General features: G+C 38.5%; 1 protein-coding gene across 1 annotated transcript; it reads right to left on the bottom strand.

Moving 5' to 3' along the window:
* Positions 1-167,504: 167,504 nt before the first annotated feature.
* On the bottom strand, positions 167,505-262,853 carry LOC128638138 (protein RoBo-1-like). The gene is made up of 4 exons (XM_053690001.1): positions 262,543-262,853; positions 246,907-247,050; positions 173,498-173,653; positions 167,505-167,648 (listed from the first exon to the last, which is right to left on the bottom strand). Exons 2-4 carry the CDS (start codon positions 246,968-246,970, stop codon positions 167,530-167,532), a joined length of 339 nt encoding a protein of 112 aa, XP_053545976.1. The 5' UTR covers positions 246,971-247,050; positions 262,543-262,853; the 3' UTR covers positions 167,505-167,529.
* Between the last annotated feature and the right edge of the window lie 25,505 nt (positions 262,854-288,358).

Genomic DNA, 288,358 nt, shown 5'->3' with positions numbered 1-288,358 from the left:
TAAATTTAAAGTTAGGGGGGGTGTAAGGTTTAGGGGTTAATAGTTTAATTTAGTGATTTGCGATGTGGGTGGGTGGCGGTTTAGGGGTTAATAAATTTATTTTATTAGTAGCGATGAGGGGGGCCGGCAGTTTAGGGGTTAATAGGTTTAAATTATTAGTAGCAATGTGGGGGGTGGCAGTTTAGGGGTTAATAGGTTTTGTTTATTAGTAGCAAAGTGGGGGGCCGGCGGTTTAGGGGTTAATAGGTTTATTATAGTATTTGCGAAGGGGAGGGTGGTGGTTTAGGGGTTAATATGTCGTTTATGGGTGTAAGTGTACTTTGTAACATTTTAGTTATGAGTTTTGTGAAACATTTTTTATTTCGCAAAATACATAACTGCTGGTCTCAGTTCGCGAAATGGATCACAGCGGTATAGGCCATAACGCAAGCATTTTAGCCAGACCGCCCAACTCATAATACGGCGCAATGGAAATCCAGCACTCAAAAGTAATTTTTTTTTGCGGAATGGAGAGTTGCGTTACAGGCTAAAACGCTTGCAGTATAGCAATACTGCTGAGACTTGTAATACGGGAGACCAAGCCAATTTTACAGCGATATAGCCGTACTGCACAGTACCGCAAAACTTGTAATCTTGGTGATTGTTTGTTCTGTAAAGTGGTAAGTGGGAGTTATTTATAAATCATGCCTTATTTAGCTATTCATATGGTATTTTAATTTCTTTACACATATGTGTTTTGATTATTGCAACACTCATATTCCTAATAATTAAATTAAATGTTTACATTAACATATCAGGCTTATTAAATTGCTACAATAACAAAGTTTATGTCAGTGTCTACATTGCTCTTCATATTATTACTACATTATTATGCATGGATAATAATGTAGTAATAATATGAGGAGAACTTGCACAAACTTTGCTATTTAGAAATTATCACTTGTTTTCTCTACCCGCACTCTTTTTGGACAGGGGAAATGGAATCTGATAGTAAGCCTATTGCCATCAGATTTGCTTACCCCAGAAATATGGTTTATTCAGCATTTGAAGGGTTAAACTGACTTGAATCCGTTTTCCCTGAATGATCAACACTTCTGATATACCATCCTCACTATTTTTGTCTCTCCTAGCACTCTTCCTGGATGGGGAAACGGAATCTGAAAGGAAGCCTATTGCCATTAGGTTTGGTTCCCCCCAGATATTAGGGATGGGCGAATGTTTCGCAAAAAACGAAACGAATTTTAACACGTTCGTTCGTTCAAATCGAATTTCGAATGTATAAATAACATTCGATTTTTGAATGTTCGGTTTCTAATTTTATGATTACATTCGAAAATATTATTTTCGAAAAATTTTAATTTATATGTGTAAAAGTATTTCTAATGCTTTCTTTAAATATAATATTCCAATTATGCAATATTCGAATTCGAAAAATTCAAATTTATATGTTTGTAATAGTATTTCTAAAGCTTTCTTTAAATGTAATATTCGAATTATGCAATATTCGAATTCGAAAAATTCAAATTTACGTTTGTAATAGTATTTCTAAAGCTTTCTTTAAATGTAATATTCGAATTATGCAATATTTCCAATTCGAAAAATTTGAATTTATATGTTTGTAATAAAATTTCTAATGCTTTCTTTAAATGTAAAATTTGAATTATGCAATATTCGAATTCGAAAATTTTAAATTTATATTTGTAATAGTATTTCTAATGCTTTCTTTAAATGTAATATTCTAATTATGCAATATTCTATATAGAAACATTCGAAATTATATATTTGTATCTATTATGTATCAACTTCCTAGATTCCCTCTCTACCACATGAACTATTGAACTTCTGAATAGTATTTGTTAAATAGAATGTTAAATTCGAAATTTTGAATGTGGACATTCGATATAATTATAAACATTTGAAATCGAAAATTACATTCGAAAACTGTAAATAGCATTCGATTATAGAATTTTTAAGAATATTCGTTCTTATCAACATTCGGATTTATAATTGAATTTCGGTAATAACATTCGTTCTAACATTCGAAATTCGAAAATTTACACATTCGCCCATCCCTACCAGCTATAGGGTTTATCCAGCAAGTGGAGGAGAAAATTAACTTTAATCCACTTTCCCTGAATGATCAACACTTCTGCTATACCATCCTCACTATTTTTGTCTCTCCTAGCACTCTTCCTGGATGGGGAAACGGAATCTGATAGGAAGCCTATTGGCATCAGATTTGGTTCCCCCAGAAATATGGTTTATTCAGCATCTACAGGGTTAAACTGACTTGAATCTGCTTTCCCTGAATGATCAACACTCTTGCTATTGCCCCAAAAATATGGTGACCCCAGCATTTGGAGCTATAAACTGACTTTTATCCACTTTCCCTGAATGCTAGACCATTCTCACTGCTTTTCCTTTCCCTGGACTTATCCTGGACAAGGGAAACAGAATATGATAAGAAGCCTATTGGTATCAGATTTGGTTTATCCAGCAATTGGAGGGGTAAAATAATTTGAATTCACTTTCCCTGAATGATCAACACACCTACTATACAATCCTTACTGGTTTTTTTTTATCTCCCCTGATTTCTCCTGGTATCACACCTCTTTGAATAAATTATAAGGGCCTATATGCATGTTAATTAAGTGATCAACTCACAACCACAGCAATTCATTGTAAAATTCTTACTCAAATAAAATCATCAATCTACACAGAAGAATACTTTCCAATAAAACCACACATTATTATATTAAGAGTTAGTTATGAATAGTGGTATTTTGCTTCCTATCTTTTGTTTTTTTAAAAAGAAATCGTTCTGAAGCTCTGAATAGAGTTAATATTTTACCACTACCAGCTTCAATTTAAAATGTATTTATTTACTGACTGATTTTATCTGCTTTAACATTGTACCTTAAAAGGAGAATTGCAAACAGAATAAATCTTGCTAAAGTATTAGTAAGTATTTCGAGATTTGCATTGTTGTGAAAGAAGAGAGAAAAATATACAAGAGAACAATATAGCTATGAATATCTTATAATGAGTGCATTTGTAAGGGTTTAAAGGGATAGAAAGGTCAAAATTAAACTTGCATGATTCCGATAGAATATGTAATTTTAAGACACTTTTAAATTCACTTCTATTTTCAAATGTGCTTCATTCTCTTGATTTCCCTTGTTGAAAAACAATACGCACATATTATACACTAGTGTGAGCTACCTGCTGATTGGTGCCTGCACACATTTGTCTCTTGTGATTGGCTAACTAGATGTGTTCAGCTTGCTGCCAGTAGTGCAATGCTGTTACTTCAGCAAAGGATAACAAGAGAATGGCACAAATTTGATAATAGAAGTAAATTGGAAAGTTGTTTAAAATTGTATGTTCTATTCAAATCATGAAAGAACATTTTCAGATTTCCTGTCCCTTTAATGTTTACTGTATTTTGATAAATGGGGTGGGGAAGGTTCAACTATTGTTTACTTTTATTTACCAACATAGGACATCTTTTTTTCAACCCATTTATAATATTGCTAATATTCTTCATATCTTTTTAGTTCCTGTTTTGTTGCAATGTATAAACTGTATATTTTAACTAAATAATTACCACTATACAAACTACAAATTTTTCAATATATAATTACTACTTACGTATTTTACACAATTTAAGAACACAACACTGAGCCCCCACCACTGTGTAACGTGAATTAATGCTATTGCTTACCAGGTGAAATGGTTAGTAAAACGAGACATAAAATCTGCAATAATGTCCTCATGATGATAATATTCTGATGGTTACTAGGTTGTCTGTATTCCTCATGCAATCTGTATTTATACTCCACATTAAATGTAACTTTAGCTTTAATTGGGAGGATACTTCACAAACCCTCTTCACACCTATAAATGTATAAATATAGTAATGATTTGCAATTCAAATTCATCAACAAGGAAGATATCACTCCCAACTCAGAACTCCCTTATCTTGCACAACATAAATGTTAATGGTCTATTCTTATTATGCTAAATAACTTCAGTAAAGGGAAACTACAAATGGGATATTTTCAATTTACCAGTAATTTAAGTTGATAGAATCTGTTACATTTGTAAGAGTAATACAGGTAAAAATAACAAATCTGATAAAAAAAAATCCCAGTGTTGTCAACATTAAATTATTAAAATCCTGCTATACGAGCTACAAAATAAACATATTAGCCAAGATTACAAGTGGAAAGTCAGTTATAGCACAGTGTGTTTAGTACCGCCAACATTTATTTAGCGTGTCCTATACTTTCAATGGATAGCACGGTCACACTAAATATTGCTCAAATCAAAGTTTTGAGATATGTGTTGTGCTCGACTGCAACAATAAAAAAAAAATTCTCTTGCGTGCTGACTGCGCTCAAAGTATTAGCGAACGCATTACAAGTTAAAAGTAAAAAGTGTGTGAGCAAAAGACCGATGAGCATTATTAACGTCAGGACTTCGGATATTGCAATTACGCTAACTCCTTCTCCCCTTAGACTTCTACTGGGCACGCTGAAAAAAAGCCTATTAGTTATTGCTTGCACACTAACCCGACATTGCACTTGAACAACTGCACTACATACAGATATTGATATATAAATATTGTATATACAGATATATAGAAATATCTATTTAAAAATAAAAAGAACATTGGAAACTCAAGTAATTATATTCAGAACACATTAAAACATATTAAAAATTAATTAAAATTATTTTGCAAGTTTCAAGGTATATGACTGGGAAAGGTGTGTTTATATGTGTAAATATGTATGTATGTGTGCACAGACATGTTTACACATATAAATACACTGTTGTGAATATTATCCTTATTATTATTTTTATTATTATTATTTCAGTAGTGTACCCGCAAAGTGTATTATGTGTTTAGATACAATAAATATTATGGAACCTCTATATCAATCTGATAATGTAACTCAATATATATATAATAGCGGTTACCAACTTTGCAGGGGCAATGTGTGCAATTTAATAACACTCTGAATTATATCATTTGCAAATGATAATACATATAAAACCTGAATCCTTTTAGTTCTGATTTGTCTATTAATTAAACTGAGACCAGATCAATAAACAAACTTAGTTTATTTTAAGAATTATTGGAAATAATAAGCAATATTTGAATAAAGCAAATCAATAAGCATACATCATTACAATGATTTAATGATTATCAGGTTAAAAACAATGAAAACAATCACTAAATTATTTTATTTGCAGTAGCTTGCATGTATAATAGAGAAACATAAATGTTTGTTATTTAAATTCTCAGCATAGCTGGCAAGAATCAGGTAAACTAATAATCCTGGCAAACCATAAGAAAATTATATTATTACCAGATTCCTGATTGACCCAGTGTTATTGTCGACAGATAAGACCAGGTTAACAAGAATTACCAAACAAAAATATTTGTGACTATAAAGGAATTCACTATTAAAACTTTGAATATAAATGTAAAGAACATAAACCATATTAACAAAACTGTTTCATGTGGGTTTGTTTCAGACTTATCAACATGGTGGGATCCTTCACTGGGGTCCAGTGTAAATAGACCCACTTAAGTTACCCCTGGACCCTCTCTTGCCATTATCCTGACTTCTCTATCTGGTCAGCTTAGCCTCCCATCTCTTCTTGATAGGGTGTGGTCATCATGCATGTACAGTGTGGCCCCTTGTGCCGTCTGCTTGTGTATCCTCGTCCCCCCCTTTTGTGTGTAAGTGTGTATTTATGGAAAACTTTTAACACCACCCTCACTGATAAGGTAAGGTTCACATAAATGATTGGCTAACACTAATTACAGATTAATTAACATTTTTGTTAATGAGCTAAGGTTTAGCAGTCAGAATATTTTTCCCTCAAAAGATGGCACTCATCACTAAGCTATAATAGACAAATATGAATTTTGTAAATATATTTTGAAATACAAGTATCTCCATTTGATCGTTAACCAAGGTTGAACCCCACTAATGTTTATAGAAAAAGAGACTTACTTGAACCATGTATGAAAAACATAGGGATATTTGTGGATATTTATACCAATAATATAATGATAGTAATCATGCAGCTATGTTGGGGACCTTGAATATCATAGAAACTAAACATGAATTATTTTGATAAAGTACAAAAACTTCATATTAAGCAATTAAATGCTGACAAGCAACACTAGCTAATAGCTACATATTAATACTGATAAATAATATATATGTGTATGTGTACCTGAATCTATAAGTAAATACACATGATCAATTTTAACCCTATATTATATAGCACAGACATATGTGATTAATATGCAATATCAAAATGGTGAATTTTCCCAGACAATTGTCCTGACATAATCCCCCTCTCGAGATGACCTGTCACGAGTGAGTGAGACAAGGTAATCTCAATAAATGTCCTGTTATCAGGTACACAATGATTTAGTACCTGAATGGGGTAAAATTCAAATGATAAAATAATTTAACATTTATTAAAAGTCAGCCAAGCAATGCCCACTTGTGTATACAATCTATATCCCTTTAAGTGGTTGCAATGCTGCATCTCCAAGAAACAAAATAAAGTGAAAAGTTTGCAGTTTCTTTCTTCAGGCATCCACATAAACCAAGTTATTGTATAATGTGTGGTTACTGTCAGGATTAAACCACCAGATTGTTTCAGAACAACTTTTTTTTTGTTTATGTATGTGGCCTAGGGGAATGTATGCAGCAACTGCATAAGAAATTATTGTGCTGGTTTTTGGTTGATTAAACATCATGGTTATGTCTGTATCAGGCCTCCATCGCGTGGATAAGGTATTTAATAGACATTGTGGATCCATGAGGAACACTTGGCACAGTATGAGTATGGCCCAGAACATGGTGGTCCCTTTAATGGTCATCTCTCTTTTGATCAAGCATCTGTCAGTTTAAGCTTGACACCTATAAAATAAAATAGCACATTAGGTACATTTCTATAAAGTAATGTAACATCATATCTCTACTTGCTATGAGATGTGAGACCTGAAAAAATATATATTAAACATGAAACATTTTGTCATTACCTCATAGTAATTCTTCAATTGGATACAGTTTTCACATATTAATTATGATATTGTCATATCTATCACTCTTTTTCCATCAAGAATAAGTTGATACCTGGAATAAAAATAAAACAAATCATCCTTGATTAATAAGCAGATTTGTATCAAGCCATAGTCCTTTAGAATATATTTGTAAAATAGTAAAATAATCATTGATAAGGATATCATATCCATTTGCAGTTACATAGATACAGGCCTATATTAACTATACAACTTGTTTATTGTCATATTAGTTTGTAATACAGTTAGTTTCAATAATCACCCCTCTAGTTATTTCTGAGCAGTGTAACTATTAAAGTATAATATTCAGAATATTTGGTAAAAAAAACATTTCAACCATTGGTTTAATTGAGCAAGTAATTTAAAGGGACACTGAACCCAATTTTTTTTCTTTTGTGATTCAGATAGAGCATGCAATTTTAAGCAACTTTCTATTTTACTCCTATTATCAAATTTTCTTAGTTCTCTTGGTATCTTTATTTGAAATGCAAGAATGTAAGTTTAGATGCCGGACCATTTTTGGTGAACACACTGTGTTGTTCTTGCTGATTGGTGGATAAATTCACCCACCAATAAACAAGTGCTTTCCATGGTTCTGAACCAAAAAATAGATTAGATGCCTTCTTTTTTAAATAAAGAAAGCAAGAAAACGAAGAAAAATTGATAATAGGAGTAAATTAGAAAGTTGCTTAAATGTGCATGCTCTATCTGAATCATGAAAGAAAACATTTGGGTTCAGTGTCCCTTTAAGCAAGATTTAGTTTCAGACTTACCAACAGCTTCATGGTTACCTTCAGTTTGATCGCCTATTTACTTTGGCTTAGTAAACAAGACATCATAGAGTCATGTTTGACCCTGGACTAATTTAAGTTTCTAAAGATCAGGAGGAGTCATGGTATTGGCTATACCTTAATTTTATCAGCTTCTTTTAACAGGTTTACCCTATTCTAGGGACCCTTTTCAGTTTTGCACTTTTTGACTTTTAAACCATATACATCTTATTAACCTTAGGCAGGGTATTCCTTCTAAAGGGGACTCTGCAACCCTGAGGAAACTTTAGGTACAGCATTTCAAGCCTACAATGTACCTTTCTCACCCTATTTATACCTAGATGGGTTTTTACTGGTAAAGTGCCTTTGTGCTTTTGGAGAAGCTTACCTCCTTGTATATTCTTTCTGGAACACCTCTGAGCAAAGCCTAATTTTGCTGTCTTAATCTTACTTTTTTGCTCTGAGTATATTACAACTCTTATTAGATTCACTTCCACTAATGGTATATTATATGGAATCCAGTTTTTCATCAGTAGGAGTAGGATTAGCAAGAGGCCTCATTATTGAGCTATTATGCTAGGCCTATAGATGTATTTTAGTCTTAGGTTAATAACCTTTTATGTGGAGGAAAATAAAATACTACTTCCCCCTCTACGTTTGTCACCCAATAAGTATAGAACAACCACAGTATGCTTAATACAGTAATGATTTGAAAATCAGGTACTACCTGACGTCATCAGTTCCAGGCAGGATGTTTGGTCTCTTGACTGAGGAATGTAGATCCCTTCTTACAGCCTGCAACTTCACGTTACCCTTAATTCAGGATAAGAAGGCTTATAAGTCTCATGAGAAGGGGCGGAGCCAACTCTCAAACAGAGCAGACATGTGCTAGATTAGCTCCTACTATAAAGTTTGTAAAAATGCATTAAAATTATCAAAGTTGAATGTGAAATAGTGAAGCTGATACATCTGATACCTACTGATAACCAGGATTGAGAGCTGTACGAATCCCAGGTGATAGTACTCTTAGAACACCAGCTTAAAACTAAGGCCGAGCGCTCAGCCGTTGCGACGACCATGAGGTAGCAGTGACTGTTGGCATCAGAGACGCAGCCTGATGTATGTGGACCCTCTACTATATAACCAACTATGGATGACTTCTATATGCAGGTGCTGGCATTGGTTGCTGAATTTACAGAGAAGATACACCACAGTCATGGCAGCCCGGTGCCTACCAGCAGACCTGAGACACCTACGGATGTTACTACGATAGGGGTAATGGTGGATGATATAGATTCAATAGAGAACACGGGCATTGCAGATAATGCGCAGCTTAACCTTGTTACCCTACAACCTCCAAATAACACTGAGCTTACAGGGGAAGTCACAGTGAAGTGGGCAAAGGCAAATATCATGGTCCCTGCAGCGAATACAGACATTGTTGGCATAGCAGGCTCTATGCTTGGGTTCACTACGGAGAGCGAGTTACCTCCCACAACTTTAAAAGCTGAAACTCTGTGGGTAAATACTCATCAACTGGAGAAAGCAGCTGAAATGAATCTTTCTAAGTATGGAGACTGACATTCTATTCTACTATCGGCACATTCTTCTGCTGCCTCATATGAAGATCCCATGTCAGCTCTGAATCATCCTACACTAAATGAGCGAGTGGAGCTGCACGCTTCTATACGGGCAATGGCTTTGTCTCCAAAGTACATCAAACCATTGCGGGGATACAGACTGTGGACATTTATTGCTGCCGTATCCCCGGCCCTACTAGACCCCCGCTCTGGATCCTGCCTTTTCACAGATACCGGTTGGTGGCCATTTCTGTGGGGACATACTAGAATTGGTGTGGGCTAATTGACAACATGTGCATGGTTTACGGAGGAGCGCAGGAGAACTCTCATAACTTTCTATGTTTTGGTCTATCTATAATCACATGTTTAATCCTCAGACTTATTTCACTTGGCATATCATGCTATAATGCCCCCAAAACAGTTATGATCCACTGAATTGATAGATTGAGCAAATGCTACTCATCCATGTTTTTAGTTAATATACACATGTTGATACACTCCCCTTTTTTGAGCTGTGAGCTCTAATTTTATATTAGCTTGCTTTTGTTCTGCAGCCTTTTCTGAGCCCTCACTAACATAAACTTCATGTACAAACTATAACATCCTCCCATCTCTGACTTTAAAGGAAAAGTTAACTGTGTCATTCTATCTATTGTCAAATAAATGTCCACACTGCAATGGCTTCCTAAGAGTATAATTCACTGTTTGTTTTGCAGCCCAGCAGTTTCATTATACCCGCCCCTATCTGATGTAGATGTTCCCTCTGTAACTTTACTGCATCTTATAATCCATCCTGATAGTATGATGAAACACCCAGGCCACCCATTGATAGATAACAATAAGCTGCTATTATATACCCCCTTACTATTATTTCTGGCTTTACCATGCTAAATAAGGAACACTGAGTTGTACCCCTTACAATAGTTGGCTAGTATACATATCTTTTAGGTGTTCTCCTGTCGTCGGGTATAGGGCCCGTGCCCTGGCGGCGGGATGCATACCTATCTTTCATTTATTTTTTTAATATGCTACAATAAACTTTATTAACTCAGAAGTAACCTTAGCCTCAAGACTTATCTAGGGGTTCTAATATACACTAATTTCCTGAGTTGCTGTATTGGTGTATGGTTATACTTTCCTTTCTACTATGCTCTGAAAGTTTGCATGCAGTGATGTTAGATGTTGTGTGTTTACTATTAAGATTCTTTGCTACTTGCATGTTATTGACCTACCTCTGAGCTATCATACTATATGAGACTGTTATTATTTACTGTGCCCGTCCACTCAATATTAGACAGTAGTCCCTTTGTAAACCACCAGGCATTCTAAGAGATAACTAGAGGGAAATACCTCTGATGCAGAGCGGTGTGGAGACACATCAGTCCCTCTTACCAAAATCAGCATAAATGTCCTATACACTCTGATGGCATACACATTGGCAACTTTATATCTGTAACCAGTCTTGACTTCTGGGGATATCCCGTTTGTCAAACAGGTTTCTATTCATTCTAAAAGTCTCCTTTGCAGGTTTACTGTGAAAACTACACATGCTTAACCTTAGCTTTTCATCAGTAGTTTTATAATAACCCTCGAACTTACAGAGGTCAACATATTGAGCATTATTGATATGTCTTCCTTACCACACTTCAAAACTATCACCTCCCCCCCTCCCCCCCCCACTATAATAAACCTCCTATGCCAGGAGAGTTAAATACGCGGTTTGTCTCGTCTATACCGCACCCTAACTCCCTTGCTTATATGTTGTAGAACATTGCATTGACCCTATCCTTCCCCCCAAGCTCAACAAGATGGTTTATCACTTTTTTATATATATATTATTATGGGCTGAATGTTAACTTTTGAAAAAAGAGGTTCTAACTCTAATACATACTGCAACATTTATGCTGTTCTAATGCTTTTTGTTTTTATTGTTAAGAATATTGCAATGTAACAGTTAGCAATATGTTACTTCCCACATTGTATGTACATGATTATATTATTTGAAAAACTCAATAAAAATATTTAAAAAATAAATAAATAAATAAGTCTCATGAGAACATCTTTGTTCTGTTAAACAAATAGGGAAATTTTTTATTTTCTGTAGTAGAAACAAAGTTCCCTGCAAAATTGTATTATTAAGAAATAAAGTCTCATCCAGTTTTGTCACTGTAAAATAAATCAGTTTTGTTAGAGCAAAACTATAATCATGTAAATTAGCAAGTTATGTAAATTAATTACAATCAGATAAATCTTATATTCCTTGTTTGCCGTCCCCTATTGCCTTAATATGGGTGTTTATTGTAGACACTTATGCCTAGATTTAGAGTTCTGCGTTAGCTTTTTACCGCCCGCTGGTATTTAGAGTCATGTAGGTAAAGGTGTACCGCTCACTTTTATTCTGCGACTTTTGGCTACCGCAGATCCCCTTACACCAATTGTGTATCCTATCTTTTTAATGGGATCTGCCTAACGCGGGTATTATGAGTCTTGGAAGAAGTGAGCTGTACACCCTCTACCGACAAAACTCCTACCGCCTAAGAAAAGTCTTTAGTTAAGAGCTTTATGGTCTAACGCGGAACATAAAGCTCTTAACTAAAGTGCTCTAAAGTACACTAACACTCATAAACTACCTATGTACCCCTAAACCAAAGCCCCCTCACATCGCAAACACTATAATAAAAAAATTTAAACCCTACTCTGCCGACCGCACATCGCCGCCACCTACATTATGCCTATGAACCCCTAATCTGCTGCCCCTAACATCGCCGACACCTAAATGATATTTATTAATCCCTAATCTGCCCCCCACAACGTCGCCGCAAACCTAACTACAAGTATTAACATTAATTAACATCGCCGCCACTATAATAAATGTATTAACCCCTAAACCGCCGCATTCCCGCCTCGCAAACACTATAATAAATTGTATTAACCCCTAATCTGCCCTCCCTAACATCGCCGCAACCTACCTACAATTATTAACCCCTAATCTGCCGCCCCAACGTCGCCGCTACTATAATAAAGTTATTAACCCCTAAACCTAAGTCTAACCCTAACACCCCCTAAGTTAAATATAATTTAAATAAAACTAAATAAATTTACTCTAATTAAATAAATTAATCCTATTTAAAATTAAGTACTTACCTATAAAATAAACCCTAATATAGCTACAATATAACTCATCATTACATTGTAACTATTTTAGGATTTATATTTATTTTACAGGCAACTTTGTATTTATTTTAACTAGGTACAATAGCTATTAAATAGTTAATAACTATTTAATAGCTACCTAGTTAAAATAAGTACACAATTACCTTTAAAATTAATCCTAACCTAATTTACAAATACACCTAACACTACACTATCAATAAATTAATTAAATAAATTAACTACAATTATCTAAACTAAAATACAATTAAATAAACTAAACTATAGTACAAAAAACTAAATTACAAAAAATAAAAAATATTACAAGAATTTTAATCTAATTACACCTAATCTAAGCCCCCTAATAAAATAAAAAAGCCCCCCAAAATAATAAAATTCCCTACCCTATTCTAAATTACAAAAGTAATCAGCACTTTTACCAGCCCTTAAAAGGACTTTTTGCGGGGGATTGCCCCAAAGTAATAGCTCTTTTAGCTGTAAAAGAAAATACAATACCCACCCCTCAACATTACAACCCACCACCCAAACCCCCCTTAAAAAAAACTGTCACTAACCCCCTGAAGATCTCCCTACCTTGAGTCGTCTTCACTCAGCCGAGCCAAAGTCTTCATCCAATCCGAGCGATGTGGTCCTCCATCCGGGCGAAGTCTTGATCCAAGAGGCAAAGAAGAGGTCCTCCATCCGTGCGATGTCTTCTTCCAAGCGGCAAAGAAGAGGTCCTCCATCCGGGCGATGTCTTCTTCCAAGCGCATCTTCTATCTTCTGTCTTCCGGATCCATCTTCATCCCGCAGATGCGGAACATCCTCCTTCCCCGACAGACTAATGACGAATGAATTTCCTATAAATTACGTCATAAAAGATGGCGTCCCTCGAATTCCGATTGGCTGATAGGATTCTATCAGCCAATCGGAATTAAGGTAGGAAAAATCGGATTGGCTGATTCAATCAGCCAATCAGATTGAAGTTCAATCCGATTGGCTGATCCAACCAGCCAATCAGATTGAGCTTGCATTCTATTGGCTGATCAGAACAGATTAGGGGTTAATAAATATAATATAGGTGTTGGCGATGTTGGGGGCAGCAGATTAGGGGTTCATATGGATAAAGTAGGTGGCGGCGGTGTCCGGAGCGGAAGATTAGGGGTTAATAGTATAATGCAGGTGTCAGCGATAGCGGGGTCGGCAGATTAGGGGTTAATAAGTGTAAAGTTAGGGGTGTTTAGACTTGATGTTCATGTTAGGGTGTTAGGTGTAGACTTAGAAAGTGTTTCCCCATAGGAAACAATGGGCCTGGGTTAGGAGCTTAACGCTGCTTTTTTGCAGGTGTTAGTTTTTTTTTCAGCCCAAACTGCCCTGTTGTTTCCTATGGGGGAATCATGCACGAGCACGTTTTGCCAACTTACAGCTACCGTAAGCAACGCTGGTATTGAGGGTTGAAGTGGCGCTAAATTCGGCTTAACGCTCCCTTTTCGGAGCCTAACGCAGCCATTCAGAAAACTCTAAATACCAGCGTTGTTTAAAGGGAGCGGTAAGAAAAAAAGGGCGTTAGAGCCGCGGGTGTTTACCGACAAAACTCTAAATCTAGGAGTTACTTATTATAGACCACGGCTTAGCTGTTAAGCAGCAATAAAACTTATTGCAGTTATAGTTGTAGACTGGTTATTAACCATATGGCTATATAATTGTTAAAGTGTCACTTAAATTAATTCATTAAATAATATTTTATTTATTTATTGAACTCTGTGGGTGTTATTTTAATAACAAAGACTTCTGTAATATCTGTGAGATTCAGTTTGACAGCAGACTGCCACTGAAATAAAATTATCAGTTTTAAGATAGATTCGGTGACAGAATATAATATAAATACTTGTTTCTGCAGTTAGCAATTTATAGTAATCATTCTTTATAACATAGAACACCAGTACTGCCACTTTAAATGTAAAGTACAAATCTTTCTCTCTGCGTCAAAGCCAAACACAAGAGAGAACTTTTTTTAAAATAAAAAGAAAACCAAAATATTAACAATGTTATCATTCATCTCAAGGATAGTAAAGCAAGCTCAAAGTTTCATTTTTACTTAAAGGAGAAACACTATTTACTGATTAAAAATATAAAATGTACACTTAAATAGTGATGTCCCGAATGGTTCCCAGCGAACATAGCTTGTTCGCGTCTGCGGGCGAACACATGGCGATGTTCAATCCGCCCCTATGTGTCATCATTGAGGAAACTTTGACCCTGTATGTCACAGCCATCTGACACATTAGAGCCAATGAACATCAGACACTCCCTCACAGACCCTCCCAGCAACTCGGAATCCGCCATTTTAGACTCATAACGACCTTGCTTTCTTAATGAGAGGACGTGTTGTGTTTTTGCTCCTGACATTAATAAGAAAAACATAGCTAGGCTAGTGTATTTAGTGTCCACTACAGTCCAGAAGGACTCCACTCATCTCTGCTGCAAGGACAGCACCCCAAAAAGCCCTTTTTAGGGCTATATTTTGTGCCGTTTTTTTCCCCGTATTTTTTTTATTAGCATTTGCCTGGCTTTCAGCCTGTGTGTTTAAGGCTCACAGCATATGCTGTGATTACTGCCACCACTGATATCTCCCTAACAACATTAGTTTAAATTTAACTAACCAAAAATTTTAATTATTTTGCTAGTGTAATTTTTTTTCATTTTCTATCAGGCCTGTGTCACACAGCATATACTCTGGTTCATTGCTCTGTGCCAGCCACCAGTGTTAATATCCGTTTATAACATTATTTTAAATTAAAAAAATATATATATATATATATTTTGCTAGTGTAATCTAATTACATTTTCTATCAGGCCTGTGTCTGTCAGGCTCAACAGCATTAATATACCTCATTTTTTTTCATTCTTTTGGTTAATTGGTCTGTGCCAGGCAGCCACCACTCATATCTTCTTCACCTTAATTTAACTATAAAAAGAAAAAGTTTAATTTTTTTTGATAGTGTAATCTAATATAATTTCCTATCAGGCCTGTGTGTTTTGCTGACATACAGAGCCTACTGTGTTTACTTGCTGCCCTCCCTAGTCTATGAGCCACGACTCATATGTGTTTAACCTTTTTTTAATTTCCCCTCCATAAAAATAATTTAAATCATTTTTCTAGTGTAATCTAATAGTATTTTCTATCAGGCGTGTGTGTTTATCTGACTTACAGATCCTACTGTTTTTAATAGCTGCCCTTCCAAAGCTATCAGCCACGACTCATATGTATGTGCTTAACCTTTTTCTTTAAATTGCCAAAAAAAAAGTATTTAAATCATTATGCTAGTGTAATCTATTTTTATTTTCTATCAGGCCTGTGTCTAACTGTCTATCTGACTTACACAGCATACTGTTGTTAATTGCTGCCCTACGTAGCAGCCAGCCAGTGCGACCACTCATATGTGCATTGCACTTCTTAACATTATTTTAATATTAAAATCTAAAATTTTAAAATATTTTGCTAGTGTAATCTAACTTAATTTTCTATCAGGCCTGTGTTTTTGTCACTTACACAGCATACTGTGTTAAATTGCTGCCCTACCTACCATCCACAACTCATATCTGCCAGCCTGTGTGCCAGGCCTAACTAGCCAATTAGTGGCACCAATCATAATTCTTGTAACAGTATAAAAAAAAAAAATCATAATTGTTTGGAGTGCAAATATTCAGTCTACTAGTGCCATTGAATTGCAGTTTCCTCCTGCCTGCCAGCCTGTGTGCCAGTCACAAACTAGCTAATTAGTGCCACCAGTTCTAGTTGTTGTAAATGTATTGTTAATCTTTAAAATTCCAAATTGATCGCTTGTGATTCATCAGTATGCTTGTGCCATTGAATTGCATTTTCCTCCTGCCTGCCAGCGTGTTTTCCAGGCCCAACTAGCCAATTAGTGGCACCAATCATAATTCTTGTAACAGTATCTAAAAATTTTAAAATCTCCTAGTGCCATTGAATTGCATTTTCCTCTGGCCTGCCAGCCTGTGTGCCAGGCCGACTTTCAAAATATTTACACCAATCATATTTGTTGTCACAGTATTTTTAATAATTAAAAATTAAATTTTTTGGTAATTGTTGTTCTGAATACTCAGTTTGCTTGTGCCATTGGATTGCACTTTCCTCCTGCCTTGCAGCCTGTGTGCCAGGCCCACCTAACCAATTATTGCCAGCAATCATATTTCTTTTAACAGTATTGCAAAAATTGTCAATCATCACTGTTTTGACTGTCAGTATTCAGTCTCCTAGTGTCCTTGAATTGCATTTACCTCCTGCCTGCCAGCCTGTATGCCAGTCCGTCTTGCCAACTATTTACACCAATCATAATAGTTGTCACAGTATTGTTACTAATAAAAATTAAAACATTTTGGATTGTTGTTCTTAATCCTCCTATTGCTCGTGCCACTGAATTGCACTTTTCTCCTGCCTGCCAGCCTGTGTGCCAGGCTGACTTTCAAAATATTTACACCAATCATATTTGTTGTCACAGTATTCTTAATAATTAAAAATTTAAATATTTGGTAATTGTTGTTCTGAATGGCTCGTGCCATAGAATTGCACTTTCCTCCTGCCTGCAAGCCTTTTTTCCAGGCCCAACTAGCCAATTAGTGGCACCAATCATAATTCTTGTAACAGTATATAAAAAATTAAAAATTATAATTTTTTGGACTGCAAATATTCTTTCTCCTAGTGCCCTTGAATTGCATTTTCCTCCTGCCTGCCAGCCTGTGTGCCAGGCCGACTTTCAAAATATTTATACCAATCATACTTGTTGTCACAGTATTCTTCAGAATTAAAATTTTTGGTAATTGTTTATCTGAATTCTCAGTTTGCTTGTGCCATTGAATTGCACATTCCTCCTGCCTTGCAGCCTGTATGCAAGGCCCACCTAGCCAATTATTCCCAGCAATCATATTTCTTTGAACAGTATTGAAAAAATTGTCAATCATCACTGTTTTGACTGTCAGTACTCAGTCTCCTAGTGTCCTTGAATTGCATTTACCTCCTGGCTGCCAGCCTGTGTGCCAGGCCGTCTTGCCAACTATTTACACCAATCATAATTGTTGTCACAGTATTGTTACTAATTAAACATAACATTATTTTGATTTTTCTTAATCCTCAGTTTGCTTGTGCCATAGAATTGCACTTTTCTCCTGCCTGCCAGCCTGTGTGCCTGGCCGACTTTCAAAATATTTACACCAATCATATTTGTTGTCACAGTATTCTTAATAATTAAAAATTTTAATTTTTGGTAAGAGTTGTTCTGAATCCTCAGTTTGCTCGTGCCATTGAATTGCACTTTCCTCCTACCTTGCAGCCTGTGTGCCAGGCTCACCTAGCCAATTATTGCCAGCAATCATATTTTTTTTAACAGTATTGCAAAAATTGTCAATCACTGTTTTGACTGTCAGTATTCAGTCTCCTAATGTCCTTGAATTGCATTTACCTCCTGCCTGCCAGCCTGTGTGCCAGGCCGTCTTGCCAACTATTTACACCAATCATAATTGTTGTCACAGTATTGTTACTAATAAAAATTAAAAAAATTGGATTGTTGTTCTTAATCCTCCTATTGCTCGTGCCACTAAATTGTACTTTTCTCCTGCCTGCCAGCCTGTGTGCCAGGCCGACTTTCAAAATATTTACATCAATCATATATGTTGTCACAGTATTTTTAATAATTAAAAATTTTAATTTTTGGTAAGAGTTGTTCTGAATCCTCAGTTTGCTCGTGCCATTGAATTGCACTTTCCTCCTGCCTTGCAGCCTGTGTGCCAGGCTCACCTAGCCAATTATTGCCAGCAATCATATTTATTTTAACAGTATTGCAAAAATTGTCAATCACTGTTTTGACTGTCAGTATTCAGTCTCCTAGTGTCCTTGAATTTCATTTACCTCCTGCCTGCCAGTCTGTGTGCCAGGCCGTCTTGCCAACTATTTACACCAATCATAATTGTTGTCACAGTATTGTTACTAATAAAAATTAAAAATTTTGGATTGTTGTTCTTAATCCTCCTATTGCTCGTGCCACTGAATTGCACTTTTCTCCTGCCTGCCAGCCTGTGTGCCAGGCAGACTTTCAAAATATTTATACCAATCATACTTGTTGTCACAGTATTCTTCAGAATTAACATTTTTGGTAATTGTTTATCTGAATTCTCAGTTTGCTTGTGCCATTGAATTGCACATTCCTCCTGCCTTGCAGCCTGTGTGCAAGGCCCACCTAGCCAATTATTCCCAGCAATCATATTTCTTTGAACAGTATTGCAAAAATTGTCAATCATCACTGTTTTGACTGTCAGTATTCAGTCTCCTAGTGTCCTTGAATTGCATTTACCTCCTGGCTGCCAGCCTGTGTGCCAGGCCGTCTTGCCAACTATTTACACCAATAATAATTCTTGTCACAGTATTGTTACTAATTAAACATAAAATTATTTTGATTTTTCTTAATCCTCAGTTTGCTTGTGCCATAGAATTGCACTTTTCTCCTGCCTACCAGCCTGTGTGCCAGGCCGACTTTCAAAATATTTACACCAATCATATTTCTTGTCACAGTATTCTTAATAATTAAAAATTTTAATTTTTGGTAAGAGTTGTTCTGAATCCTCAGTTTGCTCGTGCCATTGAATTGCACTTTCCTCCTGCCTTGCAGCCTGTGTGCCAGGCTCACCTAGCCAATTATTGCCAGCAATCATATTTCTTTTAACAGTATTGCAAAAATTGTCAATCACTGTTTTGACTGTCAGTATTCAGTCTCCTAGTGTCCTTGAATTGCATTTACCTCCTGCCTGCCAGCCTGTGTGCCAGGCCGTCTTGCCAACTATTTACACCAATCATAATTGTTGTCACAGTATTGTTACTAATAAAAATTAAAAAAATTTGGATTGTTGTTCTTAATCCTCCTATTACTCGTGCCACTAAATTGCACTTTTCTCCTGCCTGCCAGCCTGTGTGCCAGGCCGACTTTCAAAATATTTACACCAATCATATTTGTTGTCACAGTATTTTTAATAATTAAAAATTTTAATTTTTGGTAAGAGTTGTTCTGAATCCTCAGTTTGCTCGTGCCATTGAATTGCACTTTCCTCCTGCCTTGCAGCCTGTGTGCCAGGCTCACCTAGCCAATTATTGCCAGCAATCATATTTCTTTTAACAGTATTGCAAAAATTGTCAATCACTGTTTTGACTGTCAGTATTCAGTCTCCTAGTGTCCTTGAATTGCATTTACCTCCTGCCTGCCAGCCTGTGTGCCAGGCCGTCTTGCCAACTATTTACACCAATCATAATTGTTGTCACAGTATTGTTACTAATTAAAATTAAAAAATTTTGGATTGTTGTTTCTAATCCTCAGTTTGCTCGTGCCATTGAATTGCACTTTTCTCCTGCCTGCAAGCCTGTGTGCCAGCCAGGCCGACTTTCAAAATATTTACACCAATCATATATGTTGTCACAGTATTCTTAATAATTAAAAATTTTAATTTTTGCTAATTGTTTTTCTGAATCCTCAGTTTGCTCGTGCCATTGCATTGCACTTTCATCCTGCCTTGCAGCCTGTGTGCCAGGCCCACCTAGCCAATTATTGCCAGCAATCATATTTCTTTGAACAGTATTGCAAAAATTGTCAATCACTGTTTTGACTGTCAGTATTCAGTCTCCTAGTGTCCTTGAATTTCATTTACCTCCTGCCTGCCAGCCTGTGTGCCAGGCCGTCTTGCCAACTATTTACACCAATCATAATTGTTGTCACAGTATTGTTACTAATAAAAATTAAAAATTTTGGATTGTTGTTCTTAATCCTCCTATTGCTCGTGCCACTGAATTGCACTTTTCTCCTGCCTGCCAGCCTGTGTGCCAGGCAGACTTTCAAAATATTTATACCAATCATACTTGTTGTCACAGTATTCTTCAGAATTAACATTTTTGGTAATTGTTTATCTGAATTCTCAGTTTGCTTGTGCCATTGAATTGCACATTCCTCCTGCCTTGCAGCCTGTGTGCAAGGCCCACCTAGCCAATTATTCCCAGCAATCATATTTCTTTGAACAGTATTGCAAAAATTGTCAATCATCACTGTTTTGACTGTCAGTATTCAGTCTCCTAGTGTCCTTGAATTGCATTTACCTCCTGGCTGCCATCCTGTGTGCCAGGCCGTCTTGCCAACTATTTACACCAATAATAATTCTTGTCACAGTATTGTTACTAATTAAACATAAAATTATTTTGATTTTTCTTAATCCTCAGTTTGCTTGTGCCATAGAATTGCACTTTTCTCCTGCCTGCCAGCCTGTGTGCCAGGCCGACTTTCAAAATATTTACACCAATCATATTTGTTGTCACAGTATTCTTAATAATTAAAAATTTTAATTTTTGGTAAGAGTTGTTCTGAATCCTCAGTTTGCTCGTGCCATTGAATTGCACTTTCCTCCTGCCTTGCAGCCTGTGTGCCAGGCTCACCTAGCCAATTATTGCCAGCAATCATATTTCTTTTAACAGTATTGCAAAAATTGTCAATCACTGTTTTGACTGTCAGTATTCAGTCTCCTAGTGTCCTTGAATTTCATTTACCTCCTGCCTGCCAGGATGTGTGCCAGGCCGTCTTGCCAACTATTTACACCAATCATAATTGTTGTCACAGTATTGTTACTAATAAAAATTAAAAAAATTTGGATTGTTGTTCTTAATCCTCCTATTGCTCATGCCACTGAATTGCACTTTTCTCCTGCCTGCCAGCCTGTGTGCCAGGCCGACTTTCAAAATATTCACACCAATCATATTTGTTGTCACATTATTTTTAATAATTAAAAATTTAAATTTTTGGTAATTCTTGTTCTGAATCCTCAGTTTGCTCGTGCCATTGAATTGCACTTTCCTCCTGCCTGCCAGCCTTTTTTTCCAGGCCCAACTAGCCAATTAGTGGCACCAATCATAATTCTTGTAACAGTATATAAAAAAGTAAAAATCATAATTTTTGGGACTGCAAATATTCAGTCTCCTAGTGCCATTGAATTGCATTTTCCTCCTGCCTGCCAGCCTGTGTGACAGGCCGACTTTCAAAATATTTACACCAATCATATTTGTTGTCACAGTATTCTTAAAAATTAAAAATTAAAATTTTTGGTAATAGTTTTTCTGAATCCTCAGTTTGCTCGTGCCATTGAATTGCACTTTTCTCCTGCCTGCCAGCCTGTGTGCCAGGCAGACTTTCAAAATATTTACACCAATCATATATGTTGTCACAGTATTCTTAATAATTAAAAATTAAAATTTTTGTTAATTGTTGTTCTGAATCCTCAGTTTGCTCGTGCCATTGAATTGCACTTTCCTCCTGCCTTGCAGCCTGTGTGCCAGGCCCACCTAGCCAATTATTGCCAGCAATCTTATTTCTTTTAACAGTATTGCAAAAATTGTCAATCATCACTGTTTTGACTGTCAATCTGCAGTCTCCTAGTGTCCTTGAATTGCATTTACCTCCTGCCTGCCAGCCTGTGTGCCAGGCCGTCTTGCCAACTATTTACACCAATCATAATTGTTGTCACAGTATTGTTACTAATTAAAATTAAAAAAATTTGGATTGTTGTTTCAAATCCTCAGTTTGCTCGTGCCATTGAATTGCACTTTTCTCCTGCCTGCCAGCCTGTGTGCCAGCCAGGCCGACTTTCAAAATATTTACACCAATCATATATGTTGTCACAGTATTCTTAATAATTAAAAATTTTAATTTTTGCTAATTGTTTTTCTGAATCCTCAGTTTGCTCGTGCCATTGCATTGCACTTTCATCCTGCCTTGCAGCCTGTGTGCCAGGCCCACCTAGCCAATTATTGCCAGCAATCATATTTCTTTGAACAGTATTGCAAAAATTGTCAATCATCACTTTTTTGACTGTCAGTATTCAGTCTCCTAGTGTCCTTACCTTGAATTGCACTTTTCTCCTGCCTGCCAGCCTGTGTGCCAGGCCGTCTTGCCAACTATTTACACCAATCATAATTGTTGTCACAGTATTGTTACTAATTAAACATAACATTTTTTGGATTGTTGTGCTTAATCCTCAGTTTGCTCGTGCCATTGAATTGCACTTTTGTCCAGCCTGCCAGCCTGTGTGCCAGGCCGACTTTCAAAATATTTACACCAATCATATTTGTCGTCACAGTATTCTAAATAATTAAAAATGTAAAAAAAATTGAATTGTTGTTCTGAATCCTCAGTTTGCTCGTGCCATTGAAATGCACTTTCCTCCTGCCTGCCAGCCTGTGTGCCAGGCCCAAATAGCCAATTAGTGCCAGCAATCATATTTATTTTAACAGTATTGCAAACATTGTCAATCATCACTGTTTTGAGTGTCAATCTGCATTCTACTAGTGCCCTTGAATTGCATTTTCCTACTGCCTGCCTGCCTGCCTGCCTGCCTGTGTGCCAGTCCCAACTAGCCAATTAGTGCCACCAATCATATTTCTTTTAACAGGATTGGAATTATTGTTAATCATAACTGTTTTGACTGTGATTCTTCAGTCTCCTAGTGCCATTGAATTGCAGTTTCCTTTCTCCCAGCATGTGTGCCAGACAAGCCCATTTTCCAACTAGTGCCAACAATCATATTTGTTGTCACAGTACTTTTAATATTTTAAAAAATTAACAATTTGTTATTTTTAAAACATCTGTCTTTTTGGTTGTTGTCAGTCTCACAGCGTATACTGTGCCCACTTGCACAGTGCCACCATTCCTATAATTCGTGTTATAGTATTGTCAGTGTCCATTTTAAAAAAATGACACGCAGAGGCAGGCCACCCCGCAGGTTCCGTGGTCGTGGTCATGGTGCTGTGATTCCTTTAGACCCTACAAATATGCACATTGTTCAGACGCCAGGTGCCAGGGGGGACGCGAAAAGTTCTGAGGAGGACCTAGTGGAATGGCTAACACAGGACACCCAATCTTCTTCAGCTTCCGCTGCTAGTCCTCCTAACCTTGATGCACCATCTAGGCTGACCAGTGCCACTCGCCCGCCTGTCGCCACCACCAATACTAGCACCACAGCTGCTTCACTTGATCTGTCACAGGAGTTATTGACACATCAGTTGGAAGAAATGATTGATGTGCAACCATCATTGACAGAGGATGTAGATAACAGTGATCAGTCTCAGTCAAGCAGCATTACCGACATGGAGGTACGGTGTGATGATGATGATGATGATGTTGTACCCGCTGCTGCTTCCTTTCTTGATGTGTCAGATACAAGTGAAGCGGTTGATGATGATGTGTCGGTGGATGTCACGTGGGTGCCTGCTAGAAGAGAAGAGAGGGGGAAAGTTCAGATGGGGAGACAGAGAGGAGGAGGAGGAGACTATTTGGAAGCATGGGGAGGTCGTCTCAAGGAGCTAGTGGCACAGTCAGACAGCATGCATCAGCACCCGGGGTCAGCCAGACAGCACGCCGACGCCCATCAACGCATGCTGTTGCCACCACCAGAATGCCGTCATCACAGAGCTCAGCAGTGTGGCATTTTTTGGTGTGTCTGCCTCTGACAACAGCGATGCCATTTGCAACCTGTGCCAAAAGAAACTGAGTCGCGGGAAGTCCAACACCCACCTAGCTACAACTGCTTTGCGAAGGCACATGGTCTCCCATCACAAAGGCCGATGGGAAGAACACATGAGTAGAAGCAGCACACAAAGTGAAAGCCGCCCTCCTCTTCCTGCTCCAGCATCTTCAGCCACGTCAACCAGTGCTGTCCTCCTTGCCCCCTCTCAACCTTCCTCCACTGAATCTCTCTTACGTAGCAGTTCCTGGTCATCTGCCCACAGTCAGCTGTCTGTCAAGGACATGTTTGAGTGTAAGAAGCCAATTTCTCAAAGTCACCCCCTTGCCCGGCGTCTGACAGCTGGCTTGTCTGAACTCTTAGCCTGCCAGCTTTTACTATACAAGCTGGTGGAGTCTGATGCATTTAAAAAAATTGTATCTATTGGGACACCGCAGTGGAAGGTACCTGGCAGAAATTTCTTTTCACAAAAGGCAATCCCAAACCTGTACTCTGTTGTGAGAAAGGAAGTTATGGCATGTCTGGCACACAGCGTTGGGGCAAGGGTCCATATGACCACGGATAGCTGGTCTGCAAAGCATGGTCAGGGCAGGTATATCACCTACACTGCGAATTGGGTAAACCTGCTGACTTCTGACAAGCATGGAATGCGTGGCTCTGCAGAAGAGTTGGTGACACCGCCACGACTTGCAGGCAGGCCTGCTGCTACCTCCTCTACTCCTCCTACTCCATCCTCTTCCCTAACCTCTTCCTCGGCTAAGTCCTCTTCAACTTCTGCTTCTTGCTCCACATCTATGACACCCCCCCAGCTCCCCAGGTACTATGCTACATCCGTGTACGGCAGTGTCACGCCGTCTTGGGGTTGACTTGCCTGAAAGCGGAGAGTCACACCGCACCAGCACTCCTGACCGCCCTGAACGCACAGGTGGATCAGTGGCTGACTCCGCACCAACTGGAGATTGGCAAGGTTGTTTCTGACAATGGAAGTAATTTGGTGGCAGCATTGAAATTGGGCAAGTTGACACATGTGCCGTGCATGGCACATGTGTGTAATCTAATTGTACAACGATTTGTCCATAAGTACCCAGGCTTACAGGATGTCCTGAAGCAGGCCAGGAAGGTGTGTGGCCATTTCAGGCATTCCTACACGGCCATGGCACACTTGTCCAATATCCAGCGTCGAAACAACCTGCCAGTGAGGCGCTTGATTTGCGACAGCCCGACACGGTAGAATTCAACACTCCTAATGTTTGACCACCTGCTCCAACAAGAAAAAGCTGTTATTGAGTATTTGTATGAACGGGGTGCTAGGACAGCCTCTGGGGAGCTGGGGATATTTTTGCCAAATTACTGGACGCTCATGCGCAATGCCTGTAGGCTCATGCGTCCTTTTGAGGAGGTGACAAACCTTGTCAGTCGCACCAAAGGCACCATCAGCGACATCATACCATTTGTTTTCTTCCTGGAGCGTGCCCTGTGAAGAGTGCTGGATCAGGCCGTAGATGAGCGTGAAGAGGAAGAGAAAGAGTTGTGGTGTCCATCACCCCCACAAACAGCCTTATCAGCATCGCTTGCTGGACCTGCAGCAACGCAGGAAGAGGATTGTGAGGAAGAGGAGTCAGAGGAGGAATGTGGCTTTGAGGAGGAGGAGGAAGACAGAGCACAACAGGCATCCCAAGGTGCTCGTTGTTGTCACCTCTCTGGTACCCGTGGTGTTGTACGTGGCTGGGGGGAAGAAGATACCCTCAGTGAGATCAGTGAGGAGGAGGAACGGGACATGATTAGCTCGGCATCCAACCTTGTTCAAATGGGTTCTTTCATGCTGTCGTGCCTGTTGAGGGACCCTCGTATAAAAAAGCTGAAGGAGAACGACCTGTACTGGGTGTCCACGCTTCTCGACCCCCGGTATAAGCATAAAGTGCCTGAAATGTTACCAAATTCCCGCAAGTCGGAAAGGATGGAGCATTTTAAGAATAAATTAAAAACTATGCTTTACACAGCGTATAAGGGTGATGTCACAGCACCACGGGAATGTAACAGTGGAAGAGATGAAATTAATCCTCCTCCCACGAACACGGTGGCTTTCCTGACGTCTTGTTGATGGAGGACATGCGTACCTTTTTAACTCCCATGCATCCCCAGAGCCTTTCGGGATCCAGCCTCAGAGAAAGACTCAACCGACAGGTAGCAGACTATCTAGCTTTAACTGCGGATCTTGACACTCTCAGGAGCGATGGACCCCTTGACTACTGGGTGTGCAGGCTTGACTTGTGGCCTGAGCTATCCCAATTTGCAATGGAACTTCTGACCTGCCCCGCTTCAAGTGTCCTGTCCGAAAGGACTTTCAGTGCAGCAGGAGGTTTCGTCACTGAGAAGAGAAGTCGCCTAGGTCAAAAAAGCCTTGACTATCTGACTTTTATAAAAATGAATGAGGGCTGGATCCCGAAGGGACTGACATTGGGCGATACATTTGATTAAAAAAGGCCTGATGATGAGATGAGATGAGCTGGCTTGGGCTACAACTGGTACACAGGCTGGCCTTTTTTTTTTTCTTATAAAGCCGGATGACTTGCTTGACTTATCCGCCAACAAATAGTGTTCAAGCCACAAGCTTAGAGGGCACTTTATAAATGTTTTACAAACATCAATTTTTCTGGCCGCTGCTACAGCATTTGCTACAACATTACCCAAATTTTTCAGTCATTTGTACATTCCTAATTTTTCTGGCCTCTGCTGCTGCTCTGTGGGTACAAAACTCAAATAAAAAAATAAGGCACATAACAGTGATTAAACTGTTACGAATAGTACAACTTAACAGTGCACACCACTCACATCTGGTGGACCATTAAATTGCACGCGCAGTGCCCCAAATGTGAAGTAGGAGGACCGACCAAACATTTTTATCCGTCTCTTGGTTGCTCTAAATTATCTCTGTGTTCCATCTATGCCATACCTGTACTCTATTGTGCAAAAGGGTGGCATATGTGGTGTTTCATGCTGTTGTGCCTGTTGCGGTTCGTGGCCCATGGTATAAAAAGGCTGAAGGAGAACGGCCTGTAATGGGTGCCCCAGCAAATTTTTAGAAACATTTTCCCGGTTCCTCTCAATTATCTCCGGGTTTCTAAAATGGATGCGATACCTGTACTCGCTTGTGCAAAAGGATGGCATATGTGGTGTTTCCTGCAGTTGTTTCTGTTGAGGGTGCTGGACCCTTTTATAAAAATTCTGAAGGAGAACGACCTGGAGTGGGTGTCCAAGCATGTTTTTTTGGGCAATTTCACGTTTCCAAACAATTATCTCTGGGTTTCTAAAATCAATGCCGTAACAGTACTCTATTGTTCAAAAGGATGCCATATGTCCTCTTTACTGCTGTTGTTTCATATGCGGGTCCTGGACTCTCTTATAGAAAGGCTGAAGTAGAAAGAAGTGTCCTGGGTGTCCAATCATTTTTTTGGTTCAATTTCCCGGTTGCAACAAATTATCTCCGGGTTTCTAAAATCAATGCTTTACCTGTACTCCATTGTTCAAAAGGATGCCATATGTCCTTTTTCCTGCTGGTGTTTCTGTTGAGGGTCCTGGACCCTGTTATAAAATGGCTGAAGCAGAAAGAAGTCTACTGTGTGTCCATCCAAAAATTTTTGTGATTCAAATTCCAGGTTGCAAAAAATTATCTCCCGGTTTCTAAAATCCATGCTTTACCTGTACTCTATTGTTGAAAAGGATGCCATATCATGTCCTCTTTCCTGCTGGTGTTTTGTTTGAGGGTCCTGGACCCTCTTATAAAAAGGCCTAAGGAGAAAGAAGTGTACTAGGTGTCCACTCAATGTATTTTTCTATTTCCCATTTGCCCAAAATTATCTCTGGCTTTGTAAAATCAATGCTGTACCTGTACTCTATTGTTTAAAAAGATGCCATATGTTCTCTTTTCTGCTGGTGTTTTTTGTTTTAGGGTCCTGGACCCTCTTATAAAAAGGCCTAAGGAGAAAGAAGTGTACTGGGTGTCCACTCAATGTATTTTTCTATTTCCCATTTGCCCAAAATTATCTCTGGCTTTGTAAAATCAATGCTGTACCTGTACTCTATTGTTTAAAAGGATGCCATATGTTCTCTTTTCTGCTGGTGGTTTTTTTTAGGGTCCTGGACCCTCTTATAAAAAGGCCTAAGGAGAAAGAAGTGTACTGGGTGTCCACTCAAAGTATTTTTCTATTTCCCATTTGCCCAAAATTATCTCTGGGTTTGTAAAATCAATGCTGTACCTGTAATCTATTGTTCAAAAGGATGCCATATGTCCTATTTCCTACTGGTGTTTTGTTTGTGGGTCCTGGACCCTCTTATAAAAAGGCCTAAGGAGAAAGAAGTGTACTGGGTGTCCATCAAATCATTTTTTTAATTCAAATTTCCATTAGCAACAAATTATCTCTGGGTTTCTAAAATCAATGCCTTTCCTATAATCTTTTTTTCAAAAGGATGCCATATGTCCTCTTTCCTGCTGCTGGTTTTATTGAGTGTCCTGGAGCCTCTGCTAAAAAGGCCTAAGGATAAATAAGTGTACTGGGTGTCTATTCAATGTTTTTTTTTAGATTTCCCGGTTGTAACAAATTATCTCTGTTTCTAAAATTAATGCCTTTCCTGTAATCTATTTTTCAAAAGGATGACATATGTCCTCTTTCATGCTGTTGTTTCTGTTGAGGCTCCGGGACCCTCTTATAAAAAGGCCTAAGGATAAATAAGTGTACTGGGTGTCTAATCAATTTTTTTTTTTTATTTCCCGGTTTCAACAAATTTTCTCTGGGTTTCTAAAATCAATGCTTTTCCTGTAATCTATTTTTCAAAAGGATGTAATATGTCCTCTTTCCTGATGGTGTTTTGTTTGAGGGTCCTGGAGCCTCTGCTAAAAAGGCCTAAGGAGAAAGAAGTGTACTGGGTATATAATCAAAAATTTTTTAGATTTCCCGGTTGCAACAAATCATCTCTGGGTTTCTAAAATCAATGCCCTTACTGTAATCTATTTTTCAAAAGGATTCCATATGTCCTCTTTCATGCTGTTGTTTCTGTTGAGGGTCCTGGAGCCTCTGCTAAAAAGGCCTAAGGATAAATAAGTGTACTGGGTGTATAATCAATGTTTTTTTAGATTTCCCGGTTGCAACCAAATATCTCTGGGTTTCTAAAATCAATGCCTTTCCTGTAATATTTTTTTCAAAAGGATGCCATATGTCCTCTTTCCTGCTGCTGGTTTTGTTGAGTGTCCTGGAGCCTCTGCTAAAAAGGCCTAAGGATAAATAAGTGTACTGTGTGTCTATTCAATGTTTTTTTAGATTTCCCGGTTGTAACAAATTATCTCTGTGTTTCTAAAATTAATGCCTTTCCTGTAATCTATTTTTCAAAAGGATTACATATGTCCTCTTTCATGCTGTTGTTTCTGTTGAGACTCTCTGGGTTTCTAAAATCAATGCTTTTCCTGTAATCTATTTTTCAAAAGGATGTAATATGTCCTCTTTCCTGATGGTGTTTTGTTTGAGGGTCCTGGAGCCTCTGCTAAAAAGGCCTAAGGAGAAAGAAGTGTACTGGGTATATAATCAAATTTTTTTTAGATTTCCCGGTTGCAACAAATCATCTCTGGGTTTCTAAAATCAATGCCCTTCCTGTAATCTATTTTTAAAAAGGATGCCATATGTCCTCTTTCATGCTGTTGTTTCTGTTGATGGTCCTGGAGCCTCTGCTAAAAAGGCCTAAGGATAAATAAGTGTACTGGGTGTATAATCAATGTTTTTTTAGATTTCCCGGTTGCAACCAAATATCTCTGGGTTTCTAAAATCAATGCCTTTCCTGTAATCTATTTTTCAAAAGGATACAATATGTCCTCTTTCCTGATGGTGTTTTGTTTGAGGGTCCTGGAGCCTCTGCTAAAAAGGCCTAAGGAGAAAGAAGTGTACTGGGTGTATAATCAAAAAAAAAATTGATTTCCCGGTTGCAACAAATTATCTCCGGGTTTCTAAAATCAATGCCTTTCCTGTAATCAATTGTTCAAAAGGATGCTATATGTCCTCTTTCATGCTGTTGTTTCTGTTGAGGCTCCGGGACCCTCTTATAAAAAGGCCTAAGGAAAAAGAAGTGTACTGGGTGTCCATTGAATCATGTTTTTGATTCAAAATCCTGGTTGCAAGAAATTATCTCCGGGTTTCTAAAATCAATGCCTTTCCTATAATCTTTTTTTCAAAAGGATGCCATATGTCCTCTTTCCTGCTGCTGGTTTTGTTGAGGGTCCTGGAGCCTCTGCTAAAAAGGCCTAAGGATAAAGAAGTGTACTGGGTGTATATTCAATGTTTTTTTAGATTGCCCGGTTGCAAAAAATTATCTCTGGGTTTCTAAAATCATTGCCTTTCCTGTAATCTATTTTTCAAAAGGATGCCATATGTCCTCTTTTATGTTGTGCCGCCTGTTGTTTCTGTTGAGGTTCCGGGACCCTCTTATAAAAAGGCCTAAGGATAAAGAAGTGTACTGGGTGTCCAATCAATGTTTTTTTCTATTTCCCTGTTCATATAAATTATCTCAGGGATTCTAAAATCAATGCCTTAAATGTAATCTATTGTTCAAAAGGATGCCATATGTTCTCTTTCCTTTTTTTTTTTTTTATTTTTTTTTCGGTATTTTTGTTTATTTTAGAAAATTTAATGCACTTCGGGGCGCAAAGAGATGGCTACCGGAACACTCCAGGAACTACCCAAGAGTCGCTGTCTTGTGTTTCTGGTGATGTTGGAGACATCTGTGTAGTGTACAGGGAGGCCCAAAATCCTCTCCATCTCTGTGCACCACAGGACAGGACGTCCTTGTCATCCATAAGCACAGGAAATTGCTGGCATTTTCCTTGCTTCAAGAAGTTCAGCTTTTGTGGTGATAGTACAGACTTTAATAAACTTTGGTTTCCTACCATACTCAAGACAGTCTTGTAGTTCAAGCTTCGGACTTGCTGTGGGAAACAGTGGCCTGTCCATACCAGGAAGATGATTTAGACAGAAGTAACAAGCTCTGCTTGCAGGTGACAAATGTTTAGCGTCAATCATCAAAGGGGTTGCGTGCAGAATATGGCAGATGGCCCCTTATTCACATGTTTGTCCAGAGCCACAACATTTGCAAACAGCCAGAAGAAAAGTCGGTTCTCACCAGCTTAAGTTGCGCTTCATTTACCAAATGCTGATATTCAAAAAATAGACAAACAGTGCCTTAAAAAAGACATTTGTGATATGGATTCACCAGAGCAAGGTCATTGCAAGTACTTCCCACGATAACAAAATTAAAATGCCACAACTCTGCAATCTTCCCCTTCACATTATTATTGTCACACTCCCTTGTACTCCTATGCCCAGCTCCCTGCTCTTGTTTTTGTTGAGGGTCCTGGAGCCTCTGCTAAAAAGGCCTATGGATAAAGAAGTGTACTGGGTGTCTATTCAATGTTTTTATAGATTTCCCGGTTGCAACAAATTATCTCTGTGTTTCTAAAATCAATGCCTTTCCTGTAATCTATTTTTCAAAAGGATGCCATATGTCTTCTTTCATGCTGTTGTTTCTGTTGAGGCTCCGGGACCCTCTTATAAAAAGGCCTAAGGAAAAAGAAGTGTACTGGGTGTCCATTGAATCATGTTTTTGATTCAAAATCCTGGTTGCAAGAAATTATCTCCGGGTTTCTAAAATCAATGCCTTTCCTATAATCTTTTTTTCAAAAGGATGCCATATGTCCTCTTTCCTGCTGCTGGTTTTGTTGAGGGTCCTGGAGCCTCTGCTAAAAAGGCCTAAGGATAAAGAAGTGTACTGGGTGTATATTCAATGTTTTTTTAGATTGCCCGGTTGCAAAAAATTATCTCTGGGTTTCTAAAATCATTGCCTTTCCTGTAATCTATTTTTCAAAAGGATGCCATATGTCCTCTTTTATGTTGTGCCGCCTGTTGTTTCTGTTGAGGTTCCGGGACCCTCTTATAAAAAGGCCTAAGGATAAAGAAGTGTACTGGGTGTCCAATCAATGTTTTTTTCTATTTCCCTGTTCATATAAATTATCTCAGGGATTCTAAAATCAATGCCTTAAATGTAATCTATTGTTAAAAAGGATGCCATATGTCCTCTTTCCTTTTTTTTTTTTTAATTTTTTTTTCGATATTTTTGTTTATTTTAGAAAATTTAATGCACTTATAGGTTCACTAAGATTATGACTTTGCACACTGCCATTTTCCATGCAGCATTTTGACATGTCGTGTGATATGACTAGAAGAATGGTATGTTTTGAATCTGCTGAGCATAATAATAATAAAAAAAATAAAATAATTTAATTTAACTTGAGTTACTAACTGAAGCATGACTTAAGGAGTCAGGCGTGGTCCTAGGTAGTGGTTGTTAGCAGATTATTTTCACTGCAAATTGCAATTGCCACAGCGTGCATAAAATGTGCGTCACCAGTCTCCAAATATTACCTTTTTAATGCCAATTGATATTGCCACAGCTGGAACAACAGTAAATAACATGTGCGTCACCACAGTCTCCAAAGCTGTTGTCAGATGTATACAAAAACACTGGTAAAGTATTCCTTTCGGGGCGCAAAGAGATGGCTACCGGAACACTCCAGGAACTACCCAAGAGTCGCTGTCTTGTGTTTCTGGTGATGTTGGAGACATCTGTGTAGTGTACAGGGAGGCCCAAAATCCTCTCCATCTCTGTGCACCACAGGACAGGACGTCCTTGTCATCCATAAGCACAGGAAATTGCTGGCATTTTCCTTGCTTCAAGAAGTTCAGCTTTTGTGGTGATAGTACAGACTTTAATAAACTTTGGTTTCCTACCATACTCAAGACAGTCTTGTAGTTCAAGCTTCGGACTTGCTGTGGGAAACAGTGGCCTGTCCATACCAGGAAGATGATTTAGACAGAAGTAACAAGCTCTGCTTGCAGGTGACAAATGTTTAGCGTCAATCATCAAAGGGGTTGCGTGCAGAATATGGCAGATGGCCCCTTATTCACATGTTTGTCCAGAGCCACAACATTTGCAAACAGCCAGAAGAAAAGTCGGTTCTCACCAGCTTAAGTTGCGCTTCATTTACCAAATGCTGATATTCAAAAAATAGACAAACAGTGCCTTAAAAAAGACATTTGTGATATGGATTCACCAGAGCAAGGTCATTGCAAGTACTTCCCACGATAACAAAATTAAAATGCCACAACTCCGCAATCTTCCCCTTCACATTATTATTGTCACACTCCCTTGTACTCCTATGCCCAGCTCCCTGCTCTTGTTTTTGTTGAGGGTCCTGGAGCCTCTGCTAAAAAGGCCTATGGATAAAGAAGTGTACTGGGTGTCTATTCAATGTTTTTTTAGATTTCCCGGTTGCAACAAATTATCTCTGTGTTTCTAAAATCAATGCCTTTCCTGTAATCTATTTTTCAAAAGGATGCCATATGTCTTCTTTCATGCTGTTGTTTCTGTTGAGGCTCCGTGACCCTCTTATAAAAAGGCCTAAGGATAAATAAGTGTACTGGGTGTCCAATCAATGTTTTTTTCTATTTCCCGGTTCAGATAAATTATCTCTGGGATTCATAAATCAATGCCTTACCTGTAATCTATTATTCAAAAGGATGCCATATGTCCTCTTTCATGGTGTTATTTCTGTTGAGGCTCCGGGAGCCTCTTATAAAAAGGCCTAAGTATAAAGAAGTGTACTGGGTGTCCAATCAATGTTTATTTCTATTTCCCGGTTCAGATAAATTATCTCTGGGATTCATAAATCAATGCCTTTCCTGTAATCTATTTTTCAAAAGGATGCCATATGTCCTCTTTCATGCTGTTGTTTCTGTTGAGGCTCCGGGACCCTCTTATAAAAAGGCCTAAGGATAACGAAGTGTACTGGGTGTCCAATCAATGTTTTTTTCTATTTCCCGGTTCAGATAAATTATCTCTGGGATTCATAAATCAATGCCTTACCTGTAATCTATTATTCAAAAGGATGCCATATGTCCTCTTTCATTATGTTATTTCTGTTGAGACTCTGGGAGCCTCTTATAAAAAGGCCTAAGGATAAAGAAGTGTACTGGGTGTCCAATCAATGTTTTTTTCTATTTCCCGGTTCATATAAATGATCTCTGGGATTCTAAAATCAATGCCTTAACTGTAATCAATTGTTCACAAGGATGCCATATGTCCTCGTTCATGCTGTTGTTTCTGTTGAGGCTCCGGGACCCTCTTATAAAAAGGCCTAAGGATAAAGAAGTGTACTGGGTGTCCAGTCAATGTTTTTTTCTATTTCCCAGGTCATATAAATGATCTCTGGGATTCTAAAATCAATGCCTTAACTGTAATCAATTGTTCACAAGGATGCCATATGTCCTCTTTCATGCTGTTGTTTCTGTTGAGGCTCCGGGACCCTCTTATAAAAAGGCCTAAGGATAAAGAAGTGTACTGGGTGTCCAATCAATGTTTTTTTTTATGGCTTGGATTTATTTTTGTTTTGGGTGCGGCTAATCATGCAGGCCATATAGAGCTGCCACCATTCGGTGTTGTATCAGCTATTAAAATAATAAGAACTGTACTATTAAAATACAGCCAATGAAGGGCCTATGAAGACTGAGCAAAGGTTGGATTGTAGTATTTTGTTCGGCTTATCATGATGGCCATGTAGACCACCCGTAACAGGGATGAAAGTGCTAAGAATAGTACTAATTGAAACAACCGAGTTAGCCATGGGTGGGTCCAACACCGTGTATCTTGATGTTATACTTTGTCAGGGTAATCATGCAGGCCATATAGTCCTCCCTTGATAGGGGGAGTAACAGGGATTACAGTTATAAGAATAGTACTACTTAAACACAACCTAATTACCATGGGTCCAAGACCAGATGTTTTCTTATTATACTTTGTCTGGCTAATCATGCAGGCCATATAGAGCTCCAACAAAAGGGGGGGTAAGAGGGATTCAAGTGATAAGAAAAGTTTTACTTAACACAACAAAATTACCATGGGTCCCAGACCGCGTGTCTTGTTGTTATACTTTGTCAGGGTAATCATAACCGCCATATAGACCTCCATCAATAGGGGGAGTTACAGGGCTGAAAGTGCGAAGAATAGTACTACTTAACACAACCTAGTTGGGTCCAAGACCGCATGTTTAATTATTAGACTTTATCAGGGTAATTATATATCTAACAAATCTATCTATTTCTCTTCTATCGATTCTATCTAACTATCAATCTATGTATATCTATCTATCCTATCTATCGATCTATCTTCTATCCGGGATGTTTTGAGACAGCCACTTGTGTTTCTGACAAATTTGAAGTAGGAGGACAGAACAATCATCTTCTTCCATCTCCCGGTTCCAAAAATGAAGGCCATATAGACCTCATCTGATAGGGGGAGTAACAGGTTGTAGTAAAATGTTAAGAATATTACTACTTAACACACCACGGGTCACAGACCACATGTCTTATTGTTATACTCTGTCAGGGAAATTATATATATTTCAAATCGATTTATTTATATATCAAATTGATCGAACTATCAAACGTATCGATCAAATGTAGATTGCATCTATTGATCGATGTAATTCGTATCTATAAAATGTATATTACATATTTTGGGTGATGTCATTCGTATCTATAAAATGTATATTGCATCTTTGATTCGATAACATTCGTATCTATCAAATGTATATTGCATCTATTGATCGATGTAATTCGTATCTATCGAATGTATATTGCATCTATTGAGCTATGTACAGTGTATCGATCATATGTATATTGCATCGATTGAGCTATGTAATCTATGTATCTATCTATCAAATCTATCTATCTTGTGGTTGTGCAAGTGGACTGTTTGCGGTTGATTGCGGTGCGTAACACTTGGAGTTTGCTCTGTCACTGTGATGCGGCCATAACCCTTACACTACCTGATAGATACGACATCATAACTGATGTTTTAAAGCACGTTATTGCAAACAATTTGGGAATGTTAGTTGATTTAGGCCCTTTATGGGTTAAAAGCAGACTCTGCATAAACTATGTAATTTTCCATGGGAGTTTTGCTATAGATCCCCCTCCAGCATGCCACAGTCCAGGTGTTAGTACCCTTGAAACAACTTTTCCATCACTATTGTGGCCAGAAAGAGTCCTTGTAGGTTTTAAAGTTCGCCTGCCTATTGAAGTCAATGGCGGTTCGCGACATCACTACACTTAAACCTGATAAAAGCTAATTATTTCAACAACAACAAAAAATATTAATAGAGCCTTTTAACTCTCCACTGTGCCTCCAAATATAATGTTTTGAAAATTATCCTTATTATTACCCCTGGACCCTCTCTTGCCATTATCCTGACTTCTCTATCTGGTCAGCTTAGCCTCCCATCTCCTCTGGATAGGGTGTGGTAATCATGCATGCTCAGTGTGGCCCCTTGTGCCGTCTGCTTATGTATCCTCATCCCCCCTCCCTCTTGTGGGTAAGTGTGTATTTTATGGAAAACTTTTAACACCACCCTCACTGATAAGGTAAGGTTCACATAAATGATTAGCTAACACTAATTACAGATTAATTAACATTTTTTTAATGAGCTAAGGTTTAGCAGTCAGAATATTTTTCCCTCAGAAGATGGCACTCGCCACTAAGCTATTATAGACAAATACAGTATGTATTTTGTAAATATATTTTGAAAAACAAGTCAGTGGCCTCTAGTTATCAAGCCGTCAACCGCAAATACGCTGGAAAGCCACAGCATATTTGTGGTATGGCTGATTCGCCGTAGTTATGAAGCCCTACAGACCAGCAAAAGTAGAATCTAGTGACATAAGCTACGATCCGCCGGACTCAGTCCGACACAGATCGATTCTTACGGCACTCTAGATGTGCAGAACGCAAGTTCGGCACAATCTGACTACTTTTAAAAGTTATCAAATTCCTACCAGGTACGCTCGGCACTTTTCCAGCCCAGCGTACCTGGTTTTCAATCTGCTGCCCTGGAGGCAGCAGATCCCATAGGAATCAATGGAAGTTTGACCATAGCGAAAGCTCATGTTTGCTGCTGCTCGATATCCCATTGATCCCTATGGGAGATGTCTGCACCTAACACACTTACATGTCCCCCGAGTCTAAACACCCTTAATCTGCCCTCCCCTACACCGCTGCACCTAAATAAAATTATTAACCCCTCAACCGCCGCTCCCGGACCCCGCCACAACTATAATAAACATGTTAACCCCTAAACCGCCACTCCCGGACCCCGCCGCAACTATAATAAACATATTAACCCCTAAACCGCCGCTCTTGGACCCCACCGCAACTATAATAAACATGTTAACCCCTAAACCACCGCTCCCGGACCCCGTCACAACTATAATAAACATGTTAACCCCTAAACCGCCACTTCCGGACCCCGTCGCCACCTACATTATACATATTAACCCCTAATCTGCCGCCCCCTATACCACCGCCACCTACATAAACTTATTAACCCCATCCTGCGGATCCCGGACTAAGTCTAACACTAACCCTAACCCCCCCCCGAAACTTAAATATTATTTTAATAAATCTAAATAATATTACTCGTATTAACTAAATTATTCCTATTTAAAACTAAATACTTACTTGTAAAATAAACCCTAAGATAGCTACAATATAACTAATAATTATATTGTAGCTATTTTAGGATTTATTTTTATTTTACAGGCAAGTTTGTATTTATTTTAACTCGGTACAATAGTTATTAAATAGGTATTAACTATTTAATAACTACCTAGCTAAAATTACCTGTAAAATAAATCCTAACCTAAGTTACAATTAAACCTAACACTATACTATAATTAAATTAATTAAATAAATTAACTACAATTACCTACAATTAAATAAACTATAGTACAAAAAAAAAAAAACACTAAATTATAGAAAATAAAACAAATTACAAGAAGTTTAAACTAATTACAACTAATCTAAGCCCCCTAATAAAATAAAATAAAAAAAATAATAATAAAAGTCCCTACCCTATCCTAAATTACAAAGTAATCAGCTCTTTTACCAGCCCTTAAAAGGGCTTTTTGCGGGGCATTGCCCCAATGTAATCAGCTCTTTTACCTGTGAAAAAAAACCACAACCCCCCCAACATTAAAACCCACCACCCACATACCCCTACTCTAAAACCCACCCAAACCCCCCTTAAAAAAAACCTAACACTAACCCCCTGAAGATCACCCTACCTTGAGTCGTCTTCACCCAACCGGGCCAAAATCTTCATCCAATCCGGCCAGAAGTGGTCCTCCAGAAGGTCCGAAGTCTTCATCCAATCTGGCCAGAAGAGGTCCTCCAGACGGTCAGAAGTCTTCATCCAGGCGGCATCTTCAATCTTCATCCATCCAGAGCGGAGCCATCTTCCAAGGAGCCGACGCGGAGCCATCTTCTGCAACCGACGACTGAATGACGAATGACGGTTCCTTTAAATGATGTCATCCAAGATGGCGTCCCTCAAATTCCGACTGGCTGATAGGATTCTATCAGCCAATTGGAATTAAGGTAGGAAAATCTGATTGGCTGATGCCGCCTGGATGAAGACTTCTGCCCGTCTGGAGGAACTCTTCTGGCTGGATTGGATGAAGACTTCGGACCTTCTGGAGGACCACTTCTGGCCAGATTGGATGAAGATTTCGGCCCGGTTGGGTGAAGACGGCTCAAGGTAGGGTGATCTTCAGGGGGTTAGTGTTAGGTTTTTTTAAGGGGGGTTTGGGTGGGTTTTAGAGTAGGGGTATGTGGGTGGTGGGTTTTAATGTTGGGGGGTTTGTATGTTTTTTTTACAGGTAAAAGAGCTGATTACTTTGGGGCAATGCCCCGCAACAAGCCCTTTTAAGGGCTGGTAAAAGAGCTGATTACTTTGTAATTTAGGATAGGGTAGGGACTTTTATTATTTTTTATTTTTATTTTATTTTATTAGGGGGCTTAGATTAGGTGTAATTAGTTTAAACGTCTTGTAATTTTTTTTATTTTCTGTAATTTAGTGGGGGTTTTTGTACTATAGTTTAGTTGATTTAATTGTATTTAATTGTAGGTAATTGTAGTTAATTTATTTAATTAATTTAATTATAGTATAGTGTTAGTTAACACCTATTTAATTACTATTGTACCTAGTTAAAACAAATACAAACTTGCCTGTAAAATAAAAATAAATCCTAAAATAGCTACAATATAATTATTATTTATATTGTAGCTATCTTAGGGTTTATTTTACAGGTAAGTATTTAGTTTTAAATAGGAATAATTTAGTTAATAAGAGTAATTTTTATTTAGATTTATTTAAATAATATTTAAGTTAGTGGGTGTTAGGGTTAGTGTTAGACTTAGGTTTAGGGGTTAATAACTTTAATATAGTGGCGGCGGTGTAGGGGGGGCAGGATAGGGGTTAATAACGTTTATATAGGTGGCGGCGGTATAGCGGGGGCAGGATAGGGGTTAATAAGTTTAATGTAGGTTGCGGGGGGGTCCCGGAGCGGCGGTTTAGGGGTTAAACAATTTATTTAGTTATGGCGGAGTCCGGGACCGGCGGTTTAGGGGTTAAACAATTTATTTAGTTGCGGCGGGGTCCGGGATCCGCAGGATAGGGGTTAATAAATTTATGTAGGTGGCAGCAGTATAGGGGGCAGCAGATTAGGGGTTAATAGGTATAATGTAGGTGGCGGCGGGGTCCTGGAGCGGCGGTTTAGGGGTTAATATATTTATTATAGTTGCGGGGGGGCTCCGGGAGCGGTGGTTTAGGGGTTAATAACTTTATTTAGTTGCGGGGGCTCCGGGAGCGGCGGTTTAGGGGTGAATACCTTTATTATAGTTGCGGGGGGCTCCGGGAGCGGCAGTTTAGGGAGTATAACAGTATAGTATAGTGTGAGTTCTTAGTGACAGAGGTATGAATAAAGCTGGAAAAAAGCCGAAAAGCAGCGAGATCGATGACTGATAAATAACACAGTCCGCTGCTCATCGCTCCATACTTGGTGCGCGGATTTTTGACAACTTTATTGATAAATTTGGCGAGCGTATTCAGGTCCGCGGCAGCGAGGTTAGGTGAACTTAGGCGGGCGTATTGGGGCCGGTGAATGCAGGTAAGTATGGAGCTTAATAACTAGAGGCCAGTTCTCCATTTGACCGTTAACCAAGGTTGAACCCCACTAATGTTTATAGAAAAAGAGACTTACTGGAACCATGTTTGAAAAACATAGGGATATTTGTGGATATTTATACCAATAATATAATGATAGGAATCATGCAGCTATGTTGGGAACCTTGAATATCATACGGCTAGATTACGAGTTTTGCGGTATAAAGGGTTCGGTATTAACTTGCACGTTATTGTCACCGCTCACTTACTTACATCGCTGGTATTACAGGTGTTCATAAACCCGACATTAACAGGCAATAAGTGAGCGTAGAGCAAAATTGAGCTCCATACCGCATAACAGCGCTGCTTAAGGCTTGTGCATGATTTCCCCATAGACATCAATGGGGAGAGCCGACTGAAAAAAAAGTCTAACACCTGCAAAAAAGCAGGGTAAAGCTCAGTAACGCAGCCCCATTGATTCCTATGGGGAAACAAATTTTACGTTTGCACCTAACACCCGAATCTAAACACCCCTAATCTTACACTTATTAACCCCTAATCTGCCGCCTCCGACATCGCCAACACCTGCATTATACTTATTAACCCCTAATCTCCCGCTCCTGACATCGCCGCCACTATAATAAACATATTAACCCCTAAACCGCCACACTCCTGCCTCGCAAGCACTAGTAAAATATTATTAACCCCTAATCTGCTGTCCCTAACATCGCCGCAACCTACATTACAGTTATTAACCCATAATCTGCCACCCCCAACGTCACCACCACTATACTAAAGTTATTAACCCCTAAACCTAAGTCAAACCCTAACCCCACCCATTTTAAATATAATTAAAATAAATTTAAATAAAAATTCCTATCATTACCTAAATTATTCCTATTTAAAACTAAATACTTACCTGTAAAATAAACCCTAAGATAGCTACAATATAACTAATAGTTACATTGTAGCTAGCTTAGGGTTTATTTTTATTTTACAGGCAAGTTTGTATTTATTTTAACTAGGTAGAATAGTTACTAAATAGTTATTAACTATTTACTAACTTTTTAGCTAAAATAAATACAAAGTTACCTGTAAAATAAAACCTAACCTGAGTTACACTAACTGCTAACCTTACACTACAATTAAATAAATTGCCAAAATTAAATACAATTACTACCTAAATTACAAAAAAACAAACACTTAATTACACAAAATAAAAAATAAATTATCAGATATTTAAACTAATTACACCTAATCTAATAGCCCTATCAAAATAAAAAAGCCCCCCCAAAGTAAAAAAAAAAACTAGCCTACAATAAACTACCAATAGCCCTTAAAAGGGCCTTTTGCGAGGCATTGCCCCAAAGAAATCAGCTCTTTTACCTGTAAAAAAAAAAATACAACCCCCTCAACATTAAAACCCACCACACACATGCCCCTACTCTAACCCACCCAAACCCCCCTTAAAAAAACCTAACACTAATACCCTGAAGATCACCCTACCTTGAGCCGTCTTCACCCAACCGGGCCGAACTCTTCATCCAAGCGGTGCAGAAGAGGTCCTCCATCCGGTAGAAGTCTTCATCCAAGCGGGACAAGAAGAGGTCCTCCATCCGGTAGAAGTCTTCATCCAAGCGGTGTCTAAAACCTACCACCCACACAACCAACCCCCCAAATAAAATCCTAACTAAAAAAAACTTAGCTCCCCATTGCCCTGAAAAGGGCATTTGGATGGGCATTGCCCTTAAAAGGGAATTTAGCTCTTTTTCTATTGCCCAAACCCTAATGTTCCTTTAAGTGACATCATCCAAGATGGCGTCCCTTGAATTCCGATTGGCTGATAGAATTCTATCAGCCAATCAGAATTAAAGGTGAAAAAATCCTTCAAAAAAATTGAGCTTCAATCCTATTGGCTGATCCAATCAGTCAATCGGAATTCAAGAGATGCCATCTTGGATGACGTCACTTAAAGGAACATTTATTCAGGAAGAAGACTTTGTTGGAAGAGGATGCTACGCGCCGGATGTCTTGAAGATGGACCCGCTCCGCGCCGGATGGATGAAGATAAAAGATGCCGTCTGGATGAAGACTTCTGCCGTCTGGAGGACCACTTTTGCCGGCTTGGATGAAGACTTCTCCCAGCTTCGTTGAGGACTTCTTGCCACTTCGCTGAGGACTTTTCCCGGCTTCGTTGAGGATGGATGCCCGGTCTTCAAAACTGTAAGTGGATCTTCGGGGGTTAGTGTTAGGTTTTTTTAAGGGTTTATTGGGTGGGTTTTAGTTTTAGATTATGGTTTGGGCAATAGAAAAAGAGCTAAATGCCCTTTTAAGGTCAATGCCCATCCAAATGTCCTTTTCAGGGCAATGGGGAGCTTAGGTTTTTTTAGCTAGGATTTTATTTGGGGGGTTGATTGTGAAGGTGGTGGGTTTTACTGTTGGGGGGTATTTGTATTTTTTTACAGGTAAAAGAGCTGATTTCTTTGTGGCAATGCCCCACAAAAGGCCCTTTTAAGGGCTATTGGTAGTTTATTGTAGGCTAGGGTTTTTTTTTATTTTGTGGGGGCTTTTTTTATTTTGTGGGGGCTTTTTTATTTTGATAAGGCTATTAGATTAGGTGTAATTAGTTTAAATATCTGATAATTTCTTTTTTTATTTTGTGTAATTTAGTGTTTGTTTGTTTTTTGTAATTCAGGTAATTCTATTTAATTTAGGTAATTTATTTAATTGTAGTGTAAGGGTAGGTGTTAGTGCAACTCAGGTTAGGTTTTATTTTACATGTAAATTTGTATTCATTTTAGCTAGGTAGTTAGTAAATAGTTAATAACTATTTAATAACTATTCTACCTAGTTAAAATAAATACAAACTTGCCTGTAAAATAAAAATAAACCCTAAGGGGCGGAGCCTGACAGCAAAGGGAGCAGACGTGTAAGCTTGGAGCTCTCCTGTTATATCTGGTTAAATGTATACAAATATCTATTTTGGACCTGACTCAATGGTTAAAGTATGCAGAAATTAAAGATAACTACATCTGCCAGCCCTTTGAGAAGCAGAATTTTGAATTTTGAGTTGTGAAGTTATCGAAGGGGCATTACGATCTGGGGCCTTTGCCGTATCACTAAGCGATGAGGATAAGATTCCCCTTAACTTTTGCAAAGCTCTTTTCTCTTTTTATATTCTAAAATGGATCTGAAGGCTGCGTTACACAGATTTGAGGATAATACCTCTAGAATCCTAGAGGATCACTTTTCAATAATAAGCCAGCTGTTGGTGCAACTCCACGAACAGTACTATACCTACATGACAGGCAAGATGCCGGCGACAGATTTGATCTCAGCATGGAAACTCGGTCGCAACCCCTGAATATACCGGAAAGTTATGTCCCGGCAGGAGTGTGCGAGCACTATTGTGGCTCAGATGATGAGAAATTGCATGAGAATGCCGAATTTTCAGTGCACCATACCGGAAATATTTACAGATGAAGAGTTGAGCGCATATGCGGATGGATCCAGGGGAGCGACTCAACACCAGTTGATCCACAGGGCTGATCTATCATGGAGGCGCAATCTGGGTCCTGGGTAGCAGGCTCTATGAGTTCTTTATTACAGTACAACTGTCAAGAGCAGGAGTTGAACCGGCTGCGGGCATTGGTTAAGGTACACGACTATGGTTGACAGCACAAACTGAGTCTGAGGGCTATAATTGAGAACTATTTATGCGATCTTCTGGCTGGAACAATGTCAGGATTCCTGACTTCTATGAATCTGTTACCATACTGCTTCCACTCAGACTCAGTGTGGGTTAATATTACACAGTTCCTGATTTTACATTTATGTGACTCACGCACCCTCATGGACAGCTTTAAATAATACTGGGTCATTGGACTAATCCTTCCATCAGTGTGAATAAGTTATTTTAAATTTCTTGGTTATAGTTATCTGGTGTTATGTTTCTAAGGGCTCTGTTTGCTATAATAGTTTTTGAAGACATATTTACCTATAGCATTGCCTATTATCAATATTTAAACAACGTCACAGGAGCACTGAAGTTATTGGCTTCTGGGGTGACATAAGTTATATAGTGCACATATTCTGAGCTGCCTGCTACCTTTAACATATTCTGCTTGGCTTATTAATATATTGTTGTTATACAGGTATTTAATACTTCTAAACCCTACTTTCCTTTTTGTTATACTTTACTATACTAGTGCAGGCTAAAATAATTGTTCTGTTATAACCATTCTTATTGTAATAACTAGTGTATTTTTACAAAAAGCATGATTTAGACGGATTTCCAAGTAAGTGACATAACTTACTCAATGTCCTCCTTACTATTTATGGTCCAGAACTATATAGAGTACTATTATCCTATTTTAACAATACTGGAAGACTCCTTAATGGGCATAGAGTAATTAACCTATCACTTCAAAGTAGATATGGACAAATAACTTGTGATAACCTAAATTTGAGGGATGCCCCTGCCAGGTTTGATTGTTTTGTTGTACTGTACTGCACTACCTGAGTTCTTGTGGCGCAGGGCATTACATATAAAACTTTATAATCTTTATTAGAGGGTTTGAGCTGGGTTGTACAGTGTGAAAGGGCCCCCTGATTTGTGCACCAATGTTTAAGATGCCTATTAGATAAATGTGAGCGTAAGAGTTTATAAGTTATATAGCCTAGTATCCCATGCTGGTCTTAATAGCGCTATTTGAGTGGATAACTGAATGGTATAAGTGGCCACTTCATAACCGGTTTCATTGTTCTTTAAAACGCATTGTGGTATTCTGAGCTTTGTATTCCAGTAAACAAGCATTTGCACATTTGTTATAAAGGTTAGCCCTAAAATTAGAGCTTGTTGCTCTTTTTTGTAGTAATCATAAAACAACTTCTATGTAGCCTGATTAAACAATATGAGACATTTAATATATGATGAATTTATATATTAACTACTGACTTAGGTGTTAATAAACATAAGGATTTATTAATATAATACATATCTTATGTTCGATATATATATATATGTAAACGGAGGCCACAGATGAAAAAGAAATACTGACACGCTCAGAATCAGAAATGGTAGAAACAAATTGATCCTTTTTACTTCACGCAATCACACACAGCCTAAAATATTTACAAGTTCAGACATTCCACAGACACACAATGTTTGTTTATATTGGATGTTGCAGGTAATAGGATATGCCCAATAATTCAGAATGGTGACAAAAAACAAGCAGGTATGAAGTTTAAAGGCTTTAGCTTTGTTCGTGTACGTTACCACCTTGAGGACCGTGGTTATTCTGTTACCGCATTGGAAGATCCGTGTCTGGGACAGGCAGCGTGTGTGAATGCGGCTTACTTCCGGGTAGCGGTAATAAAGTAGATCCGGCCGTTGAATGATCCAGACTCGGTAATGACAAAGTAGCGATAAGATCATAAGAGATTCAAGATGAAGCAAAAGTAAATATAGTAAATTACTTTGCACAGGATACAAGCAATAGGAGACCTGAAATAAGGAATGCTACAACAGAGTAGGTATGACTTCAATAATCAGGCAGTAAATGAGTGTTACAGGTAGTCCTTAAATAGGGTGGAGACCAAATAGGAGGGGTTAGAGTTAAAGGTATACCACATCTCCCCCCCCTTCAAGGAAGCACCCCAGGGGTTTCCAAACTAGGTTTCTCACGATAGCGGCGATGAAAATTTTGTAGAAGACGGGGAGTGCGAAGATCAGAATGAAGCTGCCAAGAGTTATCCTCCGAACCATAACCTTTCCATTTCACAAGGTACTCCAACCTCCGCCTATGGATCCTAGAATCCAACACAGCTTCAACTTCATACTCCTCTCGATCATCAATGAGTATTGGAGGTGGTCGAGTCAAGGAGAGGGACTGAGGTGAAGGAAGATATGGCTTTAGCAAAGAGACATGAAAAGAGGGGTGAATCTTAAAATCCTGGGGAAGCTCTAATCTCACAGCATTGAGGTTGATTATTTTAGAAATCTTAAAAGGACCCAAGTATTGATTTGCTAGCTTTTTGCTAGGAACTGAAAGTTTAAGATTCTTCGTCGAGAGTAGTACTAAATCTCCAATCTGATAAGCCGGGCTAGCAGTGTGATGGGTATCATACAACCTTTTTTGATAATCTTTAGCTTCCGAAAGATGTTCTTTCAGGATGTTAAGTCTTTCTTGTAGAGTAGTCGCGAAATCCAATGCTGAGGGAGAGTTCACTTGTTGAGAGGACAAGGAAATGGTAGTAGGATGATATCCATAAGTAATGAAGAATGGGGATAGTTTAGTTGATGAAGAAGTAGTATTGTTGTAACAGAATTCTGCCAAAGGTAAATAAGATGACCAGTCATCCTGCAGATGAGATATATAGCAACGAAGATATTGTTCAAGGGTTTGGTTGAGTCGTTCTGTAAGGCCATTTGTCTGAGGGTGAAAAGCAGTTGAGTATTTTGAATCAATCTTGATTAGCTTACATAAGGATCTCCAAAAATTAGAGGTAAACTGCGTACCACGATCAGTTATAATAACTTTAGGCAGTCCATGTAAGCGAACTATGTTGTCTAGGAAAACGTGAGCTGTTGTGAAAGCTGTAGGGAGACCTTTTAGGGGAATGTAATGAGCCAGTCTTGTTAAATGGTCAATGACAACTAAAATAGTATTGTAATGGTGGGATTCAGGTAACTCGACAATAAAGTCCATTGATATGGTACTCCAGGGTTTGTCAGGAATAGGCAGAGGAGATAAAAGACCTGATGGTCTTTTGTGAGCTAACTTGTTTCTGGCACAGGTATCACAATGTTTTACGTAATTTGTAATATAGGTATCCATGAGTGGCCACCAATAATTTCTCCTGGTTAGGTCTATAGTTTTAGAAATACCTGGATGACCCGCTAGTGTCCCGTCATGGGTTTGTTTAAGAATAGAAGATCTAATTTGTTTGGGGATATATAGTTTAGAATTATGATAAAAAAGACCAGTATTGGAATCTTTTTGACAGTCTATTCCATGTGGTGGTTCATGTTTTAATTCTTTTAATATCTCCTCTTCTAAAGGTGTTAGTAAACCTATAATTTTTTCTTTTGGAATGATTTGGTTAATTTGATTATGAGTGTCTTGTTCATGTAGTCTAGAGAGAGCATCGGCTTTGGTATTCAAGTGTCCCGGTCTGTATGTTAAAAGAAAATTGAAACGATCGAAGAATATCGACCATCTTGCTTGCCTTGCAGACAAGGTCTTACTTGTTTTTAGAAATTCAAGATTTTTATGGTCGGTATAAATCTTAAAAGGTAGTTTAGAACCTTCTAATAAATGTCTCCAGTGATCTAGGGCACGTTTTATAGCTAGAAGTTCTTTATCTCCTATGCTATAGTTTTTCTCAGCGCTAGTCAACATTTTTGAATAGAAAGCAATAGGATGAATCTCAGTCTTGTTCTTATCTTGTTGTGATAAAACTGCACCGATACCTGAGTCGGATGCATCTACTTCAAGGATAAATTCTAAATCAAAGTCTGGCATAGCTAGAATGGGTGCTGTAGTAAAATATTCTTTAAATTTATTAAAGGCAAGACTAGCGGATTCTGTCCACTTAAATCTTTGTTTTTCACTAGTAAGTGTTGTTAATGGTTTAACGATTGAAGAGAAATTTTTTATAAACTTCCTATAAAAATTCGCAAAACCAATAAATCGTTGTACAGATTTTGTGGAAGTAGGAGTAGGCCAATTCAGAATTGCTGATACCTTCTCCAGATCCATTTGTATTTTGTTGGGACTGATGATATAACCCAAGAATTTTATTTCTGTGACATGAAAGGAACATTTTTCCAGTTTAGCATATAGTTTGTGTTCTTTTAAACGAGTTAATACCCAGCGTACATGTTTTTCATGTTCTTGTGGTGTTCTAGAATAAATTAAGATGTCGTCAAGGTATATTATGACACAAACGTCAATCAGGTCACGAAAGATCTCATTTATAAAAAACTGAAAAGTTGCCGGAGCATTACTCAGACCGAAAGGCATTACATTATATTGGAAAAGGCCATATCAGGTCCTGAATGCCGTTTTCCATTCGTGACCTTCTTTGATTCTAATCAAATTATAAGCTCCCTTTAAATCTAATTTGGTGTAAATAGTGGCACCAGTTAGACGTTCCAAAAGTTCAGGTATTAAAGGTAAAGGGTATCTGTTTTTTATTGTGATGTTATTTAATGCCCTATAATCAATAATAGGTCTTATGGTACCATCCTTGTTTCTTAATAGAAACATTCCTGCAGCTGCAGGGGATGTGGAGTGTGAAATAAATCCCTTACGTAAATTTTCGTCTAGGTAATTTCTTATATACTGGAGTTCCTCTTGAGAGAGAGGATAGATCTTACTATGAGGGATTTTGGAACCAGGTATTATATCGATAGGACAGTCAAATTCCCTATGGGGTGGAAGGTTTTCTGCCTCTTTTAAATTAAATACTTCTGCCAAATCCTGATAACACGAGGGTAAACCAATATCAAGTGACGCTATGGTTTGATGTGGGTAACAAGTGTTTAAGCAAAAAGCAGAATCTAATGTTACCTTATTTGAAACCCAATTTATGTGTGGGTTGTGTTTCTTCAACCAAGGATAGCCTAGGATGAGAGTATGCTGATGTATGGATATGAGATCAAAAGATAAATATTCAGTGTGTCCCTGCAATGATGTTACAAGCAGGGGAACAGTATGATGTGTAATAGGTCCTTGTTCTATTAATGAACCATCTATTAACTTAATAGACACAGGATTTTGTTTGCAAATAACAGGTATTCGATTTTTATTTACATAAGTGGAATCAATGTAATTTCCGGATGCTCCTGAATCAATTAATGCCTTGGTTTGGATATTTTTCTGGTCCCACTGTAAAGAAATGGACAAAGTCATGTGTGTATCATTAGCTATGCTGTAAATAAAGTCACTGGTTATTGTCTTACCATTCTTTTGTTTTTTCAACAAAGGACAAGTAGATACTACATGTTCTTTTTGAGCACAGTATAAACAGAGATTTTCCAACCTCCTTCTAATTTTTTCCTCTGGTGGCAGAGGTCCTCTAAGAACACCAATCTCCATAGGGGTAGCACTGCCATGAGCTCTGTCATGACTTGTTGTGACTTGGTAAGGTTTTCTGGATGGGGTATCATAAGAGGCCCTCTCTGCCCTCCTTTCTCTCAAACGACGATCTAAAGATGTACTTAATTTAATAAGACCCTCAAGGGTATCTGGGATCTCAAGACGGGAAAGTTCATCTTTGAGTGTTTCAGATAAACCTAAACGATATTGATTCCTCAAACTGATTTCATTCCACTGAGAGTCCTCTGCCCACATCCGAAACTCAGTGGTATAATATTTCACATTTCTCTTACCCTGTTTTAAAGACCTCAATCTCGTTTCAGCATTTATTTGAGTATTTGAGTCTTGATATAGACTAGTTAAAGCAGAAAAAAAATCCTGTAATGAATCCAGGATAGGGTTATTGTTTTCAAAAAACCTATTAGCCCAAGTCCTGGGTTCACCTTGTAGGAAAGATATTGTGGTACATACTTTAATCCGCTCAGTATGATAAGTCTTAGGTCTAAGAGAAAATAATAAGTTACAGGCATTCTTAAATTCCCTGAACTCAGAACGTTTCCCTGAAAAAGGTTGTGGATAATTAATATGAGGTTCAGGTGGATCATGAGGCTTTTGTGAAACAAAATCTTTAACTATAGTTTTAAGTGCAGCATTTTCAGTCTGCACTTCAGTCACTGCTCTTGCTAAATAATCAAGTTTAAGATAGACATTATTAAACTCCTTTTTTATTTCATTAGGATCCATAATGATAATTATTTCAAAAGACGGTTTTGGGCCTGATTATTATGTGGTATTCTGAGCTTTGTATTCCAGTAAACAAGCATTTGCACATTTGTTATAAAGGTTAGCCCTAAAATTAGAGCTTGTTGCTCTTTTTTGTAGTAATCATAAAACAACTTCTATGTAGCCTGATTAAACAATATGAGACATTTAATATATGATGAATTTATATATTAACTACTGACTTAGGTGTTAATAAACATAAGGATTTATTAATATAATACATATCTTATGTTCGATATATATATATATGTAAACGGAGGCCACAGATGAAAAAGAAATACTGACACGCTCAGAATCAGAAATGGTAGAAACAAATTGATCCTTTTTACTTCACGCAATCACACACAGCCTAAAATATTTACAAGTTCAGACATTCCACAGACACACAATGTTTGTTTATATTGGATGTTGCAGGTAATAGGATATGCCCAATAATTCAGAATGGTGACAAAAAACAAGCAGGTATGAAGTTTAAAGGCTTTAGCTTTGTTCGTGTACGTTACCACCTTGAGGACCGTGGTTATTCTGTTACCGCATTGGAAGATCTGTGTCTGGGACAGGCAGCGTGTGTGAAAGCGGCTTACTTCCGGGTAGCGGTAATAAAGTAGATCCGGCCGTTGAATGATCCAGACTCGGTAATGACAAAGTAGCGATAAGATCATAAGAGATTCAAGATGAAGCAAAAGTAAATATAGTAAATTACTTTGCACAGGATACAAGCAATAGGAGACCTGAAATAAGGAATGCTACAACAGAGTAGGTATGACTTCAATAATCAGGCAGTAAATGAGTGTTACAGGTAGTCCTTAAATAGGGTGGAGACCAAATAGGAGGGGTTAGAGTTAAAGGTATACCACACGCATCTTCTGTGTAATATATAAATATGCAAGCACCAACCTGTTATACTATAAGCTAAAGAGATATAGTAATTTACTCGTACTCTCATATGGTTAGTTCTCCTGAACATCTCCCTCCTTTCACATATTATACAAGACGAGAGGTCCATTAACTTAGAGTACAACGGATAACCGATTTTCTTACCATATTGCACATATCAGACTACTCCCCCTAGATACAATATCTCTAGGCAGCCCCTTCCTAGGTTTTATATATAATATACTTAAAGACCAAAAAGCTAGACCAGAATCCCACCCTGGTAGGCTTCACCCCCCCTTCCCCCCCCATCTCCACCTTTCTCCTCCCCCTCTCCCCTTTCACCCCTATCAGCCTGACCATATATATACAACTACCTTCTGATAATTAAAATATGTATGACTAAAAATCCTACTAAATAGAAAAGATAGGGAAGGTATCTCCCCTCACCCTTTCCCACTCTGTATATCAGGGTGGGTCATACCCAATATCCTTTTTCAGTCTGTGTCCAGTGGAGACAACAATCCCTGAGGGGAGATACATATTACAGCCCTTACTCATAGTGGTTTTAACATAAATGTCATAAGCTTGTTAATATTATGGGTCAAAATGTAGATGTTTTATATATATATTTATGTCTGTATTAATTTGCTTATGATCTCAACTCAGTATTTCTAGTTACATTTTACCTTTCATCCACAGAAGTTACAGTGTTTATATTTCACTGAAGAAATTTCTACTACAGTTAATATTTATTTAGTTTAACATGGGGGCAGTCACATTATATGATCCAAACTGTTATATACCTATAGACAGAGGTTCTGTTTACTAAAACTAAAAATTGCATGCCCGGAGTGTTCCGTTGCAAGTCCAGTCAACAAGAGATGATTCCTGCAGGTTTGCTCACATTTTATATTTTGATTAGTTATGCAGTTTTCAGAGATACTTCAGGGCAAAACTACTTACCATCTACCTTAATTTTGGATATTTATATTATGCTTCAGTCATAGCCTTCCATTAGCTTTACACATTTGAGATATCTAGTATTTCTCCCTGATATTCTACATATGGTTGACACAATGGGGGGTAGTTATCAAGCCGTCAACCTCAAATACGCTGCGGTATTTGTGGCGAGGCTGATTTGCCTTAGTTATCAAAGGCTACAGACTGGCAAAAGTAGAATTTTGTGACGTAAACTTCGATCCGCCGGACTCAGTCCGACACAGATCGATTCTTACGTCACTCCAGATGTTCCGCACACAAGTGCGGCACAATCTGACTACTTTTGCTAGTTATCAAAAAAGTAGCAGGCACGCTCGGCACTTTTACGGCCCAGCGTACCTGGTTTTCAATCCGCCACCCTGGAGGCGGTGGATCCCATAGGAATCAATGGGAGTCTGACCATAGCGAAAGTACAAGTTCGCTGCTGCCAGATATCCCATTGATTTCTATGGGAGCTGTCTACACCTAACACCCTAACATGTACCCCAAGTCTAAACACCTCTAATCTTCCCCCCTACACCGCCGCAACTAAATAAAATGATTAACCCCTAAACCGCCGCTCACGGAGCCCACCGCAAGCTACTCTATACATATTAACCCCTAAACTGCCGCTCCCAGAGCCCACCGCAACTATAATAAGTGTATTAACCCCTAAACCGCCGCTCCCGGAGCCCACCACAAGCTACTCTATACCTATTAACCCCTAAACCACCGCTCCCTGACCCTGCCACAACCTATATGAAATTTATTAACCCCTATCCTGCCCCCCCCTACACCGTCGCCACCTATAATAAATTTATTAACCCCTATCCTGCCCTCCACTACACCGCCGCTACTGTAATAAAATTATTAACCCCTAAACCTAAGTCTAACACTAACCCTAACACCCCCCTAACTTAAATATTAATTAAATAAATCTAAATAATATTTCTATTATTAACTAAGTTAATCCTATTTAAAACTAAATACTTACCTATAAAATAAACCCTAATATAGCTACAATATAAATAATAATTATATTGTAGCTATCTTAGGATTTATTTTTATTTTACAGGCACCTTTCAATTTATTTTAACTAGGTACAATAGCTATTAAATAGTTATTAACAAATAGTTATTAACAATTACAAAAAATAAAAAAAGCTAAGTTACAAAAAATAAAAAAAATAAGTTACAAACATTTAAAAAAATATTACAACAATTTTAAGCTACTTACACCTAATCTAAGCCCCCTAATAAAATAACAAACCCCCCAAAATAAAAAAATGCCCTACCCTATTCTACATTAAAAAAGTTCAAAGCTCTTTTACCTTACCAGCCCTTAAAAGGGCCTTTTGTGGGGGCATGCCCCAAAGAGTTCAGCTCTTTTGCCTGTAAAAGAAAAATACAACCCCCCAACATTAAAACCCACCACCCACATACCCCTAATCTAACCCAAACCCCCCTTAAAATAACCTAACATTAATCCCCTGAAGATCATCCTACCTTTAGTCGTCTTCACTCAGCCGAGCCACCGATGGATCATTCTATTGGCTGATCGGAACAGCCAATAGAATGCGAACTCAATCTGATTGGCTGATTGGATCAGCCAATCGGATTGAACTTGAATCTGATTGGCTGAGAATCCTATCAGCCAATCGGAATTGAAGGGACGCCATCTTGGATGACGTCCCTTAAAGGAGCCTTCATTCATCGGTAGTCCGTCGGGAAAGAAGGATGTTCCGCGTCGGCGGGATGAAGATTCAAGACCCGGCTTCGAAGATGACCTCGCCCGGATAGATGACTTCTTCATCGCCTCTTGGAAGATGACCTCGCCCGGATGGAAGATTTCTTCAGCGCCGCTTGGAGGATCACTTCATCGGATGGAAGTTTTCTTCAGCGCCCCTTGGATGATCACTTCTGCCGGTCCGGATGTCCTCTTCAGTTCCATCGGTGGCTCGGCTGAGTGAAGACGACTAAAGGTAGGATGATCTTCAGGGGATTAGTGTTAGGTTATTTTAAGGGGGGTTTGGGTTAGATTAGGGGTATGTGGGTGGTGGGTTTTAATGTTGGGGGGGGTTGTATTTTTCTTTTACAGGCAAAAGAGCTGAACTCTTTGGGGCATGCCCCCACAAAAGGCCCTTTTAAGGGCTGGTAAGGTAAAAGAGCTTTGAACTTTTTTAATGTAGAATAGGGTAGGGCATTTTTTTTATTTTGGGGGGTTTGTTATTTTATTAGGGGGCTTAGATTAGGTGTAAGTATCTTAAAATTGTTGTAATATTTTTTTTAAATGTTTGTAACTTATTTTTTTTATTTTTTGTACTTTAGTTAGTTTATGTAATTGTATTTAATTGTAGTTATTTGTAGGTAGTTTATTTAATTTATTTAATGATAGTGTAGTGTTTGGTTTAATTGTAACTTATGTTAGGATTTATTTTACAGGTAATTTTGTATTTCTTGTAGCTAGGTAGTTATTAAATAGTTAATAACTATTTAATAACTATTCTAACTAGCTAAAATAAATACAAAGTTACCTGTAAAATAAATATAAATCCTAAGATAGCTACAATGTAATTATTAATTACATTGTAGCTATCTTAGGGTTTATTTTACAGGTAAGTATTTAGTTTTAAAAAGGAATAATTTATTAAAGTATAGTGTAGTGTTAGGTGTAATTGTAACTTAGGTTAGTTTTTATTTTACCGGTAAATTTCTCTTTATTTTAGCTAGGTAAGCTATTAAATAGTTAATAACTATTTAATAGCTATTGTACCTAGTTAAAATAAATTGAAAGGTGCCTGTAAAATAAAAATAAATCCTAAGATAGCTAGAATATAATTATTATTTATATTGTAGCTATATTAGGGTTTATTTTATAGGTAAGTATTTAGTTTTAAATAGGATTAACTTACGGCTAGATTTAGAGTTTTGTCAGTAAGGACCCGCGTAGCTAACGCCGGCTTTTTTCTGGCCGCACCATAAAAATAACTCTGGTATTGAGAGCCCACATAAAGGCTGCGTTAGGCTCCAAAAAAGGAGCGTAGAGCATATTTAACGCAGCTTCAACTCTCGATACCAGAGTTGCTTACGGACGCGGCCAGCCTCAAAAACGTGCTCATGCACGATTCCCCCATAGGAAACAATGGGGCTGTTTGAGCTGAAAAAAAAACTAACACCTGCAAAAAAGCCGCGTTCAGCTCCTAACGCAGCCCCATTGTTTGCTATGCGGAAACACTTCCTACGTCTGCACCTAACACTCTAACATGTACCCCGAGTCTAAACACCCCTAACCTTACACTTATTAACCCCTAATCTGCCGCCCCCGCTATCGCTGACCCCTGCATATTATTATTAACCTCTAATCTGCCGCTCCGTAAACCGCCGCTACTTACATTATCCCTATGTACCCCTAATTTTCTGCCCCTAACATCGCCGACCCCTATATTATATTTATTAACCTCTAATCTGCCCCCCTCAACGTCGCCTCCACCTGCCTACACTTATTAACCCCTAATCTGCCGACCGGACTTGAGCGCTACTATAATAAATGTATTAACCCCTAAAGCTAAGTCTAACCCTAACACTAACACCCCCCTAAGTTAAATATAATTTTAATCTAACGAAATTAATTATCTCTTATTAAATAAATTATTCCTATTTAAAGCTAAATACTTACCTGTAAAATAAATCCTAATATAGCTACAATATAAATTATAATTATATTATAGCTATTTTAGGATTAATATTTATTTTACAGGTAACTTTGTAATTATTTTAACCAGGTACAATAGCTATTAAATAGTTAAGAACTATTTAATAGTTACCTAGTTAAAATAATAACAAAATTACCTGTAAAATAAATCCTAACCTAAGTTAAAATTAAACCTAACACTACACTATCATTAAATTAATTAAATAAAATATCGACAATTACCTACAATTAAACCTAACACTACACTATCAATACATTAATTAAATACAATATCTACAAATAACTACAATGAAATAAACTAACTAAAGTACAAGAAATAAAAAAGAACTAAGTTACAAAAAATAAAAAAAATATTTACAAACATAAGGAAAATCTTACAACAATTTTAAACTAATTACACCTAAATCTTACAACAATTTTAAACTAATTACACCTACTCTAAGCCCCCTAATAAAATAACAAAGCCCCCCAAAATAAAAAAAGCCCTACCCTATTCTAAATTACTAAAGTTCAAAGCTCTTTTACCTTACCAGCCCTGAACAGGGCCCTTTGCAGGGCATGCCCCAAAGAATTCAGCTCTTTTGCCTGTAAAAAAAACACATACAATACCCCCCCCCAACATTACAACCCACCACCCACATACCCCTAATCTAACCCAAACCCCCCTTAAATAAACCTAACACTAAGCCCCTGAAGATCTTCCTACCTTGTCTTCACCTCACCGGGTATCACACCGATCCGTCCTGGCTCCGATATCTTCATCCAACCCTAGACATCCATCATCCGATGGCTGAAGAAGTCCAGAAGAGGGTCCAAAGTCTTCATCCTATCTGGGAAGAAGAGTGTTACGGTACCAACAGTGTACCAAGGGTTACTACCAGATGAACAATGTCCTGCATTCAGAATCAGCACTTCACAACCTTGATCAGTTTCCCTGCAAACATGAGACCAAGCTCCACATTTCAGGTTTAAAACAGAATGACTACTTTATTTGAAGCCAGCACATAGATTTATACACCCTGGCTTCAGGTTACAGAGGGCATTGGTTTAACAGTAAAGCAAACATATGAACAATGCATCAAACCTTTAACAATTGTCTATTCACAGGTAAAACAGATTAAAACATTGAGTTAATTTACTGGGAAAGAACGTTTACTCAGACAATCTGATATTGGCCAGTCTAGTTAACATAATCACACAAAACACAATCAGTTTACCCAGACAGACTCCTGAGACACAATCAGATCTGAAACATACATAGAATACATCTTATTACAGAATATAGGAACAGTTCTTATTAGCTATAAAGTCTTTTATGCCCACTTGGTTTATAGAGTCACAATTGCTCCCAAAAGGTGCACTCACACCCTGTACCCATCCTGTATTTATGGATACAGGGTGACATAGACATAAGACAGAGTTATGAAAGTACATGGGGTGTCCAGCATATAAAATTCCATATTTCCATGCAGTCTCTGGGTATCCTTAAGCCCATGTACCTCCAGCCCAAAGAATGTTCCATAACAGGCCCTCCAATGTACAGTGGCGAGATTGGTTTCGTCACATCTCTCCCCTTTTCCAAACAGACTAACAGGGTATCTGACCTCCTGCCGGTCAGTGCCCTGGTTAGTCCAGCAACCCACCCTTAAAACACAATTAGTAGTACAGCCCACCCACAATAAATGGTTACTACACCTGAGTACGGGGAAAACTTGTCCATGTCCAGGTGCCTCACCACAGCTGGGTGGGGGACTGGCATGCTGAATTGGTGGGTTGCGAGGTGGGCAGAGACCAGCTGTACTCTGCCCGGGTGCCAGCACTACCATGGAAGTAGCCTGGTGGGAGCCTGGTTGCTGGAGGGGGAGACTGATCATCTCCCCTTTGGCTAAACAGCCCTGTTGCTGGGGGACAGGACCAGCTGTCCCTACCCCCTGTGCTGTAAGGGCAGAGACCACAGTCCCATCTGCACAGTTGTGGGGCTTACTGTCTCCCCCTGATGCGTTAAGCTGCCGCTGGGGAATGGAGTCTGGGCTCCCAATTCCCTGTATATCATTCTGCTGCTGGGGGACAGGACCAACTGTCTCTGCCCCCTGTAACTCAGCCTGCCACTGGGGAATGGAGTCTGGGCTCCCAATTCCCTGCAGGACCGGTGGAGAGACCTCGGTCCCATCTCCCCCGGCCACCTGGGGTCCTTCCCAGCAAATCTCCACAACATCCTCCCAGCTGAATGGGTCTGGATCTGGGTCTCCCACCTTGCTGTCCTGCTGAGCCCTCCCAATGTAGTGGAAGAGATCTCGGTAGTCCTGCTCCAGTTCCCACTCCAGGGCTGCTAAGTGAGCCAGGTCTGGCTCTACTTCATGGGGGTCAGCCCAGTCATGCCTAGCCTCCCTCTCATAGAAAATGTCCTGAAGTCTGATCTGCGCAGGGCTCCCAAAGTCAGGCTCTGCAAAGGACTCCCATAACAAGCCAGGACCATCAAACTCCTCTCCCTCTGGTTTGTCATGCTCAGCTGTCCAGGGTATATACTGTGCCATATACCACCAGAGCGCCTGGTAGGCATCCTCCAGCCATAGCTCCTGCCATACCCGGTGCTCTAGTGCCTTCACCCATTCCTCCAGGGGCTGCTCTCCCAGGAAGGGCATCCGCAGGGCCACTTGCTTCTGCAACCGCTGCTCTTCACTGGGGAGACTCTTACCCTGCTGGTATTGTACATTATCCAGGGCCTGGTACCAGATGCCTTTCCTTAATGCATCCCGGCCATCCAGGTCCTCCTCCTCATATAACATTGCTGGTTCCATTCTGTTGCTTTTAGGGTCGCTGTACTGGGACATGCGTTGCCCCCAACTTGTAAATCCACGGAATGGTGTCTCCTGTAGCTGTCCTTCTGGCTGTAGGATCAATCCCGTCGCTTGCCACCAATGTTACGGTACCAACAGTGTACCAAGGGTTACTACCAGATGAACAATGTCCTGCATACAGAATCAGCACTTCACAACCTTGATCAGTTTCCCTGCAAACATGAGACCAAGCTCCACATTTCAGGTTTAAAACAGAATGACTACTTTATTTGAAGGCAGCACACAGATTTATACACCCTGGCTTCAGGTTACAGAGGGCATTGGTTTAACAGTAAAGCAAACATATGAACAATGCATCAAACCTTTAACAATTGTCTATTCACAGGTAAAACAGATTAACACATTAAGTTAATTTACTGGGAAAGAACGTTTACTCAGACAATCTGATATTGGCCAGTCTAGTTAACATAATCACACAAAACACAATCAGTTTACCCAGACAGACTCCTGAGACACAATCAGATCTGAAACATACATAGAATACATCTTATTACAGAATATAGGAACAGTTCTTATTAGCTATAAAGTCTTTTATGCCCACTTGGTTTATAGAGTCACAATTGCTCCCAAAAGGTGCACTCACACCCTTTACCCATCCTGTATTTATGGATACAGGGTGACATAGACATAAGACAGAGTTATGAAAGTACATGGGGTGTCCAGCATATAAAATTCCATATTTCCATGCAGTCTCTGGGTATCCTTAAGCCCATGTACCTCCAGCCCAAAGAATGTTCCATAACAGGCCCTCCAATGTACAGTGGCGAGATTGGTTTCGTCACAAAGAGTAGATCCGGACCGGCAACCATCTTCTTCCAAGCGGAATCTTCGATCTTCTTCCATCCGGTGCGGAGCGGGTCCATGTTGAAGCAGCCAACGCGGATCCATCCTCTTCTTCCGGCGTCTCCCGACGAATGACGGTTCCTTTAAGGGACGTCATCCAAGATGGCGTCCCTCAAATTCCGATTGGCTGATAGGATTCTATCAGCCAATCGGAATTAAGGTAGGAATATTCTGATTGGCTGATGGAATCAGCCAATCAGAATCAAGTTCAATCCGATTGGCTGATCCAATCAGCCAATCAGATTGAGCTCGCATTCTATTGGCTGTTCCGATCAGCCAATAGAATGCGAGCTCAATCTGATTGGCTGATTGGATCAGCCAATCGGATTGATCTTGATTCTGATTGGCTGATTCCATCAGCCAATCAGAATATTCCTACCTTAATTCCGATTGGCTGATAGAATCCTATCAGCCAATCGGAATTCGAGGGATGCCATCTTGGATGACGTCCCTTAAAGGAACCGTCATTCTTCAGTTGGACGTCGCCGGATGAAGATGGGTCCGCTGTGGAGGTCTTCAGGATGGAGCCGGTCCTCATCGGATGAAGATAGAAGATGCCGCTTGGAAGATGATGGTTGCCGGTCCGGATCTACTCTTCTTCCCGGATAGGATGAAGACTTTGGAGCCTCTTCTGGACCTCTTCAGCCGCCGGAAGATGGATCGCCAGCCCTCCGCTTGGGTTGGATGAAGATTTTGGAGCCAGGACAGATCGGTGAACCTGGTATGGTGAAGACAAGGTAGGATGATCTTCAGGGGCTTAGTGTTAGGTTTATTTAAGGGGAGTTTGGGTTAGATTAGGGGTATGTGGGTGGTGGGTTGTAATGTTGGGGGGGGGTATTGTATGTTTTTTTTTACAGGCAAAAGAGCTGAACTTCTTGGGGCATGCCCCGCAAAGGGCCCTGTTCAGGGCTGGTAAGGTAAAAGAGCTTTGAACTTTAGTAATTTAGAATAGGGTAGGGCATTTTTTTATTTTGGGGGGCTTTGTTATTTTATTAGGGGGCTTAGAGTAGGTGTAATTAGTTTAAAATTGTTGTAATATTTTTCTTATGTTTGTAAATATTTTTTTATTTTTTGTAACTTAGTCCTTTTTTATTTTTTGTACTTTAGTTAGTTTATTTCATTGTAGTTATTTGTAGGTATTGTATTTAATTTATTTATTGATAGTGTAGTGTTAGGTTTAATTGTAGGTAATTGTAGGTATTTTATTTAATTAATTTATTGATAGTGTAGTGTTAGGTTTAATTGTAACTTAGGTTAGGATTTATTTTACAGGTAAATTTGTAATTATTTTAACTATTTTAGCTATTAAATCGTTCTTAACTATTTAATAGCTATTGTACCTGGTTAAAATAAATACAAAGTTACCTGTAAAATAAATATTAATCCTAAAATAGCTATAATATAATTATAATTTATGTTGTAGCTATATTAGGATTTATTTTACAGGTAAGTATTTAGCTTTAAATAGGAATAATTTATTTAATAAGAGTGAATTAATTTCGTTAGATTAAAATTATATTTAATTTAGGGGGGTGTTAGTGTTAGACTTAGCTTTAGGGGTTAATACATTTATTAGAATAGCGGTGAGATTCGGTCGGCAGATTAGGGGTTAATAATTGAAGTTAGGTGTCGGCGATGTTAGGGAGGGCAGGTTAGGGGTTAATAAATATAATATAGGGGTCGGCGGTTTTAGGGGCAGCAGATTAGGGGTACATATCTATAATGTAGCTGGCGGCTCTTTGCGGTGGGCAGATTAGGGGTTAATAAGTGTAGGTAGCTGGCGGCGACATTGTGGGGGGCAGATTAGGGGTTAATAAATATAATATAGGGGTCGGCGGTGTTAGGGGCAGCAGATTAGGGGTACATAAGGATAACGTAGGTGGCGGTCGGCAGATTAGGGGTTAAAAAAATGTAATCGAGTTGCGGCGATGTGGGGGGACCTCGGTTTAGGGGTACATAGGTAGTTTATGGGTGTTAGTGTACTTTAGAGCACAGTAGTTAAGAGCTTTATGAACCGGCGTTAGCCCAGAAAGCTCTTAACTACTGACTTTTTTCTGCGGCTGGAGTTTTGTCGTTAGATTTCTAACGCTCACTTCAGACACGACTCTAAATACCGGAGTTAGAAAAATCCCATTGAAAAGATAGGATACGCAATTTACGTAAGGGGATCTGCGGTATGGAAAAGTCGCGGCTGAAAAGTGAGCGTTAGACCCTTTTTTGAGTGACTCCAAATACCGGAGGTAGCCTAAAACCAGCGTTAGGAGCCTCTAAGGCTGGTTTTCACGGCTACCGCCAAACTCTAAATCTAGGCCTTAGTTAATAATAGAAACATTATTTAGATTTATTTAATTAATATTTAAGTTAGGGGGGTGTTAGGGTTAGTGTTAGACTTAGGTTTAGGGGTTAATAATTTTATTACAGTGGCGGCGGTGTAGTGGGGAGCAGGATAGGGGTTAATAAATTTATTATAGGTGGCGACGGTGTAGGGGGGGCAGGATAGGGGTTAATAAATTTCATATAGGTTGCGGCGGGTTCAGGGAGCGGCGGTTTAGGGGTTAAACTATTTATTTATTTGCGGCGAGGTGTGGGATCAGCAGGATAGGGGTTAATAACTTTATTATAGAGGACGACGGTATAGGGGGGGCAGGATAGGGGCTACTAGGTATACTGTAGGTGGCAGCGGTGTCCGGGAGCGGCGGTTTAGGGGTTAATACATTTATAAGACTTGCGGCGGGGTCTAGGAGCGGCGGTTTAGGGGTTAATACATTTCTAAGACTTGTGGCAGGGTCTAGGAGTGGCGGTTTAGGGGTTAGTAACTTTATTTAGTTGCGGGGGGCTCTGGGGGCGCCGGTATAGGGGGTAGAACAGTGTAGTTTAGTGTGAGTGCTTAGTGACAGGCTAGCAAGAAAGCTGTCAAACATCGGATGAGTGATAGCTCTCACAGTCCACTGCTCATCGCCCCACGGCTTTTTGACAGCTTTATTTGATAACTTAGGCGTATTTTTTCAGGTCCGCGGCGGCGAAGGTAGGCGAGCTTAGGCGGGCGTATTGGGCCGGCGAAGGCAGGAAAGTTGACACGTTGATAACTACCCCCCAATGCAGCGGCTAGGAATACTCTCACTCCTATAATATATAATGTTAGTCTTACTTATAACACAGGACAGATGGGTAAAGTATCTCCCCTCACCCTTTCCCACTTTGTCAGTCAGAGTGGGTTATATCCAATATCCCTTTTCCGTCTTCGTCCAGTGGTGACATTAACCCCTGAGGGGAGATACAGCATATATTCAGTACCCGTATTGTGTTACCGGAGATGAGGTTGGGGGGCTAATTGAAGTAATATGGAAACTAATCTAATATTTACATCTGTGCATTATACAGCAGCTTTGCCTTATTTATGTTATCTATTTCACTTAAGCTAAAATTATCTAGTCATTCAGGACAGTTTTACTTATTAAGAGAAAGAGGTTTTCAAAGGCCAGAATCTGATACTGTACTATAGCTCTCTACTCCTTTGTTCTATTCACTGCCCATAAGCTCCCTTATTTTAACACTATACTAATATGATTGCCCCCTCGTAACTCATAATTCATAACTTATATTACACTATTTTCCCCAATACCACTGGGGCCTATAAGATTCACTATCTCACTAAGAAAATTAGACATGCATATGTCCTGCTAAACATCTAGCACTCTTCCCACCCCCCACCCCCACCCTCTCCCCCTCCCTTATACATCACACAATACGTTGTTTCACTAGAACCTTGACACCTCTTTTTTTCTCTCTTTGGGACTGCTATTAAGCAATGTTTACCCGCTGAAGTCAGTCAAACGGGGATACCCTATTTGAGGGTCTCCCAAATGTTTAAGATTAAGGTGTCAAAAAACATTTGGACTATGATATGTATTAGAACAATGTTATTGTAATTTTGTATTTATGTTTTTCTTATGGTTATCATTATTATATTTCTGCTGCCTATAACAATTGGTTCAATCTTGATCCATCGCATTAACCATTGTTCATATGCTCATATTTAAGAAAATGAGATTCTTAAAAGATCTGCATAACATGTAGTCTTCATATATATTTATGCTCATGTTGATATGCAATTTATTGTGTGGAAACAAAGATTTATCCATCAGATTTGAGTTGCTAACTGTAATCTATTCATCATGCCTGTATCGCAACTTACTATTTTGTACTACTTCTTTGTTGTAACTTTGTTCAGAATCTCAATAAAAGAAATATTTTTTTTTAAAAAAATAAACCCTAAGCTAGCTACAATGTAACTATTAGTTGGCAACCCTAGCATCATATTGAGCCTTCCGAACATAGGAACACCATGGAGGCAAGCACCTTAAATCATCTTCAGTCTTTAGAATGTTTTATGGGCATAAAAAAAATTGTCTGTCGGCATACCCACCCATTTTTATGGGCATACAAGAGAGACCTAGAGGTAATTACGTTATACTAATCTACTTCAGGCTTTACAATAGTGGTATAAGGGTATAAAGGAATAACCTGTTGGAAATCATATTATAAAATCCCACTATTTACATAGTATATGGTTTATAGGAATAAATTGAGAGTATATCACATAAACCTAAACCATGCAGGATGATGTAGGAATCCAGACGTGGGCCCATTGCTCAGTGTGCCTAAAGGGATATGGCTGCACCTCACTGACGAGGCCCAGACTAGGCCAAAACTTACGTCTGGGGTTTTGCTGTTTCTCTCATTCAGAGAGGGATTGCCTGGTATTTCAGGGCTGGACTGTACTGTTAAGTCAGGATCAGACTGATATGCTACAGGAAAGTTCTTCTCTGTGAAAGGCACATGTTGAGCAAAAGGAGGCTGCTTCTTGGGTGGTAACTATCAATAGAACAGGCTATTATGCTATTGTTCATTCCCAGGTTGAGCGCTTCTTTCTTTTTATTTATGCAAATTATGACTCTTAGGAAAGTCTCCCTAAGTGTGATGCAGGAATCCAGATGTGGACCAATTGCTCAGTGTGCCTAGAGGGATATGGCTGCACCTCACTGACGAGGCCCACACTAGGCCAAAATGTACGTCTGGGGTTTTGCTGTTTCTCTCGTTCAGAGAATGATTGCCTGTTATTTCGGGGTTGGACTGTACTGTTAAGACAGGATCAGACTGATATGCTACAGGAAAGTTCTTCTCTGTGAAAGGCACATGTTGAGCAAAAAGAGGCTGCTTCTTGGGTGGTTATTATGCTATTGTTCATTCCCAGATTGAGCGCTTCTCTCTTTTTATTTAATTTCATTGCTGTTTGGTTTCATCTGAAGTAGGTAGAAGCGAGGACCAGTCTGGCTTATAACATTGCTGCAGACAATTATACACAGAATGTTATTCAAAGGGTGACTGTATAATGCTCATATATTCATAATATTTTCTGATGCAACTTATTTTGTTTATGAGGTAATATATTCCCTATATGAGGTAATATATTCCCTAATATATTCCCTATAAGACACACAAACACACAGATATACCATCCATAAACGTCAACTCACCCGGGTCACCCCTGTTTTACTGATAACTATGTGGACTTAAGTGGTTGGATGTGCACCAATACTTTTTGTTCTTTTGTAATTATTTTGGTCACTTTGGTAGCACTAACACAATGTGTGTGCTAAGATATAAAAGGTTTTTTTTGTGGTGTGCTTAACCAAACCCCCTTGTTGTTGTATTTCTTGAATAGGGAGCTGACCAAATCCCCTTTGGTTAATGCATACCACCCAGCCCAGGTGTGTTCCAGACAATGTGATTGTGGTATACATATAAAGCTAGGGAGTTTCTTTCTGTGCAGACATGATTTAAGGCATAGCACTGCAGTGTGGGAATTCTGTATTTGAATATTAGAATCGAATGATTCAGCCCAGCAAAGCTAAACTGATTAGTGTTAGGACTAGTCTATTGTGGGACACCTTGTAAGTGGTGACTGGCTTAGCAGAATATGGCCATATTGTGTGACTAAGATCCCATCTTTATTTAAAGATATAAAAGCATATTTAACAGGCAAAATCTTTTTGCAGCATAAATATATGTTAATAATATTGTGAGATATTGATCCCAATTTTATTTGAACTATTTTAAGAATATTTAGCATACAAAAGTATATATAAATATGCTATAAATATGTGGACTTAAGTGGTTGGATGTTCACCAATACTTTTTGTTGTTTTTTACTGATACTCTCCTCACAGTGCGGGTCTTCTTGCTGACGTGACATCATGCTCATGATCACGTAACGTCCGACAGTCTCACAGCACGCATTGATCAGGAAGCAAGCTGTGTCTGCTGTCTGCTAGACTAGTAGTGCTTTAACAATACATTAATTGAACAATACTGCTATTACCTATTCCAGATACCACAAACAGACAGCCTAATCAGGTGCACTGCTACAGCTATGTTGGAAAGACAGATGAACAGTGCACAACTTAAAATGCTCCTAATAAGACCTGCTTCAACAATTTTGAGTCATGCTTTGATGGGAAAGTCTCCGTAACCATTGGTAGAACCTCCTTTACTTAGGTGTTGAGAGAGCATATAAAGTTTACTCTTTCACATAATCTCAGAAATGTACTCTAATTTTTCTTTAAATTAAAATCAAGATACTAGAAGCGCTGAGGTTCTTAGATGTTGTCTGATAATGGCAATGTATATCCTTCAAACACACTCATTAAAGTGATTGTAAACTTAAGCTATAGAGGCCTATTTATCAAGCTGTCAACCGTAAATACGATGGAATTCCACAGCGTAATTGTGGTGAGCCTGATTCGACCTAGTTTTCAAAGCCTACAGACTGGGAAAAGTTGAAATTTGTGACATAACATATGATCCACCGGTCTCAATCCAACACAGATCGATGCTTACGTCATTACAGATGTTCCGAATACAAATTCGGCACTATCTGACAACTTTTGCAAGTTATCAAATTTCTAACAGGTACGCTCGCCACTACTCCTGCCCAGCGTACCTGGTTTTCAATCCGCCACCCTGGAGACAGCAGATTCCATAGGAATCAATGGGAGTCTGAAAGCAGCGAAAGCTTATGTTTGATGCTGCCAGATATCCCATTGATTTCTATGGTAGAAAACAGGTAACGTTTAAACCTAACACCCTAATATAAGCCCCGAGTCTAAACGCCCCTAATCTGATGCCGCGACATTACCGCAACATAAATAAAGTTATTAACCACTATCCCGCCTCTCCCCGACACCGCTGCAACTAAATAAATGTATTAACCCTTATCCCGCCGCTCCCGGAGTCCCCCGCAACTAAATAAATGTATTAAAACCCCTATCCCGCCGCCCCCAGACCCCGCCGCAACTAAATAAATGTATTAACCCCTATCCCGCAGCTCCCGGAGCCCGCCGCAACTGTAATACAATTATTAACCCCTAAACCCCTGGCCTCCCACATCACTACCACTAACTAAACCTTTTAACCCCTAAACCGCCAGCCCCCCACATCGCCATAAACTAAATTAAGCTATTAACCCCTAAACCTAACAACCCACTAACTTTACATTAAATATTAACTCATTCCTATCTTATAATAAATTAAAACTTACCTTTAGATGTAAAATAAACTATATTAAACTATTAATTAACCTACCCTAACTATTATACTAAACTTTAAACTAACTATTAAACTAAACATTAAACTAACAATTAAATTAACTATATAACATATTTAAAAACCTAACCCTACTCAAGTTATTTAAATCTAATATTACAAATTAGTAAATTACAAAAAAAATAACTAAGTTACAGAAAAAAAAACATTAAGTTACAAAAAATAAAAAACCACAGTATCAAAAATATAAAACAATTGCACCGAATCTAATAGCCCTATCAAAATAAAAAAGACCCCCAAAATAAAAAACCCTAGCCTACACTAAACTACCAATGGCCCTTAAAAGGGCCTTTTGCGGGGCATTGCCCTAAAGAAATCAGCACTTTTACCTGTAAAAAAAAAAAAATACAAATATCCCCCCAACAGTAAAACCTACCACCCAACCAACCAACCCCCCCAAATAAAACCCTATCTAAAAAAAAACTAAGCTCCCCATTGCCCTGAAAAGCGCATTTGTATGGGTATTGCCCTTAAAAGGGCATTTAGCTCTTTTACTGCCCAAAGTCTCTAACCTAAAAATAAAATCCACCCAATAAACCCTTAAAAAAAAAACTAACACTAACCCCCGAAGATCCACTTAAAGTTTTCAAAGGCCGGCCATCCATCATCATCCAAGCGGCAGAAGTCTTTATCGAAGCCGGCAGAAGTCTTCATCCAAGCAGGCCTAAGTCTTCACCCAAGCGGGAAGAAGTCTTCATCCAGACGGCATCTTCTATCTTCATCCACCCGGCGTGGAGCGACTCTATCTTCAAGACATCCGGCGCAGAGCATCCTCTTCTTACGATGGTCAACAAAGAATGAAGTTTCCCTTTAAGGTACGTCATCCAAGATGGTGTCCCTTACATTCTGATTGGCTGATAGAATTCTATCAGCCAATAGGAATTAAAGGGGAAAAAAATCCTATTGGCTGTTGCAATCAGCCAATAGGATTGAGCTTTCATCCTATTGGCTGATCCAATCAGCCAATAGGAATGAGCTTGCATTATATTGGCTATTCCAATAAGCCAATAGGATGCAAGCTCAATAATATTGGCTGATTGCAACAGCCAATAGGATTTTTTCCTCTTTAATTCCTATTGCCAATCGGAATGTAAGCAATGCCATCTCGGATAACGTACCTTAAAGGGAAACTTCATTCTTCGTTGACCATCCTAAGAAGAGGATGCTCTGCGCTGGATGTCTTAAAGATGGAGCCGCTCCACGCCGGATGGATGAAGGTAGAAGATGCCGTCTGGATGAAGACTTCTGCCCGCTTGGATGAAGACTTCGGACCGCTTGGATGAAGACTTCTGCCGGCTTCGATGAGGACGTCTGCCGCTTGGATGAGGATGGATGTCTGGTCTTCTAAAACTGTAAGTGGATCATCGGTGGTTAGTGTTAGGTTTTTTTAAGGGTTTATTTGGGTGGATTTTATTTTTAGGTTAGGGACTTTGGGCAGTAAAAGAGCTAAATGCCCTTTTAAGGGCAATGCCCATACAAATGCCCTTTTCAGGGCAATGGGGGGCTTAGGTTTTTAGATAGGGTTTTATTTGGGCGGGTTGGTTGGTTGGGTGGTGGGTTTTACTGTTGGGGGGATGTTTGTATTTTTTTTACAGGTAAAAGAGCTGATTTCTTTTGGGCAATGCCCCGCAAAATAGGGCTCTTAGATTAGGTGTAATTGTTTTTTATTTTATTGTTTTTTTTATTTTTGATACTGTGGTTTTTTAATTTTTTGTAACTTAGTTTTTTTGGGGGGGTGTTTGTAACTTAGTTGTTATTTTTTTGTAATTTAGTAATTTTTAATAGTAAATTTAAATAACTTGAGTAGGGTTAGGTTTTTAAATATCTAATATAGTTAATTTAATTGGTAGTTTAATGTAATTTTAGTATAATAGTTAAGGTAGGTAAATTAATAGTTTAATATAGTTTAATGTAATTTTAGTATAATAGTTAGGGTAGGTTATTTAATAGTTTAATATAGTTTATTTTAATTCTAAAGGTAAGTTTAAATTTATTATAAGATAGGGATGAGGTAATTATAATGTAAAGTTAGCGGGTTGTTAGGTTTAGGGGTTAATAGCTTAATTTAGTTTATGGCGATGTGGGGAACTGGTGGTTTAGGGGTTAATACATTTATTTAGAGGCAGTGGGGTCTGGGAGCAGCGGGATAGGGGTTAATACATTTATTTAGTTGCAGAGAGGTCCAGGAGCGGCGGGATAGGGGTTAATAGCTTTATTAAAGTTGCGGTGGGCTCCAGAAGCGGCAGCATAGGGGTTAATACATTTATTTAGTTGCAGATGGGGTCCGGGAGAGCAGCGGGATAGGGGTTAATAGCTTTATTAAAGTTGCGGTGGGCTCCGGGAGTGGCGGGATAGGGGTTAATACATTTATTTAGTTGCGGAGGGGTCCGGGAGTGGCGGGATAGGGGTTAATAGCTTTATTAAAGATGCGGTGGGCTCTGGGAGCGGCGGGATAGGGGTTAAACATTCTAGTATAGTGGAGGTGTTTAGTGACAGCAGCAAAATCGATGACAGTTAGTTAACAACAGTCCGCTGCTTATCACCTCGTACTTGGTGAGCGGCTTTTTGCCAGCTTTTTTTATAAATATGGAGATCGTATTCAGGTCCGCGGCCCCGATGTTAGGCAATGCAAGCATATTGGTCCCGGCGAATGCAGCATAGTTGACGGCTTGATAATTCGGCCTTATACTCAACAATATTTGTAATAAAAAAGTAAAGGATGGGCACTTTTGTTGATTAAAATCATTAATATATAAATAATCACCCTTTCATTTTCTTATATATTCTGCCGTTCCACCGCCCGAAATGCATGGTCTATTACAGTGTAAAATGCTGAATCATGCTTTAGCAAATCGTAACGTGCCCCCTTTGGCGTCAAAACCAGGGGCATTATTACTAACTTCCGGATGCCAAAGGGGGCATGTTACGATTGGCTACAGCTTTATTTGTCATTTTACACTGAAATAGACTATGGGTTGTGGGCACAGGAAAGGCGGAATGTATAAGAAAATGAAAAGGTGATTATTTATATATTTTAGCGTCTACAATCATTTACTTTTTTATTACAAATATTGTTGAGAGTAGAGCTTAAAGTGAAGATAAAGTTACCTCTAGTTCTATCAAGCATAGCATTAGGGATGCAAAATCAATATAAGTTTAATTCATCATTTTTAATATTGTTACGTATTAATCAAGTTATCGGCTTTTGAATTGCTTTCTTACCATCCTCTAATACAACCCGTATATAATAAAAAAAAATCACTATCGATCACGTTTTTTTATGCTCCAATCGAAATGTCGGCCGTTAGGTAGCCATCCCTCTGCGTAATCCGCCCCTTTAATCCTCTATGCATGCTCTGTTTAATTTCTTTACTGACTGATAACCATGTGCGCTCCTGTTTCCCGCATGCGTCTTACTTCCAAGTAAGGCATCCTTGCATACGTCATCTGCTTGTTACGGAGGGCTTGGATACAGAGATGATCATTACTAGTATATTAGTATACTTACAGAGTAAATACAGCAAATGCTTTACATAACGGGTCAGCAATAGCGATCTATGTAGCTGCTGTCTGTCTCGTATCATAGTAATGAATGAATATAGTAATTCATTCAATACTATGTTACAATAGAATCTCTGCATCTCTGAGGAAGCGCATGTGTGCATGCGCGAAACATATCAGATAGTCAGAGCTGCACCTCTTGTCTATCACTTGTATGAATAAACTCTGTTGGCACTGGCTACCTCTCCGGATATGTCGTCTTTTTTTCTGTTTACAATAGAAGTTTGCACGTGCGCATTTTGAAATATTATTTGCCGATGACCGCATGCGCAGTGGTTCGCAGCCTCGGCGATTAGCACATGCGCAGTTAGAGACTGCAGCGTGAACACGCATTTCAGAGACATAGAGAGGGGGTGGGACCACTGAAGAAGTCAGCAAGATAAAAAGACGGAAGTAGTGCAGGGTGGAGTTGTGAGGTAAGCGGTAGGGATTTGGGGATTTTAAAATATAATTTTGAATGGAAAATATTGAAGTAAAAGAAAAAAATAACTTATCGACTAGATTAGTGACATATAGATAAATGCTAGGATGTCTTCAAACTTTACCTTCACTTTAAGTTTACAATCACTTTAAATATGATTCAGCTCTTTACAAAACTTTTTACAGCTGTATTACTATTTTTAGTTACATTATAATAATTAATTGATATTTGTATGTATGTTATTTTTTAAAAAGATATATAATCCCTTTATTTAAATTCCCCAGTTTTGCATAACCAACACTGTTAAAGAAATATACTTTTTACTTCTGTTATTACCTTGTATCTAACGGCCAGATTACGAGTTTTGCATTATGAGGGGTGCGGTGCTAACTTGGACGTTATTGTCACCGCTCACTTTCCTACAGCGCTGGTATTCAATCCAATCAGCCAATAGGATTGAGCTCACATTCTATTGGCTGATTGGATGACGTCATTTAAAGGAACCTTCATTCGGGAAGAAGACTTTGTTCGAAGAGGATGCTCTGCGCCGGATGTCTTGAAGATGGACTCGCTCTGCGCCGGATGGATGAAGATAGAAGATGCCGTCTGGATGAAGACTTCTGCCCATCTGGAGGACCACTTCTCCCGGCTTGGATGAAGACTTCTCCTGGCTTCGTTGAGGACTTATTGTCGCTTCAATGAGGACTTCTCCCGGTTTCGTTGAGGATGGATGTCGGATCTTCAAAACTGTAAGTGGATCTTCAGGGGTTTAGTGTTAGGTTTTTTTAAGGGTTTATTGGGTGGGTTTTATTTTTAGGTTAGGGCTTTGGGCTGCAATAGAGCTAAAAGCCCTTTTAAGGGCAATGCCCATCCAAATGCCCTTTTCAGGGCAATGAGGAGATTAGGTTTTTTTAGTTAGGGTTGTATTTGAGGGGTTGGTTGTGTGGGTGGTGGGTTTTACTGTTGGGGGTTTTGTTTGTATTTTTTTTTCATGTAAAAGAGCTGATTTCTTTGGGGCAATGCCCTGCAAAAGACTCTTTTAAGGGCTATTGGTAGTTTAGTTTAGGCTAGGGTTTTTTTTATTTTGGGGAGGCTTTTTTTTATTTTGATAGGGCTATTAGATTAGGTGTAATTAGATTAAATATCTTGTAATTTGTTTTTTTGTGTGTAATTTAGTGATTGTTTGTTTTTTGTAATTTAGGTAATTGTATTTAATTTATGTAATTTATTTAATTGTAGTGTAAAGTTAGGTGTTAGCGTAAGACAGGTTAGGTTTTATTTTCCAGGTAAATTTTTATTTATTTTAGCTAGGTAGCTAGTAAATAGTTAATAACTACTTAGTAACTATTCTACCTAGTTGAAATAAATACAAACTTGCCTGTAAAATAAAAATAAACCCTAACCTAAATACAATGTAACTACTAGTTATATTGTAGTTAGTTTAGGGATTATTTTACAGGTAAGTATTTAGTTTTAAATAGGAATTATTAAGTTATTAATTGTAGGTTTTTATTAGATTTATTTTAATTATATTTAAGTTAGGGGGTGTTAGGGTTAGGGTTAGACTTAGGTTTAGGGGTTAATAAATATAATATACTGGCGGTGACGTTGGGGGCAGCAGATTAGGGGTTCATAAATGTAGGTAGGTTGCGGCGACATTGGGGGAGGGAGATTAGGGGTTAATAAATATAATGTAGGTGTCGGCGATGATGGGGGCAGCAGTTTAGGGGTTAATAAGTATAATGTAGGTGGTGGTTATGTCTGGAGCGGCAGATTAAGGGTTAATAAGTATAATGTAGGTGTCGGCGATGTCGGGGGCGGCAGATTGGGGTTTAATAATGTTTAATAAAACACAAGAACAAAAAGATACCTCACAACAGCACACTTAGTCCAATATTAAGTTTTACTGGTAAATATATAGTTTACAGTGTCATATAAACTACCTACTGTGCACAGTGGTCACACAATACATATATGTTAGTAGATACTAAAATATAATCTATCTAGCTAACAGAAAACAGAAAAATTGTGGAAACAACACAAAATCATGATGGATATGGTACAATATATGCAGCTCTCATTTTGGAACAGTTGATAAAAGATTATACTTATCCTCCGCTGTGTTGTGAATAACTCAGTCAGTGTACTGTCACTGTTTCCAAATAAAAGTGGACTCCTCCGATTTCCTGATGCAATAATATAATTGTAATCCCAGGGCAACAAGAACAAAATAGGAGGTGATCCTGGAAGGGGCTGATATACCAAGCGCTCACAGCCGAAGACCGGGTAATCCCTGTACACGCTAGCCGTGGCGCAGACAAGGCTTCACTGTCTCAACAGCATCACCCTCTACACCTCCGTATGCGCCTCCAAGTACTTCCTGTTTGGACCGGAAACTGAGGAAAAGATAGCTCCAAATAGTGTTGCGTAAAGCGTTGCTCCCAAAGACAAGCTCAGAATCAGACTGAGCTGTTGCAATTGCCGACGTACGTTTCACCAGATATGCGGATTCTTCTGGGCATGTGTATGATAAGTTCAGTTTCCTGCTTCATATTTAAAGCGGAACCATGTGCAGATGCCCCCGGAAATTAGGCCAGTGAATATAAGTTCCTATGCAAAATAAATTTGCTTCTAATGCTTATCCTACATTTAAATAAACCATACATTTTTCTGTTTAATACGCTCTTGCTTATTAAGTTAAATTCCATATCACTTAATATGTTTGTTAAGATGCTGAGACCTTAGTTAAGATCTATATGTAATTCATCCTAGCAACTTTGGCTACACAAGGATCACTTAAAGTGACAGTATTCTTATATTAAAAATTATTTACATAAAGGAGTTTTTTTTTTCCCCCACTCTTATTTTCTTCTATTTACACAGATATCCTCCTGCCCACCCCTCATTATTTATAAGATTTGTCATTCCCAAATATGTCATATATTATATAAGGACTTAACAAACAATTATCTTTACAAAAAATGGCCCAGATTACTTTCCTCATTTAGACCATTCGGGGCTAGGGTACCTAAATGAAAAATCCATCTGCTTTCTCGTCTTAGTAGGATATTGTCAACATCACCTCCTCGTGTACCCAGACTAACTTTGGCAATTCCTATTAGCCTGAAGGTACTTGGTGATGAGTTATGAAACTCAGTAAAGTGTCTTGCTACACTAGATGTACTGACATCATGTTCAATGTCTCTAAGATGTTCCAAGGTACGATCACGTAGGGCCCTAGTCGTCTTACCTACATAGTAAAGGGGGCAACTACACTTAGCTAAATAAACTAGGCCTTCCGTCCTACATGTGATCTTGGAGCGTATCTTATAGACAGTTCCTTTATTATCTGAGAAAAATCGTGCTCTTTCTATGTGGTTACATGCTTTACACTGTTTGCATGGGTAACAGCCTGGTTCACGGCCAACTCCATCCAACCAGCTGCCACTCATTTGTGTTCGAATGAAGTGGCTGTGGACCAGGCTGTCTCGTAGATTGGGTGCCCTTCTTGCTGTAAACAGAGGTTGAGGGGTAATAGCTTCACACAATTTGGTGTCAGAAAGAAGGATATGCCAATATCTCTGCATTATCTTACGGATATCCTCCCAACTCTCATTAAAAGTTGAAATAAATCTGATCTTCCCCTGTTGGGGATCCTTACCCCTAGCTTTGGTCCTAGATGTACTAAAGATACTATCTACTTGTGAGCGATTCTTTTGACGTTGATATGCCTGACTAATAAGTTTTTTAGGGTATCCTCTTTGCCCAAACCGTTTAGTCAGTTCTCTAGATTCTACTAAGAAATCTGCATCTGTTGTACAGTTCCTATGAGCACGATAAAATTGTGAAATAGGAATCCCTTTTATCTGATATTTTGGGTGGAAGCTATCCGCCCTTAAAATACTATTTGTAGAAGTAGCTTTACGAAACACCTTTGTAATTAAAGTACCATTCCTTACCATAACCGTGACATCCAAGAAATTGATCATTCCTGGATCATTAATTAATGTAAATTTTAGATTGAATATTTCATTGTTGAGGGATTCAACAAATGATTGCAGCTGTGATTCCGTCCCCCTCCACAGGAGGAACACGTCATCTATGTAGCGAAGCCACATAGAGATGTGGTCACATACTGTGGAGGAGTCAAGCACATAAAGATTTTCCCAAAATCCTAAGTAGAGGCACGCATATGAGGGCGCAAATTTGGCCCCCATAGCCGTGCCTCTTAGCTGCAGGAAATATCTATCATCAAAGACAAATAGATTATTTGTTAAGGCAAATTCCAATAGTTTGCAAATAAAGTCTGAGGGCTCCATGTACGAAGCAGCGAAAGCTGCTCCGGAGCCTTTGCGGGGCAGGTTCGCATATGCGAGCCTGCTTCCCGCAATGTAAGAAGCAGCGGTCATTAGACCGCTGCTTCCTACACCCTACGCCACCTCTTAGGTGGCGAAGCAAAATCACCGAGAGCTCGCTCGCTCTCGGTGATTGACAGCCCCTTCAGTCGCGTGATTGGTCGCGCGACTGAAGGGGCGGGCATTACACACTCCGCTGAGTGTGTAATGGTACATACGGGCAAGCGGATCAATAGATCCGCTGCCCGTGTGTAGCGGAGGCGGGCGGACAGCTTCGCGAGTTAAGAAGCTGTCCGCCCGCCTCTTAGTACATGGAGCCCTGTATGACTCTAAAAGGTACTACCTCTTTGCTGAAGATAGAATCTTGTAGCCTGCAATCCCTTAGCATGGGGAATGCTAGAGTACAATGACTCAACATATATTGTCGCCAGTATCGTATTTTCCTCAATATTAATACCACTGATCTTTCTTAAAAAATCAGGTGTAAAAAATGATCAATATATTGTCCTATACCTTCCAAAGGCCCATCAATACCGGCAATAATTGGTCTGCCCGGTGGATATTTATATCCTTCTTTGTGGACCTTTGGAATGGTATAGAATGTGGGTATCTTAGGATTTTTTGGTAGTAAAAATTCATATTCCTCTTTAGAGATAATATTATTCATTAAGCCACATTGTGAGATGGTACTCAATCTAGATAGAATATTATTAATAGGATTCTCTTTGAGGCGTTTATACTGTGTCTGATCATTAAGTTGTCTGTAACATTCATCTCTATATTTTACTGTGTCTTGTAGTACCAGGTTACCACCCTTGTCAGATTGCTTGATGGTAAGGTTTTTATTTGAACCCAATTCATAAAGGGCCTTTCTTTCTCCCTGTGTTAAATTATCAACAATGAGATAATCATTGTTAAGTTGCATTATTTCGCCTTCAACCAATTTGACAAAGGTGGAAACTACTGGTACTTTATTTAAATTCGGCATAAATGTGGATTTAGACTTAAATCCACTATTAATAGTATTTTGGTTCCCACCGGTCTCTGATGTTAACGTATCTTGTTCTAGAGATTCTAGTATCTCTACAATATTGTCAGAATTACAAACTTTTTCATTGTCTTTGTCGCCAGCGAAGAGCCTATGGCATACCAATTTTCTGGCAAACAGTTTAAGATCTTTTACTGCCTCAAATTTGTCAAGGGTCTTTGCCGGAGAGAAAGACAACCCTTTTGTTAATAAAGAGATTTGGTCTCCAGATAATTCTATGGAGGATGGATTAATTATTCTCCTCTCATCTATTTCTTGGTTCTCAGCCTGTAATAGGAGCTCCTTGTGTTTGTCACTTTTTTCTTGTTGCTTCCTTTTTCCTTCTGCTGCATCTAGTTTTGGGGCCTCTTTTGTTGTATGCCCTAAAGGGACTTTACCTTGTTTACTATCATTTTTTGTCGTACCACCCTCAGAATCACTCTGATCATTTTTATTCCTATTATAAGTATATACTTGTTTCAATTTGTAATCCCTATCATCTCTCACGTATTTTTTCTTTTTTTAAATTTTCATCTCTGACTGAGTACGTAGAATTTTGTTTTTCATTTTATCATTTAACTCTTTAAATTCACTATTTTCCTCCCATTTATTTAAGGTAGTTGTTGTTACCGTTAATTGCTGGTTAAATTTTTCTAGTTTGAGATTATCTTCTTTTAAAATTAAAGTCATTAGCTTATTTGAACATTCAGTAAGAATGTCCTCCCATTGTTCCCTGAAGTCTGGTATCTCAGTCTCTTGTAAGTTTGTACCTGGTAATTTAAAAAACCTGAGACCACGTGGTATCATATTAGCTGTTTGATAGTTAGTGAGACTAGATATTTCCCATTTTACTCTAAGCTGTTTGAATAACACCTGCTTCTGTTCTTTAAATGCTTTGTAAATATTTTTATCTCCCTGTATAGATTCATCATCTGACTCCTCTAGATTAAATGTATCCTTAACATCAGAATCCCAGTCACTGTCACTATAACTGAACGCCATGCTTGCCAACTAATTAAGAGCTTCAAAAACTATATTGGTGAGTAGTACACAGTAGTAAATCTCTTTAATAAGAGAAGCAAAACCGAGCAAAAGCTAGGAAAGGATTACATATAAATACCATCCAGAAAATAATAAACTCAAATGTTTGCTTTGCTCAGGTTTAATAATATCTTAGGACCAAAGATATAAAGTGATATCGGTGCTGAGGTATATAAAAGTAAGTATAATAAAACACAAGAACAAAAAGATACCTCACAACAGCACTCTTAGTCCAATATTAAGTTTTACTGGTAAATATATAGTTTACAGTGTCATATAAACTACCCACTGTGCACAGTGGTCACACAATACATATATGTTATTAGATACTTGTCAGGTATGTCAAGGAAACAAAGTTGTCTAGAGAGCAAAGAGGAAACTTCAATTAGACCACAGCTGCTGAGATATAGTGGTTAAGTATGTAGCTTAGAAATATGTGAAAAGCACATAAGTTACCAGTAAGGTAATGTGAGTCCCAGATATATTCCTAAGCATTTTATATGTGTTTCAATATATATTTTAAGAACTTAGAACTGTCACCTGTTTTGATTACACAGTAAAATACAGTTAAGCGAAATATAAGAAACAAGTGTGGAATAATGACAGAAGTTATATTGAGTACAAGCTGAGAGACTGCTGTTCCCACTCCCAGTTTCGTGGTTCGAAGAGGCTGTGAGCAGCGGCGTGTGACGTCACCGCGGATTGATCTCGTAGATCCGGCCGGGAAAACTGTTTGTCTCGTAGCTGCAGTGAAGGAAAGTTTAGCGGCAGAGTGGCTGACTGATCAGCGCAACAAAGTTCAGGTAGGTGATGCAGTACACAGAGCAATCAGAAGTACGCTAGGAGAGCAAGGAATCAAGAATAGACTTCAATACCAAGCAATGAGCTAGAGGGCTGCTAATCTTTTATAGGGAACAGGAAGTGGATCAGAATGCAGTTAAAGGTGCAGTATCCCTATAACATGTTAAGAAGTGGTTCCTAAAGAGAATCCTGACAGGACCCCCCACTCAAGGAGCAACCCCGGGGCTCAAGGACCAGGACGGTCAGGGTTCCTTCTATGGAAGAGTGCTACCAGTCTAGGAGCGGAGATGTTAGCGGCAGGCTCCCACGAATCTTCATCTGGTGTGTAATCCTTCCAAGGGATGAGATATTGAAGAACTCCACGATGGTTACGAGAGTCCAAGATAGACAATACCTCGTATTCAGTGTTAGGATCCACAACAACCTCAGGAGGGATGGTACTGGAGGTTGAATTCCTGAGAGCCTTGTAGGGTTTTAACAGAGAGACATGAAAGGTGGGATGCACCTTCATGGAATCCGGCAGTTGAAGACGAACAGCATTGGAATTTATGATGTGAGTCACTGGATACGGTCCAATAAAAAGTGGAGCGAATTTCCTACAAGGGGTATTAAGTTTGAGGTTTTTGTTAGACAACCAAAGCAAGTCACCAATTGAGTCTAAGGGGGAAGGAATTCTTTTCCTGTCATAATAATATTTTTGAGTCTTCTTCGCGTCTTCTATAGCAGCTCTAACAGTAGAAAAGTTGGACGCAATTAGAACTGAAAGATCTGAGATGTTGGGTGACAAACTTTGGTTGTCAGGGAGTAATTGAAATCTGGGATGGAATCCGTAGTTCACATAGAACGGAGTTTGTTTGGTTGTGGAGTGGATGGTGTTATTGAAGCAGAACTCTGCGTAAGGAAGATGTTTAGACCATTGCAGTAAGTCCTGAGGAATTGTTCAAGCCACTGGTTCGACCTCTCGGTCTGGCCGTTGGTCTGTTGATGGTAGGCTGTGCTCAGACGTTTATCAATTGAAAAAACCTTACAAAATTCACTCCAGAGTTTGCTGGAGAACTGAGTTCCACGGTCAGTAAGCATGGTATCGGGGATACCGTGATGCTTAAAAACGTGAGCGATAAGTAGTTGAATGGTTTCAGAGGCAGAAGGAAGTTTATGGTAAGGGATGAAGTGTGACATCTTGCTGAAAAGATCAACAACTACTAGGATGGTTGTTTTATTCTCCAATTTAGGAAGGTCAACGATAAAGTCTAGAGCGATCTCTAGCCAGGGTCTGCTAGGAGTAGGTACTGGAATCAAGAGTCCATAAGTAGGATGTTTAGCTCTTTTGGAAACTGTACATTCTGTACAGGTAAGGACATGTTTTTTTATATCTTGATTGATTCCTGGCCACCAATAGTTGCAAGTGATAAGTTCCTGTGTTTTCTTAATACGTGGATGCCCAGCAAGTAAGGATTCATGAGAGGATTGCAGTACGATTTGTCTTAATTTAGGAGGGATATATAATTTATCCCTGAAGTAGTATAAACCATCAAATCTTTTCTGTAAATGGGAGATCGGTTTACTGGAGTTCAAGGACTGTTCATGGGTGAGACTGGTGTTGGCGTCTATAACAAAAGACACAAAGTTTTCTACAGGAATGATGGTGTCCTTAGGAGAGTTGTGATGAGTGTGAGATGGTAATCTTGATAAGGCATCTGCTTTATGGTTTTTATTCGCTGAGCGGTAGACAATCTGAAAATTAAACCTAGAAAAGAAGAGGTTCCAGCGGACTTGTCTTGCGGAAAGCGTCCTTGTTGTTTTAAGGTATTGGAGGTTCCTATGGTCCGTATAAATCACGGTGGGAACTGAAGTGCCCTCTAGTAGGTGACGCCAGTGTTCCAGCGACATTTTGATGGCGAGGAGCTCCTTATCACCAATCGGGTAGTTTTGTTCTGAGCTGGACAAACAGCGAGAAAAGAAAGCTACAGGATGGAGTGGTTGATTTATACCTGAGCGTTGAGATAGGACTGCTCCCACGGCTATGTCTGATGCGTCTACTTCTAGGGTATAGGGTAGTTCGGGGTTAGGAAATTTCAAGATAGGTGCAGTAGTGAAGCGGTGTTTTAGCACATCAAATGCTGATTGGGCTTCATTATTCCATTTAAAAGCTGTATTGGATTTAGTTAAACAAGTTAAGCGTTTTGTTATTTTTGAGAAGTTCTTTATGAACTTCCGATAGAAGTTTGCAAAGCCAAGGAACCTTTGTACCTCCTTCTTAGTTTTGGGAGAAGGCCAGTCAATAATGGCCTGAATTTTGGCTTGTTCCATATGAATGCCGGTGGAAGTTATAACATAGCCTAAGAAGCTAATGGTCTGTGTGTTGAAGATACACTTCTCAGGTTTAGCATAAAGGAAATTACTCCTTAACCTAGAGAGTACCTGTCTAACGTGTAGAATATGTTCAGATAAACTCTTTGAGTAGATGAGAATGTCATCCAGATAAATGACAAGAAAAACATCTAGAAAATCTTTAAAGAGATCGTTGATTAGATGCATTACATAAGCCGAATGGCATCACGGTGTATTCGTACAGGCCATATCGTGTACGAAACGCTGTGAGCCATTCATCACCACTTCTTACCTGTATTAAGTTGTAGGCCCCTCTAAGGTCTAATTTGGTAAAATACTTAGCCCCTTCTAATCTTTCAATCAATTCAGGGATAAGTGGTAGAGGGTACCGGTTCTTTATTGTGACTTTGTTAAGTTGTCTGTAGTCTACTATAGGCCGTAGAGAGCCGTCTTTGTTTTTCACAAAAAATATGCCCGCTCCAGCAGGAGAGGTGGACGGGCGAATAAATCCCTTCCTTAAATTTTCCTCAAGGTAGGATTTGAGATGTGTAAGCTCGGGTTTGGATAGGGGAAATATATGACCATATGGTATCTGTGCTTCTGGGACTAGCTCGATAGGGCAGTCATACTTCCTATGTGGGGGAAGATTTTCTGATTCAGTTTTACTAAAAACATCTGCAAAATCCCTATACTGTTCAGGTAATATTATTTCATCTTGTACGGGGGTAATGTGCATTATGTTTACCGGAAAACATGTGGTACTACAGTAATTGGAGGAGAAAGTAAGTGTCAATATTGTCCAATTAATTTCAGGGTTGTGTAAAGTTAACCAATTTAACCCTAGTATGACTGGAGATGCAGGTGAAGCAATGACATCAAATGTAAGATATTCCCTATGATGTTCAGGGGTGGAGACTAGTATGGGTATTGTTTGAAACTCTACAAGACCTGAGGATATAGGTCTTCCATCAATACCCTTTAATAATACAGGAGACTTTTTGTGCATTAATGGGATTTTATTGATAAATGTATAATCTTTATCAATGTAGCATGCGGTTGCTCCAGAGTCAATTATTGCGGGCACGTTGAGGTGGTATTGATCCCACTGAAAAAGAGAGTGAGAGTTTACAGTATGTTGTTCTTGTCTCAGAAGTACTACAACAGTTAGTAGAAATAAAAGACTCACCCTTGTTAGATCTCTGCAGGGCTGGACAATCTTTGACAGAGTGTTCATCTGAAGCGCAATAGAGGCACAGGTTATTTTCTCTGCGCCTGATTTTTTCTTGAGTGCTTAGAGGGCCTTTAAGGAAGCCAATTTCCATTGGTTCTATGTTAGTTTTGTGAGAGGAAGTGGCAGTGTTTGAGAGCCCTGAGTGCTGTCTCTGCAGTCTGCTGTTTGAAAGGGTCCTCATACAATTGACCCATGGCTATGAGAAATTGATCCAATGAATTGAGTATATTTTCATTGGTCTCAAAGAAACTATTGGCCCAACTACGTGGTTCTCCTCTAAGGAAAGAAATAATAGTTAAAACTCTGATTCTGTCATTAGGGTATGACTGGGGCTTTAAAGTGAACAGCAGGAGGCATGCAATTTTAAAATCTCTGTATTGTGCCCTTTCTCCATAGAACTTTTCAGGGAGACTAACTTGTGGCTCAGGTGTATGGATTTTGGTTTCAAGGTAATCCTTGATGTAAGCTTTAAGTGCTACATTCTCTGCTTTTAATGTGTTAAGGCCATCAGCCAATAAATCGACTTTTTGATTAAGGGATTGTATTTGTGTAGTCATCTCAGCTGGGTCCACGTTAGGAGGGCTTGGTATTCTGTCAGGTATGTCAAGGAAACAAAGTTGTCTAGAGAACAAAGAGGAAACTTCAATTAGACCACAGCTGCTGAGATATAGTGGCTAAGTATGTAGCTTAGAAATATGTGAAAAGCACATAAGTTAATAGTAAGGTAATGTGAGTCCCAGACATATTCCTAAGCATTTTATATGTGTTTCAATATATATTTTAAGAACTTAGAACTGTCACCTGTTTTGATTACACAGTAAAATACAGTTAAGCGAAATATAAGAAACAAGTGTGGAATAATGACAGAAGTTATATTGAGTACAAGCTGAGAGACTGCTGTTCCCACTCCCAGTTTCGTGGTTCGAAGAGGCTGTGAGCAGCGGCAAGTGCCGGGACGGTCCGTTTGGTTGGCGTGTGACGTCACCGCGGATTGATCTCGTAGATCCGGCCGGGAAAACTGTTTGTCTCGTAGCTGCAGTGAAGGAAAGTTTAGCGGCAGAGTGGCTGACTGATCAGCGCAACAAAGTTCAGGTAGGTGATGCAGTACACAGAGCAATCAGAAGTACGCTAGGAGAGCAAGGAATCAAGAATAGACTTCAATACCAAGCAATGAGCTAGAGGGCTGCTAATCTTTTATAGGGAACAGGAAGTGGATCAGAATGCAGTTAAAGGTGCAGTATCCCTATAACATGTTAAGAAGTGGTTCCTAAAGAGAATCCTGACAATACTAAAATATAATCTATCTAGCTAACAGAAAACAGAAAAATTGTGGAAACAACACAAAATCATGATGGATATGGTACAATATATGCAGCTCTCATTTTGGAACAGTTGATAAAAGATTATACTTATCCTCCGCTGTGTTGTGAATAACTCAGTCAGTGTACTGTCACTGTTTCCAAATAAAAGTGGACTCCTCAGATTTCCCGATGCAATAATATAATTGTAATCCCAGGGCAACAAGAACAAAATAGGAGGTGATCCTGGAAGGGGCTGATATACCAAGCGCTAACAGCCGAAGACCGGGTAATCCCAGTACACGCTAGCCGTAGCGCAGACAAGGCTTCACTGTCTCAACAGCATCACCCTCTACACCTCTGTATGCGCCTCCAAGTACTTCCTGTTTGGACCGGAAACTGAGGAAAAGATAGCTCCAAATAGTGCTGCGTAAAGCGTTGCTCCCAAAGACAAGCTCAGAATCAGACTGAGCTGTTGCAATTGCCGACGTACGTTTCACCAGATATGCGGCTTCTTCCGGGCATGTGTATGATAAGTTCAGTTTCCTGCTTCATATTTAAAGTGGAACCATGTGCAGATGCCCCCGGAAATTAGGCCAGTGAATATAAGTTCCTAATCAAAATAAATGTGCTTCTAATGCTTATCCTACATTTAAATAAACCATACATTTTTCTGTTTAATACGCTCTTGCTTATTAAGTTAAATTCCATATCACTTAATATGTTTGTTAAGATGCTGAGACCTTAGTTAAGATCTATATGTAATTCATCCTAGCAACTTTGGCTACACACGGATCACTTAAAGTGACAGTATTCTTATATTTAAATTATTATTTTTTCCCCCCCACTCTTATTTTCTTCTATTTACACAGATATCCTCCTGCCCACCCCTCATTATTTATAAGATTTGTCATTCCCAAATATGTCATATATTATATAAGGACTTAACAAACAATTATCTTTACAAAAAATGGCCCAGATTATTTTCCTCATTTAGACCATTCGGGGCTAGGGTACCTAAATTAAAAATCCATCTGCTTTCTCGTCTTAGTAGGATATTGTCGACATCACCTCCTCATGTACCCAGACTAACTTTGTCAATTCCTATTAGCCTGAAGGTACTTGGTGATGAGTTATGAAACTCAGTAAAGTGTCTTGCTACACTAGATGTACTGACATCATGTTCAATGTCTCTAAGATGTTCCAAGGTACGATCACGTAGGGCCCTAGTCGTCTTACCTACATAGTAAAGGGGGCAACTACACTTAGCTAAATAAACTAGGCCTTCCGTCCTACATGTGATCTTGGAGCGTATCTTATAGATAGTTCCTTTATTATCTGAGAAAAATTGTGCTCTTTCTATGTGGTTACATGCTTTACACTGTTTGCATAGGTAACAGCCTGGTTCACGGCCAACTCCATCCAACCAGCTGCCACTTATTTGTGGTCGAATGAAGTGGCTTTGGACCAGGCTGTCTCTTAGATTGGGTGCCCTTCTTGCTGTAAACAGAGGTTGAGGGGTAAGAGCTTCACACAATTTGGTGTCAGAAAGAAGGATATGCCAATATCTCTGCATTATCTTACGGATATCCTCCCAACTCTCATTAAAAGTTGAAATAAATCTGATCTTCCCCTGTTGAGGATCCTTACCCCTAGCTTTGGTCCTAGATGTACTAAAGATACTATCTACTTGTGAGCGATTCTTTTGACGTTGATATGCCTGACTAATAAGTTTTTTAGGGTATCCTCTTTGCCCAAACCATTTAGTCAGTTCTCTAGATTCTACTAAGAAATCTGCATCTGTTGTACAGTTCCTACGAGCACGATAAAATTGTGAAATAGGAATCCCTTTTATCTGATATTTTGGGTGGAAGCTATCAGCCCTTAAAATACTATTTGTAGAAGTAGCTTTACGAAACACCTTTGTAATTAAAGTACCATTCCTCACCATAACCGTGACATCCAAGAAATTGATCATTCCTGGATCATTAATTAATGTAAATTTTAGATTGAATATTTCATTGTTGAGGGATTCAACAAATGATTTCAGCTGTGATTCCGTCCCCCTCCACAGGAGGAACACGTCATCTATGTAGCGAAGCCACATAGAGACGTGGTCACATACTGTGGAGGAGTCAAGCACATAAAGATTTTCCCAGAATCCTAAGTAGAGGCACGCATATGAGGGCGCAAATTTGGCCCCCATAGCCGTGCCTCTTAGCTGCAGGAAATATCTATCATCAAAGACAAATAGATTATTTGTTAAGGCAAATTCCAATAGTTCGCAAATAAAGTCTGTATGACTCTGAAAGGTACTACCTCTTTGCTGAAGATAGAATCTTGTAGCCTGCAATCCCTTAGCATGGGGAATGCTAGAGTACAATGACTCAACATCTATTGTCGCCAGTATCGTATTTTCCTCAATATTAATACCATTGATCTTTCTTAAAAAATCAGGTGTATCCTGTTCATAGGTGGGGAGATATTGAACAAAAGGTTTTAAAAAATGATCAATATATTGTCCTATACCTTCCAAAGGCCCATCAATACCGGCAATAATTGGTCTGCCCGGTGGATATTTATATCCTTCTTTGTGGACCTTTGGAATGGTATAGAATGTGGGTATCTTGGGATTTTTTGGTAGTAAAAATTCATATTCCTCTTTAGAGATAATATTATTCATTAAACCACATTGTAAGATGGTACTTAATCTAGATAGAATATTATTAATAGGATTCTCTTTGAGGCGTTTATACTGTGTCTGATCATTAAGTTGTCTGTAATATTCATCTCTATATTTTACTGTGTCTTGTAGTACCAGGTTACCACCCTTGTCAGATTGCTTGATGGTAAGGTTTTTATTTGAACCCAATTCATAAAGGGCCTTTCTTTCTCCCTGTGTTAAATTATCAACAATGAGATAATCATTGTTAAGTTGCATTATATCGCCTTCAACCAATTTGACAAAGGTGGAAACTACTGGTACTTTATTTAAATTCGGCATAAATGTGGATTTAGACTTAAATCCACTATTAATAGTATTTTGGTTCCCACCGGTCTCTGATGTTAACGTATCTTGTTCTAGAGATTCTAGTATCTCTACAATATTGTCAGTATTACAAACTTTTTCATTGTCTTTGTCGCCAGCGAAGAGCCTATGGCATACCAATTTTCTGGCAAACAGTTTAAGATCTTTTACTGCCTCAAATTTGTCAAGGGTCTTTGCCGGCGAGAAAGACAACCCTTTTGTTAATAAAGAGATTTGGTCTCCAGATAATTCTATGGAGGATAGATTAATTATTCTCCTCTCATCTATTTCTTGGTTCTCAGCCTGTAATAGGAGCTCCTTGTGTTTTTCACTTTTTTCTTGTTGCTTCCTTTTTCCTTCTGCTGCATCTAGTTTTGGGGCCTCTTTTGTTGTATGCCCTAAAGGGACTTTACCTTGTTTACTATCATTTTTTGTCGTACCACCCTCAGAATCACTCTGATCATTTTTATTCCTATTATAAGTATATACTCGTTTAAATTTGTAATCCCTATCATCTCTCACGTATTTTTTCTTTTTTTTAATTTTCATCTCTGACTGAGTACGTAGAATTTTGTTTTTCATTTTATCAATTAACTCTTTAAATTCACTATTTTCCTCCCATTTATTTAAGGTAGTTGTTGTTACCGTTAATTGCTGGTTAAATTTTTCTAGTTTGAGATTATCTTCTTTTAAAATTAAAGTCATTAGCTTATTTGAACATTCAGTAAGAATGTCCTCCCATTGTTCCCTGAAGTCTGGTATCTCAGTCTCTTGTAAGTTTGTACCTGGTAATTTCAAAAACCTGAGACCACGTGGTATCATATTAGCTGTTTGATAGTTAGTGAGACTAGATATTTCCCATTTTATTCTAAGCTGTTTGAATAACACCTGCTTCTGTTCTTTAAATGCTTTGTAAATATTTTTATCTCCCTGTATAGATTTATCATCTGACTCCTCTAGATTAAATGTATCCTTAACATCAGAATCCCAGTCACTGTCACTATAAGTGAACGCCATGCTTGCCAACTAATTAAGAGCTTCAAAAACTATATTGTTGAGTAGTACACAGTAGTAAATCTCTTTAATAAGAGAAGCAAAACCGAGCCAAAGCTAGGAAAGGATTACATATAAATACCATCCAGAAAATAATAAACTCAAATGTTCGCTTTGCTCAGGTTTAATAATATCTTAGGACCAAAGATATAAAGTGATATCGGTGCTGAGGTATATAATAGTAAGTATAATAAAACACAAGAACAAAAAGATACCTCACAACAGCACTCTTAGTCCAATATTAAGTTTTACTGGTAAATATATAGTTTACAGTGTCATATAAACTACCCACTGTGCACAGTGGTCACACAATACATATATGTTAGTAGATACTTGTCAGGTATGTCAAGTAAACAAAGTTGTCTAGAGAGCAAAGAGGAAACTTCAATTAGACCACAGCTGCTGAGATATAGTGGTTAAGTATGTAGCTTAGAAATATGTGAAAAGCACATAAGTTACCAGTAAGGTAATGTGAGTCCCAGATATATTCCTAAGCATTTTATATGTGTTTCAATATATATTTTAAGAACTTAGAACTGTCACCTGTTTTGATTACACAGTAAAATACAGTTAAGCGAAATATAAGAAACAAGTGTGGAATAATGACAGAAGTTATATTGAGTACAAGCTGAGAGACTGTAACCTGTATACATGAGGTTACCCTATTATATTCTAGTTTGACAGATATGAATAAGAGAATATGTAATGCCACATGAAACCTTGGTTAAGATTTGAGTAGAACAGAAAGTTATGTTATAATGCTTAGCTTCGCGGTAATGGAGCAGCTAAGATTAGCCCAGAATTTGAGAGAGAGACAGGTACCTTGGAATGATTGCCGGTTGGCTATTGTGAAGAATTGGAGGCTGTTCCCACTCCCAGTTTCGGGGTTCGAAGAGGCTATGAGCAGCGGCAAGTGGCGGGACGGTCCGTTTGGTTGGTGTGTGACGTCACCGCGGATTGATCTCGTAGATCCGGCCGGGAAAACTGTTTGTCTCGTAGCTGCAGTGAAGGAAAGTTTAGCGGCAGAGTAGCTGACTGATCAGCGCAACAAAGTTCAGGTAGGTGATGCAGTACACAGAGCAATCAGAAGTACGCTAGGAGAGCAAGGAATCAAGAATAGACTTCAATACCAAGCAATGAGCTAGAGGGCTGCTAATCTTTTATAGGGAACAGGAAGTGGATCAGAATGCAGTTAAAGGTGCAGTATCCCTATAACATGTTAAGAAGTGGTTCCTAAAGAGAATCCTGACAGGACCCCCCACTCAAGGAGCAACCCCGGGGCTCAAGGACCAGGACGGTCAGGGTTCCTTCGATGGAAGAATGCTACCAGTCTAGGAGCGGAGATGTTAGCGGCAGGCTCCCACGAATCTTCATCTGGTGTGTAATCCTTCCAACGGATGAGATATTGAAGAACTCCACGATGGTTACGAGAGTCCAAGATAGACAATACCTTGTATTCAGTGTTAGGATCCACAACAACCTCAGGAGGGATGGTACTGGAGGTGGAATTCCTGAGAGCCTTGTAGGGTTTTAACAGAGAGACATGAAAGGTGGGATGCACCTTCATGGAATCCGGCAGTTGAAGACGAACAGCATTGGAATTGATTATGTGAGTCACTGGATACGGTCCAATAAAAAGTGGAGCGAATTTCCTACAAGGGGTATTAAGTTTGAAGTTTTTGGTAGACAACCAAACCAAGTCACCAATTGAGTCTAAGGGGGAAGGAATTCTTTTCCTGTCATAATAATATTTTTGGGTCTTCTTCACGTCTTCTATAGCAGCTTTAACATTAGAAAAGTTGGACGCAATTAGAACTGAAAGATCTGAGATGTTGGGTGACAAACTTTGGTTGTCAGGGAGTAATTGAAATCTGGGATGGAATCCGTAGTTCACATAGAACGGAGTTTGTTTGGTTGTGGAGTGGATGGTGTTATTGAAGCAGAACTCTGCGTAAGGAAGATGTTTAGACCATTGCAGTGGTTGCGAAGAACAGTAAGTCCTGAGGAATTGTTCAAGCCACTGGTTCGACCTCTCGGTCTGGCCGTTGGTCTGTGGATGGTAGGCTGTGCTCGGACGTTTATCAATTGAAAAAAAACTTACAAAATTCACTCCAGAGTTTGCTGGAGAACTGAGTTCCATGGTCAGTAAGCATGGTATCGGGGATACCGTGATGCTTAAAAACGTGAGCGATAAGTAGTTGAATGGTTTCAGAGGCAGAAGGAAGTTTATGGTAAGGGATGAAGTGTGACATCTTGCTGAAAAGATCAACAACTACTAGGATGGTTGTTTTATTCTCCGATTTAGGAAGGTCAACGATAAAGTCTAGAGCGATCTCTAGCCAGGGTCTACTAGGAGTAGGTACTGGAATCAAGAGTCCATAAGGAGGATGTTTAGCTCTTTTGGAAACTGTACATTCTGTACAGGTAAGGACATGTTTTTTTATATCTTGATTGATTCCTGGCCACCAATAGTTGCGAGTGATAAGTTCCTGTGTTTTCTTAATACCGGGATGCCCAGCAAGTAAGGATTCATGAGAGGATTGTAGTACGATTTGTCTTAATTTAGGAGGGATATATAATTTATCCCTGAAGTAGTATAAACCATCAAATCTTTTCTGTAAATGGGAGATCGGTTTACTGGAGTTCAAGGACTGTTCATGGGTGAGACTGGTGTTGGCGTCTATAACAAAAGACACAAAGTTTTCTACAGGAATGATGGTGTCCTTAGGAGAGTTGTGACGAGTGTGAGATGGTAATCTTGATAAGGCATCTGCTTTATGGTTTTTATTCGCTGGGCGGTAGACAATCTGAAAATTAAACCTAGAAAAGAAGAGGTTCCAGCGGACTTGTCTTGCGGAAAGCGTCCTTGTTGTTTTAAGGTATTGGAGGTTCCTATGGTCCGTATAAATCACGGTGGGAACTGAAGTGCCCTCTAGTAGGTGACGCCAGTGTTCCAGCGACATTTTGATGGCGAGGAGCTCCTTATCCCCAATTGGGTAGTTTTGTTCTGAGCTGGACAAACAGCGAGAAAAGAAAGCTACAGGATAGAGTGGTTGATTTATACCTGAGCGTTGAGATAGGACTGCTCCCACGGCTATGTCTGATGCGTCTACTTCTAGGGTATAGGGTTGTTCGGGGTTAGGAAATTTCAAGATAGGTGCAGTAGTGAAGCGGTGTTTTAGCACATCAAATGCTGATTGGACTTCATTATTCCATTTAAAAGCTGTATTGGATTTAGTTAAACAAGTTAAGCGTTTTGTTATTTTTGAGAAGTTCTTTATGAACTTCCGATAGAAGTTCGCAAAGCCAAGGAACCTTTGTACCTCCTTCTTAGTTTTGGGAGAAGGCCAGTCAATAATGGCCTGAATTTTGGCTTGTTCCATATGAATGCCAGTGGAAGTTATAACATAGCCTAAGAAGCTAATGGTCTGTGTGTTGAAGATACACTTCTCAGGTTTAGCATAAAGGAAATTACTCCTTAACCTAGAGAGTACCTGTCTAACGTGTAGAATATGTTCAGATAAACTCTTTGAGTAGATGAGAATGTCATCCAGATAAATGACAAGAAAAACATCTAGAAAATCTTTAAAGAGATTGTTGATTAGATGCTGAAAGGTGGCCGGGGCATTACATAAGCCGAATGGTATCACGGTGTATTCGTACAGGCTGTATCGTGTACGAAACGCCGTGAGCCATTCATCACCACTTCTTACCCGTATTAAGTTGTAGGCCCCTCTAAGGTCTTATTTGGTAAAATACTTAGCCCCTTCTAATCTATCAATCAATTCAGGGATAAGTGGTAGAGGGTACCGGTTCTTTATTGTGACTTTGTTAAGTTGTCTGTAGTCTACTATAGGCCGTAGAGAGCCGTCTTTGTTTTTCACAAAAAATATGCCCACTCCAGCAGGAGAGGTGGACGGGCGAATAAATCCCTTCCTAAAATTTTCCTCAAGGTAGGATTTGAGATGTGTAAGCTCGGGTTTGGATAGGGGAAATATATGACCATATGGTATCTGTGCTCCTGGGACTAGCTCGATAGGGCAGTCGTACTTCCTATGTGGGGGAAGATTTTCTGATTCAGTTTTACTAAAAACATCTGCAAAATCCCTATACTATTCAGGTAATATTATTTCATCTTGTACAGGGGTAATGTGCATTATGTTTACCGGAAAACATGTGGTACTACAGTAATTGGAGGAGAAAGTAAGTGTCAATGTTGTCCAATTAATTTCAGGGTTGTGTAAAGTTAACCAATTTAACCCTAGTATGACTGGAGATGCAGGTGAAGCAATGACATCAAATGTAAGATATTCCCTATGATGTTCAGGGGTGGAGACTAGTATGGGTATTGTTTGAAACTCTACAAGACCTGAGGATATAGTTCTTCCATCAATACCCTTTAATAATACAGGAGACTTTTTGTGCATTAATGGGATTTTATTGATAAATGTATAATCTTTATCAATGTAGCATGCGGTTGCTCCAGAGTCAATTATTGCGGGCACGTTGAGGTGGTATTGATCTCACTGAAAAGAGAGTGAGAGTTTACAGTATGTTGTTCTTGTCTCAGAAGTACTACAACAGTTAGTAGAAATAAAAGACTCACCCTTGTTAGATCTCTGCAGGGCTGGACAATCTTTGACAGAGTGTTCATCTGAAGCGCAATAGAGGCACAGGTTATTTTCTCTGCGTCTGATTTTTTCTTGAGGGCTTAGAGGGCCTTTTAGGAAGCCAATTTCCATTGGTTCTATGTTAGTTTTGTGAGAGGAAGTGGCAGGTGTACTACTAATATTTTTCTTAGTGTATGTCTTAGGGTATGTTCTTTCATGTTGTCTCTCCCTTAATCTCCTATCAATAGTAATACTGAGCTTCATTAACTCTTCTAATGTGGAAGGTATGTCCGTCTGGGACAGTTCATCTTTAACAGAGTCTGATAGACCCAGGCGGAACTGATTCCTCAAAGATAGATTGTTCCATTCGGAATCTTTTGCCCACCTCTTGAAATCTGTAATGTAGTCCTCGACTACCCTTTTTTTTTGTTTGAGAGCCCTGAGTGCTGTCTCTGCAGTCTGCTGTTTGAAAGGGTCCTCATACAATTGACCCATGGCTATGAGAAATTGATCCAATGAATTGAGTATATTTTCATTGGTCTCAAAGAAACTATTGGCCCAACTACGTGGTTCTCCTCTAAGGAAAGAAATAATAGTTAAAACTCTGATTCTGTCATTAGGGTATGACTGGGGCTTTAAAGTGAACAGCAGGAGGCATGCAATTTTAAAATCTCTGTATTGTGCCCTTTCTCCATAGAACTTTTCAGGGAGACTAACTTGTGGCTCAGGTGTATGGATTTTGGTTTCAAGGTAATCCTTGATGTAAGCTTTAAGTGCTACATTCTCTGCTTTTAATGTGTTAAGGCCATCAGCCAATAAATCGACTTTTTGATTAAGGGATTGTATTTGTGTAGTCATCTCAGCTGGGTCCATGTTAGGAGGGCTTGGTATTCTGTCAGGTATGTCAAGGAAACAAAGTTGTCTAGAGAACAACGAGGAAACTTCAATTAGACCACAGCTGCTGAGATATAGTGGTTAAGTATGTAGCTTAGAAATATGTGAAAAGCACATAAGTTACCAGTAAGGTAATGTGAGTCCCAGATATATTCCTAAGCATTTTATATGTGTTTCAATATATATTTTAAGAACTTAGAACTGTCACCTGTTTTGATTACACAGTAAAATACAGTTAAGCGAAATATAAGAAACAAGTGTGGAATAATGACAGAAGTTATATTGAGAACAAGCTGAGAGACTGTAACCTGTATACATGAGGTTACCCTATTATATTCTAGTTTGACAGATATGAATAAGAGAATATGTAATGCCACATGAAACCTTGGTTAAGATTTGAGTAGAACAGAAAGTTATGTTATAATGCTTAGCTTCGCGGTAATGGAGCAGCTAAGATTAGCCCAGAATTTGAGAGAGAGACAGGTACCTTGGAATGATTGCCGGTTGGCTATTGTGAAGAATTGGAGGCTGTTCCCACTCCCAGTTTCGGGGTTCGAAGAGGCTGTGAGCAGCGGCAAGTGCCGGGACGGTCCGTTTGGTTGGCGTGTGACATCACCGCGGATTGATCTTGTAGATCCGGCCGGGAAAACTGTTTGTCTCGTAGCTGCAGTGAAGGAAAGTTTAGCGGCAGAGTGGCTGACTGATCAGCGCAACAAAGTTCAGGTAGGTGATGCAGTACACAGAGCAATCAGAAGTACGCTAGGAGAGCAAGGAATCAAGAATAGACTTCAATACCAAGCAATGAGCTAGAGGGCTGCTAATCTTTTATAGGGAACAGGAAGTGGATCAGAATGCAGTTAAAGGTGCAGTATCCCTATAACATGTTAAGAAGTGGTTCCTAAAGAGAATCCTGACAATACTAAAATATAATCTATCTAGCTAACAGAAAACAGAAAAATTGTGGAAACAACACAAAATCATGATGGATATAGTACAATATATGCAGCTCTCATTTTGGAACAGTTGATAAAAGATTATACTTATCCTCCGCTGTGTTGTGAATAACTCAGTCAGTGTACTGTCACTGTTTCCAAATAAAAGTGGACTCCTCAGATTTCCCGATGCAATAATATAATTGTAATCCCAGGGCAACAAGAACAAAATAGGAGGTGATCCTGGAAGGGGCTGATATACCAAGCGCTCACAGCCGAAGACCGGGTAATCCCAGTACACGCTAGCCGCAGCGCTGACAAGGCTTCACTGTTTCAACAGCATCACCCTCTACACCTCCGTATGCGCCTCCAAGTACTTCCTGTTTGGACCGGAAACTGAGGAAAAGATAGCTCCAAATAGTGCTGCGTAAAGCGTTGCTCCCAAAGACAAGCTCAGAATCAGACTGAGCTGTTGCAATTGCCGACGTACGTTTCACCAGATATGCGGATTCTTCCGGGCATGTGTATGATAAGTTCAGTTTCCTGCTTCATATTTAAAGCGGAACCATGTGCAGATGCCCCCGGAAATTAGGCCAGTGAATATAAGTTCCTATGCAAAATAAATGTGCTTCTAATGCTTATCCTACATTTAAATAAACCATACATTTTTCTGTTTAATACGCTCTTGCTTATTAAGTTAAATTCCATATCACTTAATATGTTTGTTAAGATGCTGAGACCTTAGTTAAGATCTATATGTAATTCATCCTAGCAACTTTGGCTACACACGGATCACTTAAAGTGACAGTATTCTTATATTTAAATTATTTACATAAAGGAGTTTTTTTTTTTTTTCCCCCCACTCTTATTTTCTTCTATTTACACAGATATCCTCCTGCCCACCCCTCATTATTTATAAGATTTGTCATTCCCAAATATGTCATATATTATATAAGGACTTAACAAACAATTATCTTTACAAAAAATGGCCCAGATTATTTTCCTCATTTAGACCATTCGGGGCTAGGGTACCTAAATTAAAAATCCATCTGCTTTCTCGTCTTAGTAGGATATTGTCGACATCACCTCCTCATGTACCCAGACTAACTTTGTCAATTCCTATTAGCCTGAAGGTACTTGGTGATGAGTTATGAAACTCAGTAAAGTGTCTTGCTACACTAGATGTACTGACATCATGTTCAATGTCTCTAAGATGTTCCAAGGTACGATCACGTAGGGCCCTAGTCGTCTTACCTACATAGTAAAGGGGGCAACTACACTTAGCTAAATAAACTAGGCCTTCCGTCCTACATGTGATCTTGGAGCGTATCTTATAGACAGTTCCTTTATTATCTGATAACAAAAGATATAAGGAGGGTGGTGCATATAGAACATACACCACACTCCTAGGGGGCGCTAACAATAAGCAGCAAACAGTAAGCAGATATATACAGATAATTAAGAGAATATACAATAAACCTAGCACACTTATATCAGATTATTAGAGATGATATGCTCACAAGTGGACCCAGATGATATTGGTATAATCAAATAACAAAATGTCCACACAAAGAATAATCCAAAAGAAAGAAGGCAGCTCTCTGTCATAGGACGGTCATCCTGGTGTGGCGTGATCTATAAGAGAAAGAAGCACAGAGGCGCCAACATGGCCTAGTAACGTCACGGCAGTCAGATACAAAACATCAGCAGGATAGGAAATATACTCACAAGCGTAGCGCACCCAAATGGTGCTATTGTGGCAGCCTGGAACATCAAACAGTGGTCCAGCTCACTGGTGTCTCCAGCCAGATAGAGATGATCCTTGGCGAGGGCCTATCCTATGATGCCTATAAGGGCAAAAAAGGCACATACATAGCCCAGTAACGTTTGTACAACAGATAAATAAAGATTCAAGGTTGTACTTACAGGAAACAAAGCACCACCAGGTGCAATATCAGCAGTACTGGGACCTCTCAGCCGCCCAGTGGACTGTGGAATCCAATTTGCAGGATGCAGAAAATCACCACTTTGGAAGATAGAACTAGCACACACACTCTGCCCCCAAACAGGAGCAGAATAATTGTGATAAAGCAAGTGTATATTTAAAAACTTTTATTTTAAAAACAGCGACATGTTTCTCAGCCACCACAGGCTGTTTCCTCAGGCTATGTTAAAATGTTAACAACACTTGCTTTATAAAGACAATAGAACACATAAAACTAAATCTGATAGGCTAATTAATTTCTAAAGTGTGAACACCTGTTGCACAGGTCAGCAGTTGGTAGGCATGGAAACCCCTATATACAAAGCTCTCATATGTAACACAAACCATTATGAGCAAATCCCAAATAAGAATAGATATCTCTGTATTAACCTCCATACCATTGCCATACCCAAAATAGACAATAGCAATAACCTTGTAACCCTTCAAATTAAGAAAAAAATAAAAAATGGAAAACAGTAATATAACAATCACAATAAAAACATTTGTTATACACCTCAAAATAAAATAATCACAATATGTACAACAATATAATATACCCACATAAAAAACATAAGCAGGATACATGTATTTTAATAGTCTCTATTCTACATATAATCACATAATATGCCTGACCACATGTATGTTTTATATCACAATAGATCTATATTTTTCCTTTAGTATTATAGACCTTAATTGGTATTATATCTACATTGTACCCTCCTTTAAAGTGTGACATTTATTTCTCTGCCCTAACAAAAAAGCTCTCATATGTAACACAAACCATTTTGAGCAAATCTCAAATAAGAATAACCTATAACAAGTAATTAATACTAGATGTGTCAACATGACTATATAAATACATTTACTAAGAGGGAATCTTAAAAAAATAAAAATAATAAAAATAATAAAAAAAAATTAAAAAAAAATGACACAATGACTAACTAATGTTAAACCCTATCTGTGATATCATATATGCAAAATGTATGTACCTATATTTAATATAAATGTACTAGCAAGATATTTATAATATATAATAAAAATGATAAGCCAAGAATAAAGTGTGGAATGTAATCAAAACCTAAAGCTATATCTAAATGACGTGCAGAAAGTATATATATAAATATGTGTAATCATTGGTCCAACATAAAGATACCCTTGTATCCTATAAATAAGCCATCTGATCATGGTAATCTTATAAGTAATAATAATATTAAAGTGCTATACCGCTAATGTAAGTAGAAAATAAAAAAATAAAAAAATTGTTACACATGGCGAAATACTAAACAACCACTGTGTAGGATAATGCAAAAACAATCAGCAACCCCTATCTATGTGTGATGTGATATTGGTGTGAAAAAGTGTCAATGTGACCTAGCCTAATAAAGGCCAGAAAATAAAAAAATAAAATACACAATGACTAACTAATGTTAAACCCTATCTGTGATATCAAATATGCAAAATGTATGTACCTATATTTAATATAAATGTACTAACACTAATACTTCTCCTTTATTATCTGAGAAAAATCGTGCTCTTTCTATGTGGTTACATGCTTTACACTGTTTGCACAGGTAACAGCCTGGTTCACTGCCAACTCCATCCAACCAGCTGCCACTCATTTGTGGTCGAATGAAGTGGCTGTGGACCAGGCTGTCTCTTAGATTGGGTGCCCTTCTTGCTGTAAACAGAGGTTGAGGGGTAAGAGCTTCACACAATTTGGTGTCAGAAAGAAGGATATGCCAATATCTCTGCATTATCTTACGGATATCCTCCCAACTCTCATTAAAAGTTGAAATAAATCTGATCTTCCCCTGTTGAGGATCCTTACCCCTAGCTTTGGTCCTAGATGTACTAAAGATACTATCTACTTGTGAGCGATTCTTTTGACGTTGATATGCCTGACTAATAAGTTTTTTAGGGTATCCTCTTTGCCCAAACCGTTTAGTCAGTTCTCTAGATTCTACTAAGAAATCTGCATTGTGAAATAGGAATCCCTTTTATCTGATATTTTGGGTGGAAGCTATCAGCCCTTAAAATACTATTTGTAGAAGTAGCTTTACGAAACACCTTTGTAATTAAAGTACCATTCCTCACCATAACCGTGACATCCAAGAAATTGATCATTCCTGAGATAATCATTGTTAAGTTGCATTATATCGCCTTCAACCAATTTGACAAAGGTGGAAACTACTGGTACTTTATTTAAATTCGGCATAAATGTGGATTTAGACTTAAATCCACTATTAATAGTATTTTGGTTCCCACCGGTCTCTGATGTTAACGTATCTTGTTCTAGAGATTCTAGTATCTCTACAATATTGTCAGTATTACAAACATTTTCGTTATCTTTGTCGCCAGCGAAGAGCCTATGGCATACCAATTTTCTGGCAAACAGTTTAAGATCTTTTACTGCCTCAAATTTGTCAAGGGTCTTTTTTCTTGTTGCTTCCTTTTCCTTCTGCTGCGTCTAGTTTTGGGGCCTCTTTTGTTGTATGCCCTAAAGGGACTTTACCTTGTTAACTATCATTTTTTGTCGTACCACCCTCAGAATCACTCTGATCATTTTTATTCCTATTATAAGTATATACTTGTTTCAATTTGTAATCCCTATCATCTCTCACATATTTTTTCTTTTTTTAAATTTTCCTCTCTGACTGAGTACGTAGAATTTCGTTTTTCATTTTATCATTTAACTCTTTAAATTCACTATTTTCCTCCCATTTATTTAAGGTAGTTGTTGTTACCGCTAATTGCTGGTTAATTTTTTCAAGTTTGAGATTATCTTCTTTTAAAATTAAAGTCATTAGCTTATTTGAACATTCAGTAAGAATGTCCTCCCATTGTTCCCTGAAGCCTGGTATCTCAGTCTCTTGTAAGTTTGTACCTGGTAATTTCAAAAACCTGAGACCACGTGGTATCATATTAGCTGTTTGATAGTTAGTGAGACTAGATATTTCCCATTTTACTCTAAGCTGTTTGAATAACACCTGCTTCTGTTCTTTAAATGCTTTGTAAATATTTTTATCTCCCTGTATAGATTCATCATCTGACTCCTCTAGATTAAATGTATCCTTAACATCAGAATCCCAGTCACTGTCACTATAAATGAACGCCATGCTTGCCAACTAATTAAGACCCTTCTTTCTGACACCAAATTGTGTGAAGCTCTTACCCCTCAACCTCTGTTTACAGCAAGAAGGGCACCCAATCTACGAGACAGCCTGGTCCACAGCCACTTCATTCGACCACAAATGAGTGGCAGCTGGTTGGATGGAGTTGGCCGTGAACCAGGCTGTTACCCATGCAAACAGTGTAAAGCATGTAACCACATAGAAAGAGCACGATTTTTCTCAGATAATAAAGAAACTGTCTATAAGATACGCTCCAAGATCACATGTAGGACGGAAGGCCTAGTTTATTTAGCTAAGTGTAGTTGCCCCCTTTACTATGTAGGTAAGACGACTAGGGCCCTACGTGATCGTACCTTGGAACATCTTAGAGACATTGAACATGATGTCAGTACATCAGGCTAATAGGAATTGACAAAGTTAGTCTGGGTACACGAGGAGGTGATGTCGACAATATCCTACTAAGACGAGAAAGCAGATAGATTTTTAATTTAGGTACCCTAGCCCCGAATGGTCTAAATGAGGAAAATAATCTGGGCCATTTTTTGTAAAGATAATTGTTTGTTAAGTCTTTATATAATATATGACATATTTGGGAATGACAAATCTTATAAATAATGAGAGATGGGCAGGAGGATATCTGTGTAAATAGAAGAAAATAAGAGTGGGGGGGGGGAAAACTCCTTTATGTAAATAATTTAAATATAAGAATACTGTCACTTTAAGTGATCCGTGTGTAGCCAAAGTTGCTAGGATGAATTACATATAGATCTTAACTAAGTTCTCAGCATCTTAACCAACATATTAAGTGATATGGAATTCAACTTAATAAGCAAGAGCGTATTAAACAGAAAAATGTATGGTTTATTTAAATGTAGGATAAGCATTAGAAGCACATTTATTTTGCATAGGAACTTATATTCACTGGCCTAATTTCCGGGGGCATCTGCACATGGTTCCGCTTTAAATATGAAGCAGGAAACTGAACTTATCATACACATGCCCGGAAGAATCCGCATATCTGGTGAAACGTACGTCGGCAATTGCAACAGCTCAGTCTGATTCTGAGCTTGTCTTAGGGAGCAACGCTTTACGCAGCACTATTTGGAGCTATCTTTTGCTCAGTTTCCGGTCCAAACAGGAAGTACTTGGAGGCGCATACGGAGGTGTAGAGGGTGATGCTGTTGAGACAGTGAAGCCTTGTCTGCGCCACGGCTAGCGTGTACTGGGATTACACGGTCTTCGGCTGTGAGCGCTTGGTATATCAGCCCCTTCCAGGATCACCTCCTATTTTGTTCTTGTTGCCCTGGGATTACAATTATATTATTGCATCGGGAAATCTGAGGAGTCCACTTTTATTTGGAAACAGTGACAGTACACTGACTGAGTTATTCACAACACAGCGGAGGATAAGTATAATCTTTTATCAACTGTTCCAAAATGAGAGCTGCTGTTTTCTGTTAGCTAGATAGATTATATTTTAGTATCTACTAACATATATGTATTGTGTGACCACTGTGCACAGTAGGTAGTTTATATGACACTGTAAACTATATATTTACCAGTAAAACTTAATATTGGATTGAGTGCTGTTGTGAGGTATCTTTTTGTTCTTGTGTTTTATTATACTTACAATTATATACCCCAGCACCGATATCACTTTATATCTTTGGTCCTAAGATATTATTAAACCTGAGCAAAGCGAACATTTGAGTTTAATAATGTTTAACTAGTGTTTGAGAGGCAGGAGTGCGGCGGTTTAGGGGTTGATATGTTTATTCTAGTGGCGGTGATGTCGGGAGCGGCAGATTAGCGGTTAATAATTTTATTTTAGTGTTTGCGATGCGCGAGGGCCCTTGGTTTAGGGGTTAATAGGTAGTTTATGCCTGTTAGTGTACTTTTTAGCACTTTAGTTATGAATTTTATGCTACAACTTTGTAGTGTAAAACTCATAACTACTGACTTTAGAATGCATTACGAATGTTGTGGGATAGGCTGTGCCGCTCACTTTTTGGCCTAAAAAAAAAAGCTTGTAATACCGGCGCTATGGAAGTCCTATTGAAAAAAAGACTATACGCAAATTGCGTAAGTTGATTTGCGTTAAGGCAAAAAAAGTGGCACAAATGGTTGTAAATGCTTCTCTGGGATCCCCTTTGTTCAGAAATAGCAGACATTTATGACTTTGGCGTTGCTTTCTGGTAATTAGAAGGCCGCTAAATGCTGCTGCGCATCACATGTGTATTATGGCTAACAGTGAAGGGGTTAATTAGGTAGTTTGTAGGGAGCTTGCAGGGTTAATTTTAGCTTTATTGTAGAGATCAGCCTCCCACCTGACTCATCAGACCCCCTGATCCCTCCCAAACAGCTCCCTTCCCTCCCCCACCCCACAATTGTCCCCGCCATTTTAAGTACTGGCAGAAAGTCTGCCAGTACTAAAATAAAAGGTTTTTAAATGTTTTGTATTTTTTTAGCATATTTACATATGCTGTGGTGTAGCATCCCCCTTAGCCCCCAACCTCCCTGATCACCCCCCCCAAACAGCTCTCTAACCCTCCCCATCTGTCATATTGGCGGCCATCTTGGGTACTGGCAGCTGTCTGCTATTATTTCACAGTCAAAAAAGTGTTGTTTTTTTTAAATGTACACTACTGTTACACCAGATATGAGTGGTGGCACTGGGCAAGTGGGCACAGTATACGCTGTGAGCCTGACACACACGCTGGCAGGCAGGCAACTGCAATTAGATTACACAGGAAAAAAAAAAAGCAGACTGATGTTCTAGCCCTAAAAAGGGCTTTTTGGGGTGCTGTCCTTACAGCAGAGATCAGATGAGTCCTTCAGGACTGTAGTGGACACTGAATACACTAGCCTAGCTATCGATTTCCCTATTAAATCAGCAGCAGCTACACTGTCCCTCCTCTCACTAAGAATGCAGCTTCCAAATGAATCTAAAATGGATGCTGTCCAGGAGGTGGGAGGGTCTGGGAGGGAGGGTCTGCTGCTGATTGGCTGGAATGTGTCTTCTGACTGTGAGGTACAGGGTCAAAGTTTACTCAATGATGACGAATAGGGGGCGGATCGAACATCGCATATGTTCGCCGTCCGCGGCAAACACGAACATGCTATGTTCGCCGGGAACTATTTGCCGGCGAACTATTCACGACATCACTATACCCACACCTTTATTCCTAGCCATACCTCCTACTATCCACGTCTAGTTATTAGACCCTGTCTGTGCTGAGCCTAGATTTCTTCCACCGTATGTAAACTTAACATTGCCTGTTACCCCTCAAAGGAAATCTTTTCCTAACAGACCCTACTTAAACAACAACCACTAATAAATGCTCAATACCCCCTCTGAACCTTCCAATGGTCCTAAATCTAAAAGGGATCCTTCTCTACATATTAAGAATGACCAAAACATCATTCCCTATCCCTCTACCCTAACAAATCCTACTACTATTGATCCTTTCTACACCAAAAATACAACTGTCATAGTCCTTTATCATGACATACTAACTGCAATAAACCATAATTTCAACTCTCAATCACTGTTAAGCCTAACCATAACCATTTCTCACTGAATTAACCCTTTTCTACCCAAACTGTATTTAACACTATACCCTCAAGAGATAAAAAGGCCCTATACCCACAAAAATAATTAACCCCTAATCATGATCTCCTCTTTCAAATTATCCCCTTCTTAACCTAACTTTCCCTACAGCCAAATGATAGAAACATTGGGTTGCCCTACCGCCCATGCACACACTGTGCAAAAGGCACAAAGTAAAGAGCAATTGCCATATGCTTGTAGACTTCCAGTTTTAACAGTGACACAGCAATATCATATCAGTATTAGTCATGAACATCATAAACACCCTAAAATCATAAACAATGAAAAAATAATATGTTACAATTGTACCCATAAGTTTAGACATTACTTCTTTGCCCAGCACGTCTTGATAGAGTAACAACAGTTTCAGGGACAGGGAAGCTTTTCATCCTCCTTTTTAGTACAAACAGCACATAAGAGGTGCAACCTTAAAGGGACATTAAACACTAAATAAATGCTAGATAGAATGATTCATTCAAAGAAAACCTTCTCTAATTTGACCAATTAGAGACAGTTATAAATAGGTCACTGGAGTTTTCAGCCAATGGCTGTGTGGAATATAACAGTGTTCTGCACTTCCATTTCTAAAGGGATCTTAACATCTCACAATTTCAGAATAGAATTACAGGAAAGGAGGACAAATAAATAATAAAGATATATTGCAGATTTTGTTTTATGTTTACAATTTATCATTTTATATTGCCATCTAAAAGTGTTTATTGTCCCTTTAAGGACTGGGGTTCTTTTGTATCCCCATAAAACCACTACTGGGTTGATTATATGTATGTCCTAAAATATGAAGGCTTCAGATCTTTCAGTCATAAGTTGTTTCTTTATTATCTTCCAGATGTAAAAGTGTTTCAACATTTTATTCTACCAAACTCCTTATGAAAGACAGCAGTTTTGTATCAATGTTTTTATCTGCATTATACATTTTAAACACTGTTATAAATACAAAACTGCTGATATATAATGCTCCACATGCATGCATTCTCCTGAACCTACCTAGGTAAGCTCTTTAAAAAAAAGATAGCAAAAGGACAAAGAAAATGTGATTATTTATAACAATTTTTTGCTTATCAGCCTGTGTCATAATATTTACTTAAAATAACAGGCACCAGAGGCCCTGTGTCATACACAAATAATAAGGTTGGAGACTCGCTGAGCTAAGGTAACAGACCCCAGCCCTGTATGCTCTAAGCTTAGTTCGGGCCTGTATACAGAATTCATAAAACATAAGAAATAATTTACCCCTGATAATTTTTTTATTTATTTACATCTTCATAGTACAGCGATATAACATAAGAATACATATACAGTGAATCGTAGTTTCAGCCTTTGACTCATCAGGTCAATCTTCACTAAATACCAGCAATTGTTCCATACAAAATACAAAATAAATTTGACATTTAGGATTATACATTTACCAACACTTACTATACTGTGTTACCCTTTACAATGCTTATACTATGCAATCTATTCTACCCAACACCTGTTCTGTATACAGGTAGCCCTCAGTTTACGCCGGGGTTAGGTTCCAGAAGGAATGGTTGCAAATCAAAACCGTTGTAAATTGAAACCCAGTTTATAATGTAAGTGAATGGGAAATGAGGGAGTTAGGTTCCAGGCCCCTCTCAAAATTGTCATAAGTAACACCTAATACATTATTTTTAAAGCTTTGAAATGAAGACTTTAAATGCTAAACATCATTATAAACCTAATTAAATAATCACACAACACAGAATATATAATTAAACTAAGTTAAATGAACAAAACATTTTCTAAAACAGCATTATAAACCTAATAAAAAATCAAGTATTTACTTTTAAACATACCAAAATAAATTTAAAGTGCTAGAACAGGCTATTTGAGAATCGCCAAACTATGATGCAGTATATCTGTAAAAAGCTGCCTAGAGGATATCACTTGAATATCTCTAAATAAAAAAAGAAGATATTTCACCTTAAAATGTCCTCAGCTGTCGCTGCCTATTATAACTTGCAAGGGAGCGTGCATCTGGCATGTGCAGGCACAGTCACATTATTTCCCTCCTAATTAATTATAAGGAAGTTTACTATGAAATCTCCTGGGAGTTCAGTGAAATCCCATGAGATCACAGTAAAGCAATGTGTGACATTAGCACTGACAAAGCATATTGGCTTTTGTTTTTTTGTTTTGGGATTTTTAGCATGCAGGTGAGCATAAAAAAGAGTAGGTCTGAGCACTTACTCAGGTTAAGACATTTTTAGGTAAAATATCTTCCTTTTTCACATTCATATGATATTTCCTAGTCAGTTTTTTACATTCAAGTGATTTAGCACATGGGTTTTATGCAGCGGTCAAGTCCTGCAAAAAAAAGTGTGGGAACTCACCAAAACGTCCACCCCCTTACAATTAATATTGTTTTATATACACATACACACTGTATTTGTATGTATATAATCTATACAACTTTGTTAATGAAAGCAAATTAAATCCAATGAAGGGTTGAATGGTTACCGTTGGGCCTGAGAATCCTCCTCTGTCACAGAGTCTCACCCACTAAAGTTGCAATTGTCCTAATTCTGTTGAGGGGGGCTAAATAACCCCAGAGCAAGTCACACAGAAATGTAAGCACCATGTGTTCCACACAGTGTGGGTGATCACACAGCAGGAATGCTGACAGGCTTGGATTTAGTGTGCAGAAGTCCTAGAAGTCCGGGATCTCAATCAGAATAATAGAAAAGGGCAGGAGCGTTATTGATATATAAAAAGGTGGTTTATTAAAAATGGTAAAAACAAAGGTAATCACATGCTAAGACTATCTTTCGAAAAGAAAATCTATCCCATATCTGGCAATATATCCTGTGCGTCCAGCTATGTGGTATATCTTCTATCCTGCATTTGTGGGATTCAATATGAGGGTCGTACTTGTAGACGCCTGAGCCACAGATGGTCAGAACACTATCGAAATATGAAAAATAATTTCAAGTCGCATAGCGTCTCTAGACATTGTAATCTGAAACATCAAGTCAACTTGGAGTGCTTCACTATTTTGCCCATAGAATATATTGAAAAATCGCATTTATATAATAGGTTCTATAGGCTGAGACAGAGAGAGACGTATTGGATCCACAAGCTGTGAACTTTACATCCTTCTGGACTTAATATGAATGTGGATCTAGCGGCTTTCTATTGACTCGACCTGTTGTGTCTATGGCCTCTATTTATCAAGGTCTGTCGGACCTGATCCAACAGTGCGGATCAGGTCCGCCAGACCTCGCTGAATACGGAAAGCAATACGCTCGCCGTATTCATCATTGCACCAGCAGCTCACAAGAGCTGCTGGTGCAATGCCGCCCCCTGCAGACTTGCGGCCAATAGGCCGCCAGCAGGGGGTGTCAATCAACCTGATCGTACTCGATCGGGTTGAATTGTGGTGAAGTCTGTCCGCCTGTTTAGAGCAGGTGGACAGGTTATGGAGCAGCGGTCTTTGTGACAGCTGCTTCATAACTGCTGTTTCTGGTGAGCCTGCAGGCTCGCCAGAAACACAGGGCATCAAGCTCCGTTCGGAGCTTGATAAATATGCCCCTATGTATCAATGAGTAATTGCATATTGGTCATATTGTTGGTCGTTATAGGCACATCTTAAAGGAATAGTATAGTCAAAATTAAACGTTCATGATTCAGATAGAGCATGCAATTTTAAGCAACTTTCTAATTTACTCCTATTATAAATTTTTCTTCATTCTCTTGGTATCTTTATTTAAAAAAGAAAAAATGTAAGCATAGGAGCCGGCCCATTTTTGGCTTAGAACCTGGGTAGCACTTTCGGATTGGTGTCTAAATGTATCCAACCAATCAGCAAAGGTGCTGAACCAAAAATGGACAGGCTTCTAAGTTTACATTCAAGTAAAGATACCAGGAGAAAGAAAAAATTGATAATAGGAGTAAATTAGAAAGTTGCTTAAAATATCATGCTCTATCTGAATCATGAAAGTTTAATTTTGACTAGACTATCCCTTTAATATTTAGTTATTGTGCCGTCCAAGATTGGAATTATATAATACACACGCATTTTGTGTTTTTTTCTTCTATATATACATAGGTTGTCAGTTTGAAAACGGAGGTAAAACTCCGAAACGTTACTTCATAAGGAATAAAACTTTATCCTTATTAAACCCGGCGAGTGCCTTCCTTTTTGCGATATACATAGGTATATATATTCACTATATCACATACATATTCTGTTGTCTCTTTTATATATATATATATATATATATATATATATATATATATATATATATATATATATACTGTATGTATATGTTCAAATATTTGACACATGAGCACTTTACTTTTGAAATAATAATATTACATTGTGTCTTCTTTTCAGTAGTTGGCATTATGTTACTGAATGTATTGCTACATAAATATATATGTATATTCTTTCAGTAGTTTCTTTATCACTCTGTGTATATTTGTCTTATACAATCATGTACATGTCTTGGTATTCACTTTGTATTTTAGTTATGCATGTAACAATCTGCATTTTCACTGTTGGTTTTTTAGGTCTTCTATGTGTCTTTTTAGTGCTGTGATGCACGTTCGCCATTTGTATCAGAGAAATGCCATGATTTTATACAGTCTAGGTATGCTATCAATGGATGCGGTGCGTGCATTACAGACAAAGAAACTACTAGTATTGTCTATTTGGGTACTTCAATGGTGCACTAGCTATTCAGTGTGTCATATCCACTCTTCCATTCCCCTTTTTTGTGATGTATTAGCTAGTTGCATGTTAATAAGAATACAGGTATGCTCTGTTTGGGAGGGAGGGGGGCTGTGTTGATGCTATGAATTTATTGGTTTTAGGAGGGTTTTTAAGGAGTCTGTTAATTCTTTAGATTACAGCCTGAAGAAATGGCATATGTAGCCAAGAAACAAGTTTCTGTACACTTTGTTTTTACCATTTTTAATAAATTACCTTTTTATATATGAATCAGGCTCCTGCCCCTTTCTATCGTTCTGGGTGATTTCCCGCACTTCTCCTGATGCCGACTACTTGCTGAGATTGTCTGCTGTTTCCGGAAACCGCAGCCGTGGTAACCAGTGAGTTTTTTGGTGATTCGTAGAAGCCTCCCCACGTGACCAGTTGAGTGGTGCCGGATACGAGTCTGTTTAGCAACTGAGAGGTCTTGGCTTGTTGTCTATAGCACTGTGTGTGCTCCTGGACCTTGTGAGTTGCCACTTGTCTGTCCTTATATGTACTGGTGATAGGTGTTATCACATGATTAGGTGCCTTTCTCTTGTCTTCTAGGACTTTTGCATACGTTCTCTTTTCCTCGGGAGTGCTGCCAACCTATTCCGCTTATTATTGTAAGAAGGATCCGTTTGATGGAAGATCTTATCCAGGACTCTATTTATTCCTTATTGTCACTTATGTGTGTTTGAAGATTTTATTTTTTTGATTTTATGTTTATTGTTTATTGTGATTTGTGCACACCTCTTATGGGTTTTTCACAAACCTCATTATTACATTTAGTGTATTGTAGGAAGTGTTACTGCCCTTTACTAGAGGATCTCACTATCCCTCTAATCAGACTGTTCTCCAGCTTCTCCCGCCAACAGCAGCAGTGTTTAATGAAGCGTTTCTGTTCTCTGTCCAGAGGGAACTTAGTTCCACCTGAAAAAATAGTAGAGGAACTCCGCTCCCATGCGTTTTCGCTCGACTTGACCCCTGGTTTTATGCCCCTTTAATTTCTGAACACCAATAATAATTGCAATAATAGTTAAAGTGCAACATTTGGAATTCAAGGAGCCTGTTGTAGAGGAAATCTATATAACCAGGACCTCTCTAACCAGACACAACCACCATGAACACAACTCCCTGGCTAACCACTGAACACCAACACAATCACTCAACTGCCTATCCCCTTGAGCTCACCACTCCACACCTGCACAACCATTCAATGGCAACCAAAAAGACACACATAAAGATTGGAAGGGTAGCTGATACCAATTCAACTGATGTTTCAGTTAATCACAATGATCATTCCAACACTGGTCCTAAAATTATCATAACCTTTTGCCTTTTTCCTCTTAGTTCTGTTTCTACATTTAGTTTAAGCTCACTGTACATTTTCATATCTGCTATCTCTGTAGAATTGTACTGGATCCTGCTTAACAGTGTTGGTTCTACACGGGGGCCCTGTAAAAATGTCCCTGCCCCCCCTGTGTCCCCCCCCCCGAGCTGCCCGGTAATATCTATTAAAATGGACATAGCTCTTAACAGGATTCATAGTGTGTTTCTACTTTTTTACATCCAGACCAGGCCACATCCGGCTGTACCCAACCTACCCAGCCCATGTTCCACTTCCACCCACAACCGGCACCCCTTCTAGCCTGCTACTCAGCTGGAGCAGGACTGAGTCTGGACTACTAGTCTAGCAGACAGCAGGCACAGCTTGCTTCCTGATCAATGCATGCTGTGAGACTATCGCACGTCACATGATCACGAGGATGACATCATGTCAGCAAGAAGACCTGCACTGTGAGGGGAGTATCAGTAAAACAGGGGTGACCAGGGTGAGTTAATGTTTATGGATGGTATATCTGTGTGTTTGTGTGTCTTATAGGGAATATATTTACTCAGAAACAAAATAAGCCGCATCAGAAAATATTATGAATATATGAGCATTATAAAGTCACCCTTTGAATAACATTCTGTGTATAATTGTCTGCAGCAATATTATAAGCCAGACTGATCCTCGCTTCTACCTACTGCAGATAAAATCAAACAGCAATGAAATTAAATAAAAAGAGAAAAGCGCTCAACCTGGAAACGAACAATAGAATAATAGCCTATTGTATGGCTAGTTACCACCCAAGAAGCAGCCTCCTTTTGCTCAACATGTGCCTTTCACAGAGAAGAACTTTCCTGTAGCATATCAGTCTGATCATGACTTAAAAGTACAGTCCAGCCCAGAAATACCAGGCAATCCCTCTCTGAACGAGAGAAACAGCAAAAACCCAGATGTACATTTCGTAATTCTTTTATTAGAAAAATAATCATATATGCATATATACAAAATAAAATCATAATAACAAATACAAACAAAATATCTCTTGTTACAAACTGAAATATTGACCCAAATTTTTGTCATCAGAAAAAAATCAAAATGCAAACATTAAACTTAAATAATCACACAAAATAAAATTAAACATATTTCAAATACAGACAAAAACAAACTGGAGAAAAAAAAAACAAAAAACTAAATAATCCAATCCTTCCACTTCTTTGTCTTCCAGATGCCTTCAGAATCTAATTCCCCATATCGCCTCCTATCAAAAGAAAAATACAAAAACAACTTCCCATGGATCATACCCACACAATTACCTACAGTAACTACCTCTTTCTTAAAAATCTAAATATTACGCACATCCCACAACACCTCCTTCACACAACATGCCAACAACCATATCAATCTTGCTTTCTACTTTTCCACACCACTTCCACACAAACCATACATCATCATATTAAAAGTAAAAAACTGCACTCCAGTCAAACCCTTAATCATCCTTTCAAACTTCTCCAAACATCCCTAGCATACTCACAATTCCAAAACAAATGAATAACACTCTCGCTTTGACAACAACCATCTCTAGGACACACTTCTGAAGCCACTAAACAACGCATTCTCTGAAAACCCCTTGTTGGCAAACACTTATGCACACTCATCCAACTAATATCTTTCTGCCTATTCATCAAATACTTATTACACACATTTTTCCATACCAACACACATTCATTTTCATTCAAACCCCCAATCAACTCAAGACCTTCCTTCTTCTCCAACATTTTCAACACCATTCTGTTTGCACACCACATCTCCCTACTAACATTCTCCAAACCATATTTTTTAATCCAACATTCCACCGTTACATAAAACCATGGAACAGCAAAACATACCAGTTTCTTTCTATCAATCTCAAATAAACCATATCGTCTTAAAACATTTCCACAAGCATACTTTACCATACAACCAGCCATGCTATCCTTACCACTCAGAACCACACACCTACTAACATATTTCACAGCCAAAAATCTCTCCACATTTGGAAAACCCTTACCACCAACATTCTTACTCTTAACAACAACATCTCTTTTCAAACGCTCCATACCAGAACTCCAGAAAAAAGAAAACAAAATTCTCTGAAAAATCCTCTCAGGTGGTAGAAAAACTAACGCCAAATATAACATAATAGGGATCAAAACCGATTTAATAACTAACATTTTTCCTTCCAAAGATAAAGTCCTTAAAGACCAAAACTGAAGTTTTCTACTCACTTTATCAAAAACATTCTCCCAACTTTCTAAGCCTTTCAAATCCACATCAAATTTCACACCCAACACCTCAATTGTACCTTCAGTCACAGGCCATCCACAGGAATCAATCTCCCTATCATTACCAAAAACTTTAACTTTACACTTATTCCAATTAACTCTGAAACCACTTGCCATACAAAAACATTCAACTAAAGTTTTCACCCTCCTCAAACCAGCCTGAGTCTCACATACCACACTCACATCATCCATATACCCAATCACTTTTAAACACCTTCCATTACTACCAGGAACACTCACACCTCTAACTAATTTATCTTTCCTCAAACTAGTTAATAATGGCTCAATGACACATGCAAATAACACAGGAGACAAAGGACATCCTTGATGCACTCCAGATTTAACACAAAATTCCTCAGTCAAAAAAAATTAACCTGGACTTGACTCACAATATCACTATACAAACATTTAAACCATCCAATAATCTTACCAGAAAAACCTAAACGTTCTAAAACATGAAACATAAAATCATGCACTACCCTATCATACGCTTTTTCAAAATCCACAATAGCAACAGCAACAGACCTCATCCTCTCCCTCACATACCACAGTACATCGCATAGTAACAACAAACTTTCAGAAATCTGACGCCCAGGAACAGCACACACTTGCTCTTCACCCACAACCTTACCAATCACTCCACGCATTCTATTTGCCAACACCTTTGCAATAACCTTATAGTCAACATTCAACAACGTAATCGGCCTCCAATTCCTCAAATCTCTCTTATCACCTTTTTTAAATAACAAAACAATCAAACCTTTCCTCATTGAAATAGGCAAAACATTCATTCTAAAAACAAACTTACAAACATCCAACATATCCACCCCAATTAAATTCCAAAAACAAGTATAAAATTCAAACTTAGATCCCTTTCTAACAAATCATTATCATATTTTTCCAACTTAACCTCAATGTCTTCCAACAACTCATTTTCCAATAAAACATCTCTTGTTTTTTCTTTATACAGCTCACTGTAAAACTCATTAACTTCACGCAAAACACCATCCGTACCATTAACTTCACACTCAACCTTATCAAAAACACTAACAAAACCAGTCTTTCCTTCAAAAGCTTTCTTAAAAAAATATTTACTACAAGACTCATCCTTTTCCATTTTCTCCAATCTTGCCATAAAAAACAAGTTTCTTTCCTTTTTCATGCATACACTTTTTAATTATCTTTCTTGCTTCAGCAATTTCCTCATGCACATCAATACCACAATTTCTCAATTCATACAAATACAACAACCTCAGATACCATTTATCATACAACTCCCTTTCCATTCTAGCTTTCTCACAGCCTTTCTTAATAAAAAACCTCTTTATTTCCACCTTCAACCATTCCCACCACATAAGCACATTACTAAAATCACATTTTCTTTCACGCCACCTTTCATACATCCAAACAAACTGACGCTTAAACTTCTCATCTTCTAACAAATCCACATTCAGTTTCCAAACACCCTTACCATACTTGATCTTCAAAACACAATTCACCTTACACATCAAAAGGGCATGATCCGTAAAGGGCATCCGCTTTAAAGAAAAATCATCAACACATAAAAATTTAGATAAAAAACAAAAATCAATTCAAGATTTTATCCCACCACTATCACTAAAGAAAGTAAAACCCTCCCCTGAAAAAGAAACAGACCCGAAGGCATCCTTCAAACCGAAAGATTTAAGCAAATCAAGTAAAAACTTCCCTGAGCTATCCATCCTACAATCCCTCCCACCCTCTCTGTCCCCATTCTTAATAATACAATTAAAATCCCCAACCAAAAAAGTTGGCTCTCGACCTGGCAGAAAAAACTTTAAAGTTTCAAAATTAAGCAAACGTTCTACCCTATTTGGAGAAGCATATACATTAAACAAACGATAAACAGTCCCACAAAAACTAAAACTAACCAAAAGTACCCGACCTGGGACAATATGAACTACATTAAGGATAGAAAAACTAAACCCCTTAAACAAAACTCCCACCCCCCCCCATTCCTATCAGAAGAACAAGACCATACTTTAGGACCATATTCCCAGTCAGCACATTTAGGATGTTCAGAAAGACCACATTTCTGCAAACAAAAAATATTAGCAGAACATACAAATAATAATTTAAAAATTGCAGCTCTCCTTGCTATAGTTGTCATACACCTGACATTAAGAGAAGAAATGGTCTGAAACATCATAAAAATAAATTAAAGAAAAAAAAATAACATCAGGACTTCTTCTTTCCTTTCTTTTTCTTAGGACTCAAAGGAGATCCTTTAAATCTGCCTCTGTGACGTTCCGACCTCCTAGGCTCCCCCTTGCCAGCCTCATAACCAGTAACTTCAGCAAGTTGGTTCACATCTCTTTTATCTAGATAACCAACAGAAGAGGCATCAGAAAAGTCACCTATACACTGGCTTGAGTCAGAAGGAACGTCTTTAGTAGAGACAGAGGGAAACTCTGAAATTAAAGCATCACTTGTAGTATCTGGATCCAAATCAGGACTCTCCCATCCATCAGAATCCGCATCTTTTTTCCGCTTGGAGGCAGATTTTTTCCCTACAGTGTCCATATCCTCCTCAGAACTAGAGGACACAACAGCAGACCAATCCATGTTCTCCCCTTCACCAAGAACAGCATCAGGAGCAAGATCACAAGATGACTCAGTGAAGGAAAAATTATCTGTCCCAGGAACAGCAACAGTATCATCCACAGAATTGGGCAACAGGGCTTCAAGAACATCTGAAGCAGCTATCACATTAGATGTAGCAAGATCCACCTCCTGAAGATGAGATTGGGCTTCCTCCACCTTCTCAGCCACAGGAACCACCACAGGAGCATCAGACACCTCTCCGACAGGGACCCCAACTGCAGATTTCTTACACAAAAGAGGTAATATAGAGTTCAATGCCTCATCAGAGACCTCCTCCTCATTCACAGATGGCTCAACTGCAACTGAAGATGTTTTATTTGCCACATCAGCATAGGAAGGCTTCACTCTATCAAGCCCCTGCAACATCATCAAAGAACACATCCTGCACAGATGACTTGAAGAACCACACAGGTCACAGGACCGGCATTTACTACAGTGGGCAACAAGATGATCCTCCTCACCGCAATTTCGACATCTGGCACCTGGGCAATTTTCAGCAATGTGACCAAACAGGTTGCAACTACGGCAAAAAAGAGGCATGTCATCATAGTATAGGAAACCTCAATTTCCACCAATGGCGAAAGTCTGTGGAGGGTGTTTCTTTCCACCAATACCTAATTCATCTGGCACAAACCGCACCCAGAACCTGCGCTTTCCATTGAAAGTCCCAAACTGATTCTTCAGCTTGCTACCTCCTTGGACATCATCAAAGTAGCGACAAAGAAACAGACGAATTTCCACATCAGTGACCCAAGGGTTGTACATATGTACTGTCACCGGGATTCTTCTCTCCCTCTGCACACAGGCAACAAATTTCATGCCAACCAACTCTGGAGCAGCAGCCATATCAATAGTCTGTTGATAGCAGGTCTGTAAATAATGCTAATCGGTGAAAGCCACATCAAAAATCCCTCTTGAAGGGAATGATTGAACACAATGCAAACTTGCTCTTGGCATCTTCAATACACCCTCCAAAACCACCTGCTGGACATGAGCCAAACCAATCTTCTCTCGAAAGTCCTCAGAAATCAACACACAAAGTGTATGGGGAACATTTGGCACATTGGTAGCCATATTTGCCCTATTGCCTCTTTAGGCTGGATTTAAGAGCGCCCCCCAAAAGCAGCATGTGGCTGAAGTCCAGGGACGATGCCACAAGGCCAAGGGGACGGCCCTACTACCCAGTTGCTCTACGCTTAAGGAGTAGCCACCCCCCAATAGCAGCAGGAGCCCAAACCCCAAAGGGAAAGGATCCCAGGCCGAAGGAGCAGGTCTCCAGGCAGCAAATCTTTCAACCAAGACCAAGCACAGAAAACTGTACTTGATCCAAGCCAAAGGCCCGAGAAGCAACCTCAGCTGATCATTTCGGCCTATTGTGGACCTCGTCAGTGAGGTGCAGCCATATCCCTCTAGGCACACTGAGCAACGGGTCTATGTCTGGATTCCCGCATCACACTTAGGGAGACTTCTGCTTCAGGAAAGTTCTTCTTTGTGAAAGGCACATGTTGAGCAAAAAGAGGCTGCTTTTTGGGTGGTAACTAGCCATAGAACAAGCTATTATGCTATTGTTCGTTCCTAGGTTGAGCGCTCCTCTCTTTTTATTTATGCAAATTATGACACTTAGGGAATCCAAACGTGGACCCTTTGCTCAATGTGCCTAGAGGGATATGGCTGCACCTCACTGACGAGGCCCACACTAGGCCGAAACGTATGTCTGGGGTTTTGCTGTTTCTCTCGTTCAGAGAGGGATTGCCTGGTATTTTGGGGCTGGCCTGTGCTGTTAAGACAGGATCAGACTGATACGCTTCAAGAAAGTTCTTTTTTGTGAAAGGCACATGTTGAGCAAAAAGAGGCTGCTTCTTGGGTGGTAACTAGCCATAGAACAAGCTATTATGCTATTGTTCATTCCCAGGTAGAGCGCTTCTCTCTTTTTATTTAAGCAATGAAATTAAGTTCACTAATTTTAAATATATCCGATGCATTTGTTATGTTTTTTATCTTTAATTTTTATTCTCTCCAAGACGTTTTAGTTTGGACCATTCCAATTAATGTTTTCAGTTTTGTTGCGTTTTTTTGTGGGCTAGATATTGAACTAATGGGTGATTGTCCCCATGCTGGTTATATATTACTAGAAAATATTAATAATGGTTTAGGTGTATGTGATCTGCTCTCAATGTATTTCTATATACCATAAACTATGTAAATAGTGGGATTTTATAATATAATTTCAAACAGGTTATTCCTTTATACCCTTATACAACTATTGTAAAGCCTGAAGTGGATTAGTATAACGTAATTATATATATATATATATATATATATATATATATATATATATATATATATATATATATATATATATATACTATAGAATGGGGAGAGAAATGAACAGTGGAAAATTCAATAATATTAATGTGGTGCAGACCCTGAAAAACAAATTTTTTAACTTACTTAGAAGGAAGAAAGAAAGAGAATATATATATATATCCTGTTAAAAAGGCAGGGATTTCAGCACTCAATAAATATATACAATAATAACGGTATCATACCAAGAAAGTTCAAATTATTAGTAATAATTTATTTAGACTTGTGTCCACTTAAGTGCATAGATTCGGCAAACAAAACTCCCAACAGATGCATCCATTATAGTAATTTATTTGTCCATAAATATACTAATAGCACATATGTTGTAAAGTACAATAGACAATAGATTAAAAAAACATGGCCAGCTTATAACCAATAGACATGGATAAATATGCAAATATTTGAGCATTAGATGCAACACCTCAACTAGAGGGTAGCCCTGTACTCCCACAGGAATCTGCTACCTTACGCCTAGAGTTAGAGTTTTGCGGCCAAAGGGGTGCGTTAGCTACGCATGCTTTTTTTCCCCCGCACCTTTTAAATACCGCTTTTATTTAGAGTTCAATGAAGGGCTGTGTTAGGCTCCAAAAAGGGAGCGTAGAGGCATATTTACCGCCACTGCAACTCTAAATACCAGCAGTGCTTACGGACGCGGCCAGCTTCAAAAACGTGCTCGTGCACGATTCCCCCATAGGAAACAATGGGGCAGTTTGAGCTGAAAAAAAACCTAACACCTGCAAAAAAGCAGCGTTCAGCTCCTAACGCAGCCCCATTGTTTCCTATGGGGAAACTCTTCCTAAGTCTGCACCTAACACCCTAACATGTACCCCGAGTCTAAACACCCCAAACCTTACACTTATTAACCCCTAATCTGCCGCCCCCGCTATCGCTGACCCCTGCATATTTTTTTAACCCCTAATCTGCCGCTCCGTACACCGCCGCAACCTACGTTATCCCTATGTACCCCTAATCTGCTGCCCCTAACACCGCCGACCCCTATATTATATTTATTAACCCCTAATCTGCCGCCCCCAACGTCGCCGCCACCTACCTACAATCATTAACCCCTAATCTGCCGACCGGACCTCACCGCTACTATAATAAATGTATTAACCCCTAATCCGCCTCACTCCCGCCTCAAAAACCCTATAATAAATAGTATTAACCCCTAATCTGCCCTCCCTAACATCGCCGACACCTAACTTCAAGTATTAACCCCTAATCTGCCGACCAGACCTCGCCGCTACTCTAATAAATGTATTAACCCCTAAAGCTAAGTCTAACCCTATCCTTAACACCCCCCTTAGTTAAATATAATTTAAATCTAACGAAATAAAATAAATCTTATTAAATAAATTAATCCTATTTAAAACTAAATACTTACCTGTAATATAAACCCTAATATAGCTACAATATAAATAATAATTATATTGTAGCTATTTTAGGATTTATATTTATTTTACAGGCAACTTTGTATTTATTTTAACTAGGTACAATAGCTATTAAATAGTTAATAACTATTTAATAGCTACCTAGTTAAAATAATTACAAAATTACCTGTAAAATAAATCCTAACCTAAGTTACAATTAAACCTAACACTACACTATCAATAAATAAATTAAATAAACTACCTACAATTATCTACAATTAAATCAACTAAACTAAATTAAAAAAACAAACAAACTCTAAATTACAAAAAAAAACACTAAATTACAAAAAATAAAGAAAGATTACATGAATTTTAAACTAATTACACCTACTCTAAGCCCCCTAAAAAAATAACAAAGCCCCCCAAAATAAAAAAATGCCCTACCCTATTCTAAAATTAAACAGCTCTTTTACCTTACCAGCCCTTAAAAGGGCCTTTTGCGGGGCATGCCCCAAAGAAAACAGCTCTTTTGCATATAAATAAACATACAATACCCCCCCCCAACATTACATCCCACCACCCACATACCCCTAATCTAACCCAAACCCCCCACCTAACACTAAGCCCCTGAAGATCTTCCTACCTTATCTTCACCACGCCGGGTATCACTGATCCGTCCAGAAGAGGCTCCGAAGTCTTATTCCTATCCGGGAAGAAGAGGTCCAGAAGAGGGTCCAAAGTCTTCCTCCTATCCGGCAAGAAGAGGACATCCGGACTGGCAAACATCTTCATCCAAGCGGCATTTTCTATCTTCTTCCATCCGGCGCGGAGCGGGACCATCTTCAAGCAGCTGACGCGGAGCCATCCTTCTTCACCGACGGACTAACGACGAATGAAGGTTCCTGATAGGAATTAAGGTAGGAAAAATCTGATTGGCTGATTGAATCAGCCAATCAGATTCAAGTTCAATAAGATTGGCTGATTGGATCAGCCAATCGGATTGAACTTGAATCTGATTGGCTGATTCAATCAGCCAATCAGATTTTTCCTACCTTAATTCCGATTGGCTGATAGAATCCTATCAGCCAATCGGAATTCAAGGGACGCCATCTTGGATGACGTCCCTTAAAGGAACCTTCATTCGTCATTAGTCCATCGGTGAAGAAGGATGGCTCCGCGTCGGCTGCTTTAAGATGGTCCCGATCCGCGCCGGATGAAAGAAGATAGAAGATGCCGCTTGGATGAAGATGTTTGCCGGTCTGGATGTCCTCTTCTTGCCGGATAGGAGGAAGACTTTGGACCCTCTTCTGGACCTCTTCTTGCCGGATAGGTGGAAGACTTCGGAGCCTCTTCTGGACGGATCGGTGATACCCGGCCTGGTGAAGATAAGGTAGGAAGATCTTCAGGGGCTTAGTGTTAGGTTTTTTAAGCGGGGTTTGGGTTAGATTAGGGGTATGTGGGTGGTGGGTTGTAATGTTGGGGGGGTATTGTATGTTTATTTAAATGCAAAAGAGCTGTTTTCTTTGGGGCATGCGCTGCAAAAGGCCCTTTTAAGGGCTGGTAAGGTAAAAGAGCTGTTTAATTTTTATTTTAGAATAGGGTAGGGCATTTTTTTTATTTTGGGGGGTTTTGTTATTTTTTTAGGGGGCTTAGAGTAGGTGTAATTAGTTTAAAATTCATGTAATCTTTTTTTATTTTTTGTAATTTAGTGTTTTTTTTTTTGTAATTTAGTGTTTTGTTTTTTTGTAATTTAGTTTAGTTGATTTAATTGTAGATAATTGTAGGTAGTTTATTTAATTTATTTATTGATAGTGTAGTGTTAAGTTTAATTGTAACTTAGGTTAGGATTTATTTTACAGGTAATTTTGTAATTATTTTAACTAGGTAGCTATTAAATAGTTATTAACTATTTAATAGCTATTATACCTAGTTAAAATAAATACAAAGTTGCCTGTAAAATAAATATAAATCCTAAAATAGCTACAATATAATTATTATTTATATTGTAGCTATATTATGGTTTATTTTACAGGTAAGTATTTAGTTTTAAATAGGATTAATTTATTTAATAAGATTTATTTTATTTCGTTAGATTTAAATTATATTTAACTTAGGGGGGTTTTAGGGATAGGGTTAGACTTAGCTTTAAGGGTTAATACATTTATTAGAGTAGCGGCGAAGTCCGGTCGGCAGATTAGGGGTTAATACTTGAAGTTAGGTGTCGGCAATGTTAGGGAGGGCAGATTAGGGGTTAATAAAGTTTCTTATAGGGTTTTTGAGGCGGGAGTGAGGCGGTTTAGGGGTTAATACATTTATTATAGTAGCGGCGAGGTCCGGTCGGCAGATTAGGGGTTAAAAAGTGTAGGTAGGTAGCGGCGACGTTGGGGGGGGGGCAGATTAGGGGGTAATAAATATTATGTAGGGGTTGGTGATGTTAGGGGTAGCAGATTAGGGGTACATAGGGATAATGTAGGTTGCGGCGGTGTGCGGTCGGAAGATTAGGGGTTAAAAAAATTTAATATAGTGGCGGCGATGTGGGGGGACCTCGGTTTAGGGGTACATAGGTAGTTTATGGGTGTTAGTGTACTTTAGAGCACAGTAGTTAAGAGCTTTATGAACCGGCGTTTCTCTGCGGCTGGAGTCTTGTCGTTAGATTTCTAATGCTCACTTCAGCCAAGACTCTAAATACCGGCGTTAGAAAGATCCCATTGAAAAGATAGGCTACGCAATTGTCGTAGGGGGATCTGCGGTATGGAAAAGTCGCGGCTGGAAAGTGAGCGTTAGACCCTTTCCTGACTGACTCTAAATACCAGCGGGCGGTAAAAACCAGCTTTAGGACCCCCTAATGCTGGTTTTGACGGCTAACGCAGAACTCTAAATCTAGGCGTTAGTAAATCAATGAGGATCCATGCAAATGCGTTGTTACATAAATAAGTCAAAGGCAACACCTCTCTCAGAGGATGACCCAGTTATTTCTAACTGGTAAAATGTCAACATGAGAAAATACCTGAGGATCTATCCCAAGATGAAAATAGCATGTAAAAGTTTAAACAGCATGATTTGTAAAAGAAGCATATAACAGTAGTGCTTACTAGATGAACAACACCCATACCAGAGGATAGCACCACTCTTTAAAAGAAGGTCCAGGCTATCATGGTGATGAATATGGATCTATGTTCGTCCTCCAGTAAATACATACAAATTTATGAACGTACAGTAAAAAAAATGCCTTAAACCATATAGGTATACATTGTATTCAAGTGCTAGATACACATAGACATAAACTCAAGAGTGGTACTGTTAGGTTTGTCAGTTCAGTGGTAGTCAGCACTTATTATCAGATAAGGTGTAACTGCTTTTGTGTTATTTGTATACACCATTGTCCCAAAGTAACCTTGTATTGAATCGCAACAAAGTTATTCCGTGAATACGTTACTGTAAACATCAAGTGAGTCCTCCAATCTGGGGATCAAAAGGCAAAGACAAGCTTCATTCGTCAACAAACTGCACGCTTATAATCCATGTGAACTGGAAAGCTGGTCCAAACTCAACAGAAATGATGTCACACGCCAACGGCCGTTTCACCCCCCACGTGACCAAACGTCATAGGGGCTTCCTCAGGGCGTACATCATGGGACTCCATGTACTGGCTTTTAAACACTGCCCATTTTTCGGATAGGTGAACATACACATGTGAAGTTTCTTAAAGAAAAAGTTTTCAAAACAGAAGTTTCCTATACACAACCTAATCCGCATTCATCTTGTATTCATTTTAAGTGCTAAAAGAAACATAGTGGAAATAGTGACAACGGTGTTAGTTTAAGCAAATATCAACCCCTTCATAATATAGTATGCTGAAATAATAGTAGATATATAATCTATTCAGTATTCATTATATACCAGTTAGTATCACTGGTGAAGTGTAGGAGAAGGGGGTATCACTGATCCGTCCAGAAGAGGCTCCGAAGTCTTATTCCTATCCGGGAAGAAGAGGTCCAGAAGAGGGTCCAAAGTCTTCCTCCTATCCGGCAAGAAGAGGACATCCGGACTGGCAAACATCTTCATCCAAGCGGCATTTTCTATCTTCTTCCATCCGGCGCGGAGCGGGACCATCTTCAAGCAGCTGACGCGGAGCCATCCTTCTTCACCGACGGACTAACGACGAATGAAGGTTCCTGATAGGAATTAAGGTAGGAAAAATCTGATTGGCTGATTGAATCAGCCAATCAGATTCAAGTTCAATCTGATTGGCTGATTGGATCAGCCAATCGGATTGAACTTGAATCTGATTGGCTGATTCAATCAGCCAATCAGATTTTTCCTACCTTAATTCCGATTGGCTGATAGAATCCTATCAGCCAATCGGAATTCAAGGGACGCCATCTTGGATGACGTCCCTTAAAGGAACCTTCATTCGTCATTAGTCCATCGGTGAAGAAGGATGGCTCCGCGTCGGCTGCTTTAAGATGGTCCCGATCCGCGCCGGATGAAAGAAGATAGAAGATGCCGCTTGGATGAAGATGTTTGCCGGTCTGGATGTCCTCTTCTTGCCGGATAGGAGGAAGACTTTGGACCCTCTTCTGGACCTCTTCTTGCCGGATAGGTGGAAGACTTCGGAGCCTCTTCTGGACGGATCGGTGATACCCGGCCTGGTGAAGATAAGGTAGGAAGATCTTCAGGGGCTTAGTGTTAGGTTTTTTAAGGGGGGTTTGGGTTAGATTAGGGGTATGTGGGTGGTGGGTTGTAATGTTGGGGGGGTATTGTATGTTTATTTAAATGCAAAAGAGCTGTTTTCTTTGGGGCATGCGCTGCAAAAGGCCCTTTTAAGGGCTGGTAAGGTAAAAGAGCTGTTTAATTTTTATTTTAGAATAGGGTAGGGCATTTTTTTTATTTTGGGGGGTTTTGTTATTTTTTTAGGGGGCTTAGAGTAGGTGTAATTAGTTTAAAATTCATGTAATCTTTTTTTATTTTTTGTAATTTAGTGTTTTTTTTTTTGTAATTTAGTGTTTTTTTTTTTTGTAATTTAGTTTAGTTGATTTAATTGTAGATAATTGTAGGTAGTTTATTTAATTTATTTATTGATAGTGTAGTGTTAAGTTTAATTGTAACTTAGGTTAGGATTTATTTTACAGGTAATTTTGTAATTATTTTAACTAGGTAGCTATTAAATAGTTATTAACTATTTAATAGCTATTATACCTAGTTAAAATAAATACAAAGTTGCCTGTAAAATAAATATAAATCCTAAAATAGCTACAATATAATTATTATTTATATTGTAGCTATATTATGGTTTATTTTACAGGTAAGTATTTAGTTTTAAATAGGATTAATTTATTTAATAAGATTTATTTTATTTCGTTAGATTTAAATTATATTTAACTTAGGGGGGTTTTAGGGATAGGGTTAGACTTAGCTTTAAGGGTTAATACATTTATTAGAGTAGCGGCGAAGTCCGGTCGGCAGATTAGGGGTTAATACTTGAAGTTAGGTGTCGGCAATGTTAGGGAGGGCAGATTAGGGGTTAATAAAGTTTCTTATAGGGTTTTTGAGGCGGGAGTGAGGCGGTTTAGGGGTTAATACATTTATTATAGTAGCGGCGAGGTCCGGTCGGCAGATTAGGGGTTAAAAAGTGTAGGTAGGTAGCGGCGACGTTGGGGGGGGGGCAGATTAGGGGGTAATAAATATTATGTAGGGGTTGGTGATGTTAGGGGTAGCAGATTAGGGGTACATAGGGATAATGTAGGTTGCGGCGGTGTGCGGTCGGAAGATTAGGGGTTAAAAAAATTTAATATAGTGGCGGCGATGTGGGGGGACCTCGGTTTAGGGGTACATAGGTAGTTTATGGGTGTTAGTGTACTTTAGAGCACAGTAGTTAAGAGCTTTATGAACCGGCGTTTCTCTGCGGCTGGAGTCTTGTCGTTAGATTTCTAATGCTCACTTCAGCCAAGACTCTAAATACCGGCGTTAGAAAGATCCCATTGAAAAGATAGGCTACGCAATTGTCGTAGGGGGATCTGCGGTATGGAAAAGTCGCGGCTGGAAAGTGAGCGTTAGACCCTTTCCTGACTGACTCTAAATACCAGCGGGCGGTAAAAACCAGCTTTAGGACCCCCTAATGCTGGTTTTGACGGCTAACGCAGAACTCTAAATCTAGGCATTAGTAAATCAATGAGGATCCATGCAAATGCGTTGTTACATAAATAAGTCAAAGGCAACACCTCTCTCAGAGGATGACCCAGTTATTTCTAACTGGTAAAATGTCAACATGAGAAAATACCTGAGGATCTATCCCAAGATGAAAATAGCATGTAAAAGTTTAAACAGCATGATTTGTAAAAGAAGCATATAACAGTAGTGCTTACTAGATGAACAACACCCATACCAGAGGATAGCACCACTCTTTAAAAGAAGGTCCAGGCTATCATGGTGATGAATATGGATCTATGTTCGTCCTCCAGTAAATACATACAAATTTATGAACGTACAGTAAAAAAAATGCCTTAAACCATATAGGTATACATTGTATTCAAGTGCTAGATACACATAGACATAAACTCAAGAGTGGTACTGTTAGGTTTGTCAGTTCAGTGGTAGTCAGCACTTATTATCAGATAAGGTGTAACTGCTTTTGTGTTATTTGTATACACCATTGTCCCAAAGTAACCTTGTATTGAATCGCAACAAAGTTATTCCGTGAATACGTTACTGTAAACATCAAGTGAGTCCTCCAATCTGGGGATCAAAAGGCAAAGACAAGCTTCATTCGTCAACAAACTGCACGCTTATAATCCATGTGAACTGGAAAGCTGGTCCAAACTCAACAGAAATGATGTCACACGCCAACGGCCGTTTCACCCCCCACGTGACCAAACGTCATAGGGGCTTCCTCAGGGCGTACATCATGGGACTCCATGTACTGGCTTTTAAACACTGCCCATTTTTCGAGATAGGTGAACATACACATGTGAAGTTTCTTAAAGAAAAAGTTTTCAAAACAGAAGTTTCCTATACACAACCTAATCCGCATTCATCTTGTATTCATTTTAAGTGCTAAAAGAAACATAGTGGAAATAGTGACAACGGTGTTAGTTTAAGCAAATATCAACCCCTTCATAATATAGTATGCTGAAATAATAGTAGATATATAATCTATTCAGTATTCATTATATACCAGTTAGTATCACTGGTGAAGTGTAGGAGAAGGGGGATGCTGATTGTCTGATAGATATATAGGTACAAAAAAGAGAGAGAAGTTTGACAGTACCCAGCACTCACAAAACACTATATAGTAACAGTATGCATTGAAAACCAGATTGTGTCAAGAACTGGTTATTAAAACGTAACTTTTACTAATGATAGAATTAAAAATGTGGTAAATAGTACCAAATGTATAACATAAATATGTGAGACATACATTTAAAACTTAGATTAAGAAACAGATCAGGACTGTGTGTGTGAGACTTCAAAAACAGAATTACTTCCCTGGGTAATAGTTCAAATACACCGTAACCCTCAGGGCTCAGAGAATACACGGATTGCTCTAAAGATAATCTAAAAAGGGGATTGACCCCTACAACATTGCCTAATCTGAGCAATACTGGTATCTAGAGCAGGAGAGGAAACGTTTGTAAATGACTGATTAAGGAAGGCAATTGCCACATTAATATGAGCTTAGAGAGGTCCCAGGTAAACACAAATTAGCAAGTCTCATGCACACAGACAATGCCTGCCATACTTGTTATTTTCTTGCCTTTCTCAATATCTTTTTTTGGCTGGGTACAAAAAAGAGAGAGAAGTTTGACAGTACTCAGCACTCACAAAACACTATATAGTAACAGTATGCATTGAAAACCGGATTGTGTCAAGAACTGGTTATTAAAACGTAACTTTTACTAATGATAGAATAAAAAATGTGTTAAATAGTACCAAATGTATAACATAAATATGTAAGACATACATTTAAAACTTAGATTAAGAAACAGAGCAGGACTGTGTGTGTGAGACTTCAAAAACAGAATTACTTCCCTGGGTAATAGTTCAAATACACCGTAACCCTCAGGGCTCAGAGAATACACGGATTGCTCTAAAGCTAATCTAAAAAGGGGATTGACCCCTACAACATTACCTAATCTGAGCAATACTGGTATCTAGAGCAGGAGAGGAAACGGTTTGTAAATGACTGATTAAGGAAGGCAATTGCCACATCAATATGAGCTTAGAGAGGTCCCAGGTAAACACAAATTAGCAAGTCTCATGCACACAGACAATGCCTGATGTACATTTCGCCGCTAGCACGGCTTTCTCAGAGGCTAACCAGAGTCAGGGCCCCAACCCGGTATTTGTATCGTCATTGACCAATAGAAATTGGTTCTAAGCACACACCTCTAGATGCAGCCTATCACAAGAGGCTTAACATAATTGGTTAAAGATTCATCACATGATCGTATCAACCAGATGTCAGGCTAGTAACTTGTTGAAACAATTTTGTAATATAAGATATTAGATATTCGCTACATTGTTTCAAAATCAAGAATAGGTGTCAGGAGCATTGAAAGATGTCAGCAAACTTCCATCCCAACATGATTTACTAAACTCAATTGTAAATTTCAATCATGCAGGTCTAGCTTACTCAAACTTGTCACTCCCACCTGGTCAAAGATTAATTCTATCCACCAATTGGATTCGAGAGTGTCTTACAATACAAAAATCTGCGTTCATTATCAATAACAGATTTTCATTCACACATTTCAACACACATATAATGAGATTCATCCTTCCTATGTCACACGAAGGAAAATCCTCAATTGATGCATAAATCCTCTCCATGTATGTTGATAGAAAATTTGATTGCGTTTTTCAAAAAAATATCATAAGAGAATGATGTCAACATCCTTCCTATATCACACGAAGGTAAATACTCTATTGATGTAGAAAAATAAATAAATAAAGCCTCTCCATGTATATTGATAGAAAATTTAAATTTTAATTGCGTTTTTCAAAAAACGATCATAAGAGAATGATGTCAAAACTCATTCACAAATTTACTTAAATAAGACACACTCTTCTTATCTGTCACAGCAAAGAGTAATGTTAACACGAATAAGTATATTGACTCTATTGAAACGGAATCTTCTTGTGTGTCCCTAGTAGATTAAGTGCATAAAATAGCTTGATATCAAAAACCTATATGTAAGATTTATCAATAATATCACGTAATGCGTATCACATTTCAAATAGCAAACCAAAAACGGGACATTGTTTGTAATATTTCAGCCAATATTATCACTATAGTGCAGATCCTGCCCATTAGGGGATTAACCAAATTTACTTGCGTTTTTCAACAAACGATAATAAAAGAATAATGTCAACACTAATCCACCAGTGGACTTAAATTGAACACACTATTCTTATTTATAAAAGCAAAGAGTATTGTTATGCAATCATAAGACGAAATATTCTAAAGTGTATCACTTATTACAGTGGTTATAGTCATAATTTATTTTGTACTGTAATTCCCAAACGTCATCTGCTACAAGTATAGGACTATCATTCGTGCCAGTATGGTAGTTTATCCCTATATGAGTTATTACAATAGTGTTACTGTTCCTTCTGTCATGGATTATTTATCTATATGCACATTAAAAGTCACCTATTGTTCATTTACAGGAATGCCGCAAATCCATCCTGTTCGTTAATCCCATTGGGTGTAAGGGTATTAAGCCAAAAAATCCAGCGGCATTCAGATTGGAGCAGCATTTGTTCTATATCTCCTCCTCTTATGCCTGGTTTTATAACCTGTAATACAGAGACTTTTAGTCGTGGTCTAGGACCATGTTTCTTTAAGTAATGTCTTGCTACCGGAGTGAGTGTTTTATTTTTACCTATATCAGTAATGCAATTTTTAATGCTATTGATATGTTCACCTATTCTGGTGCGTAGTTCTCTGGTCGTAATACCCACATATCTCAGACCACATTCACATAGTAAACAGTAGACCGCATTTTTGGTCCTACAATTAGCGAAACCAAGCATCCGTTTGGTTCCAGCACGTGTAGAAAATTCTCTTTCATCATGTATATATTCGCAGAAGCTACATGAGCCACAAGCATAAGTTCCACATAATCTTTTGGTACTTGTTTTTTTCCTAATAAAATGACTATGTACCAGTTTGTTCCCTATTGTTGGTGCTCTGCGCCAGCTGGTGTTAATTCTTTGGCCTATACAATTAGCCAAAACTGGATCTGATTTCAAGATGTTAACATGTTTATTAAGTATCTCATGAATGTGCTGATGTTCTGAGTTATAGGTTATAACGAATCTTACAGTATCATCAAGTTTAGTGTTTTTCTTTTTAGGTATGAGTAAGGAGTCTCTTGAGGTTCTTTTGGCACGTTGGAATGCCAATCTTATCATTTTTCTTGTGTAACCTCTCTCCTTCAGACGCAATTTGAGCTCTTTCGCTCTTTTCATGAAAACAACATCATCTGTACAATTCCTCCTGATTCTGAGGAATTCCCCAGTAGGAATTGCTCTTTTAGTTTGTGTAGTATGACAGCTGTCATATTGTAGCAAAGAATTTGTTGCTGTCTTTTTTCTAAATAGATCAGTTTTCAGCATATTTCTCTCATCTTTATAGATCATGACATCCAAGAATTCAACTTTGGACTCACTTGTATTATAGGTCAATCTTAAATTTAGATCATTAGTATTTAAAATTGATATGAATTCTTTGAATTTATTTATGCTGCCTGTCCAGATGATAAACAAATCATCTATATAGCGACTCCACATGCTTATGTACTGTGTGTACTGTGACATATCCTCTCCAAATCTTTTTCACGCTCCCACCACCCCAAATAGATGTTCGCATATGTGGGGGCACAGCTAGAACCCATAGCAGTCCCCTGTGCCTGTAAGTAAAATCTGTCATTGAATACAAAGTAATTGTGTTTGAGGACAAAGTGTAATAATTTTATTATAAAATCATTACGTTCTTTTTTGTCATTAGCTTGCATGTCCAAGAAATATTTAACTGCATCACAGCCTTTGTTGTGTTTGATAGACGTATAGAGTGACTCGACATCACAGGTTATTAATAGAGTTTCTGCGTCAACTGTTATGTCATTTATTTTCCCAAGTATGTCCATTGTGTCCCTGGCATAGGAAGGGAGGGAAGTCACTATATCTCGTAAATATAGGTCAAGAAATCTACTCGCTTGTTCACATAGACTCCCTATACTCGAGACTATAGGTCTGCCTGGTGGTTTTGTTCTATTTTTGTGAACTTTAGGTAAGAGATATAGTGTTGCAATTTTCGGGTTCTTTACTTCTAAGAAGCAATATTCCTTTTGACTAATAGTGCCGTTCATTTTGGCTTCTGTTATTAAGCTCTTATAATTTGTCAAGAATTGACTTGTAGGGTTTGAGAATAACAATTTATAACATTTCTTATCACTAAGTTGTTTGTTAGCCTCCTGTATATACTCCTCCTTGTCCCAGATAACTACATTCCCCCCTTTATCTGACGCCTTAATCACCACATCCTCCCATGTTTTAATATCTAGGAGTGCTTCATTTTCTGCCTTCGTCAGATTGATAGTTGTCTTGTCATCACTAATTCTCAAAAAGTCTGTCATGACCATATTTAGGAATACCTGTAGAGGTGCTATTTTGTTAATACTTGGCATAAATTTAGATTTTATTCTAAGTTTCTTATCCAAAGTAACCTCAGTGGTCTCTACAGCAGACCCCTCACTCTCGTTCCAGAGTTCAACTAGAGTGTCTAACGTTCTTAAGTCATCAGTAGCTGGGTCACTTTCAGTATTGAAAATCTTTTTGAGTGCCAGTTTGTGGCAGAAAAAGTGAAGATCCTTGATTAACTCAAACTTATCAAGTGGCAGTGTGGGGGAAAAAGAGAGGCCTCTAGCTAAAACCTTAATATGATCTTGACCTCTCTAAGCTCATATTGATGTGGCAATTGCCTTCCTTAATCAGTCATTTACAAACCGTTTCCTCTCCTGTTCTAGATACCAGTATTGCTCAGATTAGGTAATGTTGTAGGGGTCAATCCCCTTTTAAGATTAGCTTTAGAGCAATCCGTGTATTCTCTGAGCCCTGAGGGTTACGGTGTATTTGAACTATCACCCAGGGAAGTAATTCTGTTTTTGAAGTCTCACACACACAGTCCTGATCTGTTTCTTAATCTAAGTTTTAAATGTATGTCTCACATATTTATGTTATACATTTGGTACTATTTACCACATTTTTTATTCTATCATTAGTAAAAGTTACGTTTTAATAACCAGTTCTTGACACAATCCGGTTTTCAATGCATACTGTTACTATATAGTGTTTTGTGAGTGCTGGGTACTGTCAAACTTCTCTCTCTTTTTTGTACCTAAAAGAAACATATCCACATCTTAACAGAAAAAATCTCTATACATATACCATTGGCCTTTGTGGGAAAGGAAGAGCAATAAATTAACCACATTAGCATTACGCCAATAGACATATTAATAGAGGATGTCACCACCACAAAATCTCTCTTGCAATAGAGCTGATAGGGATACATATGAATTACAGAAAAGGGGCAAAATCTAGCTTTTCATTTAACCCTTTTGGTGAAAGGTTTTTCAAACGATAAATCCAAGCCGCTTCTTTTCTAAGTAGCAGATTATCAATGTCCCCACCTCTGCCATATAGGGAACATTTCTCTATCCCAATAAACTTTAAACTTTCAGTTGAACAATTATGGCAAACTTTAAAGTGTAGTGCTATATTACTGTTTATATCCCCTTCTCTTGCATTGATGATATCATTCCGACGTTCAGTTATTCTATCGTTTAACATTCTCTTTGTCTTTCCTCTATAGAATAGCAGACACGTACAGTATAAAAGATAGATAACCTTGTCAGATTTGCAATTAATAAATTGCCTAATTTCATAAGTTTTTGACCTGTACTGAACTGTTTTGTCTTAACAATAAATTTACAGAAGACACAATTTCCACACTGAAAACAGCCCTAAACCTTTTGGCGTTTTTCTAGCCAATTAAGTTCTCTTGGGTTACGTGCAAAGTCACTCTTTACCAACTTGTCTTTCAAGTTGGGAACCCTACGTGCAACTAGTGATGGGAAATCACCCACCACACTTTTTACATTTTCATCTGACATCAAGAATTGCCATTTATTTTTTAATATTGTTATAACTTGATTCCAGTGTCCATTATATTCAGTAACAAATCGAACTCTATTATCAATCTTAGTCTCTTTCTTATTATACAAAAGGGAGTCTCTATCAGTCTTTAATGCATGATTCATCGCATAATTCATATTTCTTTTAGAATACCCTCTAGCTTTAAACCTATTGGACATTTCTTTTGCATGTCCAATAAATTTAGTTTTGCTAGAGCAATTTCTGTGCAGCCTTAGAAATTGTCCTATGGGAATACCTTTAATTAATGAAGGTGGATGGTGACTGGAAGCAAGCAGCAAAGTATTATTAGCCGTTTCTTTTCGATAAATTTCAGTAGTGAGTTTATTTCCTTCTTTTTTAATTTTGATATCCAAAAAAGAAAGTTCAGTAGCATTGAAGTCATATGTAAGAAAAATGTTACACACCAGAACCACTACAATGGAATGCCAGATTGCCCCAGTTTATGGTCCACTTTTACAAATGTGGATATAAAAGAAGTTAAAAACACCATACAAAAGTTGCACCCTACTACGTGTGACTTAGACCCTGCTCCAACTCAGCTCATATCTGGATGCATTGAAACACTCGCCCCAGTGCTCACAAAAATAGTGCAGTGTTCACTAAAAACAGGAGACTTCCCAGATCCTCTAAAAGAAGCTGTGGTAAAACCACTCCTAAAGAAACCTTTATTAGACCCAGACTGCATGACTAATTACAGACCAGTTTCCAACCTCCCATTTCTGGGGAAAATAATTGAAAAAGTAGTGGCAACTCAACTGGAAGCCCATCTATCAATCACGCCTAAACATATTCAATCCTTTCCAGTCAGGCTTCAGATGCCGCCACAGCACTGAAACAGCGCTAGTCCGAGTGCTAAATGATCTCCTCATGGCAAGAGACAAAAGTGATTACTCCATTCTAATCCTCCTGGATCTCTCAGCTGCATTTGACACCATTGACCATAGGATTCTAATAGAGCGCTTGCAGTACATCTGTGGTCTAGGAGGCACAGTCCTTAACTGGTTTAAATCTTTCCTCGCTGGTAGATCACAGAGAGTAATATCAGGATCAAGCTCATCAGCACCAACAGAACTGGCCTGTGGAGTTCCACAAGGATCTATCCTGTCTCCCATGCTATTCGCAATTTACTTACTACCACTGAGGGACATCATTAACCGACATGGCCTAAGGTATCATTGTTACGCTGATGACACACAACTCTACTTCTCCTTTGCTCCAGATACTACAGACCCAGAATGCCGCATAAACAGTTGCTTAACAGACCTCATAGAATGGATGAATGCTAGCTGTCTCAAAGTGAACCTGGACAAAACAGAGTTACTCTTGGTGAGAGGACCCCGAGCATAAAAAATATCCCACGATCGCCCAACTGGCCTGGAGCTTGGAGGCTCTGAACTCGTTAGTTCAGCAAAGGTACGAAACCTCGGAGTGCTGATTGACGCTGGACTATCTTTTAAACAGCAGATTTCCTCCGTAATAAAATCTGCCTACTTTCATCTGAAAAACATAGCCAGGATACAACACTTAATTCCCCGGATGATATGCCAACATTAATCCATGCATTTGTATCCTATAAGTTAGATTACTGCAATGCACTTTACTTGGGCCTCCCAAAAAAAAGAACTCCATCGCCTTCAGACAGTACAAAACGCAGCAGCCAGACTATTGACCAATCAAAATTGCTCCTGCCACATAACACCTGTTCTCCACTTCATGCATTGGCTTCCAATTAAATGGCGAACATATTTTAAAATTGGCCTGCTGACTTTCAAAGCCTTAAACAACCAAGGTCCACAGTACCTGAAAGAGCTCCTGACACCCTACATCCCATCCCATTCACTTAGATCAGCCAACACATCCCTCCTCTCAGTGCCAAGAATTAGGACAAACTCAGGCTCCAGAGCATTCTGCCATGCTGCCCCTACTTTCTGGAACTCTTTACCATGCACAATCAGAGAGGCACTGTCCTTAAAGACTTTTAAAAAAAAACTAAAGACCCACCTCTTCCATCAGGCATTCAGTCCGCTTATCTGACCTTCAGAAACTCCTAACTTTTATGTCTTATGTTGGTACCGTATATTTGTAAAGTGCTTTGAGTCTCACAGGGAGAAAAGCGCTATATAAATCACAAATTATTATTATTATTAACTATTCTTATTTAGTTTATCTACAAACTTTTTTAAAGAATCTGGGGTTCCTTTCCAAAGTATAAATATATCGTCCACATACCGACGCCATAGTGAAACTGAGGAAACCATCCACTGATTGAATTCTTCAAACACAATCAGAAGTTCCCATAAGCCTAGATGTTGGCAGGCATACGAGGGTGCACATGTAGCACCCATAGCAGTGCCTCTTGTTTGTTTGTAGAATTTATTATCAAATTTGAAGACATTATTTTCCAAAATAAATTACACTAGTTCCACTACAAAGTCAGTATGCTTCCCAAAACGAACTACCTCTGGTTTCTAAAAAGTGTCGTACAGCTAGAATGCCCAATTTATGTGGAATTGAGGAGTACAGTGCCTCAACATCCAAGGACACTAAAATAGTTTCTTCCTCAACCTCTAAACCATCCAATTGACGTAATAGGTCAATAGTATCTTGAACAAAGGTAGGCAGTGAGGATACAACTGGCTTTAAGAAATTATCGACATAATTGCCAATATGTTCTGTGATGCTGCCTATCCCCAAAATAATGGGGCGGCCTGGGGGGTTTCTTACATTTTTGTGCAGCTTGGGGATGAAATAAAAAACTGGAATTTTTGGGAACTTTACATATAAATATTCAAATTCTTTCTTACCTATTATCCCATTCTTTCTCGCTCTATTTAGTATGTGCAAAAGTTCTCCCTGTATTTTAGCAATTGGATTTTGAGACAGTAATGTATATTGATCTCTATTAGTAAGTTGTTTCTTAACTTCTGATACATATTTGGATTCATTCATTATGATCAGAATTCCGCCCTTATCAGCCTGTTTTATGATGATACCTGGAGTATTCATAAGTTCCTGTAGGGCTTCCCTTTCCTGCATAGACTGGTGATCGTCAATAATTTTACTAATAGGTAATTTATCAATTTCTTTTTCCATTTTTTTTTTACAAATAAGTTCACTGCAGGTACCAAAGATAGGGGAGGCATATAGCTTGATTTAGGTCTAAAACTAGAAGTTGCAACAGAGGTGCATATATTTCTGGTATTAATAGCACCTCTGTTGCAACTTCTAGTTTTAGACCTAAATCAAGCTATATGCCTCCCCTATCTTTGGTACCTGCAGTGAACTTATTTGTAAAAGAGGTGGAAAAAGAAATTGATAAATTACCTATTAGTAAAATTATTGACGATAACCTGTCTAGGCAGGTAAGGGAAGCCCTACAGGAACTTATCAATACTCCAGGTATCATCATAAAACAGGCCGATAAGGGCGGAAATCTGGTCATAATGAATTAATCCAAATATGTATCAGAAGTTAAGAAACAACTTACTAATAAAGATCAATATAAATTACTGTCTCAAAATCCAATTGCTAAAATACAGGGAGAACTTTTGCACATACTAAATAGAGCGAGAAAGAATGGGATAATAGGTAAGAAAGAATTTGAATATTTATATGTAAAGTTCCCTAAAATTCCAGTTTTTTATTGCATCCCCAAGCTGCACAAAAATGTAAGAAACCCCCCAGGCCACCCCATTATTTCGGGGATAGGCAGCATCACAGAACATATTGGCAATTATGTCGATAATTTCTTAAAGCCAGTTGTATCCTCACTGCCTACCTTTGTTCAAGATACTACTGACCTATTACATCAATAGGATGGTTTAGAGGTTGAGGAAGAAACTATTTTAGTGTCCTTGGATGTCGAGGCACTGTACTCCTCAATTCCACATAAATTGGACATTCTAGCTGTACGACACTTTTTAGAAACCAGAGGTAGTTTGTTTGGGAAGCATACTGACTTTGTAGTGGAACTGGTGGAATTTATTTTGGAAAATAATGTCTTCAAATTTGATAATTAATTCTACAAACAAATATGAGGCACTGCTATGGGTGCTACATGTGCACCCTCATATGCCTGCCTACATCTAGGCTTATGGGAACTTCTGATTGTGTTTGAAGAATTCAATCAGTGGATGGTTTCCTCAGTTTCACTATGGCGTCGGTGTGTGGACGATATATTTATACTTTGGAAAGGAACCCCAGATTCTTTAAAAAAGTTTGTAGATAAACTAAATAAGAATAGTTTAAACATTTTTCTTACATATGACATCAATGCTACTGAACTTTCTTTTTTGGATATCAAAATTAAAAAAGAAGGAAATAAACTCACTACTGAAATTTATCAAAAAGAAACAGCTACTAATACTTTGCTGCTTGCTTCCAGTCACCATCCACCTTCATTAATTAAAGGTATTCCCATAGGACAATTTCTATGGCTGCACAGAAATTGCTCTAGCAAAACTAAATTTATTGGACATGCAAAAGAAATGTACAATAGGTTTAAAGCTAGAGGGTATTCTAAAAGAAATGTGAATTATGCGATGAATCGTGCATTAAAGACTGATAGAGATTCCCTTTTGTATAATAAGAAAGAGACTAAGATTGATAATAGAGTTCGATTTGTTACTGAATATAATGGACACTGGAATCATGTTATAACAATATTAAAAAATAAATGGCAATTCTTGATGTCAGATGAAAATGTAAAAAGTGTGGTGGGTGATTTCCCATCACTAGTTGCACGTAGAGTTCCCAACTTGAAAGACAAGTTGGTAAAGAGTGACTTTGCACGTAACCCAAGAGAACTTAATTGGCTAGAAAAACGCCAAAAGGTTTAGGGCTGTTTTCAGTGTGGAAATTGTGTCTTCTGTAAATTTATTGTTAAGACAAAACAGTTCAGTACAGGTCAAAAAACTTATGAAATTAGGCAATTTATTAATTGCAAATCTGACAATGTTATCTATCTTTTATACTGTACGTGTCTGCTATTCTATAGAGGAAAGACAAAGAGAATGTTAAAGGATAGAATAACTGAACATCAGAATGATATCATCAATGCAAGAGAAGGGGATATAAACAGTAATATAGCACTACACTTTAAAGTTTGCCATAATTGTTCGACTGAAAGTTTAAAGTTTATTGGGATAGAGAAATGTTCCCTATATGGCAGAGGTGGGGACATTGATAATCTGCTACTTAGAAAAGAAGCAGCTTGGATTTATCGTTTGACAACCCTTTCACCAAAAGGGTTAAACGATAAGCTAGATTTTGCCCCTTTTCTGTAATACATATGTATCCCTATCAGCTCTATTGCACGAGAGATTTTGTGGTGGCGACATCCTCTATTAATATGTCTATTGGCGTAATGCTAATGTGGTTAATTTATTGCTCTTCCTTTCCCACAAAGGCCAATGGTATATGTATAGAGATTTTTTCTGTTAAGATGTGGATATGTTTCCTTTAGCACTTAAAATGAATGCAAGATGAATGCGGATTAGGTTGTGTATAGGAAACTTTTGTTTTGAATACTGTTTCTTTAAGAAACTTCACATGTGTATGTTCACCTATCCGAAAAATGGGCAGTGTTTAAAAGCCGGTACATGGAGTCCCATGATGTACGCCCTGAGGAAGCCCCTATGACGTTTGGTCACGTGGGGGGTGAAACGGCCGTTAGGCGTGTGACGTAATTTCTGTCGAGCTTGGACCAACTTTCTAGTTCACATGGATTATAAGCGTGCAGTTTGTTGACGAATGAAGCTTGTCTTTGCCTTTTGATTCCCAGATTGGAGGACTTACTTGATGTTTACAGTAACGTATTCATGGAATAACTTTGTTGCGATTCAATACAAGGTTACTTTGGGACAATGGTGTATACAAAAATTACAAAAGCAGTTACACCTTATCCGATAATAAGTGCTGACTACCACTGAACAGACAAACCTAACAGCACCACTTTTGAGTTTATGTCTATGTGTATCTAGCACTTGAATACAATGTATACCTATATGGTTTAAGGCATTATGTTTTTACTGTACGCTCTCAAATTTGTATGTACTTACTGGAGGATGAACATAGATCCCCATTAATTACCATGATAGTTTGGACCTTCTTTTAAAGAGTGGTGCTATCCTCTGGTTTGGGTGTTGTTCATCTAGTAAGCACTAATGATATATGCTTCTGTTACAAATCATGCTGTTTAAACTTTTACATGCTATTTTCATCTTGGCATAGATCCTCAGGTATTTTCTCACGTTGACATTTTACCAGTTAGAAATAACTGGGTCATCCTCTGAGAGAGGTGTTGGAGGTGTTGCCTTTGACTTATTTATGTAACAACGCATTTGCATGGATCCTTATTGATTTACTAAGGTAGCAGATTCCTGTGGGAGTACAGGGCTACCCTCTAGTTGAGGTGTTGCATCTAGCGCTCAAATATTTGCATATTTATCCATGTCTATTGGTTATAAGCTGGCCATGCTTTTTTAATCTATTGTCTATTGTACTTTACAACATATGTGCTATTAGTATATTTATGGACGAATAAATTACTATAATGGATGCATCTGTTGGGAGTTTTGTTGGCTGAATCTATGCACTTAAGTGGACACAAGCCTAAATAAATTATTACTAATAATTTGAACTTGCTTGGTGTGATACCATTATTATTGTATATATTTATTGAGTGCTGAAATCCCTGCCTTTTTAAGAGGATATATATATCTATATTCTCTTTCTTTCTTCCTTCTAAGTAAGTTAAAAAAAATATATATATATATATATATATATATATATATGTATATGTTTTTATATGTGTATATATGACTGTAAATACAAATATACATATAAATGCATTAATATATATATATATATACACATACATAGACATATATATACAGTATATACAATATATACATACAAATACATATTTAAAAAGAGAGAAGCGCTCAACCTGGGAATGAACAATAGCATAATAGCTTGTTCTATGGCTAGTTACCACCCAAGTAGCAGCCTCTTCCTGCTCAACATGTGCCTTTCACAGAAAATAACTTTCCTGTAGCATATCATTCTGATCCTGATTTAACAGTACAGTCCAGCGCCAAAATACCAGGCAGTCCCTCTCTGAACTAGAGAAATGGCAAAACCGGAGATGTACGTTTCGGCCTAGTGTGGGCCTCGTCAGTGAGGTGCAGCCATATCCCTCTAGGCATTTAGCAATGTATATGTATGTGTCTCAATGTTAAAGCCATTTGACTGCAATATTTTACTTTAATCATTTTCATTAGATGGTATTATTATGAGTGTAACTGTACTTTGTAATGTATATTTGAATTGTTTTGTGCAGTTTTTTATTTTCAGAAAATAGTTAACCACAGCTCTGAGATCACAGTAAGGATTAAAGTGCAATATAAATCGTGATTTTAGCGCTGCGGAATCTGTTGGCACTCTACAAATAACCGATAATAATAATAATAATAATAATTTTGCTCTAGTTGTAATATCAGCGCAATGAAAATGGCATGCAAAAATGCAATTGTGCTAGTGCAAAACCGTTTGCGACTCACTTGTAATCGAGCACATAGTGTACTGGGTGGTAAGACAATTCAAATTAGCTTTTCATGATAATTAATAAATATTAAAAATTATGACCTTTCAGGAAAAAAAACTGAATATGTGTGAGAGTTTAATAAAATATGGGTCTGTGCTTTTACACAAAAATTGTGTAATTTCAGAAAATGAGGAATATTAATGAAGTGTGATACACATTTAATAAATTACTATATATAATGTGTACAGTAAGTGATATAATCTCCCTAATTAGACTACTAAAGGCTACTGATGTTGTAAACAGTAAAATGCAATGGATTCAAATACATAAGTCCTGAACACATATCCTATATTAAAAAAGTCAGGTATGTTTGTCCGATACAGTCATGTGCAGTAGAGACTGTAGCACGAGACAAACATACCAGGCCGTAAGGATCAGTTACCGCAGACTGCACGTGTACGACTGCGCCCGTGACAATGCACGTGAAAGGACGTGGCGACCAGCGCCGGGAGGGTTAAGAGGGATGCGGGTGGGCGGCACCTTACTGGAGGGGGGTGGGAGTAGATGGAACGGCTACGTCACAGAAAAAAAATGTTGACAAAGGCCATGATGAGCGTCAGTAGGGTTAGGAGGGAGGGAGGTGGGTGGGTGGCACCTGGCTGGAGGGGGATGGGAGAAGCTGGGACTGTTACGCTACATACATAAAAATGTTGATAGGAGCAGTGAGGGAAAGTGGATTCAAGAGGATAGTGGGATCAGAGGGGAGGGAGGGGGGAGTTGGGCAGCTACAAACATACCTGGCATTACAGATTTTGGCCCGTGTACACTGGCTTTAAGACAAGTATTTCATAAAACACTCACACCTGTCTTGCTATTACAAAGTGCGTTAAAGGGATATGAAACCCAACATTTTTCTGTCATGTGTCAGATAGAGCATGTGATTTTAAACAACTTTCTAATCTACTTCTATCATCAATTTTTCATTTTTTTCTCTGTGTTTTTTGTTGCAAATCTGCCGCCCCCAACGTTGCCGCCACTATATTATATTTATTAACCGCTAAACCTAAGTCTAACCCTAACACCCCCTAACTTAAATATAATTAAAATAAATCTAATTAAAACCTACTATTAATAACTAAATACAGTAATTCCTATTTAAAACAAAATACTTACCTGTAAAATAAACCCTAAGCTTGCTACAATATAACTAATAGTTACATTGTAGCTAGCCTAGGGTTTATTTTTATTTTACAGGCAAGTTTGTATTTATTTTAACTAGGTAGAATAGTTTCTAAATAGTCATTAACTATTTACTAACTACCTAGCAAAAATAAATACAAATTTACCTGTAAAATAAAACCTAACCTAAAAGAATGTATTCAACTATTGTGACAACGAAGTGTCCAACCTTAGGGGGCGCTATATATAAGAGAATGTGTGAGTCTATCTAATTAGGACCAAACTATAACTATAAGTAAGGTATAGTAAAAAAAAAAAAATTCACAATGATTCCTATAGTGGTCTAATACATAAGGTAAAAATCACATGATATACAACCACACAGTTACATACACATCAAGAGCAGGTGTACATTAATAGTCATAAAAAGAGAGAGAGAGATGCACTCAGCTAAGACAGAACAAAAGCTAGAAAAACTTCCGTGCCTGTTCAATTTAGGGTGCCACTCAGGGTGCATATTCTTTTAGCATACTATACCCCTTCACAGATAGGATATGTTTTCTCTGAGAAGGGGCATAGTGTGCTAAAAGAATATGCACCCTGAGTGGCACCCTAAAATGAACAGGCACGGAAAATTTTCTAGCTTTTGTTCTGTCTTAGCTGAGAGCATCTCTCTCTCTCTTTTTATATTTATACAAATTGCTCTTTGGTCTCCCTAAGAGTAAAAGGTGAAACCAGATGTGGACTCCTTGCACACATGTCCTTAGAGAGATGCGACTGCACCTCACTGACGAGGCCCACAGAAGGCCGAAACGATCATCTGGGATTGTTGTTTCTCTTGTTCAGAGAGGATTTGCCTGGTATTTCGGTGCTGGACTGTCATTGGGCAGGGTCAGATTGATATGCTACAGGATATTTTTTCTCTGTGAAGGGGCATAGTGTGCTAAAAGAGTATGCACCCTGAGTGGCACCCTAAATTGAACAGGCACGGAAGCGTTTCTAGCTTTTGTTCTGTCTCAGCTGAGAGCATCTCTCTCTCTTTTTATATTTGTACATTAATAGTCACCAGTTGTAGGATGGATCTTGATTATGGCCCAGGTTCAGTTGAGCAAAATTGTCCTGATGTGTACATCAATGGTTGTGAAACGTCTGTAAATAATGATCCAAAATGAATCAAATCAGAGAAATTCCAATGGATGAGAGCAGCTCCTCTTGTAGATAGTCAACCAAGAACAAATATCTGTGAATATAATCACAAAGAAAGAGAGCGCCTCCTAGTGCAACACTGATATGATGATGAATGTAACAGATTAAAATTTGGAATGATACTCACAAAGGGAGCAGCACCCAATGTGCTAAATGGCGCAGACTGGGGATTCAAAGTGACCCAGCTACACTGATCCGGCAATAGGATGTAGGGATCCAGAATACCCAGGTGGTATGGTAGATAAGACAGGCTCAGGCTTCCATATGGTACAACATATACTTATTTAAAATAAGATTTAAAAGCAAGGGATGTATAGCATCACCCAAATATGGTATAAAAACAATGTTTTGACAGATTGCAACGTGTTTCTCAGCTCAAACTGGCTGTTTCCTCAGGCATCTTGTTTGTAAATCTTATTTTAAATAAATATATGTTGTACCATATAGAAGCCTGAGCCTGTCTCATCTACCATACCACCTGGATATTCCAGAAAACCTAACCTAAGTTACACTAACACCTAACACTACACTACAATTAAATAAATTACCTAAATTAAATACAATTAAATACATTAAATACAATTACCTAAATTACAAAAAAAAGAAATACTAAATTACACAAAATTAAAAACAAATGACAAGATATTTAAACTAATTACACCTAATCTAATAGCCCTATCAAATTAAAAAAAGCCCCGCACAAAAAATAAAAAACCCTAGCCTAAACTAAACTACCAATAGCCCTTAAAAGGGCCTTTTGCAGGGCATTGCCCCAAAGAAATCAGCTCTTTTACCAGAAAAAAAATACAAACAACCCCCCCAACAGTAAAACCCACCACCCACACAACCAACCCCCAAATAAAACCCTAACTAAAAAAACCTAAGCTCCCCATTGCCCTGAAAAGGGCATTTGGATGGGCATTGCCCTTAAAAGAGCATTTAGCTCTATTGCAGCCCAAAGCCCTAACCTAAAAATAAAACCCACCCAATAAACCCTTAAAAAACCTAACACTAACCCACTGAAGATCCACTTACAGCTTTGAAGATCCGACATCCATCCTCAACGAAGCCGGGAGAAGTACTTTTTGAAGCAGCAAGAAGTATTCAACGAAGTCGGGAGAAGTCATCATCGAAGCCGGGAGAAGTGGTCCTCCAGACGGGCAGAAGTCTTCATACAGATGGCATCTTCTATCTTCATCCATCCGGCGCGGAGCGGGTCCATCTTCAAGACATCCGGCATGGAGCATCCTCTTCGAACGAAGTCTTCTTCCCGAATGAAGATTACTTTAAATGACGTCATCCAAGATGGTGTCCCTTAGATTCCGATTGGCTGATAGAATTCTATCAGCCAATCGGAATTAAGGCTGAAAAAATCCTATTGGCTAATGCAATCAGCCAATAGGATTGAGGTCACATTCTATTGTGACCTCAATCCTGTTGGCTGATTGCATTAGCCAATAGGATTTTTTCAGCCTTAATTCCGATTGGCTGATAGAATTCTGTCAACCAATCAGAATCGAATGGACGCCATCTTGGATGATGTCATTTAAAGTAACCTTCATTCGGGAAGAAGACTTCGTTCAAAGAGGATGCTCTGCGCCGGATGTCTTGAAGATGGACCCGCTCTGCACCGGATGGATGAAGATAGAAGATGCCATCTGGATGAATACTTCTGCCTGTCTGGAGGACCACTTCTCCCGGCTTGAATGAAGACTTCTCCCGGCTTCATTGAGGACTTCTTGCAGTTTCAATGAGGTCTTCTCCCGGCTTCGTTGAGGATGGATGTCGGATCTTCAAAACTGTAAGGGGTTTTATTTTTAGGTTAGGGCTTTGGGCTGCAATAGAGCTTAATGCCCTTTTAAAGGCAATGCCCATCCAAATGCCCTTTTTAGGGCAATGGGGAGCTTAGGTTTTTTTTTTTAGTTAGGGTTTTATTTGGGGGTTTTACTGTGGGTGGTGGGTTTTACTGTTGGGGGTTGTTTGTATATTTTTTTTAAGGTAAAAGAGCTGATTTCTTTGGGGCAATGCCCCTTAAAAGGCCCTTTTAACGGCTATTGGTAGTTTAGTTTAGGCTAGAGGATTTTTTTTCGGGGGGCTTTTTTTATTTTGATAGGGCTATTAGATTAGGTGTAATTAGTTTAAATATCTTGTAATTTGTTTTTTATTTTGTGTAATTTAGTGGGTTTTTTTTTTTGTAATTTAGGTAATTGTATTTAATTTATTTAATTGTATTTAATTTAGGCAATTTATTTAATTGTTGTGTAGTTTTAGGTGTTATTGTAACTTAGGTTAGGTTTTATTTTACAGGTAAATTTGTATTTATTTTAGCTAGGTAGTTAGTAAATAGTTAATAACTATTTAGTAACTATTCTACCTAGTTAAAATAAATACAAACTTGCCTGTAAAATAAAAAATAAACCCTAAGCTAGATACAAAGTAACTATTAGTTATATTTTAGCTAGCTTAGGGTTTATTTTACAGGTAAGTATTTAGTTTTAAATAGGAATTATTTAGTTATTAATTGTAGGTTTTAATTAGATTTAATTTTAATTATATTTAAGTTAGGGGGTGTTAGGGTTAGACTTAGGTTTAGGGGTTAACAAATATAATATAGTGGTGGCGACATTGGGGCGGCAGATTAGGGGTTAATAATTGTAGGTAGGTGGCAGTGATGTTAGGGGCGGCAGATTAGGGGTTAATAATATTTTACTAATGTTTGCGATGCGGGAGTGCGGTGGTTTAGGGGTTAATATGTTTATTATAGTGGTGGCGACAGGGCGGCAGATTAGGGGTTAATAAGTGTAGGTAGGTTGCAGTGACATTGGGGAGGGAGATTATGGGTTAATAAATATAATGTAGGTGTCAGCGATGTTGGGGGCAGCAGGTTAGGGGTTAATAAGTATAATGTAGGTGGTGGGGATGTCCGGAGCAGCATATTAGGGGTTAATAAGTATAATGTAGGTGTCGGCGATGTCGGGGGCGGCAGTTTAGGGGTTAATAAGTGTAAGATTAGGGGTGTTTAGACTCAGGGTTCATGTTAGGGTTTTAGGTGTAAACATAAAATGTGTTTCCCCATAGGAATCAATGGGTCTGCGTTACTGAGTTTTTCTCTGCTTTTTTGCCGGTGTTAGGCTTTTTTTCAGCTGGCTCTCCCCATTGATGTCTATGGGGAAATCATGCATGAGCACGTACAACCAGCTCACCGCTGACTTAAGCTGGTATTGGAGTGCGATATGGAGCTCAATTTTGCTCTATGCTCACTTCTTGCCTAATAACGCCGGGTTTATGAAAACCTGTAATACCAGTGCTGTAGGTAAGTGAGCGGTGTCAATAACGTGCAAGTTAGCACCGCACCCCTCATAACGCAAAACTCGTAATCTGGCCGACTATTATTTGGTTTGCATATCTAATTTGCCTGATATATGAGTTAGTAAATAAAAAGAGAGAAAACATTTAGAATATAGTGAAAATTGAATAAAAATTTCACTATATCAACTATCCATTCAACTATCCATGGATATTTGACATAGTGACATTTTTATTCAATTTTCACTATATTCTAAATGTTTTCTCTCCTTTTATTTACTAGCTCATATATCAGGCAAATTAGATATGCAAACCAAATAACATTCGGCTAGATTACGAGTCTTGCGTTAGCCTTAAAAAGCAGCATTGAGAGGCCCCAACGCTGCTTTTCAACGCCCGCTGGTATTACGAGTCTTGAAATGACAAGGTCACTGCTGACTTTTTCGGCCAGACTCGAAAATACTGCAAATCCACTTACGTCAATTGCGTTTCCTCTTTTTTCAATGGGACTTGCATAGTGCCGGGATTACGAGTCTTCCAAAAAGTGAGCAGTACACCCTCTCCTATCAAGACTGGTACCGCATTTTAAAGTCAGTAGTTAAGAGTTTTGTGGTCTAACGCCGTAGCATAAAACTCTTAACTAAAGTGCTAAAATGTTCACTAACACCCATAAACTACCTACTAAAATAAAAATTTTAACCCCCTAATCTGCCGAACCGGAAATCGCCACCACTATAATAAATATATTAACCCCTAAACCGCCGCACTCCCGCCTCGCAAACACTAGTTAAATTTTAATAACCCCTAATCTGCCATCCCCAACATCGCTGACACCTACCTACATTTATTAACCCCTAATCTGCAGCCCACAACGTCACCACCACTATATTAAAGTTATTAACCCCTTAATCTAAGTCTAACCCTAACCCCCCTAATTTAAGTATAATTTAAATAAATCTAAATAAAATTACTACAATTAACTAAATTATTCATATTTAAAACTAAATACTTACCTATAAAATAAACCCTAAGCTAGCTACAATATAACTAATAGTTACATTGGAGCTATTTTAGGTTTTATTTATTTTTACAGGCAAGTTTGTATTTATTTTAACTAGGTATAATAGTTATTAAATAGTTATTAACTATTTAATAACTACCTAGTTAAAATAAAGACAAATTTACATGTAAAATAAAACCTAACCTAAGTTACAATTACACCTAACACTACACTATACACTACATGCGTCGGATGTCTTGAAGATGAACCCACTCCGCGCCGGATGGATGAAGATAGAAGATGCCGTCTGGATGAAGACTTCTGACCGTCTGGAGGACCACTTTGCCCAGCTTCGTTGAGGACTTTGGCCCGGTTGGGTGAAAACTTTTCAAGGTAGGGTGATCTTCAAGGGGTTAGTGTTAGGTTTTATTAAGGGGGGATTGGGTGGGTTTTAGAGTAGGGTTGGGTGTGTGGGTGGTGGGTTTTAATGTTGGGGGGTATTGTACTTTTTTACAGGTAAAAGAGCTGATTACTTTGGGGCAATGCCCCTCAAAAGGCCCTTTTATGGGCTATTTGTAATTTAGTATAGGGTACAGCTTTTTATTATTTTGGGGGGATTAGATTAGGTGTAATTAGTTTAAAAAACTTGTAATTATTTTATTATTTTCTGTAATTTAGTGTTTGTTTGTTTTCGTACTTTAGATAATTTTATTTAATTGTATTTAATTGTATTTAGTTTATTTAGTTTATTTAATTATAGTGTAGTGTTAGGTGTAATTGTAACTTAGGTTATTAGGTTTTATTTTACAGGTAAATTTGTCTTTATTTTTTTTATATAAATTTTTTATTGAGGAGTTGTGCAATACAATTATTAAAAATACAGACATTGCTCAATAAAAATACAAAAATACATTTCTGCACATTTTGAGTGACAACCCTCATTTTCTTATTATATTATCCCTGATTGCTTCAGTTCAGACCACTTTTGGGTCCATAATTTTTATATATATATATATATATATATATATATATATATATAAAGGTGAGTAGGGAAATGATAGGTAAAACATACCAATAACTATATTAACCAAGTATTATAAAGCTTTCAGCTTAAAGGCCAACACCAGCCTTTTAACATCAGTGTTCATTCTATTTTTATAGAGCCCTGTGCAAACCTTTGTTGGGTGTGGAGGGGGAGCATACCCACCACGCTGGTGAGGATCTATAGGCACATAACCAGAGACATGCCCTATGAAAAGTTTTCTACGGCAAGGGACTGGAGACTAGTCTGACATTTGATAAATAATCCCTGTTTATTGTTCAGGGTCAGTAATCTGCAGTAAACAATAGTAGCCTTGGCAGTAGATAGCTGCAAGGGACATCACTTTTCTAAAATGCTAGGGAATATATGCTTAAATGGGTGGATCTTGTCTGCTATGGACTACCATGTCATTACACAATTATCTCGCTTCCTTCACACTATTCTTTTCTTGCTCTTTCCCGTGGCTCCGGCCGCTAGCCACGTGGAGAAAGGATGTTGTAATACTGAGCATGTATGGTGAAGGGCTGCTAAAACATCTAAACAGTAGATAGATCTTTCTAATGTGGGAACAACATATGCACATAATTCATATACATTTTGCAGTTTGTCCTAGGACTCATGACTAGTCTATTTCCCTCATAGGGGTATGTTTAACAGCATAATGTATAAAATACAGTATAGCAAAACTATAACACAATAAAAGGTTAAGTAATACATCTGAGAGGGAAATAGTACACTCAATACAATGCATCTTACATATATGTCCCAGCTTGGCATAACTTATGTTATAACATAGGAGGCAATGAAGGCGAACTGGTTCAGCTCTATTCTCCCTCCTGTTCACATCCAACTATCACACACTTTCGCAGCAAGAGAACCAATAATTCAACAACAAACAACAGAACGAAAACAGTCTAAAATACGTGAATGTCCCAGCAATGTCCTCGCTATTATTGTGTAACCAAGGACAGTTGTAACATATTTCTTCTGGTCACCAAGTTTAGCCCCAGGATTTTGTCCCTGACAGAGGCTGAGTCTTTCCAGGTGTATGGGAATAGCTGTGATGCCACAGGATCAGTTGTACGTTCTGGTCGCTCTGCTCTAGTGTCCCGTCATGTTTTCTACAAAGCATGGGATATCCAGACTGTTTGCGGCAGGTCTCCAGCTCTTCTGATGTTCCCTTTGTAAGAGGAGCGGGCTTTAATCCTCTTGTGCAAAGCGGTGTTGTAAGCTAGGGAGTACTCCCAGTATGCTGTCTTGGATCCATGGGGGTTCCCCACTTACTCCCCCTCAGCTGCACCATATGTAGATCGTTCTCCCTCTGGTAGCCAGCTTTCCCCGTTATCCGCTGACTCCTTTATGGTGATCTTTGTTTCCGGCCAAGTTCCTAGGTCTGCATATTCAGACGATATTCTATGTAAAGTCTCCTGTTTCGCCTCTCTATGCCTCAGCTTCTGTGGTATTGCAAACTTAATCGCCAGGCGTCGGAAGCTGTCCTGCCATGTGTCTGATTCTGGTGACAGCGTTGTTTTCTCGCCCTCATTAGATGAAATCACTGTGCTCACGGCATTCAATCGATCCATTAGATAGTCATATGGAGCGCCAGCGATAAGTTGTTGACATCTCTATTCAAATCTGGCCATGCGGGAATCTATGTCATTTTGTGGTGCTGCTTCCTCTGCGGGGGCCATTTTAGCTGTAGGAGTGTATAAGTCTCTTGCGTCCAGTGCCCCCATTTTTACCAGGTGTCTTCGCTGTAAATATGCTCCCCTTTATGAAAGAGTGTTATCGTTAGGGTCTATGTCGAAATGGTTGGTATTGACAAAGAACCTTGGCGTACCGAGGGGGGGTAGCGTCGCCTGTAATGAGCCGCCGCTCCAGGCCTCTTCTGTCTTATCCCCTGCTCCGGTGTCAAGAATACAGTGTAATTAAGGATATATGATATTCCACTGTGTGCTAGTGCCCAATAATGGGCAAAGCAGATGAATGTACTGTAAAAGGACTCCCAAAATCGGTGTTTTTTTACAGTATCAACAGGAGCTCAAGGAAAGTGCGACCGACCAGGATCGCTGCTAAGACACGCCTCCCAAATTTGTCTTTATTTTAACTAGGTAGCTATTAAATAGTTAATAACTATTTAATAACTATTATACCTAGTTAAAATAAATACAAACTTGCCTGTAAAATAAAAATAAACCCTAAGATAGATACAATGTAACTATTAGTTATATTGTAGCTATCTTAGGGTTTATTTTACAGGTAAGTATTTAGTTTTAAATAGGAATAATTTAGTTAATTGTAGTGATTTTATTTAGATTTATTTAAATTATATTTAAGTTAGGGGGGTTAGGGTTAGACTTAGGTTTAGGGGTTAATAACTTTAATATAGTGGCGGCGACGTTGGGGGCGGCAGATTAGGGGTTAATAAGTGTAGGTAGGTGGCGGCGACATTGGGGGTGGCAGAGTAGGGGTTAATAAATAAAATGTAGGTGTTGGCGATGTTGGGGGCAGCAGATTAGGGGTTCATAAGTATAATGTAGGTGGCGGCGGTGTCCGGAGCGGTAGATTAGGGGTTAATAATATAATGTAGGTTGCAGGGATGTCGGGGGCGTCAGATTAGGGGTTAATAAGTGTAAGATTAGGGGTGTTTAGACTTGGGGTTCATGTTAGGGTGTTAGGTGTAGACATAAATGTATTTCCCCATAGGAATCAATGGGGCTGCGTTAGGAGCTGAATGCTGCTTTTTCGCAGGTGTTAGTTTTTTTTTCAGCCGGCTCTCCCCCATTGATTCCTATGGGGAAATCGTGCATGAGCAAGTTTAGCCAGCTCACCACTAACGTAAGGAGCGCTGGTATTGAGGTGAGATGTAGAGCAAAATTTTGCTCTACGCTCACTTTTCTGCGGCTAACGCCTTGTTTGTAAAAATCCGTAATACCAGCATTGTATGTAGGTGAGCGGTGAGCATAAACTGCTTGTTAGCACCGCACACCATTACCGACAAAATTCGTAATCTAGCCGATTGTTTCCTTTGTCATAAGTATTTCAATGTATATATCTTTCTCTATAAGTATCTTAATATATGTACTCTTTTCTTTTGGTAACTATTTGATACTTTAGTTCAATACGGGACTCATTGAAATGTATTCTAAATTAATTTGACAGTTATCCTTTTTACCCATTGGATGAAAAATAACATGTGATCATGATAGACACAAATGGACCTGTTTGGGAACTGTAACGCACAGGACAACTCGAAAGGGAACTGAAAAACAGAACGGTTCAGGATTGGTTGATATTGCTTTTTTTCAAATAATGTGTTTTTATTGGTTAGTTGATTAACAACTGTTTTGAATATGTTTTTAATTGAGATATTTATATTTATCTGATATTTGATTTCTGTTAAATATGTATTAAATGTTAGGATTAGTGACGTCAAACGTGAACTTCCACAACTGTTCGCAAACGGGCGGACCGGGCGAACCGCCATAGACTTCTATAGGCAGGTAAACTTTAAAACCCACAGGGACTCTTTCTGGCCACAATAGTGATGGAAAAGTTGTTTCAAGGGGACTAACACCTGCACTGTGGCATGCCGGAGGGGGATCTATGGCAAAACTCCCATGGAAAATTACATAGTTGATGCAGAGTCTGGTTTTAAGCCATAAAGGGCATAAATCACCTAACATTCCTAAACTGATTGGAATAACGTGCTTTAAAACATCAGGTATGATGTTGTATCGATCAGGTAGTGTACGGGATACGCCCGCTTCACAGTGACAGACCAAACTCCCCGTTTAAAGGGACAGTCTACACCAGAATTTTTATTGTTTTAAAAGATAGATAATCCCTTTATTACCCATTTCCCAGTTTTGCATAACTAACACATTTATAATAATATACTTTTAACCTCTGTGATTATCTTGTATCTAAGCCTCTGCAAGCTGCCCCTTTTTTCAGTTCTTTTGACAGACTTGCAGTCCAGCCAATCAGTGCCTGCTCCCAGATAACTTCTCGTGCACGAGCACAGTGTTATCTATATGAAATACGTGAACTAACACCCTCTAGTGGTGAAAAACTGTTAAAATGCAATCTGAAAGAGGTGGGCTTCAAGGTCTAAGAAATTAGCATATGAACCTCCTAGGTTAAGCTTTCAAGTAAGAATACCAAGAGAACAAAGCAAAATTGGTGATAAAAGTAAAATGAAAATTGTTTAAAATTACATGCTCTATCTGAATCATGAAAGTTTATTTTGGCCTAGACTGTCCCTTTAACGCACCGCAAACAACCGCAAACAGTCCATTTGCACAACCGCAAACTCCCCATTTGCACAAGGTTGGATACCAAGCTAACCATGTCCCGTTCCTTGTCCTCACTGATGTCATTGAAGGTCTCTTCCTCCACCCAGCCACGTACAACACCAAGGGTCCCCGAAAGGTGACAACAAGCCCCCTGGGACGCCTGCTGTGTTTGGTCTTCCACCTCCTCAAAGCCACCTTCCTCCTCTGACTCCTCTTCTTCAGACTCCTCTCTCTGCGTTGCCTCTCTCTGCGTTATTATAAGGTGTGTTAAGTAGTACTATTCCTATCAGTTTAATCCCTGTTACGTCCCCTATCAGGGGACGTGTATATGGCATCGATTTTAGGAACTGGGAGATGGAAAAAGATGCTTGGTCGGGTCTCCTACTTCAAATTTAGGGGAACTGCACGTGCAGTCTAATGTGCCACCAGGTATGAGTGGTGTGTTAAGTAGTTATATTCTTATCAGTTTAATCCCTGTTACGTCCCCTATCAGGGGACGTGTATATGGCATCGATTTTAGGAACCGGGAGATGGAAAAAGATGCTTGGTCGGTCCTCCTACTTCAAATTTGGGGCACTGCGCGTGCAATCTAATGTGCCACCAGATATGAGTGGTGTGTTCTATTCTTATCAATTTAATCCCTGTTATGTCCCCTATCAGGGGACGTGTATATGGCATCGATTTTAGGAACTGGGAGATGGAAAAAGATGCTTGGTCGGTCCTCCTACTTCAAATTTGGGGGAACTGCACGTGCAATCTAATGTGCCACCAGATATGAGTGGTGTGTTAAGTAGTTATATTCTTATCAGTTTAATCCCTGTTACGTCCCCTATCAGGGGACGTGTATATGGCATCGATTTTAGGAACCGGGAGATGGAAAAAGATGCTTGGTTGGTCCTCCTACTTCAAATTTGGGGCACTGCGCATGCAATCTAATGTGCCACCAGATATGAGCGGTGTGTTAAGTAGTTCTATTCTTATCAGTTTAATCCCTGTTAAGTCCCATATCAGGGGACATGTATATGACATCGATTTTAGGAACCGGGAGATGGAAAAAGATGCTTGGTCGTTCCTCCTACTTCAAATTTTGGGCACTGTGCGTGCAATCTAATGTGCCACCAGATATGAGTGGTGTGTTAAGTAGTTATATTCTTATCAGTTTAATCCCTGTTACGTCCCCTATCAGGGGACGTGTATATGGCATCGATTTTAGGAACCGGAAGATGGAAAAAGATGCATGGTCGGTCCTCCTACTTCAAATTTGGGGCACTGCGCGTGCAATCTAATGTGCCACCAGATATGAGTGGTGTGTTAAGTAGTTCTATTCTTATCAGTTTAATCCCTGTTACGTCCCCTATCAGGGGACGTGTATATTGCATCGATTTTAGGAACCGGGAGATGGAAAAAGATACTTGGTCGGTCCTCCTACTTCAAATTTGGGGCACTGCGCGTGCAATCTAATGTGCCACCAGATATGAGTGGTGTTTTAAGTAGTTCTATTCTTATCAGTTTAATCCCTGTTACGTCCCCTATCAGGGGACGTGTATATGGCATCGATTTTAGGAATCGGGAGATGGAAAAAGATGCTTGGTCGGTCCTCCTACTTCAAATTTGGGGCACTGCGCGTGCAATATAATGTGCCACCAGATAGGAGTGGTGTGTTTAATACTATTCCTATCATTTAATCCCTGTTATGTGCCTTTTTTGTGAACCGGGAGATGGAAAAAGATGCTTGGTCGGTCCTCCTACTTCAAATTTGGGGCACTGTGCGTGCAATCTAATGTGCCACCAGATAGGAGTGGTGGTCTATTCTTATCAGTTTAATCCCTGTTACGTCCCCTATAAGGGGACATGTATATGGCATCGATTTTAGGAACCGGGAGATGGAAAAAGATGCTTGGTCGGTCCTCCTACTACAAATTTGGGGCACTGCGCGTGCAATCTAATGTGCCACCAGATAGGAGTGGTGTGTTTAGTACTATTCCTATCAGTTTAATCCCTGTTATGTGCCTTTTTTGTTTTTTTTAAATCTACACTACTGTTACACCAGATATGAGTTGCACTGGGGTGACACTGTGCCCTGGCAGGCAGGCACTGAAACGCACACGTGTGAAGGAAACTGACTGCTATTATTTAACACAGTCAAAAAAGTGTTGTTTTTTTTAAATCTATACTACTGTTACACCAGATATGAGTTGCACTGGGGTGACACTGTGCCCTGGCAGGCAGGCAGGCACTTAAACGCACACGTGTGAAGGAAACTGACTGCTATTATTTAACACAGTCAAAAAAGTGTTGTTTTTTTTAAATCTACACTACTGTTACACCACATATGAGTTGCACTGGGGTGACACTGTGCCCTGGCAGGCAGGCACTGAAACGCACACGTGTGAAGGAAACTGATTGCTATTATTTAACACAGTCAAAAAAGTGTTTTTTTTTTTAAATCTACACTACTGTTACACCACATATGAGTTGCATTGGGGTGACACTGTGCCCTGGCAGGCAGGCACTTAAACGCACACGTGTGAAGGAAACTGACTGCTATTATTTAACACAGTCAAAAAAGTGTTGTTTTTTTTAAATCTACACTACTGTTACACCACATATGAGTTGCACTGGGGTGACACTGTGCCCTGGCAGGCAGGCAGGCACTTAAACGCACACGTGTGAAGGAAACTGACTGCTATTATTTAACACAGTCAAAAAAGTGTTGTTTTTTTTAAATCTACACTACTGTTACACTACATATGAGTTGCACTGGGGTGACACTGTGCCTTGGCAGGCAGGCACTTAAACGCACACGTGTGAAGGAAACTGACTGCTATTATTTAACACAGTCAAAAAAGTGTTTTGTTTTTTTTAAATGTACACTACTGTTACACCACATATGAGTTGCACTGGGGTGACACTGTGCCCTGGCAGGCAGGCACTTAAACGCACACGTGTGAAGGAAACTGACTGCTATTATTTAACACAGTCAAAAAAGTGTTGTTTTTTTTTAAATCTACACTACTGTTACACCACATATGAGTTGCATTGGGGTGACACTGTGCCTTGGCAGGCAGGCACTTAAACGCACACGTGTGAAGGAAACTGACTGCTATTATTTAACACAGTCAAAAAAGTGTTTTGTTTTTTTTAAATGTACACTACTGTTACACCACATATGAGTTGCACTGGGGTGACACTGTGCCCTGGCAGGCAGGCACTTAAACGCACACGTGTGAAGGAAACTGACTGCTATTATTTAACACAGTCAAAAAAGTGTTGTTTTTTTTTAAATCTACACTACTGTTACACCACATATGAGTTGCATTGGGGTGACACTGTGCCCTGGCAGGCAGGCACTTAAACGCACACGTGTGAAGGAAACTGACTGCTATTATTTAACACAGTCAAAAAAGTGTTGTTTTTTTAAATCTACACTACTGTTACACCACATATGAGTTGCACTGGGGTGACACTGTGCCCTGGCAGGCAGGCACTTAAACGCACATGTGTGAAGGAAACTGACTGCTATTATTTAACACAGTCAAAAAATTGTTGTTTTTTTTAAATCTACACCACTGTTACACCACATATGAGTTACACTGGGGTGACACTGTGCCCTGGCAGGCAGGCACTTAAACGCACACGTGTGAAGGAAACTGACTGCTATTATTTAACACAGTCAAAAAAGTGTTGTTATTTTTAAATCTACACTACTGTTACACCACATATAAGTTGCACTGGGGTGACACTGTGCCCTGGCAGGCAGGCACTTAAACGCACACGTGTGAAGGAAACTGACTGCTATTATTTAACACAGTCAAAAAAGTGGTTTTTTTAAATCTACACTACTGTTACACCACATATGAGTTGCACTGGGGTGACACTGTGCCCTGTCAGGCAGGCACTGAAACGCACACGTGTGAAGGAAACTGACTGCTATTATTTAACACAGTCAAAAATGTGTTGTTTTTTTTTAAATCTACACTACTGTTACACCACATATGAGTTGCACTGGGGTGACACTGTGCCCTGGCAGGCAGGGAGGCAGGCACTTAAACGCACACGTGTGAAGGAAACTGACTGCTATTATTTAACACAGTCAAAAAAGTGTTGTTTTTTTTAAATCTACACTACTGTTACACCACATATGAGTTGCATTGGGGTGACACTGTGCCCTGGCAGGCAGGCACTTAAACGCACACGTGTGAAGGAAACTGACTGCTATTATTTAACACAGTCAAAAAAGTGTTGTTTTTTTAAATGTACACTACTGTTACACCACATATGAGTTGCACTGGGGTGACACTGTGCCCTGGCAGGCAGGCAGGCATTTAAACACACACGTGTGAAGGAAACTGACTGCTTTTATTTAACACAGTCAAAAAAGTGTTGTTTTTTTAAAACTACACTACTGTTACACCACATATGAGTTGCACTGGGGTGACACTGTGCACTGGCAGGCAGGCACTTAAACTCACACGTGTGTAGGAAACTGACTGCTATTATTTAACACAGTCAAAAAAGTGTTGTTTTTTTTTTAAATCTACACTACTGTCACACCACATATGAGTTGCACTGGGGTGACACTGTGCCCTGGCAGGCAGGCAGGCACTTAAACGCACACGTGTGAAAGAAACTGACTGCTATTATTTAACACAGTCAAAAAAGTGTTGTTTTTTTTTAAATCTACACTACTGTTACACCACATATGAGTTGCACTGGGGTGACACTGTGCCCTGGCAGGCAGGCAGGCAGGCAGGCAGGCACTTAAACGCACACGTGTGAAAGAAACTGACTGCTATTATTTAACACAGTCAAAAAAGTGTTGTTATTTTTAAATCTACACTATTGTTCTATTGTTACACCACATATGAGTTGCACTGGGGTGACACTGTGCCCTGGCAGGCAGGCACTGAAACGCACATGTGTGAAGGAAACTGACTGCTATTATTTAACACAGTCAAAAAAGTGTGGGGGGTTTAAATCTACACTAATGTTACACCAGATATGAGTGGTGGCACTGGGCAAGTGGGCACAGTATACGTTGTGAGCCTGACACACACGCTGGCAGGCAGGCAGGCAACTGCAATTAGATTACACAGGGAAAAAAAAGCAGATGTTCTAGCCCTAAAAAGGGCTTTTTGGGGTGCTGTCCTTACAGCAGAGATCAGATGAGTCCTTCAGGACTGTAGTGGACACTGAATACACTAGCCTAGCTATAGATTTCCCTATTCAATCAGCAGCAGCTACACTGTCCCTCCTCTCACTAACAATGCAGCTTCCGAATTAATCTAAAATGGATGCTGTCCAGGAGGTAGGAGGGTCTGGGAGGGAGGGTCTGCTGCTGATTGGCTGGAATGTGCCTGCTGACTGTGAGGTACAGGGTCAAAGTATTACTCAATGATGACGAATAGGGGCGGATCGAACATTGCATTGCGAATGTGAACATGCTATGTTCGCCGGGAACTATTCGCCGGCAAACTATTTGCGACATCACTAGTTAGGATTGTAATTGTATTTTTACTTTTTCATAGTCGCGTGTAAATCTGACCTTAACCAATGAGGTATCAGATATTGTTTATGATTGTATATTTAAGGCCGCCTGCGATGCGGTATTGCATATGACTTTTTGTAAGCCATACTAAATTTTAACAGCTCTTGAAAAAGACGGTCAAATAAACAACAATATTTTTAAAGAAATTTGTTTCTTTTTTCCTGACCGTTTTGTGGAAACACCTGTGGAGCCGTTAGTCTGATTTTATTCTGTGAGTATACTGCACTTTTTTATCTATGTGTTTGGAAACACTATGCCAATGTGATATGCTCTAAACAGATACAGACACAACTCATTTGGGAGAATCGTAAAACACAGAAAGGAGCTTTTGGAAGACCCCCAAGAACCAGCGCCTCTGCTTGCAATACATAACAATTATAATTGATTATTCATCTAGTACAATGATAATTTTAATAACTGTGAACTAATTGTCAATTTTCTATTTAACTGAAAAACTTAAATTAACACATCAAAACCTAGTACTATATTGTCTACAATCTACACTAGAATTTGTATTGTTTAAAAAGATAGATAAATCCCTTTATTACCCATCCCCAAGGGGTCAAGACCAGCGGGAACGAGTGGGAAAGGAGTACCTGCACTATTTTTGCAGGAGGAACTAAGTCCCCCCATGGACAGCGAACAGAAATGCTTCAGTAAACACTGCTGTTGCTGGTGGGAGGAGCTGAAGCACAGACTTGTTAGAAGGATAGTGAGATCCTCTGGGGTTATTTAGCTTCCTTCAGCAGAAATAGCACTATTGCACCTTAAGTGGGTATTACTCTGTAACAGAGGAGGAGTCTGGAGTTGCTGCCAAACACAGAGTTCTTAACCCACCCTCGAAAGAAAGGAGAGGGGAGGAAGGAGGGTGTGTGGACTTGAATCTAAGCTGGCTTTGTACCATGTCAGTTAAAAACAAAGTATGGACACCCTGGATGTTGACATTAAACAACAGGCATTTATGTGCGTCTAGTTTAGTTATTTTAAAGATTTTTTTAAAAAGTTCAGTGTTTCACCAAAGAAAAATGTGCTCATCCAGCAGGGGAGAGTCATGTCCTTCCAGTGTCCTGCTTTCTGTCTGATTGGAATTCCTTTTAGTTCTTCCAGAGATAGCTTTGATGAGGTTTGCAAGGGAAATATGTGTACACACAAAAGAAAATACTCCTTGTAATTAAAGGTGTTTGTGAAACATCTTTTAGTAGTAGAAGTCCAATTACTTTATTGTATACACCAATAGTATGTGCAGTCTGTGTATCTATGTTGGTGTCTGTATGTCTATCAATTTATGGTCAACAGGCCAGATTCTCTGCACAATGCTGACCTGTGCAAGATAATGTATTTGCTGCAGATTCAACGTTACACGTTTCATCCCAAAGTCAAAGGTGACCTGTTTTGCTTTCAAAGTTACTTTGCCCTCATGTCTCCTGCTTCCTCTTGCTTCACATTTATTTGTTATACGTGTTAATGGTAAAAGGAAATGACACTCAGATGCCTTGACCATAATTTTACTTTAAATCACATTATCATTGTTTCTTACTGCAGAGTAAGACCATGATAAGATGTTTATATCACAGAGCCTTACACATCCTGAGAGCCAGTGAGTAGCATCTCCTAAAATTTTACTAAAGCTCGTAGCTTTTTGGATTATTCAACATCATTATATACAAATGCCCCTTCATGTGTTCTAAAAAGTTTGTGTCTTGCTTTTCAGTATTCAGTATCAGTTGAATCCTAAATTACAAAGAAAAATTCCCCCCTGCCATGAAAAAATGTAACCATGGGTGTCCATCCTCAGGCCCAAAGGTAACCATTCAGCCCTTCCTTGGTTTTAATTTGCTTTAATTATCAAGAAGAGTGCATATATTATATACATTTAAATACAGTCTGTGTGTGTGTAGGTAAATGTGTGTATGTGTATAAAACAATATTAATTGTGAGAGGGTGGAAGTTTTGGTGAGTTCCCACACTTTTTTTGTAGGACTTTTCCCCTGCCATTCCCTTGTTTTGCATAACCAACACAGTTATATTAATACACTTTTTACCTCTGTGATTACCTTGTATCTAAGCCCCTGCAGACTGTCCCTTATTTAAGTTCTTTTGACAGACTTGCATTTTAGCCAATCAATGCTGACTCCTGAGTAACTCTACGGTGTGAGCACAATGTTATATATATGGCACACATGACCTAACACCATCTAGTTGTAAAAAAAACTGTCAAAATGCATTCAGATAAGAGGCGGCCTTCAAGGGCTAAGAAATTAGCATATGAGCCTACCTATGTTTAGCTTTCAACAAAGACAACCACAAGAACAAACAAAATTGATGATAAAAGTAAATTGGAAAGCTGTTTAAAATTACATGCCTATTTGAATCATGAACGTTTATTTTTTACTAGACTGTCCCTTTAAGACCACATATAAACCCAACACCACAGCCATCTTGCAAGTAGCAAAAAAAAATATTTTCAATACCATTGGACACCATTAAAATTATAGGGCTAGATTCCGAGTGTAGCTCTAATGTGTGCGCACAAGCGATATCAAGTTTTTGCGGCCATTTGCCCGCAACTTAAATTCTGCTCATATTACAAGTCAAAGGTAAAGGCAAACGCGTACACTAGAAGTATTACCACGACTTTAGAGCTCTGGTTAACTGTTACACGAGTCAAAAAAGTTACAGTTACACTCATAATAACACTAGCTGGTAAAAATTATTTTAAAAAAAAAATGCACAAAAAGTTATAAGGTATGAGGTCTCAGGTGTTAGAAAAAAAGGCAGGCAAAGGGCTTTAACACTGAAATACATACATATACATGTCTAAATAGTTACTTATATATATATATACAGTACATACATATTAATTTCTATATGTGTGTACATATGTATTTATGTGTGTATATATGTATTTATAGACATATATACACATAGAAACACATAAATACATAAGTATACATATATAAACATATATTTAAGTGCATTGGAGCCCTTTGCAGTCAAGTAGATGAAAACATGAAAAAACATATTTATGCAATTTTCATATTTAATAAAATGTTTATGTATTTGCTGTAAATATTATACATTCCAATGTTCTGCACATAGCAAAATATGTTTTATGTATTATGAAATAGATATATGTATAAATCTGCACCTATATATAATCATGTATATATAAAGGTGCAAATATATATTGGTGCAAAAATCCAATAGATATATATTTAATTATTTCTTTAACCCCTTAACGACCGAGGACGTGCAGGGTACGTCCTCAAAAAAAAGGCAGTTAATGCCTGAGAACGTACCCTGCACATCCTCGGTGTGGAAAGCAGCTGGAAGCGATCCTGCTCGCTTCCAGCTGCTTTCCGGTTATTGCAGTGATGCCTCGATATGGAGGCATCCTGCAATAACCTTTTTAAGCCATCCGGTGCAGAGAAAGCCACTCTGTGGCCCTCTGTAGCAAAGTGCTACTTGTATTTATGGCCCTATAACTTGCAAAAAAAGCAAAGAACATGTAAACATTGGGTATTTCTAAACTCAGGACAAAATTTTGAAACTATTTAGCATGAGTGTTTTTTGGTGGTTGTAGATATGTAACAGATTTTGGGGGTCAAAGTTAGAAAAAGTGTGTTTTTTTCAATTTTTCCTCATATTTTATATTTTTTTTTATAGTAAATTATAAGATATGATGAAAATAATGGTATCTTTAGAAAGTCCATTTAGTGGCGAGAAAAACGGTATATAATATGTGTGGGTACAGTAAATGAGTAAGAAGAAAATTACAGCTAAACACAAACACCGCAAAAATGTAAAAATAGCCTTGGTCCCAAACGGACAGAAAATGTGCTGTGGTCATTAAGGGGTTAAGATAAATAAAACATATTCTGCTATGTGCAGAATATTGAATTATGAAATATGCAATATTATCATCTTATGTTGTGCTTTTAAATAACTGCAATCGTCTTTGCGTGACATGTGGATATTTTTTTTAACTTTTTCCACTCCATTGAAGTCTATAGGGGAACGTGATCTTACGTTCACGACTTCTCAAAGTCTTTTTGTTACCGCGATTGTGCGAACAAAAGAGCATAAACTTTTTACTTTCAACTCATAATATGAGCGTTAATCTCTGAGCGCAATAAATGTACTTCTAGTGGTTTTAACGCTCGAACACAAGCACAAAATACTGCTCCATTCGTAATCTAGCCAATAAAAGGAAAATCTAATGTTCTTAATTTGTATCTACATTTGAATGTTTATTATTCTATATAATTATTTTGATTAAAATTATTTTATATATGCACATGCAATTAACCCCTTTATTGCAAAGGATCTGTTACAAAATACATGTTTTATGCTAATGAATTAATGTGAGACACACTCGCAAGTGACCCAAGTAAAGGAAATGGGCGTGAAATTAAACAAAAGGGGCTATCCCATGACAGACATCTGCAAAATACAGGAGGAATTGTTGAGTTCTGATACCTCACAAGACACTAGGGCTCCTATCAAGGACATGTCTGAACAACTTAATCTGATTACTACGTTCACACCTGGATGTGAACGTCTATCCAATGCTGTACGTCGCCATTGGCCGGTAGTGGGTACTGATCCCATGTTACCCTTTCAGAAGATGACTGCTCCAAGGTTGGTCTACCAGAGGGCAAGGAATCTGAGGGATATCCTTGTCAAATCAGACCCTGTGGACCATTACAAAAAGGAAACATGGCTCAAGTCATCCAAGAAGGGCTACTTCCCCTGCGGGAGTTGTACTACATGCAACAGTATGTGTAAGGGAGACACTTTTCAACATCCACATAAAAATCAACGGTTTAAAATAAACTACCGCCTTAGTTGCACCAGCACCTTTGTGATCTACATGCTGACTTGCCCGTGTTCACATGTATACATAGGAAAAACGATAACTTCCTTCCGTGACAGGATGGCAAATCACTGCCACGCTATTCGTGAAGCTCTGAAGAATGGTGATTCAGACCAGCCGGTGGCACGCCACTGTGCACACTTTAAACATCCCGTGTCTAGTATCAGATCAATGCTAATTGACCACATCCCACCCAATCCAAGGGGTGGTGATAGAGGAAAGAAATTACTCCAATGCGAGAGCAGGTGGATATACAAATTGGGAACTATGGCCCCAAGAGGACTTAATACCACATTGGATTTTATCCCTTTTTATTAAGGGCTAATCTAATGCCCACTTGACATTGAGGGTCCTTGGGTGTCCACTGTTTGGATAACTACCATACTCCTATGGGCTCGATGGGTACACAAGAGTGACTATTTGTTTTTACCATTTTTCATTCATTTTTATTAATTAATTGAGTCAGGTCCTATCATTAATAATGTGATAATGAATTTCTTCTGTATATATACTTGTCATGTAATACTGGTCCATCCCTATATCATTTCTGCGGATGTGATTTATTTTCAAGATGCGTTTACCCTATTACACAGTATACTTATGAGTTGTAAAGTTGAATATGCAATCTTTGTTTACTTTTTAAGTACATATTTAGTAGTTTATATATGTGGATATAGGGTTTAAACATCTGATAATTTACACATCTAAATTGCCTCCATCTTAGCCACATACTAAGAAACACCCGGAGCGGCTCTTGCTATAGCAGTTTGCTTGCTTACGTTAGTTGCCCATAGCAACCGCTGCGCTTCATGAAACTATGGCTTTCTGAATATGCGCAGAATATGCCCTGGTGATTTCCTGGTATTCGGCTAGCACGCCGACGTGATGCTTTTGACGTTGTCAGGACAACGCCGTGCTATGCGTCATCACGCTAGGCACGGCTAACGTGTCAGCGTGACGTCAGAATTTTGAGATCGAATGAGCGTGTCACAGGAATGGCGGTAAAGTTTAAGGGGTATTTTCTCTATTTAAGGGGTTTATTTTTAAATGTATATTATCTGATTTCGGGTGCTTAGTTGCACTCTGCTTTTGTATATTCTTGTTGTGTAACATTGACAAAGGCACAATGTAGTGCCGAAACGTTTGTTTTTTAATTGAAGAAATAAATTTGGATTTTTACTGCAAAGACCAGTGAGTTGCCTGCTTCTTGGAGGAACTATATATATATATATATATATATATATATATATATATGTATAAATCTGTACCTATATATAATCATGTATATATAAAGGTGCAAATATATATTGGTGCAAAAATCCAATAGATATATATTTAATTATTTCTTTAAGATAAATAAAACATATTCTGCTATGTGCAGAATATTGAATTATGAAATATGCAATATTATCATCTTATGTTGTGCTTTTAAATAACTGCAATCGTCTTTGCGTGACATGTGGATATTTTTTTTAACTTTTTCCACTCCATTGAAGTCTATAGGGGAACGTGATCTTACGTTCACGACTTCTCAAAGTCTTTTTGTTACCGCGACTGTGCGAACAAAAGAGCATAAACTTTTTACTTTCAACTCATAATATGAGCGTTAATCTCTGAGCGCAATAAATGTACTTCTAGTGCTTTTAACGCTCGAACACAAGCACAAAATACTGCTCCATTCGTAATCTAGCCAATAAAAGGAAAATCTAATGTTCTTAATTTGTATCTACATTTGCATGTTTATTATTCTATATAATTATTTCTAATAAAATAATTTTATATATGCACATGCAATTAACCCCTTTATTGCAAAGGATCTGTTACAAAATACATGTTTTATGCTAATGAATTAATTTTTGTTGTCTTTTCCTTATCAAATTCACTGTTATGGTGCAATAAAGGAACATGCTTATGGAAAAGTTACATGAATAGTGTTAATATTATCATTTTGCTGTGATCTAATGCAGACAGATATGAGAGATCTCCTGAACTGTTGAAATTCAATGTGTAAAAGGTTGCAAGTTCAGTTTTTTTGGATCCTATGCAGGGGCAAACTGAGCAATTGGAAAACAGAACCTGGACCGAGGACCAGATATGTAAGGGGCCCCAATGAGGAGATCTTGGTGCGCTGCTTATGCTCATAGTCACAGTTTGTTAAAGGGACAGTCTAGTCAAAATTAAAGTTTCATGATTCCTTTAGGGCATGCAATTTTAAACAACTTTCCAATTTACTTTTATCATCAAGTTTGCTTTGTTCTCTTGGTATTCTTTGTTGAAAGCTAAACCTATGTAGCTCATATGCTAATTTCTAAGCCCTTGAACTGCCTCTTATCTCAGTGCATTTTGACAGTTTTTGAAAGTTAGACACTGCTAGTTCATGTGAGTCATATAGATAACATTGTGTTCACGCCCGTGCAGTTATTTAGGAGTCAGCACTGAGTGGCTAAAATGCATGTCTGTCAAAAGAACTGAGATAAGGGGGCAATCTGCATAGGCTTTGAAACAAGATAACCACAAAGGTAAAAAGTATATTAATATAACTGTGTTGGTTACGCAAAACTGGGGAATGGGTAATAAAGGGATTATCTATCGTTTTAAACAATAACAATTCTGGAGTAGACTGCCCCTTTAATGGAGTCTAGTCAAAATTAAGCTGTCATGTTTCAAATGGCGATGAGCAGGATTACTCTCAATGGCAACGTCTACCGGTGGACAAAGAGGGCTGATCTGGGCGGTCCTTCCAAACCACGCTTCCAACAGCAGAGATGCGAGAAGTGTTGCATCCCTGGTGACAAACAGAGTGAGTCGGAATCATTGGTGTGTTTTTGACCGAGGACTCAGATGTTGATGCCGGAGGGGTGGGAGGAAACATCGCAGGCAAATAGCCACCTCCTCCTGGAGCCAAAAAAGCCTGGCAGATGCGGTGGAGCAACCAGAACAAAGCACGATAGATCATATCAGTGTAACAGAGAACCCGGTGAGTAACATGTTTATCTCACAAGGAAAGCAGGTTTTTTAGCAGGATGTCTTCTGTTGATTCAGAGAGGGAAATCACTACAGGGATGGATTACTATCAGGATGTGACTATTGAACATAACTCTAACACCAATTTTATTTGAAAATTATCCATTTATCTAAGTCAATCGATGTGGATATAAGACACCAAAATGGAATTGGTAATAGCAATGTAACCTGTGCACCTAATTATGTGAATGATGTGAATATTGTGCATAATATTTCTGGGGTGGAATTAACCAGTGCTGACTTACAATTGCTAAATAAAGGGTTATTCTATTGCCCAGTTGATAAAGGTTCAGGTTAAACAAGATTTACACAGATTTTTTTGAAATATTAAACAAAGTATTCTTTGGCAAAAATGAAAATCAAAATATGGTAATGGCACTCCTTTAGCAGGGAATACACTCAAATGCAACACAGTGGTTTAAAAAATGTAGCACATTAAATCCTAATATCACTGATAACAGTGTTAATAAAAAAAAATATTTAGTGATCAAATATGTTAAAAAAATGTTTTAAAAAACTGATGTTGTAAAGAAACAATTTCAATATAAAAATGATATGGCATCTTTGACATCACTTAAATCCAAGAAAGAATTAACCATTAAAGGAGCAGACAAAGGTGGTGCTCTTGTTGTAATGGATCAAAAGGATTATATTTTGTAGATTGAAAATCAATTAAACGATAGAGACGTTTATGAATCAATAACTTTTGATCCTACACACATGATACAAAAGGAAATTTATCATATCTTAATACAAGCAGTGAAAGATAAAGTAATTTCGGATGACTTAAGAGAATTTCTTAGCATAAAACACCCAATAAGACCTGTGATATATTGCCTTCCCAAAATTCACAAAATGAATACAAGCCACCTGGTAGACCCATAGTGGCCGGCTCTGGTTCAATTTTTACTAATATTGCTATCATCTTAGATAAGATTCTTTAACCCTATGTAATAAGATCTTCTTCTTACTGTATATCAAAGACACTTATGATTTTCTACAAAAATGAGAGAATTTGGATCTACAGGGCCATAAAATTATTCTCTTCATACTAGACGTGTCAAGCCTATACACATCTATAAAACATACTAGTGGGGTGATGTCAGTAGCAAAGGTATTGTCTTGTGATAAAAAAATAAATGCCATTACACAAATTCAGTTCTTTTTAAAGCTATTGGAAATTATTCTGTATATGAAATATATTTTGTTCAAAGACATATTATTTTTTCAAAGGAAGGACACAGCTATGGGATCCAAAGTCACACCTACATAAGCCTACATTTTCATGAATAACTTTGAAGAGCTATTTGTATATGAAAACACTTTGTTTAAAAAATATGGTGCCACCTGGTGGCGTTTCATTGATGATGTGTTTGGCATATGGTATGGCGACGTTGGATCCCTAACTGATTTTTTGGATGACCTTAATAGGTCTGTTAATGGTAAAAAAATTACTTTAACCTCTAGTGAACATTCAATTCTTTGACACTTGCATCTATAAAGAGGGTGGTGGATTGAAGGTTGATATCTATATGAAACCTACAGACAAATCAATACATTGATTTTTTTACAGCTTCCATCCACCATATACATTTAAAGCAATACCTAAGAGCCAATTGCTAAGGGTGAGTCAAATTGTTACAGATTCTGAATTGAAGAAGGTATGGTTAGAACAAATCGCGAACAAATTCGTACAAAAAGGATACCTAGTTGAGTCAATCAGGGAAGAAAAATATAATATGCAAACCATGTGCAATAAGGGTCAGTGAATTCAGAGGAAGAATAAAGATAAAGGTGAGAGATTAGTCTTTGTCTCCCAGTACAAGGAGTGGTATTGAAGAAATATTGGCACATTTTGCAAACATGTCACCCAGAAGAAAAGCTTTTTCTGAATTCCCAATGCCGGCCTATAAAAGGGGCCCTAATGTCAAAGACAAATTGGGCAAAGCTGATATTGGAGGTACTAAAAATATACAATAGGGCATTATGGGTAAGCCATGTACAGGATGTTTTCCATGCCTTTCATTCATCAATTGTAACTCTATGATCTTCCATCCCTATACAGGCAAGAAATATAAGATCAGAGACTATCTTACTTGTAGATCTAGATTTATAATTTATATAATAAAATGCCCATGTTCCCTGTTGTATATTGGCCAATCAACCAAGGATTTCAGAGCACAAATCAAGCATTAGGTGTAAAGAGCTTGATGCCCCAGTATCTTCCCATTTCCTTAAAGCAGGCCATAACATAAGCCAACTTTGATTTAAAATAATTGAACAGGTACAAATGCCAAAGAGAAGTGGTGATAGGGAGGCCCTTTTAAATAAAAGGGAGACTTTTTGGATTAATGAACTGGGGACGATGACCCCTAGGGGTATAAACAGGGAATGTAATTGGACAGCTTTTTGGTAAAATGGTAAAATGTTACTATGTCCATATATAGATTTGGTTACCAGGTTATACAATTAACCAAATTAAGAATAACAGTTTAAAATGAATTTAAGGAATGAATCTAATCTAGCTACAAAATAAATCTTAAACAAGACTGGGTAAATTATTAAAGCTATTTAAAGATTAGTTATGCTTGTATTCTAGAAAATAGCCAATTTCTGACTTAAAAATAAATTAAATAATTGTAATAATCTATGCAAATCAAAAAAAAAATTAAATGTTATTTTAATATAAATATATTTTATTATATTTTGTATCTTTTGTTTTATTAATTGTTTAATTGTTTGTTATTATAGATTGTGTATGTATAGATTTTTATACACGTAATTTGTCAACCACTAGAGGTGGTAATTGCACAATTTAATAAAATGATAAGAGAGAGTTTTTTTAAATAATGTTGAATAAAATTATAGAGTAATTCAACCACTAGGTGGCAATTTACACTTGTAAATTACAATTGTTTGGCGCTAAAATGGCTATTTAAACACCATTAGATAGGCACTTTGTTAGTCATGAGTAAGTAAAGTGTTAGCCCGAAACGTTGCTGTATATTTGTGGACCCTGTTAGATAAAAAAAAAGGTATTTTAAATGTATCACTACTGGAGAGATTTCTTCTTATGTGGATGATTCAAATAGGGCATGCAATGTTAAACAACTTTCAAACTTACTTTTTTCATTATATTTGCTTTGTTCTCTAGGTATTCTTTGTTGAAAGCTAAACCTAGGTAGGCTCATTTGCTAATTTATAAACCCTTGAAGACTGCCTCTTATCTCAGGGCATTTTGAAAGTTTTTCACAGCTAAACAGTGCTAGTTCATGTGTGCCATAGAGATAACATTGTGCTCACTCCCGTGGAGTCAGCACTGATTGGATAAAAATAAGTGAATTAAGGGGGCAGTCTGTAAAGGCTTAGATACAGGGTATTCACAGAGATAAAAAGTATATTAATATAACAGTGTTGGTTATGCAAAACTGGGGAATGGGTAATAAAGGGATTATCTATCGTTTTAAACAATAACAATTCTGGAGTAGACTGTTGCTTTAAATAAGCTAGCACAGCGGTTGTGACTGTGAGGAAGCAGGTGATAGCAGGCAGGCAGGGAAAGTTTAGTATGGGACAGCTGAGCTAGTGACTGCGATCTGGGGCGGGCAGCAGATAATCAGGTAGTGCAGGCTGACAGATTTGCTATCAGTAACTAAGCTGTTAAGGGTGGGCAGAGTGGGTGCCATGTCCCTGGATTGGGGGCCCTGTTCCTGGAATGGGATCCCTGTGCTTGGAAAGGAGGTCTGTTGCTCTGGGGGTCCTATAGTGTGGGGGTGGGGGTCCCTGGGGGGAGGGTTGGTGGCTGTGGAGGCTCTGATGTATGGGACCTTTAGCCCTTGGTGTTGGGGGCCCTGTCCCTGGATGTTGGAACTCTGGTGAGGGAGAGGCAGGCAGGCAGTGGGCTGAGGGAGGGGCACAGGGGGCAAGGTAGGGGGCCCTTCCCTAATTTTTGCACGTGGGCCCTGATTGGTCTCAGTCCCCCCTGATCCTACAGGATGCAGCCAAGCCTCTCTGAGGGAATTGGAAAAACAAAGAGTTTAGTTGCAGCAAAAGCAACATTAAAGATGAATGTAATACAGAAAAGTACAACAGGTTCATTCATATTATTTTCAATGATTATTTTAATAATTATGGTGTACAAATTACATCCAGCTGGGTAAGAGTGTTGTTCTGCATGTAGGCTGATATAGAGTAGTCACAAATATCTCGTGTCGCACAGCCACGAGCACTCATGTGGGTTGTCACTCCTGTAGAAACAAAAAAATTATAATAGCTTATTTAGCATTTGGTGTCATTTGTGTTGAGATTTTTTTTTTTTTCTTGATAAAATAATATAATTAATTCCAGTTAGTTATCAAGGTTTTTTCCTATTAGACTGTTGTTCATATGTAGTTATTGTAAATAGTCACATACGGCTAGATTTAGAGTTTTGTCGGTAAAGACCCGCGTAGCTAACGCTGGCTTTGTTCTGGCCGCACCTTTAAAATAACTCTGGTATTGAGAGTCCACAGAATGGCTGCGTTAGGCTCCAAAAAAGGAGCGTAGAGCATATTTAACGCCACTGCAACTCTCGATACCAGAGTTGCTTACAGACGCGGCCAGCCTCAAAAACGTGCTCGTGCACGATTCCCCCATAGAAAACAATGGGGCTGTTTGAGCTGAAAAAAAACCAAACACCTGCAAAAAAGCCGCGTTCAGCTCCTAACGCAGCCCCATTGTTTGCTATGGGGAAACACTTCCTACGTCTGCACCTAACACTCTAACATGTACCCCGAGTTCAAACACCCCTAACCTTACACTTATTAACCCCTAATCTGCCGCCCCCGCTATCGCTGACACCTGCATATTATTATTAACCCCTAATCTGCCACTCCTTAAACCGCCGCAACTTACATTATCCCTATGTACCCCTAATCTGCTGCCCCTAACACCGCCGACCCCTATATTATATTTATTAACCCCTAATCTGCCCCCCACAACGTCGCCTCCACCTGCCTACACTTATTAACCCCTAATCTGCCGAGCGGACCGCACCGCTATTATAATAAAGTTTTTAACCCCTAATCCGCCTCACTAACCCTATAATAAATAGTATTAACCCCTAATCTGCCCTCCCTAACATCGCCGACACCTAACTTCAAACATTAACCCCTAATCTGCCGACTGGAGCTCACCGCTATTCTAATAAATGTATTAACCCCTAAAACTAAGTCTAACCCTAACACTAACACCCCCCTAAGTTAAATATAATTTAAATCTAACGAACTCTTATTAAATAAATTATTCCTATTTAAAGCTAAATACTTACCTGTAAAATAAATCCTAATATAGCTACAATATAAATTATAATTATATTTTAGCTATTTTAGGATTTATATTTATTTTACAGGTAACTTTGTATTTATTTTAACCAGGTACAATAGCTATTAAATAGTTAAGAACTATTTAATAGTTACCTAGTTAAAATAATTACAAAATTACCTGTAAAATAAATCCTAACCTAAGTTACAATTAAACCTAACACTACACTATCAATAAATTAATTAAATACAATATCTACAAATAAATACAATGAAATAAACTAACTAAAGTACAAAAAATAAAAAAGAACTAAGTTACAAAAAATAAAAAAATATTTACAAACATCAGAAAAATATTACAACAATTTTAAATTAATTACACCTACTCTAAGCCCCCTAATAAAATAACAAAGCCCCCCAAAATAAAAAATGCCCTACCCTATACAAAAGTTCAAAGCTCTTTTACCTTACCAGCCCTGAACAGGGCCCTTTGCGAGGCATGCCCCAAGAAATTCAGCTCTTTTTCCTGTAAAAAAACACATACAATACCCCCCCAACATTACAACCCACCAGCCCCTGAAGATCTTCCTACCTTATCTTCACCATACCAGGTTCACCGATCGATCCAGAAGAGCTCCTCCGATGTCCTGATCCAAGCCCAAGCAGGGGGCTGAAGATGTCCATGATCCGGCCGAAGTCTTCTATCAACGGCATCTTTAATCTTCTGTCTTCCGGATCCATCTTGCAGACCTCCGACGCGGAACATCCTGCTGGCCCGACGGACTACCGATGAATGAAGGCTCCTTTAAGGGACGTCATCCAAGATGGCGTCCCTCGAATTCCGATTGGCTGATAGGATTCTATCAGCCAATCGGAATTAAGGTAGGAAAATTCTGATTGGCTGATGGAATCAGCCAATCAGAATCAAGTTCAATCCAATTGGCTGATCCGATCAGCCAATAAGATTGAGCTCGCATTCTATTGGCTGTTCCGATCAGCCAATAGAATGCAAGCTCAATCTGATTGGCTGATCGGATCGGCCAATCGGATTGAACTTGATTCTGATTGGCTGATTCCATCAGCCAATCAGAATTTTCCTACCTTAATTCCGATTGGCTGATAGAATCCTATCAGCCAATCGGAATTCGAGGGACGCCATCTTGGATGACGTCCCTTAAAGGAGCCTTCATTCGTCGGTAGTCCGTCGGGCCAGCAGGATGTTCCGCGTCGGAGGTCTGCAAGATGGATCCGGAAGACAGAAGATTGAAGATGCCGTTGGTAGAAAACTTCAGCCGGATCATGGACCTCTTCAGCTCCCGCATGGATGATGACTTCAGCCGCATCATGGACCTCTTCAGCTCCCGCTTGGATGATGACTTCAGCCGGATCATGGACATCTTCAGCCCCCTGCTTGGGCTTGGATCAGGACATCGGAGGAGCTCTTCTGGATCGATCGGTGAACCTGGTATGGTGAAGATAAGGTAGGAAGATCTTCAGGGGCTTAGTGTTAGGTTTATTTAAGGGGGGTTTGGGTTAGATTAGGGGTATGTGGGTGGTGGGTTGTAATGTTGGGGGGGGGGTATTGTATGTGTTTTTTTACAGGAAAAAGAGCTGAATTTCTTAGGGCATGCACCGCAAAGGGCCCTGTTCAGGGCTGGTAAGGTAAAAGAGCTTTGAACTTTTGTAATTTAGAATAGGGTAGGGCATTTTTTATTTTTGGGGGCTTTGTTATTTTATTAGGGGGCTTAGAGTAGGTGTAATTAGTTTAAAATTGTTGTAATATTTTTCTGATGTTTGTAAATATTTTTTTATTTTTTGTAACTTAGTTCTTTTTTATTTTTTGTACTTTAGTTAGTTTATTTCATTGTATTTATTTGTTGATATTGTATTTAATTAATGTATTGATAGTGTAGTGTTAGGTTTAATTGTAGGTAATTGTAGGTATTTTATTTAATTAATTTATTGATAGTGTAGTGTTAGGTTTAATTGTAACTTAGGTTAGGATTTATTTTGCAGGTAAATTTGTAATTATTTTAACTATTTTAGCTATTAAATAGTTCTTAACTATTTAATAGCTATTGTACCTGGTTAAAATAAATACAAAGTTACCTGTAAAATAAATATAAATCCTAAAATAGCTATAATATAATTATAATTTATATTGTAGCTATATTAGGATTTATTTTACAGGTAAGTATTTAGCTTTAAATAGGAATAATTTATTTAATAAGAGTTAATTAATTTCGTTAGATTTAAATTATATTTAACTTAGGGGGGTGTTAGTGTTAGGGTTAGACTTAGCTTTAGGGGTTAATACATTTATTAGAATAGCGGTGAGCTCCAGTCGGCAGATTAGGGGTTAATGTTTGAAGTTAGGTGTCGGCGATATTAGGGAGGGCAGATTAGGGGTTAATACTATTTATTATAGGGTTAGTGAGGCGGATTAGGGGTTAATAACTTTATTATAGTAGCGGTGCGGTCCGCTCGGCAGATTAGGGGTTAATAAGTATAGGCAGGTGGAGGCGACGTTGAGGGGGTCAGATTAGGGGTTAATAAATATAATATAGGGGTCGTCGGTGTTAGGGGCAGCAGATTAGGGGTACATAAGTATAACGTAGGTGGCGATCGGCAGATTAGGGGTTAATTATTGTAGGTAGCTGGCGGCGACGTTGAGGGGGGCAGGTTAGGGGTTAATAAATATAATATAGGGGTCCGAGGTGTTAGGGGCAGCAGATTAGGGGTACATAAGTATAACGTAGGTGGCGGTCGGCAGATTAGGGGTTAAAAAATTTAATCGAGTGGCGGCGATGTGGGGGGACCTCGGTTTAGGGGTACATAGGTAGTTTATGGGTGTTAGTGTACTTTAGAGCACAGTAGTTAAGAGCTTTATAAACCGGCGTTAGCCCAGAAAGCTCTTAACTACTGACTTTTTTCTGCGGCTGGAGTTTTGTCGTTAGAATTCTAACGCTCACTTCAGCCACGACTCTAAATACTGGAGTTAGAAAGATCCCATTGAAAAGATAGGATACGCAATTGACGTAAGGGGATCTGCGGTATGGAAAAGTCGCGGCTGAAAAGTGAGCGTTACACCCTTTTTTGACTGACTCCAAATACCGGCGGTAGCCTAAAACCAGCGTTAGGAGCCTCTAACGCTGGTTTTCACGGCTACCGCCAAACTCCAAATCTAGGCCATAGAGAGTATAGAAACACCTAAGGATTAACTCGGTGATAAGAAATTAAAATTGCTGCTTTAAATGCATTAATATAAACAATTAACAAAATTGTTTAATTAGCGTATATAAACTTTGTTAAAAAAATCATATATTTTCTCATTAAAATCTAGCTGGTACAACAAATGCCAGCTCAAGACATTAAAGGGGCATTCTAGCCAAAATTGCAATCCACATGGATGAATTAAAATTTTTAAAAGTAGCATTTTTGTAATATACATGTGTTAGCAAAAATGCTTCAAAGAAGAGCTGCAGCCGTTTCAAAAGTGTTTTTAAGTATGCACCGCGCATCAGCATTTTAAACACTGTGCTTGCTCAGAGAACCAAAGTGCTTGTATCATCTGATAATGACTCAATTTGTTAATTATTGACATGATACAAGCCCCACTTATGCTCAGAGCTGCTGCAATATTTAAAATACTGATGCACTGAGAATGTCTAGCTATGCTTCACATGCACGTGCAGAGAAAAATGTTCACACTAAAACAGTGATAACTTTTAATAGAAGCATTTTTGCCAACACGTATATTGCAAATATGTTTTTATTCAAAGATGTAATTCATCTATGTGCATTTAAATTTTGATTGGAATATCCCTTTAAGTTACATTTATAGACAATTCTGAAATTGCCTAAAGGCCTCCTTGATAAGGCATGAGCTTTCCCAAAATACATTGCACTTGTACTTATAATTTATAGAGTTTCATTAGTGGGTATTCCTGCAATTAACATTACTTATAATTGTGTTAAAGGGACATGAAACATGATTCAGAAAGAGCATACAATTTTAAACTACTTTACCAATTTACTGAAAGGTGATATTCATGTGCAGCCACCAATCAGCAGCTAGCACTAAGTAGTACATTGCTATTACTGAACTTACCTATGTATGGATTTCAACAAAGGATACCAAGAAAAAAAAGCACTTTGGAAAATTATAGAAGTAAATTGGAAAGTTGTTTAAAACTGCATTCTCTATATTTATCCAAATTGCTTAGGACCAGAAAAGGTTTGGGAATATTTGCATCTTTAAAAGGGGACAGTTTGGAGAGGGGATGGAACTTAGTAAAAACAGCATCTTATGTCATTTAGCCGATATTTATCGTCATAATAAAGCTTATGCATATAAGCTAAAGGTATTTTTATATCATTTTTAATACTTTTGTATACATATTACCCTCAGAAAGATAGTACAGTACTGTAACCAGAAAGGTAATAGTTGTTGTTTTAAATAAATATAAATTAGCATTTGCATTTAAAAACATCAAAAAAAAGTCAGAGGCCAATTTATTAATGTGCGGGTGGACATGATACGATGTAGCTTATCATGTCCGCTGCACATCGATAAATGCTGACAGCATTTAGCATTGCACAAGCAGTCGTCCCCTGCAGATTCACTAGCAGGGGGTGTCAATCAGCCTGAACGTATAGGATCGTATAGGATCATGCGGATTGATGTCCACAGCCTCAGAGCAGTCCCCATAGACACAGATAATTCGGTCCCATAGGCACAGAAGACTGTTACTTACAGGCAGGGAAATGGTAATTTGTGTGAATCTGTATCTTACCCAAGTCATCGCTTATAACTGTTGATGATAAAATTGAGTTCACACACTTTGTCTGTAGACCTGTGCAGGACATGGTTTCTGTTGCTTCACATGAATCACCCAAGGACAAACAAACAGGACAGATAACTCCATTGAAGGTAGTGTTAGTATTTCCCGCTGGAACAGAAAAGACAATACATTATAAATGGTGAACCAAAGAGATAAATCATTACCTTTTTTTTTTTTTTTTTTTTTTAACTCTATAATCATCCAAAGCCTCTATTCATCACCAGTATATAAATAATTGTTGTGATCAATTAGTAATGAACAGTGCTATGCCAGAACAGACTTTACTGCAGTGATGGTCCAGTTTTGCACAATCCCACAAGGCTTGCTTCATTTCTTAGGGAACCAAGACAATGGTAAACCCGAAGGTAGTTAAAAATATTTTACATTCCATTGTTCTTCATCTAGAAGAAAATGTTCATTTTATTTTAAAATATATTTCTATATACAGTGCTGTATTTATTTATACACTGCTTTGTGTGTGCAGACAGTAATGTATTAATGTATACACTGTTCTGTGTGTGCAGACAGTAATGTATTAATGTATACACTGTTCTGTGTGTGCAGACAGTAATGTATTAATGTATACACTGTTCTGTGTGTGCAGACAGTAATGTATTAATGTATACACTGTTCTGTGTGTGCAGACAGTAATGTATTAATGTATACACTGTTCTGTGTGTGCAGACAGTAATGTATTAATGTATACACTGTTCTGTGTGTGCAAACAGTAATGTAATAATGTATACACTGCTCTGTGTGTGCAAACATTAATGTATTCATTTATACACTGCTCTGTGTGTGCAAACAGTAATGTATTAATTATACACTGCTCTGTGTGTGCAGACAGTAATGTAATAATTTATACATTGTTCTGTGTGTGCAAACAGTAATGTATTAATATATACACTGTTCTGTGTGTGAAAACAGTAATGTATTAATATATACACTGCTCTGTGTGTGCAAACAGTAATGTATTAATGTATACACTGCTCTGTGTGTGCAAACAGTAATGTATTAATTTATACACTGTTCTGTGTGTGCAAACAGTAATGTATTAATATATACACTGTTCTGTGTGTGCAAACAGTAATGTATTAATATATACACTGTTCTGTGTGTGCAAACAGTAATGTATTAATATATACACTGTTCTGTGTGTGCAAACAGTAATGTATTAATATATACACTGTTCTGTGTGTGCAAACAGTAATGTATTAATATATACACTATTCTGTGTGTGCAAACAGTAATGTATTAATATATACACTGTTCTGTGTGTGCAAACAGTAATGTATTAATGTATACACTGTTCTGTGAATGCAAACAGTAATGTATTAATATATACACTGTTCTGTGTGTGCAGACAGTAATATATTAATTTATACATTGCTCTGTGTGTACAAACAGTAATGTATTAATTTATACACTGCTATATGTGTGCAAACAGTAATGTATTAATATACGCACTGTTCAGTGTGTGCAGACAGTAATGTATTAATTTATACATTGCTCTGAGTGCGCAGACAGTAATTCAAATTAGCCAATAGGTTGAAAGGAAATAGCTTTCATCCTATTAGCTGATTTGAATTTGAAGAATCAAATCAGCCAATAGGAATGCAAAGGTACCCCTATATAAAAGGGGTACCTTGCATTCAATCTTCAGTTTGTAGCTGGAGATCGCATGAAGAGGACCTCCATGTTGCCTGGCTCTAGATGAGGACCAACGTTGCCACCGCCGCAGATGACTTCCTTGCATTCGCCGCCGGGATGAATATAGAAGATGGACCGCGGCCGGTATGAAGATTGAAGAAGATGGTCCCGCGATGGATGAAGATGTAGCTCAGCAGTTCATCATTGGTGAATACCAATTTTGGGGTTAGTGTTAGTTTTTTTGGGGGGGTGTTTTTTTTTTATTAAGATTTTTGTTATTAATGGGCACCAGAAAAGCTGAATGCCCTTTTAATGGCAATGCCCATCCAAATGTCCTTTTAAGGGCAATGGGTAGATTAGAGTTTTTTTAGTGAGGAATTATTTTATTTTGGGGGGGTTGGGGGGTTGTAATGTTAGGGGGTAATTGTTTTTTTTATGCAAAAGAGCTGTTAGCTTTAGGGCAATGCCCTACAAAAGGCCCTTTATTTGTAGATTAGGTTTTTTGGGGTGGTTTTGGGAGGGGTATTAGAATAGGGAAAAAAATTGGATAATTTTATTTTTTGTAATGTTAGGTTTTTTTTGTTTGTTTGTTTTTTTACTTTTATTAATAGCCAACAATGGGTACAAACATACATTATACATGTCTTCATACCACATAGGCCTGAAAGAAAGAGAAGTAAATAAGACAATGTACAGTTTGTAGTATTTAAAATTACAATAGTAGCTGTGTTCAAATATCAATCTTGGAAAATTCCAAACATCAGATATTAATAGATACACCTAGTGCCTGCTGAAACTGGACCTTAGCTCTGGTGAATAGACTCCTAGTGTCTATTAGAAATAAATTAACAAATATAAGAATAACCAAAGCGCCAATGATCAAGGCTAGGTCTGAATAGTGTTGTCGTGAGGTTCCAATGAATAGCAGATGAATTATAATATAATATATTTATTTACAAATGACAAATATCATGGATCCATGTACAATATTTCAAAAGTGCAAATGACAATACATCAGTTAAAATTATACAAATAGTAAACAACGTGTAGATTGTTCCATTTAAAATAATTCCATTTAAAAAAAAATCCATTTAAAAATTGTTACAGTTTTTCAAATGGCGATACTGATTACAGTATTCCTATATGAAACAGTGTATGAACCCTTCATGTGGATAGATACAAAGTTGAAACAAGCTTGTTTCTTGCAACTTTGTGGATAGTGAATGATAGTTGGTTGTGTTCCAACCCCTTCACTCAGAATTGCCAATTTTACTGAATACTAAAATCCCTACTGCGTTGACTCAGTGCAATCAAATGAATAAGTACTAAATAAAATTAGGAAATTAAGTGCTGACTACATCTTGGCTGAGTGTTTAACATAGATAGACCAATCAAAGGAGTATGCAAATGAATGTTATATCCCCACTGTATATACTCAGTGAGATCGTAAAAAACAGAATTGCGCTGAATGCTAACTATGTGTTTAACATAGACAACTCAAAAAGAAGTGTCAGCGTGCAGATGTCAATCTGCAGTGTGAAGAAAATGTACACGTATAATTATGTAATTGAAATGCAAGAATCAGGAATTAAGCTGAGTGCTAACTATGCAGCATGCAGCTGTCACATGCAGATGTCAGTCTACAGTGTGTCAAAATGTGTAAGTATATAAAATATCATGGGGGTATGCTCCTATGAGGAGGTATGATCGGGTGAAGTGCTAGGACAAAAAATATATACGTGATAAAAAATCCAAATGTAAAAAAATCACAACTTGAATAATCCTCCTCTGGTGTGTAGAAAATCCTCTTGGTGTGTGGAAAAAATATAAAAATATAAAGTGACAAACCAAATAATCTTATGGTGCGCAAGTGTGTGTTGAAATCGAAAAAATCAAACGAAGATATCAAATAATGATCAAACAATAAGTCATAAGTTCCTGTCGGATATGAGTAATATTGGTTCAGTTATTTCAATGTGTGAAGTTTCCTGAGGTTATTAAACCACCTGGAGAAGTGTGGGTGCCAGCTCCTGAAAAGCTATAGTGTTGTGGGCTATCTTCCTGCTAGATGAACGTCCCCAAATCTTCCTATTGTAAAGAAAAAATATACAATAGTGCAGAGTGTTTATATCTTTAAATAAAAATAGGAATAGTACTCACCAGTTGACGCGTTTCGATCTTATCTAAGACCTTTATCAAGACTGGTATTAGGTGTTTGTTGTGGTCTTTTATACCGGATCGTTAGCCCGTGTAGTTTTGAACCGGAAGTGTTTAACATACTACTTCTGGTTGTATCGGCAATTTGTTTTAATAATAATTTGCTAAAACATATTCATTCTATGTATGTGCAAGATCTTAATTGCCCTTTGTGTAAAATGACCTCTGATGGCCTTAAACCATATATCTTTGTCTTTTACACTGTATTGTATCAGTTGGCGTATTTTACATTTTCATATCACAGATCCTTCCGAAAACATCTATTCAGACCTATTGATCCTTATTTAATATAGGATTCGTATTCTCTTGTGGGAAGAGGGGGGGGGGGTGGGTCCTTTTCAATAGTTAGGATCATCTTCAAACATTTATTTTGTTGATACTAGTATTTTTTCAGTGTGTTAGAGCCCTTTTCATTGGTACCTTCAATGCGTCTAGTTTCGCTGCTATTGGCTGATATCAGGGGTGTGTAAGTACCTTCAATGCGTCTAGTTTCACTACTATTGGCTGATATCGAGGGTGTGTAAAAAATGATTATATCTCCTTTCTATTATAAAAAATTATGTTTGACGTTAATACCCAAATGTTTACTTCCAAACACATCTTTTTTCTATAAATTGTCTTTCATTATATTTCTTATATGAGCTATTGTCCAATTTTGAATTTAAAATAAAAATAAAAATAAAAGTAAAACATAGAAGTAGAGTTAAAAGAACAGCTATATGCATGCAAAAATATCCGCTTCTTGACTGAGGGAGATGTCTAATAAGATTATTAAAATAGACGAAGAATCTTTTTTCTTTGCCCTTCTTGTTTGAATCAGTTCTTGTAGAATGTAGTGCTATACTACCGGTGTCTGCTTATTAATTGGAGTCTAGTACCGCTGCTACTAGTTGATATCAGGGGTATGTGAAAAAAGGTTATACCTCCTTACTATTTTGCCGTTAACACCTAAATCATTTACTTCCAGATACATTTTTTTCTTTATTTCAATTGTCTTTTATTTTATGTTTTCAAATTTAAAACCGGACATAGAGTAATATAATTAAATAGAACAGCTATGTCTATGGGGCAATGTCCGTTTCTTAAATAAGGAAAAAAAATCTAATAAGATAATTGAAACAAAGAATCTTTTTCTTTTGTCGTTATTTGTATAAGCTTTTGTAGAGTGTAGTACTATATTAGCGATATCCAATTTTAGTTAAAGTTAAGAGAACCGTATATATGTGTGGAAACTATATTTTGAGGTTCAGAGGGAGAACTGAGTGTATTAAAATTACTGAAAAGAAAAATTTTACCGTTTGTGTTCTCCTATAGAGTGTGATACTATACTGTTAAACTTCCTTATCTTTGCGAATCTGGATTGACCGACTGCCCAAAGAATAAATGGGATAAATGGAATGTTGTGGTACAACGATATGGCGTAGCGATGTGGCGTTAAAATATCCTTGGCGTGGATATTACAAAAATAGGAATATCAGTATAGGAGACTAAATTTATATATAAAAGGGAGATAATTATATATAGAGAAAATTATAGTGAATAGGCTTCCTACCTAATTTATCATAACATATTTATTAAGGTTAATAATATTCCCATATGAATAGTCATATATTGGAATGCACCTCGGGTGTCTGTTCCTATTGAAAAAGTTTTATGACAGGTCGATGTGTAAGGAAATGAGGAAATATTAAAGGGTAAACATAATCAATATCTCATGCTGTTCATCTACCTTTTCAGAGGTTCAAGTGTATAATGGTGTACTGTTGTTCACATATTTGTAGAGCATCATTAGCTCTTTTCAGAGGTATATGGAAGGAGGACAGAGGGCAAGTATACCGGTATATTTACATTCAAATTTTCAAATATTAATCGATATATGAGAGTATCTTCAAATATAGAGGAAAGACATTTATCATATCTGTCTACTCTGTGGGAGGAAGAAAATCCAACAGATCAGTCATATATTATGTCCCATAATGAATAAAGGACAGAGCTAATTACATATATAGGTTAATAGAATAGGATAAGGGAGATGAAGGACAAAGGTATCAATGGAGTGACTTCACAAATATCTAAATAATTCCTTTAAAAAACTGGTGACACATTACATTGACTATTGTTGTGACAGAGTGATCCTTCCATTATCAGAGATCATTAGGGGGAATTATGAACATTTGTTATCCACTCATTGATAATTTAGAAGGTGGGTTAGGTGTTCTTTATTGTTCAAACCCTTGGGATATAGACAATCCAATTGGAATATCCACTTTCATTCAGCTGTTAACAATTGTTTTTCATAGTTACCACCTCTCCAATTCTTGATGACTTTGTGGATTCCCATATATTTAAGTGTGCTGATGTTTCCCTGATGTTTAGTAGAAAAATGTCTATATAGGGGTGTATCCATATTTTGTTTGTCAATCATTAGAAGATGTTCCCGTATCCTGTCCCTAAGGATCGTGGTCGTCTGTCTAACATACTGAAGCCCACATGGGCATTGTAATAAGTAGATCACTCCCCTATCCTGACATCTTATTAGATCCTTTATTTTAAATTCTTCTTTGGTGTTATTGGATTTAAATTTGGCTGCTTTCATCCCGCATTTGCATGCTTTACATGTATGGCAGGGGTAGAATCCTGTCTCCTTTTTTCCAAATACATCCTTTATTCCTGAAATTTTCGTCTTTTGTTGACTAGGGGCTAACCTAATCTTCAGGTTTTTCATTTTTCTATATAGGAATCTTGGTATTTCAGTCAATCTCTCTCCCAATATGTCATCCTCCTTTAAGAGTGTCCAATGTTTTCGAAAGATGTTTTTAACGATATGTCTATTATCGCTATATTCAGTTATCAATGGTATGTTCAGAACATCATCTGTAGTGTTGTCCTTGATCTTCACTTTGTATTTGGTGAGTTCTTGCCTCTCTGTTTTCCTTACTTCGTCCATCTTTTGGTCCAACATTTTTTCATCATAGCCTCTCTCCAATAATTTTGTTTTAATTATAGAGGCTTGTTCTTCCCATTTGGACAAACTGGAGCAATTTTTCCTCATCCTTAGAAGTTGACTCTTCGGGATGTTGTTTTTCCATTTTATGTGATGACAACTGTTTTTGTGAACATAATTGTTACTGTCCACTTCTTTGAAGTGTGTAGATGTCTCCAATCTACCATCTTTCACTTCTATTCTGAGGTCCAGGAAGGTAAGAGTAGTATAACTCCACTCATATGTGAATTTAAGATTCGCAGTGTTTTCGTTCATAATTTTGAACGTATATTCAAGATCTTCTAAGGATCCTTTCCAAACCAGAATGATGTCGTCAATATAGCATCGATAGAGGACCAGGTCCGCGCTCACTGGGCAGGAGTCCCAAAATATATTCTCCCATTTGCCCATGTACAAATTTGTGTAGCTAGGCGCGAACCTGGTCCCCATCGCTGTACCACATATTTGGCGATAGAATTTGCCGTCATTGCAGAAAAAATTATGTGTCAAAATGTATTCTATACTATCCAGTATAAATTCACTTTGTCTGGATGGTATATCAGAGTCTTTTTCTAGAAAGGATCTTACTGCATCTATACCCCCTTCATGTGGGATACTCATGTACAACGATGTCACATTGCATGATGCTAGTATATAGTCCTTCTCCCATGGTAGGTCTTCCAAGAGATTTAACATTTGTGTCAAATCTCTCAAATACGATGGCAATTGTCTGACTAGTTTTTGTAGATTTTTGTCTACATACCCCGACAGATTACTGCTTAGTGACCCTATTCCGGAGATTATTGGTCTCCCTGGTGGTCTTGTCAAAGATTTATGAATCTTTGGAAGATGATACAATATCGGTATTTTCGGGTATTTTACATGTATGTAGTCAAATTCTTTATTATTTAGAATCTCTTCCTCATTTGCCTCTTTTAGTAAATTTGTTAGTTCTTTTTTATATAGGTCAGTCGGATCTCCTGTTAGTCTTTGATAGGTGTCTGTATTCGCTCGTTTTCCGCATCATAGTCTTCTCTGTTCATCACGACAATACTTCGTCCACAGGTTTTATAACCAGATTTTGGTTACTCTCCAACTCTTTGATGGTCTCTAGTTGCTTGCGTCATAGGTTTGATTTCTTTTGTTTACGTTTTTTCTGTTGTATTTCCCGTACTTCTTTGCACACTACGGTTTCAAAGGCTTCTATTGCCGTTCCCTTGCTGTTTACAGGATAGAAGGTAGACTTTGGTCTCAATTCAGTATGTTGAAATTCTTCCATTTGTGGCTGAGTATTAGTTCCTCTTGTGCTATAGCTTGTTCCTTCCAATGCAGATTTCAAGAAGAATCTTTTCAGTGTTAATTTCCTGATAAACTCCTTTATATTTATACAGGTATTAAATTTATCCAAACTCCTAGATGGGGCAAATGAGAGACCGTAATTTAGGACTGATTTTTCACTTTCATTCAGTTCATATGAACTTAAATTGAAGATGCCTTTATTTGTCCCTTCATTTTTTTCGGCATTAATGCCTTGTTTGGCTCTGTTTATTTTCACACCTCCTCTTTTTCCTCTATGTTTCTTGCTTTTGTTTTGGATATATGTTGATTTTTCTCTCTTCCTTTTGTAAGGAAGGAAGTATAGCCTAGATGGAGACATAGGGCCAGAAATCCACTTAAAGATTCACTTCAAGTCATGTTGTGTTTAAGCATTTAAGCTGCTCTGTGTTAAAAAATGGAAACATGTATAAGAGATATACACTTTGCAGTATAATAATATTACAAGGAAGAAGTGTTAAACTCGTCTCTTAATGCATGATACAGGATTATTTCTAAAGGTAAAGAAATGTGTATGGGTCATATATGAGTGTGTATGGTGTCCAATGCCAAAACAAGACAATGTACACTTTGAAGTAATTAAGGTAACAGTAGTAACTGTGTTAAGATAGCAATCTTGGGAAGTTCTAAACAGCAATATGACTTTTCTAAATAACTTGGGTGTCCACATTGTTGAGATTTTTATTTTTAAGTATTCTTACTAAACTAAACTAGCTAAACAAAAATAAGTGCTTGTACTTGGAGATATACTGCTATCATTATACAGGGGGATAAATAAAAATGATGGAATCATATTAACCTTATGGTTATGTTCTGCTCAACATTTCGGATAAATAGTAAGTTAATAACTGACTTAGAATAGCCTAGATAGAGACATGGGGGTAGATTTATTATAGTGCGAGCGGACATGATACAATGTAGCGTAACATGTCCGCTATACATCAATAAATGCCAACAGCATATGCTATCTGCATTTATCATTGCACCAGCAGTTCTTATGAACTGCTGGCGCAATACCGCTCCCTGCAGATTTGGGGCCAATCGGTCGCTAGCAGGGGGTGTCAATTAACCCGATCATATTCGATCGGGTTGATTTCTGTCCGCGGCCTCAGAGCAGGCAGACAAGTTATGGAGCAGTGGTCTTTAGACCTCTAACTGTAGGTCTTGAAATTGCTGGAGGAGACGATCAAATTTTGGCATCAAGATTTCTGTCAACTCAGTTAACTCGGTTACAAGTGCAGCCATTCTGGGTTTTGCAAGGTAGGGCTGTGATATTGATAAGTATTAAAGCCTTTCATGTAAAGCCGGCACCTTCAGATGCAGTAATCCTACCATAGAAGGAGATCCCTGCTGTTGCAGAGAGAGAATAATGTAATACTTTATAACACTATGCATTGCTCCAAACTTTAAAGTTGGCAGAGTTTGTAACATGGACCGCACTCTGGTCACAATTAGGGGTTGGTGTTTCCCACTGCTTTAAAGTGAATGCGCCATGACAGGAAGAATCCCTGTACAATCAAGTAATATGCCTTCAAGGGTAGAAGTGGTAGTGTGTCTTCTATCCGCTGTAGATCCAGGACAGCTTGACTTTCAAGGGAGATGCGGATGGCTTAGGATGTTAGCTGCAAAGATATTTATTCAAGGAAGTTTTCCACTGAGCTATAAAAACTTGCAGCCATCTTGGAGAGCCGCCAACCGGAAGTCCATTTTTTATTTTATTTTTTTTTTAATGTTAGGTTTTGGTTTTTTTTTTACTTTTAAGTTTTTCTATTTTTTGTAATGTATTTCATTTTTTTATGTAATGTTATTTTTAGTTTAAGCTTAGGTTTTATTTTTTTTTTCAGGTGGTTAGTATATTTTTAATTTAATTTATGTTTAATTTATGTGTATAAACTGTAATGCATTAATTTATACATGGCTCTGTGTGTGCAAACAGTAACGTAATAATTTATACATTGCTCTGTGTCTGCAAACAGTAATGCATTAATTTATGAACTGCACTGTGAGTGCAAAAGGTAATGTATTAATGTATACACTGCTATATGTGTGCAAACAGTGCTGTATTAATGTATTCCTTTTTACACTGCTCTGTGTGTGCAGACAGTAATGTATTAATTTATACATGGCTCTGTGTGTGCAAACAGTAATGCATTAATTTATACACTGCTCTGTGTGTGCAAACAGTAATGTATTAATTTATACACTGCCCTGTGTGTGCAGACAGTAATGTATTAATTTATACACTGCTCTGTGTGTGCAAGTTGAAATGTATTAATGTATACACTGCTGTATGTGTGCAAACAAAGCTTTATTATTTTGTAATTTATACACTGTTCTGTGTGTGCAAAAAGTATACAGTAATGCATTCATTTATACACAGCTCTGTGTGTGCAAACAGTAATGCATTAATTTATACACTGTTTTATGTGTGCAAACAGTGTTGTATTAATGTATTAATTTATACACTGCTCTGTGTGTGCAAGTTGAAATGTATTAATGTATACACTGCTGTATGTGTGCAAACAAAGCTTTATCATTTTTTAATTTATACACTGCTCTGTGTGTGCAAAAAGTAATGTATTCATTTATATACTGCACTGTGTGTGCAACCAGTGCTGTATTTATTTATACACTGATCTGTGTGTGCAAACAGTAATGTATTAATTCATCCACTGCTCTGTTTGTGCAAACAGTAACGTATTCATTTATACACTGCTCTGTGTGTGCAAACAGTAATGTATTCATGTATACACTGCTCTGTTTGTGCAAACAGTAATGTATTCATTTATACATGGCTCTGTGTGTGTAGACAGTAATGTATTAATTTATACACTGCTCTGTGTATGCAAACAGTAATGCATTAATTTATACACTGCTCTGTGTGTGCAAACAGTAATGTATTAATTTATACACTGCTCTGTGTGTGCAAGTTGAAATGTATTAATGTATACACTGCTGTATGTGTGCAAACAAAGCTTTATTATTTTTTAATTTATACACTGTTCTGTGTGTGCAAAAAGTATACAGTAATGCATTCATTTATACACAGCTCTGTGTGTGCAAACAGTAATGCATTAATTTATACACTGTTTTATGTGTGCAAACAGTGTTGTATTAATGTATTAATTTATACACTGCTCTGTGTGTGCAAGTTGAAATGTATTAATGTATACACTGCTGTATGTGTGCAAACAAAGCTTTATCATTTTTTAATTTATACACTGCTCTGTGTGTGCAAAAAGTAATGTATTCATTTATATACTGCACTGTGTGTGCAACCAGTGCTGTATTTATTTATACACTGATCTGTGTGTGCAAACAGTAATGTATTAATTCATCCACTGCTCTGTGTGTGCAAACAGTAACGTATTCATTTATACACTGCTCTGTGTGTGCAAACAGTAATGTATTCATGTATACACTGCTCTGTTTGTGCAAACAGTAATGTATTCATTTATACATGGCTCTGTGTGTGTAGACAGTAATGTATTCATTTATACACTGCTTTGTGTGTGCCAACAGTAATATATTCATTTATACACTGCTAAATGTGTGCAAACAGAAATGCATTAATTTATACACTGCTCTGTGTGTGCACACAGTAATGTTCTAGTTTATATACTGCTATATGTGTGCAGACAGTAATGTGTTCATTTATACACTGCTCTGTGTGTGCAAACAGTAATGTATTAATTTATACACTGCTCTGTGTGTGCAGACAGTGCTGTATTAATTTATACACTGCTCTGTGTGTGCAGACAGTGCTGTATTAATTTATACACTGCTCTGTGTGTGCAGACAGTGCTGTATTAATTTATACACTGCTCTGTGTGTGCAAACAGTAATGTATTAATGTATACACTGCTCTGTGTGTGCAGACAGTAAAGTGTTCATTTATACACTTCTCTGTGTATGCAAACAGTAGTGTATTAATGTATACACTGCTCTGTGTGTGCAGACAGTGTTGTATTCATTTATACACTGCTCTGTGTGTGCAAACAGTAATGTATTAATTTATACACTGCTCTGTGTGTGCAGACAGTAATGTATTAATTTATACATGGCTCTGTGTGTGCAGACAGTAATGTATTAAGTTATACACTTCTCTGTGTGTGCAAACAGTAATGTATTAATTTATACATTGCTCTATGTGTGCAGACAGTAATGTATTAATTTATACACTTCTCTGTGTGTGCAAACAGTGCTGTATTAATGTATTAATTTATACTGTGCTCTTTGTGTGCAAACAGTGCTGTATTAAATTATTAATTTTTGCACTGCTCTGTGTGCAAACAGTGCTGTATTTATATATACACTGTTTTGTGTGCAATGAGTAATGTATTAATTTTTACACTGCTCTGTGTGTGCAAACAGTAATGTATTAGTTTATACACTGCTCTGTGTGTGCAAACAGTAATGCATTAATTTATACACTGCTCTGTGTGTGCAAACAGTAATGCATTGATTTATACACTGTTCTGTGTGTGCAAACAGTGCTGTATTAATTTATACACTGCTCTGTGTGTGCAGACAGTAATGTATTAATTTATACACTGCTCTGTGTATGCACACAGTAATGCATCAATGTATACACTGCTCTGTGTGTGCAAACATTAATGTGTTCATTTATACACTGCTCTGTGTGTGCAAACAGTAATGAATTAATTTAAACACTGCTCTGTGTGTGCAAACAGTAATGTATTAATTTATACACTGCTCTGTGTGTGCAAACAGTAATGTATTAATTTATACACTGATCTGTGTGTGCAAAGAGTAATGTATTCATTCATCCACTGCTCTGTGTGTGCAAACAGTAATGTATTCATTTATACACTGCTCTGTGTGTGCAAACAGTAATATATTCATTTATACATGACTCTGTGTGTGTAGACAGTAATGCATTTATTTATACACTGCTTTGCGTGTGCCAACAGTAATATATTCATTTATACACTGCTAAATGTGTGCAAACAGAAATGATTAATTTATGCACTGCTCTGTGTGTGCACACAGTAAAATTCTAATTTATACACTGCTATATGTGTGCAGACAGTAATGTATTCATTTATACACTGCTCTGTGTGTGCAAACAGTAATGTATTAATGTATATACTGCTCTGTGTGTGCAGACAGTAATGTGTTCATTTATACACTGCTCTGTGTGTGCAAACAGTAATGTATTAATTTATACACTGCTCTGTGTGTGCAGACAGTAATGTATTAATTTATACATGGCTCTGTGTGTGCAAACAGTAACGTAATAATTTATACACCGCACTGTGTGTGTGCAATTAGTAATGCATTAATTTATACACTGCACTGTGTGTGCAAACAGTAATGCATTAATTCATAAACTGCTCTGTGTGTGCAGACAGTAATGTATTAATGTATACACTGCTAGATGTGTGCAAACAGTGCTGTATTAATGTATTCATTTATACACTGCTCTGTGTGTGCAAACAGTAATGTATTAATTTATACACGGCTCTGTGTATGCAAACAGTAATTTATTAATTTATACACTGCTCTGTGTATGAAAACAGTAAAGCATTAATTTAAACACTGCTATGTGTGCAAACAGTAATGTATTAATTTATACATGGCTCTGTGTGTGCAAACAGTAATGTAATAATTTATACACTGCTCTGTATGCAAACAGTAATGCATTAATTTATACACTGTTCTGTGAGTGCAAACAGTAATGTATTCATTTATACACTGCTCTATGTGTGCAAACAGTAATTATTTAATGTATACACTGCTCTGTGTACAAACAGTATACAGTAATGCATTCATTTATACACAGCTCTGTGTGTGCAAACAGTAATGCATTAATTTATACACTGTTCTATGTGTGCAAACAGTGTTGTATTAATGTATTAATTTATAAACTGCTCTGTGTGTGCAAGTTGTAATGTATTAATTTACACACTGTTGTATGTGTGCAAACAAAGCTTTATTATTTTTTAATTTATACACTGCTGTGTGTGCAAAAAGTAATGTATTCATTTATATACTGCACTGTGTGTGCAACCAGTGCTGTATTTATTTATACACTGATCTGTGTGTGCAAACAGTAATGTATTAATTCATCCACTGCTCTGTGTGTGCAAACAGTAATGTATTAATTTATACACTGCTATATGTGTGCAAACAGTGCTGTATTAATGTATTAATTTATACTGTGCTCTTTGTGTGCAAATAGTGCTGTATTAAATTATTAATTTATACACTGCTCTGTGTGTGCAAACAGTGCTGTATTAATATATACACTGTTCTGTGTGCAAACAGTAATGTACAGGTATACCCCACTCATACAGCGGGTTAGGGACCGGAGCCCCGCTGTAAAGTGAAAACCGCCTTAAAGTGAAACAAGGCAGTTTTAGCTTTCTTTTCACTTGCCAGTGTATTTAAAGACTTGAAAACATGTTTGACCTAACATATATAAGGGTACAGTAATGCTATGTTTAGTTTAACACTAGCATAACACAGTATTCAATTAGTATTCAATAAATACTGTACCTGTAAAATAGTTACAATTACTGTAGTAAAATTTGCCAGACTATAACACTGAGACACAGATTGCGCTGTAATGATGTAAGCAGAGTGAACTTAGCATAACAAAATGGTGCCAGTCACTTTTCTCGCAATCTCACGATGATTACAGCACTGTTTCAAAATCCTTGGAGGTTGAACTTCAGCTCCACAAAGCGCTGTATTAGCGAAGCGCTGTAAAGTGAAGCGCTGTAAAGTGGGGTATACCTGTATTCATTTTTACACTGCTCTGTGTGTGCAAACAGTAATGTATTAATTTAAACACTGCTCTGTGTGTGCAAACAGTAATGTATTAATTTATACACTGCTCTGTGTGTGCAAACAGTAATGTATTAATTTATACACTGCTCTATGTGTGCAAACAGTGCTGTATTAAATTATTAATGTATACTCTTCTCTGTGTGTACAAACAGTAATGTATTAATTTATACACTGCTATATGTGTGCAAACAGTGCTGTATTAAATTATTAATTTACACACTGCTCTGTGTGTATAAACAGTAATATATTAATTTATACACTGCTCTGTGTGTGCAAACAGTGATGTATTAATGTATTTATTTATACACTGCTCTGTGTGTGCAAATTGTAATGTATTAATTTATACATTGCTGTATGTGTGCAAACCTTTATTATTTTTTCATTTATACACTGCTCTGTGTGTGCAAACAGTAATGTATTAATTTATACACTACTCTGTGTGTGCAAGCAGTAATGCATTAATTTATACACTGCTATGTGTGTGCAAACAGTGCTGTATTAATGTATTAATTTATACACTGCTCTGTGTGTGCAAGTTGTAATGTATTAATTTATACATTGCTGTATGTGTGCAAAGCTTTATTATTTTTTAATTTATACACTACTCTGTGTGTGCAAACAGTAATGTATTCATTTATATACTGCACTATGTGTGCAACCAGTGCTGTATTTATTTATACACTGCTCTGTATGTGCAAACAGTAATGCATTAATGTATACACTGATCTGTGTGTGCAAACAGTAACGTATTAATTTATACACTGCTCTGTGTGTGCAAACAGTAATGTATTCATTTATACATGGCTCTGTGTGTGTAGACAGTAATTTATTAATTTATACACTGCTTTGTGTGTGCCAACAGAAATATATTCATTTATACACTGCTAAATGTGTGCAAACAGAAATGCATTAATTTATACACTGCTCTGTGTGTGCAATCAGTAATGTTCTAATTTATACACTGCTATATGTGTGCAGACAGTAATGTGTTTCTTTATACACTGCTCTGTGTGTGCAAACAGTAATGTATTAATGTATGCACTGCGCTGTGTGTGCAGACAGTAATGTGTTCATTTATACACTGCTCTGTGTGTGCAAACAGTAATGTATTAATTTATACACTGCTCTGTGTGTTCAGACAGTGCTGTATTAATTTATACACTGCTCTGTGCATGCAAACAGTAATGCATTGATTTATACACTGCTCTATCAGTGCAAACAGTAATGTATTAATTTATACACTGCTCTGTGTGTGCAGACAGTAATTTATTAATTTATACACTCCTCTGTGTATGCAAACAGTAATGCATTAATTTATACACTGCTCTGTGTGTGCAAATAGTAATGTATTAATTTATACACTGCTCTGTGTGTGAAAACAGTAATTCTTTAATGTATACACTTCTCTGTGTGTGCAAACAGTATACAGTAATGCATAAATGTATACACTGCTCTGTGTGTGCAAATACGGTAGTAATGCATAAATTTAAACACTGTTCTATGTGTAGAAACAGTGGTGTATTAATTTATTAATTTATACAGTACTATGTGTGCAAACAAAACTTTATTATTTTTAATGTATGCACTGCTTTGTGTGTGCAAACAGTAATGTATTCATTTATATACTGCTCTGTGTGTGTAAACAGTGCTGTGTTTATTTATACACTGCTCTGTATGTCCAAACAGTAATATATATATTTATACACTAATCTGTGTGTGCAAACAGTAATGTATTAATTTATCCACTGCTCTGTGTGTGCAAATAGTAATGTATTAAAGTATACACCGCTCTGTGTGTGCAAACAGTAACATATTCATTTATACACTGCTCTGTGTGTGCAAACAGTAATGTATTAATTTATACACTGCTCTGTATGTGCAAACATTAATGTATTCATTTATACACTGCTCTGTATGTGCAAACAGTATACAGTAATACATAAATGTATACACTGCTCTGTGTGTGCAAACAGTAATGTATTAATTTATACACTGCTCTGTGTGTGTAAACAGTAATGTATTAATTTATACACTGCTCTGTGTGTGCAAGCAGTAATGCAATAATTTATACACTGCTCTGTCAGTGCAAACAGTAATGTATTAATTTATACATTGTTCTGTGTGTGCAGACAGTAATGAATTAATTTATACACTCCTCTGTGTATGCAAACAGTAATGCATTAATTTATACACTGCTCTGTGTGTGCAAATAGTAATGTATTCATTAATACACTGATCTGTGTGCAAACAGTAATTCTTTAATGTATACACTGCTCTGTGTGTGCAAACAGTATACAGTAATGCATAAATGTATACACTGCTCTGTGTGTGCAAACAGCAATGTGTTAATGTATACACTGCTCCGTGTGCACAAACAGTAATGTGTGCAAACAGTAATTTATTAATTTATACAGGGCTCTTTGTGTGCAAACATTGCTATATTCATTTATTAATGTATGTACTGCTCTGTGTGTGCATACAGTAATGTATGAATTTATACACTGATCTGTGTGTGCAAACAGTAATGTATTAATGTATACACTGCTTTGCATGTGCACAGTAATGTTCTCATTTATACACTGCTATATGTGTGTAGACAGTAACGTGTTCATTTATACACTGATCTGTGTGTGCAAAAAGTAATGTATTAATTTATACACTGATCTGTGTGTGCAAACAGTAATGTATTAATTTATACACTGCTCTATGTGTGCAAACAGTAATGTATTAATTTATACACTTCTCTGTGTGTGCAGACAGTAATGTATTAATTTATACACTCCTCTGAGTAGGCAAACAGTAATGCATTCATTTATACACTGCTCTGTGTGAGCTAATAGTAATGTATTCATTTATACACTGCTCTGTGTGTGCAAACAGTAATGTTCTCATTTATACACTGCTATATGTGTGCATACAGTAATGTATTAATTTATACACTGCTCTATGTGTGCAAACAGTAATGTATTAATTTATACACTTCTCTGTGTGTGCAGACAGTAATGTATTAATTTATACACTCCTCTGAGTATGCAAACAGTAATGCATTCATTTATACACTGCTCTGTGTGAACTAATAGTAATGTATTCATTTATACACTGCTCTGTGTGTGCAAACAGTAATGTATTAATTTATACACTGCTCAGTGTGTGTAAACAGTAATGTATTAATGTATACACTGCTCTGTGTGTGCATACAGTAATGTATTAATTTACACTGCTTTGTGTGTGCAAACAGTAATGTTCTCATTTATACACTGCTATATGTGTGCATACAGTAATGTGTTAATTTATACACTGCTCTGTGTGTGCAAACAGTAATGTATTAATTTATACACTGCTCAGTGTGTGTAAACAGTAATGTATTAATTTATACACTGCTCTGTGTGTGCATACAGTAATGTATTAATTTATACACTGCTCTGTGTGTGCAAATAGTAATGTATTAATTTATACACTGCTCTGTGTGTGCAAACAGTAATGTATTAATGTATACACTGTTTTGTGTGTGCAAACAGTAATGCATTAATTTATACACTGTCTGTGTGTGCAAACAGTAATGTATTAATAGTGTGTGTGTTTTCTCCTAAATTCTATAGTAAAAAGGGTTTATCCTCATATAAATAAGGCCATTTCAACATACTTATGTCACGTTGATCTGCACATAGGGGCACCTATAATTGGACATTTATTTACACCAGGGGCGAGATTACATATATGGCGTAGATTTCAGCGCAACTGCTAAAACCCAGGCTGCCCGTAAGTTTACCTCACACATCGGGTAAATCACATATACAGCGGTGGCAGATCATATACTGCCATACGTTGGATAAACTAGCAGTGTTCAATAATGTGCGGAAATAGACATTTCTGGAGTCGCCAGTGACTTAGGCAGTTTATGATCTGCCGGAACCTAAGTAAAAAAACAAAAAAAATTAAATAGCCCGTAAAACTCTAACCCGCCTCCCAAAAATAAACCTGACACATCAAAACCTTTAATCTGATATCCCCCCACATTGCAACTAATGATAAAAGTGAATAACCCCTAAACCGCCATTCCACCACAACGCAATATACCTAATAGGCACCTAGATTTTGAGTTTTGCGTTGCGGCTTTTAATGCTGAAAAAGTTGCAATTTCAGCGTAAAAGCAGGAACGCACTATTGGGAGTCATGTCAGTATAGCTGTAACGCAAGCATTGTAGCCTGTAACGCAACGTCAATCCCGCACTCAAAAAAATGACATTTTTGTGTGGAATTTCCATAGCGCCGTTATTACAGGTTGTGCGGTGAGGCTAAAATGCTTGCGTTACCGCCTATATCGACAGGATCCATTCCGCCTTCTGAGAGCAGTAGATATGAGTTTTGTGTAACAAAAATGTTTCAAAAAATAAATAACTAAAATGTTACAATGTACACAAACACCCATAAACTACCTATTGACCCTTAAACCGAGGCCCTCCCGCATCGCAAACACAATATAAAACCTATTGACCCCTAATCTTCCGCTAACACACATCACGGCTATTAAATAAACCTATTAACCCCTAATCTGCTGCCCCCAACATCGCCGACACTATAATAAAGCTAATAACCCCTAATCTGCTACTCACCCACTTCGCCAACACTATTTAAATATATTAACCCCTATTCCACCGCTCCCCGACATTGCCGCCACTAAATAAAGTTATTAACCCCTAAACCTCCAGCCTCCCACATCTCCGCCACTAAATAAACCTATTAACCCCTAAACCGCTGGTCCCCCACATCGCAAAACACTAAATTAAACTATAAAACCCTAAACCTAACACCCCTTAACTTTAAATTAAAATTGCAATATAACTATCGTTAAATAAATAAAACTTACCTGTGAAATAAAAAAAAACTAACATTACTATTCTAATAAAATTTAAAAAAACTACCAATTAAAATATCTAAATTACTAATTTAAAAAAACGTAACACTACGAAAAAAAATAAAAAATCTAAATTACAACTAAAAAAAACAAATCCTACGAAATATTTTAAAAATCGAAGTTTACAAAAAATAATAAACACTAAATAACAAAAAATAAAAAACACTCGCCTAGATTACGAGTTTTGCAGTAACAGGGGTGCGGTGCAAACCAGCAGTTTCTGCTCACCTACAGACAATGCTGGTATTACAGGTTATTACAAACCCGGCGTCAGCCGCAGAAAAGTGAGCAGAGAGCAAAATTTTGCTCCACATCTCACCTCAATACCAGCGCTGCTTACGGTAGCGGTGAGCTGGCTAAATGTGCTCGTGCATGATTTCCCCATAGGAATCAATGGGGGAGAGCCGGCTAAAAAAAATCTAACACCTGCAAAAAAGCAGCGTTCAGCTCCTAACACAGCCCCATTGATTCCTATGGGGAAACAAAATTTACGTTTCCACCTAACACCCTAACATGAACCCTGAGTCTAAACACCCCTAATATTACACTTATTAACCCCTAATCTGCCACCCCCGATATCGCCGACACCTACAGTATATTATTAACCCCTAATCTGCCGCCCCCAACGTCGCTGCCACAATATTAAAGTTATTAACCCCTAAAACTAAGTCTAACCGTAACCCCCCAACTTAAATATAATATAAATAAATCTAAATGAAATTACTACAATTAACTAAATTATTCCTATTTAAAACTAAATACTTACCTATAAAATAACCCCTAAGCTAGCTACAATATAACTAATAGTTACATTGTAACTAGATTAGGGTTTATTTTTATTTTACAGGCAACTTTGTTTTTATTTTAACTAGGTAGAATAGTTATTAAATAGTTATTAACTATTTAATAGCTACCTAGTTAAAATTAAGACAAATTTACCTGTAAAATAAAACCTAGCCTAAGTTAAAATTACACCTAACACTACACTATAATTAAATTAATTCCCTAAATTAACTACTATTATACAATAGTACAATTATCTAAAGTACAGAAAAAAAACAACACTAAATTACAGAAAATAAAATAATTACATTTTTAAACAAATTACATCTAATCTAATCCCCCTAATAAAATAAAAAAGCCCCCCAAAATAATTAAAAGCCCTACTCTATACTAAATGACAAATAGCCCTTAAAAGGGCCTTTTGCGGGGCATTGCCCCAAAGTAATCAGCTCTTTTACCTGTAAAAATAAGTACAATACCCCCCAAAATTAAAACCCACCACCCACACACCCAACCCTACTCTAAAACCCACCCAATCACCCCTTAATAAAACCTAACACTAACCCCTTTAAGATCACCTTACCTTGAGAAGTCTTCACCCAACCGGCCCGAAGTCCTCAATGAAGACGGGCGAAGTGGTCCTCCAGACGGGCAGAAGTCTTCATCCAATCCGGGAAGAAGAGGTCCTCCAGATGGGCAGAAGTCTTCATCCAGACGGCATCTTCTATCTTCATCCATCCGGCGCGGAGCGGGTCCATCTTCAAGACATCCGACGTGGAGCATCCTCTTCTTTCTTCATCCGACGACTGAATGAAGGTTCCTTTAAATGACGTCATCCAAGATGGCATCCCTTCAATTCCGATTGGCTGATAGAATTCTATCAGCAAATCGGAATTAAGGTAGAAAAAATCCTATTGGCTGATGCAATCAGCCAATAGGATTGAACTTCAATCCTATTGGCTGATTGGAACAGCCAATAGGATTGAGCTCACATAACTTAATAGCTTTATTTTGTGGCAGAGAAGTGGGAGGCCAGAGGTTTAGGGGTTAATAACTTTATTTAGTAGCGGCGATAACGGGGAGTGGTGGAATAGGGATTAATAGCTTTTATTAGTGGCGGCGATGTCGAGGGTGTCAGATTAGTGGTTAATAGCTTTATTATAGTGGCGGAGATGTCAGGGTGTGGGGGAATAGGGGTTAATAACTTTATTATAGTGTCTGCGATATCAGGGAGCAGCAGAATAGAGGTTAATAACTTTTATTAGTGGCTGCGATGTTGGGAGCGGCAGATGGTTAATAACTTTATTTAGGTAGTGGTGATTTGTTGGGGGCAACAGATCAGTGTTTAGACTTGGGGTTTATGTTAGGGTGTTGAAACTTAACTTTTTTTCCCCATAGACATCAATGGAGTTGCGTTAGGTGCCATTCCGCACTTCAGGTGTTAGATTTTTTTTCTAACACTCTCTCCCCATTGATGTCTATGGGGGAAAGCGTGCACGAGCACATATTCTCAGCCCTTGGCTTTTGCGCGGTATGGAGCTTATCGCCACCATATTGCATGCACAAGGAGGCTTTTCAGAAACTTGTAATGACAGCACTATGGGGGGTGAAATAATGCAACTTTTGTTGCGTTCGTTTCGCACCCTGTATAGCGCAAAAGTCATAATCTAGGTGAAAGTTATTAACCCCTAATCCGCCAACCCCCGGATTAAAAATAAAAATCCTAACATTACATTACCAAAAAAAAAACAAGATTAAATTAAAGAAAAAAATCTAATATTCCAAACAATAAAAATATCTAAAATTACTGAAAAAAATTAACAAATTTATCCAAAATAAAAAAAAGTAAACCTAATTTAATACCCCAATAAAAATAAAAAAGCCTCCCCAAAATAATAAAAAAAACTAATCTAAGACTAAACTAGAGCTTTTGTTGGGCATTGCCCTAATGTAAAAAAAAATAACTCTAAAAAAATCTAATCTACCCATCGCCCCTAAAGGGGCATTTGTATGGGCATTGCCCTTAAAAGGTCAATCAGCTCTTTTGCAGCCCATTAAAAAATAAAAAAAGCCCTTATCTAAAAACAAAAAAACACCCAAAAAACAACACAAAAAATGACACTAACCCCAAAAAATGTACTCACCATTCCTGAAGTCCGGACATCCATCTTCTTCCAGGCACTGAAAAGTCTTCATCCAGACGGCTCTATATTCATCCTTTGTGGGACCATCTTCTTTCTTCTTGCCGGAGATGTGGAGCGGTCTTCGCCAATGCATGGATCCCGATCGCTGGTCCTCCTCAGCGGAGGCGGTCTTCAGTGATGTGAAGGTCCTCTTCATGTGATCATCTGCTGCACACTGAAGATTGAATTCAAGGTACTTCTTTTATATTGGGGTACTTTGCATTCCTTTTGACTGAAATATTCAAATCAGCCAATAAGATGAGAGCTACTGAAATCCCATTGGCTGTTCAAATCAGCCAATAGGATTTCATTAGTTCTCATCATATTAGTTTTCAAATGGTTCTTGGGGATTTCTAGGGCATAATGGAACTGAGATTAAGGGGCTTGAATACCAAACCCCCTTCCATCCAGCTCCCTTAAAGGGACAGTCAACTCCAAAAATGTTATTGTTTAAAAAAATAGATAATCCCTTTATTACCAATTCCCCAGTTTTGCATAACCAACACAGTTATATAAATACACTTTTTACCTCTGTGATTACCTTGTATCTAAGCATCTTCTGATAGCCCCCTGATCACATGACTTTTTATTATTATCTATTGATTTGCATTTTAGCCAATTAATGCTGTGTTGTGCACAACCCAAGGGGCGTGAGCACAATGTTATCTTTATGGCTCACATGAACTAGCACTCCCCTGTTGTGAAAATCGAATTAAAAAAGCATGCGATAAGAGTCTGTCTTTAGTGGCTTAGAAACAGGCAGAAATTTAGAGATTTAAAGGTTATAAAGTATATTAATATAACAATGTTGGTTGTGCAAAGCTGGGGAATGGGTAGTAAAGGCGTTATCTATCTTTTTAAACTATAACAATTTTGGTATTGACTGTCCCTTTAAATGAACTTGAAACCAATTTTTTTTTTCACGATTCAGATAGAGCATAACATTTTTAAACAACTTTCTGTTTTTTTTCTGTTTTAAAATTATCTTCATTCTCTTGGTTGAAAAGCAGGGATGTATGCTCAGTAGCGTGCACGTGTCTGGAGCAATATATGTAAGCAATTTTGCAAGAATGCAATCCATTTGTAAGAGCACTAGATGGCAGCACTATTTCCTGCCATGTAGTGTTCCAAAAACCTACCTAGGTATCCAAGGGTGGAACTACTAGAGGTGCAGCAGCACCGGGCCCAAGTGGGGGGAGGGGCCAACAAGCAGTGCATCAGCAGGCTGCTATGTATGTTTGCATTGTTTTTCTTCCTGGAAGTTAAAAATGTCAGCCTGGGTTTGAGGAGCAGCGTTGCAGAGCAGAGGTTAAGCACAGAATGCAGAGACAGTGACAGACACGGTGCTGAGGTTCGTTTCCTGCCACGTTACATTTTAGAAATCCTAGCTGTGCCTGCTTGTTATAACCTGTTAGAGGTCTCAGTGCGGTGCTGTGGGGGAGGGACATCTAAGTTGCAAAGAGACATTCAAGTAAGAGGGAGAATGAAGGGAAGCCCTGTGGAAAGTCCCATCTAGGCTGTGAGTGAGGCATACGTTTCTTGTTTCAAGTTTTTGGTTTAGTTTTATGAACCAGCTGTTTAAGCACTAAGGGCTAAAACCCCTAGATAGCATTCTCTGGAAATTACAACCACCCCTAACCCCTTTGAATAATCAGACAGACACAGAGCTGGGGAAAAGACCAACATGGTCGCGTATATAAAAAAACATATATGTAAATATATATATATATATATATATATATAAAACTAGATGACTTCTCGAAGTCCATCTCAAACGATGGCGGCTAAGCGAGAACCTGGAACTCCATATTGACAAGAGGTAGGGGCCCCAGGGTATGCTCTGTTGACTCTGTTGCAAGAAGACAACCTGCAAGAGCTACAGGCACCCTAGGGGCCTTCAGTCTAGCAGTCCGTGGGGAGGAGCACCCCTGAGCCACGACCTAGGGACATGGCCCCTTCCATTAGCTCAGCCATCAGCCCCATATGGACCCTGCACTCAAAAATTAAGTGGCCCAGACCTCCCGCCGCTTGGAGATAAATCGCATTACACTTCAACCCATAAGGACACCAGCCGAATGAGCCATACAGCACCAAATATAACATAGGTAGATGCTATGTGAATGGATAAAGAAAGAAAAAATTATCTCCCAAACTGACATTATTAAAGGATTGAATAAAGAGGTAAACAGTCAGGAGTGTGCTTATGAGCATTTAATTAATTGAATTAATGCAAAAGGATACCCCATCTGCACAGATATGGAAAATGTATGCTCTTTTCTAGCACATGAATGATTAAACATAACATTTAAGTTTTACTAATGATTAGTAGAAAATGACAGCCATAGCAATATACAACTACATTTTGGCATGCCAGATAGAAGATTAAAGGGACAGTAAACACCAGAATTTTTGAAAAGGTAGATAATCCCTTTATTACCCATTCCCCAATTTTGCATAACCAACACAGTTATAATAATATACTTTTTACCTCTGTGATTACCTTGTATCTATGCCTCTGCAAACTGCCCCCTTATTTCAGTTCTTTTGACAGACATGCATTTTTAGACAATCAGTGTTTGCTCTTAGGAGCTTCACGTGCCGGAGCTCAATGTTATCTATATGAAACACATGAACTAACGCCCTCTAGTGGTGAAAAACTGTCAAAATGCTTTCCGATTAGAGGCAGTCTTCAAGGTCAAGGAAATTAGCACATGAAACTCCTAGATTTAGCTTTCAACTAAGAATACCAAGAGAACAAAGCAAAATTGGTAATAAAAGTAAATTGGAAAGTTGTTTAAAATTACATGCCCCATTTAAATCATTAAAGATTTTTTGTGACTTTACTGTCCCTTTAAAAACACAACATCTGTGTTGAACACTTGTTATAGTATAAACAATGTTGCTTAGCATAACAAAGTAATGGAGGGGTAGTGAATGGAGGGAAAAAGGGTTATAAAAATGCTTTATCTGGAGAAACTCTAATTAGGATCAGTGCCCTTGGTCCCCTGTATTGGGGTAGAGTAAGCGTTTCACAGGTAATATAAATTATACCCTTCCCATCCTTCCCCCTAGATTTCTTTCCTTTCGGAACAACAATTATTTTAAACTAAGTACATAATTGAGTAGATTATTCAGCAACAGAATGCGGTTAAAAATGAACAAATGCCCCTACGTGGTCGTGTTTCACTATATGCTTCTTTAGAGGGGTCTGGCACGCCGCTTGGCAGCTATAGTTATCGGGTTAGTAGACCCACCTACTGTGCTTCGATTGGTGAGTGACGTAATGCTCAAATATTCCTATTGGTACAATGAAATATTTGTCAGAGTGTGTCATCAGCAGTCACAGCAAGTTAACTCTTCATTGCCTACGATATGAGCAGGAGTCAAAGAATGTATGTAGGTTTGTGCACCGTATTAAACGTATATATGAATTTAAAGAAAAACGATTTACAATCAAAAAAAAGTTGACTGCGATCTTAAGCATTAAGGGACTAGATCATAGTATATATATGTATAAAGATCGGGCATTAAGTTGTCATATTATCAACATACTATAGGTGCAGCAAAATATTGGTCTGAGCGTGTCATAAGTGGTCACAGGGTTAACTCATCTTTGCCCACGAATTGAGCAGAAGTTAAAAAATATATATCGATTTGTGCACAATATTCAGTGTGTTTATGGATTTAAAGAAAAAGATTTACAAACAAAAAAGTTGACTATGATTATTGATATTATGAAACTAAATAATTGTATATATAGGTAAAGGTCAAGCATTGAGTTGTCACATTATCAGCAGACCAAAAATACAAACAGTTCAAAAACAGAATTATCACTTATTATAGAAATTTACAAGAGTCATTGAATATAAAAACAATAAATGGAGGGGATGACAAGACAAAAATTCTTCTCAGCCTCTAGTTATTCTGTATATTTAGTGAGGTTCTGTTGTGCCGTGTGGGGTTGTGATTATAATAGTGATTACTAAAATGCTGCAAAAATAAATAGGTGAGAAAGTGTACTTGAATAGATAAAATAGTGAACCTGATGTTGATGTGAAAATTTAAACAATTTAATATCAGAGTTGAAAGAAAAATATATGTGAGACTCAGAAAATGAATTGAGAATAAGTGCTGGATGAATGTGAATAATGGTGTGGTAAAAAATTAAAATATCAAAGGAAAAAAGATGAGAAAAAAGGGTTAGATTAATCATAAGTGAAGTGTAGAATTCTATGAGGCCTGCTTATCAAGCCGTCAACCGCAAATACGCTGGAATTCCGCAGCGTAATTGTGGGGAGCCTGATTCCCCTTATTTATCAAAGCCTAAAGACCGGCAAAAGTTGAAATATGTGATGTAACATACGATCCGCCGGTCTCAGTCCAACACAGATCGATGCTTACGTCATTACAGATGTTCCGAATGCAAATTCGGCACTATCTGACTACTTTTGATAGTTAACAAATATCTAACAGGTACGCTCGCCACTATTCCGGCCCAGCGTACCTGGTTTTCAATCCGCCACCCTGGAGGCCGCGGATGCCATAGGAATCAATGGGAGTCTTAAAGCAGCGAAAGCTTATGTTCGATGCTGCCAGATATCCCATTGATTTCTATGGGAGAATAAAAGTTACGTTTACACCTAACACCCTAACATAAGCCCCGAGTCTAAACACCCCTAATCTGCTGCCCCAACATAATGTTATTAACCCCCATCCCGCCGCTCGCCGCCACTGCCGCCACCTACATTATACTTATTAACCCCTAATCTGCCGCCCCGACACCGCCGCCACCTACATTATACTTATTAACCCCTATCCCACCGCTCCCCGCCACCACCTACATTTATACTTATTAACCCCTAATCTGCCGCCCCGACATCGCCGCCACCTACATTATATTTATTAACCCCTAATCTGCCTCCCGACATCGCTGCCACCTACATTATACTTATTAACCCCTAATCTGCCACCCCAACATCGCCGCCACCTACATTATACATATTAACCCCTAATCTGCCACCCTGACATCGCGGCCACCTACATTATACTTGTTAACCTGTAATCTGCCGCCCCGATACCGCCGACACCTACATAAAGTTATTAACCCTTATTCCGCCCCTCCCGGACCCCGGCGCCATCTACATAATGTTATTAACCCCTATCCCGCCACTCCCGGAGCCCACCGCAACTAAATAAATGTATGAACCCCTAAACCCCTGGCCTCCCACATCACTAGCACTTACTAAACCTATTAACCCCTAAACCGCCAGCCCCCCACATCGCCATAAACTAAATTAACCTATTAACCCCTAAACCTAACAACCCACTAACTTTATATAAAATATTAACTCATCCCTATCTTATAATAAATTTAAACTTACCTTTAGATTTAAATTAAACTATATTAAACTAATAATTAATCTACCCTAAATATTATACTAAAATTACATTAAACTATATTAAACTAATAATTAATCTACCCTAACTATTATACTAAAATTAAATTAAACTATATTAAACTAATAATTAACCTACCCTAACTGTTAGACTAAAATTATATTAAACTACAAATTAAATTAACTATATTACATAGTTAAAAACCTAACCCTACTCAAATAATTTAAATCTACAATTAAAAATTACAAAGTTACAAAAAACTAACAATTAAGTTACACAAAATAACAAACACTAAGTTACAAAAAACTAACAACTAAGTTACAAAAAATAACAAACACTAAATTACAAAACAACAACAACACTAAATTACACAAAATAAAAACATAAATTATCAAATATTTAAACAAATTACACATAATCTAATAGCCCTAAAAAAATAAAGAAGCCCCCCCCCCAAAATAAAAAAAAACCCTAGTCTACAATAAACTACCAATGGCCCTTAAAAGGGCCTTTTGCGGGGCATTGCCCCAAAGAAATCAGCTCTTTTACCTGTAAATAAAAATACAAACAACCGGGGGGCGGAGCCAGCTACCGTAGGGATCAGACGTGTTTTCACACAGCTCCTGTTTCCTAAGCTACTTTATTGTATTTAACATGTCTTTAATAGCTACCTAACCGCTTATAGCGACTTTCTCACTTAAGAGCACCCTAAGGTGAACAGTCTGATTCCCCCAATCCACTAAGAAGCCTTTGTGACTTAGGCGGCAGTGTACGCGGCCCTACCTCCATTGAAACAGACTGATCCTCTCTCTATCTGCAAATACAACCATCTGCCCACCGATTATGGAAGAGATACGAATAATGCTCACCAAGTTGGAGCTACAGATGCAGAATAATTTTAAAGACCTCACGCTTACAATTAGAGCGCAATACACTCTAGAAGACGCTGCAATCAAGATGGCGGATAGAAAGGCCGCTACGCGGCAAGCCCAGACTATGCAAGTTGATCTCCTCAAGATGGGTAACAAGAAAAACAACGAGCTGCAGCTCGAGAGAAATACTAGCGCTGAAGAGACAAGCATCTGGGAGCTAGGCTCGCCTTCTATACATTTGTATGCCCAACGGTCTCTAATTAACGCGGCTAGCAACATACAAAAAATAAACTCAGCTCACAGATGGATCCATGAGCTATCGCAGGTACTTGATGGGAGCACAGCAGTTCTGATCACAGAAACAAGCGCTGCTTTGAATGAGGTGATCATTGAAGGATTCCGGAGAAAGTCTAGTCCCCCTCAGACCGGGCAGATAGACACCGGCTCCAGGCTCTATGCAGCAGATCCCTCTTCAGATTCGGGAGTCCCTAAATCTTCTTTGGTTCCTCGCATTGGGGAAACTAAGTACATTACACGTCAGGAGAACCCCTCTTGGGTCTCTTACCTCCGGAATGGTGTGCTGCAGCTAAGACACAGTTTGCAATTTCCTATAGACTGGACAACCGACCACAAGTCTGGAGTGGGTTAAACCTTCCCTAATTGACATGCTGTACTGAAGTATGATCATTGCCCGATCATACTCAGCGATATTGACATTAACTCTACTTCTTAGCAATTTTTCACCCAACCGTAGTAGATCTGTTTGATAGCACCTCAAGGGACTGCTTTGCAATGAGCATTGAACTATGGACTGCAAATAGAATCATCTTTTTAAGCCCCTTGGGCTGTCTGCACATATCTTTACAGAGTTAATGCTATTTTGCTAGGGTTACATATATAATAGTTGCTTATAGGAGTGTACAAGTTATGTTAACCATTAAGATTTCTTTGCCTAGATTCACTACATATTACTTGTTTGTTGCACATCCACAGCTTTACACTCGGACTGCATTCTTTTCACTAGTGTCTGTTATGAACATAGAGCAGTCTCCTAAACAGCTATAGAGAGTGTTGGCTCCCTTTTGAAATGTGCCCCTATATTCCATTAGGGCAGGTGACCAAAAGCAGCAAATGAGATCAAAAAGTTTTAGTCCCCCCTATATATATATAAAATGTTTATATAAAATGTTTAGATATATTCTGGAATTAGATAATCATAAATGTTGAGTAAAAGAGTTAGAGAAGTGGAATTAACATGCTATTTTCTTTTTTATAGGGCAGGTACTGCCTTTCCTGCCTTCTGGGAAGAAAAAAAAAAAAAAAAAAAAAAAAAAGCACCACATTAAGATCTGTGCAATATGTACATATATTATACTGTTATGTAGTACTCACGGCAAGTCATTACTCCTTGTGCCTATTTTATGGTGCCTAAACTCTAGATTCCGCAGAATAATTTATGCAGTTTTTTAACTCTTCATGTACTCCAATATCTTGTAGGATAGTCTCCCATATATATATTATTTGATCAAGCTTTCTGCTTGGTTAGTGGCTGAAATGTGAATAACGCCACCTGATTCAATGTATAACTCCTTTGCTCTTATATACATTACAAATATAAATTGCTTTTTAGCAGGAGACATATTATGCATAGGTGTAACTCCCATCAATTAGCTTGACTCAGTGGACCTAAGCCTGAGATGTATACACTTATTTATGCTATTAAAGGGACACTCAGGTTAAATTACATTTTCATGATTCAGATACAGCATGTCATTTTAAACAACTTTCCAATTTACTTCCATTAAAACAAATGTGCACAGTCTTTTATATTTACATTTTTTGAGTCACCAGATCCTACTGAGCATGTGCAAGAATTCACAGACTATACGTATATGCATTTGTGATTGGCTGATTGCTATCACATGGTACAAGGGGAGTGGAAATATACATAACTTTGAAATTTATTATAAAAAAATCTACTACTCATTTGAAGTTCAGACTAAGTGCTATTGCATTGTCTTGTTATCTTGCATTTGCTGATTATGCAAATCTAATGTGTTGACTGGTCCTTTAACTAATGTCAAGCTAAGGTTTTGCATTTGAACCTCAGTTAGGCTTTGCATGTATTTAAGTTAATTTAAATATAACCTAAATGTACTAGATATGTTATGCAAATACCTTCTCTTGTTGAGCTTTGTCTGTTTAATGTAGGTAAGAGTGTTTGAGTCTAGATGTTTAACCCCTATGAAATACGTTCAGCATTACCTTTCTATGCCAGATATAGCCAGTCTCAACTTAGGTTAAAGGTTATCTTTTGACATGTTGCTTTATATTGGCTCATATGTTAGGGGTCATTTCTATATCTACTATATCAGCTTATGGAGTACGTTGGATTGACCAATGTAATTATATAGCCTAAAAAAAAAAAAAAAAAAAAAAAAAAAAAAAAAAAAGAGGATAGTAGATTATCTTTAGTTTACCTTATGATATGTGTTTAGCCTCTATCCTATGTACCTAGGTACAATATAGGCAATTAAGTATTGCATAAGCTGTCTAAATGCAAATTATTTTGTATGTATTAGGAAGAGATCCCTAACTATTGTATTTATGTAACATGATACTTGTAATAGGGACTTTCTCTAAGATTTTATGCTCCTATCTCTTATACCCGAATAAGGGATTACTTTGAATTTACAACTTAGATATAGTTACACACTCCATGGTAAAATACTCTATATACAAGCTCTCCTAACGGTGGGGTTTATGTTATGTTGTTTTACATGTCTATCTAGACCTAAGTATTTGGACTGGCTATTGAGGATATATTTCACCTTACTATTAACACGTGTGTCTCTCTCAGAAGTTGTTCCTGTCTAATTTCCTACTTTTGGGGCATATCTAAGTATGCTGTTAGTTTTAGAGTAGCAGTATAGAAGATAACAGTTATCTGATTATTTTACAAACTATATGATTGCCTCCAAACGGCTACTGCCTATGTTTTTTTACTCACATGCCTTACCTACATATTCGCCCAGTTTGTAACGCCTTACTAGAGAAATACAGATAACAGCTGTTTCTATCAGGGAATTATTAATGTTATGTACTAGTGTTTTTCCTTTTTCCTTACTTCAGGTTTCATTGACACTGCTCACCTACTAAACTGTGTGATAATTTATTTAATTCACATGGTGTTTGGTTTATTATATATCTTATCTAGGAGGGTAACTACCTCCTGACTATATAATTTCTCTTAGGTCCCCGTGTAGTTCTAGATACCAAAAGTCATATGTTCAATGCTGACTCTTTAATTTACCCCTAATTCTCCAATATATATCTTAAAGGTCCCATCACATCTCTCTTCATGTCCTTCCCTAAGGCTCCGCCCCTCCACACCTCCCCATATTTGAATAGCGGTGCTTATCCGCTGAATTTCCTTCTCCCCCTCATACTTTTGAAGCTGAAAACTTCAGTTACTAATATATTCCTTACATTACAACCGTAGGTCCATAAGTGACCACTCCATATGCTATTTTTCCTCTAATTTACATTTGTTTTTCCTGGTCCAAAAGTGGCCCTCTGTATTATCTGAGGAAATAAGTGAAGAATATAATATGAAAATAGAGGTTCTTAACATATACCTAGCACAATACTATTTTGTTATTTCATGTCTGAGAATAACTATTGTAAATTTGACTCTGTTGTTGTTTCTTTTGTGAGGTATTATATACCTTTTTGTATTTACCAGCATAACCTCAATAAAAAAATTATTTAAAAAAAAAAAAAACATTAAAAAAAAAAAAAAAAATACAAACAACCCCCCAACAGTAAAACCCACCACCTACACAACCAAACCCCCAAATAAAAACCTAACTAAAAAAACCTAAGCTCTCCATTGCCCTGAAAAGGGCATTTGTATGGGCATTGCCCTTAAAAGGGCATTTAGCTCTTTTTCAAAAGCCCAACCCCTAATCTAAAATTAAAACCCACCCAATAAACCCTTAAAAAAGTCTAACACTAACCCCCGAAGATCCACTTAAAGTTTCTGAAGTTCCGACATCCATCCTCAACGAAGCGGGAAGAAGTCCTCATCCAAGCCTGCAGAAGTCTTCACCCAGGCGGCATCTTCTATCTTCATCCATCCGGCACGGAGTGGCTCCATCTTCAAGACATCTGGCGCGGAGCATCCTCTTCTTCCGAATGAAGGTTCCTTTAAATGACATCATCCAAGATGGCGTCCCTTAGATTCAGATTGGCTGATAGAATTCTATCAGCCAATCGGAATTAAGGTTTTTTTTAGGTATATGCACAAAAGGAAAAACAACACCCCTCCTCACAGATCATCCTACAGGAGACAACCCAGTCCATTTTCCCAGATCTGGAAGGGAACCTAAGAGTCATTAATCTAGTTGTTGGAGGGACAAAAAACAAAGTCCTTTGGCTAGTACATAAAGATGATCATTAGTCAAAGTGTTTTGCATTAGATTAATAGCTCTTAAGTTCCCTTCCTGATCTGGGAAAATGGACTGGGTTGTCTCCTGTAGGATGATCTGTGAGGAGGGGTGTTGTTTTTCCTTTTGTGCATATACCTAAAAAAGTAAGTCCAAAACCAGGCATGTTTCCTTGTGGCACCTGTACAATCTTCCCTAAAGTATGGAAACTCCAGGAAATTGTGGATAAATATGATTTTAACACAAGCTCACATCTTACTTTCCTTCACCACCACTGGTGTAATATATATCTTAAAATGTCCGTGTAACCTGTCATGCACAGGAATGACCACTAGGAAAATCAGTACAAGAATACAAGAACACAGCCGCAATATTCGCAAAGCCCCAAAAGATTTATTAGAAACCAACCCAAGTGTTGCAAAGCATTTCCATTCACATCATAACCACAATGACAACTTGCTTAAATTTCCGGTCATCCAGAGAGCAAACTTAGGTATCAGAGGTGGCAATCTGGAAAAAACACTATTGCAAATGGAATGCAGATGGATACATTTACTTAATGCCATTAGACCTTTTGGTCTAAATGATTATAACAATTACAATGTATTCCTTTAATTTAAGATCTGCACACTTAAAAACTCTCTTTGTACAAACTCAGTACATTAATTACATACATAGCCCGGCCCCCGTGCCCTTTTTTCTCCCCTCAATTTCCAATTCTGCACTATAGGAAATTATTAATAACCTTAACTTGTAATAAGTGCATTTCATTTCAGTCACTTTTTTGTATTCCAATACTTTCGAACATCATATAGAATTCCACACTTTACTTATGAGTTTTCTAACCCTTTTTTCTCACCTATTTTCCTTTGATATTTTAATTTTTTACCACACCATTATCCACATTCATCCAGCACTTATTCTCAATTCATTTTCTGAGTCTCACATATATTTTCTTTCCACTCTGATATTAAATTTTTAATTTTAAATTTAAATTTAAATTTAAATTTTCACATCAACATCGGGTTCACTATTTTATCTATTCAAGTACACTTTCTCACCTATTTATTTTTGCAGCATTTTAGTAATCACTGTTATAATCCCAACCCCACACGGCATAACAGGACCTCACTAAATTTACAGAATAACTAGAGGCTGAGAAGAATTTTTGTCTTGTCATCCCCTCCATTTATTGTTTTTATATTCAATGACTCTTGTAAATTTCTATAATAAGTGATAATTCCATTTTTGAACTGTTTGTATATTCTTTGGTCTGCTGATAATGTGACAACTCAATGCTTGACCTTTACCTATATATACAATGATTTAGTTTCATAATATCAATAATCATAGTGAACTTTTTTGTTTGTAAATCTTTTTTATTGTGCACAAATCAATATATATTTTTTAACTTCTGCTCAATTCGTGGGCAAAGATGAGTTAACCTGCTGTGACCACTTATGACACGCTCAGACCAATATTTTGCTGAACCAGTAGTATGTTGATAATATGACAACTTAATGCCCATTTTTATACACATATATACTATGATCTAGTCCCTTAATGCTTAAGATCGCAGTCAACTTTTTTTTATTGTAAATCGTTTTTCTTTAAATTCATATATACATTTAATTCGGTGCACAAACCTACATACATTCTTTGACTCCTGCTCATATCGCAGGCAATGAAGAGTTAACTCGCTGTGACTTCTGATGACAGGCTCTGACAAATATTTCATTGTACCAATAGGAATATTCGAGCATTACGTCACTCACCAATCAAAGCACAGTAGGCGGGTCTACTAACCCGATAACTATCGCTGCCAAACGGCGTGCCAGACTCCTCTGAGGAAGCATATAGTGAAACGCAACCGCGTCAGGGGCATTTGTTCATTTTTAACCGCACTCTGTTATTGAATAATCTACTCAATTATGTACTTAGTTTAAAATAATTGTTGTTCCGAAAGGAAAGAAATCTGGGGGGAAGGATGGGAAGGGTATAATTTATATTACCTGTGAAACGCTTACTCTACCCCAAAACAGGGGACCAAGGGCACTGATCCTAATTAGAGTTTCTCCAGATAAAGCATTTTTATAACCCTTTTTCCCTCCATTCACTACCCCTCCATTACTTTGTAATGCTTAGCAACATTGTTTATACTATAACAAGTGTTCAACACAAATGTTGTGTTTTTAATCTTCTATCTGGCATGCCAAAATCCATGTAGTTGTATATTACTATGGCTGATATTTTATACTAATCATTAGTAAAAGTAAAATTTTATGTGTGTTTAATAATTTATGTGCCAGAAAAGAGCATACATTTTCCCTATCTGTGCAGATGGGGTATCCTTTTGTATTGAGCCATACAGCACGCTAACGACTGGGGAAGCAAAACATTACCATAAGGACTTACTGCCAAACTAGATCAACTAATCACATCCCTGCCTTAACAGATACCGTCAACCCGAAGGAGCCATTAAGTTTCTAGCCGCCTCCGCCGACAGCACCTGAAATGCAAAGAGCAATTATAACTGTGGGATGGGAGGGAGGGGAAAATCTTCGACAGCCAGCAGATGAAGAAGTGCGCTGTAAAATGTCTGCCTGCCCTTAAATACGGTTAGTAAAAACCTCCCACTCCATTGTAACAATGTAACATTCACACAGAACACTTTCCTTAGAATGCCATTTCATTGTCAAAGAGGGCTGCAATGCACTGTCTAGCAGATATGCAACCCTCTCTGACAGTCAAGAAGCTTAAGCAGTTTGTTTAATAATTTTATTTTTATTTTTTACTGTTTAGTTCTTAAAACTCTGCAAATAAAATCTTAAATAGCCTGTTCAGGGTTGTGTACACTTGTTGGCAATTGCCATTATTATGTTCATAATATCTAAATATTACAGTTAAAATACTGCTACATGTGTAATCATTGATTACCTGCTTAAAGAGTAAAATTACTGTCCTGTGTAAATAAGCTATATACATATATATTTATTTATAATTTTAAACTGGTAATATGCTTTTATGCAAATACAGGATGTCTTGAGGGGGGCCCAAAAAAAATTCTTGCACCAGGGCCCTTTGTTCATTAGGTCCGCCACTGTAGGTATCTCTTCAACAAATAATACAAAGGGGATGTAGCAAATTTAAATATATACTGTGAGTGCAAGCAGTGCTATATTAATGTATACATGCAAACAGTGCTGAAGTAATTTATACACTGCTCTGTGTGTGCTCTGTGCGTGCAAACAGTGCTATATTAATGTACAACCCCCTCCGAAAAAGTTAGGACAGTATGGAAAATAAAAAAATAAAAAAAGTCATTTGAAAATTAAATTCACCCTGTACTATATTGAAAACAAATTTACCACAATTACAAGTTTTACAGTATGGTGCTGTATGACTTTACTGCTGAAAAAATTGGCCACTGCGCCTGGAATGGCAAGTCACTGGGGTATAGCTATAACGTAAGCGTTTTAGCCTGTAACTCAACAATTCATTCTGCACTCAAAAAAGGACATTTGAGTGCAGGATTTTCATAGCGCCTATATTACAGGTTGTGCAGTCCGGCTAAAATGCTTGCGATATAGTCTATACCGTTCTGATCCATACTGCTATCTGAGACCAGTAGTTATGGATTTTGCGAAAAAAACAACTAAAATGTTACAAAGTACACTAACACCCATAAACTACCTATTAACCCCTAAACCGCCACCCTCCCGCATCGCAAATACTATAATAAACCTATTAACCTCTAAACTGCCGCCCACCCACATAGCCAACAGTAAAATATAGCATTAACCCCTAAACTGCCGCCCACCCACATCATCAACAATATATAAATCTAGTAACCCCTAAACCTCCGGCCCCCCACATTGCTAATACTATTAAAAAAACTATTAACCCCTAAACCGCTGGCCCCCCACATTGCAACTACTAAACTAAACCTAATAACTGCTAAACCGCCCCCCTAACCTAACAATAAGCTATCAATAGTCCTTAAAGGGTCTTTTGTACTGTAGGGCATTGTCCTGAAGCAATCAGCTCTTTTAACTTAAAAAATTACAAAGTCCCCCCTAAAAGTAAAGCCCCCCACCCAACCAACCCCCCAAAATAAAAAAAACCTAAGTCTAAAAAAAACCTAAGCTACCCATTGCCCCTAAAGGTGAATTTGTATGGGCAACTAAAATGTTACAAAGTACACTAACACCCATAAACTACCTATTAACCCCTAAACCGCCACCCTCCCGCATCGCAAATACTATAATAAACCTATTAACCTCTAAACTGCCGCCCACCCACATAGCCAACAGTAAAATATAGCATTAACCCCTAAACTGCCGCCCACCCACATCATCAACAATATATAAATCTAGTAACCCCTAAACCTCCGGCCCCCCACATTGCTAATACTATTAAAAAAACTATTAACCCCTAAACCGCTGGCCCCCCACATTGCAACTACTAAACTAAACCTAATAACTGCTAAACCGCCCCCCTAACCTAACAATAAGCTATCAATAGTCCTTAAAGGGTCTTTTGTACTGTAGGGCATTGTCCTGAAGCAATCAGCTCTTTTAACTTAAAAAATTACAAAGTCCCCCCTAAAAGTAAAGCCCCCCACCCAACCAACCCCCCAAAATAAAAAAAACCTAAGTCTAAAAAAAACCTAAGCTACCCATTGCCCCTAAAGGTGAATTTGTATGGGCATTCAGCTCTTTTGTACCCAAAGCCCTAATCTAAAAAAAAAACCACTAAAAAAAAAACACAAAAAAAAACCTAACACTAACCCCAGGAAATCTACTCACACTTCCTGAAGTCCGAACATCCATCTTCATCCAGGCGGCAAGAAGTCTTCATTCATCACGGGGGCATCTTCTATCTTCATCCCCGTGGCGCGGAGCTGTGGAGGCGCAGAGCATCCCCAGTGGCTGCGCGGACATCCAGCGTGTAGGATCCTCTTCATACGATCACCGCCGTACACTGAGGATTGAATGCAAGGTACCTGTTTAAAAATGAGATACCTTGCATTCCTTTTGGCTGACATTTTCAAATCAGCCAATAGGATTAGAGCTACTGAAATCATATTGGCTGTTCAAATCAGCCAATAGGATTTAAGTAGCTCTCATCCTATTGGTTACCGGGATCAAGATAGAAGATGCCCCTGCAATGGATTAAGACTTCTCGCTGCCTAGATGAATATGGATTTCCAGACTTCAGGAACTTCTGTGAGCAGGTTTCTTGGGGTTAGTGTTATTTTTTTTTTGTGGAGTAGGTTTTATTTTTAGATTAGGGCTTTGGGCACAAAAGAGCTGAATGCCCTTTTAAGGACAATGCCCATACAAATGCCCCTTTAGGGGCAATGGGTAGATTAGGTTTTTTTTAGACTTTGTAATTTTTGTAAGGTAAAAAAGCTGATTTCTTCAGGGGAATGCTATACAAAAGGCCCTTTTAAGGGCTATTGGTAGTTTATTGTTAGGTTAGGGGGTGTTTTTATTATGGGGGGATTTTTTATTTTTATAGGGGTATTAGATTAGGTTTAATTGGTATTGATAATTTTGTTTATTATTTTTTGTAATCTTAGAGTTTTTTATTTTTCGTAATTTCAGAGGTTTTATTTTTTTTGTAATGTCATTTTTTTCGTAGTGTTAGGAGTTTTTTAATTTGTAATTTAGTTTTTTTTATTTTTCATTAATTTTATTGTTTTAAAATAGTAATGTTAGGTTACTTTATAGTTTAAACTTAGTTTTTTATTTCACAGCTAAGTTTTTATGGAAAATGCGATAACGCTAATTTTTATGCGTTATTTACACACCCGGTATAGCGCAAAACTTTTAATCTTGGTGATTATTAATTATTAACACATTATTTGATGTTTTACTTTGTGAATTTAATGTATTTTATAAAATATACACTCAAATCTGATGACTGCAAAACACTCCAAAAAAGTTGTCACAGTCATCTGTTTACCACTGTGTGACATCACCTTTACTTTTAATAACACTTATTAAGCGTTTGGGCAGTGAAGACACCAGCTGGTTAAGTTTAGCAAGCAGAATTTTCCCCCATTCATTCATTATGCATGTCTTCAGCTGCGCAACTGTACGGGGCCTTCGTTGCCTTATTTTGCGCTTCATAATGCGCAACACATTCTTAATCTGAGACAGGTCAGGAATGCAGGCAGGCCATGCTAGCACCCACACTCTCTGCTTACGCAACCATGCGCTTGTAATCCGGGCAGAATGTGGTTTGGCGTTGTCCTGCAGGAAAATGCAGAGACGTACCTTGGTCAGATGACATCTGGATGGCAGCATATGTTGCTCCAAAATGTATACATATTTTTCTGCATTTATGGTGCCCTCTCAGATGTGCAAGTTACCCATGCCATGTGCACTGAAACACCCCCATACCATGACAGACACTGAATTTTGGACATGACGCTGATAACAGCTTGGATGGTCATTTTCCTCTTTGGCCCAGAGAACACGATGGCTGTCATATAAGAAAACATGATTCCACTGTGCTACTGTCCATCTCAGATGAGACCAAGCACAGAGAAGTCCTTCAGGATATCCATTACAGATTCATGATGGTTTTTGAGACAGTGACGTTTGAGGGTTCGGAGAGCATGCACATTTAGAAGTGGTTTTCGGCCTTGCCCTTTATGCACCAAGATTTGACAGGATTCCTTGAATCTTTTAATTATATTGTGCACTGTAGAAGATGAAATGCCCAAAATCCTACCTATTTGTCTTTGGGGAATGTTGTTCTCATAGTGTTGGATTATTCGCTGATGCATCTGTTGGCAGATTTGCGAACCTTGACCCATCCTTGCTCTTAAAGGACTAGGGGGCCTATCTATCAAGTACCGTACGGAGCTTGAGGGCCGTGTTTCTGGCGAGACCGCTGCTCCATAATCGCTGCTCCATTAAATCGCCGGAATTCAACCCGATCGCGTATGATCGGGTTGATTGACAAACCCCCTGATTGGCCGCGAGTCTGCAGGGGGCGGTGTTGCACCAGTAGCTCTTGTGAGTTGCTGGTGCAATGCTGAATACGGAGAGCGTATTGCTCTCCGCATTCAGCGATGTCTGTCGGACCTGATCCACACTGTCGGATCAGGTCCGACAGACAATTAATAAATAGGCCTCTAGGCCTTTTTTGGAGGCTCCTTCTATATTACTATTACACGATTGCCTCATCTGTTTCACATCACTTTCTTATTTCAACTTGTTACATCATTATTAATCCTAAATTGTCCCTGTCCTGACTTTTTTGAAATGTGTTGCAGTCGTCAGATTTAAAATTAGTGTATATTTTCAAAAATACATGTAAAACATCAAATAATGTATTAATAATGTGTTTTCAATATAGTACAGGGGGAATTGAATTTTCAAATTACTATTTTTGTTGGGGTTATTTTTGCATTTTCCATACGGTCCCAACTTTTTTGGAATTGGGATTCTATATATGCAAACAGTGCTGAAGTAACTTATTCACTGCTCTGTGCTATATTAATTTGTACAAACCCAAGTATTTCAATACTATTTGAAATCATTCTATTATGTTGCACATGTGCAAGACAAGAAAAATGGCCACAGGAGACATTTTAGAGGTGCTTCAGCATACATGGTAATGATTTATTAAAGCTCTATTCATCACTATTGTATAGTCTGCAGTGGGCAGGGCACAGATTTGCATATGTGTTTAGTATGTGATATCTGTACTGCTAAGGGGATCATCAGGAAAAGTGAGATCAGGAGCTCAACATCTAGAAATGGTGTGTGTCTTTTTTTGGGTGGACGTGGTTTCCGGTGGGAGGAGCTAGACGGAGCATGCAAAGGACTGCGGGCTGCCCGATGGAGCTCAACTGAGATCTCTCCCCTGTAATAGTCCATTGTTGGAGGCACGTTTTTTCTCCCTAGGGCTTCGCCCCCTGGATGTGAGGGGCCCGATGTGGAAACCACTAAAAGCTGTTTTAGTGCCAGAGCCACTGCCGCAGCCCTAAAAAAGCATGGTAGGGCTATAAGGAGGCCGGTTTAATAACTCTGCTGGTGTTGCCGCACGCAGTAGCCTGGTAAAGCTAACGACTTGGAAGTACAGCCTTGCGGTTACTGCCTGGAAAGCTTCGGTGGGCTGGCTCTACAGTATTGCTGCTAAGGCTGGATATATCACAGCGCTGCAGAGGGTAAATGGTTGGAGATCTGTGTGTGGCCGTCGGCAAGATGCTCAGCTAGAGAGAAATCTGTGGTAGGGTGTTTGGAGCTGTGGTAGTGACAGAAAACTCCTTCAACAAACAAGAAAGCCAGCACACAGAGTCAAAGGAATCGTATAACTGCAAGTTCTACTCTTTATTGAATATCAGTGGCTTTACAGCTTGCCCTAAATAGAATTGGGTTTGAATACTATTGTGTTTGGGTTAAAGGAGCACATGCCCACCACAATATACAGAGTATTTTTGGTATTCCAAGACTATACAATCTTGTTACTAAACGGTACAGTAAAATCCACAAGTTTGTCTGTCCCGGAGTTAATCCCTAGAGGTCTGTTCTGAGAATTAAACTAACTCTTATTTGTATCTATATATATATATGCTCCTGAGTGGTGAATGTGGGTGTTCAATTCAGCAGCAGTGCATTAGGAGTCTGCAAGGAGCAAAAGCAAATTAAAACCTCCACTGCTAATAGTCTGTTCAATAGACTCAAGTTGTCTATTTCTTGCTATTGGGGACAAGATATCCACGGGCAGTGTTAAACTTACCTTGACTTTATGTTTATTGTTCAAAGCAATGTTTATAACTTGGGACTAGTGATGACACAAACTTAAAAATTTCATTGACTTCAATAGGCAGGCGAACTTTAAAACCTACAAGGACTCTTTCTGGCCACAATAGTGATGGAAAAGTTGTTTCAAGGGGACTAACACCGGGACTGTGGCATGCTGGAGGGGGATCCCTGGCAAAACTCCCATGGAAAATTACATAGTTGATGCAGAGTCTGCTTTTAACCCATAAAGGGACTAAATCACCTAACATCCCCAAATTGTTTACAATAACGTGCTTTAAAACATCAGTTATGATGTTGTATCTATCAGGTAGTGTAAGGGTTACGGCCGCTTCACAGTGACAGAGCAAACTCCAAGTGTAACGCACAGCAAACAACCGCAAACAGTCCATTTGCACAACCACGAGATAGATAGATTTGATAGATAGATACATAGATTACATAGCTCAATAGATGCAATATACATATGATTGATACAAATTACATAGATCAATAGATGCAATATACATTTGATATATACGAATTACATAGATCAATAGATGCAATATCCATTTGATAGATACGAATGTTATTGATCCAAAGATGCAATATACATTTGATAGATACAAATTACATCAATCAAAATATGTAATATACATTTTATTGATCCGAATTACATCGATCAATAGATGCAATCTACATTTGATATATACGTTTAATAGTTCGATCGATTTGATAGATAAATAAATAAATTTGAAATATATATAATTTCCCTGACAGAGTATAACAATAAGACATGCGGTCTGTGACCCGTGGTGTGTTAAGTAGTACTATTCTTAGCAGTTTACTACAACCTGTTACTCCCCCTATCGGGGGAGGTCTATATGGCCTTCATTTTTGGAACCGGGAGATGGAAGAAGATGATTGGTCTGTCCTCCTACTTCAAATTTGTCAAAAACACAAGTGGCTGTCTCAAAACAGTCCGGACACAAGATAGATAGATAGATAGATAGATAGATAGATAGATAGATAGATAGGATAGATAGATATACATAGATTGATAGTTAGATAGAATCGATAGAAGAGAAATAGATAGATTTGTTAGTTATATAATTACCCTGACAAAGTATAATAATTAAACATGCGATCTTGGATCCATGGTAACTAGGTTGTGTTAAGTAGTACTATTCTTTGCACTTTCAGCCCTGTAACTCCTCCTATCGGTGGAGGTCTATATGGCTTGTATGATTACCCTGACAAAGTATAACAACAAGACACGCGGTCTGGGAACCATGGTAATTTGTTTGTGTTAAGTAAAACTTTTCTTAGCACTTTAATCCCTCTTACTCCCCCTTTCGGTGGAGTTCTATATGGCCTGCATGATTACCCTGACAAAGTATAACAACAAAACATCTGGTCTGGGACCCATGGTAACTAGGTTGTGTTTTAAGTAGTACTATTCTTAGCACTTTAATCTCTGTAACTCCCCCTATCGGGGGAGGTCTATACGGCCTGCATGATTACCCATACAAAATATAATAATAAGACATCTGCTCTGGTTCTGGGACCCATGGTAAGGTTGTGTTAAGTAGTACTGTTCTTAGCATTTTAATACCTGTTACTCACCCTATCTGGGGAGGTCTATATGGCCTGCATGATTACCCTAACAAAATATAACAACAAGACATGCGTTCTGGGACCCATGGTAACTATGTTGTGTTAAGTAGTACTGTCCTTAGCATTTTAATACCTGGTACTTACCCTATCGGGGGAGGTCTATATGGCCTGCATGATTACCCTTACAAAATATAATAACAAGACATGCGGTCTGGGACTCATGGTAAGTAGGTTGTGTTAAGTAGTACTCTTCTTAGCATTTTAATACCTGTTACTCACCCTATCGGGGAAGGTCTATATGGCCTGCAGGATTACCCTAACAAAATATAATAATAAGACATATGCTCTGGGACCCATGGTAAGATTGTATTAAGTAGTACTGTTCTTAGCATTTCAAAACCTGTTACTCACCCTATCGGGGGAGGTCTATATGGCCTGCATGATTACCCTTACAAAATATAATAATAAAACATATGCTCTGGGACCCATGGTAACTAGGTTGTGTTAATTAGTACTGTTGTTATTAGTTTAATACCTGTTACAACACCGAATGGTGGCAGGTCTATATGGCCTGCAGGATTAGCCGCACCCAACCCAAAAAAAAGCCAAGCGGTCTTGGACTAAGACCCATGGCTAACTCGTTTGTTTCAAGTAGTACTATTTTTAGCACTTTCATCCCTGTTACTTCCAGGCCTCTCGGGGGTGGTCTACATGGCCATCATGTTTAGCCTAACATACTACAACAATAAAACCTTGGTTCTTCAAAGCCTGTTAATTGGCTTTATTTTGGTAGTACTGTTCTTATTAGTTTAATACCTGATACAACACCGTATGGTGGCAGGTCTATATGGCCTGCATGATTAGCCGCACCCAACCCAAAAAAAAGCCAAGCGGTCTTGGACTAAGACCCATGGCTAACTCAGTTTTTTTAAGTAGTACTATTCTTAGCACTTTCATCCCTGTTACTTCCAGGCCTCTCGGGGGTGGTCTACATGGCCATCATGTTTAGCCTAACATAGTACAACAATAAAACCTTGGCTCTTCAAAGCCTGTTAATTGGCTTTATTTTGGTAGTACTGTTCTTATTAGTTTAATACCTGATACAACATCGTATGGTGGCAGGTCTATATGGCCTGCATGATTAGCCGCACCCAACCCAAAAAAAAGCCAAGCGGTCTTGGACTAAGACCCATGGCTAACTCGGTTGTGTAAAGTAGTACTATTCTTAGCACTTTCATCCCTGTTACTTCCAGGCCTCTCATTGGTGGTCTACATGGCCATCATATTTAGCCTAACATAGTACAACAATAAAACCTTGGCTCTTCAAAGCCTGTTAATTGGCTTTATTTTGGTAGTACTGTTCTTATTAGTTTAATACCTGATACAACACCGAATGGTGGCAGGTCTATATGGCCTGCATGATTAGCCACACCCAACCCAAAAAAAAGCCAAGCGGTCTTGGACTAAGAGTAAGACCCATAGCTAACTCGGTTGTGTAAAGTAGTACTATTCTTAGCACTTTCATCCGTGTTACTTCCAGGCCTCTCGGGGGTGGTCTACATGGCCATCATGTTTAGCCTAACATAAAACACAAACACTCCCCCTTTAGACAGCTCAAGACTAATATGGTATACACCCAGCAGCATCAATCCTTAGAGTATGTAAAGCGATATCATGTAGACTCACCAGCGCTAGTAGTTCTAAGCATGTGTCAAGCAGCCCATTCAGCCTCCGGATCGTCCTACGCGTTTCAGCAGATATTATTCTTATTCATGGACATGATTTACTCCTAACAAACAAGTCTATTTAAACACACCCTTGTCATCAGGTGTGTAGGCTCCAGGTACTAATTATTAAAGGGACAGACCTAAAGTATCACTATATTAAATTAAAGACAGACTAACTAAAATGAGCCTTCCATTAGGATATATTATAACGTTATCACTCTAAATATCAATTATACATAGCATACAGAGATATTCAATTCTCAGTATTTATAACTACTTAGACTATACATGTATATAATTCGAATAGCATTTTCAACCATAAGCATTTAATTTAAAACAGTAAAAAACTCATATATATGGGAACTGCCTTCATTATTGTAAAGCCTTTATACAAGAGAATATTAATAAAATTATATGCAAATGCCTAGATATTAACTATATAATTTAGAAAATAGATGATATTGAATGCATCACATTATTGATATCATTAATAGCAATATAACATGCATTGTATGCAAGAATGGGCTCATTTATGAAGAACTACAAACTATTGGGGTGGTGCACAGAATAATAAATATATGTATATATACATTATATGGTTCAGAATATGGTTAACTAATTCTAATATTAGTATATCTGAAATAATTTGAAAAAGTCAAATTAACTCAACTAATACATGACGATACGGTATATCTGCAGACTAATCTGAACTCAATTTCTGTGTATCCATTTTTAGTACATGGCATAGAGCCACTTAAGTAGAAAATGTTCACATTTTGCTACATAATAGACATCATAAGATCATATATATGATTCCTATCTATTGATGCCTCCAAAAATTAATGACATCGCCTACTATGTTGAAACCATCTGGAATCCTAGTTTTCATTTTGAAAATCCAGAAAGCCTCTTTGTGTGAAAGTTTAGATACTCTATCTCCACCGCGTATAGCAGGTTTGATATGATCTATGATTTGCCATTTTAGACTGTTCACCATTTTGTTGTGGACATGTATAAAATGTCTGGCAAGGTCAGCGCATTCAATACCGTGCTCAATATTCTTGAGATGCTCCCTGATCCTGTTTCTACACTCCCTGGAGGTGCACCCAATATATTGTTTTTTACATTCCACGCAATCTATGAGATAGATTACGTAGACAGAACGACAGTTGGTGTATGTATCCAGCTCATAGACCTTCTGTGTGGTGTATGATTGGAAATTCTTAGTAACTTTTGTGAAACCACATGCAATGCAATTGCTGTAGTGACATCTATAGTGCCCTTTTACATTTAACCAGCTGTTGCTTTTTATTTGTGTATTTCTAAGTAAACTTGGTGAAACTGCATTACCTATCGTGTAACCTCTACGGGAGACAAAATTACATCCCTTCTGTACAAGATCTTTTATGCTGTCCTCAGCAGTCAGAATAGGAAGATGCTTTTTCACAATATCACATATTGCATTAAACTGTGCACTATATGTGGTTACAAATGTAGGTCTGGAGCTATCAAAGCTTTGTTTGTTCACTAGGGTTTTATTATCAAGGAGGAGGGTTTCTCTATCTAGTCTAGTGACTTCTAGGAGAGCTCGATCAATTGTTTTTATGTGATAGCCTCTCTCTAATAGATCCCTTCTCATTTTAATGCTCTCTGTAATAAAGACTTCATTATCGGTACAATTCCGTTTCAACCTTGTGAATTGTACTTTAGCAATTCCAAAACCCATATGTTTTGGATGATTGCTTTGGCCATGTAATATGGCATTTGCCACAATTGGTTTTCGATATAAAGTCGTCTTTACCTGCTGAGTATCAGTTTGACCTATCAGTAGGAGGTCTAGGTAAGGAATAGATTCTTTGCTACTCTCATATGTAATCTGTAAATTAGCGTCATTAGAATTGAGGTATTGGACAAATTCCTTTAGTCTAGATGGACCCCCTGTCCAAATGAACAGGAGGTCATCAATATACCTTTTATACATTGTAATCCAACCCCTGAAGGGATTTGAATCTCCAAAGACGTGGCACGCCTCCCACCAACCCATATATAGGTTGGCGTAGGCCGGGGCAAACTTAGCCCCCATGGCAGTGCCACGTCTTTGGAGATAAAAAGTCCCCTCAAATTGAAAAAAATTATGGGTTAACAAAAAATCTAAAGTTTGGATCACAAAGGTCTTAAGATGACTATCATAGTTGCTGAATCTGTCCAGCATATATGAGATGGCTTCTAAACCTTTTTTATGAGGAATAGCAGAATATAAACTAACTACATCTATAGTCAGCCATTCTGCTGTATCAGTCCAAACTACCTCTTTTAGACAACCCAAAAGGTGCTTAGTATCTTTAAGATATGATGGAAGACCATAAACTACTGGTTGTAGTAAAGATTCAATCCATGTCGAAATATTTTCAAAAAGAGATCCTATACCCGCCACAATAGGCCTTCCTTTCACCCCCTCCAGGGACTTATGGACCTTGGGGAGGTGATGGAATATGGGGGTAACCGGATCTAGAACATAGAGATAGTCTACAGTGCCTTGGTCTAGAATCCCCATCTCCAATCCATCATCCAGCAATGATTCAAGCTGTTGCCTGTACTTCTCAGTTGGATTATATCTAAGGATTTCATAGACATCAGCATCATTTAGTTGCCTAGAAGCTTCCTCCAAATATGACTGCCTATCCTGCACTACCACACATCCACCCTTATCCGCTCTCTTTATTACAATATCTTCCCTAGATTTTAAATTATTAAGGGCTTTAGATTGTTTTTCATTTAAATTTGGATAAGGATGCTTAGTGTCATTAGAGAGTGCAATAAGGTCTTCTTCGATTCTATGATGAAAAGCTTCTAAAAACGGACCTCTATCCCTAGTTGGATAAAATATAGACTTTGGTGTGTATCCACCATGTGTGCATTTAAGTGGAATTTCATCTACCACTGATTCCTTGGCTAGGTCATGTGCCTTTAATAAATCACATGCCTCTGTGAAATCTACTATGTCATATATTTTGGGAAGAGAATCATTAGAGTAGATAAGGTCTGAATCTCTAATATTATCTATTTCATCTTTTTTCCAGAAGAATTTCCTTAGTGTGAGGTCACGAACCATCTTATTTACGTCTACAATAGTATTAAACAAATTAAATTTATTAGTTGGTACATAACCTAAACCAAAACTCAAGACCTCTTTCTCCTCTTTAGTAAGAATTTGATTTGAAATATTTATTACATTCAGAGTGCATATTTGTTTCTTCCTCCTCTCCTTTGCCTCCTTGCCCCTCTGCCTCTTGCTCCTCTTCCTACGCTTCCTCCTCTCTCCCTGGTATTGGGATCTGCCTGAAAAACCTGCTGATTAGTGTTATAATCTGGATTTGTATGTTGCTGTAGTATAAGGCTAGGAGTATCACTATCCCTTAGAAAATCCTGCCTCCTTAAGTCATCTGGTGTTGCTACATCAGTATTTTTAGATGCATTTTTATTACTATTGCTAGTATATCTTGTGACTATAGGGTCAACTCTAGTGATACCTGTACTTTTAGATTTTACAACTTGTTCACTCTGTGCTGGCTGTATGCTTTTAAATGATTCTATATTGCCCTGATGTAAGGTATTCTCTTCAGAGGGTTGCTCTAAAAACGTTACATGTTTTTCTACTGGTGAAGTTGTCCTGGCTCTATTTCTAGATCTAGATCTAGATCTAGATCTATTATTAGTACCAGGATTACTACGTGTGTGCCAAGTGTAGACCCTGTCATGTGTATGGTCTTCACTATCTCTAATACATTTTTTAAGTTTAAAATTGTCCAGCTCCACTTTGAACTTATCTATAGATTCTTTCAGCAGAGCGTCCATATCCCCATACTTGGGGTGCAACACATAATCATTAAGTTGTACTTGTAATTCAGACAGTTCATCTCTAGTCTTATGTAAGACAGTTTCTTTATAGGATATTATTAGTTCCATTAGTCTCCTTGAACAGTCCGTTAAAATGGCATTCCATTTAGCAATAAAGGAAGAGTCTTTTGTCTGGAACGTGGGATATTTATTTAGACGTAGCCCCCTGGGAATTAAACCCATTATAAGATATTTCTCTAGGGCACGTTTGTCCCACCATGTTTTGTATTTCTTAATGAGGGTACGTTCCATATGCAAAAATATGTCACTCATAGATAGAGTCTCTTTCTGATTGACAAAAGTGTCTTCAATTGTAAGCCTGTCCATTTCAATATGTGACAAAGGTCTGAGAGAATAAAGTTCACGGTTTTCCATGTTATCCATATTTCTAGCTCTCTGTTATCAAAGGTATTTGTAAAATATAAACAGAGAGCTCTGGATACAGTGTGTATGAAACAGTAGGGGTATATACCAGTCGAACCGTCAGAGGGAAAATTAGCCGGTCAGAGCAAGTAGATAAAAAACAAACACTCCCCCTTTAGACAGCTCAAGACTAATATGGTATACACCCAGCAGCATCAATCCTTAGAGTATGTAAAGCGATATCATGTAGACTCACCAGCACTAGTAGTTCTAAGCATGTGTCGAGCAGCCCATTCAGCCTCCGGATCGTTCACCACTCTGTGGGTCCTCGGGCCGGTACGAAGCACCTCTGGCTGCCGTTGCTAAACCCTGCGATGAAGTGAGCCTCAAACTCCGTGAGAAGTTCCGCCTCTGTAGATGCCTGTTAACACACTCTGGCGTTCTGCGATGACGTCATCAGCCGGTCAGTAAGCCGGGTACTATGCGCCTCCTGTCCTGGAAACGCTGAGGTTTAAGCTGGTTGGTAGACAGCAAGGAATATCAAAAAGAAATCCAGCAAACCTCCCAGGCGTATATTCAATTTGAATTTTTATTGGAAAACCGTGCAAGAATAAAAAAAGATAAAACACATAATGTCCCAGCAACCTGGAACAAATAAAGGAATCGTCCTACGCGTTTCAGCAGATATTAGCCTTATTCATGGACATGATTTACTCCTAACAAACAAGTCTATTTAAACACACCCTTGTCATCAGGTGTGTAGACTCCAGGTACTAATTATTAAAGGGACAGACCTAAAGTATCACTATATTAAATTAAAGACAGACTAACTAAAATGAGCCTTCCATTAGGATATATTATAACGTTATCACTCTAAATATCAATTATACATAGCATACAGAGATATTCAATTCTCAGTATTTATAACTACTTAGACTATACATGTATATAATTCGAATAGCATTTTCAACCATAAGCATTTAATTTAAAACAGTAAAAAACCTCATATATATGGGAACTGCCTTCATTATTGTAAAGCCTTTATACAAGAGAATATTAATAAAATTATATGCAAATGCCTAGATATTAACTATATAATTTAGAAAATAGATGATATTGAATGCATCACATTATTGATAACATAGTACAACAATAAAACCTTGACTCTTCAAAGCCTGTTAATTGGCTTTATTTTGGTAGTACTGTTCTTATTAGTTTAATACCTGTTACAAAACTGAATGGTGGCAGGTCTATATGGCCTGCATGATTAGCCGCACCCAACCCAAAAAAAAGCCAAGCGGTCTTGGACCAAGACCCATGGCTAACTCGGTTGTTTCAAGTAGTACTATTCTTAGCACTTTCATCCCTGTTACTTCCAGGCCTCTCGGGGGTGGTCTACATGGCCATCATGATTAGCCTAACAAAATACTTCAATCCAACCTTGGCTCAGTCTTGATAGGCCCTTAATTGGCTGTATTTTGGTAGTACTGTTCTTATTAGTTTAATACCTGATACAACACCGAATGGTGGCAGGTCTATATGGCCTGCATGATTAGCCGCAACCAACCCAAAAAAAAAAGCCAAGAGGTCTTGGACCAAGACCCATGGCTTACTCGGTTGTTTCAAGTAGTACTCTTCTTAGCACTTTCATCCCTGTTACTTCCAGGCCTCTCGGGGGTGGTCTACATGGCCATCATGTTTAGCCTAACATAGTAGAACAATAAAACCTTGGCTCTTCAAAGCCTGTTAATTGGCTTTATTTTGGTAGTACTGTTCTTATTAGTTTAATACCTGATACAACACCGAATGGTGGCAGGTCTATATGGCCTGCATGATTAGCCGCACCCAACCCAAAAAAAAGCCAAGCGGTCTTGGACTAAGACCCATGATTAACTCGGTTTTTTCAAGTAGTACTATTCTTAGCACTTTCATCCCTGTTACTTCCAAACCTCTCGGGGGTGCTCTACATGGCCATCATGTTTAGCCTAACATAGTACAACAATAAAACCTTGGCTCTTCAAAGCCTGTTAATTGGCTTTATTTTGGTAGTACTGTTCTTATTAGTTTAATACCTGATACAACACCGAATGGTGGCAGGTCTATATGGCCTGCATGATTAGCCGCACCCAACCCAAAAAAAAGCCAAGCGGTCTTGGACCAAGACCCATGGCTAACTCGGTTGTTTCAAGTAGTACTATTCTTAGCACTTTCATCCCTGTTACTTCCAGGCCTCTCGGGGGTGGTCTACATGGCCATCATGTTTAGCCTAACATAGTACAACAATAAAACCCTGGCTCTTCAAAGCCTGTTAATTGGCTTTATTTTGGTAGTACTGTTCCTATTAGTTTAATACCTGTTACAACACAGAATGGTGGGAGGTTTATATGGCCTGCATGATTAGCCGCACCAAACCAAAAAAAAAGGCATGCAGTCTTGGACTAAGACCCATGGCTAACTCGGTTGTGTAAATTAGTACTATTCTTAGCACTTTAATCCCTGTTACTTCCAGGCCTCTCAGGGGTGGTCTACATGGCCATCATGATTACTCTCAACTAAATATAACAACAAGACGTGCGGTCAGGGAACCATGGTAAGGTTACTTCCTTTTGCAAAATCGAGTATAACAGTTGCAGGCAGAGGTTCTGACCCTGCATTATGGCTGCACCTCTCCCTAAAAGAGGCATCCGTTACAGAGTCTGTGGGCATGTATGCAAAGAGATGGCCTGTCTAAAAGGAGCAGCAAGGCAATACAGGTTGCTCTCCTTCAGCCGTTTTATACGATGGACCACGAACCTCAACAGCCACAACAGCAGGAAACACCACCTATGCCATCCTTTTGAACAATCGATTACAGGTAAGGCATTGATTTTAGAAACACGGAGATAATTTTTAGGAAACAGGAAATAGAAAAAAAACATTGATTGGACACCCAGTACACTTCTTTCTCCTTCGGCCTTTTTATAAGAGGGTCCCGGACCCTCAACAGAAACAGCAGGAAAGAGGACATATGGCATGCTTTTGAACAATAGATTACAGGCAAGGCATTGATTTTAGAAACCAGGAGATAATTTTTAGAAAACGGGAAATAGAAAAAATCATTGATTGGATACCCAGTACACTTCTTTCTCCCTCTGCCTTTTTATAAGAGGGTCCAGGACCCTCAACAGAAACAACAGCAGGAAAGAGGACATATGGCATCCTTTTGAACAATAGAGTACAGTTACAGCATTGATTTTAGAAACCCAGAGATAATTTGTTGCAACCGGGAAATTGAACCAAAAAAATTATTGGACACCCAGTACAGTACAGGTCGTTCGCCTTTGACCATTTTATAAGAGGGTCCCGGACCCTCAACAAAAACAGCAGCAGGAAAAAGGACATATGGTATCCTTTTGAACAATAGATTACAGGTAAGGCATTGATTTTAGAAACCCGGAGATCATTTTTAGGAAACAAGAAATAGAAAAAAACATTGATTGGACACCCAGTACACTTCTTTCTCCTTCTGCCTTTTTATAAGAGGGTCCAGGACCCTAAACAGAAACAACAGCAGGAAAGAGGACATATGGCATCCTTTTGAACAATAGAGTACAGGTATAGCATTGATTTTAGAAACCCGGAGATAATTTGTTGCAACCGGGAAATTGAACCAAAAAAATGATTGGACACCCAGTACAGTACAGGTCGTTCGCCTTCGACCATTTTATAAGAGGGTCCCGGACCCTCAACAAAAACAACAGCAGGAAAAAGGACATATGGCATCCTTTTGAACAATCGATTACAGGTAAGGCATTGATTTTAGAAACACAGAGATAATTTTTAGGAAACAGGAAATAGAAAAAAACATTGATTGGACACCCAGTACACTTCTTTCTCCCTCTGCCTTTTTATAAGAGGGTCCAGGACCCTCAACAGAAACAACAGCAATAAGGAGGACATATGGCATCCTTTTGAACAATACATTACAGGTACAGCATTGATTTTAGAAACCCGGAGATAATTTGTAGGAAACTTTAAATAGAAAAAATCATTGATTGGACACCCAGTACACTTCTTTCTCCTTAGTCCTTTTTATAAGAGGGTCCAGGACCCTCAACCGAAACAACAGCAGGAAAGAGGACATATGGCATCCTTTTGAACAATAGATTACAGGTAAGGCATTGATTTTAGGAACCCGGATATAATTTGTTGCAACCGGGAAATTGAACCAAAAAAATTATTGGTCACCCAGTACACTTCTTTCTACTTCAGCCTTTTTATAAGAGGGTCCCAGACCCTCAACAAAAACAACAGCAGGGAGCTGAGCATAGGAGTACAAGGGAGTGAGACAATAATAATGTGAAGGGGAAGATTCAGGAGTTGGGGCATTTTGATTTGGTTATCGGGGGAAGTCCTTGCAATGACCTTGCTCTGGTGAATCCATATCGCAAAGGTCTTTTTGAAGGCACTGGTTGTCTATTTTTTGACTTTCACCATTTGGTACAAGAAGCGCGACTTAAGGCTGGTGAGAACCGACCTTTCTTCTGGCTGTTTGAAAATGTTGTGGCTATGGACAAACATGTGAAGAGGGCCATCTGCCATATTCTGCACGTAAGCCCTGTGATGATTGACGCTAAACATGTGTCACCTGCAAGCAGAGCTCGTTACTTCTTGGGAAATCTTCCTGGTATGGACAGGCCACTGGTTCCCACAGCAAATCATAAGCTGGAACTACAAGATTGTCTTGAGTATGGTAGGAAAGCAAAGTTTAGAAAAGTCTGTACTATCACCACACAACTGAACTCCTTGAAGCAAGGGAAATGCCAGCAGTTTCCTGTGCTTATGGATGACATGGAGGACGTCCTGTGGTGCACAGAGATGGAGAGGATTTTTGGTTTCCCTGTACACTACACAGATGTCCCCAACATCACCCGAAACACAAGACAGCGACTCTTGGGAAGTTCCTGGAGTGTTCCGGTCATTAGCCATCTCTATGCGCCCCTAAAGGAATACTTTACCAGTGTTTAACCCCTTCACTTCTAAGCCTAACCGCTGTGTGAAGCAGATTTTATATTTTTTTATGCTGCTGCTTACAGATCTAACCCCTATTGTAAATCATGCTTCAGTTAGTAACTCAAGTTAAATTATAATTTTTTTTTATTTTATTAGGCTCAGCAGATTCAAAACATACCATTATTGTATTCATATCACACGACATGTCAAAAGGCTGCATCGAAAATGGCAGTGTGCAAAGTCATAATCTTAGTGAACACATAACAGCATTATAACTGTAACTGTTCTAAAATAAACAAAAATACTGATACAAAAAAATAAAAATAAAAACAACAGCAGGAAAGAGGACATATGGCATCCTTTTGAACAATAGAGTACAGGTAAGGCATTGATTTTACAAACCCGGAGATAATTTTAATGAAACGCGAAATAGAAAAAAACATTGATTGGACACCCAGTACACATCTTTATCCTTAGGCCTTTTTATAAGAGGGTCCACGACCCTCAACCAAAACAGCAGGAAAGAGGACATATGGCATCCTTTTGAACAATAGATTACAGGTAAGGCTGCAGGCATTCATTTTAGAAACCCTGAGATAATTTTAATAAAACGGGAAATAGACAAAAACATTGATTGGACAGCCAGTACTCTTCTTTCTCCTTCGGCCTTTTTATAAGAGGGTCCAGGACCCTCAACCAAAACAACAGCAGGAAAGAGGACATATGGCATCCTTTTGAACAATAGATTACAGGTAAGGCATTGATTTTAGAAACCCTGAGATAATTTTAATGAAATGCGAAATAGAAAAAAACATTGATTGGACACCCAGTACACTTCTTTATCCTTAGGCCTTTTTATAAGAGGGTCCAGGACCCTCAACCGAAACAGCAGGAAAGAGGACATATGGCATCCTTTTGAACAATAGATTACAGGTAAGGCATTGATTTTAGAAACACAGAGATAATTTTTAGGAAACGTGAAATAGAAAAAAACATTGATTGGACAGGACACCCAGTACACTTCTTTCTCCTTCTGCCTTTTTATAATAGGGTCCAGGACCCTCAACAGAAACCACAGCAGGAAAGAGGACATATGGCATCCTTTTGAACAACAGAGTACAGGTACAGCATTGATTTTAGAAACCCGGAGATAATTTGTTGCAACCGGGAAATTGAACCAAAAAAATTATTGGACACCCAGTACACTTCTTTCTACTTCAGCCATTTTATAAGAGGGTCCAGGACCCTAAACAGAAACAACAGCAGGAAAGAGGACATATGGCATCATTTTGAACAATAGAGTACAGGTACGGCATTGATTTTAGAAACCCAGAGATAATTTTTTGGAAACGTGAAATTGGCCAAAAAACCATACTTGGGCACCCAGTACAGGTCGTTCTCCTTCAGCCTTTTTATAAGAGGGTCCAGCACCCTCAATAGAAACAACTGCAGGAAACACCACATATGCCATCCTTTTGCCAATCGAGTACAGGTATGGCATTGATTTTAGGAACCCGGAGATAATTGAGAGGAACCGGGAACATTTTACAAAAAATGTGCTTGGACACCCATTACAGGTCGTTCTCCTTCAGCCTTTTTATACCATGGGTCACGACCCTCAACAGGCACAACAGCATGAAACACCAAATATGCCACCCTTTTGCACAATAGAGTACAGGTATGGCATAGATGGAACCCGGAGATAATTAAGAGCAACCAAGAGACGGATAAAGATGCTTGGTCGGTCCTCCTCCTTCACATTTGGGGCACTGCGCGTGCAATTTAATGGTCCACCAGATATGAGTGGTGTGTTAAGTTGTACTATTCTTAACAGTTTAATCACTGTTATGTGCCTTATTTTTTTATTTGAGTTTTGTACCCACAGAGCAGCAGCAGAGGCCAGAAAAATTAGACATGTACAAATGACTGAAAAATTGGGTATTGTTGTAGCCACTGCTGTAGCAGCGGCCAGAAAAATTGATGTTTGTAAAACATTTAGAAAGTGCCCTAAAAGCTTGCGGCTTGAACACTAGTTGTTGGCGGATAAGTCAAGCAAGTCATCCTGCATTATAAGAAAAAATAATCCAGCATGTGTACCAGTTGTAGCCCAAGCCAGCTCATCTCATCATCAGTCCTTTTTTACTTAATTGTATCGCCCAATGTCAGTCCCCTCGGGATCCATCCCTCATTCATTTTAATAAAGGTGAGATAGTCAAGGCTTTTTTGACCTAGGCGACTTCTCTTCTCAGTGACAAAACCTCCTGTAGCACTGAAGGTCCTTTCGGACAGGACACTTGAAGCGGGGCAGGCCAGAAGTTCAATTGCAAATTGGGATAGCTCAGGCCACAGGTCAAGCCTGCACACCCAGTAGTCAAGGGGTCCATCGCTCCTCAGAGTGTCGAGATCCGCAGTTAATGCTAGGTAGTCTGCTACCTATCGTTTGAGTCTTTCTCTGAGGCTGGATCCCGAAAGGCTCTGGGGATGCATGAAAGTTAAAAAGGTACGCATGTCCTCCATCAACAAGACATCAGGAAAACGTCCTGTCCTTGCCGCCGTGGTCATGGGAAAAGGAGGAGAAGGAGGAGGAGGATTACTTTCATCTCTTCCCCTTTTACATTCCCGTTGTTCTGAGACATCACACTTATACGCTGTGTAAAGCATATTTTTTTATTTATTTTTAAAATGCTCCATCCTTTCCGACTTGCGGGAATTTGGTAACATTTCAGGCACTTTATGCTTATACCGGGGGTCAAGGAGCGTGAACACCCAGTACAGGTCGTTCTCCTTCAGCTTTTTTATACGAGGGTCCCTCAACAGGCACGACAGCATGAAATAACCCATTTGAACAAGGTTGGATGCCGAGCTAATCATGTCCCGTTCCTCCTCCTCACTGATCTCACTGAGGGTATCTTCATCCCCCCAGCCACGTTCAACACCACGGGTACCAGAGAGGTGACAACAACGAGCACCCTGTAATGCCTGTTGTGCTCTGTCTTCCTCCTCCTCAAAGCCACATTCCTCCTCTGACTCCTCTTCCTCACAATTCTCTTCCTGTGTTGCCGCAGGTCCAGCAAGCGATGCTGATAAGGCTGTTTGTGGGGGTGATGGACACCACAACTCTTCCTCTTCCTGTTCACGCTCATCTACGGCCTGATCAAGCACTCTTCGCAGGGCACGCTCCAGGAAGAAAACAAATGGTATGATGTCGCTGATGGTGCCTTTGGTGCGACTGACAAGGTTTGTCACCTCCTCAAAAGGACGCATGAGCCTACAGGCATTGCGCATGAGCGTCCAGTAATTTGGCAAAAAAATCCCCAGCTCCCCAGAGGCTGTCCTAGCACCCCGGTCATACAAATACTCATTAACAGCTTTTTCTTGTTGGAGCAGGTGGTCAAACATTAGGAGTGTTGAATTCCACTGTGTCGGGCTGTCGCAAATCAAGCGCCTCACTGGCAGGTTGTTTCGACGCTGGATATCGGACAAGTGCGCCATGGTTGTGTAGGAACGCCTGAAATGGCCACACACCTTCCTGGCCTGCTTCAGGACATCCTGTAAGCCTGGGTACTTATGTACAATTAGATTACACACATGTGCCATGCACGGCACATGTGTCAACTTGCCCAATTTCAATGCCGCCACCAAATTACTTCCATTGTCAGAAACAACCTTGCCAATCTACAGTTGGTGCGGAGTCAGCCACTGATCCACCTGTGCGTTCAGGGCGGTCAGGAGTGCTGGTGCGGTGTGACTCTCCGCTTTCAGGCAAGTCAATCCCAAGACGGCATGACACTGCCGTACCCGGGATGTGGAATAGTACCTGGGGAGCTGGGGGGTGCCATTGATGTGGAGCAAGACGCAGAAGCAGAAGAGGACTCAGCCGAGGAAGAGGTTATGGAAGAGGTTATGGAAGATAATGGAGTAGGAGGAGTAGAGGAGGTAGCAGCAGGCCTGCCTTCAAGTCGTGGCGGTGTCACCAACTCTTCTGCAGAGCCATGCATTCCATGCTTGTCAGACGTCAGCAGGTTTACCCAATGCGCAGTGTAGGTAATATACCTGCCCTGACCATGCTTTGCAGACCAGCTATCCGTGGTCATATGGACCCTTGCCCCAATGCTGTGTGCCAGACATGCCATTACTTCCGTTCGCACCACAGAGTACAGGTTTGGGATTGCCTTTTGTGAAAATAAATTTCTGCCAGGTACCTTCCACTGCAGTGTCCCAATAGATACAAATTTTTGGAAAGCATCAGACTCCACCAGCTTGTATGGTAAAAGCTGGTGGGCTAAGAGTTCAGACAAGCCAGCTGTGAGACGCCGGGCAAGGGGGTGACTTTGAGAAATTGGCTTCTTACGCTCAAACATGTCCTTGACAGACACTTGACTGTGGGCAGATGACCAGGAACTGCTACGTAAGAGAGACTGAGTGGAGGATGATTGAGAGGGGTCAAGGAGGACAGCAGTGGTTGACGTGGCTGAAGATGCTGGAGCAGGTGGAGGAGGGCGGCTTTCAGTTTGTGTGCTGCTTCTACTCATGTGTTCTTCCCATCTGCGTTTGTGATGGGAGACCATGTGCCTTCGCAAAGCAGTTGTACCTAGGTGGGTGTTGGACTTCCCACGACTCAGTTTCTTTTGGCACAGGTTGAAAATGGCATCGCTGTTGTCAGAGGCAGACACACAAAAAAAATGCCACACTGCTGAGCTCTGTGATGACGGCATTCTGGTGGTGGCAACAGCATGCGTTGATGGGCGTCGGCATGCTGTCTGGCTGACCCCGGGTGCCGATGCATGCTGTCTGACTGTGCCACTAGCTCCTTGCAATGACCTCCCCCTGCTTCCAACTCGTCTCCTCCTCTCTGTCTCCCCATCTGAACTTTCCCCCTCTTCTTCTTCTCTTCTACCAGGCACCCACGTGACATCCACCAACACATCATCATCAACCACTTCACTTGTATCTGACACATCAAGAAAGGAAGCAGCAGCGGGTACAACATCATCATCACACCGTACCTCCATGTCGGTAATGCTGCCTGACAGACATATCACTGTTATCTACATCCTCTGTCAATGATGGTTGCACATCACTCATTTCTTCCAACTGATGTGTCAATAACTCCTGTGACAGATCAAGTGAAGCGGCTGTGGTGCTAGTGTTGGTGGTGGCGACAGGCGGGCAAGTGGCACTGGTCACTTGAGATGTGCCCAAAGCACAGCTGGACATAGATGGTGCGTCAAGGTTAGAAGGACTAGGAGCGGAAGCTGTAGAAGATTGGGTGTCCTGTGTTAGCCATTCAACTAGGTCCTCCTCAGAACTTTTCGCGTCCCCCCTGGCACCCGGCGTCTGAACAATGTGCATATTTGTAGGGTCTAAAGGAATCACAGCACCACGACCACGGAACCTGCGGGGTGGCCTGCCTCTGCCTGTCATTTTTTTTTTAAAATGGACACTTACAATACTATTACACAAATTATGAGTGGTGGCACTGGGCAAGTGGGCACAGTATACGCTGTGAGACTGACAACAAAAAAAGACAGATGTTTAAAAGTCAAAAATGTTAATTTTTTAAATATTAGAAGTAAATATGATTGTTGGCACTAGTTGGCAAATGCTGGGAGAAAGGCAACTGCAATTAGATTAAACTAGCTGAGTCATGCTTCTTAGTCCAAAAATGTATTTTTAAAAAAATTTGACAATACTGTTAGAACAAATATGATTGGTGGCACTAGTTGGAAACGGCAAGTGGGCCTGGCACACATGCTGGCAGGCAGGCAACTGCTATTCAATGGCACTAGGAGACTGAAGATTCACAGTCAAAACAGTTATGATTTAAATCTTTTTCAATACTGGCACTAATTGGCTAGTTGGGCCTGGCACACAGGCTGGCAGGCAGGAGGAAAGTGCAAATCAATGGCACAAGCAAACTGATGATTCACAATCACAATCTAACAATTTTTCATTTTAAATATTAACAATACTGTGACAACAAATATGATTGGTGTAACTAGTTGGCAAGTCGGCCTGGCACACAGGCTGGCAGGCAGGAGGAAAGTGCAATTCAATGGCACTACTAGACTGCAGATTCACAGTCAAAAAAGTGATGATTTACAAATTTTTCAATACTGTTACAAGAAATATGATTGGTGGCACTAATTGGCTAGTTGGGCCTGGCACACAGGCTGGCAGGCAGGAGGAAAGTGCAATTCAATGGCACAAGCAAACTGATGATTCAAAATCACAATCTAACAATGTTTAATTTTAAATATTAAAAATACTGTGACAACAAATATGATTGGTGTAACTAGTTGGCAAGTCGGCCTGGCACACAGGCTGGCAGGCAGGAGGAAAGTGCAATTCAATGGCACGAGCAAACTGATGATTCAAAATCACAATCTAACAATTTTTAATTTAAAAAATAAAAAATACTGTGACAACAAATATGATTGGTGTAACTAGTTGGCAAGTCGGCCTGGCAAACAGGCTGGCAGGCAGGAGGAAAGTGCTATTCAATGGCACTACTAGACTGCAGATTCACAGTCAAAAAAGTGATGATTTACAATTTTTTCAATACTGTTACAAGAAATATGAATGGTGGCACTAATTGGCTAGTTGGGCCTGGCACACAGGCTGGCAGGCAGGAGGAAAGTGCAATTCAATGACACAAGCAAACTGATGATTCAAAATCACAATCTAACAATTTTTAATTTTAAATATTAAAAATACTGTTACAAGAAATATGAATGGTGGCACTAATTGGCTAGTTGGGCCTGGCACACAGGCTGGCAGGCAGGAGGAAAGTGCAATTCAATGACACAAGCAAACTGATGATTCAAAATCACAATCTAACAATTTTTAATTTTAAATATTAAAAATACTGTGGCAACAAATATGATTGGTGTAACTAGTTGGCAAGTCGGCCTGGCACACAGGCTGGCAGGCAGGAGGAAAGTGCTATTCAATGGCACTACTAGACTACAGATTCACAGTCAAAAAAGTGATGATTTACAATTTTTTCAATACTGTTACAAGAAATATGAATGGTGGCACTAATTGGCTAGTTGGGCTGGCACACAGGCTGGCAGGCAGGAGGAAAGTGCAATTCAATGGCACTAGTAGACTGCAGATTCACAGTCAAAAAAGTGATGATTTACAAATTTTTCAATACTGTTACAAGAAATATGATTGGTGGCACTAATTGGCTAGTTGGGCCTGGCACACAGGCTGGCAGGCAGGAGGAAAGTGCAATTCAATGGCACAAGCAAACTGATGATTCAAAATCACAATCTAACAATGTTTAATTTTAAATATTAAAAATACTGTGACAACAAATATGATTGGTGTAACTAGTTGGCAAGTCGGCCTGGCACACAGGCTGGCAGGCAGGAGGAAAGTGCAATTCAATGGCACGAGCAAACTGATGATTCAAAATCACAATCTAACAATTTTTAATTTAAAAAATTAAAAATACTGTGACAACAAATATGATTGGTGTAACTAGTTGGCAAGTCGGCCTGGCAAACAGGCTGGCAGGCAGGAGGAAAGTGCTATTCAATGGCACTACTAGACTGCAGATTCACAGTCAAAAAAGTGATGATTTACAATTTTTTCAATACTGTTACAAGAAATATGAATGGTGGCACTAATTGGCTAGTTGGGCCTGGCACACAGGCTGGCAGGCAGGAGGAAAGTGCAATTCAATGGCACAAGCAAACTGATGATTCAAAATCACAATCTAACAATTTTTAATTTTAAATATTAAAAATACTGTGACAACAAATATGATTGGTGTAACTAGTTGGCAAGTCGGCCTGGCACACAGGCTGGCAGGCAGGAGGAAAGTGCAATTCAATGGCACGAGCAAACTGATGATTCAAAATCACAATCTAACAATTTTTAATTTTAAATATTAAAAATACTGTGACAACAAATATGATTGGTGTAACTAGTTGGCAAGTCGGCCTGGCACACAGGCTGGCAGGCAGGAGGAAAGTGCTATTCAATGGCACTACTAGACTACAGATTCACAGTCAAAAAAGTGATGATTTACAATTTTTTCAATACTGTTACAAGAAATATGAATGGTGGCACTAATTGGCTAGTTGGGCCTGGCACACAGGCTGGCAGGCAGGAGGAAAGTGCAATTCAATGGCACTAGTAGACTGCAGATTCACAGTCAAAAAAGTGATGACTTACAATTTTTCAATACTGTTACTAGAAATATGATTGGTGGCACTAATTGGCTAGTTGGGCCTGGCACACAGGCTGGCAGGCAGGAGGAAAATGCAATTCAATGGCACGAGCAAACTGATGATTCAGAATCACAATCTAACAAATTTTAATTTTAAATATTAACAATACTGTGACAACAAATATGAATGGTGTAACTAGTTGGCAAGTCTGCCTGGCACACAGGCTGGCAGGCAGGAGGAAACTACAATTCAATGGCACTACTAGACTGCAGATTCACAATCAAAAAAGTGATGATTTACAATTTTTTCAATAATGTTAAAAGAAATATGATTGGTGGCACTGATTGGTTAGTTGGGCCTGGCACACAGGCTGGCAGGCAGGGGGAAAGTGCAATTCAATGGCACGAGCAAACTGATGATTCAGAATCACAATCTAACAAATTTTAATTTTAAATATTAACAATACTGTGACAACAAATATGATTGGTGTAACTAGTTGGCAAGTCGGCCTGGCACACAGGCTGGCAGGCAGGAGGAAAGTGCAATTTAATGGCACTAGTAGACTGCAGATTCACAGTCAAAAAAGTGATGACTTACAATTTTTTCAATACTGTTACTAGAAATATGATTGGTGGCACTAATTGGCTAGTTGGGCCTGGCACACAGGCTGGCAGGCAGGAGGAAAGTGCAATTCAATGGCACGAGCAAACTGATGATTCAGAATCACAATCTAACAAATTTTAATTTTAAATATTAACAATACTGTGACAACAAATATGATTGGTGTAACTAGTCGGCAAGTCGGCCTGGCACACAGGCTGGCAGGCAGGAGGAAACTACAAGACAATTGTGGATGCAGAGGGCATGACTGTGACTGGGCCCTGGAGGTTACCCCCTCAGGGGGGCCCAGCTGCCTTCAGCACAAACTTAGCTATAGATCTCATTGGCGGCTTTGGCACGCACATTGACTCCTGACTGCAAGTGTAGTCAGTGAGTGTGACAGTCTTTAGTAGCAACTTTTATCCTTCCCTGCACTGCTACAATACACAGATTGTCTAAACTGTATGCTGTCTGATTTAGATGATGCTGCTAAATCCTGCATACCACCGTCATAGGCAGCGTTTAGACAGCAATAAATCATCATGCTTTATCCTGAGGGGTATATTTATGAAAGTGTTAACCAAAAATACGCTGAAATTCTGCATCGTAATTGTCACAAGATTGATCCGACATAGTTATCAAGGCATCAAGATCTGCAAATGTTGAAATTTGTGACGTAACATACGATCCCGCAATCTCAATCTGATGCAGATCGATGCTTACGTCATTACAGATGTTCCAAATACACATTCAACTCTATTTGACCCTTTTCCCAATTTATCAGACATTTAACAGGTACGCTCGCAGCTATTCTGACGCAGCATACCTAGTTTTAAAACTGCCACCCTTGAGGCTGCGGATGCCATAGAAATCAATGGGAGTCTGAAAGCACCAAAAGCTTATGTTCGATGCTGCAAGAGAATGAAGCATATTACATTGATTTCTATGGTTGAAAAAAAGTTATGTTTACACCTAACACCCTAACATAAACCCAGAGTCTAAACACCCCTAATCTGCCGCCCCGACATCGCCGACACAAATAAAATGTTTTAACCCCTATCCCGCCGCACCCCGACACGGCCGCCACTAAATAAACTTATTAACCCCTAAACTTCTGGCCTCCCACATACAGTATATCAATCACATACTGTGAAAGCTTGTACACTCTCCAGCGGCATATCTTGGGAAATATTAATATCGCAGAAGCCATATGTGTGTGCACATAGGTGACTGTGGGTCCTTATGAATGTCTGTGACCCGGAGGGGGGTTATGGATTCTTGCACTGGGGCCCTGGAGTTTCTAGTTATGCCTCTGCTCAAAGAACAGGTGGGCAGATGGTGCCATTTAATGGAACTAAAAGACAAAACAAGCACAGAAAAAATTAAGTGTAAAGTGAGGATCATCAAGATTATTTCTATTATGAAAGTGTGAACCTAGTTGCAAATAGAGGAGAAATATTCACCACCCTTTCAACAACCTGTAACAAGCAGGTATAGCTGAAAATAGACACTGGTGCTAAATGCAACGTCATAAACATTTTAGTATATTGATCCCAATGCCTAAATAAACCAGTCAAATAAAGAAAATCTGATAGCTAATGACGGTCAAACAATTCAGATACTGGGTGGGCTACAGTCACTCTTTCAGGGGACAAGTTGCTATTCTACAAAGTAGATAGAAATGTTAAAAGACAGTTAAGTTTACCAGACTGACAGTATGAAGTTAAATCTCAGCCCAGAGGTACATGCTGTACAATCACAAGCTACTGATATAGCTGATTATGATGACCTATTCCTCACTGATACTATTGGTAAGCTCCCAGTTACATATCATATGCACCTGGCTGAATAGGTGCATAACACAGTGTGTGCCCCAAGAAAGGATCCAGCTGGCCATGAAAGACAAAGTGGTTCAAGAGCTAGAAAGGATGAACAAATTGGGCATTATTCCACCAGTGGAGGAGACTATTCCTTGGCTGTAATTAAGAAGGATTGTAACGCATATGCATTGATACTGTGCCCCTTAATAAGTAGAGCAAGTGATAGCTGATATAACACGGGCAAATTTCTTTAGAATTTTAGATGCAAAATGCGGATTCTGGGAAATCCCTCTGGATGAGGAATCATCAAAAATCACAACCTTCATGAACCCATTCGGAAGGTTCAGGATTTTATGAATGCCATATGGGATTTTCAACTTAAAGTTTTTCAGAGATCCATGGAGCAGCTCTCTGTGGACAGTGATGTGAAATATGCGTGGATGCATCCTGATTTGGGGCTCTTCCACTGAGGAACATGACCAATGGCTTAAATGTATACTAGACCATGTCAGAGCCATCAATCTGCAGCTTAACCCAATTAAATGTCACTACAGGGGTAGGCAATCTCCTCACAAATAAAGGTATCAAGCCTGACCCAGATAAAGCAAAGGTCATACACCAAATGCCTGCCCCAGAAGACAAACATGGACTACAATTATCTCTCAAAGTTTATACACCACTACAGTGAGATAACGGCTACCTCCATCAGTTCCCGCGCCAAGATGCTGATTGGTGTTGGACAGAAAAACATGTTGCTGCTATAGAATCACTTAAAGCACATCTGACAAATCCACCCGTCTAACTGCATCTTTTTTCTTCTTAAATCCACCTGTCTAACAGTATTTTCAGGTACACAAGCTGGTGATATTGTCTGCTGATGCTTCGCAGCACGGTCTTAGTGCAGTATGCCTTCAAGATGGCAGGCTTGTGGCATTCACGTCAAGAGCTCTTACTAAAACTGAAGCAAGCTATGCATAAATTGAGAAAGAGCTCCTAAAACTAGTTTTCGCTTGTACAAAATTCCATGATTATATCTATAGCCGCCTTGTGACCATGAAGATGGATTATCAGCCACTAATAACTATACTGTGAAAATCCTCTGCACACAGCATTAGTGTGTATCCAGTAAATGATACTCAAGCTTCAGTGCTACCACCTAAATGTTGTCTTTAAACAAGGCCATGAACTGTATGTTGCAGATGCTCTTGTACGTGCACACCTCCCCACCACAGACAATCCTGGAGGTATTGAGAATTATGACGTGCTAACTCTGGATGGGGTGTTGTCGACCAGAAGGATTGAAGAATTTAAGCAATACACACAGGCAGATGCTACCTGCACATGTATTTTGTACATCATTCTCAAGGGCTGGCCTGGCTCATCTATAGAAGTCCCACATTGTATATATACTGGATGAGCTGACTGGATGATGGATTAATTATTCGTGGTCACAGGTATGTCATCCCTCACTCCCTCCAGAAATACTACTTGACACAACTCCATTAAGGTCAACCTGGTATCCAGTCCACTAAGTGAAGGACATGTGAAAACTAATTTTGGCCCACTATTTACAGTGACATTGACAAGGAAATTTCCAGATGTGCTCTGTGCAATGCTTCAAAACAACCAGAACCCTTACAACTTCTCCAGGTACCTGTCAGGGTACCAGGAACCAGACAAAGACGTAAAATGTTAAATTAATCATAACTTTATTAAAAAATAACAAAAAATAATAAGTCCAAAAGCCAACTGGCAAGCCAGGAGTCAAAGTCAGATCAGATAGTCAGACAAGCCTGTCAGGAACCAAAGGGAGTAGTCAGACGAGCCGAGGTCAGGAACACGAAGGTCAGCAAAGTCAAGAACTAGTATAATCAAACATAAGAAAAAAAGATACCTCACAAAAGCACTCTTAGTCCAATTTTAAGTTTACTCTAATAATATAGTTTACAATGTCATATAAACTACCTACTGTGCACAGTGGTCACACAATACAAGTTAGTTAGTAGATATCAAACTTATAATGTATCTAACTAACAATAAACAGAAAAAGAATAGTTAAAAGGAAACAATGCAGAATAAACAATAATATGCAGCTCATATAAAGGGAACAGTTCATAAGCAATGATACTTATCCTCCACTGTGTTGTAAATAGCTCAGTCAGTGCAAAGTTCCCAAATGAATATGATCTCCTCCGATTTCAAGAAACAATGATATGATTGTAATCCCAGGGCTAACTTGAAAGAAATGACAGGCGATCCTGGAGGGAGCTAATGTACCAAGCATCCACAGCCAAAGACCGGGCAACCCCAGTACACACTAGCCGTGGCTCGGATAAGACTTTGCTGGCCCGGCAGCGTTACCCTCTACGCCTCCATGTGCGATTCCAAGTGCTTCCTGTTAGTACCGGAAACTGAGGAGTAAGATAGCTCCAAATTGTGCTGCATACAGCGTTGCTCCCAAACAGCAGGCTCAGTACCAGGCTGAGCTAATGCAATTGCTGACGTACGTTTCACCAGATAAACGGCTTCTTCCGGGCATGTGTATAATAAGTTCAGTTTCCTACTTCATATTTAAAGCGGAACCTTGTGCAGATGCCCCCGGAAATTAGGCCAGTGAATATAAGTTCCTATGCATAACAAATATACTTCAAATTCTCTATTCATCATGTAAATAAATCTTACATTTTTCTGTTATAACTGCTCTTATTAATTAAGTTACATTCAATATCACTTAATATATTTACCAAGAGGTTTGGTCCACAAATGAGATCCATATATAATTCTTCCTAGCAACCTTTGGCAACTCACGGATCATTTAAAGTGACAGTGTTCAAATATTGAAATATTTCATTTATGGTTATTAACTGTTTTTATTTCTCTATTAGTCAGCACACTTATTTACTTCTATTTACACAGTTGTCCAATAGCCCACCCCACATAATAAATGTAATTTGTTATTCCCCAATATATCCTATATTATTTAAGGTTTTAACAAACAATTATCCTTTACAGAAAATGGCCCAGATTATTTTCCTCATTCACACCATATGGGGCTAGGGTACCTAAATTAAAGATCCACCTACTTTCACGTCTTAGTAGGATATTATCTACATCACCTCCTCGTGTACCCAGGCTAATTTTGTCAATTCCAATTAGCCTGAAGGTACTAGGTGATGAATTATGAAATTCAGTAAAGTGTCTTGCTACACTTGATGTATTTACATCATGTTCGATGTCCCTAAGGTGTTCCAATGTGCGATCACGTAGGGCCCTTGTCGTCTTCCCGACGTAATAAAGGGGGCAACTGCATTTAGCTAAATAAACTAAGCCTTCAGTCCTACATGTGATCTTGGAACGTATCTTATAAACAATTCCTTTATTATCAGAGAAAAAATCTTGCTCTTTCTATGTGATTGCATGCTTTACACTGTTTACACGGATAACAGCCCGGCTCACGGCCAACTCCATCCAACCAACTGCCACCCATATGTGGTCGAATGAAGTGGCTGTGAACCAGGCTGTCCCGTAAATTTGGTGCCCTTCTTGCTGTAAAAAGGGGTTGTGGGGTGAGAGCTTCACACAATTTCGTGTCAGAAAGGAGGATATGCCAATATCTTTGCATTATCTTGCGTATGTCCTCCCAGCTCTCATTAAAAGTTGAAATAAATCTAATCTTTCCTAGATGTACTAAAAATGCTATCTTCTTGTGAGCGATTTTTTTGGCGTTGATATGCCACACTAATTAGCTTTTTAGGATATCCTCTTTGACTGAACCGTTTAGTCAGTTCTCTAGATTCTGCTAAGAAATCTGCTTCCGTGGTACAGTTCCTACCACGGAATTCCAACTGAGATTCAGTTCCCCTCCACAGGAGGAACACGTCATCTATGTAGCGTTCCTCCTGTGTACTCTAGCATTCCCCATGCAAAAGGGTTGCAGGCTACAAGATACTATCTTCAGCAAAGAGGCAGTAACTTTCAGAGTCATACAGACTTTATTTGTGAATTATTTGAATTCGCCTTAACAAATAATTTATTTGTGTTTGATGATAGATACTTCCTGCAACTAAGAGGCACGGCTATGGGGGCCAAATTTGCGCCCTCATATGCGTGCCTCTACTTAGGATTTTGGGAAAATCTTTATGTGCTTGACTCCCCCACAGTGAGTGACCACGTCACTATGTGGCTTCGCTACATAGATGACGTGTTCCTCCTGTGGAGGGGAACTGAATCTCAGTTGGAATTATTTGTTGATTCCCTCAACAATGAAATATTTAATCTTAAATTTACACTAATTAAAGATCCAGGAACAATTAATTTTTTGGATGTCACGGTCATGGTAAGGAACGGCACGTTAGTCACTAAGGTGTTTCGTAAAGCTACTTCTACAAACAGTATTCTAAGGGCAGACAGTTTCCATCCAAAATATCAGATAAAAGGTATTCCTATTTCACAATTCTATCGTGCTCGTAGGAACTGTACCACGGAAGCAGATTTCTTAGCAGAATCTAGAGAACTGACTAAACGGTTCAGTCAAAGAGGATATCCTAAAAAGCTAATTAGTGTGGCATATCAACGCCAAAAAAATCGCTCACAAGAAGATAGCATTTTTAGTACATCTAGAACTAAAGCTAGAGGTAGGGATCCCCAACAGGGAAAGATTAGATTTATTTCAACTTTTAATGAGAGCTGGGAGGACATACGCAAGATAATTCAAAGATATTGGCATATCCTCCTTTCTGACACGAAATTGTGTGAAGCTCTCACCCCACAACCCCTTTTTACAGCAAGAAGGGCACCAAATTTACGGGACAGCCTGGTTCACAGCCACTTCATTCGACCACATATGGGTGGCAGTTGGTTAGATGGAGTTGGCCGTGAGCCGGGCTGTTATCCGTGTAAACAGTGTAAAGCATGCAATCACATAGAAAGAGCAAGATTTTTCTATGATAATAAAGGAATTGTTTATAAGATACGTTCCAAGATCACATGTAGGACTGAAGGCTTAGTTTATTTAGCTAAATGCAGTTGCCCCCTTTATTACGTCGGGAAGACGACAAGGGCCCTACGTGATCGCACATTGGAACACCTTAGGGACATCGAACATGATGTAAATACATCAAGTGTAGCAAGACACTTTACTGAATTTCATAATTCATCACCTAGTACCTTCAGGCTAATTGGAATTGACAAAGTTAGCCTGGGTACACGAGGAGGTGATGTAGATAATATCCTACTAAGACGTGAAAGTAGGTGGATCTTTAATTTAGGTACCCTAGCCCCATATGGTGTGAATGAGGAAAATAATCTGGGCCATTTTCTGTAAAGGATAATTGTTTGTTAAAACCTTAAATAATATAGGATATATTGGGGAATAACAAATTACATTTATTATGTGGGGTGGGCTATTGGACAACTGTGTAAATAGAAGTAAATAAGTGTGCTGACTAATAGAGAAATAAAAACAGTTAATAACCATAAAGGAAATATTTCAATATTTGAACACTGTCACTTTAAATGATCCGCGAGTTGCCAAAGGTTGCTAGGAAGAATTATATATGGATCTCATTTGTGGACCAAACCTCTTGGTAAATATATTAAGTGATATTGAATGTAACTTAATTAATAAGAGCAGTTATAACAGAAAAATGTAAGATTTATTTACATGATGAATAGAGAATTTGAAGTATATTTGTTATGCATAGGAACTTATATTCACTGGCCTAATTTCCGGGGGCATCTGCACAAGGTTCCGCTTTAAATATGAAGTAGGAAACTGAACTTATTATACACATGCCCGGAAGAAGCCGTTTATCTGGTGAAACGTACGTCAGCAATTGCATTAGCTCAGCCTGGTACTGAGCCTGCTGTTTGGGAGCAACGCTGTATGCAGCACAATTTGGAGCTATCTTACTTCTCAGTTTCCGGTACTAACAGGAAGCACTTGGAATCGCACATGGAGGCATAGAGGGTAACGCTGCCGAGCCAACAAAGTCTTATCCGAGCCACGGCTAGTGTGTACTGGGGTTGCCCGGTCTTCGGCTGTGGATGCTTGGTACATTAGCTCCCTCCAGGATCGCCTGTCATTTCTTTCAAGTTAGCCCTGGGATTACAATCATATCATTGTTTCTTGAAATCGGAGGAGATCATATTCATTTGGGAACTTTGCACTGACTGAGCTATTTACAACACAGTAGAGGATAAGTATCATTGCTTATGAACTGTTCCCTTTATATGAGCTGCATATTATTGTTTATTCTGCATTGTTTCCTTTTAACTATTCTTTTTCTGTTTATTGTTAGTTAGATACATTATAAGTTTGATATCTTCTAACTAACTTGTATTGTGTGACCACTGTGCACAGTAGGTAGTTTATATGACATTGTAAACTATATTATTAGAGTAAACTTAAAATTGGACTAAGAGTGCTTTTGTGAGGTATCTTTTTTTCTTATGTTTGATTATATTGATTACTTTATACCTCAGCACCGATATCACTTTATATCTATTGTCCTAAGATATTATTAAACCTGAGCAAAGCGAACATTTGAGCAAAGTCAGGAACTAGCCAGGGATCAGAAGAGACATCAAACTAGCCAGGTTAAACAAAGAGTCAGGAACACAGGAACTCACAGAGAGGTCAAAGACAATGCAAGGGCAATGGCAAACTGGACTGAAGCAGTAAAATAAGGACTGATGAAATCATAATTCTTGGACTGCAACCTGTCTTTCTCTGATGATGTTCACCAGTTTAGCCATAAGAGGGAAACTGAGAGTAGTGAGCAGTGTTACACACTCTGCTACAGGCAAGGGGAAAAGACAGGCGAGTCTAAAAATGACATCCAAGATAAAAAGCAGCACTGCAGCTGATATATTTGAGTGGACAGGCAAGAATTGCTTGGTCTTGCTAGATTTGTACTCTGGTTGATGGGATTTTGACGCTCTCCTGATCCTTTCCAGTACCACTGTAATCAGGACGTTAAAGCAGCCTCTCTCTGTACATGGGGTTCACCACCAATTGAAGACTGACAATGCAAAATCATTTTCAAGTAGGAAATTTATGAACTTTGCTTACCAGTGGGATATCCAGCATGTCACCAGCATTCCCTATTACCCTAGATCCAATGGTCTGGCAGAACATGGTGTCAGGTCATCCAAGTATCTCCTAGAGAAATGCACACATAATGGTTCTGACATTTATGCGGTTCTACTCGACCTGCGCAACACACCCAGTTATGGTATGCCTTCTCCGGAACAGTGTTTACTGTCAAGACGCACCAGGACTCTGATCCCTGTGGTCTCATCTCAGCTCCTGAGATATATACATACATAGATATAATATACATATTAATGTTTATAAATTAAGACTTTTTAATACGTTTAGTGAAAATATGATATGCAGATTTTGAATCCCAATTTTTTTTGCAATATGATTATATCAAAACAAAGTAAAAAAATATATATTTTTTTAAGCATTACTCTTTCTAAGTGATGGTTTTGAGATCTTCCAGTGTGAAGTTATTTTTAAAGTTTGTCCTATGACCCTGTTCCAGTAACAAGAATACCACATGGACAAACACGATACACACACACATGCTCAAGTACGCACAAACACACATATATAACTATATGTACACACATTCCACAGATATGCACACACATGACTAAATAACTGAGATATTTTGTGCAGCTACTTAGGGTTGAAGCAACTCATATTTCTAATGACATTTACAGATGCTGACTAATAAAACAAAAAGATAGACCAGCAAATAACTAGATGTCACAAATACAATTAGATACTCACCGGTTGGTCTTGGTGGGTTACAAAGTTCTGTTCTGCAGCAGGTGTACATAATTTGCAGTTGCATAAAGGGTGATGAAAAACTATAAATTCGACCACATTTATCAGCGACCCCACAGTATTGGTGAAAACTCGAATACAAAGTTACTATAAAATAGCAAAAATCAAAATACAACGTTAAAAGCTTTAGAATTTTAAATGTGTAAAAATAACATCTTTTAGCAAAGAAAAAATATCTGATGTAAATGTTAGTGAATACAGGAAAATAAGTTCCTTTGTTTCATTTTTGAGAAATACAATACAAAAACTAGCTAACCTAGAGCAGCCATCTAGTATAAAGTTATCATAAAAGCCTATAGGGTACAAAGAAGAAAAATGCTGTATCATTTCCACCTAGAAAGCAACGATGCCCCACACTGTTAGTGCTCAGCTGCTCTTATATCTGCCCTTCACTTGTAATCTAGGCAATTGTATATTGATTCAAAATGCAAGATGTTGTCAGTGATACTGACAAGATAAGTGTGGTGTGACATATGAAGCTTTGCATTTAGAAATACTGGCAAATTGTAAAGAAATATTAAACTCAAAATATAATTATTGTGTCTGCTTGTCTTGCAATTTACTTCAGCAAAATGCAATACATTTCAAACATTTTGGGTTAGATTACAAGTAAAGCGCTAATTTATCGTGCACCCATAAACAAATTTGACTGTTCACTGGCGCACAATAAATAACCAGCCATTACAAGTAGCTGGTAGAGAAAGATGTGATAAATCATATCTAAGTAGCGCAAATCCTTGAAATAATATAAAAAATATACTATATATATATATATATATATATATATATATATATATATATATATATATATATATATATATATAAAAACAACAAACGTATAATAAAAGAAGTGCACTGAAATAATGAATATTATGCAACTATAAAAACTATATAAATATTCAAGTCCAATATGTGCAAAGAATGCACTAGAATCCGGCTGCTCCTCTAAGACAGGTGAATCCACAGACCTTGATTGTATGCACAGAATCTAAAAGACAGAGGAGAGGAGCGCAGACTCAAATGCAGGGTATAAAACGTTTTAATAAAAGTCACACAGACAAATGGCAACTCACAAGAAGTAAAGGTTAAAACAGCATATTGTGTATCATATACACAAGAAAACGTATCCCCTCGGCGTGTATATCACCAGGACGGCTACAGGAAAACAGATGTGCTGCTGTGTTCTCCCCTAGACTCCAGATCCAGGCTGGTAGTGAGTCAATTTAGCAGTCCGTTTTCAAGGTATAGAAAGTGTACACTGAAAGGGTGACAAGCTAGCACTTACATAAATCATGGAAACAAGGCAAACAGTTTGATTCATTCAAACAGATCCTCGGCACTCATACCACACAGTTCCTAGGTGCAGACCTGGAACTAGGGCGGCCTCACAGGATCGATAGGCTAAAAAAGTGGGCGGGGCTCTACGCGTTTCGTCCCAGCAACGTAGGGACTTTCTCAAGAGTGATAGAATCGGATAATGCAATGATCTTTAAAGGAGGTGTGTATATGCCACCAATAGGTGAACGGTAACCAGTGACTCACAGTGACATCAGATAAAAACATCATCCGAGTATCGTGGCAAAAATAAGTTATTAAAATGATCTTGTATAGTACAATATTGCAGATACAGGGGCAAATACAAAAAGCACATGCAATACATAAATATCAAACAAAAGTGTTTCGATAATAAACAAATATTAGTAATGATTAAAAAAAATATGCTTTTTGTTATAAAAAGACCAATATTATAAGACATTACATACATAATAATAATATACATTTTCCTAAAAATATTAAAAAAAGAACATTCTTAAAAAGCAGGCTGACAATGAATGTGACTCCTAAGGATAAGCTAAATAAATAAGACACACTACATAACAGAGAATTCCATGGACTAAAAAATACACACAAAATACATGCAATAATTATCTTAAAAACCTCATACATGTAATTAATAAAAAAGGGGATTTCCTATTGAATAATTTATATATGGGGTAAAAGATAAAAATTCATGATTACCAACAAAATTTAAAACAAGGATTAATGCTAATTAATCATTGCATTAATCATTGTTTTAAATTTTGTTGGTAATCATGAATTTTTATCTTTTAATAACTTATTTTTCCCACGATACTCGGATGATGTATTTATCTGATGTCACTGTGAGTCACTGGTTACCGTTCACCTATTGGTGGCATATGTGGGAGTGTCAATACACACCTCCTTTAAAGATCATCGCATTATCCGATTCTATCACTCTTGAGAAAGTCCCTACGTTGCTGAGACGAAACGCGTAGAGCCCGCCCACTTTTTTAGCCTATCGATCCTGTGAGGCCGCCCTAGTTCCGGGTCTGCAGCTAGGAACTGTGTGGTATGAGTGTTGAGGATCTGTTTGAATGAATCAAACTGTTTGCCTTGTTTCCACGATTTATGTAAGTGCTAGCTTGTCACCCTTTCAGTGTACACTTTCTATACCTTGAAAATGGACTGCTAAATTGACTCACTACCAGTCTGGATCTGGAGTCTAGGGGAGAACACAGCAGCACATCTGTTTTTCCTGTAGCCGCCCTGGTGATATACACGCCGAGGGGATAAGTTTTATTGTGTATATGATACACAATATGCTGTTTTAACCTTTACTTCTTGTGAGTTGCCATTTGTCTGTGTGACTTTTATTAAAACGTTTTATACCCTGCATTTGAGTCTGCGCTCCTCTCCTCTGTCTTTTAGATTAAGTAGCTGGTAGAGTTCGTTAACCAGAGATCAGATCTCTGGTTATGTCAGGATAATGGCATACTTATTCTCTGCACTGTCCCTTTAAAGCATCCTGCTCCCATTAACATCAGCCTATTTAAGGCCCCTCCCAGCATTTTCACATTGCTTAGTATTGAAGTTTGTCTTAAACCTTAACCTGAGCCTGCTCTCTGTGAGATTTATCATACTACTTCTGTTTGTTGGATTCCTCTACTCCACCTAACTGGATTTCTGTTGTCATCCTCTCCTTCCTGCCTGCTTCTCCCTCAGAAGATTCAGCTATTTCAAAAGCCTCATTCCTACCTTTACCTCTAACTCAGTTTCCCCTGCAGCTCACCGGCCTTGGGATTCACCTTTCACAGAGCTCCGCTTCCTCATGCTGTGACGTCATCAGCCAGCTGCTACTGAGCTTCCCTGCTCCCTCTGGCAAGTCGCCATTACAACCCGGTGTTTGCAACTATCATTATAACAGTTCTGTTAGCAGTAAGCCAGTCTCTGAATTTTTACTTTGCTGCTATACTCTAAGATTAGTATCTCAGTTGCTGCTGTTATTTTCTGTGACTTTTAGTTCATTCCCTCATATCATGCTGTTTTACCGTAACTCTGTTCACAATAGCAATTGCTTATTTTTTCTATGATCATAGTACCATTTTTTCCTTGCTTATTTATTTTTTACCTTTATTAATGTTAAAATCTCAGGTTTATCTGAGCATACCCCTGCTGCATTTACTTTCTCACAGTGACTACCCAGACACATGTGGCAGCCATAGGGAATATGCTCAATTACTGCCTGTATACTAAAACTTTGCAATAAGGAATAAGGTTTTACATAGCTGCCTAATTCCTAAATTTTGTTTTACCTTTTCACTCTGTTGCAAACAACCATACAATTTTTATTGTTTTTTCATTCCAGCAGTTGTGGTCCAAATAACTAAGCTGCACACATTTTTTCTTTCTTAGTTGTGCCTGACATAATACTAAGCCCAAACTATGGACCCAGCTGGAATGAACGCACATGTGCAAAATATCACACAGAGGGTTGATTTATTAACTGAAGCTGTTAATACTTTGAAAACAGAAAATGATACTTTAAAAGCTTATATCAGGGATGTGGTTGATATGAGGGTACCTATATTAGAACCACAGGTTAGTACACCAGAAAAATTTAGTGGTGAGAGATCTGAGTATAGAGATTTCAAGAATGCTTGTTTGCTTATGTTCTCCCTTAAACCTCATACCTATCCCACTGATAGAGCAAGGGTACTCACAGTTATATCCTATTTGAGAGGTGAGCCCCGCACATGGGCCAACACTTACTTTGAGAATAACGATGATATACTTAATTCGTTGGAAAGTTTTTTTTCTGCTATGGGTCAGCTATATGAGGATCCATATAAACAGCTTACTGCTGAAACTGCAATGCGAGGCTTGAAACAAAAGAAAAGAGTAGTTGAGGATTACATTGCCGAATTTAAAAAATGGGCGAAAGACACTCAATGGAATGACCTTTCACTGAGAAATCAGTTTAGATTAGGCCTTTCAGAAGGAATTAAGGATGAGTTGTCTAGATCTGAACTACCACATACTCTTGAGGCTTTAATGTCACTTAGCATAACTATAGACAGAAGACTGAGAGAGAGACAGCAGGAGAGATCATTTCATGAATATCCTGCAAAGAAACAAAATACACCCAGCCCCAGCAAATCAACTGCTGAACCTATGGATATAGGTTTTATAAAGGGACCATTAACCCCTGAGGAGAAGATCCGACGAAGGGCTAATAACCTCTGCTTATACTGTGCTTCAGACAAACACACTGTCAGGGACTGTCCTTCCCTCCTGAAACAAAACAAGGGTAAGATGTATAAAGAACCTTTTTGTTGTACCACTCAGGATCATGCTCTCCCTTACCTAAATTTATCTCTTCTTTTACAGTGGGAGTCACATCGAATCAACGCTCCCGCGATTATTGACTCAGGAGCTACAGCCTCCTACATAGATACTGTATTCACTAAATTCAATAAAATTCCACTTGTGCAAAAAAGGTCTCCTGTGTTATTACGTGGAATAGATGGTAATCCAATCACATCAGGTCCAGTTAAATATCAAACAATACCCTTACTTGTTGTTACCCCAGACCACCATAGGGAGTATATGTCATTTGATATAATATCATCCCCTATTTCACCCATAGTTCTCGGTATAAACTGGCTCCGAATTCATAATCCTGAAGTAAATTGGTCTACCTCAACAGTCACATTTAATTCTACATTCTGCTCTACTACTTGTTTCCCAGCTACTATTTTGCAAACCACTGAATCCAATGAGACAATTCAAATTCCTGAGGTTTATAAGGATTATGCAGATGTATTCAGCAAAACCCAGTGCGACAATCTTCCTCCTCACAGGAAGTATGATTGTCCTATTGAGATCATACCTGGCTCTGAGATCCCCACGGGTCATATTTACCCACTCTCAAACCCTGAGTTAACACACCTTAAATCTTACTTAGATGAAAATCTAAGGAAAGGTTTCATCCGTCCCTCCAACTCTCCAGCTAGTGCTGGGATTTTTTTTGTTAAAAATAAGGATGGCTCATTGAGGCCAATCGTAGACTACAGACAACTAAATAAAATGACAGTAAAAAACAGATATCCTTTACCCCTCATCCCGGAGTTAATTGAAAGGTTGGAGGGAGCAAAATTTTTCACAAAATTGGACTTAAGAGGAGCCTATAATCTCATCCGAATTAGATCTGGAGATGAGTGGCTCACGGCGTTTCGAACAAGATACGGATTGTTCGAATACGTTGTGATGCCTTTTGGGCTCTGCAACGCGCCCGCAACTTTCCAGCACTTAATTAATGACATTTTTAGGGACATATTAGATGTCTTTATTGTCATCTATCTGGATGATATTTTAATTTATTCCAAGACCTATCAGGAACACATTTCCCATGTTAGACAAGTTTTATCAAGGCTCAGAGGTAACCACTTGTATGCTAAGGCTGAGAAATGCCTGTTCAATTCACAGACCATATCCTCTCTGGGATATGAAATTTCTCCTTCAGGTATCCATATTGAACAAAAAAAGGTTGATGCAGTTTTAAATTGGCCCATACCAACAACTAAACGTCAAGTTCAGTCCTTCATGGGTTTTGCGAATTTCTACCGCAAATTTATTAAAAATTTCTCCAAACTTGCTCTTCCTTTAACTGTTCTAACAAAAAATAATTCACATTTCAGGTGGACTAAAGAAGCACAATCCGCTTTTGATTTGTTCAAACAAAAGTTCACTTCAGCACCAATACTCCGTTTTCCTGACCCTAATCTACAATTTGTTCTTGAGGTGGACGCCTCAAATTCTGCTATTGGCGCTGTTCTCTCCCAAAGAGAAAACTTGTCAAAACCGTTACATCCTGTGGCTTTTTACTCCAAGACTTTGAATAGTGCGGAACAAAACTATCCTATTGGTGACAAAGAACTCTTAGCCATAAAACTCTCCCTGGAACACTGGCGACACCTCCTTGAAGGTACTTCCATTCCTACACTCATCTATACAGATCATAGGAACCTGCAGTACTTGAAGGCCACTAGAACCTTGTCAGCAAGACAGGTTCGCTGGAATCTCTTTTTCTCTCGTTTTAATTTCCTCATCACATACCATCCTGCTGGAAAGAACCAAAAAGCTGACGCACTATCCCGGTTACCCACAAGTCTTCCACATCAAACGACCGACCAATCCATCATACCAAAAGAAAACTTCATTTCTTTTACTCTCGAAGTCTCATCTAACCTTAAAAAGGAACAGTTGGCCGACTCTACAAAGCCATCACACCTTCTTCAACTTAATACTCAAGGACTTTATTCTCATGATTCAAAGATATATGTTCCACCTTCCCTCAGACTCATTCTCCTTCAATCTGTACATGATTCACCTCTAGCTGGTCATCCAGGTATCCATAAAACTCTCGATCTAGTAAAAAGAGATTACTGGTGGCCTCATATGGCAACTCAAGTTAAGGACTATGTAAACTCTTGTCTTAATTGTACCATTTCAAAAAGGGATAAACACTCTCCCTATGGGTTGCTTTTGCCTTTGCCTACTCCAAAGAATCCATGGTCTGAGATTGCTTTAGACTTTATTGTAGATTTGCCAGTCTCTTCAAAGAATACCACCATCCTTGTCGTTGTAGATCTCTTCACGAAGATGTGCCATTTCATCCCCTTCTCCAAACTTCCTACCGCTTTGGAGACAGTTCATTTGCTTCTCAAACATATTGTTAAGTATCATGGACTTCCCACTTCAATCCTCAGTGATCGTGGCAGTCAATTTTCTAGCAGACTATGGTACCATTTCTGTAAAACTTTATCTGTTGAGAGAAAGTTAACTACTGCTTACCACCCGCAATGTAATGGTCAAACTGAACGTTGTAACCAGTGGTTGGAACAATTTTTAAGACTCTTCTGTTCCTCTCAACAACATCTTTGGAGTGACTTCCTGCATTACGCTGAATTTTGTTACAACAACACTATTCATTCCACTACTGGTCAAACTCCCTTCTTCGCAAACTACGGTTTTCACCCCAAGTTTCACATCCTACCATCTTCTACCGTTCCAGTATCTAGTATATCAGATTTGTCTGATTCCATCTCTTCCAACTTTAAAACCATCGAGTCCAACATCATAGCAGCAAAACAACTCCAGAAACAGTATTATGATCGCCGCAGAACTCCGCCTCCTGTCTACACAAAAGGTGATCTCGTCTGGCTATCCACCAAACACCTAAGTTTGAAAACCCCTTCGAAAAAACTTTCTCCGTTGTTCATTGGTCCATACCCTGTTGAACTCGTCATTAATGCCAATGCTGTCCGGCTTAAATTACCCGATAATTTAAGGGTTCATCCCACATTCCATGTATCCCTTCTCAAACCCTATAAGGATCTCAGGGATTTCTCTTTACAAACGTCTCTTCCACCTATTTCTCTCGACCCTGAAATGGAGTATGAAGTTCACTCAATCCTGGATTCCCGTTTCCGCAGGGGACGTATTGAATATCTTGTTCGTTGGAAGGGTTTCTCTACAGATGATGATTCCTGGGAACCAGCTACCAACATATCCGCTCCTCGTTTGATATCTCATTTCCACCAGAGACATCCGGATCGTCCTGGGCCTTGAGCCTCTGGAGTGGCTCCTTGGAGGGGGGATTCTGTCAGGATAATGGCATACTTATTCTCTGCACTGTCCCTTTAAAGCATCCTGCTCCCATTAACATCAGCCTATTTAAGGCCCCTCCCAGCATTTTCACATTGCTTAGTATTGAAGTTTGTCTTAAACCTTAACCTGAGCCTGCTCTCTGTGAGATTTATCATACTACTTCTGTTTGTTGGATTCCTCTACTCCACCTAACTGGATTTCTGTTGTCATCCTCTCCTTCCTGCCTGCTTCTCCCTCAGAAGATTCAGCTATTTCAAAAGCCTCATTCCTACCTTTACCTCTAACTCAGTTTCCCCTGCAGCTCACCGGCCTTGGGATTCACCTTTCACAGAGCTCCGCTTCCTCATGCTGTGACGTCATCAGCCAGCTGCTACTGAGCTTCCCTGCTCCCTCTGGCAAGTCGCCATTACAACCCGGTGTTTGCAACTATCATTATAACAGTTCTGTTAGCGGTAAGCCAGTCTCTGAATTTTTACTTTGCTGCTATACTCTAAGATTAGTATCTCAGTTGCTGCTGTTATTTTCTGTGACTTTTAGTTCATTCCCTCATATCATGCTGTTTTACCGTAACTCTGTTCACAATAGCAATTGCTTATTTTTTCTATGATCATAGTACCATTTTTTCCTTGCTTATTTATTTTTTACCTTTATTAATGTTAAAATCTCAGGTTTATCTGAGCATACCCCTGCTGCATTTACTTTCTCACAGTGACTACCCAGACACATGTGGCAGCCATAGGGAATATGCTCAATTACTGCCTGTATACTAAAACTTTGCAATAAGGAATAAGGTTTTACATAGCTGTCTAATTCCTAAATTTTGTTTTACCTTTTCACTCTGTTGCAAACAACCATACAATTTTTATTGTTTTTTCATTCCAGCAGTTGTGGTCCAAATAACTAAGCTGCACACATTTTTTCTTTCTTAGTTGTGCCTGACAGGTTAAATAAAAAAATGTCCTGTAATTGCCCCCAAAATTAAGTGTAAGGTTCTTTATAAAACATAAAAAATGTAGCATCTTTATTTTTTGTATAAATAACTGCACAAAGCCGTTATAAGGGGTTAAAGTGTGCGGATGTGGGGCGTTAGGAAAAAAACGCACTGAAAAGTGCCTTTACAGTGCGGTCTATGGAGACTGTGTTATTCCTTTAAATACATATGTATATGCTTATACTGTATAAATATATATTTATCAGTTAATATATATATATATATATATATATATATATATATATATATATATATATATATATATATATATATACATACACTCATATAAACAAATAAATATATATATATACATATATTTAACCTTTTGCTGCCCATCGCTGTGTAACTTAACCCCTTCGCTGCGCTAGGTTCTCTGCCTGGTATTACTAGTGTAAAGCAAATATTGACCTCACATAAGCGCAATTTTGTGCTCCACTCGTAATCTAGCCTGTTGTGCTTGATTACAAGTAGAGCACAAAATATTAGTGATATTGGCATCTACTTATCAAGCCGTCAACCCCAAATACGCTGGAATTCAGCAGCATATTTGTGGCAAGCCTGATTTGCTTTAGTTATCAAACCCTACAGACTTGCAAAAGTAGAATTTAGTGACGTAACATACGATCCGCCGGACTCAGTCCGACACAAATCGATGCTTACGTCACTCCAGATGTTCCGAATGCAAGTTTGGCACAATCTGACTACTTTTGCTAGTTATCAAATAACTAGCAGGTACGCTCGGCATTATTCCGGCCCAGCGTACCTGGTTTTCAATCTGCCGCCCTGGAGGCGGCGGATGCCATAGGAATCAATGGGAATCTGAAAGCAGCGAAAGCTCATTTTCGCTGCTGCCCAATATCGCATTGATTCCTATGGTAATGTCTACACCTAACACCCTAACATGTACCCCGAGTCTAAACACCCCTAATCTGCCCCCCCTACACCGCCGCCACCTACATTATACTTATTAACCCCTAAACCGCCACTCCCAGAGCCCACCACCACTCTAATAAACTTATTAACCCCTAAACCGCTGCTCATGGCCCCCGCCGCAACTAAATAAAGTGTTTAACCCCTAAACCGCCGCTCCCGGAGCCCACTGCCACCTACATTATATTAACCCCTAATCTGCCCCCACCTACACCGCCACCACTATATTAAATGTATTAACCCCTAAACCTAAATCTAACCCTAACCCTAACACCACCTAACTTAAATATAATTTAAATAAATCTAAATAAATTATTCCTATTTAAAACTAAATACTTACCTGTAAAATAAAACCTAAGCTAGCTACAATATAACTAATAGTTACATTGTAGCTATCTTAGGATTTATTTTTATTTTACAGGCAAGTATGTATTTATTTTAACTAGCTACAATAGTTATTAAATAGTTATTAACTATTTAATAACTACCTAGTTAAAATAAATACAAAAGTACCTGTAAAATAAAAAATAACCTAAGTTACAATTACACCTAACACTACACTATAAATTAATTACCTACATTAACTACAATTAACTACAATTAACTACAATTAAATACAATTAAATAAAATTATCTAAAGTACAAAAAAAACACTAAATTACAGAAAATAATAAAATAATTACAAGATTTTTAAACTAATTACACCTAATCTAATCCCCCTAACAAAATAAAAAAGCCCCCCAAAATAAAAAAGCACTACCCTACACTAAATTACAAATAGCCCTTAAAAAGGACTTTTTGTAGGGCATTGCCCCAAAGTAATCAGCTCTTTTACCTGAAAAAAAAGTACAATACCCCCCCCAACATTAAAACCCACCACCCACACAAACAACCCCACTCTAAAACCCAGCCAATCCCCCCTTAAAAAAACCTAACACTAACCCCTTGAAGATCACCTTACCTTGAGAAGTCTTCACCCAACCGGGCCGAAGTCCTCAACGAAGCCGGGCGAACTGGTCCTCCAGACGGGCAGAAATCTTCATCCAAGCCGGGCAGAAGAGGTCCTCCAGATGGGCAGAAGTCTTCATCCAAACTGCATCTTCTATCTTCATCCATCCGGCGCAGAGCGGCTCCATCTTCAAGACATCCGACGCGGAGCATCCTTCCTAGCCGACGACTACCAGATGAATGAAGGTTCCTTTAAGTGAATTAAGGTATGAAGAATCGGAATTAAGGTAGGAAAAATCCTATTGGTTGATGCAATCAGCCAATAGGATTGAAGTTCAATCTTATTGGCTGATCCAATCAGCCAATAGGATTGAGCTTGCATTCTTTTGGCTGATTGGAACAGCCAATAGAATGCGAGCTCAATCCTATTGACTGATTGGATCAGCCAATAGGATTGAACTTCAATAGAATTCTATCAGCCAATTGGAATTGAAGGGACGCCATCTTGGATGACATCACTCGGGTAGTCGTCGGCCAGGAAGGATGCTCCGCGTCAGATGTCTTGAAGATGGAGCCGCTCCGTGCCATATGGATGAAGATAGAAGATGCCGTCTGGATGAAGACTTCTGCCCGTCTGGAGGACCTCTTCTGCCCGGCTTGGATGAAAACTTCTGCCCGTTTGGAGGACCACTTCACCTGGCTTCGTTGAGGACTTCCGCCCGGTTGGGTGAAGACTTCTCAAGGTAGGGTGATCTTTAAGGGGTTAGTGTTAGTTTTTTTTAAGGGGGGATTGGGTGGGTTTTAGAGTAGGGTTGGTTGTGTGGGTGGTGGGTTTTAATGTTGGGGCGGTTTGGAACTTTTTTTCAGGTAAAAGAGCTGATTACTTTGGGGCATTGCCCCGCAAAAAGCCCTTTTAAGGGCTATTTGTAATTTAGTGTAGGGTAGGGCTTTTTTTATTTTGGGGGGCTTTTTTATTTTGTTAGGGGGATTAGATTAGGTGCAATTAGTTTAAAAATCTTGTAATTATTTTATTATTTTCTGTAAATTAGTGTTTGGGTTTTTTTTGTACTTTAAATAATTTAATTTTATTTAATTGTAGTTAATTGTAGTTAATGTAGGTAATTAATTTAATTATAGTGTAGTGTTAGGTGTAATTGTAACTTAGGTTAGGTTTAATTTTACAGGTACTTTTGTATTTATTTTACCTAGGTAGTTAGTAAATAGTTAAAGGGACACTGTACCCAAATTTTTTCTTTTGTGATTCAGATAGAGCATGCAATTTTAAGCAACTTTCTAATTTACTTCTATTATCATTTTTTCTTCGTTCTCTTGATATCTTTATTTGAAAAAGAAGGCATCTAAGCTCAGGAGCCAGCAAATTTGTGGTTCAGAACCATGGACAGCAATTGTTTATTGTTGCTACCCAATCAGCAAGGACAACCCAGGTTGTTCACCAAAAATGGGCCGGCATCTAAACTTAAATTCTTGCTTTTCAAATAAACATACCAAGAGAATGAAGAAAATTTGATAATAGGAGTACATTAGAAAGTTGCTTCAAATTGCATGCTCTATCTGAATCACAAAAGAAAAAATTTGGGTACAGTGTCCCTTTAATAACTATTGTAGCTAGTTAAAATATATACAAACTTGCCTGTAAAATAAAAATAAATCCTAAAATAGCTACAATGTAACTATTAGTTATATTGTAGCTATCTTAGGGTTTATTTTATAGGTAAGTATTTAGTTTTAAATAGGAATAATTTATTTAGATTTATTTAAATTATATTTAAGTTAGGGGGTGTTAGGGTTAGGGTTAGACTTAGGTTTAGGGGTTAATACATTTACTATAGTGGCGGCGGTTTAGGGAGGGGCAGATTAGGGGTTAATAAATACAATGTAAATTGCGGCGGTGTAGGGGACGGCAGATTAGGGGTTAATAAATATAATATAGGTGGCGGCGGTGTAGGGGGCGGCAGATTAGGGGTTAATAAGTATAATGTAGGTGGCGGTGGGCTCCAGGAGTGGCGGTTTAGGGGTTAAACACTTTATTTAGTTGCGGTGGGTGTAGGGGGGGCAGATTAGGGGTTAATAAATACAATGTAGGTTGCAGCGGTGTAGGGGGGGCAGATTAGGGGTTAATAAATACAATGTAGGTTGTGGCGGTGTAGGGGGCAGCAGATTAGGGGTTAATAAATATAATATAGGTGGTGGCGGTGTAGGGGGCGGCAGATTAGGGGTTAATAAGTATAATGTAGGTGGCAGTGGGCTTCAGGAGTGGCAGTTTAGGGGTTAAACACTTTATTTAGTTGCAATGGGCTCCGGGAGTGGTGGTTTAGGGTTAATACATTTATTAGAGTTGCGGCGGGCTCCAGGAGCGGCGGTTTAGGGGTTATTAACTTTATTTAGTTGCAGCGGGGTCCGGGAGCGGCGGTATAGGGGGTAAACCGTTTAGTATAGTGTGGGTGCTTAGTGACAGGGTACCAATAAAGCTGGGAAAAAGCCGAAGAGCAGCGAGATCGATGACTGTTAGTTAACAACAGTCCGCTGCTCATCGCCCCGTACTTGGTGCGCGGCTTTTTGACAGCTTTTTTGGTAATTTTGGAGAACCTATTCAGGTCCGCGGCAGCGATGTTAGGCAATCTTAGGCGAGCGTATTGGTGCGGCGAATGCAGGTAAGTTGATGGCTTGATAAGTAGATGTCATTGTGTTCTAACACTGCTCAAGTTAAATCAATAGCACTCTTATTCTTGCACTAATATTACAAGTTGAAAGTAAAAAGTTATCGCTTGGGAGAAAACGTCAGGCATGACAGCATCTAGCGTTCTGATAGCGTGGCCATGGAGCATACTACAAAACCCTGTTCTGGCTTTCATTCGAGTATTAACCCAAAGGTTCACTAAGCCAAGTGCACTAAAGCCAAATGTACTTTAAGAAATAGTTTAAATAGCATTATTTTGCATATATATATATATATACATATACACAGTACGTTTATAAAAATTGTGTGGGACTGCAATATTGATAGGAAAGCCTGCACTCTCAAAAGGGCTCAACTTGTAAGCTAGGCCATTATATGCATATATAGTGAAATGCAGTGTTTAATTAGCTTATATATACAATGTATATGCAAAAAAGTCCATTGTCTGCTATTTATTCTTGCTCTGTTTCATACAGCTGGTGAACAAGCGCTTCGAAGAGCCCGAATCGTGTACATCTTCATCTCTGACCTTTTTGCTTTTATTATGTGGTTTTCTGGAATCCTAGGTTTTTGAGGATTTTTTCTTCTAAAGATTTTAACATTTTTCTCTATCTGGATCCTGGGCATCTTACTTGAGTGTGTCGTTGTTTGTGTGGACTAGTTAGTAAGAGCAATTTAAATCTATTTCATTTTTATAATAATATTTTTTTAGATTATTTTTCCAGTTATATCAGACCATTAATGATTTAGTTATATGTCATTAAATATGCATCAATAGATCATTTACATTAATGAAATTATTAGGAGGTGAACTTTCTCCAGTTTAATAGGTTAATCAATCATATTTGATCAACTTTTCAGCTGTACTTTACAATTAACATTTATCCTCAAATGTGCTTGGTTCTCTTGGCATTCTTAGTTGAAAGCTAAACCTAGGTAGGCTCATATGCTAATTTTGAAGCCCTTAAAGCCCACCTCTAATCTGAATGCTTTTTTATTTGCTTTTCACAACAGGAGACTGCTAGTTCATGTAGGCCATATAGAAGTTATTTAAGAGTCAGCACAATACAGCACTAATTGGTTAAAATGCAAGTAAATAGATAATACATTTTAAAAAAAGTCATGTGATCAGGGGGATGTCAGAAGTTGCTTAGATACAAGGTAATCACAGAGGTAAAACATATATTAAAGGGACAGTCTAGTCAAAAATAAACTTTCATGATTCAGATAGGGCATGCCATTTTTTAATTTTATTTTATTAATGTTTTATACCAACAATAATACATAACATTATAATAAAACAATGCAATGCTTGCGTCTAATGAACCCAATAAGTAGATAAATAAAATGTAAGGAAGACACATCAACTCTACTCCTTTTATCAGTTAAGTAGTAGATCTGGACTTTCTTCACTTGAGTTTCTTGATACATTATTGGGGTTTTTATATTTATAATTTGATAACAAAACAAAAAAGCACAGCCTGCCTAACAGAAAAATGTAAAAGTCAAAGGTTATTGTCCCTCAGCGATCTTAGAGGGTGTAAGACTCAATACAGGGAATTGGTTAGGTTACCACTCAGTCTCACAAATATCGGGGCTGTTAAGTCACAATCCCCTATTCTGATCCTAGACTGAGGGCCCAGTATGGGTTAAAAAGGAATTCTCAACTCTGCAGACAGGATTAGCTCAATTAGTGAAAGCTGAATCCAATACTTGCTGAACAGAGGAGAAAAGGATATTAGTGCCTGTATATAAGGATTAACAGGCAAGAGTGAGACAAAAATGAAACTTGCATATAATACTGAAGAATAGGTAGAATATTTATACTTATACTTAAGCTAATAAGTCAGTTCACTTGCAGGAGTATCAGAAAATAGAGTCACATATATGAGAAATGCAGCCTTTTCCTGGAGTGAATGTACATAGGCACAGATTTCAATGCTAAGTTCAGTTCACAGCATATAAAATACAAGTTTGCAATAAAACCTGATGAGTCCAGCAAATACTTTCAAAATGGTAATGCCAAAGGAATATTCAGTACCTTTAATCCTGTGGTCTGGTGAAAGATTCTGCTAGAGGAAAAGCAGCAGTTACCTGGAGTCCAGTATCGCCAAACAGGAAGTGCAGGCTGTGAGTATAGCAGAGGAGCTGCTGACAGGCAGGGCAGAGGAATTCTGAAAAGCACAATCTGTGAGCTGTAAGCCTAAAAGCTTAAGTAAATGCTGAGGAGACAAAAAGGTATTTGTAGCAAGCATAAGAAATAACAAAAAGTTGCAGGAAATAGATTTTGGTGAGTTCCTGTAAGTAGGCTCAGGTAGAGATCCAGAGAGCATGTAGATTGCTTCAGCACAAGCCAGGATACTCAGCATAAGGATCAAATTACAGAGCACAGGATTTAGTTAGGAGGAGCCTTATAAAGGGTTCAAATTTAAAGGGACAGACAAACTGACAAGACCTCAGACATGACAGAACCCCCCCAAAGGAGCCACTCCGAGGCTCAGGGCCTAGGACGATCAGGATTCCTTCGATGAAAGAGAGAGACCAAGTGAGGAGCCGTCAGATTTGTGGAGGGTTCCCAAGAATCCTCATCATGGGAAAACCCCTTCCAATGGATGAGATACTGCAGCTCATTGAGATGAAAACGGGAATCCAAAATGTCCTGAATCTCATATTCTGGAAGCAAAAGATCAGAAATCGGGGGAGCACAACTAGAGAAGGGAGGAGCCCCAACTGTAGAGGGCTTAAGGAGCGAGACATGAAAGGTGGGGTGCACTGGAATGGAGTCCGGCAATTCCAAAGTGACAGCGTTGGGATTAATAACCCTAGATATCCTAAACGGACCAATATATAAGGCAGCCAGTTTCTTGGTACGAACCTTCAGATGCAGATGTTTAGTCGATAACCAAACCATATCACCAACTACATAAGCAGGAGGTTGCCTCCTGCGTAAATCATAAAAGGTCTTCTGTTGTTGTTGAGATGTTTTAAGATTGTCCTGAATGATCCGAAAGTGTTGAGATAATTCGTTTATTGTGTCATTGACCAAGGGAAGGATGGTGTCTTCTCTGGGATATAAATGAAATCTAGGATGGAAACCGTAATTTGCATAAAAAGGTGAAACTTTTGTAGAAACATTAACTGCATTATTAAAAGCAAATTCGGCAGTAGGTAGTAAAGACAACCAATCATTCTGTAAGAAAGCACAATGACAGCGTAAGTATTGCTCAAGTGTCTGGTTTGTTCTCTCCGTTGGTCCATTTGTTTGGGGGTGATATGAAGAGCTGAGTCTGCGCTGTATTTTTAAAATGATACATAGTTGAGTCCAGAACTTTGAGGTGAATTGAGAACCTCTATCTGATGTTATGGTATCTGGAAGTCCATGCAACCTAACAATATGAGAAAGAAAAAGTTTTGCAGTTTCAGAGGCTGTAGGTAAGGAATGACAAGGTACAAAATGAGCCATCTTGGAAAACAAATCGACGACCACCATGATGCAGTTATGGTTGTTAGAGCTAGGAAGTTCTACCACGAAATCCATAGCAATGTCTTTCCAAGGCCTATCAGCCACGGGTAGAGATAAGAGGAAACCATATGGAGCTGCCTTGGATGGTTTCGCCATAGCACAAATAGTGCAAGCTTTGATATGTTTATCAACATCAGATGACATGGAGGGCCACCAGAAATCCCTTTGTAGGAGATGTTTGGTTCTACGGAATCCAGGATGACCACATATAACGGATTCATGGACAGAATGCAAGATCTCTTTTCGTAGATTTGAGGGTATGTAGAGCTTTCCATCATGATAATACAGACCATCCTTATTTTTGGTAAGGTAAGGCAGAGGTAAGTCGGGATCTTGTTTTTGAGAGGACTGGAGGTTGGTAGTGAAATCCAAAGCTAAACCAATAAATTTACTTTGGGGAAGTACACTACCAGTTGTGTTGGAATATGAAGGTCTTAAAACTTTCCTGGAAAGAGAATCGGCCTTACCATTTTTGCATCCAGGCCTGTATGTAATAAGGAAATCAAAACGACTGAAAAATAAGCTCCATCTGATTTGACGTGCCGATAATGTTTTATTGGTTTTAAGGTATTCCAAGTTTTTATGGTTGGTGTAAATCAAAAAAGGAATGGTTGTACCTTCCAGGAGATGCCTCCAAAATTCAAGGGCAGATTTTATGGCCAGGAGATCTTTTTCTCCAATGAAGTAGTTCAGTTCTGGGGATGTCATAACTCTTGAAAAGTAACCAACGGGATGCATGGGGGTGTTGGGTGTTTTTCTTTGCGACAAAATAGCTCCCAAGCCATAGTCAGATGCATCAACCTCCAATATATATTGCAATTGGGGATCAGGAAACTTAAGAATTGGAGCAGTAGTGAAAGAGTGTTTCAACTTTTGGAAAGCTTGTTCTGCTTGAGGGGTCCAATGGAATGTTGATGAATTACCACTTAAAGAAGTGATAGGTTTAGCAATAGAAGAGAAATTTCTGATAAATCTTCTATAAAAGTTAGCAAAACCAATGAAACACTGTATGTCCTTCTTGTTAGTAGGAGTAGGCCAAGAAGTTATAGCTTCTATTTTTTTTTTGTTCCATCTGTATGCCTAAAGGAGAAATTGAGTAACCCAGAAAAGATATAGTATCCGTATTGAAAATACATTTTTCAGGTTTAGCATAAAGTGAATTTTGTCTAAGTCGGAGTAAAACAGTGCGTACATGTATAGTATGTTGTTCTTCAGTTTTGGAGTAAATCAGTATGTCGTCAAGATAAATAATCATACATACGTCAAGTAGATCTCTAAATAAATCATTAATAAAGCACTGAAAAGTTGCTGGTGCATTACATAAACCGAATGGCATGACAGCGTACTCGAACAAGCCATACCTTGTTCGAAACGCCGTCAGCCATTCGTGTCCCTCTTTGATTCTTATTAAATTATAAGCCCCTCTCAGATCGAGTTTAGTGAAAATAGTCGCCCCTTGTAATCGTTCTATGATTTCTGGAATAAGGGGCAGAGGGTATCTGTTCTTCTTGGTTCTTTTGTTGAGCTCTCGGTAATCAATAATTGGTCTTAACGTGTTATCTTTATTACGGACGAAGAACATACCCGCACCAGCTGGGGATGTGGATGGCCTAATAAAGCCCTTCCGTAAGTTGTCATCGAGATATTGTTTCAAATGTACTAATTCTGGCTCAGAAAGAGGGTATATATGTCCGTATGGGATATCAGAACCAGGTAACAATTCTATGGGGCAGTCGTATGACCTGTGTAGAGGTAAGTTTTCTGCTTCAGTTTTGTCAAAAACATCCATAAAGTCTGAGTTTGTCTTAGGAATAACAGGAGTCTCAATGGATGTGTTAAGTATATGTGTTGGCAGGTAACAGGATTTAGAACAAAATGTAGAATTGAAGAGAACTTGTGAATTTCTCCAAGATATCTGAGGTTCGTGTGTTTGCAACCAGAGTAGACCTAGAACTATAGGAAACAGGGGTGATGCTATAACGTCAAAGGATATAGACTCTCTATGACCAGAAGTAGTGGTCATGAGCAGTGGTACAGTCTTATGGGTGACAGGACCTGAAGATAAATAAGAACCATCAATCACACGTATGGCTAGTGAATCAATACGTTTTATTAATGGAATGTGATATTTATCAAGAAAAGTTTTATCAATGAAATTGCCCGTGGTTCCGGAGTCAATAATGGCCTGTGTCTGGATTCTTTGTCCCTCCCACCGTAAAGAGATAGAGAGGTTACAATGAGTAATAAGTGAAAAGTGTTGAGTACAAACTACTACTGAAGACCTACTCTTACCCTTTTTTTTCTGGAGAATAGTACAGTCCTTTACTGTATGTGCCTTAGAAGCACAGTATAAGCACAAATTATTGGCCTTTCTTCTGTTCTTTTCTTCTGTAGTCAAAGGACCTTTAGTAAAAGCAATCTCCATTGGTTCATCAGAAGTGTGGGCAACAGGAGGAGTATAGGATGGTATAGGTGACTTTCTCCATGGCTGTTCTGCATAACCTCTCTCACTTTTACGTTCACGAATCCTCCGATCTATAGTGACAGCATGTGACATAAGTCCATCGAGAGTAGAGGGGAGAGGACCCCTTGCCAATTCGTCCTTAACAATGTCTGAAAGACCAGTACGGAATTGGTATAGCAATGCTGCCTCATTCCACATGGTGTCAGGTGCCCACCTTTTGAAATCAGAGACATAATCCTCAGCAGGTCTTCTATTCTGTTTTAATGCCTTAAGTGCATTTTCAGCTGTATTCTATTTATTTTTATCCTCATAGAGGAAAGACATTTTCTCAAAGAACTGTTGTAGAGAATCCAGAATTGGATCATTATTCTCAAAAAAATTGGTAGCCCAAGCTTTGGGTTCTCCTTTCAGATATGAAATAACAGTAAGAACTTTTGTACGTTCAGTAGGATAAGTCTTAGGTTTCAATGAGAAGAAAAGGAGACAAGAATTTTTAAAGTCTCTGAACTGATTTCTATCCCCTGAAAATCTCTCTGGGGGACAGACTTGAGGATCAGGGGGTGATTCAGGCATGGAGGGTCTGTGGTCAATGTTGTCTCTAATGACTGTTCTGAGATACTGATTCTCAGACTGGATCTCTCTAATGCCGTGAATTAGTATATCCATGTTCTGAGCTAATGCAGATACTTTATTAGTGAGTTCTGCTAACTCCATACTAATTCCCTTTTCTTTTTCTTTTTTAGGCTCTGTAATATGTAAGACTCAATACAGGGAATTGGTTAGGTTACCACTCAGTCTCACAAATATCGGGGCTGTTAAGTCACAATCCCCTATTCTGATCCTAGACTGAGGGCCCAGTATGGGTTAAAAAGGAATTCTCAACTCTGCAGACAGGATTAGCTCAATTAGTGAAAGCTGAATCCAATACTTGCTGAACAGAGGAGAAAAGGATATTAGTGCCTGTATATAAGGATTAACAGGCAAGAGTGAGCCAAAAATGAAACTTGCATATAATACTGAAGAATAGGTAGAATATTTATACTTATACTTAAGCTAATAAGTCAGTTCACTTGCAGGAGTATCAGAAAATAGAGTCACATATATGAGAAATGCAGCCTTTTCCTGGAGTGAATGTACATAGGCACAGATTTCAATGCTAAGTTCAGTTCACAGCATATAAAATACAAGTTTGCAATAAAACCTGATGAGTCCAGCAAATACTTTCAAAATGGTAATGCCAAAGGAATATTCAGTACCTTTAATCCTGTGGTCTGGTGAAAGATTCTGCTAGAGGAAAAGCAGCAGTTACCTGGAGTCCAGTATCGCCAAACAGGAAGTGCAGGCTGTGAGTATAGCAGAGGAGCTGCTGACAGGCAGGGCAGAGGAATTCTGAAAAGCACAATCTGTGAGCTGTAAGCCTAAAAGCTTAAGTAAATGCTGAGGAGACAAAAAGGTATTTGTAGCAAGCATAAGAAATAACAAAAAGTTGCAGGAAATAGATTTTGGTGAGTTCCTGTAAGTAGGCTCAGGTAGAGATCCAGAGAGCATGTAGATTGCTTCAGCACAAGCCAGGATACTCAGCATAAGGATCAAATTACAGAGCACAGGATTTAGTTAGGAGGAGCCTTATAAAGGGTTCAAATTTAAAGGGACAGACAAACTGACAAGACCTCAGACATGACAGAGGGATACTTGTATCAATATAGTACCAATAGCCTAAGAGATGACTGCGAAAATGCATCATAGTTCTCTGCCCTTGAGGGGCCCTATCAGAACCAGTTCCCCTAAAGGATAAATTGGGAGGAAGGGGGGGGGGGGAAAACCCCAACCCTCCAATATTTCCCCGTCCACCCTCCCCCTTGTTCTACCAAATACCCAACAGAACTAATTTAGTACTTCTAAAAGGGAATATCATATGATCAATTTCTCTGAGTGGAAATATTTTAATAAACTTAGACCATTTTTTAAAGAAGGAGACTATTTCTTAATCTAAGTTCAAGTCTGTAGCTAATTGTTCAATTAGATATTGTTTTTAAGGTAGTTTTTGACTTCCATAACTGTTGGTGAAAATTTGCTCTTCAATTTTTTGAAAATTAGATTTCTGGCAGCAAGGATAGTTGAGTTTGCTATCTTACTTTCATTTAAAGGTAAGCTCTTGCCTACCAGAAAGATTATATCTTTCAGAGTAAGTTTAAAGGGGGTTAATTTCAACACCTTCAATAGGCAAAGTTCTATTTTTCTCCAAAACTGCTGTATCTTGGGACAGGCCCAGATCATATGTGTTAAATCTGCAGCTGGTAGGCTGCACTTTGGATACTTGTTGAGATTATTGTTGTGTCATCTGTAACCTCTATCTGGAGTATAATAAGATTGATATATTAGTTTTATGTGGGACTCTCTCCAGGTCTCAGCTATTGTGGCACGAAAGAGCAAGGATAGGGAACATGATACGTGTAGGTTCTGATCAATATTGTCAGAGATAAGATTTGTCCATTTTAAAGCTGTTTTCTAAGTTAGAGCCTATCTTATATGAGGCCAGATATAAGTACCATGTGGAAATAGAGAAATGGCCTGCTTTGACCAAAACTGACCAGTTATCAAGTTTACCCCATGACCACTTCCAAGAAAATTTATTAACAAGCTGCAGTACATAGTCTCTGGCTTGCAAATAAGCAAAAAAAAGTTGTGATTCTCCAAATTCTTGTTTCAGCTCTTCAAAGGATTTAATGTTTTCTGCCGCTAAGTTGATAAGCTGTGAGACAAGGTGGAGACCTTTCCTATGCCAGTTCTGTAGTAATGGGGACTGTGTACCTTCTTGGTACTCTGGGTTACCTAGAAAGGTTTGGAATCTGGGAGATTTAATGGTTCACTCAACTCGTGCTCCAATCTTACTCCATGCCTGGATTATTGTAAAATTGTTTAATATGACTTCACCTGTTTAGGAATTAAGTTGAAGGGAACATGGATCAGAGAGATAGGGAGAAATGGGTAGATCATATTGAATTCTAACTCATTATCTGTAAAATGATCATATTCCGTGATCCAGTCAACTGCAATACGACCAAGATAGACTAGATTATAAAGATATAGATCAGGAAGAGCAAGGCCAGCAAATTGTTTGGGAAGGGACAGTTTGTGAAGGGCTATTCTAGGTTTTTTCGACTGCCAGATGAAACAACGAGTAGCGATATTGAGCTTCTTAATATCATAAGATTTCAACATAATAGGGAGATTCTGTAGTATATAAAGAATTTTGGGCAGTAGCACCATTTTAATAAGAACAATGCGACCTGATATTGAGAGGGGGAGGTTTTGCCAGTTCTTCATGTAGGTGATGATCTGTAGTATAATTAGAGGGATGTTCAAGGCATACCAATCTTGAGGGCTGGCCGAAATGTTAACCCCGAGATATCTAAATGAGTTGGAGACAATCTTGAAAGGATTATCTACCAAAGATTTTTTGTTTTTTCTTACCCAAAGTAGTTCAGTTTGTTAACTTTATAGCCTGAAAATTAACCGAATAGTTCAATTATGTTCATGAGCTTTGGGATGTTTGAAGAGGTGTTAGACATATAAATCAAGAGGTCATCCGCATATAAAGCCCGCTTCACCTCTTTAGTCCTAATTTTAATACCTTCAATCTGTTGCCTAATTTTAATGGCGAGGGGTTCAATTGCCAGATCAAATAATAACGGTGAGAGTGGGCATCTTTGCCGAGTCCCTTTTTCCAATCTGATCGTATTCAATTCTATCCCATTGATGAATAGACTAGTGAAAGACTGAGTGCATAGCCTCATGATTGGGGAAGTTGTTTCTGAACCCAAATCGGTATAATGTGTCCAGCAAGTGGTCATGATGCACGCAGACTGCGGCGTCCGGATAATCTTTCAACAAATTGCTGTCAGCATTTTTAAAGTAGTTGACGAGTAGAAGCAGTTGTCTGATTTTAGCAGTTGAGCTATGATTTAGAAGAAACCCAGCCTGATCTCTGTGAATAATTTCCAGTAGTCCCTCTTGAAGTCTTTTAGCCAGAATAGCCGGACAGATAGCTCAGCATGCTAAGGCACTGTGGCTGAGGTCTGTAGCAACCCAAGGGTTGCAGGTTAGATCCCCGGTGAGGTCCACTCAGCCTTTCATCCTTCCGAGGTTGATAAAATGAGCAGCGCCTTGAGACCCTTACGGGTGATTAGCAGCACTTTACAAGTACCCAAAACATACATACATACAGAATAGAGGTAAATAGCTTGTAGTCGGTATTTAGTAGGGCAATAGGCCTTTATGATTCTCTTTTACATGGATCTTTCCCCGGCTTAAGTATGAGAATTGTCTGGGATGCTGCGAAGTTAGTAAAAATTTGAGAATTTTCGATATAGTAAGAGTTAAAAAGTTTAGTTAAATGAGGGATAAGTGTCAGGGAGAGATTTTTATAAAATTAATTTGGCAGCGCATCCGGGCCTGGGGCTTTATCTGACTTTAGTGACTGGATGGCCTGATTGACTTCTAGTTCTGAGATCGGAGAGTTCAATTTAAGATTAAATTCAGAACTACTATTTGAAAGAACCATGTCTTCCCAGAATTTTACATGAGCTATTGTACCCGAGGGAGAGGAAGAGTAGATTGCTTTGTAATACTGAAAGAAAGATTCTTAAATTTCTTTTCATGAAGTAAGTAGTCTCTCTTTATCCTGAATGGATTCAATTATCGAGGATTGTCTGCAGTTTTTCACTAATTTAGATAATAATTTGCCTGATTTATTTCCAAATATATATAATCTAGCTTGATATTTTAATTCTGTATGTAATGTATGAGAGGTTAAAAAAGTATCGCGCTCTCTCTTTGCCCTAATATATCTTCTCCAATTGTCATCTGAGGAAACACTTAAATATCTCTTATAAGCGTTTATTACAGCAGCTACCACCTCTTTCTCTTTTAGTCTGAACTCTCGCTTAACTCTGGCCATATAGGCAATGATTTTGCCCCTTAATATTGCCTTCGCAGTCTCCCATAAAGTCGAGAAGTTGGATACTGATCCAATATTAAATTGAAAATATTGATCCATTTTAATTTTTAGCCAGTTTTTAAATTTAAGATTTTTGTTGAGATATTTTGGGTAAAAAAAACGTGACACTCGTGCACAAACATTTTTGCCTGGTATGTCGAGCATAATCGGAGTGTGATCCGATATACAGATTTCAGAAATTGAGGCTTTAGCACTAATTTTAAAAAGACTATCGCTAGTCAGTATAAGATTGATCCTTGATAGTGATTTAAAAGCTTTTGAGTAGCAGGTATAATTCATAGTATCTGGATTTTGAACTCTCCAAATATCTCTAATTGCTTGATTATGAGAGATCGAGTTAAGCATTTTCGTTTCCAGATTATTTTTTTTTGTTTTCTTTTGAAGTGCGCCTCACCTAAGCCTATACAAGGGATATCGAGGAGCCATGTTAAAGTCGCCCATTAGGATCATGTGCCCCTCCGCCACCTGTAAAATTTTTGTCTGAAGAGAGTCCCAGAAATTTGGATCAATTACATTAGGTGCATAGAGGTTACAGAGGGTAAATATTGAATTAGCAATCTTCAATTTTAAAATTAGATACCTACTATCTGGGTCAGATATTGTAAGTAACTTAACATATGTTAGTCTTTTTCCCAAAAGAATAACGACTCCTTTTTTTCTATTTGACGAAGGTGTAAAAAGGACCTCTGCTACCCAAGAAGATTTTAATTTCATGGATTCTTCGGTATTTAGGTGTGTCTATGTAGAAGAGCGATAGATGTGTTAAGCTTCTGGATATGTGTTGAAATCATTTTCCGTTTTATGGGAGAAGCAATGCCCCCTACGTTCCATGAAGTAAATCTAATATCTTCATACCTCTTTATTCAGGTCTGGGGGGGAGGCGAGGGATAGACGGTATAAGGAGGAGGGAGAGCGGAAGGGAGGGGCAAGAGAGAAAAAAAACTTTGAAAACTAATAGCATAATTGTAGCTGAGGACATATTGTGCCTTAGTCCTAGCTTAATATTAATTAATCCCATGTTCAGCTAATTTTCTCTCTGCCTCTGCTACAGAGTCAAAAAAGAAGGTTTGTCCTTCCAGTGTCACTTTAAGTCTGGCAGGATAAATGACAGTAGCCTGCCATCCAGCTTTTTTCATTTTGCCACAGATTTCTGAGATCAGCAGAAAAATCTTGAAAAAGCAATATTTTAGTATCATTAAAAAGGATAGGTTGATTTTTTCGGTAATGTTGTAAAAATAGCATTTTATCCTGAAAATTCAGGAATTTTGCAATAATCGGTCCAGGTTTAACATTTTTTCCGGGAATTTCCATTGGTCGCCCCAATCTGTGCAAAAGATGTTTGGGGTGGAGGAATATTTAACAGCTGGGGCAATGTGTGGGCCATAAATTTCATGAGATCTTCTTGCTGGTTAGATTCTGGAAGTCCAATAATTCTAAGATTATTCCTTTTTGATCTATTTTCGAGGTCATCTAACTTAGCCTGAACTTTAGAGATCTCACTTTGGTTACCCTCAATTTTTGGAATATGAGAATTTATTACATCTTCTAGATCTGAGATTCTTTGCTCTGCTTCCAGAAGCCATTTGGAGAATTGTCTAACCTCTGTTGTTAGCGATAAGATATCCTGCTTAATTTAGTCTTTTAAAAGGTCAAATTTGGGAGATATGGCTTCCAGAATACTAGTAACTAAAGATTGTGATTCCTGGGAAGTCATAAGATTTTGAGTATTTGTTGAGGTTGTTTCAGGATGAACTTCAACTAGGATCTCTGTAGAATTTGTATTCCTGCGGTCCCTTTTGGTTGCCATGCCTGGATTAGTTTTGAGAGTGAAGGATGGTGAAGTGATATACTTATCCATAAGGATCATGAAAAAAGAGAACCTGTGATAGAGCAGTTGGCTCCAAGTGCGGTTAGGACAATGAAGTGAAGAGAAGAAAAAGAAAAAAAAAAAAGGGCGGTGCCTGACGTGAAGAGTGAAAAACAAAAAGAGTGAAGGGAGAGAAAAAAAAAAAGGAGTTGGTAATCTATCACGCAGTGAGGAAAAAGTGATTACGTGAAGCCTTGAAGAATTTAAGACCAGAATATGGCAGTCAATAAGCACGGGTCTAAACGACCGCAGGATCCTAGGGCACAAGCTAAACAGATAAAAGTTTAAGAAGAAATCATGGGACTTATCAGCTCTAAGCTACCACATGCAGTGTCTACTTGCCAAGATCAATCTCAGAACAAGGTAGCTTTCTAGCTAAGGCATGCAGAAGATCACCCGACTAAAAAAGACGTTGTGCTAAGCTAATATAGACCTCAATAGATGTCAAAATTAAATATGGGGTTAGAGTTTAGTTTTTTTATTTTAGTTACAAATTACTTGTAAGTAGGTTTTCCAAAGAATTCTTCTAGCAAAATATCTGTCGATTACTGATAGTAACCCAAATTTGAAAATTACTCCAGATTTCCTAGGAGACTTACAACAGTAGTCCTAAAAGTAATACATTTACCAGTTGAAATGATGGAGGGTATCTTTTAAGAGATATATTAATAATCTAGGGGCACATTTCTACGTATATCTAATGCTATTTAAGTTGTTAGGCACAAATGAATATCAGAAAACAAATGGAATTATGAAATTATGCGTGATATGCAGAACAATCATAAAGATCCTTTAATACTATAGGCTCTCTCTGAGCCAGAATATCCTCCTACTTAACAGCCCCAGCTAACAGTAAATATCTCCCACTTTAAGATCTTATATTACTTGCCCCAATTGTTTATTAGAGGCACCCAAGATTAAATGTGTTTCAGGCAGTTAATTTAAATTAAACATACTGATTCCCTGCAGTAGAATGCTTCACACTTTTCTTGAAACTGAACAGTAAAATTGTGCGTTCAGCCAAGAACCTCAAAAGATACTTTCGAAGTTAAAGAATTCTGCTGCTCACAGTCAGCTTTATAGCAAACAATCATTCTTATGACAGGTTATTAGAAAAAAAAAAAAGGAAAAACAAAGAATGAATAAGTAGGCAATTTCTGAAAAAAAAAGAAGACAATGATAGGATTATTCTGCTTGCATGGTTGAATGAGGATGAGTCAGTGAAAACAGGAAGCTTTTATATTCCAGAGTTATTGTTGCCTATACAGTCAGCTCCTACAATTTAACCTTAACTGCACAGTAATAGAGTCCACCACTACAATATATCTTTTCATATCAATGTGTGTTTAGTAGTGATGTCCCGAACTGTTCGCCCGCGAACGGTTCACAGCGAACATAGCTTGTTCGCGTTCGCGTTTGTAAGCGAACACATGGCGATGTTCGATCCGCCCCTATGTGTCATCATTGTGGAAACTTTGACCCTTTATGTCACAGCCGCCTGACACATTAGAGCTAATCAACATCAGACACTCCCTCACAGACACTCCCAGCTACTCAGAATCCGCCATTTTAGACTCATAACTACCTTGCTTTTTTAAAGAGAGGACGTGTTGTGTTTTTGCTCCTGACATTAATAGGAAAAACATAGCTAGGCTAGTGTATTTACAGTCCAGAAGGACTCCACTCATCTCTGCTGCAAGCACAGCACCCCCAAAAGCCCTTTTTAGGGCTATATTTTGTGCCGTTTTTTTTTTTTTTTTTTTTTCGTTTTTTTTTTATTAGCATTTGCCTGGCTTTCAGCTGTGTGTTTAAGGCTCACAGCATATGCTGTGACTACTGCCACCACTGATATCTCCCTAACAACATTAGTTTAAATTTAACTAACCCAAAAATATAATTATTTTTCTAGTGTATTTTTTTTTTTTCATTTTCTATCAGGCCAGTGTCACACAACATATACTCTGGTTCATTGCTCTGTGCCAGCCAGCAGCCACCAGTGTTAATATCTGTTTATAACATTATTTGAAATTAAAAAAAAAAAAAAAAAAAATATTTTGCTAGTGTAATCTAATTACATTTACTATCATGACTGTGTCTGTCAGGCTCACTCAGCATTAATATGCCTCTTTTTTTCAGTCTTTTGGTTAATTGGTCTGTGCCAGGCAGCCACCCAGCACTCATATCTATTCTCTTTCACCTTAATTTTAATATAAAAAAATAAAAGTTTAAATTTGTTTGCTAGTGTAATCTAATATAATTTTCTATCTGGCCTGTGTGTTTTGCTGACATAGAGAGCCTACTGTGTTTACTTGCTGCCCTCCCTAGTCTATGAGCCACGACTCATATGTGTTTAACCTTTTTTTAATTCCCCCCCCAAAAAATAATTTCAATCATTTTTCTAGTGTAATCTAATAGTATTTTCTATCAGGCGTGTGTGTATCCGACATACAGAGCCTACTGTTTTTAATAGCTGCCCTTCCAAGGCTATCAGCCACGACTCATATGTATGTACTTAACCTTTTTCTTAAAATTTCCCCAAAAAAAATTTAAATCATTATGCTAGTGTAATCTCATTGTATTTTCTATCAGGCCTGTGTCTAACTGTCTATCTGACTTACACAGCATACTGTTGTTATAATTGCTGCCCTACGTAGCAGCCAGCCAGTGCGACCACTCATAGAGTCATATGTGCATTGTACTTCTTAACATAATTTTAATATTAAAATCTAAAATTTTCAAATATTTTGCTAGTGTAATGTAACTTAATTTTCTATCAGTCCTGTGTTTTTGTCACTTACACAGCATACTGTGTTAAATTGCTGCCCTACCTTCCATCCACGACTCATATCTGCTGGCCTGTCTGCCAGGCCCAAGTAGCCAATTAGTGGCACCAATCACAATTCTTGTAACCGTAATAAAAAAAAAAATCATAATTTTTTGGACTGCAATTATTCAGTCTCCTAGTGCCATTGAATTTCATTTACCTCCTGCCTGCCACTGCCAGCCTTTTGTGCCAGGCCATCTAGCCAACTATTTACACCAATCATAGTTGTTGTCACAGTCAAACAGTATAGTTATTAATTTAAATAAAACAAAATTTTAGTGTTGATCTTAATCCTCAGTTTGCTCGTGCCTTTGAATTGCACTTTTCTACAGCCTTCCAAGCCTGTGTGCCAGGCCTACTTAAAAAATATTTACACCAATCATATTTGTTGTGACAGTATTCTAATAATTAAAAATTAAAATTTTTGGTAATAGTTGCTGTCCTTGAATTGCATCTACCTCCTGCCTGCCATCCTTTTGTGCCAGGCCGTTTTTCCAACTATTTACACCAATCCTAAGTTTTTGTCACAGTATAGTTACTAATTAAAATTAAAAAAATCTTGATTGTGGATGATCTTAATCCTCAGTTTGCTCGTGCCCTAGAATAGCACTTTTCTACAGCCTTCCACGCCTGTGTGCCAGGCCTACTTAAAAAATATTTACACCAATCATATTTGTTGTGACAGTATTCTAATAATTAAAAATTAAAATTTTTGGTAATAGTTGCTGTGATTTGAATCCTCAGTTTGCTGGTGCCATTGAATAGTACTTTCCTCCTGCCTTGCAGCCTGCTGTGAGCCAGGCCCACCTAGCCAATTGTTGTCAGCAATCATATTTCTGTTAACAGTATTGCAAAAATTGTCAATCATCACTGTTTAGACTGTCAGTAATCAGTCTCCTAGTGTCCTTGAATTGCATCTACCTCCTGCCTGCCATCCTTTTGTGCCAGGCCGTCTTGCCAACTATTTACACCAATCCTAATTTTTTGTCACAGTATAGTTACTAATTACAATTAAAAAAATCTTTATTGTTGATGATCTTAATCCTCAGTTTGCTCGTGCCCTAGAATAGCACTTTTCTACAGCCTTCCAAGCCTGTGTGCCAGGCCTACTTAAAAAATATTTACACCAATCATATTTGTTGTGACAGTATTCTAATAATTAAAAATTAAAATTTTTGGTAATAGTTGCTGTGATTTGAATCCTCATTTTGCTGGTGCCATTGAATAGCACTTTCCTCCTGCCTTGCAGCCTGCTGTGAGCCAGGCCCACCTAGCCAATTGTTGTCAGCAATCATATTTCTGTTAACAGTATTGCAAAAATTGTCAATCATCACTGTTTAGACTGTCAGTAATCAGTCTCCTAGTGTCCTTGAATTGCATCTACCTCCTGCCTGCCATCCTTTTGTGCCAGGCCGTCTTGCCAACTATTTACACCAATCCTAATTTTTTGTCACAGTATAGTTACTAATTACAATTAAAAAAATCTTTATTGTTGATGATCTTAATCCTCAGTTTGCTCGTGCCCTAGAATAGCACTTTTCTACAGCCTTCCAAGCCTGTGTGCCAGGCCTACTTAAAAAATATTTACACCAATCATATTTGTTGTGACAGTATTCTAATAATTAAAAATTAAAATTTTTGGTAATAGTTGCTGTGATTTGAATCCTCATTTTGCTGGTGCCATTGAATAGCACTTTCCTCCTGCCTTGCAGCCTGCTGTGAGCCAGGCCCACCTAGCCAATTGTTGTCAGCAATCATATTTCTGTTAACAGTATTGCAAAAATTGTCAATCATCACTGTTTAGACTGTCAGTAATCAGTCTCCTAGTGTCCTTGAATTGCATCTACCTCCTGCCTGCCATCCTTTTGTGCCAGGCCGTCTTGCCAACTATTTACACCAATCCTAATTTTTTGTCACAGTATAGTTACTAATTACAATTAAAAAAATCTTTATTGTTGATGATCTTAATCCTCAGTTTGCTCGTGCCCTAGAATAGCACTTTTCTACAGCCTTCCAAGCCTGTGTGCCAGGCCTACTTAAAAAATATTTACACCAATCATATTTGTTGTGACAGTATTCTAATAATTAAAAATTAAAATTTTTGGTAATAGTTGCTGTGATTTGAATCCTCATTTTGCTGGTGCCATTGAATAGCACTTTCCTCCTGCCTTGCAGCTTGCTGTGAGCCAGGCCCACCTAGCCAATTGTTGTCAGCAATCATATTTCTGTTAACAGTATTGCAAAAATTGTCAATCATCACTGTTTAGACTGTCAGTAATCAGTCTCCTAGTGTCCTTGAATTGCATCTACCTCCTGCCTGCCATCCTTTTGTGCCAGGCCGTCTTGCCAACTATTTACACCAATCCTAATTTTTTGTCACAGTATAGTTACTAATTACAATTAAAAAAATCTTTATTGTTGATGATCTTAATCCTCAGTTTGCTCGTGCCCTAGAATAGCACTTTTCTACAGCCTTCCAAGCCTGTGTGCCAGGCCTACTTAAAAAATATTTATACCAATCATATTTGTTGTGACAGTATTCTAATAATTAAAAATTACAATTTTTGGTAATAGTTGCTGTGATTTGAATCCTCATTTTGCTGGTGCCATTGAATAGCACTTCCTCCTGCCTTGCAGCCTGCTGTGAGCCAGGCCCACCTAGCCAATTGTTGTCAGCAATCATATTTCTGTTAACAGTATTGCAAAAATTGTCAATCATCACTGTTTAGACTGTCAGTAATCAGTCTCCTAGTGTCCTTGAATTGCATCTACCTCCTGCCTGCCATCCTTTTGTGCCAGGCCGTCTTGCCAACTATTTACACCAATCCTAATTTTTTGTCACAGTATAGTTACTAATTACAATTAAAAAAATCTTTATTGTTGATGATCTTAATCCTCAGTTTGCTCGTGCCCTAGAATAGCACTTTTCTACAGCCTTCCAAGCCTGTGTGCCAGGCCTACTTAAAAAATATTTACACCAATCATATTTGTTGTGACAGTATTCTAATAATTAAAAATTAAAATTTTTGGTAATAGTTGCTGTGATTTGAATCCTCATTTTGCTGGTGCCATTGAATAGCACTTTCCTCCTGCCTTGCAGCCTGCTGTGAGCCAGGCCCACCTAGCCAATTGTTGTCAGCAATCATATTTCTGTTAACAGTATTGCAAAAATTGTCAATCATCACTGTTTAGACTGTCAGTAATCAGTCTCCTAGTGTCTTTGAATTGCATCTACCTCCTGCCTGCCATCCTTTTGTGCCAGGCCGTCTTGCCAACTATTTACACCAATCCTAATTTTTTGTCACAGTATAGTTACTAATTACAATTAAAAAAATCTTTATTGTTGATGATCTTAATCCTCAGTTTGCTCGTGCCCTAGAATAGCACTTTTCTACAGCCTTCCAAGCCTGTGTGCCAGGCCTACTTAAAAAATATTTACACCAATCATATTTGTTGTGACAGTATTCTAATAATTAAAAATTAAAATTTTTGGTAATAGTTGCTGTGATTTGAATCCTCATTTTGCTGGTGCCATTGAATAGCACTTCCTCCTGCCTTGCAGCCTGCTGTGAGCCAGGCCCACCTAGCCAATTGTTGTCAGCAATCATATTTCTGTTAACAGTATTGCAAAAATTGTCAATCATCACTGTTTAGACTGTCAGTAATCAGTCTCCTAGTGTCCTTGAATTACATCTACCTCCTGCCTGCCATCCTTTTGTGCCAGGCCGTCTTGCCAACTATTTACACCAATCCTAATTTTTTGTCACAGTATAGTTACTAATTACAATTAAAAAAATCTTGATTGTTGATGATCTTAATCCTCAGTTTGCTCGTGCCTTTGAATTGCACTTTTCTACAGCCTTCCAAGCCTGTGTGCCAGGCCTACTTAAAAAATATTTACACCAATCATATTTGTTGTGACAGTATTCTAATAATTAAAAATTTAAATTTTTGGTAATAGTTGCTGTGATTTGAATCCTCAGTTTGCTGGTGCCATTGAATAGCACTTTCCTCCTGCCTTGCAGCCTGCTGTGAGCCAGGCCCACCTAGCCAATTTTTGTCAGCAATCATATTTCTGTTAACAGTATTGCAAAAATTGTCAATCATCACTGTTTAGACTGTCAGTAATCAGTCTCCTAGTGTCCTACCTTGAATTGCATCTACCTCCTGCCTGCCATCCTTTTGTGCCAGGCCGTTTTTCCAACTATTTACACCAATCCTAATTTTTTGTCACAGTATAGTTACTAATTAAAATTAAAAAAATCTTGATTGTTGATGATCTTAATCCTCAGTTTGCTCGTGGCTTTGAATTGCACTTTTCTACAGCCTTCCAAGCCTGTGTGCCAGGCCTACTTAAAAAATATTTACACCAATCATATTTGTTGTGACAGTATTCTAATAATTAAAAATTTAAATTTTTGGAAATAGTTGCTGTGATTTGAATCCTCAGTTTGCTGGTGCCATTGAATAGCACTTTCCTCCTGCCTTGCAGCCTGCTGTGAGCCAGGCCCACCTAGCCAATTGTTGTCAGCAATCATATTTCTGTTAACAGTATTGCAAAAATAAGCTATAAAAATAATAAGAACTGTACTATCAAAATACAGACAATGAAGGTCCTATGAAGACTGAGCAAAAGTTGGATTGTAGTATTTTGTTCGGCTAATCATGATGGCCATGTAGACCACCCGTAACAGGGATGAAAGTGCTAAGAATAGTACTAATTGAAACAACCGAGTTAGCCATGGGTGTTAGTCTAAGACCACTCAGCTTTTTTTTGGATTTGGGTGCAGCTAATCATGAAGGCCAGATAGACCTGCCACCATTTGGAGTTGTAACAGGTATAAAAATGCAAAGAACAGTACTACTTAACACAACCTACTTCCCATGGGTCCCAGAGCATATGTTTGGTTGTTATATTTTGTAAGGGTAATCATGCAGGCCATATAGACCTCCACCGATAGGGTGAGTATGAGTAACAGCTATTAAAATGCGAAGGACATTACTAATTAACACAACATAGTTACCATGAGTCGCAGACCAAGAGCAGATGTCTTATTATTATATTTTGTATGGGTAATCATCCAGGCCGTATAGACCTCACCAAATAGGGGGAGTTACAGAGATTAAAGTGCTAAGAATGGTAGTACTTAAAGCACAACCTAGTTAAAATAGGTAGCAGACCACATGTCTTATTATTATAATTTTTCAGGGTAATCTGGCAGGCCATATAGAACTCCCCCGATAGGGGGGGGGGGGGAACAGGGATTAAAGTGCTAAGAAAAGTACTAATTAACACAAGCTAGTTGGGTCCAAGAACGCGTTTGATTATTAGAATTTATTAGGGTAATTATATATCTAACAAATCTATCTTTTTCTCTTCTATCGATTCTATCTAACTATCAATCTATCTCTCTTTTATAAAAAGACTTGTTCAGCAGTGTTTGACACTTAACAAGTTTGTGATATATTTTTTGGATTATCAGATTATATATTTTTCTTCCCAATTTTCCTATTAACCACTGATTACAAGTACCATGGCACGTGTGCTGAGCAAGGATCCATTGGATATAGAGATATGAACACCTGAGACAACCCAGATTCTCATCACCAAGAGGACAAAGAGAGTCCAGGATTTTCCATTGCCTTTCAACAAACGATACCAGAGAGTCCAGGATTTTCATTCAAAACAACATACCGCTGCCAGGAGTCCCCTGGAAACAAAGATCCCAAGGGTTTCATTAAAAGAAAGATTCCTCCAGTAAAGAACAAAGCCAAATCGACTGGACAAGAACCAAAGAAACATCTCTAACCCAAACAAGTCTACAACTTACCTCATATGATTGGGGTTACCTCTGGTAAGCACAAATTCACTCACCTCAGACAAAGAAGTGTCGAATATTCTAAAGTATAATACTGAACTTTTTTTTTTTAATACAAAAACTATCAAAGGACATTATCATTATTTATTATTTTTTATGCCCTCTTCCTGTATTCCACTACTTTAACATCATTGTTTAGAAAGTAACAAACTTACTTCACAAATAGCCAATATCTATTCCAGTGCCAAGCTGTGCGCCCTCTTGATTTCCTCTTTCCCATCCACATTCATAACAGTGACACGGGTACACTGTATCAGTGGCAGCACGCATATATATCACTATTACTACTATTGTTGCAAAACAGCTATTTCACACAAAGTGTTAGAGTTTTTAGCGCAGGTGCCCCTCCTTTTTTCTAGCAAACTATCAATCTATGTATATCTATCTATCCTATCTATCAATCTATCTTCTGTCCGGGATGTTTTGAGACAGCCACTTTGGGAATGTTAGTTGATTTAGACCCATTATGGCTTAAAAGCAGACTCTGCATCAACTATGTAATTTTCCATGGGAGTTTTGCCAGGGATCCCCCTCCAGCATGCAACAGTCCAGGTGTTAGTACCCTTGAAACAACTTTTCCATCACTATTGTGGCCAGAAAGAGTCCTTGTAGGTTTTAAAGTTCGCCTGCCTATTGAATTCAATGGCGGTTCGCGCGTTCGCGAACAATACCGGAAGTTCGAGTCCGCCGTTCGCGAACTGAAAATTTTAGGTTTGCGACATCACTAGTGTTTAGCAGTTTATGGACGGTAATATGAGGGGAACCAATCCACAATTACTTTACACTCACCCCTCCAGCGATGAAGCTCATCAGGACAGGCCCTTCAGATCTTTAACTCGACTAAACACAGCCTCCAGAAAGTAGAGGACCACGTAGGAGCCATGTGTGTGGCGCCATGGGGAAAAAGCTGGACCGTCTGGCCCCATCAGTTTTCAAAGATACCTACTCGCTACTACCCCCATGACCTCGGGTTCAGTGTTGTTATGTGTAATCTCTCCTCACAGCACCCGTGGGGGGGGAGAAGCCGGAAACACAGGTAGCATTTGCTATCTTCACCAGCCTTGGCTAACTTGTATGGCTGACAGCTCCCCACTCGCAGCACCCGTGGATGGGGTGGACAGCCCGTCAGGTAATGCTTTCAGATACTGCCAGGCGGTAAGGTAGTTGGATGTTGGGACACTCCAATATTCCAGACCCGGAACAGGAAGCGCAGTGGGATGAGTGTATAACGAAATGCACTCCTTGTGAGCAGCTTAGATCAAAACATTCAGGCTATCTACCCCCCTCACGCAAGAACCGGTGGGAGGGGGGACTGCCGTGGGTGTTCTTCAGAGCTTGAGGAGCTTATACACGCAATGTCCTACGTGAAGCTCCAGGTAGCAGAAAGTACTGTAAAGCACAGATGGATTAGTGCGCTGTGGGAGCCAGCTGCAGGCCAGCTGCAGATTCTTCCCTCTGTCACTGAGGTTCCCGGCTCGAAAAAAAAAAAAAAAGGGATTACCTATATTTTTAAACAATAAAAATTCTCGTGTAGACTGTCCCTTTAATATAACTGTGTTGGTTATGCAAAACTGGGGAATGGGTAATAAAGCCCCCACTGCAAAGTAAACCTCTACACTAGTAACCCCTAACCGCCAGCCTGCCGCCTAAAAGTAACCCACTAACATATAAACCCCCTAAGTTAACCCAAAAAACTAACTACATTTAAAAAAATAAAAATGTACCTGTGAAAGTAAAAAAAAATCTAAGATTACATTTAAAAAAAAACTACCATTACTAATAAATGAAAAAAAACAACCATTACTATTAAATAAAAAAACTACCATTACTATTAAAAAATAAAAACTACCATTACCAAAAAAAATTACAGTACTTAAAAAACAAAACAATAGGTAGGTTTTTAATTTTTTTAAAAGGTAAGATTAGAATTTTTTTACTTTCACAGGTAATTTTTTATTTTTTTAAAGGTAGTTGTTTTTTTCTGGTAAAGGTAGAGTTAGTCTATTTTGGGTTAACATAGGGGGTGTTAGGTTAGGGGGTTTAGATGTTAGTGGGTTACTTTGCGGTGTAGGAAGGGGCGGAACTTCCACGGTCGCAAAGGTCGCAGTTGCGACCGGCCCTCGACGTCTGCACTGTGGGAGGAGCCCAGCAACACACTGTTCATTCTAAGGTGCTTCAAACTGGCTCCCATCATTTATAAGGTAATTTATTTATTTATTTGTATTATGTTTATTTATTTATTTTTATATATTTTTTTTATTCTTTTTATGGTACAAGGCTTCATAAGGTACAAATACCATGTTATAAAAGAGAACAAAGAAAACAAAACCAACACAAAAATCAATACAATCAAATGATTCTTGCTCACAATGTAGATCAGAAGGTCCCTGGTCATCTTTCTACAGGTACAATAATGATAAGTGGTGATATTGGGTGGTTGGAGGAGGTAAATATCACATCTGCAGCTTTGAGTGGAACATATGAACTGTAGTAACATCACTGTTGTTGAGATTAGCACTCTGTAAGTAGTGAAAGGGAAAGAGGAGTGGAGAGGGAGGAAGAGAAGGGAAAAGAATAGGATTATATCCATGCCCCTGGGGAGAGGAACAACCCTGCTCCAGAGTTTGAGTAAATTTGTATAATTTTTTTAGGTCTAATTCAGTGTATTTAACTTATAATAGCGGGGGTAGCGGTAGTGAGGGCAGAAACAGGAAATTAAGCCTGCGCAGAGAAAATGGTTACAGCCTGCATGCGGGCTTCAGCAGAGAGGGGTGGGCGGTATTTAGCAGAAGTGTAACATTCACATAAAATGCTGATTGCATACACAATGATTTTAGGATGACGGTGCAGAACCATGGGCTCTTTTGTGTTGATTCTCAGCGGATCCTCCAGTGCTCAGAGTCTCAGAGAGTTAATGTGAATCTGACGAAAAGTTACGTGCTTACCCAGGCTGTGTCTGTGCAGCGGGTAATTTCTGAGCACTTCTACCAGCTAATTAGCACAAGAGAGCTGGTCTGGTTGTTATTAATCCATTCTTTTCTGGGCTGCAACAAATTGAAGGAAAATTAAACAGGTGTGAAGAGCCCAAAATCAGCAAACGCCCGAAAATTGCACCATGATATGTGCAACAAAAACTGAAACACACACTTCAAAAATCCAAATAAATGTCTATGGTGCTCAGTAAGAGTTTGACATTGCTATACATATTGTTATAACTCCTTCTATCACTATATATATGTTTTGTTAATTGTCATGTGATGATCAATCCTTATCAATTCTTGCTATTATTCTAAAATGTATAGCTGTCTTATGCCACAGTTTTAACCCCCTCCAAATTTTATTGTCTGTTTACTTAACATCTCACCCTGACCAGACCAGAATCTAACTTTCCAATTGGCCTTTCCAATTGTCTTTGATTAGCAATCAACTAAATTTAGTGGACTGCATATATTTCACACTAGTTTGGGCTGTGCATTGCACTGGCCTGTGCATTGCTATAACAACATATGTTCACATTTTCAAAGTGAAAATGTTATAAGTGAGGCATTAACATTAGAATTATACAATAATTCAGCAAGGATTGGGCAAGGGGCAAGACACAAGGCAAGTACTTCTGTCATTATGTTTGATCTACCTTTTTGTTTTCTTATGCAATTGCTACTGTAAAAGTAAAAATACTCAATATACTCATATATTCATATTCCTTTTTTCTACCTCTTGTCTCTATAACAAACTACATTATTCAATTACTCCTTCTCCCTCTCCACCTGCACTGTTCATTAGCCCATCTCTCTTAAACTCACCTTACTTTTGTACTCACAAACTTTACCTATTCCTAAACACTCTCTCTCCCCCCTGCACCTTGTCTCAAAAGCAGTTTCATTACTGTAAAACGGTATCACATCTCATGTCACTCTCCCTCTTGCTTTTACTTACTGCTGGTGACATCTCCCCTAATCCTGGTCCCCAACCACTGCCAAGCCGTGCACATCCATGTGTACCATCTCATAGACTCTCATAGAAAACAAAACTCTGCAAACCTTACTCACATTCCTCTTGCATCAAAAGCCACTACCCCTTTCACTTGCGCACTCTGGAACTTTTGCTCTGTTTGCAACAAGCTCACTTCTATACATGATCTCTTCATCTCCTGCTCCCTTAACCTTCTGGCCCTAACAGAAACCTGACTCTCTCCCCTAGACACAGCATCCACTGCTGCTCTGTCACATGGGGGTCTCCACTTCAGCCACACTCCTAGGTCTGGTAATAGACAAGGAGGTGGTGTAGGTATTTTACTTTCCTCTCGTTGCACCTTTCAACAAATACATCCCATCTCTTCCCTCACATTTCCCTCATTCAAAACCCATTTATTTTCCCCTCTCTCTGTACAGGTTGCAGTCATATTCCGAACTCCTGGCTCCTCAACTCGATTTCTAGATCACTTGGCTGCCTGGCTACCTTATTTCCTTTCCTCAGATACCCCTGTCCTCATTCTTGGCGACTTCAACATCCCCCTTGACAATCCCACTGCCTCATCTGCAAAACAACTTCTGCAACTCACTTCCTCTTTCGGTCTGTCACAATGGACTGATTCTCTCACTCACAAAGATGGTCACTCTCTTGACCTGATCTTTAGCTATCGATGCACTCTCTCAAACTTCACAAACTCCCCCTTTCCTCTCTCTGACCACCATCTCCTTACTTGCAACATATCATCCCTTCCTACAACTCTCCCTCCTTCTACTCCTCACACCAAACTTCACAGAAGCATTATGTCTTTAGATCAGCAACAGCTTGCTAATTCCCTCAAACCGCTCCTCTCATCCTTCTCCTCCTTTTCCTGCCCTGAACAATCTATCTGCCACTATAATTCCACCCTTATATCCGTCCTTGACAATCTCCCCCTCTTACCATTGCTCGGAAATCACACATTCATCCTCAGCCCTGGCATACTCCTCTGACACGGTACTTACGCAGATGGTCCCATACTGCTGAACGGCACTGGAGAAAATCTCGGAGTTCAGATGATTTTCTTCATTACAAATTCATCTTGAACTCCTACTATTCTGCCCTTAAGCTCCATAAGCAACACTTCTTCTCTACTCTTATCTCTTATCTTTCTTCAAACCCAAAACGTCTGTTCTCCACTTTCAATACTCTCCTCCGCACTCCCCCACCTCCTAATACAACTTCTCTGTCAGCTCAAGACTTTGCCAGCCACTTCAATAACAAAATTGACTCCATCAGAAATGAAATCAGCTCTCAACATAATTCCATTCTCTCCCCCCCCTCAAATGCTCTCACTCAACCACAACCCACACAACCTGAAACTCAGCTCATTCTCCCCTGTTACTGAGGAAGAAGTTTCAGCACATATACTGCGCTCTCACCTCACTACCTTTCCCCTTGACCCTATCCCCTCACAGCTACTCCCCTCCCTCTCTGCTACCCTTACCCCTATACTAACACACATTGTCAACCTCTCCCTCAGCACCGGTATATTTCCCTCATTGCTGAAATATGCACAGGTCACAACTATCCTCAAAAAACTTTCCCTTGATCCTACCTCCCCATCTAACTTCCACCCTATTTCCCTCCTCCCTCTTGCCGCAAAGCTTCTCTAAAAACTAGTATATGCACACCTATCCCATTTCCTTACAATAAACTCCTTTCTTGACCCACTGCAATCTGGATTTCGTTCCCATCACTCCACAGAGACAGCTATTGTTAAGCTTACCAGCTACCTACTTACAGCAAAATCAAAAGGCTACTTTTCTCTGCTTATCCTCCTTGATCTGTCCGCAGCCTTTGACACTATTGGCCACCCTCTTTTGCTCCAAACTCTCCAATCCTTTGGCATCTGTGGCACAGCCTTTTCGTGGCTCTCTTCCTACCTGTCAAACCGTACCTTTAGTGTAGCCTTCTCTGGGGCCTCCTCTGCCCCGTCACCACTTTCTGTCGGAGTACTGCAAGGCTCTGTCCTAGGTCCCCTTCTCTTCTCAATCTCCACATCATCACTAGGTTCCCTAATAAAGTTCCACGGTTTCCAATATCATTTGTATGCTGACGATACCCAAATCTACTTCTCTGCACCAGACCTATCTCCTTCCTTGCCAACCCGTGTCACTAATTGTCTTTCTCACATCTCTTCCTGGATGTCCTCTCACTACCTCAAGCTAAATCTCTCCAAAACTGAGCTCCTCATTTTCCCCCTTCTTCAAAAATCTCCACCACAATCTCTCTATAACTGTCGACAACTCCATCATTACCCCTACCCCGC

The sequence above is a fragment of the Bombina bombina genome, chromosome 8 (genome assembly GCF_027579735.1).
Source record: "Bombina bombina isolate aBomBom1 chromosome 8, aBomBom1.pri, whole genome shotgun sequence".
Classification (NCBI taxonomy): Eukaryota; Metazoa; Chordata; class Amphibia; order Anura; family Bombinatoridae; genus Bombina; species Bombina bombina.
The sequence above is the reverse complement of the archived record's forward strand: the minus strand, read 5'-3'. Positions and strand labels throughout refer to the sequence as shown.

Coding starts and splice junctions, on each gene's coding strand:
- LOC128638138 (XM_053690001.1), bottom strand. CDS start 246,970: ATGCAACTGCAAATTATGTACACCTGCTGCAGAACAGAACTTTGTAAC. Junction 173,654..246,906: donor TAACCCACCAAGACCAACCG/GTGAGTATCTAA, acceptor TTTCTGTTCCAG/CGGGAAATACTAACACTACC. Junction 167,649..173,497: donor AGTTATAAGCGATGACTTGG/GTAAGATACAGA, acceptor TTGTTTCTACAG/GAGTGACAACCCACATGAGT.